This window comes from Biomphalaria glabrata, chromosome 3 (genome assembly GCF_947242115.1).
Source record: "Biomphalaria glabrata chromosome 3, xgBioGlab47.1, whole genome shotgun sequence".
NCBI classification, from domain to species: domain Eukaryota; kingdom Metazoa; phylum Mollusca; class Gastropoda; family Planorbidae; genus Biomphalaria; species Biomphalaria glabrata.
In genome coordinates, this window is record NC_074713.1 from 53,243,192 (window position 1) to 53,502,133 (window position 258,942).

At 38.4% G+C, this 258,942-nt stretch overlaps 4 protein-coding genes and 2 long non-coding RNA genes across 7 annotated transcripts; 3 read left to right on the forward strand and 3 right to left on the reverse strand.

Annotated features, from left to right (window-relative positions):
• Window positions 1-1,345: 1,345 nt before the first annotated feature.
• LOC106078353 (transcription initiation protein SPT3 homolog) lies at window positions 1,346-5,067 on the reverse strand. 2 transcript variants are annotated; one of them, XM_013239210.2, is made up of 2 exons: window positions 4,953-5,067; window positions 1,346-3,129 (listed from the first exon to the last, which is right to left on the reverse strand). In XM_013239210.2, the coding sequence occupies exon 2, from the start codon at window positions 3,035-3,037 to the stop codon at window positions 1,928-1,930; it is 1,110 nt and encodes a 369-aa protein (XP_013094664.2). In that variant the 5' UTR covers window positions 3,038-3,129; window positions 4,953-5,067; the 3' UTR covers window positions 1,346-1,927. The 2 variants fall into 2 exon arrangements, with proteins under 2 accessions (XP_013094664.2, XP_055878638.1); XM_056022663.1 differs by having other exon boundaries at window positions 4,944-5,038.
• A 66-nt stretch (window positions 5,068-5,133) lies between these two features.
• Window positions 5,134-13,086, forward strand: LOC106078352 (citrate synthase-lysine N-methyltransferase CSKMT, mitochondrial-like). Its single transcript, XM_056022664.1, has 4 exons — window positions 5,134-5,202; window positions 8,437-8,586; window positions 10,398-10,679; window positions 12,442-13,086. Exons 1-4 carry the CDS (start codon window positions 5,154-5,156, stop codon window positions 12,945-12,947), a joined length of 987 nt encoding a protein of 328 aa, XP_055878639.1. The 5' UTR covers window positions 5,134-5,153; the 3' UTR covers window positions 12,948-13,086.
• Window positions 13,087-13,089: 3 nt separating this feature from the next.
• Window positions 13,090-14,252, forward strand: LOC129924966 (uncharacterized). Its single transcript, XR_008776824.1, has 2 exons — window positions 13,090-13,950; window positions 14,042-14,252. It is a non-coding gene; the product is annotated as an uncharacterized LOC129924966 (long non-coding RNA).
• A 129-nt stretch (window positions 14,253-14,381) lies between these two features.
• On the reverse strand, window positions 14,382-48,332 carry LOC106062830 (protein sel-1 homolog 1-like). The gene is made up of 17 exons (XM_056022659.1): window positions 47,775-48,332; window positions 47,074-47,137; window positions 45,382-45,544; window positions 44,400-44,453; window positions 43,457-43,516; window positions 42,303-42,384; window positions 40,548-40,705; window positions 31,079-31,135; window positions 29,440-29,508; window positions 28,377-28,454; window positions 27,530-27,680; window positions 24,742-24,890; window positions 23,257-23,422; window positions 22,247-22,321; window positions 20,400-20,572; window positions 19,127-19,252; window positions 14,382-17,945 (listed from the first exon to the last, which is right to left on the reverse strand). The coding sequence occupies exons 1-17, from the start codon at window positions 48,262-48,264 to the stop codon at window positions 17,811-17,813; spliced, it is 2,250 nt and encodes a 749-aa protein (XP_055878634.1). The 5' UTR covers window positions 48,265-48,332; the 3' UTR covers window positions 14,382-17,810.
• Window positions 48,333-59,480: 11,148 nt separating this feature from the next.
• LOC129924965 (uncharacterized) lies at window positions 59,481-68,589 on the reverse strand. Its single transcript, XR_008776823.1, has 2 exons — window positions 68,546-68,589; window positions 59,481-60,754 (listed from the first exon to the last, which is right to left on the reverse strand). It is a non-coding gene; the product is annotated as an uncharacterized LOC129924965 (long non-coding RNA).
• LOC106059661 (uncharacterized) lies at window positions 60,748-237,577 on the forward strand. The gene is made up of 12 exons (XM_056022660.1): window positions 60,748-61,035; window positions 102,708-102,860; window positions 117,695-117,944; window positions 149,348-149,550; window positions 170,939-171,127; window positions 172,276-172,406; window positions 195,992-196,153; window positions 203,923-204,042; window positions 205,386-205,598; window positions 220,689-220,803; window positions 225,457-225,662; window positions 230,261-237,577. The coding sequence occupies exons 1-12, from the start codon at window positions 61,023-61,025 to the stop codon at window positions 230,381-230,383; spliced, it is 1,878 nt and encodes a 625-aa protein (XP_055878635.1). The 5' UTR covers window positions 60,748-61,022; the 3' UTR covers window positions 230,384-237,577.
• Window positions 237,578-258,942: the final 21,365 nt, after the last annotated feature.

A 258,942-nucleotide genomic window follows, 5' to 3' on the forward strand; every position in this document is an offset into this window, starting at 1 on the left:
TACTAGACTTGGAATTTAATTAATATTGTTAAAAAGTAAGTTTGGTTTGTTTTATTTTTGTCTCTCCCATATCCTAGATTAACACCAACAGTTGGGGAAAAGGAGGATAGATCCACATGGAAGTCAAGCATAAAGGGTCAAGGAACTCAGAAACACCACAAGTAAGAAAAAGACTGAAACCTGGTGATTATTGTAAACCTAGGGATGTGTAATAAGACATTTGCCTTTTAAAACAGACAAGTAACAAAAGGGAAGAGATCGTGTCTTAAGACCTGAAAGACCACTGATTTTTATTGAGCGTCTGGTCATTGTATTGGCTACATAACAACTAAATGTGATAAGCAACAAAAAACAGATAAACTAATGAGCTTATAAACCTCAAGATAGTCAAAAATAGTACTAACAACTTCTGAGAACTGTCTATAACTAAAATGTTTAGTACAATTCTAAATGTAACTGTATCTTTCAAGGGCGTGTATAGTCTTATCTTCTTATCCTATATAATACAGACATTTCTTCAAAAAAAGAAGAAGATGATTACATCCTACGCCTCATGTATTTAGTCATGCATATTTACTTGACTTAAATTCTGCCAAGTCACTGTTTTTCCTGGCTAGCTCAGGAATACACTCAACATCTAGATCTACAGGCAAGTGATACACATAGTTTATCTGCAAGGCAATAAAAAATAAAGGCTAACATCTAAATACATCAGAGAAAACAAAAATGTATTAAAACACAGAAATTCAATGTCTATTATAATTGGAATACAAAAACAAAATTAAGACCATAACAAAACATAATTAATAAAGTGAAAGAAATCAAATTTATAACCTTTTTTTAAAAACATTCTAAACTTAGAATAACATATTTATAATTATTAAAAAAAAACACAAGTTTTCTTCAATTTTACTTCTTATATCATACTATTTATATTTTTTAAGTACGATGCTTAACATTGCTAGGAAGTAAGTGGGTTGCATGAACTATATATCATTCAAATTATTCAGCCACTTTTTTGAAGACAAATTAATAAACCTCTAGCAATTACTTTCGATAAATAGTGTTAAGGACCCAGATGGTAGAGTCTTAAACCTGGTGGTACATAAGGTAGCTCTAAGCAAATATTGCAGTCACTAACAGCACTGATTTAATACTTTCAGATTTTACAACTATTTCACCAATAAGCTTCCAACGTCCTATTACATTGTGCAGTAAAAAGTATTACTATTAACTAAACATACAACTTTTATGTCAATAAATGAACACAAGTTTGATAAACAAACGTGGAAATCCTAAAACTAAAAACATTAAAAATTAGAAAATAACAGTCAACATTTTGTTTTCCATGATTGTAAAAAAAAAAAAATTGTATCCTTACTATTCTCATTAGACAGACGGCAGGAAAATTTAAGTTTGTTCTACAGTACAATGGAGTTCACCAGTGTGTCTCCAATACACTCATTTGTTTTGTTTTACTTATTTTTGGATGTTCCTTCAGAACTGAAGATTATTGCACCCTAGCCAATAGCTCCTGCAAGGGGAAGGAAGGGATAGTGGCAGGCAGGGTTTGGACTCAGGACCACTGAGACAACAGTCCAGAGTGCATACCAATGAACAGTCAGGTTGCGACTTCACTGTAACCCCATCTCCTTGATGGAGGTAAAAAAAATGAAAGATATAAAAATACAAAACATAATTTTTTTTTTTAACGATATAAATAATTGAGCATGGCAAGATAAATATTTAGTTTGAGCATCTTATATGCCTAGACCCTGATCTTTTTTCTACACCAGTGTACAGTGGACATCAGCGCGACTTTAAATAAATAAATGGAGACATCGGAGCAACTTTAAAAAAAAGAAAGTCTGAAAACGTCAAGAGAGTTTCTCAGAAGATTGCATGGCATCCTGGGATGAGAAACTTATTATCCACAAAGTGTTTTGCTCCAGGGGGTGCAAAAGGAGTTTATCTTCGTCTGCGACGTGAATGGAGTTATGTCTGTGTAGTATCGCCGCATCACTTCTCTCACGTTTGCTGGTGATATGGTACTGTCCCATGACAATTCTACGCTTGTGGGTGGATCTGACTTCTTTCTTTTCTTTTTATTCAACTTACTCTGTGCAGCAGCAGCAGCAGCAAGTTGAGGATTTCCAATTGCGGCTGATTTGATTTGGGCTAAGTTATTCACATCATTGACAGAGTTGAGTTCACCAGTAGCAGAATCTGGTTTGTTGTAAATGCTGTTGGCATATATTTCTCCATAATTTATACACAAAGGAGGCCTAGTTTTGGCGAGATAGTCCCCAGGTTCTGATCTCATGTCCCGTTTCACAATAAGAGCCAAGTCTACTATCTGTGCAACAGTCTCGTATGCCAGATAGCTGAATATTTCTAGCACATTGGGACTGATGACAATGTCAGGACTAAGGTTCACCTGCAGCCACTCACGGAAACGTGGAGACTTATTTTGATTCCGGGAAAAGTTGATTTGTCGAGCCTGACAGAACTCTAAGTATTGTTGTGTGTCCATCCCTTGAGCTTGCAGTTCAGCTCGCAGCATTCGCTCATGTTTGACATGATCTATTTCATTATTAGTAAATAGGTCAATCAGCTCTCCTGTTTGATCGATAGCACTCAAAAAGTCGTAACATATTTGTCTGTTTTTACTCAACATTTTCTTATCAAACAATACTTTCTCTTGGAACTGAATAGCGCTTGGATCGACTTTGCTCTCATCGGCAGCAGATATTGTGTTTTTGATGATATTTTTCATGTCACGCACTTCATAATATTTTAAAATCCGTTTTAATTTCGCTTTATCTTTCCGTAAGAGAAAGAGAATGTCTTCGATAGAAATTTGTTTTTCTCCTCGACTTATTGAGATTTCACTGGCTTGATAAATCATGGCCATCATTTGTTGGTGCACTATTTCTTCCACAAGAACAGCCGTCTCTAAAAGCGGTTTCTTAGCATCTCCAAGGCCATACATCATTTGTTGAATTTCTGATGTAAACCAATTGGAAGGGGATGACATTTTGTCTGTTATATACAAGAGGAGTTATAAAAAATTTCAACTATCAAAAGATAGTTGACGAGGAAGTGGTAGAACCTCTTTTGATGAATCACCTAGAAAGAAAACAAAATGAATTTATTAACAGAATATTAAGACTTTTATAAGACTGTTTAACCATATATATAATTCTCTCATTAAAAAACTTTGTAAATAAACAATCTATAGAAGACTGTATGTTTAATTACAGTCATAGATGTTTTGGCATTAGAATTATATATGTTTACATTAATACTCATACTGAACTCTGAGGGATTAGTAATTAGTCTATAAATATATTTGAATTCAAAATTTTTCAACTGGCTTTATTTTAAAAATAATGATGTCCTGCAGTCCTAGTAGTCTGCTGGAGTAAATAATTAGCAAAACAACTGAAGCCATTCCATGTCAATATGGGATAGCTGAATCAAATCATATGTACTGCATTCACTAGGACCAGATAGGGGGGGCAGAGGAAGACATCCATCTAGGATGATACGAAAGTGCAAAGCAGACAACTTAAAAAAAAAAAAAAGAGAAACAGCTTAGCTATATAACTGAACCAGGATGGCTGCCTGGTTGTGCTATTTGCACGCTGCATTGTCATTCGGACTTATTGATGGTCCCGAGTTCAAACCCTGCTCACTCCCATTTCCCATTGTCCTGCGGGAGGTTAGGACTAGGAAGCAGCCTAGATCATCTTCAACTCTGAAGGAACATCCGAAACATGTAAAACATTTTATAAACGAACAAAACAACATGCTTTTCCACATTTAATGAAAATATATACACTTTTTTTCTTCAATTAAATTTAGCTCAGAATAAGTCTCAAAGCTATTAAAATTTATATTTTAAATTATACTGTTAACTTGGTACCAACAGTTGAGCCAGTGGCAGTCAATGAGTGATAGTGTTGACACTTATGTCATTCACATTGGAGCAGACTTGCCCCTTCATTTTGATCCATTTTACTTATAGTTATACTACTTAGAACAGCGGTTCTCAACCTTTTAAGCTCGGCGACCCCTTTTTACAATATACCACACTGCCGCGACCCCCCCCCCCCCCCAACAGACCCACACAGCAATAGAAGAATAGACAATAACAATCCTTATTTTTGATGGTCTTAGGCGACCCCTGGCAAATCGTCAATCGACCCCCAAGGGGGTCGCGACCCACAGGTTGAGAACCCCTGACTTAGAATCTATAGCTATCAGTTAATGAGTTATGATTTTATCCAGTCTTGATTATCTTCACAATCTCAAAATCATTTTCTATTTTATTTTTTAATAATTATTAAAAATATTTATAAATGTATTTAAATTTCATTTATAATATCAATCATTAATGATATGAACTTGAACTATTCAGATTTCAGACTATTGAACTTCTCTTTGTTGCTTTTAATTTTAAACATTTTAATCATTTATTTTATTAATCATAAATTGATAATCATTGCCATGATTCAATGGCAATTATTAATGCTGCTGGAAAAGCTTGCTATGAAAATAATACTAGGCTAGGCTATAGACTACGAATACTACGCTCAATATCTTATAATTTATATTATCTATTAGATCATCTTCAATGGGATACTACTTAGACTTAAGTCTCAGTTAAGGACTTAAGAGTCTTAGACTTAAATCTTAAAGCCATTAAAAAAAATTAATGATTAAAATTAAACTAAATTAAAGCCATAAATGATAAATATATGTAATATAAATATGGCATGATAAAGTAAAAGTAAACTGTAAAGGCAATCATCATTTATCATGACATGATCTGATGAAAAATATTTTTTATGAGCGTCAAAAATTAATAAAAATAATTTTAAATACAATTAATAAATGTAAATAATGTTTTTAAAAGATTTGGTTGTAAAAAAGAAGACCTTTATTACTTAATACTAGATCTAGACCTTGGGAGTAGGTCTAGATATTTGAATATATTGGATAAGAAGCAAAACATTCAGACTTCGTCAGATGAGAGTAGTCTATCTTGCCTAGAGATCGTGGCATTTATCTAGGTTTGTGATGTGCTCTAGACAGGATCTATATATCTTTCTAGATCTAATAGAAGGGGACACTACTCAAACTCTAAAATGGTGAAAATGAACAAACATTGTTTGAGAATGCTTTTTAGACAAGCAAGTACTAATCAGACCAAATAAAAAAACAACGTCAAAAAAATAATAAAATAATTACAACAAGTTGAACAACTAGAGTAGTTTATGCTATTCGGACACCTTTACACAATTAGGCCAAAATTTCAAAATTTGACTTTATTTAACAGCGCATTATAATCATTATTTGATTTTGATAATGAATAATCATTTAAATCATGATATAATCATAATGATTAATGATACTAAATGATAATCATAATGGCAATATCAATTAATCAATATGAATAATGAATAATTATAATGATAGTATGAAAAATGAAGTAGACTCTATCAAAATCTTCTAACTTCTTTAGACTGTAGTTTAAGTTTAAGGCATTTAAGGCTTAAGCCTAACTAAGCCACTTTAAACTAAAGTCAATGAGTAAGGAGAATAAGGCTGACTACATCTACATATTTGTACCCCTACTAACTTTGCCTAAGCGGCTAAGCCCTAACCTATATTTGTTATTATTATATTTACGCAATCACGGTCAAAGAGGTTATGTGTTTTCATTTAATTCAGACAAATTTGACAACATTATTTATTTAATTCCGGATACTATAATTTATTTCGGACAGTCTCTTTATTTTGGCATCAATAAACTAAGATTTTAATTCTATATTAATATTAATTAACTAAATTTTAAGATCCCCATGCTTCTAAAGCCCCTCACATGAAATCATTACGATGTTTTCAAATTATGCATAAATACGAACACAAAAATAAAAAAATATGAACACACTTATTCTACCAAAAATAGCTAGGTCACTGGGATAGTGACTTCTACACCGACTTTTAGACTTATTTTATGTTTAGATGTGTGTTGAATGTTTGTGTTTTTTGTTTATTCAATAAAGTTCTAATACAGATGATCTTTTATAGTATAGTACAGGCTAGGATGGCCATTCTTGCTTAAATAGACTGACTCCTCTATATTCTCTTTATATATATCAATCTAGATCTATCTAGTAGGTCTACAAAAAAATAGTCTAGATCTAGGCATTTAACTTCATTCAATGTATCAAGCTCACTCCAAACATTTGCCCATTTATTCTAAAAAAAAACAACAACAAACAAACAAATATAATAATATCATTAACACTGATGTCCAAAACTGGCTGTTTGAAATAAATTTTGGTAAGAAAATCGTAATTTAATACAAACACCCTATTAAATTTTTGTTTGTATGGAATCAAACAACTTGGCTTATGAATCAAATAAATCATCTCCAAAAACAGAATAAATATTGATGGGCTCATTAGCATAGACTTAGCCAATCAAAAAATATAGCCTGAACCCTAGGAAGAGGTAAAGTCATCCTGGTAACATAGGAAAAAACAACAACCTGACTTAGACATTTGAAATTCTTTATTCTTACATAAAAAGACAACTAAATGGAAGGAAATTGAGTCAGAATCATTGAAAAAAGGACAAGCACGCTAGTTTCATATTAAATATAAAAATAAAGATTTAATGACTACAAAAACAGCGAGTGTTCGAATTCATGTAATGTCCGAATTAAATAAACTACTCTAGATCTAGATATCTATCTATGTCTATAACTACTAACTAGAATCTAGATTTTAGTAACTAGTTAAACTAAGGTCTAGTAGTGTGAACTAGAACAAAAAAATGTAGAAGAAGAAGTTAGAGTTTAAAACAATGAACATTTATTATAATTATATTATTTAGATATAGACCAGGCCTATAAGATATCTAGATTCTAGATCTTGTTTCCAATGCCAATATCCACATTTCTGATATCATCTTATTATATGATGCCTAGAATCCTCATAGATATGCTAATATTTATATTCCAGATGCCATAGCCTATAGCTATTGACTATAGTCTACTATAGAGTATAGTTTTTAATAGTATATAATATATGGCCTTCCTCTCTTATTCTGCAGTTAGAGTCCTAGATTTGCAAGCATACAAAATGTTCCCATAATCAAACAGAGAAGCCTTAGAAACACATAAATCTGAATAGTCTGATTTTTGTGTTGAGGGCTACACCTTTGAAAACCTTTGTCTTTCCAAATTGTTTTAATCTTCTTAAGTGCTGAAGCAGACAGTAATTCTGTTTTACATGTTTCGGATGTTCCTTCAGAGTTGAAGATAGTTTACTTCCTAGTCCAAACCTCCCTCAGGACGACGGGGGATGGGCGCGGGCAGGGTTTGAACCCGAGACCTTTGATAAATCCGAAGGACAGTCCAGCGCGCAAACCGCACAACCAGGCAGCCATCCTTCTAGCCAGTACTTCTGGTCTGGTTCCTTCATCTAAAATGATACGTCTGAGATATTTAAAACTTCTGACACTTGTCAGTTTTTATCATTGCTAAAGTCCCGCTGTTCCCTGTGGGTTAAAATGTGTGTGTTTTTCAAACGATTTGCATGTCATTTGCTGCGGAAGTCTTGAATGTGCACATCAACAATTCATCTTAGAACTCCTTTTCCTGCAAAACCTATTTAGGTCATACTCAAAACTCAAGTTAGTAATTCCTCTTCCACCAGTGCTTAATGTAGCTTCTTAATCTTCAAGAGTATATGCAATGAACCTATCAAAAAAGGTATTGAAAAATGTTGATGAAGTAGGTAACAGTGTCTCACTCTGCGGCTTTGAACCAATCTTCAAAAATATTGTACACTGCACTAGTGGCTTGGTCATGAAGTTTCTCTTCTAAGTCTTTAAAGGTTTCTATTGCATTAATTATAGCGGAGGATCTATAAAGAAAAAACTAGTAAGAGAAGAGATAAGCTTTGCGGTTGTATTGTTAAAGTTGATACAACATCTAGCCCTTTCTTTGAGATAAATTGATATAGTAAGGCTTAAAGAAGAAAATTTCTGTTTATTTCACGTTTATGTTCTTTTATTTTTTTAATAGGATTTTAAAAAATAACAGTTTCACCATGTCTGTTATTTTTTTTTATAGATATAGGGGCCTATACTTTGTGCAACAAGAGGGCCTTGCAAAATATATTTTGCTCACATAAAATTTAGGTCGTCCGCCGCCACTGAAGATGCTTTCAGTTTCTGTCAAGAAGATTACTAATTTAATTACTTCAAAAATAAAACCATTTTAGACATAACTGAGTTTAAAAAAATGGAACAGAAAATAGTCTCAACTTAACTGACATTGTTACATTAAGTGTTAATTACTATAGTATAAAACTGTGTAAAAATATTTTGCTTTCATAATTGTGTCTATTTGTTTAGGTTCCTTTCATGGCGATGAGAAACTGTCTAAATTCTCATACTGGAAGGCATTTTACGAAAGGAAATCACAAGCCATTGGTTTTGATTGGTTCCTTGATTCACATCAAGTTTTAGGAACTGTGCTAGAGAGCATTGAAAATGTATTTCAGCGTAAGTTGATTTTCTTGCTTGATGTAAATAATGTAAAGAGTATATTTATTATAATATATTAGACCGCTAGTGGACAATGGCTTTGTCTGCATGATCTCCGGTAAAATGTGCAGGTCGCAACTGGGTCTGCATAGTCATGTGAAACACTGCACGTATCTTTGCTATTCATTGATTTTTATTATTAATTTTAGATAGTGTCATATAATTAGTCTTTATCTCAGATATGGATGGCTGCCTGGTCATGTGGTGTTCTTTCTGGACTGTTGCCTTGATGGACCCAGGCTGGAACACTGCCCACCACCATCCCCCGCCATCCTGAAGAGAAGTTTGGGTTACAATTTATTAATCTTACATTCTGAAGGAACTTCCTAACTTGTAAAACAAAAACTATGCATTGATTTCCAACTCAGGCTGTTCTCGAAAATTATTTTTTAAGAGGATTATTTGCAACTATGGTTTTGACAGTATAGTATGCAGATTGGGCCAGATTGATGTACAACATTTTGTTGCTGAACAAAGGCCCCCTTTATTGTCTGATTTTGTCCAGAGGTAAAAATTATTAAAAAATTATTGTGGTTGTGTAATAGCTAACAGGATAAAAAATGATCACTTTTGGGTGGATGTTTGTTTGAAGTAATGGCTTTCTTCACCTCTTCTTCATGAAGGGATATTTCTTTTTCATTTGTCAATCCACATCTTTCACCAGTTTGTCAGCGGTTTTATTTTCCTGAATTTGTATGTGTCCTATGATTCTTTTCAGAATAGTTTCTTGATTGCAGTTGTTGAGATTTGTTAGTGCTGTCTTGAGTAATTTGACAAAGGTTACATCAGATTTTTTTTGTACAGTTTGGAATAGTTTTGGCATCAATCAGGGAGACTGGCATGTAGGGCGAGGCTTACAATTTGTTTTTTCACTATTTCCCTGCAAACAATTTGTTGTCTGCTATCTTCAGTTTGTTGTCAGTAGTGTTTCTGATGGACGGAAGACAGGTTGAGTCCATGTCAGGAAATCGTACCGTACTCTGTTGCTGTTTCCAATTCTATATATTTCTATTTATATATTTTTTTAGAAACTTTGTTACAAAAAGACTTAGTGTGTCGGATTCAAGTTACAATTTTCATTTCTATTCCTTTTATGTTTTATTTCCCCAATACTGTACTTAAGCAAATGAAGGGGGCTTGGTGGCTGAGAGGCTAAGTGGTTAAGTGATTGCGTCTGAACTTGAGGTCCCGGGTTTGAATCTCGGTAAAGACTGGGATTTTGAATATCAGGATTTTTAGGGCGCCATTAGAGTCCACCCAACTCTAATGGGTACCTGACTTTAGATAAGGAAAGTAAAGGTGGTTGGTTCATTGTGCTGGCCACATGATACCCTGCTGGTTAACCATGGCCAAAGAAACAAATGACCTTAACATCATTAACATCATGTGCCCTGTATCTTATCTCAATATCTTATATAATACAAACGTTACTTCAAAAAAAGAAGATGATTACGTCCTACGCCTCATGCATTTAGTCATGCATATTAACCAATGACTTAAATTCTGCCAAGTCACTGGTTTTCCTGGCTAGCTCAGGCAACCCATTCCATTCTCTAATAGCACTAGGGAAGAAGGAGTATTTGTACAAATTTGTCCTAGCATATGGGACGAGAAATGTGCCTTTATCTTTGTGTCTTTCAGAGTATTTTATTACCCTGAAAGGGTAACTTCACTTTTTAGTAAGCAAATGAAAAAAATTCTGTGATACATCATTTATATAATAACGATTTCAAATCACAAATATTATAGCTTTTTTTTTTTCTGTTAAGGTTCCACTCAGCTGCCCAAAGAGAGACAAGGTAAAGGAAACATCTTGTCCTACCTAGACCTGGGTTGTGGGACATCAGAATTGCCTTCAAAAGTTTTTATGAACTGTCCACATGCTACATCCCTAGTCCTGCTGGATTTCATACCAGAAGCTTTGACTTACCAATTGAATAAAATGTTGGAATGCAAGCCATTGCTGAAAGACTCTACTTGTGTGGGCATCGTAGCAGATGTTCAGAAATTGCCATTTGCTTCCGACACATTTAATATTATTGTAGATAAAGGTAATGACGAAATTTTAACTTGTAAAATGTTTGTAAAATGTTTTAAATGTTTCGGATGTTCCTTCAGAGTTGAAGATAATTACTTCCTAGTCCAAACCTCCCGCAGGACGACGGGGGATGGGAGCGGGCAGGGTTTGAACCCTGGACCATCGATAAATCTGAACGACAGTCCAGCGTGTAAACCGCATGACCAGGCAGCCATCCCGACCAGGCAGCCATCCAACAGCCAACTTATTAACTACTATTGCAATAGAATGTTTTGTTTTACAAGTTTCGGATGTTCGTTCAGAATTGAAGATCATTATATCCTGCACTGTTGTCACCATGATCTCGCATTCGAACTCTGCTGTCCTGTTGTAGATTTGAATGTAATAATCTTCATTTCTGAAGTATGCATAGAAACATATAAAATAAACAAATACATAGTTAAATTAATTAATTAGTTGGAAATATTTACCATTTATTACCCATAACTAGCAAAACTTTTCTGAGAATGCCGATCATGTCGTTCAAAGCTGCGTATGGTACTCTATGATCGTCCCAAACACGATATTGGCCCCGAAACCCTCCCACAGAAGAAAAACTGTATGGAGAACTGCCTGATTTGGAAACATCTGTTCATCTTATATAGGATTACTGAATTGAACCCTCTGACATAAAGACATAAAAAAAAATTAAAACGAAGAGGAAGAAGAATTACCCATAGAGAATAAAGAATAATAATAAAGAGTAGATTGATAAATAAAATGGATTAGGAGAGCAATATTTTATTAAATAACAAATAACAAAAATAAAATCTCATGGAGCTCAAAATTGATTTCCCTGGGCTATATGAAAACTTTTTTGTTTCATATTTCCTTGAAATAAATCTTATTAAAATGTTGTGAAGACTAGAATTTTTCAAAACAATTAAAAAATTTATTTGTTTATTGGCTGACATAGTTTGAGGTCTGTTTACCTTGGTAGCATTCAATTGTGCATCTCTCTTTTGTAAAAAAAAATGTGTATCTTAAATATGATGTAGCTAGTGTTACAAGTACATTGATAAAAATTTTGTAACATTTTTTAGGGGACCAAGTGTCTTTTATGTTTTAAAGTTCCTCTTTCAGACCTTCCGATCCTTAGGGCTTATGGTGTAAAGGTCATCTGTTTCTGTGGCCAATTGTTAATGAGGGTGTCATTTGGCCAGCACAATGACCAACTGCCTTTACTTTTCCCCAACTAATGTCAGAGGGGCGCTGTGGCTGAGTGGTTAAGTGCTCGGCTTCTGAACCTGGGTTCGAATGTTGGTGAAGACTGGGATTTTGAATTTCAGGATTTTTAGGGCACTCCTGAGTCCACCCAACTCTAATGGGTACCTGACTTTAGTTGGGGAAAGTAAAGGCAGTTGTGTCGTTGCGCTGGCCACATGACACCCTGCTCGTTAACCATTGGCCACAGAAACAGATGACCTTAACATCATCTGCCCCATAGATCAAAAGGTCTGAAAGGTAAACTTTACTTTTTTTACTTTTAAGTAATGTCAGGCACCCGTTAGAGCTGGGTTGACTCAGAGGCACCCTAAAGATCTCGAAATTAAAAATCCTAATCTTCAACAGAGTTCAACCCCAGGACCTTCCAGTTTTGAAGCCAAGCACTTTACCACTCAGCCACCACTTATTTTTAGTTTGTCTTATCTTATATTTAATTTGTTTCATGGAAAATAAAATCTCCAAAGGAAAATTAATTAATAAAAATGCTGATCATATTTTTTAAATTACAGGCACTATGGATGCACTGTTAAAAGATAAAAGTCGAGGCCACCACAAAACACAGTTGATGATGTCTGAAGTTGTGCGTGTGTTAGCCCCAGGTGGGCGCTATCTGCAGATATCTGACGAAGACCCAGACAGCAGACTTCTCTTCTTAGAGCAGACATGTGACAAGTCTCACAACAGCTCACATTCACTGCCCGAATCAAACACCGAACCATGCATCCCGTTACCTCCCTTGCCACGTTCAGCACTAAGCTCGGCTGGCAAGACAAAATGGCCAGAATTCATTTTACCGGCAGGAAGACTTTTGAACAAAACAGACTTAGCAAAGTACAACCAGAACATTGTCCATGCTGTTGATGAATTGAGCTGTGAGAGTAGCTCTGGCCTTGGTGACACACTTTCTAAGCCCGAGGACTTTACTACGGCTCATATCTCCCCGTGGTCATTTCAAGTACTTTTGTCTCCTAGCGACACAGAGTTTTTTGTTTATTGGACGGATAAAAAGTTATGATAAAATATGAAGTCCATTATTTTTCTTAGTATTAGATGCTGGTAGATGACTTCTGTGTGTTACTGTCCATCAGAATATTACTAAAGCTGGGAAACTAATATCTTGAGCTCATTGTTGAAAGTTGAAATTTCAATATGGGGAGGGGGGGGAGGAGTTGAGAGTCATTAACCTCTTGGCTACCTAACAAAGAGTCTCAAGTTTGAATCTCAATGTAAAAGTTAAGTTCCCCTTTTCAGACCTTGCGATCTAAAGGGCAGGTGATGTTTAGGTCATCTGTTTCTTTGGCCAACAGTTAACGAGTAGGCTGTCATGTGGCCAGCATGAGAGTTTGAATAGGAACCAACACAAACATTCTCAAAGACATTTAAAAAAAAAAAAAAGGTCTGACCGTAGAAAGAAAGTGAAATAAAAACAAAATGCATATGCACCGTTCAGTAAGTAAAAGAAAAACATTGCACCTCATCTTAGGGTAAGCTTATTGAGCATTATTAATAAACATGTTTAATAAGAGATGGATATGTCATGTGTCAAGATGAATGCCCATAGTCAAGATATTTTATCACTAGTTAGTTTGGAATAATTTAAACCTAGAATCATGCACTAGAAATAATTGTACAATAAAAGTAAATATTTAAATGTACGAGTCGTTATTTTGTTGAGCTGTAAACTACAGTAAAGTATGGTACATTCTTTTAGCAACAATGATCTGAACAAAAATGTGGTAATATTGTGTCCTCCTGGCTTCCAAGAAGTAGTTTGAGGAGCAAGGAAACTTTGGCTTGAAGTGACAAGACATGATGGTAGACTATGTAATGTATGCATTTTCTCTTGGCACTAAATGAATACTCGCATACAGCTGTCGGTGCGTAGGTTATGGCATTCTAGCACCAATGTGTATTAAGTGCACAATTTTTGAAAGCACTTTCTTTTTGTTGCCTTGCTTGTAAGCTGATGGATTGTTTTTGTTATGCTGGTGAGATTCTTCTGTGTTCCCCTGTTTAGGGTGAGTATCTAAGGCATGACTGCGTTTCGCAGTTGTTTCGATGCCATAGTCTACTAGACCTTTTTAGTTTGTCTTTACTTTGTCTCTACAGGGAGTTAGTATGGGATTGGAAGTCTACGCTGGTGACTAGAGCCAGCAGTGTGTTGTGTTGTGGAACATTAATGTGTACGTTGTGGGACAGCAAGGTGTAGAATTATTGTTTAATTATTAGATTCACAATATTAGAATGTTCCAAATTCAATGTCATTACTCCATCAGTTTGTCATCATAATTTATATTCATATCATTAAACATTAACAGTGAGTCACTTATTTATTTCAAGCACGAAGGTGCCTGGTTGAATGTCAGGGGCCCGGGCAAACGAGCTAAGGCTTAAACATAACCCTGACAACAGCTTTTTAAAAATTAGTTAGTAAAAAAACAAAAACAAATTCCAATTAAAAAAAAATTTATTGAATAAAATTGATCATAACATTAGATCACAGATGAACTGCTATTCAAACTCTCAAAACTCTGATACAAACATGAGTCTACCTGGCAACACAACCTATCAACCAAATACACATTCAAACATCACACACATATTACTAGAACAAAAATGATTTGAACACAATCTACATGTTGAAAGCATTCAAGCTATTTGTAGAGGGTTTAACCCAGCTTCAAATAAACAAAACTACATACATTCAATTTGGTAAGTTTATTTACTGATTAAAGTACAAATAAAAAAAACATTATTCAAGACAAGCCATTATTCGAGCCAAATTTTTTTATTTTTGATTCTTATTTTGGTCTGATAGAGAAATGTGTTTTGTAGACTGAAACAAATTAATATGTACTGTGCTACTTACAGCAATATGCCAGGTAATCACCACATGGGATAAATTGGTACAACTGATAACATTTTTGTCTTTTATGTTATTTCAGTAAAATACATGTAATATTGATGTTATTAGTGTGAACAGACATCTGATTTTATCAAGAAATAACACATAGGCTTTTTTCCTGTATTCTTGTGAATTCTGCTTCAATTTACATAATTTAATTTAAAAAATAAATGTAATTGTTAATCCTTTCTCTCCGTAATTATTTTCCATGTTGCAATGGAATTATTCGTTATGCGCATTTGTATTTCACTACCCTGTTCTGATTCAACTTCAATAACTTTTTTGTTGTTTATTATCAGAAAATGTTGGGTTTTTTTTTTTGGTCTAGAATTAAAAAGGATTGCATGCTCTTTTTACACAATGCAAATTAATAAAACCAAAAATTAATTTAATGGGGTCAAATTGACATTTGTATCGTCAATTAGGAGAGAAAGAATGAAGCTGACAGTATTATAATATTAAAAAGAAGCAACAAAACTTGATGACAGTGGTATATATATATAGGAACTAGCGACAGTAAATTATATAAACGTTACCACTGCAAGGCGCAGAGAACTATTTAAAGAAATACAATAAACAAGAAATCCTCCTGGATTAAAATTGGTCCCATGCAACCTTCTTCAGTTACCAACCAATAAAGACAATTAAGTCAGTGTGACCCAATATCTTTAGTTATTGTATTTCTCCAGTTGTGTTGCTTCAGACTAGTTAATACAGTGACATTTTCACAGCTCTCATAGGGATAACAAAAACATATACATTTGTTGACATTTTCACAGCTCTCATAGGGATAACAAAAACATATACATTTGTTGACATTTTCACAGCTCTCATAGAGATAACAAAAACATATACATTTGTTGACATTTTCACAGCTCTCATAGGGATAACAAAAACATATACATTTGTTGACATTTTCACAGCTCTCATAGAGATAACAAAAACATATACATTTGTTGACATTTTCACAGATCTCATAGAGATAACAAAAACATATACATTTGTTGACATTTTCACAGCTCTCATAGAGATAACAAAAACATATACATTTATTGACATTTTCACAGCTCTCATAGGGGTAACAAAAACATATACATTTGTTGACATTTTCACAGCTCTCATAGGGATAACAAAAACATATACATTTGTTGACATTTTCACAGCTCTCATAGGGATAACAAATACTTCTGTTGACATTTTCACTGCTTTCATAGGGATAACAAATACATTTGTAAGGGTTGATATAAAATGATTTTAAACCTCAAAATGTACAATCTTTTGTAAAAAGTTTTAAAAAGTTCGGCACAATGTTACTTGAAGCAATTAACTAATTTGGCAGCTAAATCAAAAGGTTCAAACTTTTCCTATTCTCTGGAATGCCATCAAGTCCCCATTAAACTAAACAGTATGTAAAGAAATGGTTTCTATTGGACTAAAGACTTACAACTTCTTCCACCCAACCCCTGCCAACTTATATCCTAGCAGATTTATAGAGACTGCAGGTGGAGCAGATCTAGGAACCTGGGACTCAATAACCCAAATGCTTCCAATCACTTTCTCACTTATTGTTAACATAAGACTTAGACAAATAAATGGACCAACCAGAACTTTTATAAACACACTATTTATATGCATCCACAATTTATTTAACATCCTTTCACTTAACTCAGTGGTTCTTAACCTTTTCTGCCGCGACCCCCCCCCCCCCACACACACATACAGCAATAGAAGAAAAGACAATAACAATCCATATTTTCGATGGTCTTGGGCGACCCCCCGCAAATCGTCATTCGACCCCCAAGGGGGTCGCAACCCACAGGTTGAGAACCCCTGGCTTAACTGAATCTGGAATATATATCAAGACAAAAACAAAATAAAAACATGTTCATTAACCCATTACATCTTAAACTTGAGCATCCGAATACTTTGGTTGGTCTCTACTGCACATAACATCCAAACACATAAACCATAACTCTTCTTCGAATTGAAAATCCATTTACACAAAGATTGCCCACATGCCTGTAGCAGGGTATAGCAGTGAAGCAGAAGTCCTTACTAATAACTGTCATGTAGATAACCTGACACACAATCCACGTTAAATGCTAGCAACAGACCATCTGTCGCAGCTAGCCGCCCAATGTAATAATCTCTCAAACACATTGAACAGATATATACTCTCACATAACTAATAGTGGGGGATAACTACAAAACAAGTTTGGGTAAGAATGCAATCAACAAGATTGTTTTTATAAAAAACATAACACCTAATTCTGAGAGTTCAAGGGGAAGACAATCAAGGGGAGAGCATCGAAATGTTTTTTTTTTTAAAGGGTAACTCTGTCTAATGGACAGCAATGGATCTAAATAGTTATTCCCACTATTTGATTGTATCTTGTTATGGCAGTGACAGAGTGGTGTGTCTGTGTAAGGCAGAGGAGGGTCATTTCAACCAATTCTGACCTGCTATCTTGCAACTTTAGGCTGATGTGAAAACCATGAGCTACCGGTACTACATTGTAGAACTGGATCGGTTGGTCTTTGATTAAGAAATGTACCAGTTTCTTTAAAATAGTACTTATATACTTAAAAAAGCTCTTTTGTTACAGAACAAGTTTCAATGATGTCATTTTTTTAAGGCAACAAAATTTTTATTAGAATCTTAATTGCACGATGGGATATTTAAAAAAATGGATAAATTAATTTCACAAAAAAAAAAAACAATTTATGACTTTAAACATTTTGTAAGATTGACAAAAATAGACATGTTCAAGCTTTCTATGGATGATTATTTCCCTTACTAAAGTTGCTGGAAGGAGACTATTTTCAATATAATAAGTTGACGATACAAAATCAAGTTAATACATTACACCCCTTCCAAGATCACACGTAACTCCCTAGAAAAAATATAAATAGCGGATTTTTATTATCAGCGAAATTTGAAAATAAAGTAAGTTTCATAATGTCAGCTCCATGTTATCTTACATTTCTGCGTAAAATATAAATAATGCCGAATAGAACAGCGATGAGAGATGCTAAATAAAGATCCCACTCAGGACCAAAGTAATTGACGGGATCCAATAGTTCTAATAATCCAGATACGCCTTCAAACTGCGAAAAGAAGAAAAAAACAACAACATGGTAGAATGAAAAAGATAAAAGTATCACAATTAATACAATAAAAATCTATTCTGTCAAAAATTTGAATAAGAATGCTGTCTATGAGAAATGAATTCACTAACCTATATTAAAAGGGTAAATGGCATCTCTTGTTGTTTTTTTACCAAGGAAGTTATAGGTATTTAAATGAATTAGACTGATAATATTGGTCAAAGTTTCAAAAAAATAAAGTATGATTACACATGTTAGAAAAGTCAAGAAACAAATTATAAAAACAGAAAGCAGGGAAAACACGGTGACATATCCCTCAGGTCAGTGGTGGCACAGACCTATGTAGGAGGAGTTTATTTTGTGAAGCCCTCTTGTGGCCCAAAACACAAAAAAATCTTAAGGTAACTGACATTTGTGGAACTATTCTACAGCCTCTGGTGAATCAGAGGTGTGATGGTGAGTGGTAAAGAGCTTAGCTTCCAAACCGGGTGTCCAGGGTTTGAATCCTGGTGAAGACTGGGATTTTTAATTTTGAGATCTTTAGAGTGACTCAACTCATCTCTAATTAATGGGTACCATGACAATAAAGAGTTGAGGCTGCAGCTAAGTCACTGTCACTTACTGTAGGGTCACAGTAGTCTACAGTTAGTTCAGATCGAGCTTCAGTTGAGTCTGACTAAACTTAAGTTAACTCAAGAGTGTGCTAAGTAAGAGTGACATTGATTTGAGTAATAGTGGCCTACTTTTGAGTCAGAGTGACCAGTATTTGAAAGTGACCTACAATGAAGTTAGAGTGGCCAGTTGGTTCAGAGTGATCCACAGTTGAGTCAAGAGTGACTTATTTTTGGTACAGAATGGTCTACAACAGAGTGACATACAATGAAGTCAAGAGTGTCGTAAAGTTAAAGTGGCCTACACTTAATAAATTATAGCTTCTATTTAGCGCTACAGTCATGCTTAAAGCATGCTCAGATCTCAATGGTCCAATCTCGTTTGTGGACCAGTGGAGTGAGGGGGTACCTGGGAGAAGTTTTTCTGCGCTGCCTTTAGGCGCTCAGTAAACACAACCTCTGCTTGAGTCGGGTGTTGAACCTTGAGCCCCCTTCATAGGTAGCCTAGCCAAGTTCAAGCGTATTTAGCCTCTTGACCACGCATCCCACAGTTGTGTGAGTCAGGCTTACCTCTTTGTTGAAGACGTCCATCCCATAAAACATGCCAAGTTTAAGAAGAGCAAGAGTGACTGGAATGTGAGCATCGATGCTTGTCTCAGAGGCCAGGTCATAGAACCTCTTGGCTAAATGAACATCCTAAAATCAAACGAAAGAAATATATTTTAACACCTCTTTCTGGTTTCTGTTTGACAAGAGCTCAGTTGACAACTGAGACATTTTTATCTGGAGTAATAAATATTTAATCGTATATATTATAAACAATATCAAAGTTTGCTGATAAACATTTAATTCTTGCCAACTCTGAGTGCAGTATTTAGTTGACTACAATATATCCCAACTATACTTAAAATTTATGGTCGATAGCCTTTTCTGTACAACCAAAAGTTTAGAACTTGCTCCCCACTGAGGCCAGACAAACAATTTGTTTCACTACGTTCAATAAGAACTGTTATAGTTTTCTAATGTGTCTAACTCTATAGAAACTACAAGGTTCCAGCTGTCACTACAAAAACATTTAATAACTCGGTCAAGACGAACACAGCACTGTATTACTCTTCGTAGCATATATCACCCACTGGCCTCAGTGTTAAGGCCTCTGTGCGGTGTTGGTTCTTTGAAATATAACTAGTGTAGATCTACGTCTGACTGGAAGTAACTCAAACTACTTCAGTAACACCGGCGAAAGGCCGAAACAATCAAAATATGTAGTCGACGCTGAGTTGTTCTACAAATATATTTAATAATCAAAAAGGGAATCATCCGATGTCAGCTATGTCCGTAAATCCGTATATCTATTCTACTGCTCTACAAGAAGCATCTTCTTTTTAGCGTCACTTAGAGCGTTCTTGTTTTTTAACCTACTTTACGTCATCGTCGCTAAGTAAAACTTTACCCTATTCCCGAAACAAATAACTAAATCCTAATCATGTCATAACAGTCCTTGTTTAAAAACGAACACACTTCCGGTCTTTGTGGCATACGTTCCAACTAACATATATAAGTAAAAATAGAGTACCGGTATACACACATTCATCTGTGACAAGAACAATAAGAACTACCTATTCAAAATTTATTTAGATTAATTTTAAATCTAATTTTTTTTAATCTGTTATTTGTATTCTGTTTGTTAATGCAGCTGAAATTATTGTTTACAATATTATTTTTACACTTCCAGTAAAACTCCACTTGGCTCCTATACTACAGTGTACCAAAAACTTGAATATTTTCAACTCCCTCTAGAGAGTAACATGCCATAACATTTTAACTGTATAGATTCTCTCACCTGCTTCAGCCCTAAGCCTTTCTCATGCATGTATCCCAGGTTGAACATGGCCTGGGCATTATGCTGCTGCTCCGAGGCCAGCCGGTAGTGTGTGGCTGCTGACTCGTAGTCGACATCGGTACCAAGGCCATAGTAATGGTAGTCTCCCATCTTTAGTATGGCATGAGTGGAACCTAGGGAAAAAAAAAAAGAAAGGAATTCTTTAAGAATCTCATCTCTACTTTTTAACCAGCGTCATAAAATGATGTATCTAAGAGTTTATCAAATAGGAAGCTATGACTTGATAAGTAGCTTCAGCTGAGTCTAATTACATAATATCAATTACATAATATCATTAACAAAAATTAACTCAAAGTAAATAAAAAGTGCTTCCTTAATTAAATCTTTATTTTGTTTGAAACAAGGCAATGTAAAACTGACTATTGAGCTCTCGCAGCTTAGACAAACACTAAATCTTCTCTCTTACCTTTTGTTTCTAAAAGATTGATGTACTTTTTAAAGTTTCATATATTTAGAGTCCTGTGTGTTAAATGTGTTTCAAGCATCTTATATGTGATGAACAGTGTTGCTCTTATTGTCTTTGGAATTTTAGTTTTTAATGAAGTTTTGGTTTCTTTATTTGTAGTTAGATTGAATCATTTTGGATCAAGTTTTTACTCTAATTCATATTTGTGATCCGACTATTATTCTATTATTAAACTGCTGTTTTGATCTATCCCTTTCATTGAGGTTCTTAGGGCTCGCTGTAGGCAGAGTTGCAGAGTTGTTGTTTTTTTTACATTATTTTTATGCTTTGATTAAATTTGTTTTAGTGAGTGTGGTATATAAAAAGTTTATTATTCTTATTTTGCTACATTTTTTGTTGAGCTTCTCTTTTTATTCTAGTCATCTATGAACAGAAACAGATAATAATCATAAAAACAAAAATAAATTAATAATCATTACTTAGAACTTTTTATTTATTTCATCGACACCTTGGCATGCAGGGCTATCAAAGTTTCAAGCACAAATCTAGACTACAGTCAAGGAGAACATAAAGATCTACCCTGTTCAAAACTTTTTTAAGATTAGTTTCTCCTTAAATGTTTGTCTGTTATGTCATTATAGCGCCTTGAGGATGGCTGCCTGGTCATGCGGTTTGTGCGCTGGAATGTCGTTCAGATTTATCGATGGTCCAGGGTTCAAACCCTGCCCGCTCCCATCCCCCGTTGTCCTGCGGGAGGTTTGGACTAGGAAGTAAACTATCTTCAACTCTGAAGGAACATCCGAAAACATGTCAAACATTTTACAAACAACATATTATGTTCATTAACCGTGCTTATAAATTAAATTATTTTAAAATGACATAGTTCACAAGATCTTCGGATGCTGCAGTTACATTCTGAAGTCTATTTAGCAAATAAGTTTGTGTAATAAAGGAATATTACTAAAGTATTGCAGTATGTATGATGTAAATTTAGACCAATGCTTATATTTCCTCAAACACATTTTTTTTTATTTATATAAAAAAAGGTCACTGAAGAAAAGAATTTTTTTAAATAAAAAATACTGTGTTATTTGTGTTTTTTTATTTTAAAGTATCAAGTCCCCATATCAACTAGAACTGAAACTGCCATCGCCAACAGTCAAACAAAGATTAATATACTGGAATAAATTCAAGAACACGAATAGAAGAAAATATTGATTGGTTTTCTTTAGAAAAGAGTTCATCTCACTGATCCAGAGTTTTGTATGTATTGAAACAAATAAAAAGCAAAAGTGGTGGTTATAGAACTGTTTTTAACAGCCTTTTAGAACGCTACACACACCCAAGACTTGACTTAATGTTGATAAGCCGATCTACTTACCCTGAGAAGCAGCTCTGGAGTACTGCAACAAAGCTCGTTGATAGCTTTCTGGTTTATTGAACTTGTCAGATAGGCCTGTCAGTCGCAACAGATGAAAACATTACTTAAAACATTACATGGAACAAAAAAAAATCTTTTACCATAAATTTTTTTTTTACCAAACCAAAATGTTGCAAACTATTAGATGAAAAACAATAATTATTTCAAATTATAAAACCAAATCAATTCTATTTAAAAATCTTTCAAAAACTTCATTTAATCAAATACGACAAAGTATTGTAGGAGAAATATTTATCTATTTTTAGAGTTAAAAACAAAACAAAAATTCATTAAAAAAAAAAACAGATAAGAATCTGATTGAAAGTGGATAAAGGATGTCAATGAAGACAAGCTGCCTTTTAAAACTCGTTTTAAAAATGGTTTGTATGTACGCCAATATAAAATGCTTATTGTGTTCCAAAAGTGCATTCTTAGGAAAACCACATAAATATAGAAATATTTAAACCTTTGTTTTGTTTGCATTACAGTTTTAAATTGAGCTTTATAACATCATAGGTCTATAGTACAATAGACGCTTGAATATGATGACACTGGTTTCGGTAGAAAACAGTACTAAGTAAGTGTTAAGAACAGAGTAACACAACAGAGTCGAAAACCAAGCCAGTTTAGTCTGGCTTTAATACACTGAATGACTACAAAACACACATCTCAACATTTTGTGAACACATTCTTACAGGTACATGTAAACATAAGAACGACAACCAATACAATACATAATTTTCATAACAGAAAGAAAAACTACTTTGTTTTAATTATGGTGCATGTCTATGAAAAACAGTTCGGACATTTCATTTTCAAAACAAAAGAAATCCCTTTCAGAAGATCAAAAGTAGCCATAGCACTTATTTAAAGCAGAATACAGCAAAAGAAGCAATTGGACTTTCATGAAACGATATTTAAATGATCTGGCCAGAAGAAAGATGGCTATTGTGAGGTAAGTAGGTACCTACCATTATCCAGAATATATGCCACATTTGACTGTGCCACCTCATAGCCCAGCTCAGCTAAAAACATATACTTAATCAAAGCCGCGTCCACACTGCCTTCATGAAACATGCGGTGAGCGTCCATCATCATCTCGGACCATCGCCCTCGTTCTGCCACATTTTTAAACAACTGAAAAAAAAAAAACACAAAAAAACTAGTAAGTAAAAAAATAGACCTAACATGAGATAATAAACACGATCAGTATCCTCAAGTACTATTTACAGAAGAAATATACAACAGACTGATGCCATTAAATATTATTTAATTAGAATTGTAAGGTTCAGAAAGCTCAGACAAACAAAACCACTGTTCGAAACACAGAGTCAAAGAATCAAATAGCAATATATTTAGGAGTTGGACAAATTTAGAAGCATATTTTTTTCCTTTACATTTTTTTTTGGAATTCCATCAATTAAGGTTTTAAAATTAAGAAAAAGTGGGCCTTGCCAAAAGTGATGTAGGACATTCTGATGTACAGACTCTAGAATAGCTTTATATGCTAGAACAAATTCAAACAAGTGCTCATTCTTCCCCTAGTGCCATTTTCTTTTTCAAAAGAATGTCTAGAAGCAATTTTGGCTGTGAAAAAGTCTGAACAAAACATCTTAGAATTGAAACAATTTCTCTTAATTTAATTATTTTAATATTGGTCATAATTTCGTTTTTACTTGAACTAATAAGGATGTATAACCGCCATGCATATGAAGCTTTTGTTTCTTTGTCCTTGAATATAATGCTGCCTCTCAACAAAAAAACTCTAAAGAATATTAAAAATGTTGTCTACATACAGACAAACTCTGGGCACTTATGTAGATGTCATGGAGCAAAGAAGTCTTTCCAGTTTCCAGCCATGAAGCAGAAAAGGAAAAAAAAAACTAGCAAAGAAACTCAGAGCTAATGCAACCAAGCTAAATCAGTTTGAATATACGCGTGCCCTAGATGCAATGGGCCATGCAGGAATGTAATGGGCTTTACAAGCAATGTAATGGGCTTTACAAGCAATGTAATGGGCTAAACAAGAAGTGTAATGGGCTTTACAAGCAATGTAATGGGCTAAACAAGAAGTGTAATGGGCTTTACAAGCAATGTAATGGGCTATACTGGCATATGATGGACTACACAGGCATTTTCATATACAAAGAAAGTGAGATCTTTAATCACACTTCTTCTTCTAGCCAGCTTTTTGCTGCTGAGCTGTCAGCTCTTTTGCAGACTGTGCCAAGGAAAGATAGTGTGCTGTTTTCTTCTGTTGTTCAGCACTGCCGTACAGGGTGTTGGTTATGTTGGGCTGTAGTGGAAGTAGGGTCTGTCTAAGGTGGATTAGGAAGGGGCATTCAAAGAGGATATGGTTTACGGTTTCATAACGGTGGGCAGTGTCTAAAAAGGGGGAGTTGTGTGGAATTTATTTTGTTCAGATGGTAATTGAACACACAAAAATATCAGCTTACCTCGACAGCTGTGTGGCAGTTCCTCAGTACTCCTGTACCTGTTGCATGCATCTGGGCCAGATTAAAAAATGCCAGCACATGGCCATTCTGGGAAGCCATCGTAAAATATTTGACGGCCATTTTGTAATCCCGTCTAACTCCAACTCCACCTGAAAATAAATTGTGTCGATCGTGATATCAACAGCTAATTATAGAAACAGAGCTAATTTATCAGCAAGATAATATATTTGTTTTGGCATTAATGGAATTGTGATGCTACAGAAGAATCCTAGGTATCACATTTAAAGATGGTATCACAAACGAAGAGATTAGAGACAGGGTAATTACAGCAATTGGACCCCACATGACCTGCTAACTACTGTCAAAAAAATGCAAACTAAAACTCTATGGCCCAATAACAAGGTCTTTGGGGCTCACAACGACCTTCCTCCAGGGAACAGTACCAGGAAAAAGAAGAAGAGGCAGACAGAGAAAGCGATGGGAAGACAACATAAAAGAATGGGCGGGCCTGCCATTGAAACAGGTTTTATCCAAAGCATAGGACAGAGAGAAACGGTGCAAGAGGGTCGACAAATCTTGTGTAGTGCCCCAACGTTCCAACAGACTAAGGAATAGGTGAAGGTGTGTGTAAACAATAGATAAAAAATTTATAAACTTATATACTATAGGTGATAAATACAAATTTATATTTAAATGATTGTGATAAATGATTGTATAAATATAGTCATAAATTAAAGTAACTGATAAACATAACATTTTATTTTACAGGAGCTCCTGTAAAGTTCTATTTTAGTGTATGTGATAGCCACTGTAGTCTCCACAAAGAGCTAAACTAGTTAACTGAGATAAACTATCCTTAAATTACAAAAAAAAATTAAAAAAATAAGAGAAATCCCATAATAAATTAAAATGCTATAACAAAAACATTAACTCATGTGATACTCGAGGCCCAAGAAATGATACATCTACAAAAGTGATTTCTTAAAAGATGTTAACAATGAAATCAAAACTTGCATTCTGTCTATTGTTAGGAGCGTCTGCGCTGTGTCTTGTGCAGATAAGTCAAATGGAGGCAACACTCAAATAATGAAATCAAATAACACAAGGTGAAAGGCAGACAATGTAAGTTAGTCGACGCTGACAGCAAATATCAAATAAAAAAATTAATAATTACGAAGGGAACCATCGAATGTCATCAAGCTATATCTAAATCTAAAACCTATTCTGTCTAAAGCCGTCAAAGTAGTCTGTTTACGTTTCGCTATTCTTCAAATCCTAGCCTTGTTTTTACTAGTAGCATCATTTTCTCCAAGTCAAAACTTCCCTTTCTATGAAACAAAAAACTAATTCCTAATTATGCCACAACACTATGAAAAGTTAATGAAAATTGTATTTCCAGTAATTATTTCAATAAGTATTTTTATATTACTTCTTGAACACCAATGGCCAGGTATTTTTGTCTTCTTTTTGTTAAGCACACTGGCCATGCTGTAAAGCCCTAGTGTATTGTCATGATGCATCATTTGTTCACTTGATTGCTTTTATTTTCACCAACCTACATTTTAATTTGAAACTGATTCAAGAAAACACCTAAACATCAACATAGCATTACATTAAACGGTGACATCCTTGTCGCGTAGTATAGACAAGTGTCTTTTTCTTTCTCCTAACTCTGTTTTTTTTATTTCCTCTACTCGTAGTACTTGTACGGGGCGAGAGTGCCTTGTATTTTTGTTTTGAATTGTTTTTGCTACGTCACAAAGTCCGGTGACATCTATTGGTCATTCTTTGTCATGAGGCAGTTCACCCTCTGAATTTGGTTGAAACGGACGGTGTGTTGGCCTGTAAAACGTTCTTTGTCTGTACCAGTTTCTCTGACTTATTATTCATTAGGACTTTTGGGACCCCTGTTTAGGGTGAGTTATTCGTTTGTGATATCTATTATTGTATGTTGTATGATGTTGTCACTATTTCTATTTTTAGTGTAGAAGTTGAGAGTATTGTGTTTATTTCGTTTATAGGGTGCCAGTGTTGGAGTTGTATATATACTGAGCTTGAGTCTATGCTAGTGTGGGCGTCGCTTGCAGTCTCAGAAATATATATTACAGTTTTCAGTGTCATTGTCAAATTGGCGATCATCCGAGGTCTAACTTTACTATTACCGAGGTTGGCAGTTTTGTGACGCCAGTCGGCCAGAGTCTGGTGGACTATGAAACCCGGGTGACACGTTGATAGCAGTAGCAAAGGTGCTTTAATTAATTATTGAATAATATCTTTATATATACATATGATATATATATCTAATATATATATTGTCTATTTATCATCCTCATTGTACATACGCATATATCAGTTTCATACAATTAAATTCATTTATTTTTGTTGTTATTTAAACTATCCGCATAGTTGGTTTCTCTATGTACGACTGTGTGTGAGTGATGTTCTTGTCAGGTTGAACCCCGGGACCTTAATGGTGTACAGCTAGTTAACAACACAAATAAATCCTAAACCTGACAATCCTATGCACCATTCTGACATCTAAAGGACAATGGGTTGCCTGAGCCAGCCAGGAACACCAGTGACTTGGCAGAATTTAAGTCATTGGGTAACATGTATGTCTAAATGCATGACGTGTAGGATGTAATCATCTTCTTTTTTGAAGTAATGTCTGTATTATATAAGATAAGATAATAGGAGCCTTTCCCTATATGTAGCATATTCCAGGTTTCAGCAGTTTATTTGTATAGGTTCTGAAGGACATAGAGAAATGGAGAAAAAAACAGCTTACTGAAGTACATAACTCCCAACTGGAGTTGACCATCCACAGACCCTTGGTCAGCAGCAAGAACAAGTAAACGATATGCCTTGTTAAAGTCTTTGTCCACTCCAAGTCCATTCAAGTACATCATACCCAGGCCAGCTTGACCGATTGGATTGCTCTAGAAGAAATAAGGACAGTGGTATAAGTGAAATACAGAATGTGTTGATGATACAGGGAAGATGTCTGTCAATACACCAGAGAGGTCTGTCTTTGCATACCAGAAATCTGGTTTTACACAAGAGAGGCCAGTCAAATACAGTTAAGAGGTTCTATCTATACACCCCATTCGACAGGTCAGTTTAGCCATGTGTCATTACAATTAAAATCTTTGTCATCCAAAAGTTTTAATACAAATCTTTCAAACCAAGGTTTGAGGTGTGTGATTAAGACAATGTAAATCAAATCATTATTGAGGTGTCTGATTAAGACAATGTAAATCAAATCATTATTGAGGTGTCTGATTAAGACAATGTAAATCAAATCATTATTGAGGTGTGTGATTAAGACAATGTAAATCTCATCATTATTGAGGTGTGTGATTAAGACAATGTAAATCAAATCATTATTGAGGTGTGTGATTAAGACAATGTAAATCTCATCATTATTGAGGTGTGTGATTAAGACAATGTAAATCAAATCATTATTGAGGTGTGTGATTAAGACAATGTAAATATCATCATTATTGAGGTGTGTGATTAAGACAATGTAAATCAAATCATTATTGAGGTGTGTGATTAAGGCAATGTAAATCAAATCATTATTGAGGTGTGTGATTAAGACATTGTAAATATAATCAATATTGAATAAGACTCACTTTATCAGCTGATTTCTTAAAATACTCAAAGGCTGTGGCATTACTCTGTTTCACTACTGGACTGCCTTCAGAATGCATCTGAGAATTACAAAAAAAAAATACTCTTGCTCTTTTTTGTGCAATGCAAAAAATAAAATATTGAAATGTTAAAAAAACAACCGACAAGGCTAAGTTGAAAGAAATACAGTTTTCCTAAAGTTTACCCTAAGATCTCTAAGGCAGGAGTTCAAGTAACTGTGGAGTCCAAAGCATCCTATGCTCAGCACAATGCCAAGCAAATCATGTTTCTATTCACAGCAAGTGTCAATGAAACAAGAGTTCAGAGAAAATCTTCAGAGAAAGTTTCCACCAGGACTCAAACATTTCTTTTGGGAAGCAAGGCTCTTCACATCCCATTACCTTACAAGACTATATTATCAATCAGTATCATCTCTCCCTCGACTTTCGTTGCAGGGATGTTGTGACAGTTTGCGTAACCAAATCCCTCTACTTTCCCCAGTCAGCAGCCATTCTTAGCAGGATATCAAGAGAGAGGCCGGTCCATTTTTTTACCTTGTCCAGCCAGTGTTTCTTTGGACAACCTTTTCTTTGTCCTCTGTTCACTGTACGTCGAAGGATGATTTTTGAGAGTGTGTCACGTCTTACTATATGACTGAACTGGCTCATATTTAGCCTCTTAATAAGTTATGAGGAGTTCCTTTTTTTTTCCCAGAGTGTTGACGTGTAACAGTACAAACTCGTCTTTTTTTCCGGTCATCCGATACCCAGCAATTTTCTGTAGCATTTACTTTCAAATGCTTGGATTCTTCTTTCAGCTTCATAAAAACAAACTTTAATTGACATTTGTTTTACCTTTTAGCATTCCATTCTCTCAAACCTTTCCAATCTGACACCCAGCAATTTTCAATTTTACTTTCAAATGCTTGGATTCTTCTTTCAGCCTCAAAAAACAAACTTGAATTGACATTTGTTTTACATTTTAGCATTCCATTCTCTCAAACCTTTTCTAAAACAGACACATACAGACATATATGTGAAGATATTTTAATATCTAATTCCTAACCTTTCCAAGATAGCCCATGGCATGACCATTTCCAGCATCAGCTGCAGTTGAAAAATAATGATAAGCTTGCTGTTGAATGAAAAGAAACAAAACAGTTTATTACAAATAATTACAGAAAAAAAAAACACAAAAAAAAAACTCCTCAGCTGCCAACAAAACATTAGCTGAGACAAATATAGATAACATCAGAAATATTAACTAAGCCTTTTTTTTTAAAATTATATCTTTATAAAATAATCTTTAAATTATCTGATGAAATATTGCAAACACAACATTTTACTAGAGCTAAATTCTCATTTTCACCCAGTTTAAAAATATAATCTGTCATGATCAACACATCACCATTGAGAAAACAGCACAACAGCAATTAAAAAAAAAGCTTTTAGGAACATGGTAAATAAAAAAACCCATTGATCTCTTTCAGTGTACCCAGCCAACAACTAGAGACTGTTCCCTCCCAGCCAACCACTAGAGACTGTTCCCTCCCAGCCAACAACTAGAGACTGTTCCCTCCCAGCCAACCACTAGAGACTGTTCCCTCCCAGCCAACAACTAGAGACTGTTCCCTCCCAGCCAACAACTAGAGACTGTTCCCTCCCAGCCAGCCACTAGAGACTGTTCCCTCCCAGCCAACCACTAGAGACTGTTCCCTCCCAGCCAACAACTAGAGACTGTTCCCTCCCAGCCAGCCACTAGAGACTGTTCCCTCCCAGCCAACAACTAGAGACTGTTCCCTCCCAGCCAACCACTAGAGACTGTTCCCTCCCAGCCAACAACTAGAGACTGTTCCCTCCCAGCCAGCCACTAGAGACTGTTCCCTCCCAGCCAACAACTAGAGACTGTTCCCTCCCAGCCAGCCACTAGAGACTGTTCCCTCCCAGCCAACAACTAGAGACTGTTCCCTCCCAGCCAGCCACTAGAGACTGTTCCCTCCCAGCCAACAACTAGAGACTGTTCCCTCCCAGCCAGCCACTAGAGACTGTTCCCTCCCAGCCAACCACTAGAGACTGTTCCCTCCCAGCCAACCACTAGAGACTGTTCCCTCCCAGCCAACCACTAGAGACTGTTCCCTCCCAGCCAACAACTAGAGACTGTTCCCTCCCAGCCAACAACTAGAGACTGTTCCCTCCCAGCCAGCCACTAGAGACTGTTCCCTCCCAGCCAACCACTAGAGACTGTTCCCTCCCAGCCAACAACTAGAGACTGTTCCCTCCCAGCCAACAACTAGAGACTGTTCCCTCCCAGCCAACCACTAGAGACTGTTTCCTCCCAGCCAACAACTAGAGACTGTTCCCTTCCAACCAACCACTAGAGACTGTTCCCTCCCAGCAAACCACTGGAGACTGTTCCTTCCCAGCAAACCACTAGAGACTGTTCCCTCCCAGCAAATCACTAGAGACTGTTCCCTCCCAGCAAACCACTAGAGACTGTTCCCTCCCAGCCAACCACTAGAGACTGTTCCCTCCCAGCCAACAACTAGAGACTGTTCCCTTCCAACCAACCACTAGAGACTGTTCCCTCCCAGCAAACCACTGGAGACTGTTCCTTCCCAGCAAACCACTAGAGACTGTTCCCTCCCAGCCTACCACTAGAGACTGTTCCCTCCCAGCCAACCACTAGAGACTGTTCCTGTCCTTACCTCATGATTTATCTGTACTCCTTTACCTCCTTGATAGTAGAGTGTTCCCAACACAACCTGAGGATCAGGAAACAGAACAAACTATTGGGCAAAGTGTGACAGTCATACGTGAACCTTATTTCATATTGTTGTAAACCTGGTGGTGAAACGGATGGGGGGTAGTGCTGTGTGTTTTTAGTCTACCCGAATCGCCACAGTCCAGCGCAGGACGAGCGGTCAACCGTGACCAGTGACAGTACTCGCCAGTTCGGCAAGGACCAGTGTCGTAAATATTATGCACGCAAGTCACAGCGAAAGTGATCAATTGCGATGTATTTGAAATTAAACTGAGTGATACTTTGGAGCCCTGAGTTGTGAGGTTCTTTAAGTTTGTTGTGTCGTGTGGTGCAGTTTGAAGAGAGCCTGAATAGTTGAGAGATACGTTACAATATGTTGGTCTAAAATAGGCATGAAAGTTGTGTATCAAAGAGAATAACATTTATGAATCCCCCTTGTAGATGATCAAAGTACCCTTTATGGGCCTTTTGATTTAATATGGCACATGATGTAAAGGTCATGTTTTTGTGTCCCACAGTTAATGAGCATAGCAATGGCCAGTACAACAGTCTTCACAAAAATGTAAACCTGAGACCCCTTGCTTCAGAAGGGTTTTAAAATTTACCATACAGTCCCCACTTTAGTTAATAGATGTTCAGGAAGTGGCCAAATCATGTCAAGCTCAAATCTAATTACAACTGGTATAGAACAATACAGAAAAAAATTCAATATTCGTTCCCCAGTATTGGTCAAAGAAGTAACTTTATATTATATGTGAAAGGACTCCATGTTTTAGTTGAAGAAGACTGAGTGTGTGACCAACTGAGGCCAGCAACAGTCTAGTTGAAGAAGTCTGAGTGTATAACTGTGGCTTTCCTCCAGCTGTTTGGGAAAGCGCCTGTTTGCCACACACAGTTATAGACCGCTAGCAGGACTGCCAATGAGGGTTCGGGAAGGTGCTTGAGGAACATTTAATGGATTTCGTCTTCTCCAGGCGCTGTGTCATGTGACTTGTCCAGCGATTCCCTCAGTTCCTCAAGCGAGAACGGTTTGTTGTAGTCTTCATTGTTCTCACAGTCTAGTTGAAGAAGTCTGAGTGTGTGACCAACTGAGGCCAGCAACAGTCTAGTTGAAGAAATCTGAGTGTGTGACCAACTGAGACCAGCAACAGTCTAGTTAAAGTCTGAGTGTGTGACCAACTGAGGCCAGCAACAGTCTAGTTGAAGAAGTCTGAGTGTGTGAAAAACTGAGACCAGCAACAGTCTAGTTGAAGAAGACTGAGTGTGTGACCAACTGAGGCCAGCAACAGTCTAGTTGAAGAAATCTGAGTGTGTGACCAACTGAGACCAGCAACAGTCTAGTTAAAGTCTGAGTGTGTGACCAACTGAGGCCAGCAACAGTCTAGTTGAAGAAGTCTGAGTGTGTGAAAAACTGAGACCAGCAACAGTCTAGTTGAAGAAGTCTGAGTGTGTGACCAACTGAGACGAGCAACAGTCTAGTTGAAGAAGTCTGAGTGTGTGACCAACTGAGACCAGCAACAGTCTAGTTGAAGAAGTCTGAGTGTGTGACCAACTGAGACGAGCAACAGTCTAGTTGAAGAAGACTGAGTGTGTGACCAACTGAGGCCAGCAACAGTCTAGTTGAAGAAGTCTGAGTGTGTGAAAAACTGAGACCAGCAACAGTCTAGTTGAAGAAATCTGAGTGTGTGACCAACTGAGACCAGCAACAGTCTAGTTGAAGAAGTCTGAGTGTGTGACCAACTGAGGCTAGCAACAGTCTAGTTGAAGAAGTCTGAGTGTTTGACCAACTGGGACGAGCAACAGTCTAGTTGAAGAAGTCTGAGTGTGTGACCAACTGAAGCCAGCAACAGTCTAGTTGAAGAAGTCTGAGTGTGTGACCAACTGAGACCAGCAACAGTCTAGTTGATGATTGATTGATTGTTTGATTTGAGGCACATCTGCACAATTTAGGCCATGTCGTGCCTGCAGTCCCTTAAGGACTACTCTCTCTCTAAACAACAGGGCCAGATTCTATACAGTCATATCATTAAAATCAAGGTCTCTTCACAGTTAAAATAGTCAAGTTAGTAAAAATTTAAATATTTGGTAAAAATCTAATGTAAATAGTGCATGTTCACAAATTCATAAATCAGATCTTCGTAGATAGCCCCACTTCCCGGATAAAGCCCAGTACCTTCCCAGGGTCGACATTATCAAATAGTGTATTTAAATTAGTGACTCTAAAATATTTCGCCCTGACATCCTGGTATCTGGGGCAATAGACGAGGATATGTTCCACGGTGAGGCGAGAGTCACAGTACTCACAAAGTGGGGGCTCCTCTTTCTTCAGTACAAAAGAGTGCGTGATGTAGGTGTGGCCAATCCTAAGTCTGGACATGGTCGTGCTACCACGCCTTGTCAGACCCTTAGATGTGGGCCGCCACCTGACATCCGCCACAATCTGCCTGAGTTTACTGAGTCTCAGCCTCCCATCGGTTCTGCCACTCTCGATAGGTGGCAGAGGCAATACTTTGTCTCAGGTCCGAGTAGGGAATTTGGGTTCCTGACACCGCATGATTTAGGGCTCTCTTTGCTTCTCTGTCTGCGGCTTCGTTTCCCTCAATGCCAACATGGGAGGGGACCCAGATGAAGGTGACATCCCTACGGTCGGCTGTTATTTGGTCCAACAGCTTCAGGCTCTTATGTACCAATGGGATGTCAGTCTTCATCCGCCCCAAAGCTTGCAATGCAGATTTGGAGTCGGAACAGATTATAAATTTGTTCCTTTCTGATGCTTTTACGGCCATAAGTGCAAGCAATATTGCATGCAATTCGGCCGTAAAGATGGAGCAGTCATCGGGTAGTCTACGGGAGATTGTTTTGTTCCGAAAGGAGCAGGCACACGCGACCTTTCCCTCCATTTTGGATCCGTCTGTGTAGGTGGTGCCACAATCTCCGTAGCTCTCCTGCAGTTCCCTAAAGTGGACTTGTAGTATGCTTGGGTCTGTATTTTCTTTTTTGAAATTAAGGAGGGATAAATTTAATTTGGGTTTATTCATTAGCCAAGGAGGGTTCTGAGGGGTTTCTATTTTAGAGATTTGGTCAATGGGTGGGGTTAAATTTTGGATGGGTTCTCTCATTCGAAGGCCCAACGGCTGTATGACGTTAGGCCTTCGATTGTATAATTCTACCTCTGTGGGGTTAAATATGGAGTCAAAAGCAGGGTTCGTGGGGTTGGATTTTAGCTTGACTATATACTGCATTGCAAGCTTTTTCATCCTTATATCCATGGGGAGTTCTCCAGCCTCCACATGGAGACTTGGGATAGGTGATGTACGAAACGCGCCGAGACAGAGACGCAGGGCAGCATTTTGTATTGGTTCCAGTATTTTTAGGTACGACTTCCTTGCTGCTCCATATATTATGGATCCGTAGTCTAGCTTGGATCGAATTAGACTCCGATAGAGCAGCAGCAAGGTATCTCTGTCAGCTCCCCAATCCGTATGGCTGAGTACTCTTAGTATGTTTAATGACTTTTGGCATTTCTTCTTAAGTTCCTTAATGTGGGGGAGAAAATTAAATTTGGAATCTAAGGTGAGGCCTAAAAATTTTGTAGTTTTCACGACAGGGATCTTCTTTTTGTGTATAAATAGTTCAGGGTCTGGGTGGAGTCCCCTTAGATTACAAAAATGCATACTAACTGTTTTGGAGTCTGAGAATTTGAAACCATTATAGTTTGCCCAACCCTGAATTTTGTTTAAACATAACTGTAATTTTCTTTCTAAGGTGTTCATGTTTTTCCCATAAGTAAGAATGACAAAGTCATCAACATACAAAGAGCACTCTATGCCAGGGGACAGCGCATTTATGATGCTATTTATTTTAATGTTGAACAGGGTGACTGACAGAATGCTGCCCTGAGGTACACCCATTTCCTGGTCATGAGTGTCAGAAGCGGAGTTGCCCACTCGAACCTGAAATTTTCGGTCTTTCAGGAATTCCTCCACAAAACGGGGGAGGTGTCCCTTAAGCCCCATAAGCGCCAGGTCACGTAGAATGCCATGTTTCCAGGTTGTGTCATAGGCCTTTTCTATATCGAAGAATACAGCTACTAGATGTTCTCTTCTGAGTAATGCATTTCTAATATAAGCTTCCAGCCTTACCAGGTGGTCAGTTGTTGTCCGCCCCTGCCGGAATCCGCACTGGTAGTTTGAGATCACTTTATTCCTTTCCAGGTACCAGACCAGCCTACTGTTAATCATTCTTTCCATGGTTTTGCAGATGCAGCTTGTTAGTGCTATTGGTCGATAGTTAGCTGGGTCAGAGCCGTCTCTTCCCGGTTTAGGTATCGGTATAACTGTGGCTTTCCTCCAGCTGTTTGGGAAAGCGCCTGTTTGCCACACACAGTTATAGACCGCTAGCAGGACTGCCAATGAGGGTTCGGGAAGGTGCTTGAGGAACATTTAATGGATTTCGTCTTCTCCAGGCGCTGTGTCATGTGACTTGTCCAGCGATTCCCTCAGTTCCTCAAGCGAGAACGGTTTGTTGTAGTCTTCATTGTTCTCACAGTCTAGTTGAAGAAGTCTGAGTGTGTGACCAACTGAGGCCAGCAACAGTCTAGTTGAAGAAATCTGAGTGTGTGACCAACTGAGGCCAGCAACAGTCTAGTTGAAGAAGTCTGAGTGTGTGAAAAACTGAGACCAGCAACAGTCTAGTTGAAGAAGACTGAGTGTGTGACCAACTGAGGCCAGCAACAGTCTAGTTGAAGAAATCTGAGTGTGTGACCAACTGAGACCAGCAACAGTCTAGTTGAAGAAGTCTGAGTGTGTGACCAACTGAGGCCAGCAACAGTCTAGTTGAAGAAGTCTGAGTGTGTGACCAACTGAGGCCAGCAACAGTCTAGTTGAAGAAGTCTGAGTGTGTGACCAACTGAGGCCAGCAACAGTCTAGTTAAAGTCTGAGTGTGTGACCAACTGAGACCAGCAACAGTCTAGTTGAAGAAGTCTGAGTGTGTGACCAACTGAGGCCAGCAACAGTCTAGTTGAAGAAGTCTGAGTGTGTGACCAACTGAGGCCAGCAACAGTCTAGTTAAAGTCTGAGTGTGTGACCTACTGAGACCAGCAACAGTCTGGTTGAAGAAAAGAAACTTGAGCAAAAATAATTATAGATATACTACAGATAACAGGCAACACTTAACATCAGTCCAGTTACATGAAGACAGTGTAGCATCCAAAGAATACATTTGCAAAAACTTTTATGTTTTGAAATATTTATGTTCGGACAAATTCTGTTTTTTTTTTTTTTAGAGTTTGATAAATTCGCATGAAGCATTGACAACTAAGAACATAATTAATTGGATGAAAATCTGCAGGACTTAGTAATGTTACTAGAAAGAAAAAAAGACATTTTTTAAAATAAGGAGAATGTAATATTAACATTTAGAAAAAAACAGTTCACTTTCAGACCTTGCGATTTATAGTGAAGTGATGTAAAGATCATTTGTTTCTATTGCTTCCTGTTAATGAGAGTTGGGGTGGACTCCAGTTAAAAAAAAAAAGGGTATCCTAAAAATGCTGAAATTCAAAATCTTAAGTCTTCAAACCAGAGACTCTTCAGTAAGGAAGGCTAGTGCTTTACCACTCAGCCACCATTCCCCCATTATTAACATACCAGGTTATAAAACAGAAATGTTTGTTGCTAGCTGTGAGCAAAGTAACCTTGGTTAGGCCAATAATAGAATATGTATCCTCCGTTTGGGACCCCTCAACTCAAGAAAACATTAAGAAACTAGAACAGACACAAAATAGAGCAGTGCGATTCATAACAAACGAATATTCACATTTGACTAGAGTAACACCTTTAGTAAAATCACTAAATTTAGAAAGCCTTCAGGACAGAAGGCTCAAAAGTAAAGTAGCAATCATACATAAAACACTGAACCATAATCTTCAAATACAAAAACAAAATTTAATAAAATACTCTGAAAGACACAAAGATAAAGGCACATTCCTCACCCCATATGCTAGGACAAATTTGTACAAATACTCCTTCTTCCCTAGTGCTATTAGAGCATGGAATGGGTTGCCTGAGCTAGCCAGGAAAACCAGTGACTTGGCAGAATTTAAGTCATTGGTTAATATGCATGACTAAATGCATGACGCGTAGGACGTAATCATCTTCTTTTTTGAAGTATGTCTGTATTATATAAGATAAGATAAGAATGTCTTGAGAAACTTAAAGTAGATTTAGAAAAATCTAAATAGAATCACAAAGAACTTTTATGTGTTTAATTTGGGAACATATCTATCTAGCAGTCAGCCATGACTGGCACTGTACTATCTAATGTTTGGTGACATTTCTATGTAGCAAACAAATCAACATTCAGATTGACTACAACTGTCAACATCAAACTTAAGTCTGTAATAAATGTTATTAAAAGGCCAGCAGCCATACTGACATGGCAATGTTCAAGAGTCCTTGCATCACCTGATTATATTATTTAATTGGTTTACGGTGTGCTTGTTTGGTTCTATATTTTTACAAAGCTTATATCAACCTAACTCTGTCTGTTTGTCTGTCTGTCTTGGTGGATTCTTTTATTGGTTTGGATTTTTTTTCCCCTCTAACTTCCATTTTTGGATCAAGTGGAAATTTTGCCCAATTATTCATTTTCGATGACAACATATGCATCAATACAAAAACATTAACCAATTAGTTTATCAATTAGTTGTCATTAATATATTTTTTTGTATATAGAAAAGGGGAGATAACATTGCAATATTGAGAGATATGGCAGCGATTAAACAGTCCTCTCCTTTCTCTCAATGTAAGCTTTTGTTTTTGAACAAATATTTTTTATTTTTTAATTATTGCAGTGCTCTGTATAGAGATAAAAAAGGTCAATGAACAAGATATTATTGAGACTTGTTTACCTCAGGTCACTTATTAGAAATTCAGCTAGGGTTAAATTATCTTTTTGTTGTAGCATTTAAATACAGGTGTGCTAGAATAAAAAAAAAAAAAAAAAAAAAATAGAATACAAAAATAAAAAAATTACATAAATTGTTCCAGACCAATAAACTGCAAACTTAGCCACCCTTACATTAGTTGAGTTATGTTACAATGTTACATAGTGGAGAGTGATCGCCTTAAGAAATTTGGTATTTTATCTTGTTTTTATATCTGTGATTGACAAAAAGAATCAAATGTGGCTACATTGTAAACGCTGATATGGTGTAATATGTTTGACATAAAAGGGGCTATCCTTTTTTTTTTAATCATTTAGTATTTTATGAAAATAAGAATTAACAATAAATAATTACACTATAGCCAAGCAGCAGTGATTTACATCTACAATGAATGTGGTCAACTTCACATAATGGAAATGAAATGAATTAGACCCAAAAATTGTTTTTTGTGATTATCTCCCTTTGTTTGTGGAATTATTTAAATACACTTCTAGCTATAGATATCTGTTGTATGAGTGTTACATGTCTTACTGGACTTCAACAATTTATTTTAAACATTTTATCCTTCAAGTGTTTGTCTAGTTTTCTTTGTGTGGACTTCTAAGGTATGAGGACATGTGCTCCTCCGACCCAGTGAACTGAGCATCCCAAAGTTAGCAAAAACATGGAGACCAACCTGAGGAAAATGCAAAGAGGGACATCCTCATAAAACTTGGTGTCGCACCTCATGGGAGAAGAGGCTGCAGACATTGCTAGAGATTGAATTTGATGGAGACAAATTATTGCCTATGCACAGAAAGGCCCCCCACGGGGGGATCTAAGTCAAACAAGGTGTTATTGCACTTTATTGTTGATCTACTTTACAAGCAGTAACAGAAGATGTTTTGTAAAATGTTTTGCAAGTTTTGGAAGTTCCTTCAGAGATGAAGAAAATCTACTTCCAGACTGGCAACACTATTGCAGACTCTTTGGCCCACCATGGAGGGCGAATTCCACCCACTGAACAGGCTGTAAGTTTTCATCATGCTCTGGCTATAATTCAAAAAACAGAAATGAAAAAGTGGTTTGAGTGCTGGGACAAGTCCCAATAAGCCTGTGGAGTCTGGGAGCGCATGAGGCGCCCTGACTGCACTTCCCCGTGGTGGAGGCTGTCCAGGCCTGAGCAAGCTATTATAGCACTCTGCAAGACTGGCCACTGTCCCGTTGGCTCATATTTTTCACGGCTATGGCCAAATTTTGATTAATGGTGCCCCCGCTGCGGGGAAGAAGAGGAAACTGTGCCTCATATTCTGTTTGACTGCCCCAGACTTACTGATCTGATTTAGTCAATACTTCTAAAAGTCAAGATGCTAATAAGACATAAGTCTTGCAGAATCTAATATAAGCTTAAGCCTGGTACCATCTGCATGAATCAATCCCTAGCTGAGCTTAGTAACATCTGTATGAATCAATCCCTAGCTGAGCTTAGTAACATCTGCATGAATCAATCCCTAGCTGAGCTTAGTAACATCTGAATGAATCAATCCCTAGCTGAGCTTAGTAACATAAGTATGAATCAGTCCCTAGCTGAGCTTAGTAACATCTGCATGAATCAATCCCTAGCTGAGCTTAGTAACATCTGTATGAATCAATCCCTAGCTGAGCTTAGTAACATCTGCATGAATCAATCCCTAGCTGAGCTTAGTAACATCTGAATGAATCAATCCCTAGCTGAGCTTAGTAACATCTGTATGAATCAATCCCTAGCTGAGCTTAGTAACATCTGTATGAATCAATCCCTAGCTGAGCTTAGTAACATCTGCATGAATCAATCCCTAGATGAGCTTAGTAACATCTGTATGAATCAATTCCTATCTGAGCCTGGTAACATCTGAATGAATCAATCCCTAGCTGAGCTTAGTAACATCTGAATGAATCAATCCCTAGCTGAGCTTAGTAACATCTGTATGAATCAATCCCTAGCTGAGCTTAGTAACATCTGCATGAATCAATCCCTAGCTGAGCTTAGTAACATAAGTATGAATCAGTCCCTAGCTGAGCTTAGTAACATCTGCATGAATCAATCCCTAGCTGAGCTTAGTAACATCTGTATGAATCAATCCCTAGCTGAGCTTAGTAACATCTGCATGAATCAATCCCTAGCTGAGCTTAGTAACATCTGAATGAATCAATCCCTAGCTGAGCTTAGTAACATCTGTATGAATCAATCCCTAGCTGAGCTTAGTAACATCTGTATGAATCAATCCCTAGCTGAGCTTAGTAACATCTGCATGAATCAATCCCTAGATGAGCTTAGTAACATCTGTATGAATCAATCCCTATCTGAGCCTGGTAACATCTGTATGAATCAAGCCCTATCTGAGCCTGGTAACATCTGTATGAATCAAGCCCTATCTGAGCCTGGTAACATCTGTATGAATTAAGCCCTATCTGAGCCTGGTAACATCTGCATGAATGGAGCCCTACCTGAGCCTGCTGGTCTCCTTTATCTGCCAGGAAGTGGTAGTACTGGAGCAGGTCATCGTCTAGCATTGGACTGTTGTTGGCTCCTTGGCTCTCCACTTCCTCTTGTAACCTGATTCTCTGAACCACAGGTCCTCCGGCTAGCGTCACAGAATCAGCCACTGAAATAAACCATAAGATTCAAGCTTACTAAATGCTGTTATCATTTTCCAAGAGAGTTTTTAATTTTTTAATCTGTTCTGTATGCTGACCTAACTTGTTGGATACCTCAATAATTGTTTCCTTTCCCTTTCCTTTTTTTGTTTTTTTGAAAAATTATAATTTAAAAAAAAAAATTACTAAATAAATAAAAGAGATTAAATTATTTTCTATATTTTTATTTAGTGCTCAAAAGAAATCTTCAACTTTTTGTAATCTGATCTTTGGAAACATCATGTCATACATTATAGACACTTATAGGAAGAAAATAAAAACAAAACACCTGTACTTCACACACCAAGAAACAATCATATTAAACATTTTTAAAATGGCTTTTACAAAAGGGGAAGGTTCATGCTATATAATGAATATAATGCTGTACATATGTGTGTGTGTGGAAATTTTTACAATTTTTAAAAAATATCTAACTTTGAGCTGTATAATTTATTTTTAAATATATTAATACATTATACATTTATATTTGTATATATATATATATATATATATATATATATATAAGATATTTGTGTGTATGTAGATTTTTGCATTTCCTGCCTCATTTGTTTATACAGCACTTCAAGGTTTTGGGAGCAAGAAAAAAAAAGGGATTGGAGAGTATGGAATGATAAATTGGAGCATATTATTATTATTATAGCTTTTATATAGCGTTACTTTCATGCTTATAGCATGCTCAGAGCGCTTTTGGTCCAATCTCATTTGTGGACCAGTGGGGGGAGGGGGTATCTAGGAGTTGGTTTTCCGTGCTGCCTTTAGGCGTTCAGTAAACACAACTCTGCCCGAGTCGGGTGTCGAACCTCGAGCCCCCTTCTAGGTAGCCAAGCCAAGCCAAGTTCAAGCGCACTTGGCCTCTCGACCACGCTTCCCATATATATGAGGCCACAGGCAGAATACATTTTTTTTAGATAGTGGACATGTGGAAAAACTAATAAGAGTACAATAACATTCTTTGTTTCCTCTCTAATTAAAGTTTCCATTTTTTATGCACCCATAGCGGTAAAAAAAAAAAAAATGTCTTACAGTCAAAAGGGAACAACCTGAGTTTTTTTACATTTAAAAGTAAAGCCCATAAAAATAAATTCTAGTGGTTGGAAAAAATAAAAATTTTAAGAATGGAACGTATCGGAGCAAGACCAATCGATACAGAGTTTAGACCAATAGCTCACTGCCATGTCCGTTGTACAGACCTGTGATGTTTCAACGAGTTATTGGTCTAAACTGCCCACAGGTTGAGATGTTGCAAGTCAGTGTTTGGGCCTTCCATAACAAGTCTTGGTTGGAGGCAGTTAAGGAATGAGGACATATGGGAATATTTTGTGAAGATTTTACAAACAAAACCCCCACATATTTAGCCATATCACTTAGAAATGAAGGATTAACTTCCCTTGTAGAGCGTTGCTTGAGCAATACTTCTTCTTCTATTCTTACATTCTATTATACCACCACCACTGTGTTTTATGTATATTAATGTATTTAGTATCAACATAATAATTAGTTAAGATCAACATATTTATTTTTTTTACTTGCAAAAATAAAACTTACCTTTGGTAGCCACTTTTCTATAATAGGTCAGTGCAGTTTCACATTTGGATTCAACTCCAATGCCAGCATAGTATCGATAACCCTGGCAATTTAGAAATAGGAAATATAGAGAAAAAAAAAGTGGTGGTGGGGTGGGGGGGGGGGGGGGTGGGCAAATAATTTTAATTATGAAATCCATGTTTGAATGTGAACTAAAGTAAAATGAGATTACATGAGAATATAATATATAAATATTTTTTAGTAAGAAGCGCTTTATCTTCCAATAAGGCCGGTATATGATCTCAATGAATGTGGTTCTTTGCTAATTTTGTGTCAGAAAAATGGTTGAAATTCTCCTGAATTCTGAAACATTGTACATTGTATTTCTGAAGATTAGAATGCAGGAAAATGCCTACAGTGCTCTTCCAGATATTATACTGGATGAAGGTTGAACATGCTCTAATATTAAATTCAACAGGAACTTCTTCTAGTGTACATACACACTTTAAATTAAAAAAAAACACAGGAAAATTGTGTTATGATTATATATACATTCAAGCTCCTTATTTCTATACATTCTTGAAAACCTGGACCCTACTGTGGGAATCTACAGTGTTCCTCCCAGACCCCAGCTGACTAAAGGGGATGTGAAGAAATTTTCTATAATTTTGGAGTGGGGGTGTGTTTGCAACTAGTAAAGGGGGGGGGGGGGCTGCAACTGGTAAAAAAGGGGGGCTGCAACTGGTAAAAAAAAAAGGAGGGGGGGCTGCAACTGGTAAAAAAAAAAGGAGGGGGGGCTGCAACTGGTAAAAAAAAAAGGAGGGGGGGGGCTGCAACTGGTAAAAAAAGGGGGGGTGCAACTGGTAAAAAAAGGGGGAAGGGTTTGCAACTGGTAAAAGTTGGAGAAACACGGCTATAAAATAAACACATAAAATAGTAAGTGCATTGAATGAACACTCACAGAGGGACAAACAAAAGTTTGTTTTTAATCTAATGATTGTATTGTGTCCCTGAAAGAGTTTTTTGTGCCTTTCAAGTTGGTGCCTTGACTTGTACGTTCTTTGTGATGGTAAACAGACACATTGAGTTTGCAGTAACAAAAATGGAAAAAGTTTTAATGAAATTTTTTGTTTGTAACTGAAGCAACCTGAATTCTAAAAAAAAAATGTTCTTACCAAGGCCATTTGGGCCAGTGGATCTCCCCCCAGAGCTCCAAATGTGGAATAGATCAATGCCTGGAGACAAAAACAGTATATAATTAATAACATTGTCACAATGGTCCGGTTCCCATTGAAAGTAAACATGCACAAGTAGCCAATACTGGCCCACTTTTGTTTGCACCAAGTTTTGTACATTGTAATGATTGTATCTTGACAGTGACCATTGGACAGTTAAAAGCACAATTCTACACCATGGCAAAACCTAGACGCCACTGATCCCAAATTGTATTGAGTACCTTCTGTTTGTATGGACACATCAGTTGTGTGAATGGTGTGAAATGCTGTGTGGGCGACATCATTCCGACTGTAACTAATGCCAGGCCTTTATCTCCTTTTTGTGAGACAAACCATTGTTTTTTCATGACAAAGGAGACCAATAACACTTTGAAAAGATTATACATTGCAATAATTGTATTCTAAAAGATTAAAAACCCCACAAACATCTATTATTGAATACACTTCCTCTTATTTGATATATTTGTATACCATCATCAAAATTGTGCATTGTAAACAAGTACTTCTGGTTACATTTTTCTGATCTATAAAGGTATAAAGTCCTACATTTTTTTTTTTAGTTCTATTATTGTAGTCATTACATGTGACTTCACTTATGAGATGAATTGTAGTTGTTACACCAGACTTTGACTATGAAATGAATTTCAGTTATTACACCACACTTTGACTATGAAATAAATCCCTAAATAGCAAGTATACAGCTCTCAATACAAATTAATGCATGAGACTCAGCACCTATAAAGCATACAGATGTTAGACATTAAATTAAGTCAAAACCTAGCATGTTTTCTTTTGGTGCCCATATGAGTTACAAAACTTAAACAAGAATGTACATCATAAAAATAAAAAATGCAGATGTAATTAATGCAAGAAACTAGTTTACCTTGGCTTGACTGGAGTTGTAGTGTAACCCAGCACTGTACATGAAGGAAAGTCCCTGCAGATAGAAAACATACAGATATAAAATCAACTTTTGCTTACGATGTCTCATAAATAATTTTCCTGAGAAAAATAGACTTATATACACGGATTCTCTTTCAGGTGGTTTGAGGTGTCACTAAAGAGTGAAGTACAAACAGAGAGATGAGTTACTTAACCGTACCAGCCCTGAGCCTCTGCACTTAACCTTACCAGCCCTGAGCCTCTGCACTTAACCTTACCAGCCCTGAGCCTCTGCACTTAACCTAACCAGCCCTGAGCCTCTGCACTTAACATTACCAGCCCTGAGCCTCTGCACTTAACCTTACCAGCCCTGAGCCTCTGTACTTAACCTTACCAGCCCTGAGCCTCTGTACTTAACCTAACCAGCCCTGAGCCTCTGCACTTAACCTTACCAGCCCTGAGCCTCTGAAACAAACTGTTTCCTATGTTCTGAGCACTTGAAGGCCACGCCCCCCCCCCCTTTTACTTACCATCTTTCAAGCTCTAGATCTAATGAAAATCACAATTTTTTTGTATCAATCGATCTCTCACATTATCATTCAATGCAAGTGAAAACATTTTTCTTTATACAATTTTTAACTTCTAAGAGTCTAAATCCACTAAAATACCGATCAACTTTAGCCTAGACCGACCTTATACTTGCCTAGTTCATGTTTATTGCAGATTTTCTGATAATCTTCATGTAAAAACACACCAATTCAACGTAAACACGTTAAAGTTAAACACATCATTTTATTACAATTGGTTGTTGTTTTTTTAAGATTCTGGCTCATTTAAAAAAAAATAGGCAAGTATTGAAAAAAATATTCACTGGCATAGCAGCCATTTTGGAAATTGCTAAAAAAGCAGTGCACCAGTCTGGTAGTTTAGAAAAAAAATATGCTTGTAACTAGTTGCTTGAACTAGCTCTGTAATGTACTTACCATCTGGGCCTTGGGTGAACCTTGACTGGCAAGCTCTTCAAACATGTTGGCAGCTTTGGCTATGTCCTGGCTGAGGTAATCCCCAAATAGGTGACCAAAGGCTACATACTCCTTGGCTTTCTGGTGATCAAGCTGGGCAGCTTTCACAAAGTATTGATAAGCCCTAACATAGGATAGATGTAGATATACAATTTAGTTCAGCTCATCCAAATAGAGATAGTTAAATACACCTAGAGTCTAAGCAGTGGTAGAAGGAAATATTGTTACAGGCAATATAGGATACAAAGATATACTTTTCTATTGGATACAAGAATATAATTTTCTATTGGATATATAAATATACTTTTCTATTGGATACAAAAATATAATTTTCTATTGGATATATAAATATACTTTTCTATTAGATACAAAAATATAATTTTCTATTGGATATATAAATATACTTTTCTATTGGATACAAAAATATAATTTTCTATTGGATATATAAATATACTTTTCTATTAGATACAAAAATATAATTTTCTATTGGATATATAAATATACTTTTCTATTGGATACAAAAATATAATTTTCTATTGGATATATAAATATACTTTTCTATTGGATACAAAAATATAATTTTCTATTGGATATATAAATATACTTTTCTATTGGATACAAAGGTTTTAATGTTTTCAATTCACTTAGTATCAGGTTCATCAGCAGAATAAAATAAATAAATAGACAAATAAAATATAATCTTACTAAAAGTCAATAGTTTAGCCTGTCTAGAAAAACATTTTTGGAACTTTATCAAACATTTTGATCAGGTATTAGGCTTACATCCCAAGAAAAAAAAATGTTAATAAAAGCTTTGCAACAATCTCGAACAAACTAACGCAGATAACTTATAATTAAAGTAATGAGAACAAAAAAAAAGGTCCCCCAATAGTTGTTTAATCTAGTACTATATACTCTTGTATCAGTATTGGTCTATAAACATCTATTTCCCACTTTATGACTAAGCCATGAGTGTAACCCATGGTGGTGTTTAGTACGAGACGTTGCAAAAAGTGGAATGGCCAAACATTAGAAGTTGACTCATTTAAATATCTAGGGTCAAACATAACAAGAGACGGAGGATCAATACAAGAGATAAAAACCCGCCTAAGGTTGGCATTCGCTGCCATGAGCAACCCGTGGAAAATCTGGAAGAGTAACATCAGTGTCTAAGTAAAATTAAAGCTGTAGTCTTTGCTAGTGGTCTCTGTACTTCTATATGGTTGTGAGGTTGGACATTGAATTCTGAGGTTGAAAGAAGAATCCAAGCCATTGAGAGTAATTGCTACAGAAAATACTGGGTATCAGATACCAGGAAAAGAAGTCGAATAGAGTTTTTTACTGTAACAAGTCCACACTCTGGCTTTCAAAAAGGAAGAACTCAATACTGTGAAGAGATGAAACCTGAGCTGAGCTGGTCATATTGGAAGACATGACTCACTATCAAAAGTCATCCTTCAAAGTACAGTGGAGGGAGCATGAAGAAAGGGTCATCCGAAGAAAAGCTGGCTGGACAATGTAAAAGAATGGATCGGCTTCTTTCTTGACATCCTACTAAGGACAGCTGCTGACAGGGAAAAAGGGAGGGATTTGGTTATGTGAACTCTCACAGCACCCTTACGACAAAAGACAGATGACGATGAGTGTACTTACTCTTTATAGTCTTTGTAATACGTGGCGTTGATGAGCTTCTCCCCAGCTTGAAATAATCGTTCAGCTAAATGTGAGAAAGGAAAAAGAATAATTTGGAATACAAACTGTCACCCAGGACATACAGCTCAATACTTATGGAAAGTTTCAAAATATTTTCTGTCTTTTGGGAAAAACTTTCAAAAAGTCTCGTCTACAATTTATTTGGAGGGGGAGGGGAGAATGTCAATATCATGGTCTTAGGTAAGATTCTGATCTATCACAGTTTGTATGTTTTACCTGTTTCGGAAGTTCCTTCAGAAATGAACATGATTACATCCTAGCCCAAACCTTCTACAGGACAGCAGGAGTATGGACACAACCATGGAGACAGTCCCAATAACATACCACATGACCATCCAGCCATCCATAGTTCACAATATGCATTAATGAATTAGTCAAAATTATTTAAACCTGTTTATTTTGTGTGTGAGGGATGGGGGGGGGGGGGTTGGAAGGAAAAAGCATTTTATACTATATTAATCATAGTGAAAATAAAATGTCCAGAAAAAGTCTTGTGTTTTATAAATCATTGCCAGAACTTCTCACGCCAAAGTGTACACCTTCCATAAGTCCACAAAAAAGATTGGCCATACCACACTAAGCCTGGTATAGCATGAAGGATGCACTATACGAAGCAATTAGAAAAAACAAGAGTATATTACCTTCTAGCTCTTGGGGTGTAGGCTCATAAGGCTCTTCTTCGGGTTCTTCATTGTCATCTTCTTGTAAGATTGGGGGTGTGACCAGAGGGTTGACAACTTGTGGAGGTGGATGTTTCTTTTCTTCCACAGGTTGTTGCTGGCTTTGCTGTGGATCTAGATACTCATGCTGAGCTGTGGTCGGCTTTTCTGCAGGTTCTGATTCTTCCTTTATATTTTTCCCAAGTACAGACACTTCTTCTGTAGGTTGCTCCTTTTTATCTGTTGCAGATTCCTCCTCTATTTCAATGTCTTTATTTGTTTTGGCTGGCTGGTTCACATCTTGCTGAAGCTTCTGAAAGTCTGAAGATTCAACACTATCAGCAGCTTTGGGACTTTGAAAATCATTTTCTGACAGACTTTCTGTATTTGACTCCGGACTGGGATTACCTGTAGTAACAGGTTGCAGCGGCGTCTGGGTGACTTCTTTCTCTGAAATCTCTTTGTGCTGCATATCCTCTGTTTTTTCTTGATTCTGATCTTTTTCATTTTGTAACTCCTCTTTTATATGACTAGAATCTGAAATGTATTTAAATAAGAAATAAATGCTAAACAGTCAAGAAAAAATAAGTTTTAGACAACACAAGGATAAAAAAATTTTTTTTTAAAGTTAAAATATTCACAGGATTTATCATTGTAGAAAGTTTAGATATCAAAGTGTGGAGGGGTGCTATTGAAATACTTGTACAAATATATTATTAAAACAATATCTCATAATATTTCAATAAGATAACAAGTATAACATTTTTTGAAAGATGACTATTATTAACTCTTTCTCTCCGTAATTATTTACCAAATTCTGGTGGAATCAACGTTGGTATCGTAAGTTAGGAGACAAAGAGTTAATTATTAAAAGAAGAAGCTGAAAGACAGTAAACAAAATCTGTTCTGTTTGCGATATGCATAAATGATTTGAAGAATAAATGATGCTTAAATTTGAATATTGATTTAATAATGGCGTGTGAATATTTGACTATGAAATTCCAAACAGTCAAATCTACTTTGCTCAGTAGTCTCAATGGTCCCAGGTTCATAACCTGCCCGCTCCCATCCCCCATCATCCTGGGGAGGTTTGAACTAGGAAGAAGATTATCCTAAACTCTGAAGGAACACCAGAAACATGCAAAACAAACATACACATTAAGTTTTATGAAGTAAAATAATTTCCAGACTTACGCTGAACGTTTCCATCAATGTTGCATTCAGATAGAACACACAGCCACAAGATCAATAAAACAGTCACTTTATTTGAGTGGCACTTTCTCTCTTTTGATGTCATTTTCATCTACAGAAAAAGGATTAATTATGAAATATTCTTCTCTGTGACTTCACCTCTCTTCCTGTTATAGGATCTTGGTCGGATGACAAACAAATATATATAATTATTAAATTTAACCACTAATGCAATTATTATAGCTTTTATATTAGCGCTACTTTCATGCTTATAGCATGCTCAGAGCGCTTTTGGTCCAATCTCATTTGTGGACCAGTGGGGGGGAGGGGGTATATAGGAGTTGGTTTTCCGTGCTGCCTTTACGCGCTCAGAAAACACAACTCTGCCGGAGTCGGGTGTCGAACCTCGAGCCCTCTTCTAGGTAGCCAAGCCAAGCCAAGTTCAAGCGCACTTGGCCTCTCGACCACGCTTCCCACAATGACTTTAAGATTTGGTAAACAGGGTTTATCTTTCAGATAATAATACAGCACTATAACCGTTATCAGAAAAAGATTAAATTCAATTTTAAGATATTTCTTTCGAAGGCATGATGTTAACGTACTAAATGAAATGACTTTCTTCACGACTACACACAAGGCACCCATCAAGAAACTAGGCCAGAGACAAGCCTTGTTTAAAGATAGAATCCCAGGAGAACTGTCTAATCTAGACTATATCTATATAATGTAGTTCATTCACAGATGATTAGATCTAGTCTTCTAGATTATATTAACTCTAGATTCTACTAGATTACTAGACCTACAATCTCTAGACATGAATCAAAACATGATACTATACTTGATGTACTAGATCTAGAGTAAGTAGTCTTAGAGTTAAAAGTAGAACACTAGATCTATAAAATAGATCTAGTGAATTCTAGTGACAATCTAGTCTATAGTCTGATTCTCTGATTTAGTGATTACAAGTCTATCTAGTACTAGTATCTAACATCTAGATTATCTAGATGACTAGATCTAGATTTCACACTATTTACCTAGACCTAGATAATCCTAAATGTTTTTTCTAATTAAGTATAAAAGTAGAATTTGAGTACTAGCTCTATATATTAGATGTTACAGCTTTCATACTATAATGATAATTAAAGCTCACTAGAAACTACCTAAGATAAAGTTTCTCTTTATGTCTAAGATTCCCTGGGTTCAGCTGTAGTTACGAATAAATCAATTAACAACTGGATAAAACGCAGAACGTTTAATAAACTTCGCGTCACATATCACACGCTGGTTTCTCTGCTTTTTACAACTAACACACTTCCAGTCATTCACGCATTTGTAAAAATAGATTATTTAATAACTATTAATTATACATACATACACACATTCATCCATGACATCTTGCCCCTCCTAAAACTATAATCAATTTTTACAAAGATCCCTAAATAACACGATTATAAAACATTAAAACACAATACAACAAAAATGTTCATTCGATAGGCCACAAAGGCTCCGGATATGTCACAAAGGCAATTATGTAGTCACACAGACTAAGTAATCACAGTCTCTATTTAAGACACACAATCTTAGTAAAATACAATCATGATACAAAGTCTAAACTGTTGAAGACACCAAAGTCTTTGATCATGCAACTCATGCTTATGAGAGGCTTATATCTATGATAAGCATGACAGACGTTTCTTTTGCCCGGGAGATGCTGTACGTCAAATTGAAAACCTCAAGTATCAGGGCCCATCGAGTTACCCTAGAATTCACCAACTTACGTGTGTTTAAACAGTGTAAGGGTGCATGATCTGTGCGTAGTACGAATCTTCTGCCTAAGTTATCTGGCCAATTTGGTTACTGCCCAAACAACTTCTAATTCTAAGCACTCCTTTTCTATGGCGACTATGGTGCTTAAGACTGTGTGGCTTAAATAGAGAATGTGTCTATTGCTTAGTCTGTGTGACTACATATATGCCTGTGTGGCATATCCAGAGCCTTTGTGGATTATCAAATGAACATTTTTGTTGTATTGTGTTTTAATGTTTTATAATAATATTTGTTATTTAGGGATCTTTGTAAAAATTGATTATAAAATTATAATACATACATACACTGATGATACACACACATACATACATCCGTGACAATATAATAAATAATATTAAATATATATATACTACATAGATCTATATATAGTCTATGAGATATATGATTATAACGTAAACCCAACTTGCTCAGGACTTAAAGAGTAACTTTAAAGTTACTCACTAGAAATCAGATCTACTCAAGCTCAACTTCAAGTTTCTAAGTCCTAAGTCGGCTAAGTAATAAGTCTAAGTCTACTATCTAGAATAATCTAGATCTAGACTAGTGACAATGAGTAGTGACTTAAGTGACTAGTGACTAGTGTCTGTCTTAACTTTAACTTAAAGTAACTACTATTTACTACTAACTTTAGTAACTGATAATAACTGATTAAATTTATCAGACTTAGTCAATGTAAATTAGCTAGACTATATGGCAAATCATATAAAACAAACGTCGCTAAATATGATTTCTCTAGATCTAAATCTACGTTAAATCTAGACTAGAAATTAGAATATACTCTAGATAATGATGTACAATTCTGCAATAATAAAAGCGACACATCAGTTTACATTACACTGTTGTTACCAGTCGCCTTTTCATTGGATAGAGCCTTACCGGAAACGATTGTATTTTTGGACTATTAAATTGTTTTATGAATTTGGTACACGGAATTCTAGTACATATCATTGATCTATTTTTCTATCGCTAAACAGATATATAGCATGTCTATATGTTTTAAATGTTTCAGATGTTCTTACAGATTTGAAGATAATTCATCCTAGTCATCTTAGTCCAAGCCTCCCTCAGTGGCGTAGCAAGGTACCCGTGGGCCCGGGTGCAAGAATATGTTGGTGGGCCCCTTCCCCAATAAGATGAATGTAAAGTGACACAGAACAACTGAGTAATTCGAATGTATTGGTAAATTTACCAAAAGACATTTCAATGCAAGTAGAATAGCCTTTTTTATAAGTAATAATGTCTTAACGTTTGATTCAGTTAGGATTTAGACAAGACATAGTGTCTTAAAAGTCAATGTTTGTACAATTTCTGAACAGAACTAAACGACTTAAAGATGTTTCAACTGAATAAAGAAGTGTTTTATGAGTTCTACAACATTTACATTCCTAAAACACTTCTAGGTGTAAAGCTGTTAAATATTGATACAAACTATAATCTAATTCTACTTCCATCATTTAACAGTCAATAGATCGAACATTTTTCTGTCTTTCTAAGAGTCAGTATCCAGCTCTGTATCTATTTCTAAACTTTTAGCTGTTTCTCGCTCTATGGAAAGAACACAATGTGTTGCCAACCTGCTCTGCGTCATAGAAAATCTTAAAATATTTTTTTCCTGTCAAATTTCAATATTTATAGCAACTTTAAATAAAACCTAATTAGAGTTTTTTGTATAAATATAATGGTAATAACTTTCTTTAAGAACTATGAACCAAATAAATAATATAATCTCTCTTTCCTCTAGATCTTTGCTATAAACCTGCTCTCCAATTCTGTTTCACCATTCATTGTAATAGCACAAGTACGAGACCTGTGATGTTTCTTTTGCTTGCTTAATATTTAATGGTACTTTTATTCTGTTGTAAACATTTTAACATAATACAGAAGACACCAAAACAATACAATGAAGATAAACAAATTGTTAATAACATTTATTAAGTCTGTTAGGATCTCAGACTTTGTACAATTGTTTGCATTTGCTCCAAAAAATTTAAAATTTACGTATTTTAAAAACAAAAAATAAAAGAAAGAGAAAAGCTTTTAAAAAAATGAATAATTAGTAGATGTGTCGAAAGATTGATTCTTGACCATCAGGACTATCTCACTAGACGTAATTGTCATTGTTACTCGCCCCTTTCCTTATTTGTCTGTACAACACATTAATATTTTCTACATCTCTCTCTCATCCTCCCACTCCCTTCATTATAATAGCAGCCTATTAATACTAGCCATGGTTTATGAACATACATGGGAAAACAAGGGGACGGTCTGGCAACACTAGTCCCCTCGTACACTTAGGGCTAACCACCATGACAATAAACCTGATGCAGAATATTTCCTTACATATAAGTATGAAGAGCTGCTGGCATATTAACCCTAGCTTCAAACACATGGTTAATGTTTTGAAACTAATATAAAGTTTCGTTCCACGTTTTGGATATTTCTAGGGAACTTTTCAGATTCTATATGTCATTACTTTTTACAAATGTGCAATTTTTTTTCTTTAGTGTCGTCCCTAAGTTCTCACGTGGGCCCCAACTGGTCAAGAGTTATGGGCCCAAGTGCAATCAACCCCTTTGCGCCACTGTTGCTACACCACGGGCTGTGGGCCCCAAATGGTCGTAGGCTCGGGTTCATTGAACCCCTTCACGCCATGGATGCTACGCCACTGCGCCTAAAGGCAGCACGAAAACCTTCTCCCATACACCCCCCTCCCTCATAGGTCAACACACGAGATTGGACCGTAGCGCTCTGAGCATGCTAAAAGCTATAATAATTATTTTGCACACAGTTTTATGCAAACATTAGCCGGACTTTAATAGAAGAAATTTATTGTGCAAGCTTACAGTATAGGCGCATTGTAATAACGAAAATTAAAAGAAATAATCAAAAATGGTAAACCACCATCAGATTTATGAAAGATGAATTAAAAAGGAAATGTTTTTCTTTTGTTTAAAGGGCCACAACACTCACCGCAATTTATAGAGTTATCTAACTTGACTTATATATTTTACATGAACAACAAATAAAAGACTTTATATGTTCAAAATCTTTGTTAAATGAAAATTGACAATTGGCGATGTGGCTGACAGACAAGATTATGAAAAATTAGCATATTAAGCAGCCTCCTACTAAATCTATATTTTCATCAATGATGTGCTATTGGAGCCCCCATCTGAGATGAACAAAGGGTACATATACTCATTTATAGCCTACATACGGCTAAGCAGAGATTTGCAGAGAACATCCCCCCCCCCCTTCTATGTGACTGCTTATGGGAATTCAATTTCGGGAAATGCCATCCCACTTCGTCATCATCATTAACATGTCAAACCCAGAATTCATGAGAGCAGACGTTTATCCTAGACAATATCGAGTTACTTCCCATAGACCCTGGACCGGAGATTCAAGCGTGCGCTGTAGTCGGGATGTATGGGGGGGGGGGGGGGGGGGATTTAAAAAAATGATTTAATTAAATTTAAATGCACTTAATAATTTCATTACTTAGGCTTATATATAAAGAATATATTTTTAAAAGTCTGTGGCATTTTACATCTCGAGAGACGATCTTTTCCCTTTTTTTTTAAAGAGTGCATGTATATCTATTCCTATTTTAGTCATCATTTTCCATGTTTAATAGATTCATTCATACTTTTTTTTAATGCACATTTCTGGGTTTTAGAGGTTCATGTTAAACGCTATCTGCTGGTTATCCACACATCCTTCACCACCGCACATCCTTCATCACCGTACATTCTTCACCATCGTATATCATGCAATGCATAAACCAAACTGCTGAATGACTAAACAAACTGCGGGGCGACTAAACAAACTGTGGGGCGACTTAACAAACTGTTGAATGACTAAACAAACTGCTGAATGACTAAACAAATTGCTGAATGACTAAACAAACTGCGGGGTGACTAAACAAACTGTTGAATGACTAAACAAACTGCTGAATGACTAAACAAACTGCTGGGTGACTAAACAAACTGCTGAATGACTAAACAAACTGATGAATGACTAAACAAACTGATGAATGACTAAACAAACTGCTGGGTGACTAAACAAACTGCTGGGAAGCAGAGAATTGAGGAGAGAGCTATGTAGATCTACATAGAACTAACATTTTACCGTGTCAATATCACACAAAGTCCGTCCACGCCACATAGAGAGCAAACACAAAATGCATACCACACAAAGTGCATACCACACAAAGTGCATACCACACAAAGTGCATACCACACAAAGTGCATATACCACTCAAACTGCATAAAACACAAAGTGCATACCACACCACACAAGCGCATACCACACCACACAAAGTGCATACCACACCACACAAGCGCATACCACACCACACAAAGTGTATATCACATAAATTGCATATCAGTTCAAAGTGCACACATACCACACAGAGTGTATACCTAACAAAGTGCATACTACATCATACAAAGCGTATATCGCACCTCACAGTGCATATAACTCCACACAAAGTGCACACCACACCTCACCAACTACATATCACAATACATCATTGGCTAGAGAACTAGAAAATATTTATCTTTGGGCATATCCCCATGTAGGCATTGAACCATTCAAGAGTTAAATTAATGTTCATGAAAATTGAACATTTTGCGCACCATCTTCTAAGTCTAGATCTAAAGGCCTATCATTAGAATATTATAAAGTTCAGTAGATCTATACATTCGTTTTGTCTTCTAAGTCTAGATCTAAAGGCCTATCATTAGAATATTATAAAGTTCAGTAGATCTATACATTCGTTTCATCTTCTAAGTCTAGATCTAAAGACCTATCACTAGAATATTATAAAGTTCAGTAGATCTATACATTCGTTTTGTCTTCTAAGTCTAGATCTAAAGGCCTATCATTAGAATATTATAAAGTTCAGTAGATCTATACATTCGTTTCGTCTTCTAAGTCTAGATCTAAAGGCCTATCATTAGAATATTATAAAGTTCAGTAGATCTATACATTCGTTTCGTCTTCTAAGTCTAGATCTAAAGACCTATCATTAGAATATTATAAAGTTCAGTAGATCTATACATTCGTTTTCGTCCTCTAAGTCTAGATCTAAAGGCCTATCATTAGAATATTATAAAGTTCAGTAGATCTATACATTCGTTTCGTCTTCTAAGTCTAGATCTAGGCCTATCATTAGAATATTATAAAGTTCAGTAGATCTATACATTCGTTTCGTCTTCTAAGTCTAGATCTAGGCCTATCATTAGAATATTATAAAGTTCAGTAGATCTATACATTCGCTTCGTCTTCAAAGTCTAGATCTAGGCCTATCATTAGAATATTATAAAGTTCAGTAGATCTATACATTCGTTTCGTCTTCTAAGTCTAGATCTAAAGACCTATCATTAGAATATTATAAAGTTCAGTAGATCTATACATTCGCTTCGTCTTCAAAGTCTAGATCTAGGCCTATCATTAGAATATTATAAAGTTCAGTAGATCTATACATTCGCTTCATCTTCTAAGTCTAGATCTAGGCCTATCATTAGAATATTATAAAGTTCAGTAGATCTATACATTCGTTTCATCTTCTTAGTCTTCTAAGTCTAGATCTAGGCCTATCATTAGAATATTATAAAGTTCAGTAGATCTATACATTCGTTTCATCTTCTAAGTCTAGATCTAAAGACCTATCATTAGAATATTATAAAGTTCAGTAGATCTATACATTCGTTTCGTCCTCTAAGTCTAGATCTAAAGACCTATCATTAGAATATTATAAAGTTCAGTAGATCTATACATTCGTTTCATCTTCTAAGTCTAGATCTAGGCCTATCATTAGAATATTATAAAGTTCAGTAGATCTATACATTCGTTTCGTCTTCTAAGTCTAGATCTAAAGACCTATCATTAGAATATTATAAAGTTCAGTAGATCTATACATTCGTTTCGTCCTCTAAGTCTAGATCTAACGACCTATCATTAGAATATTATAAAGTTCAGTAGATCTATACATTCGTTTCATCTTCTAAGTCTAGATCTAAAGGCCTATCATTAGAATATTATAAAGTTCAGTAGATCTATACATTCGTTTCGTCCTCTAAGTCTAGATCTAAAGGCCTATCATTAGAATATTATAAAGTTCAGTAGATCTATACATTCGTTTCATCCTCTAAGTCTAGATCTAAAGACCTATCATTAGAATATTATAAAGTTCAGTAGATCTATACATTCGTTTCGTCCTCTAAGTCTAGATCTAAAGGCCTATCATTAGAATATTATAAAGTTCAGTAGATCTATACATTCGTTTTCGTCCTCTAAGTCTAGATCTAAAGGCCTATCATTAGAATATTATAAAGTTCAGTAGATCTATACATTCGCTTTGTCTTCAAAGTCTAGATCTAGGCCTATCATTAGAATATTATAAAGTTCAGTAGATCTATACATTCGTTTCGTCTTCTAAGTCTAGATCTAAAGGCCTATCATTAGAATATTATAAAGTTCAGTAGATCTATACATTCGTTTCGTCCTCTAAGTCTAGATCTAAAGGCCTATCATTAGAATATTATAAAGTTCAGTAGATCTATACATTCGTTTCGTCCTCTAAGTCTAGATCTAAAGGCCTATCATTAGAATATTATAAAGTTCAGTAGATCTATACATTCGTTTCATCCTCTAAGTCTAGATCTAAAGGCCTATCATTAGAATATTATAAAGTTCAGTAGATCTATACATTCGTTTCATCCTCTAAGTCTAGATCTAAAGACCTATCATTAGAATATTATAAAGTTCAGTAGAGCTATACATTCGTTTCGTCTTCAAAGTCTAGATCTAAAGGCCTATCATTAGAATATTATAAAGTTCAGTAGATTTATACATTCGCTTCATCTTCTAAGTCTAGATCTAAAGACCTATCATTAGAATATTATAAAGTTCAGTAGATCTATACATTCGTTTCGTCTTCTAAGTCTAGATCTAGGCCTATCATTAGAATATTATAAAGTTCAGTAGATCTATACATTCGTTTCATCTTCTAAGTCTAGATCTAAAGGCCTATCATTAGAATATTATAAAGTTCAGTAGATCTATACATTCGTTTCATCTTCTAAGTCTAGATCTAAAGACCTATCATTAGAATATTATAAAGTTCAGTAGATCTATACATTCGTTTCGTCCTCTAAGTCTAGATCTAAAGACCTATCATTAGAATATTATAAAGTTCAGTAGATCTATACATTCGTTTCATCTTCTAAGTCTAGATCTAAAGACCTATCATTAGAATATTATAAAGTTCAGTAGATCTATACATTCGTTTCATCTTCTAAGTCTAGATCTAAAGGCCTATCATTAGAATATTATAAAGTTCAGTAGATCTATACATTCGTTTCGTCTTCAAAGTCTAGATCTAAAGGCCTATCATTAGAATATTATAAAGTTCAGTAGATCTATACATTCGTTTCATCCTCTAAGTCTAGATCTAAAGACCTATCATTAGAATATTATAAAGTTCAGTAGATCTATACATTCGTTTCGTCTTCTAAGTCTAGATCTAAAGACCTATCATTAGAATATTATAAAGTTCAGTAGATTTATACATTCGCTTCATCTTCTAAGTCTAGATCTAAAGACCTATTATTAGAATATTATAAAGTTCAGTAGATCTATACATTCGTTTTGTCTTCTAAGTCTAGATCTAAAGGCCTATCATTAGAATATTATAAAGTTCAGTAGTCAGTAGATCTATACATTCGCTTAATTAAAAATGATTTTTTTTTCTCTCGGGGGGACAAAGGGGGAGGGGATATGAGGCGGGGTAAAAAAATGTTCCATTTATTTCAAAATCTTATATTCATTAAATAAACGCTCTATAAGTTGTATAAAGGCGGTAGAGTCTTTACAAAAAAGTATTTATAATGATTCTCTTGTTTACTTCAATTTTTTTTTTGTTTTATGATTTATTTTTTGTAACGAAACTAATCACTTGGACTCCAAAAAAAAACTTGCAGCAGCTTCTATATCTCAAGCATCCTTGCCATATAGAGGATCTAGAGTCTAAATACATAGATGAGAAAATAAAGTTTAGATTCCTAAATACATCGCCTGATTCTTTGAGAAAAAAAAATTCACTTACATATCATTTATTTTTTTAACCCTTTCTTTCCTAATTAACGATACCATCATTGATTTGAAACCATTAAATTAAATTAATTTTTGGTTTTAGAAAGTATAATTTTTGTTATATAAAAAGAGCATGCATTCTCCTATACTTATATACCAAAAGTAACGTTTTCTGATTATAAACAAAAATGTTATTCGTTTAATCATAACAGGGTAGAATGTACAAATGTGAAAAATAAACAATCTTTCTGGACGTGGAAAAATAATTACAGAGATAAAGAGTTAAACACATAGACGCTGATAAAGAGTTAAACACATAGACGCTGATAAAGAGTTAAACACATAGACGCTGATAAAACTAGGTTGTAAAAGTTCGTGTTTTAAACAAAACAAAATCTTTGTCGCAGACATTATTTGATACCAACCGAGATTTTCATCAAAATAAAAACTCAACTCATTTTTATCTGTAAGTTCATTGACTGTCTTTATATGGTTTCTAGTAATATTCTTTGTAACTTAATCTTTGCGCACAGTAACAAAACCAAACAAATACTGTAACGCAAGAAAAACTTGTTTTTATTTTTATTTTGCTACAATATGGCAGAAGGCAGAAACATAGAGATGGATACATGAAGAGAAAAAAACAACAAACCAACAACCTCTCAGCTGACAACTCGCGTCTGTCGCCTGGAAATCAATAGTGACGTCCCTTGGCTGGTCTCCCACTTGTCACATCTTGGCATTGTGGCAGAACGCCTGTTATCGTGTCTTCATTTAGTGGCACATTTAGTCCTGGCCTACAAGGCTGCTTGTGGCACATGTCCACGGAGCCAGACGACAGGGTTAGTCAGCGCTTTCTTCTCCCGGGGAACCAGCGCTCTTCAACATTTCTCACTCCGGAATTTTCCACGATGGGCAGACGATAATTATTTTTTTCAATTGTGGAGGTGTGTTTGAGAAAATTAACTAGGCATGTTCACCATGTAACGATCTTTTTAAAATTTGTTGTTCATTATATATATATATATCGTTTAAAAAAAAAGGATTAAAATAAAATGATTTGACTAGTTCTGAAATCTGGCCAAACTTTCTGGAACAGATTTAAAATTAAGAAAATCTTATTTAGATTTTAAAAAAAATCAAATCTTGTTAATTTGGTGTCTTGTAAATTATACAAACGTAGTTCTTTTGTAGATTGCGTTATGATTTAATTATTGACATGTACATTTAAATATTTCTTATCTATAAAAATATAGCTTTAATTAGTAGATATTGAGCTACGATTGAGAATCTTGCCAAAGTACATATGACCTAGTGAGTAAATAGCCAAATGGAAAATATTCATATGGATGAAAATTTGACTTATATCCTATATAACTACTTTTCCTAATTTCTGCATTTAAGCTCTACTTGTATATACGGACAGAGTTTTGATTCGGTTGTTTTCTTGCATTGAATCTACATTTATCTTTTCATAGCGTTAATGACGTCATTGCGGACCTCGTATTTCAAAATTCATTCATGCAAGAGAGCTCTGTTTTCAAGGGGAAGAACTTGTGCGAATTCCAAGCTTACATAAAACATATCTAGAGTTTACAAAGTGTGATAGGGGAAAAAGTTGGTTTTCTGTTCCAAATAAAATCTCGTTTTTCATCACGACATTGTGACGAGATTTGGAATACGAGATCACGCAAGAATCGGGCTGGAAGGTCTCTGAGGGAAAGAGATGCTCTGGTGACGTCACACACCCCGATTTCATTCTTGGATAGTTCAACGTGTTGTTTGCGTTCAACCAATCGCAATGTCGTAAACAGATGTCGTCAAGAATTCGTTGCGACCTTGATCTAAAGAAGCAAAATTTGGAAAACATGGATTAAATGTTGGATCTAACAGCAATCTTTTACCGTGGACATGCTTTATATAAAGATCTATTGTATAAAAATATATACATATAAAAGCATCAAGGGTCAACACTAGCAAGAAACATAAATAATTAAATAACAATACAAAACATAAATATTTGTGCTCATGAGACAAATTCGTTTCTGGAAAGAGGTGTAAACATTTTCTTAGAGCAGAAGTGACCCCAAAAAGTTCAATCCAAAACCGAGAATGCCGATGACAGGTGAGTCAGGAATTAAACCTAATGTCATCATAATTATCCTAGGAGATTATTGATTTACTTCACGCCGTGATTTAGCACTGCGTGAGCCGTCTTTGTGTATGTGTCTACATTATATGTGTGTCTAGTGTCTACACTATATGTGTCAAGTGTGTTGAGTGTGCTCTGAATTGAACGAAAGTGTCATAGTAACATTGCTTTAGATGGTGGACACGCCCCTGCATGAGAGCCCCATCGCATCTCGGTGTCATTATGATTTTTTTTCTTCTTTTCCACATTTTATTTTTGCATTAGAAATTCACAGAGTGATGTATATTTCGTTCAGTCGTAGAATGTTTCGTATGAACATTCAATAATCATTAACACACATACATACTTATACACACACATATATATATTGTTACGTCTCTCCTACTATCCAGACTCTCTTCAAACTGCACCACACGACATAACGAACTTACATACGTATATTAGACATAAATGGATAGCAGCACCAGGGACCAAGTTTTAGCATCTAGCTTCAACTCCATATTTACCTCCAAAGTAACCGTAACAGTTTAATTTCAAATACATTACAAATACTGTACAGTTGGCAACAACATCACAATAACTGGATGGCTGCCTGGTCGAGCGGTTTGCGCGCTGGACTGTCGTTCGGATTTATCGATGGTCCCGGGTTCAAACCCTGTCCGCTCCCATCCCCCGTCGTCCTGCGGGAGGTTTGGACTAGGAGGTAAACTATCTTCAACTCTGAAGGAACATCCGAAACATGTCAAACATTTTACAAACATTAAAACTGTCCAAAAAACCCTAGCCTTGCTCCGCCTGACTTCACACACCGTCTCTAACATTGCGAGGTAACGTGAAGTGTCGTGAAGTGTTATGACTCTAACACACTCCTCTTATATAGGGTCCATACTGGCCTTCTAGAATGGGATGGAACGTCGCTTGACCACTCAGAAGGATCACAATCGCCGTGACTTGCGTGCGTAATATTTACACATAGATCCCTGCCGAACTGGATTGTAATGTCACTGGTCACGGTTGACCGCTCGTCTAGCGCTATGTGTAGAAACATAGGTGCCGGTACTCAGTGATTGGTTGTCTAACTTTTAACTACTAATAAATTAATAATATACGTTAAAATACAAGAAAATTAATAAATTTTTCCCCACATTCAAAAAGGTGCATGTAAACCGTACCGATGCGTACCGTCACAAAAATGGCCCTGTATATAATAATGATAATAATAATGATAAGGCTTGTCTTCGAATCCGAAAATTAGTGAGGAATGTATTTCCCGTATTTCTCCAGCTGTGACCTACATGTTTTGCCACTTCCAAGGCAAGCATAATCATTGTCCGCAGGTGGTCGGTTTAGATTTTCTAGCCTCGGAATCCTGGAATACATTGAACTCATCGAAAAAAAAAATTAACACTTCTTCCCTTTAAAATCATTTCCTTTTTAAAAAATAAAACCCTGGAAGCAAAACTACTCTTGTAAGCAGTGTGCACTAAGGATTCTGAACTGTTGATTGGCCATGACTGTCATAAGTTAGAGTTACATTAAATGTTTAAACAATTTGACAGTTTGTCCAACATTTTCGTTCGATAGTCTGGATACTGGTACAGTTGTTTTAGAGACCACTTGTATAAATACACTTGCTGTTTTTTTTTTTGGTGGACAAGTAATTGACTAAGCCCAAACACATTGAATTACTTAATTTAGCATTGTAGAAATATCAGGAATACAAAGTAAAAATATATTTGGATGACCCAGAGCGCAAAAAATTGACTACATTTGGTAAGAAAGATTTTAAATAAAGCAGAACAAATAGCAATTTTTTTTTCAAAGATAGTTTCAATTTTTTTTTACCAGGTAGAGTGAGTTGATATAAGGTTTGTGAAAAAAAAATATATATATAAGTAAAACCAGAGTTTTTCCTGTCAAACCAGAGTTTTCCCTGTCAAACCAGAGTTTTCCCTGTCAAACCAGAGTTTTCCCTATGTGGCCAATTAGCGATGAATATTTTCTCCAGTGATATACACATACAGTCACGTTTCTAGAAAAATAGTAAGAGCCGTTTTCAAAATCCGTGTTTGAACCAGTGTTCATTCATCCATGAATTTGCAAGCGGATAAGAGGATTTAAAAAAAAAAAAAGAAAAAAAAAATGGAGCGAGTGGGGAAGTCCATATAATCGTGGTCTGCGGATATGCAAGTCACAAAACTCCTCCATCCCTTTCCACGGCACTGCAGCAAAAACGAATTTATTTTCATCACGCTCTGTCCAAGTTCAAGGTTGATGTGAAAGGCCAAGATGACGCAGACGTAAGTTAGAAGAAAATGAAAAGCTCCCCCTAGTGGCTGATTTTAAAATAATTAGACATCAGCTAAGTGATTCGACTTGAATAATCTTAAATGTTGGAGTTTAATTTTATTTTAATCCCTAAATACATCTTTTTGTTTTATAATTTGAGCCATCCTGACTTTCTGTGTGTTATCTCATCTGTTTTTTTGTTTTTAACCCAATTCTCAATGAAATTCTATCACTTTGTTTCATCCAGTTTCATTCTCTTTGTTTCGTCAATCTCCATTCGCTTTGTTTCATCAATCACCATTCTCTTTGGTTCACCAATCCTCATTCTCTTTGTTTCATCAATCCTCATTCTCTTATGTTTGTTTCATCCAACCGCTTTCTCTTTGTTTCATCAATCCTCATTCTCTTAAGTTTGTTTCATCCAACCGCTTTCTCTTTGTTTCATCAATCTTCATTCTCTTGTTTCATCAATCCTCATTCTCTTAAGTTTGTTTTACCCAACCGCTTTCTCTATGTTCATCAATCTTGATTATCTTTGTTCATCAATCTTGATTATCTTTGTTTCATCAGTTTTCATTCTCTTTGTTTCACCAATCCTCATTCTCTTAAGTTTGTTTCATCCAACCCCTTCTCTTTGTTTCATCAATCCTCATTCTCTTTAAGTTTGTTTCACCCAACCGCTTTCTCTTTGTTTCATCAATCTTGATTATCTTTGTTTTATCAATCCTCATTCTCTTAAGTTTGTTTCACCCAACCGCTTTCTCTTTGTTTCATCAATCTTGATTATCTTTGTTTCATCAATTCTCATTCTCTTTGTTTCACCAATCCTCATTCTCTTTGTTTCATCAACCCTAATTCTATTTCTGTCACCAATCCTTATTCTATTTGTTTCATCCAACCATTATTCTCCATGACAATTTCCATTCTCTTTGTTTTACTTTGTCTGCCTCATCCCTCTTGCAATCATTCCATCAAGCATCAGCTCAAGTTTGGCGCGAGCAGAAGTAGAGATCCCCGCGCAAGTGTTTACCCGCGTGCGTCTATCTTTGAACCAAAGGCAACGAACGTCCTAATCAAAGAAAATGTCATTGACTATGGATTTATAAAGTTCTAAAAAAAAAACTGAAAACCTTGAAAAAAAAAAAACCTAGTTTACTCAAATTGCACAATACCAACTGCTTTGGGTTTTAAGCCTAGGCTTACATAAAAGATAGAGCAGTCTGATATTTTCCTGACCACAGGCATAATGGCTGCCTGGTTGTGCGGTTCGCGCGCTGGGCTGTCGTGCGGACTTATCGATGGTGCCGGGTTCAAACCCAGCCCGCTCCCATCCCACGTCGTCCTGCGGGAGGTTTTGGACTAGGAAGTAAATTATCTTCAACTCTGAAGGAACATCCAAAACATGGAAAATATAAAATAATCGAAGGCTGTTTGATCTTATCTTATCTTATATAATACAGACGTTACTTCAAAAAAGAAGATGATTACGTCCTACGCGTCATGCATTTAGTCATGCATATTAACCAATGACTTCAATTTTGCCAAGTCACTGGTTTATAACACCTAGGTATTTTGCGTTTTTTAGTCTGTGTTACTGGTTTGCCATGAATGAGATAAGTGGAATTAATTTGTTTTACTTTTTTTTGTTACTCTTAACAACTGACATTTTTCTGGGTGGAAAGACATGCTCCAATTTGATTCCCATTTCTGTAATTTATCTAATTCTCTTTGTAAAATATCTGTGTCTTGTGTTGTTTTTATTGTTCTATATATTATGCAATCGTCTGCAAATAATTTGACTTTTGTTCTACATATTAAAACTATTAATTGCAATTATTAAGAAGCAAAGACCTATCCTACTTAATGTTTCACATGGCTTAGCATTTATTTCAAACTAGAACTGACCCAAAACAGAGCTAGGCCCCGTTGATTAGTTACCAGGCTATTAAAAATTTGTGGGCATGGACCTATACTTTTGTTTTACTTTTATTAATACTAGAATGACAAATAAGTAAACACTCCCATAATTCCATGAACAGATTGATATCTATTAGGTATGTTGACTAGCTCGGCCCCTAAATTGTAGTATCGCTTCCCCCATCAATTTCCGACCCTCCGCCTTAATAAATAGTCCTATTTACTCTTTCTATATATTCTTCCGCTTTTTAGTTCACAAGTTACTAATTCTAGTTTTTGAAAGTTATAATCATAATGCATGATATATGTATGCACGGAGTAACCCCTTTTATAAAGAAAGATCAATTATTGTAATTAAATTATATTTGCAAATTATAGTTGAAAAAAAAAATAGATGAGTTATCTCCCTTGATTCCAATACATTTCGATCGGCTAATCATGTCGGTTTAAAAAACAAACAAACAACTCTTTTTGGGTCTCATTTGATATTTAAATATGGCTAATTCGGCCAGATTAGGCGAATTCACGAGGAATCGATTTGTAAAGCTAATAACATATGCAATGTGGGTTTTACAAAATGTTTTATTAAATGAATTTCTCATGTGTAAATTATAGCAGTCCCATTTATACTTCAATCACTGATTTATAATTTTGTGTTTCAAGTGGGACGGATAAAACCTAATTAGGCTACAAGGTATGCTTTTTGGTGCTATATCTTCATGTCATTGCTTGTCTAGTCAAACAGTCGAGGAATCCAAGACCTACACACATTAGTTACACCCTGTCATTCAACAGTTCCAGGAGAGCTACGTAACATAGTACATAGACCTAGATCCGAGAGATACTTAACACAAGTATCTGTCAGTGTTTCACGTTTTCAGTGTTTTGAAAATCCAGAATCCCCTGTTAGTCTTTTAAATATTCAGACTCTCTGTCAGTGTTAAAGTTTTCAGACTCTCTGTCAGTGTTAAAGTTTTCAGACTCTCTGTCAGTGTTAAAGTTTTCAGACTCTCTGTCAGTGTTAAAGTTTTCAGCCTCTTTGTCAGTGTTAAATTTTCAGCCTCTTTATCAATGTTAAGTTTTCAGACTCTGTCAGTGTTAAATTTTCAGCCTCTTTGTCAGTGTAAAGTTCTCAGACTCTGACTTTTTGTCAGTGTTTTAAGTTTTCAGTGTTTTAAAAAATTCCCTCTTACAGTGTATTAAAACTTCAGACTCTCTGTCAGTGTTTTAAATATTTAAACTCTGTCAATGTTTTACATATTCAAACTCTGTCAGTGTTTTAAATATTTAAACTCTGTCAATGTTTTACATATTCAAACTCTGTCAGTGTTTTAAATACTCAAACTCTCTGTCAGTGTTTTAAAAATTCAGACTCTCTGTCAGTGTTTTAAAAATTCAGACTCTCTGTCAGTGTTTTAAAAATTCAGACTCTCTGTCAGTGTTTTAAATACTCAAACTCTTTCAGTGTTTTAAAAATTCAGACTCTCTGTCAGTGTTTTAAATACTCAAACTCTGTCAGTGTTTTAAATACTCAAACTCTGTCAGTGTTTTAAATACTCAAACTCTCTGTCAGTGTTTTAAATACTCAAACTCTGTCAGTGTTTTAAATACTCAAACTCTGTCAGTGTTTTAAATACTCAAACTCTCTGTCAGTGTTTTAAAAATTCAGACTCTGTCAGTGTTTTAAATACTCAAACTCTCTGTCAGTGTTTTAAAAATTCAGACTCTCTGTCAGTGTTTTAAATACTCAAACTCTCTGTCAGTGTTTTAAAAATTCAAACTCTGTCAGTGTTTTAAATATTCAAACTCTGTCAGTGTTATAGACATAGAAGATCATTTGTCCTTCAAAAGCACGGCACGTAATCGTGCAACTGTAAACAGTATCGATTCGACTAACAAAACAAAACATTCCCACAAAGAATCGGATGCATAATAGTTCGACCATTCGCCCTCTTCCTCTCCCTTCTCTTTCTCTCTGTCTCTCTCCCTCCCTCCATCCTTCTCTTACTCTCCCCATCTCACTCTCTCTCTCTCTCTCTCTCTCCAATATCAAGCATCGCTGAATATCTTAAGAAGTTTCCAAATCGATTACATCACAATGCTTTGTTTGAGTCACCAGGAAAGAGTCTGCTGATTTAATTTGAGATTTTTAAAACCTTTTTTACATATTTTTTCTTCTATATATATTATAAAGAGAAAATGGACGAAAAAAATCATATTCTTTCATTAAAAAGCTTTTCTACAACTTAAATCTAGTAGCATAATAGTATGTGTATAAAGAATATTTGGTCATGTATCTATAGGTTATACATCGTGTAAACATACATGTGATGCAACTGGATAGAAATCTGGTACTAGATACTGAATACATAAAACACGAAACCACTGGCGGATCCAGATAGAGGGGGGGGGGAGCGGACGAATTTTTATTAAAGAAATCACACGATCTCTATACGAATTTTTATGTTATGTCAATAATATATATATATTAATTATTTATATTTCAACCTATTTTTAGATTATTTCGCCCCCCCCCCCCGCTAGTATGTTGGCCGATTTGGTGGGATGGGGAGGTGGCGATGGCATCAATCCCGCCCCCCCCCCCCCAAACATAAACTTTCGAGTGGGGGGGGGCGGTCCAATTTATTTGTAGACATCACAGCTTGTTAACAGAAACAATAAAATATCTATTTAATTTAAACTTGTTAATGATATTTTAACCGATCTATATATTATTTCGTTCCCCTGTTAGTGGTCATCATCGAACCACGATGGACGAACTATATGATCAAAGTTTAGGGATTACATATGTTTGTATTTCTACAATCCCTTTTTTAGGGATTACATATGTATGTACACTTTGGTTTCTTATAGTTATAATGTTTTTTGTTTGGTGTAATGCACAAATTGTAAGACAAATTTCCTTACGGATAATAAAGATTATTATTATTATTATTATTATTATTAATACCTTTTTTAGGGATTACATATTTATGTATTTCTACAATACCTTTTTTTAGGGATTACATACGTATGCATTTCTACAATACCTTTTTTAGGGATTACATATTTATGTATTTCTACAATCCCTTTTTTAGGGATTACATACGTGTGTATTTGTACAATACCTTTTTTAGGGATTAAATACGTATGTACTTCTACAATCCCTTTTTTAGGGATTACTGTTACGACTCAAGACTCTTCGAAATAATAATAGTCTCTCTGGTTATTACTCTATAAATACTTTAATATTACAACCAGTTATGTAAATACGAACATTTCATCTCTCTTCCTGTCAAGTTCTCCCGGCTTCCCCCTTTAACATCCCTTCCATTCATTACACAAATTCGCACCATTATTCATGCACACCGTGCTGCGCAACGACCGTAACAATTACATACGTATGTATTTCTACTAGGGGTGCACCGGATAGTACTTTTTGATATCCGGCCGGGGCCGGATATGACCGGATAGTAAAATTTGATATTCGGCCGGGGCCGGAGCCGGAGCCGGATACCTAAGTGTCTTGTTAATAGCTTGTGTTGCTGAACATTTTACGAAACTGTTAAATAACATATCTGTGTTGGTTGGTTTTATTTTTTTTTCCCTTTTATATACCTTATTGTTTTAAACTCTGTTACTGATTGATTTATTCAAGCTTAATAGTATTTCTAAAAATCTGTATAGCATGAGTGTGTCTGTGTGTATGTACGATGACAACAACTGTAAAAGATGTGTGTAGGAAGGTCAATGTAAATAATGTTAGTATATATTTAACTAGTTACTAATGTAAATCTCTCATAAGTAAAGTGCAATCTGCCTTGTATAGTGGTCAGATGTATGTGTTCATAAATTTCAGACCAACAACCTGGTCAGATATACCTAATGAGCCTACACATGTAGCCCTAGTGTTGTGTGTATAGTTGTTTGTGTTAACCATCACGTATTGTTTTTTCCTTGAGCATACGCACGCAGTAGAGTTGGGTGTCAGTCAAAAAAGATAACACATTGGCATGGTCAGTCAAGCATATAGATAAATTATACCCGTCCACTAGTTAGAGGTCAAGGGTTGTTTTTTTTTTACGCTCCAGCATATTGGTTCTTTGTTTGCTAGATCTAACTCGGTACTATTGTTCAATTTATTTTATGCAATTTTAAAATTTACTGTAAGGTTTTCCGTTATTTATTAAGTCAAAAGAATTAAACAATGAAATAAATGGTCAGAATGTAATAAAGATTAATTATGTACATACATACATACATACATACATACATATATATATATTGTAATAACTGAAGGGAGGCAAATCATCGAGACAAAGACGTTTATTTACACGGAGACATGACAAACACAAAGGGGCATCTGCCTTGAGTACAGCATCTCCATATTGGCTCTCTACTTGGGCGGAAATCGTTCTCTCATGTCAACATCCGACTTGTTTAGTCACAGGTAGTGCGCACCTTCTTTCTGCACTATCTTGGATGGCGGTGCGCATGGTGAAGTCAAAACATTGCCCCCGTCTTAGCACTTTTCGTCCCGAAAAGAAACACTGCAGCTGAGGTTTGACAGTTCAGGTGGAGGTCGATCAGTGGGAGCCACAGGCGGCAGGGAGCGTGTTCCCCACGAAGCCATTGCATTGTTTTCCTCCAGTGCTGCTTTCTCTTTCTCCATTTGACCAGGCTGTTGTTGCGACGATGATGTGGCCGTTTGACACACAAAGAGATAGTGTCGAGCACTGTTTTCTTCAGCACAGCCGTTGATCGGACACGCTGTCTCAGCAGACCTTCCCGACAGACGCCTCTCAAGGGAGCTGCAGGTTCACATGCAGCCACGTTGCAAACAAAGTCCAATGCACCGCAGTCATCCTCAGATAACAGTCTCACGTCCAGAATATAGGTCTCTGCAGGTTCAAATGGATAATGTCTTCCTCTTGACAGCTCAGATTTAGAGTGGTTTGATTGACATTCATCTATGCCAATGTCGATGATGATGGTAGAAGTACATATGCCCTGTTGGTGTTTTTCTTGGCATCTAAATTCTATGTGTGATGCGCCGCACGTACAGTTCATGCTAAACCACTGGATGCAGTTGTCAAGCTTCGAATTTCCCTCGTGAGCACCGAGAGATAGGCAGGGGTCTTTAAGGTTCATAGCAAGCGGCTTAGACGCAGACCCAACGTTGTCTTCATCTGTCCGGCTCATTAAGGTACTGGTAACAGGTACAACAGGAACAAACGCTTCAGGGACATAGCAGACTTCAGTTAAGGTACTGATAACAGGTACAACAGGAACAAACGCTTCAGGGACATAGCAGACTTCAGTTAAGGTACTGGTAACAGGTACAACAGGAACAAACGCTTCAGGGACATAGCAGACTTCAGTTAAGGTACTGGTAACAGGTACAACAGGAACAAACGCTTAAGGGACATAGCAGACTTCAGTTAAGGTACTGGTGACAGGTACAACAGGAACAAACGTTTCAGGGACATAGCAGACTTCAGTTAAGGTACTGGTAACAGGTACAACAGGAACAAACGCTTCAGGGACATAGCAGACTTCAGTTAAGGTACTGGTAACAGGTACAACAGGAACAAACGCTTCAGGGACATAGCAGACTTCAGTTAAGGTACTGGTAACAGGTACAACAGGAACAAACGCTTCAGGGACATAGCAGACTTCAGTTAAGGTACTGGTAACAGGTACAACAGGAACAAACGCTTCAGGCACGTAACAGTCTTCAGTTTCTTCATTTGTCACTTTCCGTTCGATTCGGTACATCTCGCTGAGATCATCACAGTATTCATTGTCACGTTTCTCGTCTTGAAAGTCACAACCACAAGACTTGCCCACAACACAGACACAGACGGCGCTCCAATCCCCAGCGTCTCCGTCACCACTGTTTGTCCAGCCACAGTCTTGACCACGCAACTTCTTTACCAACGAGTCTACAGGCAACTGCTCCTTTACCAACGAGTCTACTCCATCTTTCAATTGAGACACCATTTTATCTACCTTGTTCCCCATACTGTTAATTTGTTCACAAAATGCATCAATACCTTCATTTATCTTGCCAATAAGCTCATAAATCTCCGGTTCAATTTCAAATAGGTAGGTCTCCGGATCTTCGTCTTCATCGATCAGGGCTTGATGGAGACGAGCTGTAAGCACCTCCTTGCTACCACCAAGCTTCAGGCGTCTGTAACGAAGTTCCTGCCTTAGCTCTTTAACTAAAAGCTGGTCTAGTTGTTTCAAAGATGCCATTGTGCTAGAATCCTACCTCCTCCCGTTGAGTCGCCTATAATCCCACTTCTGAGACCAATGTAATAACTGAAGAGAGGCAACTCAACGAGACAAAGACGTTTATTTACACGGAGACATGACAAACACAAAGGGGGATCTGCCTTGAGTACAGCATCTCCATATTGGCTCTCTACTTGGGCGGAAATCGTTCTCTCATGTCAACATCCGACTTGTTTAGTCACAGATAATGCGCACCTTCTTTCTGCACTATCTTGGATGGCGGTGCGCATGGCAAAGTCATAACAATATACATACATACATGCATGCATACATACATACATGTATATTTTTTTTCAAGGGTGGAGCGAAAAAATCCCCCCACCTCCCCCCCCCCCCCTTCCCAAAAAAAATCCTGGCTACGCCCATGGAAAGAATATTAAAAATAGCGTAATTCTTTTTTTTTCTTATATGTAGCACATGACCCACCATAAAGTTTAAATAAATTTTACCCCAGAAATGCAAGTGGTTTGCCGAAGCCTTTTCTAATAGTTTTAAAAATGTTAATTGTGTATTGTAGACTGTAAAATAGCATATTTAGATTCAAAAATAAAAGATGTTTTCTTTGAAGTCCGATCCAGTATTTATTTGAAGTGCCTTACTGCTACGTCTGTGTGGGTTGGTCACTCCAAGCAGCGAGTGGCCGGTACTTGTCACTCCAAGCAGCGAGTGGCCGGTACTTGTCACTCCAAGCAGCGAGTGGCCGGTACTTGTCACTCCAAGCAGCGAGTGGCCGGTACTTGTCACTCCAAGCAGCGAGTGGCCGGTACTTGTCACTCCAAGAAGCGAGTGGCCGGTACTTGTCACTCCAAGCAGCGAGTGGCCGGTACTTGTCTCTCCAAGCAGCGAGTGGCCGGTACTTGTCACTCCAAGCAGCGAGTGGCCGGTACTTGTCACTCCAAGCAGCGAGTGGCCGGTACTCGTCACTCCAAGAAGCGAGTGGCCGGTACTTGTCACTCCAAGCAGCGAGTGGCCGGTACTTGTCACTCCAAGCAGCGAGTGTCTAGGTAATTGCCACTCCAAGAAGCGAGTGTCCGGTACTTGTCACTCCAAGCAGAGAGTGTCCGGTACTTGTCACTCCAAGCAGCGAGTGTCTCGGTACTTGTCACTACAAGCAGCGAGTGTCCGAAACTCCAAGCAGCGAGTTTGTCACTCCAAGCAGCGAGTGTCTCGGTACTCACAACTCCAAGCAGCAAGTGTCTCAGTAATTGCCACTTCAAGCAGCGAGTGTCTCAGTACTCGCCACTCCAAGCAGCGAGTGTCCGAAACTCCAAGCAGCGAGTTTGTCACTCCAAGCAGCGAGTGTCTTAGTACTCGCCACTCCAAGCAGCGAGTGTCTCAGTACTCGCCACTCCAAGCAGCGAGTGTCTCAGTACTCGCCACTCCAAGCAGCGAGTGTCTCAGTACTCGCCACTTCAAGCAGCGAGTGTCTCAGTACTCGCCACTCCAAGCAGCGAGTGTCTCAGTACTCGCCACTCCAAGCAGCGAGTGTCTCAGTACTCGCCACTCCAAGCAGCGAGTGTCTCAGTACTCATCACTCCAAGCAGCGAATGTCTCAGTACTCGCCACTCCAAGCAGCGAGTGTCTCAGTACTCGTCACTCCAAGCAGCGAGTGTCTCAGTACTTGTCACTCCAAGCAGCGAGTGTCTCAGTACTCGTCACTCCAAGCAGCGAGTGTATCAGTACTCGTCACTCCAAGCAGCGAGTGTCTCAGTACTCGTCACTCCAAAGACACACACGCAAACATACACATCTTTGTTTTATTTTATTGTGCAAAGAACGTACGTAAGAAACATTAAATACAAAGAACGTATGTTAGAAACATCTTCCTTAATTATTACTTATTAATTATTTTATTCGTGGTTTCAGTAACTGTTACAAAAGGGAACGATAGTAAGCCTATGGATGTCAGGTGTGTAAACGTCGCCCTAGCCTGATACACAGTGGCTAAGTACGCATCTTAAGTAAAAAAAATTAGTAATAACAAGGAGTTAATTGACTGTCACAAATTATTAGGAATATTGTTATCAAATCAAGACACTTAACTGCAGGAGTAAAATTCAAGTTAACACGTTAGAAAAATTATTTAACCGTAACATTTATTGACAGTGTAATATCTGTATGATGTATATATATGTATTTATTTATCTATTTTAAAAAAGTTGAAAGTTGAATCCGAACTCGATAGCCTAAGCCTCCTCAACCACAATAGCCATTTTGACGGCGAAGTGCTTATGAAAATAGAAGGTTATATAGTTATCTACTGTCAGCTTCAAACTTTAAAGCGGCGACCTACAAAGTATAAAGGGCGCTAATTCAGCATATACCATACCCTTTTTCGATACCAAATAAAATAATTAATTACTAATAGATACTTAATTTATTTACTGTCAGACGCAGTGATACTTGTGTGTAAGATAGAGATAAGGAGTACAAACTTTGTATCTGACAGACCGAGTGAGTTGATAGAAGCTTTCTAATACAAGCTGCTTTATAGTACTCTGCTTTTAGTGACCAAAGCCATCATGAAGCTAGCCCATTTTACAAAAACATAGAGTGGCATTTTTAATTATTTCTCCCACTTCATTTTCATTATACAGATCAAGTTGAAACTTTGCACAATTATTCCTTGTTGATGACAACACATGAGTTAAAAAAAAACAACAACTAATGAGTTAATCCAAGAGTTTTAAAAATTAATTTTGTTTTATTTCGAAAGTGCACGAAGCTAAGGGGATATAAGCCTTGTGTAGACAATTCGTAGATGTTCGATTAAAATTTTAAACTAACAATAGGTTATAAAATCTTCCATCTGTATAAGTAGCTCAGTGGCTAACATCTCGGCCTACCATCGTGGAGGCTCGAGACCTCGAGTTCGAATTCAGACTCGAGCAACTTTAAAATATAAGCTTTTGTAGAGACAGCACGGAAACCTCCCAGATACAAACTGATCTACAAAAGTGATTGGACCTGAATGGACCATAGCGCTCTGATTACACTATAAGCAAGCCCTTCGCGCTAAACAAAGACAATATAATGTTTCCAATTGCCCAAATTTATTATTGTTAGTCTAGATCAGGGGTGGGCAACCTTTTTGTATCGAGGGCCGCATTAAAAATATTTATATATGTATATTTCCGAGTTTTTGAAAGAAAAAAATTACTATTGCCTTTTCACATCACAACATTTAACCACAAATGTACAGTTGTGCTCAATGTGAAGTATTTAACTGTTTACACTCTTGCGTAATGTTCCGGAACTGTGGAACTAGCTTACTAGCTGTTATCATTGTGACTGCTGTCAAATTAAAATCAGTCACCATCGACATGTGATTACACTTGTTTAGTTTCCACACAAAAACATGTTTGTTCACTAATATATGTTCACACAAAAAAATGTGAAAGTTCAGCAGCAAAGTTTTTTAAAGTGTGGAAAATTTCTACAATCCCTTTTTTAGGGATTACATATGTATGTATTTCTACAATCCCTTTTTTAGGGATTAGCTATGTATGTATTTCTACAATCCCTTTTTTAGGGATTACATATGTATGTATTTCTACAATACATTTTTTAGGGATTACATACGTATCTATTTCTATAATCCCTTTTTTTAGGGATTACATACGTGTGTATTTCTACAATCCCTTTTTTAGGGATTACATATGCACGTATTTCTACAATCCCTTTTTTAGGGATTACTAAGCCATATACTTGTTGAATGCATGGGTCAACCAAAAACTTATTATATCCAACGTCACTGTTATTTCCCTGACAATATTAGTAATGGACTATATTGGGGGGGGGGGGGGAGGGGGTTTGCACGAGCCAGTGACGTCATTCGGGACTAGAGAAACAAGACACTCTGACGAAAACGAATTTAAATAAGCCGGACACTAATGGTCATTAATGTTCGCTAATGGATACACTGCTTGAGTGGGGGGGAGTGGGATCGTCGAACTGAGGGCGCCAAGCTCTATGTCACGTGACTAATGTTTACATTTCGACAGCTTTGTTAATGACTGTTTACTCTGGGAATATGTGGCCTCTTTTTTGGCGCCTTTGTGGAAAAAAAAACAACAACAAACAAACAGACATGCCGTCTACTTCCGTTGAGGGTGGACATCATCTAATGGACAGTAATAATGAAAGGTTGATATTTGAAATAATATCTAATAGCGCAGCCCCACTTTCCAAGAGTGGTTTTGTAACGGGGTTTAAGTCAATAAAGTCTCTAGCACAAGAAAATCCGTCCCTGAACCCAGATGTTTCTCGACCCCCAGTCTACCCTTTTCAAACGACTGTCCCAGAAATAAGCTCCCTCTTTGATTTCCCTGTCTCTAGTTCTTAACCTTTTCAAAGGGAAATTATAAACAAGATTTCGTTCACAGTGATTTTGGCATTGACTCAGACCCAAATAAAAAAAAGTCAGGAAATACTAACAAAGAAATCATGACAAACCGGCATCAGCAGAAAAAAAAAAAAGAACAGCCAATGACGTCAATGAACTTAAAAAAAGGACTGATATTGTCTCTGGTGTCGAGATTAAACTCACACCTTGTCTATCTGACCCAGCTTTTGGTGTCGAGATTAAAGACCCATTTTGTCGTCATCAAACAACAAGCTTTGGTGACAAGGCCGATGTCATACGAAGCTTTATTTTTCCCATGATTCTGAGCCCCAAGTAATCCCCCCCTTATCGTCCCGCCATTTTCTCTCCTCCCACGATCACAAGTCTTCATTCATAAAGGTAATCTCGTGGACAAAGAGAAGTACAAGGCTAAAAAAAATTATTTAATAATGTCGGCTTTATATATATATATATATAAACTATAAATATAGTAAGCCGTTACATATACTTTCTTTTTATATTTACAAATGCGAATTCCAAGAATTCGGCGTCATAGTCTAGGTCTCTATGACATATTAACTTGAAGGGAAGAATTCGCACTTTATTTGGTTCTGTTATGATTAATGAAATCTACAGGAAAATTAGCCTAATTAAAAACAGTAAATTTAGAGACAGGATAGAAGACTAAAAAAAAGTCAAGTAGCTTTGAACCACAATTTACAAACACAGCCTTATAAACATAGAAAGACACAAAGATAAGGCTAATTTCTTACTCCTATGCTAGGACAAACTCATACAAGTTCTACTTCCATAGTGTCATTAGAATCCACGGCTTAGTAGAGTCTCTAATTAATATACATGACTAACAACGGTACAATTTCAACGGCCGTTTTCGAGATCCGTTTCCAGGCAGGTTTTTGATACCCGTTTTATTCCCATGAAGAATTTAAAAGCTGAAAAGGGGAATTGCAAGAACAAAAACTTGGGTGGACACGAATCTCGAAAACGGCTCTAACGATTTTCCTAGAAATTAGTTTATGTATATCTGTTGGTAAAGAATTATTAGCTGGTTTGGCACACTGGGAAAACTCTCAAAGCTGGACCCAAATGTCCAAAATGTTACTGAAGTGTCAGGTGTCATGGACAGAGACGGTGTACATGTTCTTGAGTCTTTCATTCACTTCATTGACAAGGACTAGCCTGCCGCAAGAATTGCATGCAATGATCTTAGAAAATTTTTGATCGCATGACTTAGACATAATAGACTGCAGAGGTCAAGTCTTTGATAATTCTGTGGTCCAAAGGAGTATTCTAAAAGTCATTCCAAAAGCAGAATTCATTGCCAGCTCCGGCCTGCTCGAACCATTCTCTGAATAAAGCAGGAATAAGGTCTGCTGAAGCTGAAGTCAATTCGGTCAACTGGACACTTATCTCAACTTCAACACACCGCTAGCATGTCCTCATTGAAATAGCCGGAAGTAGCCGAAGCAGAACTGAGCCTTGTCATCGTGCATTGTGAGTTAATAGCCGAATGGCGTAACTTCACTTGCCAGATATGGCCCTCGGGTTGTAGTTTGAGCATCACTACAAAATGAAAACTAACCTATATTGCAACCAACCAAACCAATTCTCCGTTACGTTATGAGCAGCAAGGGTAACCACTGCTGCCCCTTCGTAGACGCAATGCCTTTCTGAATTTGAAGTAACGTCCCATTTCTAAAAGTGAAGACACACAACAAGGTCTGAAGAGGCGTGGTGTATGATGGGTAATTTTCTTTTGTTGCCAGGGCTTTCTCGTCTGCTCTTGTCAGCGACTAAACTGAATCCTCCATCTTCTGAAATGCTAGAATCGCTCCCTCAGGCGGGTTTAAGAATGCTCTTTCAAGATCTAATAATTCATTCTCTCTGTCGTCTGCTGTTCAAAATGTCTAAATAGCCTTGACCCTCAGGGAATAGGGACAAATACGTTACTTTAACAAAACAGACACACTCAAAAGATAACATAACCCATTTCCCAGAGTCTTTTTACAATGACAGGAAATGCACCAACATTTTTTTTTTTGATAAGGTCTTTGTCAAACAATATGCAAAGCTTTTTTAAAATACATTTTTTGTCTTTATATTTTAAATTACAGACGTGCACGCCCTAATGATAAATTATACCATAGGTACTTTAGTTGATCGAGAGATATTTTTTGACATTTAAAAATTGAAAACATGATGAGTGTTTTGAATAGGATATTAATAATTGTATGTTTTGTAACAAAAATATTTTATATGTTTTGGATGTTTTCTTATAAGAGTTAAAGATAATTTACGTCCTAGTCCAAATCTGCTGCTGGACTACGGGGGAAGGGAGCGAGGAGGGTTTGAACTCCGGACCATCGATAAGTCAGAACGACAGTCCAGAGCGCGAACGACCATGTGATTACATATGTTAGAGTTGCAGTGTGAGCGTTCACCCTTAACGTCATACCACTGTGTAACGGACCAGTGGTCTAATGGTCAGCATTAGTATGTGAGGTGGAGGGAGGAAGGAAGGCGTGATAGAGAACTATTTAGTCATGGATATAAGCACTCCACAATCTACAAGATGCTTCCACTGGCATGGGTCTGAAATAGCCTCTGACGACCAGTCCAACTCTTGAACTATTTTCACGCACAAAAAGGGGCAAAGGCGAGTAACTGGCGCCCTTACCAGTAAGCTTCGTGCAGGATTGGCTCGTTAGCCCTGACTGGCTACCCACCTTGAAGAAAGAAAACTCTTAAATTCAAACCTCTGCTGCCTTGCAGCTATACCCAAACTTTAGCTTTGAGAGTCAACCCTGAGGTAAAAATCAGGAGCCATTGACCCTTAGGCATTGGGCAGCACACGAAGCTACACCCCGGCAGAGCCTGCGACGCCGTTGACCCCAAACTGTATTTGCAGTTGCCATTACTTTGGATACATCATCTGCGTGGAGATGGGGAAACGGCTGTGGGCCTGTGCGGGTATCATCATTCCGACTATAGGTAGTGCCCAGGCATTTATGGCATTTCTTTGAGATGATCCATAGTCGCTTTGAGACCGAAGGAGGGCATTGGTAAAGAACTAGAGGGAAAGCAGAAGGAGATGGGGGCTTTCTGGTTGTCTGGTGGTGGTGGGTGGGGGGTTGTTTTGGAATTTAGGGCTCTATTTCAAAGAATTATCAGGCCAATGTTGCTTTACATGTGGTGGTCAGTAGTACTTGAAAAGCAAAACAATGGCCCTGACGAAAAATTGAGTCAATGAAATATTCATACATGCATACTTAACAAGAGAAGTAACTCTTCAGAATTAGGTGAAGGCCAATACCTAACTTAACTAGATTATCTCCCTTAAAAAACACCAAAAAAATCTCCATCATTGATGTTCGTCTGGCTTAAACGTACTCAAAAATATCACAACTATTTATTTCCGACAACTAAACAACATTTTTCTATTTATGTTGTCCTTTAGTACCCCCCCCCCCCCCAACTCCCCCGCGTGACGCAACATCATGGTCTAATTGTGTCTCCAAGGAGTCGAAACAATGACGCAATCCATTTGGAAACAAAGTAAACACTGACAGTAATCTCTAACCCGAGATCCAATGTTTATTTTTTTTCACTCTCCATACGAAAGCGTAGCATTATCGGAAAATAATTTTGGTAGAGAGTTTCAATAGCAACATAACATATTTATTTCCCTTACCTAACAACACTCTTCAGGATAAGAAGTCAGAGAAATCGGCTGTTCCTGCATTCAAATTGCTGAAGCTGTTGTTCATTCTGACGCTGAAGTGTTTTATTTTTCTACTGAGAGTTGCGTTTAAGATGACACTTTGAGTTTATGTGATTCTAAGATTTTACTTTCAATTACTTGAATTTGTGCTGTGAAATTGTGAATGGAAGTATTGACCTCAGATCGTGAACTTTAGTAGTGCATTTATAGTGCATAAGTAGTGCATAAGTAGTGCATTGTAATAGTCTTATCTTACAAATTCCTTCAAAACAGAAGATAATTACGTTCTACGCTTATCCATGTATCCATCTAATCATTCATGTAAACTAGAGACTTAAATTCTGCAAATGTCATCACCGTGTGAGTATGGATATCTATGCAGATTTCATCACCCTGTGAGTATGGATATCCATGCAGATGTCATCACCCTGTGAGTATGGATATCCATGTAGATGTCATCACCTTGTGAGTATGGATATCCATGCAGATGTCATCACCCTGTGAGTATGGATATCCATGCAGATGTCATCACCCTGTGAGTATGGATATCCATGCAGATGTCATCACCCTGTGAGTATGGATATCCATGCAGATGTCATCACCTTGTGAGTATGGATATCCATGCAGATGTCATCACCCTGTGAGTATGGATATCCATGTAGATGTCATCACCCTGTGAGTATGGATATCCATGTAGATGTCATCACCTTGTGAGTATGGATACCCATGCAGATGTCCTCACCCTGTGAGTATGGATATCCATGCAGAAGTCATCACCCTGTGAGTATGGATATCCATGCAGATGTCATCACCCTTTGAGTGATACATGCAGATGACCTGAGCAATGCAGCTTCCCATGATTTGAGAAACTATGAAACTATTTCACAGCTATTTTTGGCTGGACATTTATTGAAAAAAAAAGCTGATTTTATAAAAAATGTTCAGACTCTTAGAAGAAAAAGTAGAAGAAGAAGAAGCTGAAGAAGGATTAAAGAAGAAGAAGAAGAAGAAGAAGAAGAAGGAATAAAGAAGAAGAAGAAGCAGAAGAAGGAATAAAGAAGAAGAAGAAGCAGAGGATGGATTAGAGTAGAAGAAGAAGCAGAAGAAGGAATAAAGAAGAAGAAGAAGCAGAAGAAGGATTAAAGAAGAAGAAGAAGCAGAGGATGGATTAGAGTAGAAGAAGAAGCAGAAGAAGGAATAAAGAAGAAGAAGAAGCAGAAGAAGGATTAAAGAAGAAGAAGAAGCAGAGGAAGGATTAGAGTAGAAGAAGAAGTAGAGAAATGGAAAAAGATAATAATTCCATCTTCTAAAAATAAGACAGATGAATGTGTTTAAAATTAGACAAAGACTGATTAAAAAGTAATCAATAAATACTGCAAACATTATCCCACAAAGCTTATCTTTCAACACCAAAAAGTTGCCTCATCCAATGGAAATCTAGTTGAATGCTAGAAGCAGTTCCCCGAAAATGGATTTGACACTTGCAAAAACCGAAGCAGGACGTTTTGGCGCCGCCGTTTTGGCGACGCCGTTTTGGCCCCGCCGTTTTGGCGCGAAGGTCGTTTTGGCGCGAGCCGTTTTGGCGACGGGACGTTTTGGCGCGAAATACATTATGTACGTTTATTGTATTATTTCTTTTAAAAGAATTATTCATATCTATGTTTTGCATGAGTGTTTGTGTTAAGACATATTTTTCACGTATAAATGTAAATGTGTGTTTGTTTTTCACATCATTTTCTATAATAAACATTTTGGCTTGTGTATGTGTGTTTATTAAGAGGCACACTTTTATTTTCAAAAAAAGTTTTTTATGATATTACTTTAAAATTAAAAACAAAATGAAACGATGATAGACTAAAAATTGATGCAATTATTTGTTAATATTAACATTGGTTTATTTAATGACTGTATGGTATCTCCAGCTATACATACCAAACACTTACTAATATAAGTAAAAATATAATACATCTACCATGTTTCTCAAAATACTTTCAGTTAATTATACATAGACACCATGGTTATTTGCCTAAGTCGCTGGACTTCAAGGGTTCATTAAAAAAAAGCTACGTGCTTATTAAATTATCGTCAAATGATATCTCGCGCCAAAACGTCCCGTCGCCAAAACGGCTCGCGCCAAAACGTCCCGTCGCCAAAACGTCGGGGCCAAAACGGCGTCGCCAAAACGGCGGCGCCAAAACGTCACGTACCGTGCAAAAACATTAACGCGTATTGGTGTTCCCTCTCTCGAACCATTCAAACGGAACAAAATAACTATTCATTGTTTTTCGTTTCGTTTCTTTTCTTCAAAGTTTTTTAGTCCAAGTTTCACTGAACCACTAAGTCGCATAGACTTTCTCCTACGTCCTCCTAGGAGATTGCCTCATGGCAGACTTTACGAAAGAAATATAGTAAGCATAAGAAAGACTTTATTTGTACATCTAATGATATTGTTTCAGCTCGCTGTGACGGACTGACGTCTGCCTGTAGATATTGTTTCGTAATCTCTATATCATCATTTCCTCATTTTCCTATATCACATGACAGTGAACATGATTTGTATTGCTCAAGAATTTTGTCTCACAAAAAAAAAAAAAAAACACAGGATGATTACTGTTTTAAGGCTTCGCAAATGTTGGCGCAAGACTTCGACAAAGTACACATTCTCATGAATGTACACATTTCCAGAGCTCAATATTCTTTATACAAACAATAATATATATGTATATGTGTGCAGCTATGAAATGCATACTCACGTAGTCATATTAAGAAAATGAATTTGTATACTTAAAAAAGGTTTGTTACTGCTTGAATACTGGAGTTGAATAAAACTGATATCTTGCACAAAGATCTACATTACATAATTACAACAAAGCTTATTTAGACATTCAATAACATAGTTCTCTTCCCTTTAATATAAAAATAAAATACTGATAACATTTTTTTTTCCTTTGGACACATTGATTATTTATATTTGAATAGCCACATATAAAGATCACTTTAAGTGAAAACAGAGTGATTATGTGATATACTTGGGATATGTTGGACCTCTTCGTAACTGTACTAAGAGATGAATTAAAAGACTCTTGGAACTCTGGGCCTCCATCTGCATGTCTGAACAAACTTCTGTCTGGGAAAGAGTCAAGCAGATGTACATTTCTACCTCCCTACTACCGATGGCTCGTATCTCAACTCGCTTGGGTTTGAAGAGAGGCCCAAAAGCCGAGAAAACTGTGGATTTGTGGATAAGTAGCATAACACGTTTAACTAATTCGAGTCGCTTTTGTAGACAAGGAATCCTTAATTGGAGTTACGACTCAAGCTGAGTTGTGTTGGTTGAACATCTTAAGGCAGAACTTAAACCTTCTCCTAGAAATCCATCCACTTCACATTACGAACAAAACTGGGCACCGAATCAAGGGCCAGAAGTAGCCCGCGGGCCGGAGTTTGGACACCACTACTATCGGAGCGATTTCATCATTGATAATATACATAAAATACTTTTATTGAGAGAGAGAGAGAGACAGAGAGAGAGAGAGAGAGAGGAGTTCAAAATATTTGTTTGTTAGCTTTTTTTTTTATTTACAGTAAGCTTCTACGCTGTTGTACATTTCAGATTGATATTTTTAAGAGCTTTTCTCTCTTATCACATGATCCACCGTGAGATGCTTTTAGTTTGTCATCTCTTATTCAATGCTATTAACTGGCAACTGATCTACTCGTCCTGGCCTGAAATGGAAATCTGTCCAATCCTGAGTATACTTCACCCTACACTTCGTGCACTACGAGAGTTGACTCCCTTCATTTTTCATGGGAACGTATGCGAGAAGAGGTCACAGAGGTCACTGCATTGAATTAGTTGGCGCCATGTGGGGTGAGGTTATGGCTTTCAACTTGTTCTAGTATTGTCCAATCGATTACTGGAGCTGGGCTTGGTACTTTGGGCTTGGTTATTCTCTGAAGGGAACATTGGCCAGCCTACATTGTACATCCAACTCAGGGTGATCTGCTGTGGTCCCTAGTTATTATTCACGTCTGCTGATGGTCGAATTGAGTTCATGCTTAGCCGTCTGCGACTTTCACCGACTGAAGATTTTCTTCGTGTCTCAAAACTGGGGTGCTTATCTTATCTTATAAAATACACGCTTTATATCCTACGCGTGTTCCTAGGTCAATCTAGTCATGCATGTTCACCCATGACTTATATTCTGCTAAGGCATTAGTTTTCCTGGCTGATTCAGTGGCTGCCTTATGTTCTCTGTCTGCCTGATCTCCGTGAGATCGAGACGGTGCTGGTAAGAGTAGGCTGATATGTTGAGGTGGTCTTTTAAGGACCTTTCGGGGAGTGCCTCTTTTGGGTCGTCCTTCAGGCCCATCCAAAAAAAAAAAAAAAAAGCCTTTGGCGGCAATTTCCAAACGAAGCTGTAGAGGAAAAAGAAAAAATATATACTGACTACATTGGTCATCTCCCTTCCCCATCCCGAAAATCGCTTTATTTAACTTGGTTCTGCCTTTTTCAATTTTTTTTTTAAAATCTAAAATGCAGTGTAACTTGTAGCAAATTAAGTAGGACAGAGTTGGTCCTTCGGCGGCAGCTACAATACTGTGCTGAAATGAAAGGGTTTATAAATATGGTAATTATGGTAATTGGGAAGCTCTGAATATGTATAGAAATATATAATACATGTAAACTTAGTAGTTTTTCGTCACCATAGATAATTATTATTTCACGTACTAAGTTTGTAATTCAAGCTGCACTTTTACCATCTTGACCGTTTCTTTTGTCTATTGACCGTTTAAGCACCAAACGTGTCTTTAGCCTTGACTAGAATCTCTTTTATGAGAGGCCTGTCAATTCTTGGATCTCTTCCTATTGCTTTCTCTGTCTGCTTCTTCTTCTTCTTTTCTCTGGTAATGTTCCCTGTAGGAAGGTCTTTGAGTGCCCCGAGGACCTCATGATATTGCCGTGCAGTTTAAGCTTGTGCTAACCCTAACCCTGTGTCAGCAGGTCATCGTGAGGTCCAAAGGCCATTGTTACCCTGTTCGGAATTTCGTCATTTAGGATGAGATCTTTGTACCAACCCCCCCCCCCCCTTTCCCGATTCGAGCTAAAAATAGGATAACACGTCAAGATAGTGTTAAAAATCTGTTGCTTTCTCTCTCTGGATAAACCAGGAAAATTTACAGTCACAACGAGATAAACACATGGATACCAGTAGGCAGTGGCGTAGCTAGGGTGGCTGGGGACGGAGGACAATTAGAAAATCCCCCCGGTCCCCCACTTGAGGGGGGGGGTGTCCCCAAATGAGTGTTTTGTTTACATTAAATATTAAATATTACGCAAACTGCAGGGGGGCCCCCAAAGAGGTCAAGCCCCCCCCCGGTCCCCCAAATGATGAAAAATTCCTAGCCACGCCCCTGCCAGTAGGACGTAATTTTCTTTGAATTTGAAAAAAAAAATGTCTGTAAATTATAAAATAAGAATGTACACTTTCTGTTACTTTTTTAAAAATCTCACTCTTTCTTTCTGTTACTTTTAAAAATCTCACTCTTTCTTTCTGTTACTTTTAAAAATCTCACTCTTTCTTTCTGTTACTTTTTTAAAAATCTCACTCTTTCTTTCTGTTACTTTTAAAAATCTCACTCTTTCTTTCTCTATTTCTTTCACTCTGTCATTCTTTCTCTTTCAAAACGTCTTCCAGCAGGAGCGGAGTGGGTGTCATCATCGGCCCGGGAATTTGTTATACTATCGGGCCCATAAACTGTATATCTTATCTTATCTTATATAATACAGACGTTACTTCAAAAAAGAAGATGATTACGTCCTACGCGTCATGAATTTAGTCATGCATATTAACCAATGACTTAAACTCTGCCAAGTCACTGGTTTTCCTGGCTAGCTCAGGCAACCCATTCCATGCTCTAATAGCACTAGGGAAGAAGGAGTATTTGTACAAATTATATATTTGTATATTATATAATGGACATCCAATTCTAGGTACCTGTAATTCAAAATCATTGTTAAGTTTGATAATTTATCGATAGATGTACACATGCATACAGTAAACACTATATCCTTTTTTTATAAGAAATATACCGTAGGCCTTATTTTGCTTTTTAATCGCTAAAGTGTGTAGTTCCCTAAAAGGATGAAGCCTACTAGATCTAGTAGCACTGTCTACGGATGTAGGCTATTACATTATTTCGGAAAAAGTGCTAGATTAAATTAGTAGCCTAATAGATTCCGTATAACTTTTTTTTTTTAAATACATCACTCATAGGGCCCTTTTATAAGAAAACACTATAAAATCTTATCTTTTAAAATACAGATGTGACTTAAAAAAAAAGATGATTTCTGTGGTCCTACCGCCCATCTTGGGTACCGGCCCTCCGGGCATTTGCCCGAATGCCCATATAGCCAGTCCGCCCCTGTCTCCCAGCGTATATTTATCTCCGCCTTCCCCCTTATTGTACTCTGCCTTTATGCTAGACGTATTTTCAAACGCAATAGACGCGGTTGATAATACAAACAGTAGTCACACACACACACAAAAGCCACGGCTCTTGAATGAACATTTTTCATTTTTATTCAAAGCAACGAAAAGTTAAAACAAAACAAAAAAAACGAAACGCAGACATCTAGATTCAAATCGTCTGCTCTGTCCGCCATCTTCATTCATGTTAAATCAATGCTTTGTCTTGCTCAATCTAGACTTTTAATTATTTTTCTTAAAATGCATAAAAAGTAAGCTTTTAATTTTAAATTAATGTAAACGACAAAACGACAGAGCCTTTGTTCGCTTTACAAAACCAGCAACGTTGTTTTTTGGTCAGACCTCAAATTTTTATTCAGAGGATGAAATCAAAGTTTCATGACTTAAATGCACAATCAACCAAGTTACCAGTGGCGTAGCTAAGGGATTAGGGCGCCGGGTGGGGGGCGGGGCTTGACCTTTTCAGGGGCTCCTGCATTTTGATATTCGACATCATGACATGTACTTAATAAATATATAAATCTAAATTCCAATTGGTGCTGTGTATAAGTAAAACTAAAACAAAAATAATCAACGACAGTCCAGAGCGGATCCCATGAGACCAGATTTCTAGAACCTGGCAAATTAAATTCTATGAAAGCGACTCAAATCACATATTTTTTCTATGGTACTCTTTTACTTGGTGTGATATGATCATCACAGATATCAACAGATATCAACAGATACAGCGGTAAAAAAAAAAAACAGTAACAAGAAAATGTTTCGGCAGCCCATTTGTACAATTCAGGTTCATAACCTGCCCGCTGCCACCCCTCGTCATCCCGCGGGAGGCTTGGGCTAGGATGAAATTATTTTCCAACTTGAAGGAACATCCGAAACATGTCAAACATTTTACAAACATTTATTTCAATCCTAACACGTTCGTTATGTAGCGCTGCGAGAATTAGGTGTGCACAATGGACTCCGTAACAATGTCGGAATTCTGGGACGTGTGCTTCCGGGGCAGGGCTTGATGGGAACGTGATATTGCAGACGATTGATTTGCATGACGCGGCTAGTGACTTGCGCAGCAATGAGGGAAGTCACTTGGGAGTCCTTGAAGAAAATGAAGTTCAGTATCAGCCGTCTCCTATGCCAGAACTGTGATTTATTATATGAGCTATATTAATATGCGTAGTTCAGTAATGTCAAGTTGGTAAAGGGAGGGGTGGGGGGCATTTAGTTAGCTTGCCAATATCATTGACAAGAAAAGAAAAAAAAGGGGGGGGGGTGGTTGTTGGGTGGCAGCGAGACCAATCGTTCTTCTAGGCCTCAACACTGACCCTCAACTTGTGGGCAGTGGAGACCAATAGCTAGTGTCACGTCACACGTCTGTAAAGTATTTGTTCCCACACCCACAAACCATAATGGACAAAATTCCTCTCAAAAGAACACACACACACACACACAAACATACACATAGCTTTAATTGGCTCTAAAAAAAATTGTTACAAGGTTTTCCAGAAAAAAAAAATGTAATTGGCTTATATTAGTTAACTTTTTATTAGTTAACTTTTTAAAGTGTCCACAATGGCGAGCTCATAGACATAAATAAATATAGACTGGCCAATTAAAGAGTTTTATGAAACGAAAATTTGTGACTTGCAATTTTGTGTACTTTATTATACAGCATTTATGAGCAGTATCAAAGTGCTTTTTAAAATTTGATACACACCTATATATATTGTAAATAAGGAGGCAGTGTATTTTTGTTTAATCTCCAAGAATGAAGATCATGCAACTTTTCATAATTCGGAAATCCGACAACAATAGATATACATGAAGTTACTTCCTTCGGCCAGTCTATATTTATTAATGTCTATGGGCGAGCTACATTCCAAAGAATTATGGATTTCATTTTGTATTTAAAATTTTTTTACAAACATTCACGGATCTATCTCCTATTTTGTGGAAAAAAAAGAAAATTTAATTAAAGAAGAAAAAATACGATTGTCTGTTTTGTGCTATTAATTTTTGTAATTATACTTTAAATATAGAATCCAACCTTTTGGGGAAAAGACTTGGATTTTGTATTTCGGAACTTTGAGTCAGCCCTAAATCCAACCAACCGTAACGGATATCTGGGGAAAAGTAAAGGGCGGCTGGGTATTGTGCTGGCCACATGATGTCTTCGTTAGCCGTTATATCGTCTGCCCCATAGATCGCAAGGCTTGAACTAAAGTTACTTTACTGCTGTTATGTTCTAATACTGGGGCGCGGTGGCTGAGTGGTTAAGCGCTTGGCCTCTGAACCTGGGGTCCTGGGGTTCGAATCTAGGTGACGACTGGGATTTTGAATTTCGGGATTCTTATGGTGCCCCTAAGTCCACGCTAGTCTAAACGGTGTCTGACTTTAGTTGGGGAAAGTTAATGCGGTTGGTCGTTGTGCTGGCCACATGACACCCTGTTTGTTAACTTGTTAACATTATCTGGCCTCTAGATCGCAAGATCTGATTATGGAACCATGGCACTGTAATTCTAGAATCTATTCAGTATGGCTCACAAGTAAATGTAGGCCTACTTTGAAAAGATCAGCACGTGTTAATCGAAAACAAATTATTCCTATTTTATTTTCTATTGTAAAATTCTCTTGACAAAAGAGTAATACATATAATTGCCAAGAGTTTACTATTCCTCAGTGGTAAGAAATCCACGTTCCAAGTTAGTGCTTAGCTATACAGTCGAGGTACTATATCAACTTGTTGCCTCCCCTTTCCAAAATGATGCAGACGTGAAAAAAAAATATTCAGAGTTATATCCCCTTGAAATGCTATACAAATAAAGTGATTTACTGGACGCTGTTCAAGAACGGGAAAGAGACTCTGGTCTGAATTAGCAGAGTCTGTGTTTGTGTGTTAGTATGTATCTCTCTCTCTCTCTATGTGTGCGTGGGTATTGGGGGTGGGGTGACGTAAGGTTCTGTCCACATTTTTGCCTGCAGCCATCTTCTGACTTTTATTTCCTTGGTGTTAGTGGCCATCCGATAAGAATTAACGGTAATCGCGTAGATCTAAATGATAAGAAGCTTCTCGCGTCGATTCTCAAATGTTGTTATCAGATACAAATGCCAGAGGGAAGGAAATGGAAGACAGAGACCCCTGTCTGCTCTCTTCTCTTCAAAAAAACAGCCAATTTCCTATATCATCTTTGCATTGGTAAGAACAGTCTTGAAATAAATAAATAAATAAATAAAAGAAGCAAAATATAAACAAAAAAAAAATATAGAAAGGAAAGAACCGAACATTTACATCCACACCTCTCAATACTGTAAGATTTATTTCCCTTTACTATATATTATATCTTGTGTGGCATCACGGTGTATTTACATATGATACCTTATCTTATCTTATATGTTATACAGACGTTACTTCAAAAAAAGAAGATGATTACGTCCTACGCGTCATGCATTCAGTCATGCATGTTAACCAATGACTTAAATACTGCCAAGTCACTGGTTTTCCTGGCTAGCTCAGGCAACCCATTCCATGCTCTAATAGCGCTAGGGAAGAAGGAAGGTGGACGTGACTTTGTCATAGCATATGGATACATCAAACATATCACGATTTTATTGTCACTTTTGAACTGTTGAGATTTTACATACTCTCAAAAAGCTAACACTAGAACTGTACATTGGAACAGAAGAATAGGAGTCGCGTGCCCGAACCCAATAAAGAAATATTTATAATTCGATTTATGGCATTGCATGCTACTCCTCTTTCACTTTTCACCACCGTCTCTCTCTCTCTCTTTCTCTCTCTGTGTAACTCTTTCTTTGCTTCTATTTGTCTGTCTCTAACAGTTTCATTTAAGCTCTCGATCTCTGAGGGTGTCTTTTATCTCTTTTTTTTAAATAAATTACTCTCAATCTCTCTCTCCCTCTCTATCTATCTCTCTCTCTCTGATTCTGCCTAAGTTGTTCCCTCAAACACACACATACAAACTTTCTCCTTGTTTCTATCACTTTGTTTGTTTGACTGTCAGTCTTTCTCTTTACTTTTTCTCTCCGTTGCTCTCTCTCTCTCTTTTTTTATTCTCTCTTTTTTTCTCTCGCCCTCTCTCATTCTTAGACTCTCTCTTTATCTTTCTTTATTTCAACTCTCTTTTTCTGCTCTCACCTATCTCTTTCTATCTGTCTCTATCTTTCTTTCTCTGTCTCTTTCTCCCAGTCATTCTCTCTCCTTCACTATGTCTCTTTTCTCTCTCTCTCTCTCGCTCTCTCTCTCCTCTCTTATGCATGTTAACTAAAAAGAAATACAAATCAATATTTGTCGGGCATGTTATAGACAGACGACAGCAGAATCTATAAAGGATGTCACATAATAGCCCTAAGATTGACACCTGAGCAGGACCGGAAGCAGAGAGAACAAAACTATGGCAGACGAATAAACAAATGGCTATTTATAGAAGGAATGGCGAGGTGGTGGAGGGAGATAAATGATACCCCTTTCAGACCTTGCGACCTATGGAGGCAGGCGATGGAAAGGTCAACTGCTTCTAAGGCGTACGGTTAACAAGGGTTTTGGATGGCCAGCCTAACCGGCCGCCTCGAAAAATCTCCAAGTTCAAACTCCAAGTCTTCATCGATTCGAACTCTTGACTCTTTGGTTCGAAAGTCAAACGCTTTCACACTTTTATCTCTCCGAAAGTTCAACCCATTTTATTAATTCCAACCAGTTTTGGTGAGCCTAGCCGGTTTTAGTGAGTCTAACCGGTTTTAGTGATTCTATAAAATTTTAGTGAGCCTAACCAGTTTTAGTGAGTCTAACCGGTTTTAGTGATTCTATAAAATTTTAGTGAGTCTAACCGGTTTTAGTGATTCTATAAACTTGTAGTGATTCTATAAACTTTTAGTGAGCCTAACCAGTTTTAGTGAGTCTAACCGGTTTTAGTGAACCTAAAAAAATTAGTGAGCCTAACCAGTTTTAGTGAGTCTAACAAGTTTAGTGAGCCTAACCAGTTTTTAGTGAGCCTAACCGGTTTTTAGTGAGTCTAACCGGTTTTAGTGATTCTATAAAATTTTAGTGAGCCTAACCAGTTTTATTGAGCCTAGCCAGTTTTAGTGAGTCTAACACGTTTTAGTGAGTGCAATAAGATTTTAGTGAGTGTAACCAGTTTTAGTGAGTGTAACCAGTTTTAGTGAGTCTAACACGTTTTAGTGAGTGTAACCAGTTTTAGTGAGTGTAACCAGTTTTAGTGAGTCTAACACGTTTTAGTGAGTGTAATAAGATTTTAGTGAGTGTAACCAGTTTTAGTGAGTGTAATAAGATTTTAGTGAGTGTAACCAGTTTTAGTGAGTGTAATAAGATTTTAGTGAGTGTAACCAGTTTTAGTGAGTGTAACAAGATTTTAGTGAGTGTAATAAGATTTTAGTGAGTGTAACCAGTTTTAGTGAGTGTAATAAGATTTTAGTGAGTGTAATAAGATTTTAGTGAGTGTAACCAGTTTTAGTGAGTGTAATAAGATTTTAGTGAGTGTAACCAGTTTTAGTGAGTCTAACACGTTTTAGTGAGTGTAATAAGATTTTAGTGAGTGTAACAAGTTTTAGTGAGTGTATTAAGTTTTAGTGAGTGTAACAAGTTTTAGTGAGTGTAATAAGATTTTAGTGAGTGTAACAAGTTTTAGTGAGTCTAACAAAGTTTTTAGTGAATCTAACCAGTTTTAATGAACCTAACCTACAACAACAAAAAGTTGTACATTCTTCCCCCTTGGAAATCTGGACAGAGATGTACAACCATATAAACTGTATATTCTTAATTTTGTTCTTGTCTATATATCGCTCCACTGGTTCGCTTTATGTACAACCGTATAAACTGTATATTCTTAATTTTGTTCTTGTCTATATATCGCTCCACTGGTTCGCTTTATGTACAACCGTATAAACTGTATATTCTTAATTTTGTTCTTGTCTATATATATCGCTCCACTGGTTCGCTTTATGTACAACCGTATAAACTGTATATTCTTAATTTTGTTCTTGTCTATATATCGCTCCACTGGTTCGCTTTATGTACAACCGTATAAACTGTATATTCTTAATTTTGTTCTTGTCTATATATCGCTCCACTGGTTCGCTTTATGTACAACCGTATAAACTGTATATTCTTAATTTTGTTCTTGTCTATATATCGCTCCACTGGTTCGCTTTATGTACAACCGTATAAACTGTATATTCTTAATTTTGTTCTTGTCTATATATCGCTCCACTGGTTCGCTTTATGTACAACCGTATAAACTGTATATTCTTAATTTTGTTCTTGTCTATATATCGCTCCACTGGTTCGCTTTATGTACAACCGTATAAACTGTATATTCTTAATTTTGTTCTTGTCTATATATCGCTCCACTGGTTCGCTTTATGTACAACCGTATAAACTGTATATTCTTAATTTTGTTCTTGTCTATATATCGCTCCACTGGTTCGCTTTATGTACAACCGTATAAACTGTATATTCTTAATTTTGTTCTTGTCTATATATCGCTCCACTGGTTCGCTTTATGTACAACCGTATAAACTGTATATTCTTAATTTTGTTCTTGTCTATATATCGCTCCACTGGTTCGCTTTATGTACAACCGTATAAACTGTATATTCTTAATTTTGTTCTTGTCTATATATCGCTCCACTGGTTCGCTTTATGTACAACCGTATAAACTGTATATTCTTAATTTTGTTCTTGTCTATATATCGCTCCACTGGTTCGCTTTATGTACAACCGTATAAACTGTATATTCTTAATTTTGTTCTTGTCTATATATCGCTCCACTGGTTCGCTTTATGTACAACCGTATAAACTGTATATTCTTAATTTTGTTCTTGTCTATATATCGCTCCACTGGTTCGCTTTATGTACAACCGTATAAACTGTATATTCTTAATTTTGTTCTTGTCTATATATCGCTCCACTGGTTCGCTTTATGTACAACCGTATAAACTGTATATTCTTAATTTTGTTCTTGTCTATATATCGCTCCACTGGTTCGCTTTATGTACAACCGTATAAACTGTATATTCTTAATTTTGTTCTTGTCTATATATCGCTCCACTGGTTCGCTTTATGTACAACCGTATAAACTGTATATTCTTAATTTTGTTCTTGTCTATATATCGCTACACTGGTCCGCTTTATCGACCAGTCGCTTTATCGTTCTATTATTCTCTCTATCACAAACACGCACACACACACCGCCCACACCATTTCCCTCGTCCTTGTGTTCACAAATCAGGTTTAAACACTTCAAAACATTCATGTTTTTCAAAGGTTTTATTATTTTTTGTAAGTAAATCTGTTCTGCAGTAACAGGGTACATTCTGTTAGCAGTGCAGTATATAAGCGAGATCTGAACTTTTGGCATTGTGAATTTGTTTCATGTTTTTAGATAACAAAAAGAAAATATGGCAACAATCGCCAGGCTGTGCAAGTGATTAACAAGATTATTCTTTTCTTCAAAATTTTTTTGCGATTAATTTTAAGCACAGTACTTTCTTTGTTTAGTGTTCTATTTTTTTTTTATGACCCAGCTTTTTAATGACTAACCCCCCGCCCAAATAAACAACATAGATAATAAAGGAAAAGAATATGCAGAAATGCGGGGGCGATAGTAAGTATATATAGGAAGAATGTGAATGAATGGAAGACATTAGAAAATATATATCTACTCCTACTAGGGGGGGGGGGATGACTAGTGACTTGCGCTGGAATTTGGATTAAAGTGAGGAGGATTCGCGCAACACGTCGACCTTACTCTCTCGCCCTAAAGCCCGTCCTTTTCCGGAAGCAAGATTTGGTCAAGACGTCCGGGGACGAGTTTAGGTGCAGTGGATGACCAGAGACTTTCTGTGTGTCTTGTCCTGCTCTAGAGCGCTCCACAGCACTGTGCTGGTATTCGCCTTTCTGTCCGATTTGTCTAGTTTTGTGACGTTACGCACAGGCCGCCAAGTCCAGACTTCACATGCTAGGTTTGACAGAAACTCGGTGTACTGAGTGCCATGGACACTTCGGATACCCTCTACCTGGTTACTTGTTACAATGCCAAGGACGCTATATTGAAACTAAAAATGAGAATGACTTTGCATCTTAAAAGAGCTCGAAATTTTGATTCTACAGCAGGGGTTCTCAACCTGTGGGTCGCGACCCTCTTGGGGGTCGATTGACGATTTGCCAGGGGTCGCCTAAGACCATCGAAAATATGGATTGTTATTGTCTACTCTTCTATTGCTGTATGTGTGTGTTTGGGGAGTGGGGTCGCGGCAGAGTGGGGGGAATGTAAAAAGGGGTCACCGAGCTTAAAAGGTTGAGAACCGCTGTTCTACAGTGATAAATAGTGCACACAATTTTCTTATAACTTTTACACCAGTTACAACAAAACGTAACTTAGTTACAGACTCACACTAAACCTCCATAAATGAAAAACTTACATACTTTTGTGTTATGTTTTTTTTTTTTTTATTTGAAGCCTTTTAAAAATAATTGTTACAACCCAGAAACCCAACCGAAACCCAGTTTGGGCGAAATCAGCTCAACCCAGACATCAATGCAGCTATTGGAAGAAAACAAGAAAACACAACTATCTGGGTTATAACAGCAACTCACTTCAACTTCACTTCAGGGGAAACAATTCCCTTCAGCTTATCTCCAAGAACATTAACTCTTGCAGCAACCAAACAAAACATTATTTGAACGAAAAAAAAAAAAAAGAAACACTGACGCGTGTCATAAGAAAACAGTGCCGGACTATCGTGGGCTCGAGTGGGCTTGAGTGGGCTTTCTGTTACTAAATTTAGTCAATCAACTTTATCATTCTTTGGGAGATTTTTTGTTTGTGTCATTTGTTTTTTTAAACTAAAGATAATGAATAGTTCTTGCCCAAGGATATGCTAATTTCATTGACCAAGATTATTTCTTTGTTTAGAGATATTACCGAACGACAAGTATTGAAATCTTACCATGCGAAACAGTCACAATCTGCATCGAACGTGACGGAAATGATTATGCAACTTTGAGATAACGAATGAGGCTGCAGCCCTAGCTCTCGCGTCCCAGGTGGGCCCTGCCAGGGCCGGCATTAGATATCCGTAGGCCCTAGGCGAAGTGAATTTGGTGGACCCAAATGAAATAGAAAAATACATTAATTAACTGCGAAAAAAATAAAATGACGCAATTTATTTACATCCTCGTATACTCCGACCATTACATTGGGCACAAGCCTCGCTTTTTCTTCTCTAAACAATTGTTTTAAGTCCTGTACGAGGCCCCCACAAATCGGAGGCCCAAGGCGGCTGCTTAGTTTTCCCATACCTAAGGGCATTTAGTGTAGGCTTGGGTGTTTCCTATGGGTTTTTTTTTTATATAGATAATCCCCGCATTTTAAGAAAGTTTTCGGTCTTGGCAATTTGCTCCAATACTGGGGTAAAAGAACATCTGGGTCTAAGCTGTAGCTGTAGCTGGAATATTCATGGGACAAGGTAGGGTTGGCCAATGGTCCATTCTCCACCATCCACAGAGCTCTGCAAGTGCAGCTATTTTGCAGTAGAAAGCTTAAAGTGGACTGTGCCCTGGGTATGCCCTGTGGAATCGTCATATCCTGGATCCAAACAAACTGGACAGCATTCCTCCCCCGCAAAGAGCAATCTACAATCTTCCAACTGAGAACAGGACACAGACCTCTGTTAAATTATCATCTTAACAAAGTAAATCCCACTCACCTACCCCTTTGTAGACACTGCGCCCACCCTTATGAAACTGTAAACCACATCCTCTTAGAATGCCCCTCCCTAATCCACCTTAGGCAGACCCTACTTCCACTACAGCCCAACATAACCAATACCCTGGACGGCAGTGCTGAACAACTGAAGTGAGCAGCACACTATTATTCTTTGGCACAGTCTGCAAAAGAGCTGACAGCTCAGCAGCAAAAGGCTGGCTAGAAGAAAAGGAAGATCCCAAGGGGCCCCGCGTTTTGGTGTTGTTTGTTTTAGGAGTTTCCCATGTTCCCTCAGAAATAAACATGCTAACATCCCATTACAAACTTCTTAAAGGACGACACAGAATGGACAGGGTTTGAACAGCGTAACATTGTGATCACAGTCCAAAGTGCTTACCACACGACCAGGCAGTCATCCTCTCTCCCCTTCCATGCTTCCCCCTCCCCACGCCTCTTTTTTTTTTATCATTCGTAAGATAAAAACATTTGTTTGTGTTTACGGTTCACCGATTTTCAACTTTCAACTGACATTTTCTTTGAGAATGGCATCCCTCACACTTCCGCTTGAAGAGCTCTTCCAGTTTTTTACACATTCAAAAAGTACAGGAAACAAAACAAAACAAAACAAAAAAAACAAAAACAAAGACTGGCAAGAGACAAGAAACAAACAAACTAAAAAACAAAAAGTTCATCCTGTTATTTTCTTTCGTTTCAATGTTGGGAAATGTCACGTGTGTTGTTTTTTTTTAAACGGAAATTAAAAAGATAAAAACAACAACTTAAAAAAAAACGAAACAAAGCAATGAACATATTAAAAAAAACAACTTTTTCGGGGATAAGAGAGAGAGAGACAGAGAGAGAGAGAGAGAGAGAGAGAGACAATGGGAGAGAAAGAGAGAGTGAGTGAGAGACAGAGTGAAAGAGTATTAGTCTTGGGTGGTCACGTATTAAAATAAAATATTCAAAACATGAGCAGAATTCCAGGCTGAGACAACGTTCCAAGATGGCGCAGTGATGTAATTCTAGATTTGGTGGGAAAATAGCTTCAGGGTTTTCTTTCTGAGCCTTGTTAACGGTGTATTTTATTCGTATTAGAAATTTCGAGTGTCCCAGTACCTAACGATTAAGCATTTTAATGAAAACTTGGTCAACATGTCAATGAATAAAAAACAAAAACACAATAAACTTTGGAAGTAAACTTAAAAAAAAACAAAAAGAATACATGACTATTATTTACAAACTGGCAACACCCGGAGCTTCAAACGCTACGGAAAAACTAGTGACAAATAAGCTGCCTGGTCTTGAAGCATGCGCTTTGGTTTGAACATCTTCTGATTCATCTCTAGCCGTCCTTAGTCTATTAACATGCATCATGAACTGTATACAGTAAAAAAAAAAAAAAGAGACATTTTCAGCGATGTAAGAAGAGACTTTTGCGGAGATGTTAGAAGAGCCATTAACAACAATGTTAGAAGAGCCATTTACAGTGATGTGAGAAGAGACTTTTACATTGATGTCAGAAGTGCTTATTACAGTGATGTTAGGAAGCCTTAACAGGGATAATAGAAGAGCCTTTTACAGTGATGACAAAAGAGCTTTTTACAGTTATGCTAGAAGAGGATTTTACAGTGATATAAGTTAATAAGAAGAGGTCTTTAAGGTGATGTCAAAATAGCCATTCACAGTGATGTGAGAAGAGCCATTCACAGTGATGTGAGAAGAGCCATTTACAGTGATATTAGAAGAGCCATTTACTGTGATGTAAGAAGAGCCATTTACCGTGATGTCAGAAGAGCCATTTACTGTGATGTCAGAAGAGCCATTCACAGTGATGTTAGAAGAGCCATTCACAGTGATGTGAGAAGAGCCATTTACAGTGATATTAGAAGAGCCATTTACTGTGATGTAAGAAGAGCCATTTACCGTGATGTCAGAAGAGCCATTTACTGTGATGTCAGAAGAGCCATTCACAGTGATGTTAGAAGAGCCATTTACCGTGATGTCAGAAGAGCCATTTACTGTGATGTCAGAAGAGCCATTCACAGTGATGTTAGAAGAGCCATTCACAGTGATGTGAGAAGAGCCATTTACAGTGATATTAGAAGAGCCATTTACTGTGATGTAAGAAGAGCCATTTACCGTGATGTCAGAAGAGCCATTTACTGTGATGTCAGAAGAGCCATTCACAGTGATGTTAGAAGAGCCATTTACTGTGATGTCAGAAGAGCCATTTACTGTGATGTCAGAAGAGCCATTTACTGTGATGTCAGAAGAGCCATTTACTGTGATGTCAGAAGAGCCATTCACAGTGATGTGAGAAGAGCTATTTACTGTGATGTCAGAAGAGCCATTTACTGTGATGTCATAAGGGCCATTCACAGTGATGTGAGAAGAGCCATTTGAAGTGATGTTCGAAGAGGCTTTTACAGTGATGTCAAATTTTTTTTTTACTCTAATGTCTCTCTCTATCTGTTTTTCTAGAATGTGTAAAGGAGAGTTATTGCCATGTATATGCTAGATAACGCCCTGGGGTTGGAGATATACATTGACTAGCGTGCCACCATCTCAGTACTTCAAACTTTACACTTTACATTTTTTTCTCTTCATTTTGCCTTTGTTTGTTGAGGGACCTAGTGTGAAGGAACTCGAACGCCAAGCAGCCTTAGTGAAAACTTGGAGCGCTAACCTCCTTGACCCTAAAGTTTCCATCATATTGTTGTAAACCTGGTGGTGACAGTGATGGGGGGGGGGGTAGTGCTGTGTGTTTTTAGCCTACCCAAATCGCCACAGTCCAGCGCAGGACGAGCGGTCAACCGAGACCAGTGACAGTACACGACAGTTCGGAAAGGACCAGTGTCGTAAATATTACGCACGCAAGTCACGGCGAAAGTGATCAACTGGAGTGGTCAAGAAGGTTCGAGGCCAGTAGAGACACTATATAAGTGAGCGTGTCAGAATCACTTCACGTTACCTCGCAATGTGACCAGTACGAGGCGAGAACCAGCACGGTGTGTGAAGTCAGTGCGGAGCAGAGACTAGGTTTTTGTAAAGACAGTGTTAATGTTGTTGCCAATTGCGATGTATTTGAAATTAAACTGACTGATACTTTGGAGCCCTGAGTTGTGAGGTTCTTTAAGTTCGCTGTGTCGTTTGGTACAGTTAACAGAGAGTCTGGATAGTAGGAGAGACGTAACAATATTGTTGTAACTCTAGGTTAGGCACTCAACGAATAGGCATGCAACTCAACACAGTGTAACAGGAAATAAATACAGGTGTTTATTCACTAGGACAAACACATAGCATCATTCAGCTTCCTCAGAGTCTTTCTACTAATTTACCAGTCCTTTAGACAGCAACCCGAATGTGAACCAACGACAGCCTTCCCCGCTTCGCTCCAGGTCCCTTCTACAACCTTCAGGCAGCACCAAAAGCTGGCTTCTTAGTTTCCAAACATTCAGACTCTTCACAATCCCTGATGCACTGTTATTCTCCCTCTCCTAGTGTCTTTCTGTTTACGTTCACTAGTGCGCTAGTCCGCACCTCAAGCACTGGTGCAAGGCAGGGTTACAACACTGCCCCCACCTTAGTCTTTTCGTCCCGAAAAGAAACATGTTCACGGTTGGTCAGTGCAGGTGGAGGTCGGTCAGTGGGAGTCACAGATTGAATGGAGCGTGCTTCCCACAAAGCCATCCACACTGCTCTCTGCAGGTGCCGCTTTCTCCTTTTGCTCCAATTGATCCGCCTTTGGTTAAGGGGAAGTCGTTTTCGTTGTCTGGCCTTTCTCTTAGTTACAACCGACGGCAGACTCATGGCAAGAAGCGATGCAGTGGATGTCATAGCGTAGGTCATCAAGACCATTTGTCTTACACGTTGCTCCAGCAGGCTTTCTCGATATGCCGTGGGCCCCCAGGAGGCCAGGTTGTCAAACACGGAATAATATTCAAGCGTGTCTGAAAGACATATCTGTGGGGCACGTTTACAACGTCGTATGTGTCCATCTGCTGTACCACCATCAGCGCTTCTCTTGCTGATACTGGTATCAGGACAAATACTTAGTTGGCAGGTCTTCCGGTGCTCGAATTCTCCCTTTGAGGAGGTCCCGTCATCACAGTTATTGTTCAACGTCTGAGTGTAGGCAGGAATCACGATAGCATGATCAGATCTGTGCTCAGTGCTTTCACAAGAAATGTTAGGATTCTTGTCGTAGGAGCCAAGCTTGCACGGCTCGCTATTACAGTCATAGACAGCGCCACCATCAACGGCGTCTCCGTTGAGTAACGGATTGTTTATACCTGTCGACATGGTAGCCATCTGATCGTCGGTCTTGCTCATCACGGTATCAAACGTTTCATCAGTCTTGTTCAGCGTGGTACGGATACCTATCTGTTTAATCATGGTACAGATCTGCTCGTTGACCTCTTTAAGCTGTACCTGGAACGAGTTCATCTGATCTGTCACGGTATTCATGAGCTCTCTGATATCTGGTTGTACTTCGAACAGATACGAGTCCGGATCTTCATCTTCGTCCAGCAAGGCTTGTCGAAGGCGTTCTCTCATTTTTTCTTTGGCACAGAAGATCCTCAGCTCCCTGGCTCGGAGCTCCTCTTTTAACTGTTTACAGCTTAGTTCATCTAGCTTCCTCAGCGTTGTCATTGTTTCCTTTCGTTGAGCTGCCTAAATCCCACTTCTGATACCAATTGTTGTAACTCTAGGTTAGGCACTCAACGAATAGGCATGCAACTCAACACAGTGTAACAGGAAATAAATACAGGTGTTTATTCACTAGGACAAACACATAGCATCATTCAGCTTCCTCAGAGTCTTTCTACTAATTTACCAGTCCTTTAGACAGCAACCCGAATGTGAACCAACGACAGCCTTCCCCGCTTCGCTCCAGGTCCCTTCTACAACCTTCAGGCAGCACCAAAAGCTGGCTTCTTAGTTTCCAAACATTCAGACTCTTCACAATCCCTGATGCACTGTTATTCTCCCTCTCCTAGTGTCTTCCTGTTTACGTTCACTAGTGCGCTAGTCCGCACCTCAAGCACTGGTGCAAGGCAGGGTTACAACAATATGAAACATGTAAATCGCGTGGGTGTGTATTTGTCTCTTGTGTAATTTCCGTGACAAAATGGAACATAACATTTTTTTCACTATTCTATACATTTAATCCATGAAGAATTAGAATTTATTAGCAAACTTGTAAACTAGACCCTATTTAGACCTGTTAAAACTAACAGTCAAACGCTAGGCCTACACACAGTCATTGGAATCGAATGAACTGTTGTAGACTACATATCTTAACAACCAGCAGACCATAATGACCAAAATAACCGTCTCCACACGGTTAAAAACCCAACGGCTACAAGCTCACGCAGATTGTGTGGACTAATTGGCAAACTGCCTGAAGATGAAGCAGAAGCAACCAATCACAATTTGCAGCCATATCTTAAAAGTGGCCAGATACTCACTGAAAAAAAACCCAAAAACTTTGTTTAAACTGAATTTAAAAACAAAAAATCATAATTAATCTTATTAATAATTTCTTCTTATGAATTGACATTTGCTTATTACATATTTTGTCTGCGTTGGGTGTGACGATATATTTACATTACAGCTGCGTCAAATTCTTTATATGTATACAGTGAATAATTGAATAGATAACTGTGCGATTCTTGAATGGCTGGCTCCGGATCGTGATTAGTTGTTGTGGATTTGTATTAGACAACATATACTTATTGATCACGAGTCATTCAGTTCATGTATGAATCACTCCCTTATTTTTTCGTCTTGAATACATTGATTTTTTTTACCTTCATGAACTATTCATGATTCACCTCTCCGATTGCTACCTTTATACTTTTAACCTTACACCAGGGGTTCTCAACCTGTGGCTAGCGACCCCTTTGGGGGTCGATTGACCATTTGCCAGGGGTCGCCTAAGACCATCGAAAATATGGATTGTTATTGTCTACTCTTCTATTGCTGTATGTGTGTGTGTGGTGGGGGGGGGGGTCGCGGCAGAGTGGAAGATTGTAAAATGGGGTCGCAGAGCTTAAAAGGTTGAGAACCGCTGCTTTACACTCTGTATTTCATAGACTGGACAGAAGTTTGACATATTTGCTTACTGTGATTGGGATAAAATATTTTAACCCTATTAAGCCCGGCCTCTGCATGCTATAGCGTGTGTATACAAATAATGAAAAAGAAAATAGTTATTAGGAGGTAATGGGTTAAAAAAAGGTTTTAAAAGAAGGACAGTTTAGGTAATACAAATTTTGTTTAACCTTAGCTGTGTGAGCTGTGTGTGTGTATGTCTGATTCGTGTTTGTCTGATGGCCTGTGAGTCAGTGCTGTCTGGCCTGTGACACTGTGCAATCTGGCACCTCGAAATTTCAAGCCACGTGTCGGGAATCTCCATAACCTACTAATGGTTTGCCTAATTAACATATTTTTTGTATCCATTAAAAGAATAATAGAAAATAGACAAATTGTTTCGAGATTTTAATAAGATAAAAAATATAACATTTTAGGTTAGATTCTAGGCACGTAGTTTCACAATATGCACCGCTAATGAGAATGTATTATTTCCTTTTTTGAATCTAGCTGTCTGACATTTTTAGATGCCGTTTCTCTCTAAATCTGGCACAAAATCTATCAAGTGATGATGATAAATCTATTTTATTGATAAATTATATTTTTTTCTTTACACACAAAAAAGTATAAAAAAAAATGTTCTTCATTTCATTGTATAACAGAAAATTGAATTTTTAAAAATCTTATTTTGAACTTTTGTCTTCTCTCCCTTTTTCTAATTTTAGTGCCTGCAGCGGAAGTCGCCGGGATTATTTCAGGAGGAATAACTGTGGTCGTCTTTGCAGCAGTCGTCGGAGTTCTGTGTTGGCGCTTCCCAGCGTGCAGGTCAAGATCTTTCTGGGATAAGAATATCAAGCGAGCGATACGGAAAGTCTACGGTAACGATTGTGTGCGTTCATTGTTTCGTGTTAGCTGGATGATGGTTTTAACCGTTGTAGTTGTGTGTGTGTGGTAGAGCGTTTCAAACACAAAAACTCAACCAAATAAATTACTCACAGAAACACATAAAGACAAGGCCACATTTCTTTATATATTAGAGTAGCATACGGTAACTGCTTTCTCTTCCTGGTGTCATTACGGATTCATCTTCTCATCTCTGCCTGTGGTCCCTTCTGGGGCATGGTCACCAACCAGCTTCCTCCAGGCGTCTCGGTTCTGGGCGAGTCTCTCCAGCTGTCCCCACGTCTTGCCCATCTGCTTGGCATCTGTTTCCAGATCGCGGCGCCATGTGTTCCTGGGCCGTCCCCTCTTCCTCTTTCCTTGGGGGTTCCAGGTTAGGGCTTGCCTTGTTATGTTGGATGCAGGCTTGCGAAGGGTATGGAACGGATTGCCTGAATCCAATGATAAAGCCGAGTTTACGATTCTAATCAAAATGCATGACTCGATCAGAACATCGTTATGCATATTGCGTAATTATTTTCTTATTTAAAAACATCGCCTGTAACTTATAAGATATTGACGAAACAAAAAATCAGACAAAGAATTAGGGTTTATTTAAAAATGTATTAAATATTAAATTTATTAAAAGAAGTTTCTATAAATAAAATAAGAACATAAAACTAAAATGTTATTTAACCTTGGTTAGGCCAATAATAGAATATGCATCCTCTGTTTGGGACCCCCCCCCCCCCCCCCAACTAAAGAAAACAAAAACATTAAGAAACTGGAACAGACACAAAATAGAGCAGTGAGATACATAACAAACGAATATTCACATTTGACTAGAGTAACACCTTTAGTAAAATCACTAAATTTAGAAAGCCTTCAGGATAGAAGACTTAAAAGTAAAGTAGCAATTATACATAAAACACTGAACCATAATCTTCAAATACAAAAACAAAATTTAATGAAATACTCTGAAAGACACAAAGATAAAGGCACGCACTTCATCCCATATGCTAGGACAAATTTGTACAAATACTCCTTCTTCCCTAGTACTATTAGAGCATGGAATGAGTTGCCTTAGCCAGCTAGGAAAACCAGTGACTTGGCAGAATTTAAGTCATTGGTTAACAATAGTTAACATGCATGACTAAATGCATGACGCGTAGGACGTAATCCTCTCCTTTTTTTTAAAGTAACGTCTGTATTTTATAAGATAAAATAAAAAAAAAAGTTGTTTTTTTTTTCAAGTTTTCGAATAATTGGCAAAGACCATTCCTTATTTATTAAACGAGTGGGAAGCTGATATAATACCGAAAATATGAAAATCAATTATATAAAGATTACCAGGGCACTTTTATTTTTGTCTTACCGTCTAGATGTAGATCCAGTTTAAGTGGGAGAAAAAATCGGCAGAAATAAAAGTACATTTTAAAATCATAACTGGAGAGCAATGCTGTAAGCAGCATTCAAACTTCCGTTTAATGACGCCATAGTCCCTTCGTGATCAACACGCAAGTCGCGCATGCGCGAAGCCAATGTTATATGTCGTAAAGCTGGATTAACGACTTCCGTCGCACGAGCAGTGAGACGATTGGATAGAAATAAAAGCACAGAGCAACGAATGTGAAATGAACGTCTGCACAATTCATTGCAAGACACTCGCAGCAGACGTAAAATGGGCCCTATGACTACTTTCCCCTAAGATCTAGGGCGTATTGGGAAAATTTAAGTTAATATCAGCTGGTCTTTCCAAAGCCGTTCTCTCAATATCACACACTGAGGGTCAAACATCATTTGAACAATGAGTGAATGAATGAATGTTGAATGGCGATTTAAAAACAAGTCTTTGTTATTTATTTATTTTTTAAAATATTTTTTTTTAATGACAATAATATTGGCTTCCTAGTCGTATGGTATGTGTTCCGGGCTATCGTTATGATGGTCCCTGGTTCGAAACTTGCACTTCGCTATCTCTTTGCCGTCTTGGCAGGGGGTTTGGGTCAGGACCTAAAAAAAAAATCTTTATTTCTGAAGGAAAGTCTGTAAGCTAGACAAGTCACTCAGTCACTTTGATTATTTGTCTTCTTTCAATCTCTCTATCTCTGCCTCTCTCTCTCTCTGCTTCTCTCTCTCTCTGTCTCTCTCTGCTTCTCTCTCTCCTTTTCTACCTTTCTCTCTCTATCTCTGCCTTTCCATCTCTCTGCCTTTGTCCCTCTCTCTGCTTCTCTCTCTCTGCCTTTCTCTCTCAGTCTCTCATTTTCTTTCCTTCTTTTGCGTTCTCTCTGCCTCCCCCATCTCCCCCTCTTTTTCTGCCTTTCTCTGTCTCTCTCTCTCTCTCTCTTGTTCTCTCTGCCTCTGTCACTCTCTTGAGACATGGCCCACTGTGACACATGGACCACCATGATAAATGGCCCACTCTCAGACATGGCCCACCCCGAGACATGGTCCGCTCTCTGGCATGGCCCACCCTGAGACATGGTCCGCTCTCTGGCATGGCCCACCCTGAGACATGGTCCGCTCTCAGACATTGGCCCACCCTGAGACATGGTCCACTCTCAAACATGGCCCACCCTGAGACATGGTCCGCTCTCTGGCATGGCCCACCCCGAGACATGGTCCACTCTCAGACATTGGCCCACCCTGAGACATGGTCCGCTCTCAGACATGGCCCACCCTGAGACGTGGCCCTCTGTGAAACAAAAAAAAAACCTTGACATTGATCTCATTATTTCCCGATAGAGAAAACACACAAAAAAGGGTCGTCATAACAAACGGAACGCGGGAAAAACAAATACCCATTTCTATGTGCTACTGTGGGTGACCTTATACCGAGAGAAGAAGCACACATTACATTACACTTTCCTAAACACCCCGGATACTAGCGAAAGTATATAGCAACAAAAAAACATCTTGCCTAGAACTGCAGTTAGCTATAGCTACATTCACTTACGACTGGATGGCTGCCTGGTCGTGCGGTTTGCGCGCTGGACTGTCGTTCGGATTTATCGACGGTCGAGGGTTCAAGCCCTGCCCGCTCCCATCCCCCGTCGTCCTGAGGGAGGTTTGGACTAGGAAGGAAACTATCTTAACTCTGAAGGAACATCCGAAACATGTCAAACGTATATTACGAGAGTAGACAGTATTATAAGTATTACATGCGCCTAACCTGTGACCGCAGCTGTGTATCAAGGATTGGCCTCTTTACTCACACAAGAAGCAAAGGGAAAATGTAGACTCATGAGATTTACAACGCTACAATTGCCGTATTGGTAGGCCTATATTGAGCTAATTTATTCAGTGAGTATCTGTCTGCTTTAGAGTGATCAGAAATATTGTTTTATTTCTTTTTAAAGTGCAGTTTTTTAATGTGTTCGTATATCGACTTTTGTTGTTTTTTGCTAAACTGTTTCCCGAAGAGCTCTCTCTACTTTAACGTCTCTTGTGAACAAACAACTTACAGAACACCTCTGTGGAGATAATAAACAAGGCGGCAAGAACGATAACTTTAAATAGATTGTTTCCCTTTTTTTTTTTTGTTTGTTTCTTTTATGCATTTACGTAATTGGCGAGAGTTTCAAGGTTGACACAGAGGCCATGCAATGCGCATGCGCACAACGCGGTCTTCTGAGAAGTACAATGCATCATGGGTAATAATCTGAAGCACAAACAAGTGGCAGATATTTGCGACTGTTTTTATGGTGTATCTGGCAAGCATTCGTCACAAGGCAACGGTTCTAAAACTGTTAGCGATGACGTAGTTATTTAAAAATTAGGTTTGGAAATGAATTTGACGTCAAATAATCCTGACTCACTCCAATTTCTCCGTGAACTTTATTGATCCTTCTAAATGACTTTATCTTATAATGGAATATAACCAGAAAATTGTATGTTGGGCTCCTTCAGTCCTGTGGCGTAGCAAGATACCCGTGGGCCCGGGTTCATTAATATCTCGGTGGGCCCCCTTACCCCAAATAAGACGAATTCAGTGTTTCACAAAACGTTTGAGAAATCTGAATGTCTCGGTACATTTACCAAAAAACAATGCAAGTAGCTTACCTTTTTCTTTGTAATACAATCCTTACATTTGATGTAGTAATAGTGTCTTAAAACTCAATTTTTTTTTACACGTTTGTCACAGATGCCATTATAGATTTATTTGTATATTTCACATTGAAAAGCTTATGTGTAAATAGAAATATAAACCCTTGACTGAGCCTCAGGAATTACCCCACAAATCTAGATCCTTGACAGCGCCTCAGGTTTTACCCGAGACGTAATTACGATGTTGCAAATCTATTGGTTGATTTGAAAATAAATAAAGAAATTTTAGCGCCAGAGAATTGACGAGAGTAGAAAGAACGCCAGTCGATGAAAGAATCTCCCAGTAGACCGTCGCGTTTACTAAGGGCTCTGATTTAAAGCCTTTGTAATGTTTCTTTGTGCTTATTGATCTTTAACTTGTACATAAGCTGTACTTACGTTTTATATTTAAATATAGTTCAAGTCTGATCGTGACATCTGGCACCATTGGTGACACGTGACAGTAGCACTATTAGTGATTTGTGACAACGTTGTTCACAGAATCAAAAGACTTTAAAGATATTTCAAATGTACGAACAAAATGTTTTACGCGTTTACATTGCGAAAAACATTTCTAGATGCAAATTTATGAAACTTAGAATGAAACTATAAACTGTACAAGATAAAAAAAATATATGAATTAAGAAACTATAGCACACCACGAACCATTATATAGCACTACTTTCATGCTTATAGAATGCTCAGAGCGCTATGGTCCAATCTCACTTGTGGACTAGTGGGGGGAGGGGGTATCTGGGAGAAGGTTTTCCGTGCTGCCTTTGGGCACTCAATAAACGAGATGGGTGTCGAACCTCTAGCCCCCCTCATAGGTAGCCAAGACAGCCACATTCAAGCGTACTTAGCCTCTCGACCACGCTTCCCACAAAACTTTTTCTTCCTTGTGAGTAGCAAACTCAGAAAACAGTGCATCTTTTCCCAAAACTGCTGCTTTTCGCTCAATGGAAAGATCAACAAAGTAAAGTCAACCTGCTCTCTGTGTTTTAGAAACCCTGAAATAACTTTGAACCATCGCAACTTCGAGAAGGACTGCTCTGCTGAACAACCAGACACAGAGTCAGAGATGACATGCATGCTGTGACAAAGTTTGGAAAAACCTGAAAATAACAGAAGCAGATTGAGCCGTGAGAAAGTTGCACAGTTAGCAGCTGTGTTGACATTTCGTATTCGTGTCTAGCGTCGACAGATTACTCGGAAGCTGTTTTGAGTTTATTGTACGAACGTATTAAATATTTTTAAGCTATACGCATGTACGTAGGATAATTAATCATAATATAAACGGAAGAAATAGGGGTGGGGAGAGACACTGCACATTGCTGTTAAAACTACAAGGAAAATTTTTTTTTCGTGCATTTAGTAATTACCTCTTTCCGTTCGTAGCTTCTTATCTTATCTTATAAAATAAAGACGTTACTTGAAAAAAAAGAGGATGCTAACGTCCTGCGCGTGTCCATAGGCCAATCTAGTCATGCATGTTAATCAATGACTTATATTTTGTCACGTCTTTGGTTTTCCTTGCTGATTCAGGCAACCCATTCCATGCTCTGATAGCACTAGGAAAGTAAGAGTATCTTCTAAATTACAGACATTTCTTTCCTTGTTATTGCGTCTTAACATTACAGATCCAGGTACTTAAATATGTTGCAGGGGCAGGTAACTTCACGAGCTGATTCACAGACATTTAATACATGAGTATTAACTCTTTCTCTCCGTAATTATTTTTCCACGTTTTGTAAGGAATTCTTCATTTTGCTCATTACTATTTCACTAACCTGTTAGGATTGAGCTTCAAAAGCTTTGTTGGTTGTTATCAGAAAATGTTGTATTTGGTGTAGAATTAAAGGGAAATGCATGCTCTTTTTATATAGTTCAAAGTCAAGTTTTAAAAAATTAAACATCAATTTAATTTAATGAGGTCAAAATCAACGATGGTATCGTCGATTAGGAGGGAAAGAGTTAATGAACACAAAATTTAAGTTCACCTGGACATTATTGCCTCCCTTTAAAATCGTCGTGTGAAGCAGACCGCCCCGCCCCCCACATCCCACCCTCGCAACGCCATTAAGAAACCAAACGTGACCGAGGCTCCAGGTCGAGTACAATACAGATATTGATTTTTGTCCTTTACTGCAGGGGATCTCACATTGGCAGGGTCTTAGCGAGACTCGTGTGATTACCATAATTACACTAGTCCTGTTCCTCATGGTCCAGGTCAATGTCTAGTGATCTAGAGATGACTATTGGGATATTTTTCAAGATAATCTAAACAATGTCAAGGACGCTATAAATTGAACGTCACTGTTGCCAACTAAATCTTATAAGAATCCTGCTATAAATTAAACCATATCCCAGAGAGTGGCTGTTGATCTTGGCATTAAATGTCCTTTAGTACCGCCCATTTAATTTACTAATAAACTTTATGTCATAAAGTGAAAAGTCTAATTTTTTCCTTTCATATTGACATTGTGTGTGTGTGTGTACGTGTGTGTGCGCGTGTGTGTGTGTGCGTGTGTGTGCGCGTGTGTGTGTGTGCGTGTGTGCGCGCGCGCTACAAACGGAAGATCTTAGAACATTTGATTCTGCAAAGATAAAAAATGGCGTCTATCTATTTAAAAAAAAACTCCCATAGTTCATCAGCACTTCCTTTATTTTGTACACCTGTTGCACCAAAAGGTTGGCTATAATACATTTTTTTCCCGCCATGTAAGAAAATCTCCAATTAATTTATTTCTATTCCTTCTGTTAGTGGAACGAAATGTAAAAACATCTCACACCGTTCCATCATAACCGACATCCTCATTTTTATCCTCCTATTCAGGGGCGGACTGGGTGTCAAAATCTGCCTAGCACACAAAAAAAAATGCAATCCAGGCTACACATTGTGTTCATTATAATTAGCATCCAGTATATATATATACGTGACAAATATATATACTAGCCAGATAGTACCCGCGGCCTGCTGGCCTTAGTTTGTGTATTACTAATCTAGTGGATTGGATTTAGATCTGTCATGCTTAGCTAATGTTCCTTTCAGGTTTTTTTTTTCTTATGCCACGAAAATAAAAGTAGTTTTGCGAAAATTGGTTTACCCGTTAAGTCGATACATTCATATCTAATGTACACTTTGTATTTGCATTTCACCATAGTTGTTAAAAGTTTCTTTAATAGATTTAAATTTAGGTAATAAAACGAGTTAACCCGATTTGTTAAAAAGTTTCGTATTTAAATCGAGATACTATTAGGTACTTTTTGTCTGTTTTTAAACTACAAAAAAGGTAATATTTTTCCCCACAATCAAAAATGTGCCGGTACGCCGTACCGGTGCGTACCGTCACAAAAAAGCACTGTATATATATATGTGAATGTCAGTTGCAAAAATGCTTGGGACCATTTTACGAAACAAATAGTATTTTTTTATAGGCACTATTATCGTTCACAATAAACGTTACGTGACATTCTCACCGGCCCATCGGTTGTCGGCCCGCATGACACCGGCCCAAAGGCACATATTTCCCGTCTGCCCTTGCTCTTATTCCTCCTATTCATCATCATCTGGAAGGCTGCCTGGTCGTGCGGTTTGCGCGCTGGACCGTCGTTTGGATTTATCGATGGTCCCGGGTTCAAGCCCTGCCCGCTCCCATCCCCTGTCGTCCTGCTGGAGGTTTGGACTAGGAAGTAAACTATCTTCAACTCTGAAGGAACATCCGAAAACATGTAAAACATTTTACAAACATCTCACCACCAACAGGGCCGGCTTTAGGTAATTGGAGGCCCTAAGCGAAGTGAATAAGGTGGCCCCAAATAAAATAAAAAAAACCAACGAACTACTCAATGAATTATAAACAGTCCTTTATGTAGATCTAAATCAACAAATAAGTTTGAACTCCAATGGCGTCAATAGCACGAATTTACTTCATGGACGATTCGTGATCACCAGACTAGAAATAACCAATGGTCTTCTAACATTTGTAGTCTAACAAGGAGATCTATACATTTGTGAATAAGCTTTGAATCATACTAGAGACTTGAAGCAAGGCTAATTGACATAGAGGCATAGAGTTCTGCTAAGTTTGAGATTTTGGTTCAATTTTTACCAATTTTTTTTTCTCCAAAGCAAATTTCTTGACCTAGTTTGCCTATGCCTAAGGCCGTCCCTCCCACCAATATCACGAGTGTTATCAATTTTATCACTAGCATTATCATCTCACCACCATCAGTACTATCATCGTCATTACGTCATTTCTAACGTCATCAATATCACTAACGAAAACATCATCATCATCATTCTCACCGTCATCGTCATAATTACAATAATTCTCTGTACTGTCGTCACCACCATCAATACTCTTAACCATCATCATCAACATTTCTTTCATCATTTCTCATCAGCGTCATAACAATCACCACCGTTCTCACCACTGTCATCAGCATCATTATCATCCACACCTCCACCATGATCGTCACCATTGCTCTTATCACCACCAACAACTTTGTGACCAGTACCATTATAATTATCGTCATTCTTAAAAAAATGTAACCAGTATCATTATAATTATCGTCATTCTTAACACAAAATTATCCCTGTAATAACCATCACTATTATTCTCATCACCACCATCATCATCATTACCACCATCACCACCACCATCATATTCATCTCTATCATTATCTTTCGTATCACCATCATTATCATCATCATCACCATAATTACCAAACATCATCATCGTTATCATCATCATCATCATCATCATCATCATCACCTCCACCACTTTCATCTTCATCATCATCACCATTATCGTCATTCTTAACACAAGATTATCGCTATAATAACCATCACTATTATTCTCATCATCACTATCATCATCTTTACCACCATCACCACCACCATCATATTCATCTTTATACTTATCTTTCTTATCACCGTCATTATCTTAATCACTACCATCATGCCCCATCTAATCACAATAATCATCGTTTTCACCATTATCATCACCATCATCATTATCATTATAATTATCCCCACAACCACCACTTTCATCTTAATCCTCATCACCATTATCCCCATGTCTGATCCCTGACTTGTAGTTTGGGAATGCTGCGATAATGCGCTCAGCCAAGTCTATCTATTTCTCTCGGTCGAAAACCACCCACAGTAGAGTATGACGACCGATTCCCGCCACCATGTTGATCAACAGCTCTTAAAAGTCCTCCCTCTTAGGAAGGTGGAAAGATAAGCTGGTAGATTTTAATCCCCCTGGGGGGTGTGGGTGTGAAGAAATAGTTATTATTACTAGAAACAAGAAATCATCAGAGTTTGTACAAAGCTTATATCAACTCACTCTGTCTGGTAACACTGTTATCAAAACATTATTTAGAAGTTATTTAACGGTTATTTTTTCCCAAACCCATTCTCGGATTAAGTTGAAACTTTACACAAATATTTGTTGTACCTAACAAATGATGAATCAATAAAAAAATCTATTAATTGAATATTGGTAATTAATTATTTGTTGTGTATTGAAAAATGGAATTAAAAGCTACTCATTAAGAGATGTGGCTGTATATATGAAGTTATTTCCCATATTACGTTTTGTACACGTTTTTTTTCCGTCCCACACCCAGTCTTGATAAAGTTGAAATTGTGCATAATTAAATTAATTATTCATGTCGATGACAATACATTAATCAATACAAAATTAACCAATTAGCGAATTAATTAATGTTAATTAATTAATTTTGTTTTAAACGGGAAAAAAATGAAGCTTATTCCTGCAGTATTGAGATAAATCAGCTGAGTAGATGGGGGGTAAACTGATGTATGGGCGACATCGTTTCGACCATAGATAATACCCAGACATGCATCATATTTCCATGAGATGATCAATAGTTGCTTTGCGACAGAAGGAGCTTCCACTGAGATAAATGGCAGTGATTTTGCGGTTCTTACCTTTAGATTAGCCTTTTTCAACAATATTTTGCTTGGTATTGTTCTTGTCGAATGTGTATGAATCTCAGTAAATGTTCAACCCTCTGCCTCTTACAAAGCTTCATTTGTTCATTTTATTATTAAAATGATACAAAATGCTTATAGTGACGTAGTTTCAGATACTTTGAGAACCTCTTTTTACAGTCTATCATTAACTGGCTGAGGGAATATGTTTTTACACCGATGAGAGACCAGGAGAGAGGGGCGCATGGACTGGTCAGATCGAACACGGTCAAATAAAGACACATCTCAGAAGGCCAAGTATCGAAACAAGAACTGATTAGCCATGAAACAACAGACTGTCTCGCGAACGTGTCTTTTTTTTTTTTTTTTAAATCCGAGCTCGATACGCAGGAATCGATACTCTAGCATCGCAGTAGCCAACTAATCCTGGTGGGTGAGTTCCCTTGTTTTTGATCAGACACACGATGGCTTTAAGGTCGCGGCCTGCGGGCTAAATGAGGCCTTCTTGTGATGAGGAGCGCCGTTATTAGCTCCGGCCCCGGGAAGTCCGCCGGAGTGATGAAAGGTGTTAGGTGTTAGTGGTGTTAATGGCGGGGAGGGTGGCGTATAGGTAGAAAGGCGTGGGAGTAGTAAATGTAAGATGTGTGTGTGTGTGTGTGCGTGTGAATGAGGTATGTGTGTACAAAGTTTGTGTGTGTGTGAATGCGATCATTGATTTCTGACAGAAAGGCTTGTACAAACGTGAGAGAAATATAAATATGTGTGAGAGAGAGAGAGCAAAAGAAGAGGATAAGGAATATAAATATGAGAGAGAGAGAGAGAGAGAGAGCAAAAGAAGAGGATAAGGAGTATAAATATGAGAGAGAGAGAGAGAGAGACAGTGTAAGGGAGAGAGAAAAAGAGAGACAGAAATAGAGAAAGAGAGAAGAACTAAAACCCCTCCCCTACAATATAAGGGGAAGTAATACAGCATAGAAACTTCTAAAACATGATTTAGATCTGGTTTCTTTGTTGTTGTTTAATTACGCAAGAGCTGATTGTTGCGCTTCGCCGCCTAATCAAGAAATCAATACTCTGTTTATCAGGCCGCAATCAGCAGTTTCACTTACTTGAACCTTCTCTATGCAAGTTTTCTTTTTTTTTTCTTTTTAAAATCGAATCGAACTCTCTTTTCATGCTTATATGAAGCCTGAATCTTAAAATAGAACTTCTAGAAAGATGTAAGAAGGGCAATCAGCTTAGCACTATTCAAAAAGGGGCAGCAATCAGTCCTACCTTCACATTCACTTCCGTAGTTAAAGTCACTAACACGGAGGTTATGCCGAAAAGTTCTAATTCCCACTTTCCTATTGGTTGTCGGTCTGTCAATCTTACATTTATTTAAGGCGTTTGGACTTTGGTAAAATAATTGATAAATTCCTCTTCCTCTTCTTTTGCTCTCTCTATCTCTCTCTCTCTCTCTCTCTTTCTCTCCCCCAACTATATTACTCCAAGATTTAATGATCTTTTTACGTCTGTTTTATATTTTCATATATATTTCATAGCAAACTATTTGAGAGTTAAATATTTCATAGCAGAATATCTAGTAGTTACATATTTCTTGGAAAACTTACGTAATAGTTACATATTTCAAAGAAAACTATGAAATAGTTACATATTTCATCTTCTCCAGATATTTTTGAATCTACCGGAATATTTTGGGTTTTAATCTCTTTGGTCAGCACTTCTTGCGTGACTTTCTCTCTCTGATGGTCACCCACTGTCCAGTTTGTCAACCGTCAAACTTTCGGTTGAATGGAGCACATTGCGGGGTATCATTTTTTCTATTTTGGTTTAGCGTATCTTGAAACACTTCAATCCATATTACAGCAAGTGGATTTCACATTTCTTGAAGAAGGAGTGTGTCCATGAATTGTCAGCTCAGAAACCAGACTAGCGTAACCTTGTCCAGAAAGTCAAGCAGTGATATTATCTTATCTTCTAATAATTATATATTACGGACGTTACTTCAAAAATAAGATAACTACGTTCTACGCAAAAAGATTTGTGAGATTTGTCTTTCGAGACTACAGGGGGACTTTCTATTCGAATCGCCATGTATGGCATCTACGATGTCATTTAGAACTAAAAGAACACCAAAGCAACACTTCAGATTGATAGTCCTCGACCAGATCACTCATTTTCGTCATTACAAAATAAGTTCGGGTAAATATTTTTCGTTAATAGATTATTCCTCCGAGCGAGGCTCGGTCACCTGGTACTGAATAATAAATCGTCCTGTATCTGTATCTAAATCAACAAATAAATTAAAATTATATGGCGCCGATAGCACTTCTCTTCTACCTGTGCGATGCCCTCACCAATCGGAGGCTGCCTAGTTTGCCCATCTCTAAGGCCGGCCCTGCTGAAGGCTTTAGAGCTGTAGACTTACATGGTTCTCTGAATATTGTAGCATTGTGTGATTTCTCCCTAGTTTGCCTATCTCTAAGGCCGACCCTGCTAAAGGACTTAGAGCTGTAGACTTACATGGTTCTCTGAATATTGTAGCATTGTGTGATTTCTCCCTAGTTTGCCTATCTCTAAGGCCGACCCTGCTGAAGGCTTTAGAGCTGTAGACTTACATGGTTCTCTGAATATTGTAGCATTGTGTGATTTCTCCCTAGTTTGCCTATCTCTAAGGCCGACCCTGCTAAAGGACTTAGAGCTGTAGACTTACATGGTTCTCTGAATATTGTAGCATTGTGTGATTTCTCCCTAGTTTGCCTATCTCTAAGGCCGGCCCTGCTAAAGGACTTAGAGCTGTAGGCTTACATGGTTCTCTGAATACTGTAGCATTGTGTGATTTCTCTTAATTTCTCTATTGTTTTGCTTGGTGCTGTGTGGTGAAAGGACTATGCAGAGTTGAACTGGATAAAAGAAACAGAAAGCTAAATACAAATGTAAGGTCAAATCAATAATTCGATTAGTTTATACTGCATTCAAGTCGCCGGAAGTCTTACAGACAAGACACTCTGCCCGCGATTGGTTTATTAATTACTTTTTGATTCACGTGAGCGAATGTATGTGTCTGATAGAAATTATGATGGAGAAAAATGCGTGATTGTGTAGCCTCAGAAGACCTGAGTTTGAAACCAGAGGTTAAGAAGGGATTGTCCATTAAAAGGGATTGATGTGTATAAGGGGATTGACTATAAGTGGAAGTATTTATTAGAGAGACCGATAATAAAGGAATGCATTTTAAAAGATTTAATAATAACAGCTACTAGGCCTCAACACTGACCTGTGAAGTCGCAACCTGTGGGCTCTTTAGATAAATAGCTCGTTGCCGCGGTATAGATCTGTACGTATAGCGATTGATCACGCGTAGAAACAATAGAAAGAAAGTGGGATTAAGAAAGGTAATCATATTTATACATAATCATTTTCACTTCTAGTGCTCTCCCATTTCTATGCAGCCATTTCATCTTTTATTCTTTATCTTATCTTATCTAATACAGACGTTACTTCAAAAAAGAAGATGATTACGTCCTACGCGTCATGCATTTAGTCATGCTTATTAGCCAATGACTTAAATTCTGCCAAGTCACTGGTTTTCCTGGCTAGTTCAGGCAACCCATTTCATGCTCTAATAGCGCTAGGGAAGTTATGTGGCCAGCACAACCACCAACCGCCTTTACTTTTCCCCAACTAATGTCAGGTAACCATTAGAGCTTTACTTTACTTTTGAGCCTTCTCTACTGAAGGCTTTCTAAATTTAGTGATTTTATTAAAGGTGTTACTCTAGTCAAATGTGAATATTCGTTTGTTATGAGTCTCACTGCTCTATTTTGTGTCTGTTCCAGTTTCCTAATGTTTTCTTGAGTTGAGGGGTCCCCAAACAGAGGATGCTTTACCTTCACATTTCCCTTACTGAGTCTGTTCGAAAGTTGGGGCACTACACCTGATACGTTATCATCTATCGCCATTCTTCTCAGTCTTTTGCCAGGGATAAAGTGTAATCAACAATAAATCATTTCTAGATTGTCGGGATGCCAGTGAATTATGGTCTATTGATTTATTTAAGCCATAAAATAAATCAATAACACAGTCAGAGAAATATTGGTCAAGATTATACACATTCAATACAATTCTATTTAATTGATGGCATGATAGCGTTACTAAATTAAGACTTGTCTCCGAGTCCGAAGATTAATGAGGAATGCAGTATTTTCTGTGGCTACGCTGTGACCTATATATTTAGCCGCATCCAGGGCAAACATAATAAATTGTCCGCCGATGGTCGATTAAGATTTTCTTTTCGCCGTCTGCGTCTGTCCTCGGCAGCAGATTTTATTTTGGGTCTCCAATGTGTATCTCGCGGCCTTTGCGAGTGACCTCCGGCTGTCTCGTTCTGAAGCCGCATGCAATCAGGTACTCCCTTCGATGCCAGCTAAGGCAAGTTGGACCATAAGAAGTCCCTCTATACTGTCCATACCGACGTTCGCAAGGGCATCGCTGTTTGTTGTGCGGTCTTGCCACCGTATCGCCATGATGGAGCGCAAGCATCTTTGTTGAAAGCGCTCAAGTAGTCTTAGTTGCTCTCTGTATAGTGTACATGTCACAGATCCATATAGAAGGGTTGAGAGAAACACGGTAACACCGCTTGGTAGACACTGATTTTTGTACTAAAATAAATTACTTCTAAAAATAGATTCTGAACCGGAACTAGACAACAGTCTTTTCTCTATTAGAGTATTGTCTTTAATGATTTTATTTTCACTGCGTATTCTGTTTCCACAGGAAAATGCAAAAAGAAGAAAGTCAAGGAAGAGAAGAAAAGCTTGATCATTGGCCCGATGATCCGGAAGAGGAGCCGGGACGAGCCCCCCTTTGTGGTCCCCCAGATTTTCGTGGATTATGGAAGCCGCCGGACGTCGTATGCCTCAGCGTCTGACCACATGATGCTCGGGGCTCTGGCGCTTGACCTGCGCAGGTCTTCCGGTAGCAGTGCTGGAAGTAGGAGGACCTCGCTGGCTTCAGACTCTGACAGGTAAGAAGGACATTTGGAGTTTGCTGCCGGCGTCTTCGAAGCTGGTTGACTGTTGTAGTGGTCATGTGGCGATAGAGACATGCGGATTAAATAAAATGTGATAATGTAATCATAGGTTGGCTCAAAAATATAATTTTACTTAAATATAAGAGAGAAACAAACATAACCGCCTATACGTGTTCATAATCTTTAGGGTTTAAATGTGCTCCACACAACCCCCCCCCCTTTTGTAGACACTGCGCCAAACATTATGAAACCGTAAACCATATCCTCTTTGAATGCCCCTTCCTAATCCACCTTAGGCAGACCCTACTACCACTACAGCCCAACATAACCAACACCCTGTACGGCAGTGCTGAACAACTGAAGAAAACAGCACACTATTTTTCCTTGGCACAGTCTGCAAAAGAGCTGACAGCTCAGCAGCAATAAAGCTGGCTAGAAGAAGAAGAAGAAATGTGCTTAAATGGTAACTTCTATTGGGCGCGGTGGCTGAGTGGTTAATCGCTTGGATTCCGAAAACCCGGGGTTCTTGGTTCGAATCTCCGTGGGAGTTTACATTTCGAGATTTTCGGGGCGCCTCGGTGTCTACCCAGCTCTAACCGGTGCTTGATTTTAGTTGGCGAAAGTAAAGGCGGTTGGTCGTTGTGCTGTCACATGACACCCTGGTCGTTAACCGTTTACCATAGAAACAGATGACCTTAACATCATGTAATAACTTAAGGGAGGCAACTCATCGAGGCAACTATGTTAATTTATATGGGGACATAACAAATACATTGAACCACGTATGCCTTGAACACAGTCTCTTCATAATCTCTAATCTCCGTTCTCTCTCTCTAATGCCAACATCCTTCCTAGTCTAGTCTCGAATAGTGCGCACCTTCTGCACTAGCTTGGTTGGCGGTGCGCATGGCAGGTATTTATTACACTTGTAACATATTGGTATTATATGTACATTTGCACACTAGCGCGTCAGTGCAAACACCGCTTGTGTTTACGTAACAAAATGGCGTTCCTCATATGTCTTCCCCATAAACATAAATAAATATAGTCTGGCCAGTTAAAGAGTTTTATGAAACGAAAATTTGTGACTTGCAATTTTGTGTACTTTATTATACAGCATTTCTGAGCAGTATAAAAGTTAAGTATTCATATCAATTTCAGCCATAACCTATATAAGTATTACAATATTTTCACTAGTGTTTTGTTTAATCTCTAAGAATGAAGACAATGCAATTTTTCATAATTCGGAAATCCGAATACAATAGATATACATGTTTTCAAGTTACATGAAGTTACTTCCTTCGGCCAGTCTATATTTATTTATATCTATGGTCTTTCCTCTTACACACTAGTTTGTTATTTGTGTAATACAAATATTGTACAACAATCATCTGCCCTGTAGATTATTAAGTCTGAAAGTAAAACTTTGAATCAACTCTTTCTCTCCTAATTAGCGATACCATCGTTGAATTGATCCCATTGAATTAAATTAAATTTTTGTATTTATAAACTTTAATTTGTGATATATAAAAAGAGCATGCATTCTCCTATAATTCTATACCAAAAATAAACGTTTTGTGATTACAAACAAAAAATGTTATTGAAGTTTAATCCTAACAGTGTAGACTGTACAAATGTGAAAAACAAACGATTCTGTCAGAACGTGGAAAATAATTACGGAGATAAAGAGTCAACTAATAGTGACTTTTGCTGTACTATGATGTCTGCATGATACTGTTTTTCTAATGAATAATAATTGGATGATTTTACCTTTACCTTTACCTCTCCCTTAGTATGTTGGACCGTTGGGGCACCAAGCAAGACTCGTCGACCGTCTTTCTCCATTCCTCCCTTTTTTTTTTTGCCTTGTTTAGAACCTCTCTCCATGGCAGGCCCGTCCATTCTTTAATGTTCTCCTCCCATCGCTTTCTCTGTCTGCCTCTTCTTCTTTCTCCTGGCACTGTTCCCTGAAGGAAGGTCTTTGCGAGCCCCGTAGATCTTGTAATGTGGCCATAGGTTTTAAGCTTTCGTCTTTTTACAATAGTTAGCAGGTCATCATGGGCTCCGATTGCTGCGGTAACCCTGTCTCTAATCTCTTTATTCGTGATGTGGTCTCTCAATGTGACACTTAGGATCATTCAGATGATTAACGTAGACTGAAACTTTCTATTGTTTCTTGGTTTTATCGTAAAATTGTTATTTTCCCTATTTCTTTATTTAAAAAATTCCAAGTGATGTTTTTATTTTCTATTTTAGAGAGTCATACCGATAAACAAAGTGATATCGAGTAGGCAAAAAAATTTGTTGACTAAAAACTATGAGGGCGATAAGATATGATTTACTGTGTAAATGGATTACTTCCCTTTTTCCCCATCTAATTCTCCATTAAGTTCAAATTGTTCCTTAAAATAGTTTCTTGTTTTTTTTGTTGTTTTCTTGAATGAGTGGAAGACGTAGTATGTGAAATCGGTGGCGTAACTGAGTTTACAGAGGAGGAGCTAGGGGTGGGTTCTAAGCACAACAATAAAACCATTTTGCATATCTTACTTTTGTTTACAGAGGAGGAGCTAGGGGTGGGTTCTAAGCACAACAATAAAACCATTTTGCATATCTTACTTTTGTTTACAGAGGAGGAGCTAGGGGTGGGTTCTAAGCACAACAATAAAACCATTTTGCATATCTTACTTTTGTTTACAGAGGAGGAGCTAGGGGTGGGTTCTAAGCACAACAATAAAACCATTTTGTATATCTTACTTTTGTTTTCTTTCCCGGCGGGGCAAAGCTAATGGAGATACAATCGAGGAGATAAAGCCAGTTGCCTGAGTCAGCCAGGAAAACCAATGACTTGGCAGAATTTAAGTCATTGGTTAACATGCATGGGGAGGCGCGGTGGCTGAGCGGCAAAGCGCTTGGCTTCCGAGCCGGGGGACCGGGGTTCGAATCCGGGTGAAGACTGGGATTTTGTATTTCGGGATCTTCGGACGCCTCTGAGTTCACCCAGCTCTAATGGGTACCTGACATTAGTTAGGGAAAATTAAAGGCGGTTGGTCGTTGTGCTGGCCACATGACACCCTTGTTAACCGTAGGCCACAGAAACAGATGACTTTTACATCATCTGCCCTATAGACCACAAGTTCTGAAAGGGAACTTGACTTTTTCTACTTAACATGCATGACTAGATTGACATAGGAACAAGCGTAGGACGTAATCATCTTCTTTTTCGAAGTGACATCTGTTATATATAAGATAAGAATGTAAGGTACCCCAGGACCAGGACCCAAGAAAAAAATGGGTGATTCCCCCTTTGAAGATACATGAAGTTTGAATGTGACTACAATCAAATTGAGTCCGTCTGTTTCAGTACATTTACAAAGACTGTAAGTACTACTTAACGTAACGACTAAAAGTGGGGAAGGGGGTATAAAATTGTAACGATTTGTTTTAAGAGTGTTGGGGGTTTGTTACGTCAGAAAACAAATAAAATATTCAAATCAAATAACAGGTACAGTGGTCCCTTGATTTTCGCGAAAGGGCTATTCCATGGGTTATAAAAAAAAAAATTAATGGAAAAAAAATACTTCGCCCCCCCCCCCCCTTTTTTTTTTTTTTTGACATCACGGGTTCTGCGGCAGCTGCCGATGCATATGTACAGTATTGGGGGAAATCACTGAAAACAAAAGATGCCGAAAGTAATAATGTCCCTTTACGCCATGGCTGTTTGGCCACGGGATCAGGAAACACGACGTCTGAAAAAATAAAAGGCCACTGGAAATTTGACAACAGAAAATTGGGCACCGTAAATAGACCACCCGGAAATATGGGCACTCTTGAATAGCGACCTTAATAGACACAAAGATAAAGGCACATTCCTCGTTCCATATGCTAGGACAAATTTGTACAAATGCTTCTTCTTCCCTGGTGATATTAGAGCATAGAATGGGTTGCCGGAGCCATCCAGGCAGAATTTAAGTCATTGGTTAACATGACTAAATGCATGACGCGTAGGACGTAATCATCATCTTTTTTTTTTAGGTAACGTCTGTATTTTATAAGATAAAAAAAAAGAAAAAAAAAGATCCTTTTTTTAAAAAGTTTTCGCATAATTGGCAAAGACCATTCCTTATTTACTAAACGAGTGTGAAGCTGATATAATACAGAAAATATGAAAATCAATTATATAAAGATTATCAGGGCACTTTTATTTTTGTCTTACCGTCTAGATGTAGATCCAGTTTAAGTGGGAGAAAAAATCGGCAGAAATAAAAAGTATATTTTAAATTCAAAAATGGAGAGCTGTATTTTATAAGATAGAATTAGATAAATCCGCCTTCTCATTGGTTGCTTTTCCTTGTTATCACTTTTGGGACATGGTTAAAATACAGCCAAAAATACATCATAGTTCATAGTCTTGATAAACAAACACAATAAGAATAGTTGATCAAGGCTCACACCTTGCAACAGATCGTCTGCATGCATCCAGAATCAGATCCTCCGAAGGGGAAGGGAAGAGAAGGGTTGAATCAATACAATGAAACAAAGTTGGTCAGGGCTCACATCTTGCAACAGATTGTCTGCTTACATCTCCCCGAGACATCTTCCAGATATAATGGAATTATAAAGTTCGATAAGTTAAATATTTAGGGAGTTCATTTTACATGCAATGCAGAGCTGTCACCGTCTCGGCCACACCATACAATGGCTAGTTTAAATATAAAGTGATCTGAAGATAAAAATAGAAATGTGTGGTCAAGGTCGGCTGACCCTTTTGACCTTTTGGGAATAGTCTAATCAATCACCCAGCTTAGTATTTAGTTATTGATGTAGACTTCATTCTAGCGCGCAGGGTCCAAGGTGACCAGTGTCCATTTGATTTTCAGATAAATAAGACAGAGGAATTGAGGGAGAATGAGAGAGAGAGAGAGAGAGAGAGATAGAGAAGGAGAGAAAGAGAGAGAGAGAGAGAAAAGAAGAAGAGGTTAGAGAAAGTGAGTGCTTAAGAAAGAATGAGAGATTGAGAGAGAGAAAACATGAAGTAGATTAAGAGATGATGATTGAGAGAGAGAGAGAGAGACAGAGAAAAAAAAAGAAGAGAGAGAAGAGAGGGAGAAGAAAGAGCAAAGAGAAAAGAGATAAAGAGAATAGAGTAGAGACAGAAGAGAGAGAAGAAAGAGAGAAGAGAGCGAGAAGAGAGGGAAGAAAGAGAGAGAGAAGAGAGAAGAAAAAGAGAGACAGAAGAAAGAGGAAAAGAGGTGAAGAGAGAGAAGAGACAGAGAAGAGACAGAGAAGAGACAGAGAAGAAAAAGAGAGATAAGAGAGAGAGAAAGAGAAGAGAGAAAGAAGAAAATGTTTGTTGACAATGTTTTACATGTTTCGGATGTTCCTTCAGAGTCGAAGATAATTACTTCCTAGTCCAAACCTCCCGCAGGACGACGGGGGATGGGAGCGGGCACGGTTTGAACCCTCGACCATCGATAAATCTGAACGACAGTCCAGCGCGCAAACCGCACGACCAGGCAGCCATCCAGAGAGAGAGAAAAGAGAGAGAATGTAAATACAAAACAACAAGGTTACAAAAGACAGTTTGTGTGGAAACACAAACTCAAAATCGGCCCCCGAAGTAAAATGTTTTACATAATTCGGATAATCCTTCAGAGTTGAAGATAGTTTACTTCCTAGTCCAAACCTACCGCAGGACGACGGGGGATGGGAGCAGGCAGGGTTTGAACCTTCGATCGTCGATAAATCCAAACGACAGTCCAGCGCGCAAACCGCACGACCAGTGGTCCACCCAGGTAGGCTTCAATATTTTCAGAAAGAACATCCGAATGAAATTATATCAAAGACAAATGAGAGATAAGAATGGAGAAAGAAGGTTAACAGATCTTGTGTAGTGCCCCAACCGTCCCGCAGATCAAAGGATACGTGAAAGTGAATGTAAAGTTAGATGTGAACCTGGCCTAACTAGTTTGTGGTCTATAGGGCAGATGATGTAAAGTTCATCTGTTTTTGTGGCCTACGGTTAACGAGATTGTCTTTGCTTTTCCCCAACTAATGTCAGGTACCCATTAGAGCTGGGTAGACTCAGAAGTTGAAAATCCCAGTTTTCACCAGGATTCGAACCCGGGACCCTCGGTTCGAACTAAATAAGTTATTTGTTTTGAAAAGGCTCAATCTCATATTTGAATCCTCAAAAAAATTAAAACATACTTATTTTGATAGATTGAAAAAAAAGTACACGAAAATAATGTATATAAGATTATTATTCGTCTTAAATTAGGTCTAACATATAATGCATACTAATTACCTTTTTCTAATAAAAAACTGCTTGCATAATTGATTTTAAAAATTAGAATTTTCGCTTTCAGAAAACAAAAAAGTAGCCGTTGCATCAGAACTTTGAATGGTCTAAAATATTGTGAAGTCGGATTTTCAATATCTCTTCTAGTTTACGAGATCTAAACGGGACGGACGGACAGACGGACAGACATTTCGCACAAAACTAATAGCGTCTTTTCCCCTTTCGGGGGCCGCTAAAAAGAGAAGTTTGAAATAAAAGCTCTACAAAGACAAAGAGAAAGACTTCACAGCAGGGCGCCCTACTGAGGGCGGGGACGGGAAGGTTTGGACGCTGGTAAAGATCAAATCAATATCTCGTGACCTTTTCAGTTGTCAGCAAACAGGACCTTTCAAGAAACAAAAGACAACATTAGGTCATTAGTTCTTTAGATTTCAGACCAATACATTTTTTCCCTTCCTAATACCCACGACTGTGTTGCCAACTTTGATTTGTCCCACGCCTACCAATACAGTACGATGGGACCGCAGAAGTAGGATCAACAAACATGACTGGAGCTGTATACCCAGGAATGACAGAAGTATTAAGGTCAAGGTGTAATGCCTTGGAGTGACCGAAGTGCACTACATAAGCCCAACCAAAGCTGACATAAGCATAATACCAATATATAGTACATAGTATAAGTTGCATGCGGCCTCAGAACGAGACAGCTGGAGCTCTCTTACAAAGACGCGGGATACACATTTAAGACCAAATGAAAATCCGCTGCCGAGGACAGACGCAGTCGGCGAAAAGAATATCGTAATCGACCAACCAGCGGACAATGGTTATGCTTGCCTTGGATGTGGCAAAATATGTAGGTCACAGCTGGGGCTGCGTAGGCACGGGAATTACTGTATTCCTCATTAATCTTCGGACTTGGAGACAAGCCTTAGTATTATTATTATTATTATTATTATTATGTTAAAAATTATAATTATCTCTATTAAAGAATGCCCATTTTTCACCTTAACAAAAAAATTCCCATTTTACCGGCGGCTATTTTCCCTGTGTTCAATTTACCGATGGCCAAATTTCCAGGGGACAGGTATAATGTCTTTGAATGACCGAAGTACACTACATAAGTACAACTGAAGTTGACATAAGCATAATACACAAACGTGACTTAAGTACAAAGCACTAAGATTTACATTTCAGTAGTCCAAAGTTGAGTGTGTTATCGTATTGATAGGACCAGGAAATCAAACTTCAAGTCCTCTTTGCGATGCTAAGTTCCATAACTCCATCGTTATTACTTCCTTACTAAAGGGAACACTTTAAACAAGTTCTAAACACAAGTCTACATAAGTCCTAATAATACCATTTTTATCATATCTTAAACCATATATGTCCTGTCTCGAGGGACCATACTATTGGAAAAATCTGATCTGGTGACCCTTAGGCAGATTGGGGCCCTCATTGATAGTCTGTTGGGGCAACACGCAAGAATAGTCGACCGTCTTTCTCCATTCCTGTCTTTTGCCTTAGAATCCCCTTCAATGGCAAGCACGTCCATTCTTTCATGTTGTTTTACCATCGTTTTATCTGTCTGCCTCTTCTTCATTTTCTTGGTACTGTTCCCTGGAGGAAGGTTTTTGCAAGCGCACGAAGACCTTGTAATATGGCCATAGAGTTTGAGTATCAGTCAGAGTATTGATCAAAGTATTTGTTAAAATATTATAAGATAAGATAATTGTATTAGTCCAAACAAATGGAAATTCGGTTTGACTACAATTGTCCACCTCAGCATTACTACTATAACAATAACAATAGAGATGCAAACAGGAATAACATTCACATATGTCGCATACACAAACACACGACCATCGCTTTTTAATAGATAACAGGTACAACGATACCTCCCCTGGACGAGCCCTCAGATGTCAGGGTTCATTTTTATGCTTTGGCTCGACTCCGTTCCTTAGGGGGTTTTCTTAATTATTACTTTTACGAACAATTATTACTTGATACAGTTAGACTCCAGATATCCACTCAATTAGAATTACTTATTACTGAATAAACTCCAACTCTTGATAATAACAATGAATAACTTTAATATTCAATAAATGACATCGACTCTCAAATAATTATTAATTCACCATCGCCAGTCCATCAACTTTATGAAATATATAAATACATAGACACCAGTCCTGGAAGTAAACGTCCAACCTTCCAGGACCGGGAGCAAGACCTCACTGACTTAACACACTCTCTCGCACATTCAACGAAGACTTAATCACTCAGTTCACAACACGTGCAATGCTATTCACATTCACAACAAGGGGATATAACAATCATACCAAAATATCAAAGTAACAATCACTCTTGCCATACCTCCCCCTGACAGCGTCTATCTAAAGTGTTTGTCAAAGTATCAATTTAAGTACTAGTAAAATTTTAAATCAATGCATTAAATATATAAAGCGAAATGATCTAGATTGTTAGAATGTTTTTTATTATGGCCAAATCCTAAGATCCTCTGGCCCGCAAAGACCTTCCTTCAGGGAACAGTACCAGGAAAGGTAGATAGAGAAAGAAATGGAAAGACAACATAAACGAATGGACTGGACTGCCATTGAAAGAGACTCTATTCGAGATTAAAGACAGAGAGGAATGGAGAAAGATGGTTAACAGATCATGTGTGGTCAATTTAAGTACTAGTAAAATTTTAAATCAATGCATTAAATCTATAAAGCGAAATGATCTAGATTGTTAGAATGTTTTTTATTATGGCCAAATCCTAAGATCCTCTGGCCCGCAAAGACCTTCCTTCAGGGAACAGTACCAGGAAAGGTAGATAGAGAAAGAAATGGAAAGACAACATAAACGAATGGACTGGACTGCCATTGAAAGAGACTCTATTCGAGATTAAAGACAGAGAGGAATGGAGAAAGATGGTTAACAGATCATGTGTGGTGCTCCAATCCCAAATAGTTCAACAGACTAAAAGATAGGTGAAGGTGAATATGAATAAAGTAAATAAATCTTTTGATCAATAATTCATAATCCAAATTTTTTTATGCTTTTCTTCTGATTTTTACCTCGATACCTAGAGCTAGTCTATTATTAGCCAAAATTCGTTCGGCAAGGGAGAACACTCTAGTGGCTTTTCATCGAGAGTTGTTCCATCATTGCGAAACAAGGTGGCGGTGATTCAATCAACTAGTTGGATAGACATTGTCGATGGACTGTTTAGGACAGGTCAGCGTGATAAACCACCGGCTACTTCTCAGGCTACTTGACCACAGTGTCTTCAATCTAACTGGACAGCCCATCACTTCTACTTTATTGTGTAATCACTTCACTTTTTTTCCTCTATTCTCACTACTTGGTTATTACTATATGGAAAATACTTTTTAAAAAAGCGTATATGATGTGGAGATGTGTCAATTAGTTTGGATCAGTCATGCCATCGAGTTTGTTTGTAATAAGCCTACTATACTAACAATAATAAATCTTTTTTTTAACAATTGTATTTGTTTAGCGCCATTACATTCTATAGCTTTCTCAATACATATGATTCATTTGATTGTCAAAAGAGCTAAGCCGATGGCTCTTCGATCTCTAGGCGTGTAAGCCTGCTTGAACAAACCGTTCTGTCTGGAAGAGGTCCAAGTCCATGCCTATGTAAAGCATTGCTATTTCCGATATATCTGGCACTCCGGGCGCATGGACTAGAATGCATGGTCGAAGGCCGAGTTCACCGGGAACCTCCGCCATTTTCCTATGTTGTACCAAGCTAACCGTGCAAGACTCGCCATTAGTGTAACGGTCCCTTGAGAAACGGCGCATGGATTATCGACAGAGACGTGGGAGCTATCTTTCAACTCCGCTCCGTGCAATGGGAAAGTTCTCTCATTCACTTCGACACTCCCACAGGAGTTTTGTTTTGCTATTCATTTAGCCTAGTCACTTCTTCAAGCGATCGTTTCCACCCGAGTGCCACGTTGAGGCAAAATGCCTGGATCAGTTGTGAATTGAGTGGGGGAAGAAAGATGGAAATATCTAAACGTTGTCGTGGTCGCTTTCTAAATACATTTTAAAAAAAAAGATGAAAACATGTAATCGATCTCGAGGGCTCAAATTTCCCTTAACCTCAATAAGCCAATACACTAACCACTGTGCCAGCGAAGTGCTTATGAAAATCGAAGGTTTTATAGTTAATATATTATGAGTTTTCTGACAGGTTGTAGCACTGTGAGTCGCAAGCTGCCTAAGGGTCACCAGATCCTGATTTTTCCAATAGTATGGTAAAGATAGCTACGTTATGATAAGAACTTGTGTTGACCTGTGTTTGGTATATGTTTTAAGTGTTCCCTCTAGCCCTAGGGCTACATTGATGGCTACCTGGTCGTGCGGTGTGCGCGCTGGACTGTCGTTTGGAGTTCTGGGTGGTCCCTGACCCATACCGTGCCTGCTGCTATCCCCGTCGTCCTGCGGGAGCTTTGGAGCCAAAAGTCTTCTCTTGTCTGTGAGCCAAAAGTCTTCTCTTGTCTGTGAGGCAAAAGTCTTCTCTTGTCTGTGAGGCAAAAGTCTTCTCTTGTCTGTGAGGCAAAAGTCTTCTCTTGTCTGTGAGGCAAAAGTCTTCTCTTGTCTGTGAGCCAAAAGTCTTCTCTTGTCTGTGAGCCAAAAGTCTTCTCTTGTCTGTGAGCCAACAGTCTTCTCTTGTCTGTGAGCCAACAGTCTTCTCTTGTCTATGAGTCAAAAGTCTTCTCTTGTCTGTGAGCCAAAAGTCTTCTCTTGTCTGTGAGCCAAAAGTCTTCTCTTGTCTGTGAGCCAAAAGTCTTCACTTGTCTGTGAGCCAAAAGTCTTCACTTGTCTGTGAGCCAAAAGTCTTCACTTGTCTGTGAGCCAACAGTCTTCTCTTGTCTGTGAGCCAAAAGTCTTCTCTTGTCTGTGAGCCAAAAGTCTTCACTTGTCTGTGAGCCAAAAGTCTTCACTTGTCTGTGAGCCAAAAGTCTTCACTTGTCTGTGAGCCAAAAGTCTTCACTTGTCTGTGAGCCAAAAGTCTTCACTTGTCTGTGAGCCAAAAGTCTTCACTTGTCTGTGAGCCAAAAGTCTTCACTTGTCTGTGAGCCAAAAGTCTTCACTTATCTGTGAGCCAAAAGTCTTCTCTTGTCTGTGAGCCAAAAGTCTTCACTTGTCTGTGAGCCAAAAGTCTTCACTTATCTGTGAGCCAAAAAGTCTTCACTTATCTGTGAGCCAAAAGTCTTCTCTTGTCTGTGAGCCAAAAGTCTTCACTTAATGTGAGCCAACAGTCTTCTCTTGTCTGTGAGCCAACAGTCTTCACTTGTCTGTGAGCCAAAGTTTCACTTGATGTGAGCCAACAGTCTTCTCTTGTCTGTGAGCCAACAGTCTTCACTTGTCTGTGAGCCAAAAGTCTTCACTTGATGTGAGCCAACAGTCTTCTCTTGTCTGTGAGCCAAAAATCTTTGCTTGTCTGTGAGCCATCAGTCTTCACTTGTCTGTGAGCCAAAAGTCTTCTCTTGTCTTTGAGCCAAAAGTCTTCACTTGTCTGTGAGCCGTCAGGCTTCTTCTCCAGCCAACTCACGGACTCCCTCTTAAGGCCATACAACGGCTTCCCTTCCGGACCTCTAAGTGTCAAGGTCAGACGACGGAGACCTGAAGAGACTGTAATAGTGTTTTGTTTGTTGTCCTCGACGAAGGAAGCGCTGTGTGTGAGCGAAGTGTGTGGGCTTGTGTGTGTGTGCGTGTGTGTGTGTGAATGTGGTGTATATGTGAGACAGAGGGTCTCCTCAACTCTCTCCGCTGACATCGGTAGAGAAGCTTCGGAATGACGTCACGAGGTGACCATCTGATGTCCAGCCCAGAATGGAAATTTTGTCAGGCTTCTGTCATTGAACTACAAACACTCTCACAAGTCCCTCACACACACACACACACTCAATCCTACTGACTCGGCTCAGTGATAGCTAATTAGTGAAGAAATCAAATCCAGAAAAACCCAAACTGGAAGAGGATTGGAGAAGTCGTTTCTCTTATTGAATTTCAACTTTGATACAGTATTAAAGCATCAAGACGCTATTAATTTTGTCTGGAATGTTTGTCCGTCCGTCCGTCTCGTTTGGATCTCTTAAACTAGAAAAGATAGTGAAAATCCGACATCATTATATTTTAGACCATTCAAAGTTCTGATGCAACGGCTACTTTTTTCTTTTCTGAAAGTGAAAAATCTAATTTTTTAAATCACGCATGCAAGCAGTTTTTTCATAAAAAATACACCACTTTTACAACTATTCACTATTAATAGTAACAAATACGTGAGGCTTTTTAGTAGGGGAGATAACTTTACACAATATTTTTGACACATTTATGCAAATGATTTTAGATTTTGTGTCAAAAAAATTATTTTCTTTACATTTGTATTGCTAAGTTATGTAAGTTCTGTCATACTTACTACTACATTTACACAAAAATAATGTAATTTTTTTTTAAAAGAGAAAAAAAATTATTTAGTAAGCATATAAGTTGGACAATTTAAAACAACAATTAATAAGTAGTTTTTCTTATTATCGCATGAACAGCAAATCCACATAACACATCAGCGGTTCCCAAACTTTTTGTCTCGTACGTAGATCCCTTGCCAAGTTTTCTGGTTTTCAGTAGAGCTCTTACTTAACTTATATTGCATTTTTGCAAATTCATCAACTCCAATTTTAAACAAATTTCTAGATGCAGTGAGTCGAAGTGTCATAACAGTGTGGATATATATGTTTTAATCTGATATTCAAGAAAGATATCTTGGCTCAGATGTAATATTGACATCTTTCTTGACCAGGATGTTGACATTCTCTCTTTGACCAAAACACCTATGGTTAACAAGCAAAGACATCTTCGCCCACTCGGACATGTAGAGGAGTCGCTTCTCTCTCCCTCTCTCTAACGTAACACTTGAATGAAACTTAACGAGGCCCGTTGTATGACGTCATCGCTTTGGGGACATTTTGTTTTGGTCAAAGCACAACATTTAATGGACGATGTCAGACGCTGTGCGAGCGCGTGTTTGTATATGTGTGTGTGTCTGTGCAAGTGATTGAGTGATTGAAATCAGACTGGTCTAATTCATGTATTTAAAAGCCAGTACGTGAGGCGTGGTCTGGAGACAGAACTAAAGGGGCAGACAATCTAAGGGGCAGACAATCTGATCTAAGAGTCCTCTGGGAGATTGTGAGTATGTGTGTGTGTGTGTTTCCTTCAAAGAAAACAATTTTGACGACTTTAAAGTGGGTGTTTACTGGCGTCTTAAACTTAGATGTAAAAAGAGACTTTAACTTTATTTTTTTTTAAAGTTATATTTTATTGAGTCAAGTTGGTGGACCTATTCTTTGCGCATTCATATTTTAAGACTAAATAGTCAATGCTCTTTGATGTCTGGAACTATTTTATGAAAATACCTTTCTACCCAGAAGAAATGATGAAAATAACAGAGATTAGAATAAATGAGAATTTGACCGGCTTACATCTCCATTACAAGAAAAAGGACGCCTAATATAAGCTATCTTGACATGACCAACGCATAATTACTCAACTCAGAATCGGACACAACAGAATGAGACAACATATGTTCCGGAAGGTTAAAGTCGGGACGAGTGAAACCTGCACTTGTGGAGCATCACCAGAGAATGCTGACCATGTCCTTCAAAGCTGCATACTATATCAAGAGGCCCTAACAAGACTCTGGCTCAAAAACCTTCCTATAGAACAAAAACTATACGGAGAACTGCCTGATCTGGAAACCAGTGTGAAGTTCATCTCAGATATAGGATTACTGATCTGAACTGCCTGATCTGGAAACCAGTGTGCAGTTCATCTCAGATATAAGATTACTGATCTGAACCCTCCGACATGTAACATGAGGACAAAGAAGAATAAGACTTTCAGCTATTTCACTTTAAGTATTCTTTATATTATTCTAATCCATGGTATGTAATTATATATATATATATGTATTGTTACGATCTTCTCTACCAGGCCTTCCGTAAACACTGCTAAACAACAGCACAGCACATCTAACACAAGAACTTGACAACAAGAGTTTCAATAAACAATGTGGCGGTTTAATGACAAATACATCAACTTCCAAAACAGATCAAACATTCGAAACAGATCAAACATTCGAAACAGATCAAACATTCGAAACAGATCAAACATTCGAAACAGATCAAACATTCGAAACAGATCAAACATTCGAAACAGATCAAACATTCGAAACAGATACAACATTCGAGATATATTGCTGTAATCCCACTTCTGACACAATTGGCTACACTAACTTCAAATGCTTTGCTACAATATAGAACTGCCTAACTAAACATTACTAGTCTCTCTTGCTTGTACAGCTACATTCTCGAGGACTCGCATGGTACCGCACCGTCCTTACTGCCTTGCTGTCCCTGGACTCAACTGGACTTAACTGTCCCTGGACTTACACATTGTCTCTCGTCCGTGAAGGCTCTCCATCACGTGACCACAACACGGGTCATACATGCGTGTACTAGCAGTACTGTCCCTTGTCTATCGACAGCCGTTGACCTGTGTGATTGGCCTGAGTCGTGTGTGTTAGCAGGCCGCACACACATTAACCCTTTCAGTCCGCAACTGGAGTTACAACAATATATATATATTAACTCACAGTAAATACACTTGCCTAAGTCCCAATTTTTAATTACTAGTTAAAGCATCACGAATTAAACTTTGACATGCGTCAAGAGAGTGTGGAGACATACTTAAAGCAACAAAAGCTTTCAACTCTTCCCGGCAAGAAGCCATTCACTTTTGATGGTTCAATGTTCTCGATGGTACTGGGTTCAAATTTTGCCGGCCGCCAACCCAGTCCGTGCATAGGGAGGTTTGGGCTAGGATTTAGGTGATCTTTAAATTTGATGGAATAACAGAAACATGTAAAACACCCAAAACAGATAAAACATTCGAAACATATTGCTGTAATCCCACTTCTGACACCAAATGCTGTAACTTAACCAAATAACCTCAACGAAGGGATTATAAAATAGAACGTTTAATCATCAATAAGAAACTAGATCTAGAGCCAAACTAATCACATCTCAAGCGTCCTTGTTTTCATCTCTTCTCCGTTTCTCCATCGTGTCCCATAGTGCACAAGATCGCGCCAAATGACAGTGCGCAGTGTAGAGTCATAACAATATAAAACATTCGAAACAAGTTTAACAAACACAAAGAAATGTTGTCTCTTTGTTTTTTAAGAGAATAACCCTTAAAATGTGTCTTCTCCCCTTTGCCCATAGACAAGCATTACTGAAGAAAAGGTGAATCTGGTCTTCCTCTTTGAGAACCTCTCAAACTTAATAGCCTTGTACGTTCATGTTGCTAGACATTTAGTTTTAATAGATTTGCGGGAAATACAAACAAACAAAAAAGATGACCAATGTTGGTTCTAATTACTTCAATCAATGCCCAGCCGGACTCACGTTTTGTAGCCAGAGAGGACTGCGGTTTATCACCAATTACTAGGGCAGTTTATGGTCCATCTCTAAGTCTAAATCGAAACCATAAAGTTTCCCCCGAAGTAAGGTTGTCGTTCTTTAATAGACATTAAATGTTTAAAATAGTTATGACCAGAGGCACATTGCTGCTAGGGAGTTCTTACCTCTGGGGTTGTTTCTGTTCTCTAGAACAGCTTTGTTAAAATTTATGGATTCTATTGATGTTTTTTTATTACTCTTTACTATTAATATCCATTGTCCACACTACTAGAAATTAACTTCGGAGGCTTTTAATTCAAGTATCAGTCTTTTTAATTTAGTTTTAGACAGTTTGAATATGTTTTTAACCTTTATATATTTACGTTTCTATTTATATTTTATTATATCTTTCTATAAAAACATTTAACATTGTTAGTTATAGTTTCCGTCATCCATTTATGGTTTTAAACTTTTTATAATTTATAATTCCGAAGCTTTGCATATTTTAACCTTTTATGCAGGTTTAGTCTCAGCTTTCTGTTATTGATTATAACTTTCTATTTATAGTTTCAACTTACATCTACTAGTAATCCACTACCACTACTATGGTTTTACCCTTTTTATTTATAGGTTTAACTTTTGACTTCTGGTAGTTTTATATTTATAGGTTTAACTTTTCTATTTAAACTTTCTATTTATATTTTCAACTTTTTTGTTAATATTTGAAAATGTTTGAGTGATACTTATAAGACCCTGATGCTCTACTTTTTTTTAGAAAGAATTTCTTCACTGAATACATTTTAAAAATAAATGCCCTCTACAGTGGCGTTGCTAGGAATTAGGGTGCCCGGGGGTTTGATCTCTTTAGGAACCCTTAATTTTGAAAGGCGACATTATGTTATGACATATTGGCGTAATACTTAATGTAAAAACAAATTTCAGGCACTCATTTGGGGGATTCCTCTCAAGTGGTGACCCGAGGAGATTTTCAAATTTGGTCCCTCCCTCATCCCACTCTAGGTACGCCTCTGGTCCGCTATATCTTTGAATGCTCCTTCCATACCTAAAATATAGTGGTCAGTTAATGGTCAAATGTACTTTAGAGAGTGTGGTAGGAATAGGATACACAACGTACTCTGGTCAAAACAGCCGACTCAATCAATAGAATGGCATGTTACACCAGCTCTTCAAGTCCGCCGTACTTTTAACTTGTAGAACTCTCCATCCTAAGAGGTTTAAACAAATGTGACCACTTTCAGTTTGGAAATTCTTACCAAGGAAGGAAATTCAAGCTGCCCTGTTGAAAGGAATTGGTAGCCAGTGAAGGAGCTAATACACTAAAAGTAAAGTTCCCCTTTCAGACCTTGCGATCTATAGGGCACATAATGTTAAGGTCATCTGTTTCTTTGGCCAACGGTTAACGAGCAGGATGTCATGTGGTCAGCACAACGGTCAGCCGCCTTTACTTCCCCCAGCTAAAGTCAGCTACCAAATTAGAGTTGAGTGGAAAAATTTAAAAAGTCTAAATCACCGAGATTCGAACCCAGGACCCCAGGTTCGGAAGCAAAGCGCTTAACTACTCAGCCACCGCGCCCCCTCCCCTCCGCGAAGGAGCTAAGTTTTCCTTCATTATTTATTGACGTATCAGTGAGAGTGGGGGAGGTGGAGGTGAGGGGGACGAATAAAAACTCAACTTTGGTTTTTAGAAAATGTTCTCAATTTGTTATTCCCGATAAACATAAGGTCCTTGATTTCGATCTAAGGTTTAAGTTCACTTAAAGACCACACGTTCTGCCTCGACGGATGCTTTCAACGGTAAAGATGTATTATGGGAATGGACCACGCTAATGTATCATGGGAAGCGACTCTGATAATGTATTATGGGAAGGTGCTAGAATCCGAATGAGCTGGCTGGGAGCCCAATAAATATTACTGACCAGAGTCTGGTGTCCCGCTGCCCCCTCAGGGGGAAGATTCTTGTCGTCTGAGCCGATGACCAGTCCAGTTGAGTAGCCGAGCCAACTGTGATGGCCAGTTTCTAAATTTGTCCTGCCTCTATCGTCTGCTCGGCGATGATGTCATTCTACTGTCGAGCTCAGAGTGTGGGTTATTTATAGATACCATTTTTTTAAATTTTATCTCACATAGTCTACATATTTCTAGGCGAAGTTTATAGTATCGCAATATCTTCTCATCATATGCCTACATTATTACATTACAGAAACACTTTGTCATGTGACTGAGTTGTAAAATGTTTGTTTGTAAAATGTTTTACTTATTTCGGATGTTCCTTCAGAGTTGAAGATAATTACTTCCTAGTCCAAAACTCCCGCAGGACGGGGGGGGGGATGGGAGCGGGCAGGGTTTGAACCCGGGACCATCGATAAGTCCGAACGACAGTCCAGCGTGCAAACCGCACGACCAGGCAGCCATCCGTATCCGAGTTGTCGTACACACTAATTATAGCACAAACTTTCCAATAATTTAAAAAAAAAAACAGAGGTGGATATAATTGTACAAAGTGGAGAGAAGTCATCAAGCTAACATCAAACTCACTCTGTCTGTCTGTCTGTCTGTCACGAAATTCGTTAAGATGAAACTTAGCATAATATACGAAACATACGTAAGCATTGGAGGAAGAAGAATTATTAACTTACGCTCTGCCTGACGACAAAGAGGGTCAGGCAGGGACAGAAGCTGACTTGGTGATGCGCATAAACAAGACATTCACATACAAAAAGCAAATGTATGCCGAAAAAACAAAACAAATTATGACCAATACCCTACGGGGACCTAGAAGGGACATCAGTATTGGAGCTGAAATACTAACAAGTGTTAAAACAAGTTTTAAATACCTCGGACATAACAACTCAGATAAATGGACTAAACCTGAACTACTGGCCAGAATAGCACAGTCCACAGCAGCACTTATGAAACTCAAAACAATAGGAAAAGACAAAGGCATAGCCCTGGGCACCAAATTCCTATTGATGCTGAACTCCCTGGTCATGGGCACATTTTTATATGCTTGCAAATCTTGGACACTGACTGCAGACCTAGAGAGGAGGATCCTAGCTGTAAAATTGAGATGCTACAGAAAGATCCTATGTATCAAATGCAAAGACTATATCACAATTAAAGATATTAGAAAATGTTTAATACAGCGATTTTACCCCACGAAGACCTGCTAACTACTGTAAAAAAAAATGCGAACTAAAACTCTATGGCCATATGACAAGGTCTTCAGGGCTCACAAAATCTTCCTTCAAGGAACAGTACCAGTAAAAAGAATAAGAGGCAGGCAGAAAACGATGGGAAAAAAAAACATAAAAGAATAGAAGGGACCTTTCATTGAAAGAGATTCTTTCAAAGGTAAAAGACAGAGAGGAATGGACAAAGAAGGTCAACAGATTATGTGTGGAGCCCCATCAGTCCAACAGACTTGGGAATAGATGAAGGATATCTGTAGGTTAATCAATCAATAAATCAACCTATTAATTAAAAAGCTATAATCTTTTCGTTTATCAGCATGAGTTCAATTTGAAAGAGCTATGTCATCATTTCACTTGACGAGACCAAGTCTTAGCTTTTGGCTATTGAGATTTTTCGCGAAATGCTAAACAAATGTCAAGGACGCTAAATTGAAATTCAATGTTGCCAACTATATCAAGCAGAACTGAATGTCCGCTCCAGCCCAAGACCTCAATTATAAAGTCGGAACCTAGAATACATATTGGTATCTATAGAGCAGGGGTTCTCAACCTGTGGCTTGCGACCCCCTTGGGAGTCGATTGACAATTAGCCAGGGGTCGCCTAAGACCATCGAAAATAAGGATTGTTATTGTCTATTCTTCTATTGCTGTATGTGTGTGTGTGGGACGGGGGTCGCGTCAGAGTGGGGGATTGTAAAAAGGGCTGGCCGAGCTTAAAAGGTTGAGAACCGCTGCTAGTATAGAGAGTGAAACCCATTGCTTTCCGTTCGCCTTAGATGTCACTGAACTATATTAAAACACAAATTCAATAATCTTTACATGTACTCTAGTTTTTTATTGTTTTTTTTTTAAATCTAGGACTCCGCGTGCGATGAACTTCCGCCCACTCATCGTTTGCACCAATCAGAGTGAACTAAAGAGCACGTGACTTTGTCTGTCTATATTTAGTGTTACAATGTGTGGGGTTTTATTCAATACAATCCAAGATTATCTAATAATAGAACAGCCTCTGAATCAAAGTTTCCCGATCTGTAAAAGTCTCCAAAGACTCCATAGAATTTTACTTCAGACACAGAAGTTTGTTATAGAACATGATTTCTTCTGTTCATAAGTTACTCTGCAGTGTTTTAAACTTTAAAAGAAGCTTAGATTAACTGCCTGACTCCGGACAAAATCTTTTACAAGTTATTTCTCCTAAATCCCATTCTCGGATCAAGTAGAAATTGTGCAGAATTATTCACTGCCAATGACGACACACGAATCAATTAAAGAAACAACTGAACAAATAATTTACTTAATTAGTCGCAATTATTTTTGTTTTATAATGAAAATGTACTGGCACCCATTTTACAATCTTCTCGACATAAATGCTTCACAACGCAAAAGACTTTAATGGCATGATTGATTCAAAATAACTGACGCAATTTCACTGAATAGAAGGGAGTTTTAAAAAAAAATATTTTAAAAAATATTAACCTGTTTACTAATTTAACCTGTCAGAGCTGCCAGTATCATTGCGTAACTCCATTGTATAGAGACATCAACTCTCTCTCTATATATAACGTAATCTTCATCTCCTCAGCTTAACCTATCCCTTTGTCTGTTGGGGGCACCACACAAGATCTGTTGACTACCTTTCTCCATTCCCGTCTTTCACTTTTGATAGAAACTCTTTCTGTGACAGGCCGGTCCATTATTTTATGTTGTCTTCCACTGGCTTTCTCTTTCTGCCTCTTCTTATTTTTCCTGGAATTGTTCCCTGAGGATCTTGTGGTATAGCTTACTATAACTTTAAAAGTACAAAAACCTAAGGTAATAAAATACTCAGAAGGACACAAGACACACATTTCTTATTCCATATGCAGGACAAATTTAACTAAGGACTTTTTCTTTCTTTACTCTATTGCAGCGGTTCTCAACCTTTTATGCTCGGCGACCCCTTTTTACAATCCGTCTGTCTGCCGCGACCCCCTCCCCCACACACACACATACGACAGTAGAAGAATAGACATTAACAATCTTTATTTTCGATGGTCTTAAACGACACGTTTGCAAATCGTGTATCGTCACCCAAGGGGGTTGCGACCCACAGGTTGAGAACCCCTGCTCTATTGGAAAGTGGAACGGGAAGACTAACTTAGTCATGAAAACCAAGGACTTAGTTGAGTTTAGGTCTCTGGCATGCACGACTAGATTAACTCACGGATACACGTAAGACGTAGCGTTGTTTGTTTGTTAACACAGTAATTAACTCTTTCTCTCCTAATTGACGATACCATCGTTGATTTGAACTTATTAAATTAAATTAGTTTTTGATTTTATAATCTTCACTTTGTGTTATATAAAAAGAGCATGTATTTCCCTTTAATTCTATACCAAATACAACATTTTTTGATAACAAACAACAAAGCTATTGAAGCCCAATCATAACAGGGGTAGTGAAATAGCATTGAATCAAAATTAAAGAAATCCTTCGAAACGTGGAAAAATATTTACGGAGAGAAAGAGTTAATAAGATAAAAACGAAGACAAATATATTTCATTCCTGTCGTGGATCTAACAAAAATCGATAAGAAAGAAAAAAGTAAAAGTACCCCCTTTCAAATCTTGAGATCTATAGGGCAGCTGTATGTAACGGTCATCTGTTTCTGTGGACACAGGTTAAAGAGAGTGTCGTGTGGCCAGCACAACGACGACTGGCTTTACTTACCCCAGCTAATGTCAGGTATCCATTAGGTACCCAAAATCCGTAAACTCCTAACCCAAGTCTTCTAGCTCGAACGCCCTCGGTCCGTAAACCAAACGCTTTACCAACAAGCCATCAGACATAGGGTAATAAGTTCCTACAAAATGTAATTTAAAAAAAATAAATTTGCAGAAGTTTGTGTCCTTGATGTTTTAGACCAGGGGTGGGCAACATTTTTGTATCGAGGGCCGCATTAAAAAAAAGTTTGGTAATGGCGGGCCGCATATATATATATATATATATATATATATATATATATATCTTAGAAAGATAAGCTTGCTGTGTAGAATGTCTTTTAATTCATATATACACTGTATTACGATTTTTAAAAATTGCTGATGTCTTTTTATATCACAACATCCCCTCAAATATACAGTTGTTCTTAATGTGCAGTATTTTATTTCTTACACTCGTGCATAATGTAAAGGAAATTTACAAAGAAATATATTTTGCTTGTCTGTAGAAATGGGAAAGCCTTGTTTGAAAAGATTTAACATGTATTTGCATTTCATGAGTTGATAAACAATTACAATATTTTGTCTTCCACTCTTCATTAGAAATATTGGTAACAAAGTCACAGTCCTTCAAGTAACATAACAATTTCATCCTTGAGATTATATATTCTTCTCCATTGCCTTGCCCATGCTAAGCTAGCGGATACATTGGATTAATTGTTCATAAATCAGACCTACCCGTGGTTAACTTCCCTAGTCAAAGTAAATTACATTACATATATTTATATATATATGTATATATTTGTTAAAACTTAATGATTAAATTATATGTATCTTTGTGCAAACTTTCCTGTTTCAAGTTTATGGTTCTCAGTAAAAAAAATCGAGCTCCATCTGTTGTTACTCTTGCCATCTTGTTCCTAGCCTACCCAACACTCAGACATTGTGTCTTGAATTGAGTGTATTGATGTAGAGCCAATTAGCATAATCTCCGTTAACACTTTTTATAACGAGACTGTTTCAATAATTTATATAGATATTTTTTTTTAAATATTTGCATTTTTATATCTATATACTGTGGGCACACCTGATTTCTGTAGGTGTCGGCGGGCCGCATAAAACACCTCGGCGGGCCGCATGTGGCCCGCGGGCCGTAATTTGCCCACCCCTGTTTTAGACCTATGTATTCACATTAAGATATCTTCACTGCCTTACAAAAATTTTTTTGTAAAGTTACGAAACTGAATGTAATTTTTTTCTTTCGTGGGCTTGTTGTTTTGTTTGGAATTATTTTTTGCCAATGATGGCGAAGGTAACTCTGACCTATGGTCTCCAGCAGACGGTAGATTTTGCAAGCAGTTACAGCCCCTGCATGATAACGGTGAATTATGACAGCTGACGGGAATAAAACAATGCAAGCTGGTCGTGATGTTAGGAGCATGGGGGGGGGGGGGGGAAGGGGGGGGGGCAATGAGTGCAATACTTAGTGAAAGAAACAAAACAATTAAGACATTGGCTATTAAGTAGAAACAAACATCCACACACTCAGATAGTGGTGTGTGAGGTAAGATGGTACTTTGTGATTAGAAACTCTACTATTTTAAAATAAAAAATGCTTATTTTTCTTATATTGCCAATCTTTAAAATATGGTATCTAAATCAGGTGAAGAAGTCTTTGAATATTTATATACATGAAAAGAAGGAACGTGGACCTATACCAATCGTCATAGAAGACCTCAACTCTGACCTGCGACGTCGCTACCTGTGGGCAGTGGAGACCAATAGCTCGTCGCCAAGGTCGTAAAAGCCTGTGACGTGGCAACGAGCTATTGGCTTCGAACCTGGGGTCCTGGGTTCGAATCTCATTGAAGACTGGGATTTTAAATTTCAGCATTTTTGTGGGCGCCCCCGAGTCCACCAATTCAAATGGGTAGGTGACTTGAGTCGGTCGTTGTGCTGGCCACAGGACACCCATCTCGGTAACTGTTGGCCAAAGAAACAGATGACCTTTAACATCATCTGCTATATAGATCGCAAGGTCTGAAAGGGAAACTTTACTTATATTTGACAAAAGCTCTGATTCCAACCCTGGTGTGTCTGTGTGTGTGTGTGCGAGAGAGAGAGAGAGAGAGAATGGAAGACATGATAGAGAAAAGAACATTACTCTAAAGATGACACAGAAAAAAATAGGGAAAAAAATCTTTGTAAGTTAAAGCGATGAAAAAGATGGTCCAGGCTAAAGACATTACCGTTGCCATGGAGACTCCCCAAGTAACGTCGCAATAACCGCCATGTTGTCGAAATGATTACAGACGTTGGCTTCACCAGGTCATTACCGGCACAGGTGAGGGAGTGTCTTCCCCCCCTCCCCGACAACAAAGCCTTAAAATAAGACCATTACTTTCTTCTGATTAAGACAAGACTGTGGAAATATGAAAGAAGATGTTAATAATAGTTCAAAGGGGGAACACTCCTATAGGATTGAAAATAATCAGAATGGGAAAAGTAGAACAGAAAGTTTTTGTTATCATACTGAGACTTATATAATTTACAGGTTGTTTTGTTTTGATAAATAGAATAGTATTACAATCAATGCATAGGTTCATCATAGTGTGTTTGCATGTACTAAGTTAGAGCTTGCCTGTGCAGGTAGCCAGTTGTTTTGGGTGCAAAACTCTTATATGAGTTTGATTTATCTTTTGGGAACAAGTGTTCTGTATTTGTACAAAGCTAATATCAGCTCACTCTGTCTGTCAGTCTGTCTGTCTGTCTGTCTGGTACTAATTTTGAACACGTTATTTCTTCCACTTCTCATTCTCGGTTCAAATTGAAACTTTGAAAAATTGTTCATTGTTCCTAACAAAAATTAATCAAAAAATTAACCAATTAGTTGATCAATAATTTGATTTTGTTGGATGTCAAGAATGGAAAATAAATCTTACAGTATTGAGATATTTGGCTGTAAATATGGAGTTCTTTTCTTATATATGCCTTTTAAAAATATTTTTAGCGTTCCCCGAAAGGGGAAAAGACGCTTTTAGCTTTGTGTGGTCTGTCCGTCCGTCCGTCCGTTCATCCGTCCATCCCGTTTAGATCTCGTAAACTAGAAAAGATATTGAAAATCCGACATCGTGATATTTTAGAACATTCAAAGTTCTGATGCTCTTTTTTTTTCTGACACACAGAACACCAAACTCAAAGAATGGGAGATTTTTAATTTTTTTTTTTCCTTGAGGCTTTGAATAAGAGATTGACCATTTACAGAACAATTAGATTATCATGATACGACATCAGTTAGGTCATCGAACTTCTTTACTCTCACCTATCTCTTGGTCTGCTAGACTGTTGGGGCACCACACAGGATCTGTCAACCTTCTTTCTACATTCTTTTCTGTCATTTGCCTTTGATTTTCATTCTGATGTTCTTTCTGAAAATATTGAAACCTGCCTTTTTACCTACATGGGTGGACCGCTTCGGGGGGCCGATTTTGAGTTTTGTGTTTCCACACAAACTGTCTTTGTAACCTTGTTTAATTATTATTTTCGATTCTTCTTTTCTTTAATTATTTTTTTTATTTTTCTGCTTGTTTCATATTTGTGTTTCTGATTAGCTTTACAGATTTTGCATTTATTAGTGATGGCTTCATCGTCACAGACTTTTTTTCAGTCATAGAACATAAGACATAAGTCATAAGACATAAGTCATAAAGGCCTAATTGGGAGACGCAATGTCGCGGGCAAACTTCACACGTGAAAGAAGAGCCTGGCTGTTCGTTGGAGGAACGATTTTATCAAGTCTGTCTGTCTGTCTGGTACAAATGTTGTACATGTTATTTCTCCCACTTCCCATTCTCCAATCAAGTTGAAACTTTGCAGAAATATTTATTGCCGATGTCAACACATGAGTCAATTACTAGAATTCGTGGGGCTGGTTTAGTTTGAATTTTCACGAACTATTAAAATCTTGCTGCACTTTTTCCCACCGTGGCTCAAAATGGACGACTGACCAGGCTCGGTATGACAACTGACCAGCCTCGGTATGACAACTGACCAGCCTCGGTATGACGACTGACCAGCCTCGGTATGACAACTGACCAATGTTACCCAACGCTCTGGAAAGTTACTTTTTAATCTTAAAGTTTCCATGGCAACAACGCTCGGCCATTTCTAATTATTTTTAATTAACGTGACCAAAATATTTCGTGAAAAAAAAAAAAAATAAAAAAAAAATAAAATTGTGATCGGGATGTGAGTATGAAGTTTATTGAAAATTATTGACAGAATTTCATTTTTTTTCTAAAAAGTATTTTTGGCTTAGTAACCTTAAGCCTTGGGTGTCAACATTTTATAGTAACTTTTTCTTGACCTACTTTGGAAACGAGGCTCGTTGCGTTCTAGTGGAAAAGAAAATTAAACAAAAGAAAAATCAGTGTGCGTGTGTGTGTGTGTTCGGGTGTGTGAATATTTTTTCAAAGAGTAAACTAACAACTTCTCTTTTCTACTCTGTCTCTGTCATTCGTTCACTTTCTCTCTCCCTCCTACTCTCTGTTTCATTTCCTCTCCCCCCCTCTCTCTCCCTCTCTCTCTCTCTTTCACTTTCTCTCTCTCTCTCTTTCTCTTTCACTTTCTCCCTCTCTCTCTCTCTTTCACTTCCTCTCTTCTCTCTCTCTTTCTCTCTCACTTTCTCTCTCCTTCTCTCTTTCTCTTTCACTTCCTCTCTCCCCTCTCCCCCCTCTCTCTCTCTCTCTTTGACTCTCTCTGTTCTCTCTCTGTCATTCTCTCTGTCTCACTTCCTCTCTCCCCTATCCCTACATCCCTCTCTCTCTTCCTCTTTCACTCTCTCTCTCTCCCTCTTTCACTCTCTCTCTCCCTCTTTCACTTTCTCTCTCCCTCTTTCACTCTCTCTCTCCCTCTTTCACTCTCTCTCTCTTCCTCTTTCACTCTCTCTCTCCCTCTTTCACTCTCTCTCTCCCTCTTTCACTTTCTCTCTCCCTCTTTCACTCTCTCTCTCCCTCTTTCACTCTCTCTCTCTTCCTCTTTCACTCTCTCTCTCCCTCTTTCACTCTCTCTCTCCCTCTTTCACTTTCTCTCTCCCTCTTTCACTCTCTCTCTCCCTCTTTCACTCTCTCTCTCCCTCTTTCACTCTCTCTCTCTTCCTCTTTCACTCTCTCTCTCCCTCTTTCACTCTCTCTCTCTTCCTCTTTCACTCTCTCTCTCCCTCTTTCACTCTCTCTCTCCCTCTTTCACTCTCTCTCTCCCTCTTTCACTCTCTCTCTCCCTCTTTCACTCTCTCTCTCCCTCTTTCACTCTCTCTCTCCCTCTTTCACTCTCTCTCTCCCTCTTTCACTCTCTCTCTCCCTCTTTCACTCTCTCTCTCCCTCTTTCACTCTCTCTCTCCCTCTTTCACTCTCTCTCTCCCTCTTTCACTTTCTCGTACTCATCATTTCCTCTCTGTTTCTCACACACTCTCTCATTTTTTTTTCTTCTTTATGTTTTTTTTTTTTAAACTGACAGACATTTAAGTTTAATATATCAAACTTTAGCTATCCCATAATTTTAGGTCATCTTACCACGACTATGCAAAGGCGTTTCCTTCTGGTAAAAGTCGAGTTCAGCAAACTATCGAAAATAAACTTGAAACGTGAGATTCTTGAAGCGTTTGTATTGATAACAGGCAGACGACTAACCTATGACCTTGACCCTAATGGTTCCGTCCAGGTATAAAGTTACTAAATAACAAGCAAAATATAACAATACTTTTTATTTACAAAAAAAAAGCTTATCTAAAGGGAAGAACTCCAGGTTGTCGAAGTATGCTGGCGACATGAATAGTAAAAGTAAACTTTCCCTTTCAGACCTTTTGGTCTATAGGGCAGATGATGTAAAGGTCATCTGTTTCTGTGGCCTACAGTTGACGAGGGTGTCATGTGGCCAGATAAACGACTTTTACATTTCCCCTACCCGTTAGAGCTGGGTGGACTCCCAGTCTTCACCAGGATTCGAACCCGGAAGCCAATATATCTCAATGATGTAGGATTTATTTCCCCTTTTTGATATCAAACAAAAAAAAAAATACCGGTAATTAATTAACTGAGTTGTGTATTCGTTTAAAATGTATACACGTTTTGTTAGATACAAGAAATAGTTGTGGAAAATTGATCCGAGAATTGGTGCTGGAGAAAAAAAAGAAGAATTAATTCCCTGTTTATGTATCAAACAAAGTAATTATCAGCAATTAATTGACTAATTGGTTAATTTCATTTTTTTTATTGATTCATTTTTCGTTAGATAATTGCGTAAAATTTCAACTTTATCCGAGAAAGGCTGTAGGGGGAAACAAAACAAAATTTTACCTGACAGACAGACGTACAGACAGAGGTGATATAAGCTTTGTAAAAATAAAGTTGGCATCGATTTACAGGTAGGGAACAATAACAAAGAGACATGCGATGATAATGGATAATAAATAGCTTTGTGGCTCTTTGAATAAATTACAATTATCTTTGAGGGGCTAACATGGGAAGACAACATCCGAGCATGGACATTGAATGAAATTCGATCCGAGGCGACGGACAGACAGGAATGGAGAAAGACGGTCGACTGATCCTGTTATGCGCCCTACAGGTGCAACAGACTAAGAGACGGGTGGAGGTGAAGCTGAAGACATGGTCAGAGAGTCCACAAGTAGCGAATCTCTTTAACTCTTTCTCTCCGTAATTATTTGTCCACGTTTTGAGTGCATTCTTCGTTTTCGCTCATTGCTATTTCACTCCCCTGTTATGGTTAAGCTGCGATAACTTTGTCGTTTGCTGTCAGAAAATGTTTTAATTGGTATAGAGTTAACTCTTTTTCTCCGTAATTGCTTACCACATTCTGGTGGAATCAACGCTGGTATCGTCAGTTAGGAGAGAAAGAGTTAAAAATGAATGCATGCCCTTTTTATTTAATGCTAAGTCAAGTGTATTAAATCAAACATTAATTTAATGTAATGACTTCAAATCAACGCTGGTATCGTCAGTTAGGAGAGAAAGAGTTAAAAAGGAATGCATGCTCTTTTTATATAACGCTAAGTAAAGTGTATTAAATCAAACATTAATGTAATTTAATGACTTCAAATCAACGCTGGTATCGTCAATTACAAGAGAAAGAGTTAAAACAAATTTTGATTAACATTTGAACAATTTCTTGAATGTGTCTTGCGAACTTTATCCAAACTATTTCAACCAATCTTGCAAACGAGTGCGACAGTGCGTGACAGCGTCTGTGTGTGACAGCGTCACATTGAAGGTATGTAGCAGATGATATGGTTAAGAATTTCTGTGACAGTGTGTACATGTGACAACGTGACCTTGTCTGTGACAGCGTGTATGTGTGACAAGGTCGAAGTGTCGGCGACAATATGTATGCGTGACTTGGTTTGATTAAAAGCCGTTGAAAGGTCGCATGGTCAAGACGTGTTTGTCACATACTAACCACGTGACTGACGGACATACTGGACATGTCATCGAGTGAACAGTCCACAACAACAGCTCTTAGGGAGTGGGGGGAGGGTGTGGTGACATTAAAGGTAAGGACCAGCACTCTTAAAATGTCACTTGGTCGTTAGATGTAGTCATGTAGTCATCTACCCACACGCATGGAATCCATCATTTCCTTGACATGCCTTTTTTTTTTTTCATGTCCCGACCTTCTCTAATGTCGCGATTGTTTGTTCTTGTCACGTGCTGGTCACGTGATCCCCTACTTTTAACGCTAAATAGTCCTCTTTGAGTATTGATATTTCCCAATCACCTCTGACGCTGGTCTTTCAATCGAGAGCGTTAAAAACAAGCATGTCATATCACCCCGTTGATGTCAAACTAAACAGATAACAGTTTTCCTTATCGAGTTCTATTTGGTATGCAGGTACTAGTATTCGAGCCTCTCACAGTCCTAGAACGACTATGGTTAATGTCGAACACTTATTCATGTGACTGTGGAGCTCTATTTAGGAGAGACTTTGCGTCCACATATATCGCAGGTTAAAGTGGCTCTCGCTTTGGTGGTAGAGGAGCCGGCTTTTTTTTTTCGTATGTCACGCTTTTCTTCCAGAGCTTAGGCCCATGTTTTTCGCTGTCTGTACCTTTCTTGGTCACGGTCTCTCTCCATCTAGAACCATTGGGAAGACATAGCCCTAGACCTAACTAGATATAAGGAGACGCCGCTGAGAAGGTATACTAGTAAATAGTAATACTTGTATTTATACTGCGCTGTCAACAAACATTAGGTGCTGTAAAAACAGAGGTAAAAGGGTTAAACAAAAAAAGATTTCCCTTTCAGACCTTGCGACCTATAGGACCGATGATGTAAAGGTCATCTGTTTCTATGGACAGGTGTTAACTCTTTCTCTCCTAACCGACGATACAAAACGTTGACTCCATCAGAATGTGGTAAATAATTACGGAGAGAAAGAGTTAAACTCTTTAACCCTCGGCCATAGAAACAGATGACCTTTACATCATCGGTGCTATCGAACGTAAGGTATGAATAAGAAACTTTACATACTTTTACTAAAGTAATTTGACTCTGGCAGTGTCATCCATACATCCATTTTAACTTATTATTAAAGGGTTCCTGGAATTCTCCTGAAATTATAAAGTATAAGAAAAAGTCATGAAAATCTCCTGAGATTATTAAAATCTTCAGAAAACTGATGCAAATCTTAAAACAGACAAAATTGTCATTTCAATATATGGAAAACGCCAATCCTACTCGCGATTAAAAAAAAGGCATTGTCAGTTTTCAGTTAATAAAAATGTAATAATAAGCCGAATTTTAACCAAAACTAGAACTTCAAATACCTAATTTAATTCAATAGTCACTAGCATACAAATAAAGATCTAAATCTATCTTGACCTCTTATATAACAAAACAAAAACAAAAGCGATATATTTGTGAGTCGATAGTAAATCTAAAAAGCAAATCTGAATGTTAATTGGCTTTTTGTTGGAAAACTACTATCTACTGTAGTTGGCTCGTAAAGTTAATTTGACCGTGATTTTGTACTTAGTAAACTATGAATAAAATGGAAAGACGAATTTATTTTTTAATACAAAATCTTAATTTTTCACTTATTATCCTTATCACAACTAAAATTAGGCCCCGCGCAATCAATTTCGCATAGGGCCCCGCAACCTGTAGGACCGGCCCTGCATCCCAGTGTTACTACAGCCCATAGAGGGCTCTGGCCTGCTTCAACACATTCCTCCATTCAGATCTCTCCTGGGCCTTTCGTCTCCACGCCCTAACCCCAAGCTGTTGCAGATCTGCCTCCACATCATCGATCCATCGCATTCGGGGTCTGCCTTTGGGTCGCCTGCTTTTTGGTTTTTGCCTGTATACAATTTTCGCTCTTCTGTTATCTGCCATTCTTTCAAGGTGACCTGCCCAACGTAGTCTGTTCTTTTTTTTTATTTAATTCAGTCACTAGCGGTGGGTCTTCATACAATTGTGCGTGTCCTCCACCCCGTTTCATCTTGTATTGCATTGTAGATTTTCCTAAGAAATTTTCATTCCCAAGTATTGAGTAGATTTTTGGTTGTCAGCAGTGCCATAGATAAGAAAAGTAATTAATTTCTACAATAATACAATTAATAATAATTCAGCTACATATAATAGTTTTCTTAAATTTTTGTCTTTTTTTTTTCTTAGGAGAGGTTCTAACTCTAGCATGGGGAGCAGGCGGACCTCCTTCGCCTCCGACACTGACAGACGGGGCTCAGCGTCCAGCATGGGAAGCCGCCGGACATCCATTTTCTCGGACCAGTCGGACAGGAGGGGCTCCGCGAGCAGCAAAAGTAGCAGGAAAGGCTCGGACGGAAGTAGAATCGATGACACGGATGTATCACTGGCAGGTAATGACGTCATTGTTTTTTGTGTTGGGGAAAGTAAAAACATGGAACTGGTTCTCAAAATACCATGTACATCACTCATCTTATCTTATCTTATCTTATAAATTACACAGTTTGCTTCCTAACTGAAGGTAATTCTGTCCTAAGCGTATTCCCATGTTAAATTAGAGTCTTACATTTTAATTATAAACTTATACTCTGCTAAGTCATTGGTTTTCCTGGCTGATTCAGGCAACCCGTTTCATGATCTAAAAAAAATGGGGAAGAAGGCGCACTTGTTGAGGAAAGTCAAAACATTGGACTGGTTCTCAAGATACTATGTACATCACTCATCTTATCTTAACTTTTCTTATAAATCACAAAGGTTCCTTCTTAACAAAAGATAATTACGTTATACTCGCCGGGCCGGACTTAGGCCACTGCAACCTATGCGACGCAGTGGACCCCGCACTTTCATAGGCCCCGCGCTAATTCTATACTTTTCCGTATGTTTTGTAATTTCTGGAGATTTCCAGGAGCTCCTGGTAAATCAGAAGGCCGCGGAAAATCAGTTATAAGTTATAAAATGGTATAATTTCATAATTTATACACCTATAATTATCTCAGGTCCTATGAAAGTGCGGAGCCCACTGCGGTGGCCTAAGGCCGGCCCTGCAAACTAGCGGCGTATGCTACGCCGAGGGTCGACTAGTTATAAATAAAAAGACTGATAGAAATATCAAATGATAGACAGAGGCTAATGAATGGAGGGTGCCACAAAGGGCAGATAATCTACTGTGACAGTAATGGGGGAGGTAATTCAGATAAAACTTGACCACTATTGATCCTCACCGCCTCCTCAAACAGAGTTATGGTTTATCACTACTGATTATCTCCCATCTTCCGTCTCATCAAATTACCTCCCCCTCTCCCCTCTCCACTCAGCTGACAACATCTACTTCTATCACATTAGACTGTGTCCCCTTGTGTTTCATTAGGCCCATGCTAATGCTCAGACTACAGACTCACTTCGGCCTGGACTTTCCCCTGGATGGGTCGGCTTCTTAGTGAGGACAAGTAGGTCACCTCCGTCCATAGAAAACAAAAAATACGAAGAAGAAAAGAAACGAAAACTGTTTTTACAAAGCTTATAGCATCTCACTCTGTCTGTCTTTCTGTCTGTTCGTCTGTCTGTCTGGTAAAAAAATTGAACATGTTTTTTTTTCTCCCATTTCCCATTCTCGGATCAAGTTAAAACTTTGCACAATTATTCATTGAACCTGACAAGACATGAATCATATATATATATATATGGATTTAGTCTCCTTATTATGTTTTGACACTTATCTTTACTTACACTTCCCATTCTTGGATCAAGAAGCGAGAATCTGAGGCTTTATAATGCATTGTGGGCATGAATTTCGAGGGATCGGATAGAATGAAGGTCACAAACGAAATGGGTCAAGGGTACGAGGGAGCTGGGTCAAGGTCCCTTAGAACTGGGTCAAAGGCCGATTATAACTAGGTCAAGGGCCGGATAGAACTGGGTCGTTAGCCGGATATATCTGGGTCATAGGCCGCACAGCCCGAAGGCCGCGGTTTGGGTATTACTACGTTAAAGAAAGATAAAACTGAAACATAATATTTTAATATTTTTATTTAGTTTTAGTTTTAATGCCAATTATTTAGCTTTTGTTTTCACTATGTTTCAATTTTTTTTTTATTTTTATGTTCTTCAAATCATTTTTCATAAAATTATTTTGTCCTTCACGATGTCATATTTATTTATGTTTTCTTTTTCTTTTTGTAATGTTGACGACAACTTGGCTATTTAAGAACACTAAACATGAAAGCATTTGATAAAACGAAAGTAAGTTTATTTCAAATCAGGATTTGTTAACCTGTACTTGTCTTTAAATCATATTCCCAGAATCCGAGTGAGCCAGAAGGCTTTATAACGCCGATGTCTCAATGCAAGATTGCATTTAAGCGTTTCAGTTCCGGTTGTCGTAATCTGGGACATAAACTATCCATCGCACCAGCAAGCTTGGGGGACGATTATATACGAAGGAATGGCGGGAACAAAAAATATCCCATAAGGCTTTGCGGAATAATGGAGATTAGGATTAAAAGTGCATGTCGGGATGATGCAATTCCCTGAGCCGGAAGTGTCGTCACAAGGTCAGAGGCAGACGATAACGGAATCTTTTTCTAACCGCGAAGCTGACAACATGACGATATGGTCAGCGTGCAGATCGTCTGCTGTCGTTTCATTCAATTTTCGTGCAGATATCATTTAGATCTTGCCGTCTAGAAGAATTGTGCTTTTTAAAAAAAGCGTTGGCATTTTGATACAAAGTTTTTCTGAGTGTCAGAGTCATTTGTACAGCAGTGGCTCTTTGAGGTGGACTCCGACACTATAAACTGACTCAAATACAAATTGATAGTGGGAACAATATTGTAGACAATCTTCTCGCTTAGGTCTATGTTTACTGCCAGGGCTAGTAGCGCTTTTGGACGCCTTCAAGCGACATCCAATCGTTACAGCAGGCCTGAACAAACGATGTCGCAACATGTGGGCAGTTTAGACCAATAGCTCGTTGCCACGTCACAGATCTGAACACGTGCTGGATTTTCCTATAGGCAACATACGCCATAGCTTAGGTTCCAAAACTTGTTTGGGGGCAACTCGAAAATAGTTCCATGGATATTTTCAATCCTGTTGAAGAAAAAGCATAGGGAAATTTGTAGCATGCGCCTTATCAAGTCTAAATCCGATCCTGAAAGTATAGACTCCCAGCACAAAGACATATTAGCTAACTCTAGAACTTAAATCAAACTGCTTTTTGTACACCCCCCCCCACCCCGAAAAAAAAACAAAAAAACAAAAACAAAAACATGTGTTTAAGAAAAAAGGGAGGAGGGCGACTATACTGATCATGGATGGCTGCCTTGGTCATGTGATTTGCGCGCTGGATTGTCGTTTGGTCGTTCATTTATATTTAGATTCGGACAAGGTGACCAGTGGTCCAATATTAGAGATGGACAAGGTGACCAGTGGTCCAATATTAGAGACGGACAAGGTGACCAGTGGTCCAATATTAGAGACGGATAAAGGAGTAGAGCCTAGAACCATAATCTTCAAATACAAAATCTAATAAAATACTCAGAAAGACACAAAGATAAAGGTACATTTCTTATTCCATATGCTAGGACAAATTTGTACAAGTACTCCTTCTTCCCTAGTGCTATTAGAGCATGGAATGGGTTGCCTGAGCTAGCCAGGAAAACCAGTGACTGTATTATTTAAGTCATTGGTTAACATGCATGACTAGATGCATGACGCGTAGGACGTAAACATCTTCTTTTTTAAAGTAACGTCTGTATTATATAAGACAAGACAAGATAAGACAAGATAAGACAAGATAAGACAAGATAAGACAAGATAAGACAAGATAAGACAAGATAAGACAAGATAAGAAGATAGAAGACGTACTGGGCTCGGACGGTCAGATTGCGGCTGAGATTACTGTGTGGATAGTTTGAACTAAATAATGAGTAGGCTACACCTCTGGGGCGCCGTTTAAAAAAAAAAAAGGAGCGCCTGTAAGCTGGTGTATGCCAATAATGAAAATGTGCTACCAATCTGGGATTGTGGGAATGATATTAACTAAGCTGCACATTATTTTATGTTCCCGAAGCGAGGCCTCCAGTGAAGCAGTGTAGATGGCGCTGAATTGAAACCGAATCTCTTTGAACGGAGGTAAACAATCTCACACGAAAGCCGTTTCCATGGAAACAATAAACATATTCGATAATAATCTCCCCTCAAAAACCATATAACTGTTACATAAAAATAATCTGTCTCCGGCTTGACCCGAACCAATGATTTTATGGATAGCTCTCGGAAAATAGATTTACTAATAGTTCGATTTAGATATACTTCTTGAAGTTGATGTCTGCTGGAAAGAGTCAATCAATTTTTTATTTTTAAATTCTCCCCCCAAGCAATAAGTTCGAAATAATTGCTTGAGGAGTGAAAAAAGCGTCAATCTCCAAGAGGCCGCCATTGTTTCCCCACTGTCTGTATTGATTTATCTTCCCTTGTTTGGAATGCATGGCAACCGTAAATCAAAGCCGACAAAAGAAAATACACAGGCGGCAAATGTCAAGGTCATTCTGTTTGACGGAATCTGATTTTTGCTAGCGTTTGATGATTCCAAGTCGGCTGACTTGTATGGAGATTATGTCATCTTCAGTTCTGGCGGTAAATTGGGTCTCTGTGAACAACGAGTCAACTACTGAACAATTAATGACTAGAGAAACGTATGACCTTACGAGCATAAAGCCACATTAAAACAAACGATTCATGAACCGAGCAACAAAAGAAATAACTGCAATACTTAGACGAGAACAGTGATGTACAAACCAAGGCCATCGGGCATTATCCGGCTTGTAATGCGGTGTATCCAGCTCTTCGAAACCTCTTGCCCTCTTGCAAAGTCGCAAAGGTTTGGACAAATTAACTGAATTTTTAGCGGCACCTGAATAAAAAAAAAGAAAAACCGCTGTTAGTTTGTGTGTTCTGTCTGTCCGTCCGTCTGTCACGTTTAAATCTCAAACACTAAAATCCAATTTCATAATGTAAAGTTCTGGTGCGACGGCTACTTTTTATCTTTGAAAGCGAACCGTTTGGTTTTTAAATTAGATATACAAGCCGTTTGTTAACCCCCCAACCATTTTATACATTTTAATACTATGTGATGTGTTTACGTTTGTTAACCCCCAACCATTTTGTCAACTCTAATACTATGTGATGTGTTTACTGTTATATCAGCTACCAACTATTTTCACTCAGTTATTTTTTATTTTTTTTTAAAAGAATACATTTTATACTGACATAATGCAAGCAATATTTAAAACATGATTTCATAGCAGTGGCTAATGCTATCTTATGTAGCGAACATTGTTGATTGCATACCGATGAATAGATCTCAATAGCAGTTCCACATAGAAATCAACAGTGCGTGACTAATTTTGACCAAACTTGATTCTTGCACCGTTCCGGAATGCGTAGGTAGCAGGATATGTTGACCTGCTGTTCCGTCATTGTTTGATAGTTAGCGACATTTATTGGTTGTGGAGAGCACGAGATACACTTGTTTACGGAGAGTATGATGTTGCGCGGGGGAATCAAGGGGCCACAGTTGCATTGTGGGTAAAGAAATCTCGCGCTGATATCGCGAATGTCGTGGGTTCGATCCCCATACTGACCACCAATTATGTAAGGCTTAGTTTGAATGAGTGTGGTTCACGAGGGACTTAGAGGAATAGATATAATCTAAGATTAATTATGCATTCCAGTATGTTCGGTCAGGCGATAATTTTTCCCCAATGAAGTCCCGGGACAACTAATCTCCACCAGTTGACACCGAGAGGTCCTGGAGTTCTGTTAGAATCACCACAGACTGAAAAGATAAAATATAGTATCTGTGATCACCTTTTTTATATGTGAGTATTTACTTTTCTCTTATTAAATAGTCCCCAGTACAAATAAAGCAACACGAGCCACTCCAACTATGATTATAACTCTCACACCAAGGAAATTAAAAAACAACAATTCTTTGCCATGTAACGCCTTCATTTGGTCAAACCATTACCTTATAAAAATATAATAACAATAAAAGTTTTACTTTAAAAGCAGAGATGTACTAACCAAATAACCATCAAATGATGCAAGTATCATGCAAGGATTAGCAAATCGACAATTAAGGGATAACCTAGGCAACAGCAAAAGAAATAACAAATGATAAATTAGAAGGGATTTAATATAATAATTTTTGAACTAAAAGTGGTAATAAAATGGGAAATAAATAATTGGAAATTGTAATATAGTTTACTGAAAATAATAATATAGTTTACAATTTAACAAATCAGAAAATAAAAGTGAAATAAGAAACTTTGATTTTAAATCTCACACCAAGGAAATTAAAAAAACAACAATTCTTTGCCATGAAACGCCTTCATTTGGACAAACCCTTACCTTACAAAATTATAATAATAATAATTTTATTTTTTCATTTTAAAGGAAAAATATGCTTAATAAATATTGAAACCATCAAAGACGGAAAACTGATCCAAGGATTAGCAGATTAACACCTAAAGGGGAACTAACCAACAATAAAATTAAATGCACACCAGTACATACATGACCGCACCCACATAAACAAACATATATATAATATATACACACAGTTATCTAGTACATAACCACAAGGGTTAAAAACAAGGTGTTGAAGACTTCTGAGGGCGCAGTCCAACACATTAGGTAACTACCCAAGAACACATAGAAATACCTCCTAATACAAGCCAAACCTTTATTTTATGTAGATAATTCCATTAAGTCAAATGCATTTGCAATGAGAAAACCACTACTGTAATACTAAAAATATACCTACATGTATCCCACAAACTACGTATCCATTCTTGCAACAACGTACAAACACCGACATACATATGCATATAGCCCCAAGCACAATTCTATACTCACCACTATACAAACCCAAGACCTTCCCTTTACCATACCATCCTTTACGTTCCCTTAAAGCTCTCGAGTTGAAAGTCTACAGTTTGTCTAAACATAATCTCTAAGCCATCGGGTAGGAACTTTGTATTCTCTATAACAATTTTCAGTCTAGTATTCCAAACAAGTGTCCTATACTCTGCCAAAATAATGAGATTATAATTCCCAAGAGCTTTATTACGTAATTTGGGAACCTTGTTTAAAAGGATCGCCAGATTAACATCCACATCTGAGTCACTATTAGCATTTAACACTAACAGACAGTATTTTACACCTTAGAAAACAACGGACAATCTAGAAACAAATGTTTCTCTTCCACATCGACTGACATGTTACATAGTTTACATTTACCACAGATTTCTAAAATATTGACCTTCTTGCACTGAATAAATGTCATGCCAAAAATGAGCCTATGTTATTCCCCTAGCCTTGGGCACAATGTGCTTATAATGAAGGTTTATAAAGGAATCCCTAAACTCTGTTATACCTCTTTCCTTTCCCCATTTGATTCTGAGACCCAAGTTCTCCTTAAATGTGTACTTTAGCGCCGTGTAAATTTCCTTGAGATTAGTATGTGTTCATTATCCAAAAGAGTTCGTGAAACTGACCTATAAAATGGGTGAACAAGTGCACCAAAATAATGTGGGGTATCATTCCGAATTGTGAGTAATCGCCCCATTCTGATTCCATAATAATACACTTCTAATGGAAACTTTATAGAATTTCTAACTATCTGTCCAACGAACTGAAGTCTTACTGCCTTGATCTTGACTCGAATATCCTGTCAATTAATTCCCTCCGTATTTTTTAAATCTTGGATCAAAGTGTTATGCTTGATACATGTAATTGTGTTTCTAAAAATGAAGCTTCTAATTATTGTGTTCATTTTGAATATGAAATTACGAGGATGTTCTATTATAGTCGCCATATAAACCATCCATGCAATGACCTTATTATTCATCAAAATCTCCATCCCAAAAATGGTAGACGAGGTATGCTTACACATTTTAATAAAGTTACAGGTTTTATTATAAATACTGTCCCACTGGTCTTTGGAATAATAAAATGAATTACTATTCCAAACTATACCCCAGATCTTGACTCTGTCCACTACTGTCAGGTTGAGCGAGGAGGTATATTTAAACTTCAACTTACCCAGCCCCATAATGGATGACCTTCCTATGTTAATTTTTGAACCGCTAGCCAGTCCAAAAGATTTAAACTTGTCCAAAATATTGATGACATCGCTCTCGCTTGATAGGAAAAACGTATCATCAGCGTGAGCTTTTAATTTAACAACAGGTGTTGGGCCAGGAATACTGCTACCTACAATTGCACTGTCTACTCTAATAGATTCCAGAAGAGGATCCAAACAAAGCGTGTAAAGAAATGGTGACAACGGACGCCCCTGGCGAACTGCCCTTTTCAAACCTATACTCGAACTAAGGGAGTGATTTATTAACAATTGACTTGTTGCTCCCTAGTAACCTAGCCTAATAAACCCCAGTAAATAAGAACCAATAGCCTAATAAACCCCAGTAAATAAGAACCAATAGCCTAATAAACCCCAGTAAATAAGAACCAATAGCCTAATAAAACCCAGTAAATAAGAACCAATAGCCTAATAAACCCCAGTAAATAAGAACCAATAGCCTAATAAACCCCAGTAAATAAGAACCAGTAGCCTAATAACCCCCAGTAAATAAGAACCAATAGCCTGATAAACCCCAGTAAATAAGAACCAATAGCCTAATAAACCCCAGTAAATAAGAACCAGTAGCCTAATAAACCCCAGTAAATAAGAACCAATTCTACTCTTGTCCAACACCTGGAACAGAAATGAATGGTCAACTCGATCTAAAGCCTTTTCCTGGTCAATGGACAGAAGGGCAGCGTTTAGGTTCGAATCTTTGCTAAAACGGATGAAATCTCTCAGAAAGTGATTCATTTCAAGAATATTATTTTCAGGATTGCAGCAGAATTGGTCATGTCCAATGAGTTGAGGAATTAGAGGTTTTAATCTAAGAAAGATCATTTTCACTAACAACTTATAATCAGTATTCAATAAAGGAATAGGTCTGTAGTCATTAACAGAGGTGTTGTTATCCAATTTCTTTGGTATTAGTGTAATGTAATCCTCAATTGGGCAGGAAATTGTCCAGACTGTAAAGCATCACTATACATTCGCAAGAGAAGAGGGCCTAGTAAAGGAAAAAAGGGCCCTATAAAACTCAAATGTTAGTCCATCAGGGCCAGGTGATTTGTTGTTTTGTGTTAAATGTAGAGCGGTTTCTAGTTCTTCTAATGTAAAGGGAGATTCTAAATGTTCTTGTTCAAGCTCCGGTAACTGTCTACAACAGTGATACCCAACCTAACTCTATCTGCGGGCCATTTTAATTTCCAACACTAGTGTCGCGGGCCACATAGTGGAAAAGATACAAAACCTTAATGAAATTGATCTGAAACTGTTTTTATTTCAAATCAAGGCTCTAGAACAGCGGTTCTCAACCTTTTATGCTCGGCGACCCCTTTTTACAATCCCCCACACTGCCCCGCCCCCCCCCTCCCACACACACATACAGCAAAAGAAGAATTGACAATAACCATCCATATTTTCGATGGTCTTAGGCGACCCCTGGCAAATCGTCAATCGACCCCCAAGGGGGTCGCGATCCACAGGTTGAGAACCCCTGCTCTAGAACTTACATTGAATCGAATATCTTGAGTTTGTCTTTACACTTCCAAGCAATGGCGAAAGTTCTGTTTATATTTTGTTGTTCTTCATAAAAACAAACATGTTGGCTAGGAATGGTATCGTTTCCTACAAAAAATGAAGATCCGTTCACTTTTCTTAGTAGATTCTATAGTCCTATTTCATGAACGCACAAATGTTAAATGTTTATGCTAGTAATCCATTAGAAAAAAAAAGTGAGGGCCCTAACGTAGGTAAAGATACATTATGAAAATTTTATTTTTGGGTGGGCGGGGGAATTTTCTATCTTTAGTGCCGACGTTTCGACGGGCCGGAATTGAAGCACGTCGCGGGCCGGATCTGGCCCGCGGGCCGTATTTTGGGCATCACTGGTCTACAATATTTCAAGGATCTATTCTGTATTTCTCTATCCGTAGGCTCATCGCTATATATTTCTGTGACATGACGCGTGAACGCGTTGATAATCTCCTCCTTGCTCTCAGTAAAGTTTCCCATAGTGTCAACTATCTTAGTCTATTGCTCTAGTCCTTTGAACGTTTTGCTAGATCAGCGGTTCTCAACCTTTTATGCTTGGCGACCCCTTTTCACAATACCCCACTTTGCCGCGACCCCCCCCCCCCCCCACGCACACACACAGCAATTGAAGAATAGACAATAACAATCCATTTTTTTCAATGGTCTGTACACCCCTGGCAAATCGTCAATCGACCCCCAAGGGGGTCGCGACCCACAGGTTGGGAACCACTGTGCTAGGTGGATAGGAATATTTTATTGGGACCTTCATTTACATTATAGTTTTTACAGCGGACTTCAGCTTTCTTATAAATATAATTGTTTGATCCCTCCAACTCTAGAAGTATGTTGGTTCTAAGTACCTCATCATCTGTGCTCGAGAGAGTACGTTTTAAGTCTATCCTGTTCCTGCGTGTCTGTATTAGTATAGCTAACTTTTGGCTTTGTCGCTTGACAAATGCCTTGAGTAGTGTCCATGTTTTGATGCTTGACGGATGCTTTGAGTAGTGTCCATGTTTCAGAAATTTTTGTGTTTGGTACATTTAAGTCCTGCGAACAGGCGCTGATTTAGTATGCCGACTGTCACGTACATAGATATCTCCAGTAGAATTTTTAATAGGCAGTCTTCCAGTGAACTTAAAAAGAGTAGATGTCATAGGAATGAAATTCAAGATTTTACAAGATTTTATTCGGTCAACAAACATTTGAATAATTATAGTGCGAGATAAGTTAAGTATAGCTAAGAGAGAAAAAAAAATTAGCAGTAAATCTTGGTCCATTGTTTTATGGTTCCGTATTACCCTTGAGACATCTTTCAGTGTAAAAAGTTATGTCCCTTGAGACACCTTTCAGTGTAAAAAGTTATGCCCCTTGAGACATCTTTCAGTGTAAAAAGTTATGCCCCCTGAGACAACTTTCAGTGTAAAAAGTTATGCCCCTTGAGACATCTTTCAGTGTAAAAAGTTATGTCCCTTGAGACAACTTTCAGTGTAAAAAGGTATGTCCCTTGAGACAACTTTCAGTGTAAAAAAGTTATGCCCCTTGAGACAACTTTCAGTGTAAAAAGTTATGCCCCTTGAGACAACTTTTGTGTAAAAAGTTATGCCCCTTGAGAAATCTTTCAGTGTAAAAAGTTATGCCCCTTGAGAAATCTTTCAGTGTAAAAATTTATGTCCCTTGAGACAACTTTCAGTGTAAAAAGTTATGTCCCTTGCTATTTCTTTCAGTGTGGAAAAAAAAAGCAAATAGACAAACTCATTATATTGGTCCCCCCCCCCCCCCCGAAAAAAAAATCGCATATGCCATAATATTGTTTCTTACGTCAGAATCTGCTTAACCAATCAAACTGATCTTTTCGTGGTCCTGGCTATTCCCCCCCAATCAATGGCATCCAATCAGATTCATTGATAAATGCAGAAGCTGCCACGAAGGATAACTCTCGTCGAAGCATTCTTCGCATCAGGGAAATTAAATCTGAATAAGAGTTGTCTGTTCTTTTTTTTAACCCCATGTTATCTCTCCGACATGTGTTAGAATTATTATGGAGTCATCTGCCTCCTCTACCCCGATCAACACATTACAGCATTGTCGGCCATTTTGGAGAAATAAGCGAAACTTTTTTTATGCACTGCACAGTTTAACGTCTGCTGATTTTTTTTTCTTCTTCTTCTTAATCCCAAGAGAGTTATCGACCTTCTTGAATGTATGAATTATGCACAGGCGCAGATAACTCCAGGGAGTTTGACTTCTGTGGAAGGCGCTTCTCTCGCTTAGTTCACAGATAGCAATATCGTTGGGTGTAATCAGAGCTGGTGCTGTGTGGGCACGTTGTTTTTTTAATATCAAAATATCAACACTAAACAATATTGATACAGGTGAATAAGTGAACAAACATTATAGCTTACAGTTGTTTCAGGAATCCTTTAGTTTTGGGTATAGTTGTTACAGGGAACATATCAATTAGTATAGTGTATAGTTGTTACAGGGCACATATCAGTTAATTTTAGAGATAGTTGTTACAGGGAACATATCAGTTAATTTTAGGGATAGCTGTTACAGGGAACATATCAGTTAATTTTAGGGATAGCTGTTACAGGGAACATATCAGTTAATTTTAGGGATAGCTGTTACAGGGAACATATCAGTTAATTTAGAGTATAGTTGTTACAGGAAACATATCAGTTAACTTAGGGTATAGTTGTTACAGAGAACATAATAGTTAATTTAGGCATAGCTTACAGGGAACATATCAATTAGTTTAGGGTATAGCTGTTACAGGAAACGTATTAATTAATATCTGGTATAGTTGTTACAGGGAACATATCAATTAGTGTAGTGACACTGTAGTGTATATTTGTTACAGGGAACATATCAATTCGTGTAGTGTATAGTTGTTACAGGGAACATGTCAGGGAACATTTTTAATACGATCGCAACATAGGAGTCCACAATCTCTGCTCACTACACACACACGTACACATTCAAGCAAGACTTATGAATCAAACGCACGCGCAGATAGAAAGAGAGAGAGAGAGAGATAGGATACAGAGAGGTAGGGAGTAAAAAAAAAAGAAAGATAGACAACAGTATCATTAAAGAGGAAGAGAAAGACATAGGAATAAAAATGATATTGATTTTCAAAGAGGAAAATGGAAGAGACTAATGAGATAAGTGAAAGAGAGAGAGAAACGCAGAGAGAGAGAGAGAGAGAGAGATGAGATGAGAGAGAGTGAGAGAAAGGTATGGATAGATAAGAAAGAGATTGTATAAATACATATATAAAGAGAGAGAGAGACAGAGAGTGCGACAGAGATAGAGAGAGACTGAGAGACAGGCAGAGAGAGAGAGAAGGACAGATAGAGAGACAGACAGAGAGAGACACGCTCAGACGGAGAGACACAGAGAGAGACAGAGAAAAAGAGAGTGCTAGAGAGACAGAGAGAGAGACACACACACAGAAACAGACAGAGATAGAGAGAGGAGAGAGATTAGAACAATCGAGTGGAAAAAAAAGAGATTAGAAAATCGTGAAAGAGGGAGGTAGATAGAAAGAGGGAGGTAGAGAAAAAGAGGGAGGTAGTGAGAAAGAGGGAGGTAGAGAAAAAGAGGGAGGTAGTGAGAAAGAGGGAGGTAGTGAGAAAGAGGGAGGTAGTGAGAAAGAGGGAGGTAGAGAGAAAGAGGGAGGTAGTGAGAAAGAGGGAGGTAGTGAGAAAGAGGGAGGTAGAGAGAAAGAGGGAGGTAGTGAGAAAGAGGGAGGTAGTGAGAAAGAGGGAGGTAGTGAGAAAGAGGGAGGTAGTGAGAAAGAGGGAGGTAGTGAGAAAGAGGGAGGTAGAGAGAAAGAGGGAGGTAGTGAGAAAGAGGGAGGTAGAGAGAAAGAGGGAGGTAGTGAGAAAGAGGGAGGTAGAGAGAAAGAGGGAGGTAGAGAGAAAGAGGGAGGTAGTGAAAAAGAGGGAGGTAGAGAGAAAGAGGGAGGTAGTGAGAAAGAGGGAGGTAGAGAGAAAGAGGGAGGTAGAGAGAAAGAGGGAGGTAGAGAGAAAGAGGGAGGTAGTGAGAAAGAGGGAGGTAGAGAGAAAGAGGGAGGTAGAGAGAAAGAGGGAGGTAGAGAGAAAGAGGGTGGTAGTGAAAAAGAGGGAGGTAGTGAGAAAGAGGGAGGTAGTGAGAAAGAAGGAGGTAGAGAGAAAGAGGGAGGTAGTGAGAAAGAGGGAGGTAGAGAGAAAGAGGGAGGTAGTGAGAAAGAGGGAGGTAGAGAGAAAGAGGGAGGTAGAGAGAAAGAGGGAGGTAGAGAGAAAGAGGGAGGTAGAGAGAAAGAGGGAAACATAAGGAAGACGGAGAGGGAGACGGAGACGCTAAAATAAATGTTATTCCTTTGTTCAACGCCCCCATCGTTCTACCGGGATTCAAAACAAACCGAGGGAATATTTTCTGGTCCAATTAAAGCCAGTGTCAGATCGATATGGAACGGTAAGAAATGTTCGAAAATCTACAAGAAATTAAAGGCCAACATGAAGAAAAACGTAACAGATTACTGCCGATATTGAACTTATAATATTGATCTATTGCGTATTTCAATCGTGTCTGCTTTTTCCCGCGGCCATCTTTGACTTCGATCTCTTGGACCATCTTTAAATCCATCTCTTGCACCATCTTTATACGAAGCTCTCCAGCAATCAAGATTATAGATTTATGTAAACAAGATAGACAACTGCTGGAAGCCATGGTGTAATTAGTTATAGAACTTGATTGGAATACGTTTATTTAAAGAATAATGGGCAGAGATTGTGGAAATTGCTATTTACATATTGGAGAAAGCTATTCGATCTATGACAACTTGGAAACACAGACGTCTAGATTGTAATCAGAGTTTGACTAATTAAACATGTTTAGAACATTTTCACTTCACAAAAATGTGTAGAACATTTTCACTTCACAAATGTGTAGAACATTTTCACTTCACAAAAATGTGTAGAACATTTTCACTTTACAAATGTGTAGAACATTTTCACTTCACAAATGTGTAGAACATTTTCACTTCACAAAAATGTGTAGAACATTTTCACTTCACAAATGTGTAGAACATTTTCACTTCACAAAAATGTGTAGAAAATTTTCACTTCACAAATGTGTAGAACCTTTTCACTTTACAAAAATGTGTAGAACATTTTTTAACAGAAGCAGCCTGTTTAACTCATCACGAATGTAGCAAGAAAACAATTCGGAATTCTTGACACCGATCCCACTTCAGTGTGAAATAGAAGAATAGTATTGGATACCTATGGTTGCATGCGGCTTCAGAACGAGACAGCTGGAGGTCACTTGCATATGCCGCGGGATACACATTTGAGACCAAAAGAAAATCCGTTGCAGAGGACAGACGCAGACGGCGAAAAGAAAATCTAACTCTTCCACCGGCGGACAATGGTTACGTTGCTGAGCTTGTCAATTGTAGTCAAACTGAATTCCATTAGATTGGATCAATAAAAATTATCGTATCTTATCTGATCTTATAGCGTTGGCTGTTGCGAGATATGTAGGTCACAGTCGGGGCTGCGTAGCCTCGGCAAATACAGTATTCCTCATCAATCTTCGGACTCGTGACAAGCCTTAGTATTGGATACATCGATCTCATTGCAATACTCTGAAAACAATCGACAGTTTAAATCACTCGATTTCACAAAGTTGATAGCACTAACATCGTTTTCTGTTGTTGTTTTTTTTCATTCTTGTGACAGTAACTAATATTTGTCGATAAGTTTTGATGACTTTTGGTGATTTTTGGTGACTGACTTTTGATGACTTTTGATGACTTTTGGTGACTTTTGGTGACTTTTGGTGACTCATTCTGCACCAAAAGTTGAAATCCAGACCAACCTCCGAGCATTTTTGCAGACACTTAAAATATTTTTTTGCAAGAGATTTTATACTTTTTAAGAAATGAAGGCTAAATTGTGTCAGATACGTGCCAAGCTGTAGTAGTCGTTTCTAGAAGTTTTAAAAAGAAAAACTCTGCTTTAAAATCGCTATCTTCACGTAAATCAGTAATTGTGATCCATTTGCTATTCAGCTATCTATATATATAAATCTCTTCATGGCTCAAGAGTTTGGACAAGAAGTAAAAGAAAGATCACTCTTTTATTTCTGCAAGTCGGACGAAATAGAGTTACCCTACGAAAAAAAAAAGAGGGGGTGGGGAGAACAAGTAAATGGAAAACGCCAATCCTACTCGCGATGAAAAAAAAAAACAACGGCATTATGCAATACCCGTAATTGTGTAATCTGGTGAAAGAAGCTTCTCGAGCCTCAAACTAATTCAGAATTATTTGAGGCCAACAATTCTCGTAGATAGATTGAATTTTTGTGATTTTATTAAAGGCGTTACTGTTATTAAATGTGAATATTCGTTTGTTCTAAATCTCACTGCTCTGTTTTGTGTCTGTTCCAGTTTCTTAATGTTTTCGTTAAGTTGAGGGTTACTAAACAGGAGATGCATATTCTAATATTGGCTATACCAAGGGTAACTATCATTTTAGTTTTATGTTCTTATTTGGATATTTGCAACAGTAATGCACGCCAGTGCGTTCAACAGTAGACATGCAATACGATTGCCACTATGCAATTTAAAAGCAGATGCCAGAATGCGTTTGCGTGCAACTCCAGTTATCGAAATACAGTGTGCATTTGAATGCACACACCTTCATGAATTCCCCTAGTGCAGAGGTTCTCAACCTGTGGATCGCGACCCCCTTGGGTGTCGATTGACGATTTGCCAGGGGTCGCCTAAGACCATCGAAAATATGGATTGTTATTGTCTACTCTTCTATTGCTGTATGTGTGTGTTTGGGGGGGGGGTCGCGGCAGAGTGGGTGATTGTAAAAAGGGGTCACCGAGCTTAAAAGGTTGAGAACCGCTGCCCTAGTGTATCTAGCGAGTGCATAGAATCCACTCTGGCATTGAGTAAACTTGTTCTACAAATTAATCCCTTCTCTACAAAGGAAACATGAAATGTAGTCTAATGTACTCAGTGCAAATATCAAGTTTCCAGCTGTGTCTATAGCTTCCAGAATACTGGCTCATTAATCAAACGCTTGGGCGAGTGATAACATTGCAGACTCCTGTGTCCCACGAGCACCAGGCCCCACAGGGCGAATGTGGAACAGACGATTGAAGAAAAAAAAAAAAAACTGGGTATTAGGCTAATAACATAGACTTACCCAGGGCGCCAATTAAGATTCAACAAGTTAACATTGTGCACCCTGGGTGAATATTAATCTACAGCCAATGAGAGAGGCAAATCGCTAATCATAACGCTAACTCAGACTGTTTTATAAGACTGATGCGTTAGTTAGGCCGCTTGCACATTACACGGTTTTCGACGTACGGGCCAGCTACACAGACTCTGAGGCAAACGCGACTAAAAACATGCTTACACACAAGACGGCTATTAGTCATTCGGTCACAGGAAATGGAACAGTATGCTTTACATGTTTCCGATGTTCCTTCAGAATTGAAGACTGCTGCCCTAAGTTTGCTGAACTGTTGGGGTACCACATATGATCTGTCGGTTAAGACTAAGAGGAATGGAGAAAGACTGTAAACGGATCTTGTGTGGTTCCCCAACGGTTCAACAGATAAAAGGATAGGGGAATTTGAAGAATAGCTGAAGTAACACTCGCGTGTGTGAGCGCGTGTATGAGAGTGTGTGTGAGCGCGTGTGTGAGAGAGTGTGTGTGAGAGTGTGGTATACTAAATGACCAGAGTGTGAATAGAAATGTCTATTTAAAGGAGAATGCAAAAAAAAAACAAAGGCTTTCTTAAGGCCTAGATCTACATCTAGATCATTTTAATCTAGAACTGGGAGGTTCAAGGAATGATCAGATTGTGTACGTAGGCCTCTGTGTGTGTGTAGGCCTGCGTGTGTAGGCCTGTGTGTGTGTAGGCCTGTGTGTGTAGGCCTGTGTGTGTAGGCCTGTGTGTGTGTTTAATACCAATGAAACTCTGGAAGCAAAGTCTGTGTGTGTAGGCCTTTGTGTGTGTAGGCCTGTGTGTAGGCCTGTGTGTGTCGGCCTGTGTGTGTGTTTAATACCAATGAAACTCTGGCAGCAAAGTCTGTGTGTGTAGGCCTTTGTGTGTGTAGGCCTGTGTGTAGGCCTGTGTGTGTCGGCCTGTGTGTGTGTTTAATACCAATGAAACTCTGGAAGCAAAGTCTGTGTGTGTAGGCCTTTGTGTGTGTAGGCCTGTGTGTAGGCCTGTGTGTGTCGGCCTGTGTGTGTGTTTAATACCAATGAAACTCTGGCAGCAAAGTCTGTGTGTGTAGGCCTTTGTGTGTGTAGGCCTGTGTGTAGGCCTGTGTGTGTCGGCCTGTGTGTGTGTTTAATACCAATGAAACTCTGGCAGCAAAGTCCCTAACACCGCAGAGCAGAAACAGACTTTTTGCTCCATTTTTTTGTTTTTTAAACTCTCCAAGGTGATGATAAATGTGCGCTTGTTGTGCACGTGACGTCTGACGTCAGAGGCGCCGTGCATAAACTTTGCTCCATTTGACGTCATTGATCATTTTAAACCTCAGCATGTAATTAATCTCACGCTAATCGTCCCTCTCTCTCCCACCCCCCACCCCCTTTCTTTTGCTCCTATCAGTTTCGACGGCTATCGCAGAGACGGCCAGGCTTTGAAACATGTCCCCCCCCCTCCCCCCCCCCCCCCCCACCTACACTTTTGCAATCCCTGTACTTTCTCCACCTTCTCTGATTGACAAATTGGCCGGAGACAAATCGAAGCTAATGGCTTAATTATTATTTTTTTAAGGTGCGGCCGTGGGGGGGGGGGGGGGGGGGGGGGCGGGCATTTTTATCGATTTTTTCGGAAAACGAGCGATTGATAAATGACAAACATGCAGTGGAAATAAGAGAGAGAGAGAGAGAGAGAGAGAGAGAGAGAGAGAGAGAGAGAGAGAGAGAGAGACAGAGAGAGAAAAAAAGAGAGATAGAGAGAAAGAGAGAGACAGCCAAACAGTGACAGACCAGAAAACAGACAAACAGCAAAATACAGTCAGATCAGAAAATAGACAGGCAGACTGACCAACAAAAATACTGACTGACAGACAGACAGCGGTAGAGATGGTTTTTAAAGAAAGGATAAGATATAAATCAAGCAATTAAAAATTATTTTTTTTTCTTCTCTATCGTAATTTAATACCAATTAGAGACAGCGACTATTATTTTGCTTGCTTGTGATGACCAAAAAATAAATAAAATCTCCATCATTCAATTACATGTACACATTCACCTACATTCATACAGCACTGTGTTTATCAGTGGTGCTCAACTCTTGTTCATGTACACATTCACCTACATTCATACAACACTGTGTTTATCAGTGGTGCTCAACTCTTGTACATGTACACATTCACCTACATTCATACAACACTGTGTTTATCAGTGGTGCTCAACTCTTGTTCATGTACACATTCACCTACATTCATACAACACTGTGTTTATCAGTGGTGCTCAACTCTTGTTCGCTCTGGAGGGCTTCACATTTCTTATACGATCTGTTATAACTGTTTCTCTGTGCCACTTTATACACTAGCAGGATTGAATAGGCGCTAAGCTATTTGAGATAGGAAGTCCCATTGTCATCATCATAAGGCAATTTTCTTATGTCTTTCGTCGAAATGGTGTAAAATATCCCTGGTGGGTCCCCTCAGCAAGTGGGCGCCCTAGTCTATAGCTTTAGATTGCCTCTAGTTAAATCCAGCAGTGTTGACGACTAGAGATCTAGATCCTTCCATTCCTCTTATCTCTTTTATTTTATTTCTTGTATCTTCCAATCAACAAAGTGAATAACATATTCACAGTCTTGCAAAGCTATTTTTATCACACAATAATTAGAATATAATATTCTTTGAAATGAATTTCATAATGCACAAACATAGAGTGCACAAAAAAAATAGCTGCCTGGTCTAGCGGTTTGCGGGAGGTTTGGACTAAGAAGCAAATCAACTTTAACTCTGAAGGAACGTCCAAACCATGTAACACATTTTAAAAACCTTTTCAATAACCCTTTTCAATGAGTCTCTTATCTTATATATTACGGACGTCATACGCCATTGGTTTTCCTGGCTGATTCAGGCAATCCGTTCCATGCTCTAATGGTAACAGGAATTAAAATGTATTGCTCGGCCATCCGTCGTATAATTGAAATTTAGTCGTATATCGGATTTAAACGGAATGACTTGGTTATTCGTGAAAGTCCGTCGTAAGATCGAGTCGTGGTTAAACAGTCCCGTCGTTAAATAAGGACTGTATACTGGAGTCGATCGTCAGCAGATGAAGGCTGACACACTCGCCAAGTGTGGGAGAAAAAACGCACAATTAAACATTGTACTCTATCCAGAAAAAATGAAGTAACTAATAGTGAATAAAATAAATGAGGAGTGGACGAGCTCTCATTGGTATCACATGAAAGATGACGCCTGTTATAAGCTATCCCGACAAGATCAACGTCTAATCTTTCGACTCAGGACCGGACACAACAGAATTAAGACAACACATGTACCGGACGCTCAAAATTGGAACCAGTGAAATCTAACCATGTGGTAGGCTCACCAGAGAACGCTGACCTTGTCCTTCCAAACTGCTCACTTTACCAAGAGGCCCGTATAAGACACTGGCCCCGAAACACCCCAATAGAAAGAAAACTATATGGAGAGCTCCCTGATTTGGAAACCACTGCGCAGTTCATCTCGTGTATTGGTCTAGTCATCTGAACACTCCAACATAACAATGAGAACGAAGAAGAAGAAAAGAAGATCCTCAGCAGCTTTATGTCCAGTTTATGTCCAGCTTATGTCCAGTTTATGTCCAGTTTATGCCCATTACAATACCTCGCTATAATAGCAATTAAGAGTGCTAGAACAAAGCCCTCAAAATTAAGCGTGGGAGTGTAAAAGCACATCCTGAGCGGGCCTCCCATGGGGAAGGCTCCCCTGATATAAAGAAACTATTATAGCCCAATGCAGTACCGGCTGGTTCGTTAATTACGATATTGGTTGAGGCAAAACTTGAGATCTCACGGTTAGGGCCGTCCTTAGGAAATTGGGGGCCCTAGACAAAATGAATAGGGAATCCCTAGGCGAAGTGAATAGGGTGGCCCCAAATTTAATAGAAAAACTGAAAATACGCAGTGAATTATAAACCGTCCTGAATCTTTATCTAAATCAACAAATAAGTTAAATTCATATAGCGCCGATAGCACCAATGATTCAATGATGACCAGACTAGAAGTAACGTTTCGACATTTCACCAAAAGAAAGAAACGATGGCCTTCTAGCATATGTAGTCCGACAAGTAGATCTAAACTTAGTAATCATTCGCGAATAAACCTTGAATCATAGAGACTTAGAGCTAGGCTCGTAGACATAGAGTTCTGCTAGGTTTCAGACTTCATCCATGTTTTGCGTTGTTTTCTCTAAAAATATAAATTCTATGGAGCCCTGTGCGAGGCCCCCACTAATCGGAGGCCCTAGGCGGCTGCCTACATTGCCTAACCTAGACCAATTGTATAAGAAGGCCTGAACACTGACCTGCTCGGTCACAACCTATGGGCAAAGGAGACTAAGACTAAGACTGCTTTATTGATCCTTACGGAAATTTGTTGTGATTACAAGGACTCTTTTCTCATATAAAGACAACACAAAGGAAAAATACACATAAATACAACAGACACAACATAAAGAGTTCATTCAGCGACTACACACAGGTATCTTGATGCATTTCATGTTCCCTGATCAATGAGTGGCGGTGATAGAGTCTGACCGAGTGAGGTACGAACGAAGTTTTGTACCGCTCCGTTCTTGTTTTGATTGACAGCAGTCGCCCACTTCGCGACGTCACAGGTCTGTATGACGAGGGCAACGAGCTATTTGTCTCCCCCACAGGTTGTGACGTCGTAGGTCAGTGTTGAGGCTTGCTATAACGATTGGTCTCGCACAGTCACAGTGCTCACATGTGACTGACCAACGGGGCCCGCTTTCGAGTTTGTGTGTACCATATATTACCATATAGTAACTTTTTTTTCCTTCTATTTCTGACCTCTGACCACCACAGATTTGTCGGACACAGAGAACTACGATATGGATGACAGACGTTTCCCAAACCTCAAATACCCCACCAGGCGCATAAGCTACGACGTCACAAGACCGTACAAGGAACAGGTTCCGCCCTACAGGAGGTCTCACTCGTTGGCTGAATTACAGGCAGAGCGTGAGAGAGAGAAGCTTGCAGCACAGGCTGAAGGTACGCTCGAAACTATTTAATTATATATACATATATAAACTTTCTTAGGAGCCGCGGTGGCTGAGCGGTAAAGCGCTTGGCTTCCGAACCGAGGACCCGGGTTCGAATCCTGGTGAAGACTGGGATTTTTAATTTCGTGATTTTCGGGCGCCCCTGAGTCCACCCAGCTCTAATGGGTACCTGACCTTAGTTAGGGAAAAGTAAAGGCGGTTGGTCGTTGTGCTGGCCACATGACACCCTTGTTAACCGTGGGCCACAGAAACAGATGACCTTAACATCATCTGCCCTTTAGACCACAAGGTATGAAAGGGGAAGTTTACTTTACTTATATATATACTTTCTTAACTGCTGTCCAGTCTTGAAATTCACAAATTGATCTCACATGTTCATGTTCGTCTATGAATCTATTTAAAACCTTGTTGAATACAAAGAAACATTCGAGTCGAATGGGGAAATTCCCGATGGAAAAAAAAATATTTTCATTTATCTTGTGTCAGAGAATGACTATAAGGTCAATTTTTTGTACAGTTTTTCTGTTTATCGTCAAAAATAAAAATCCGCAACTATCATCACCGTACCATCGTACCACTATCTTATAGCATAAAAAAAAGTATATAAGAAAAACTGAAGCTGAGAAAAACAATGCAGTGCACATATTAAGCTTAGAGATTAAGCGACTGAGCAAGCTTTTTAATACAACACTACACCCTGTTGTTATATCAACCGAGGGGATAATGACAACTGACCTCGCAGACCTATTCGAAGCCCCAAACAATCCTCATCACCTGTCAGCAGTCATTTTCATTCTCTGGCACTGCCAGGGTCGAGATTCGTTACAGAGAAAGTTCATTGTGTAGCCCCATTAACAGTGTCTAATGATAATGTGGCAGGTCTGGAACAGTAGGGCCTACCGCCGTTTGACAAGTATTATTAATTATTATTATTAATTATTATTATATTGCGCATCTCCATGCTACTTTAGCAAGTTCATTGTCCTCATGTAGTAATAATAATAATAGTATAATGACAATTGTTTCTATTTAACGATTTTGGCAGTGGTAGAGAAGGACTCTAAGATAAAAGTTTATGAAAATACTTTTTAAAAATGAAATCAACTTTATTATCCAAGCTAATACACTTGTTTCCAGGTCGGCCTGTGACAAGTTCGCGGGCCACAGAAAGAAGGTCCACTCTATCCAGTCTTGTTTTCAGTAGCTTGGCAGCGCTGGACCAGACCGGAAATGCAGTTATACCCCCTTACGTAAAGAAGAAACACAAGGTGAGTAACCCGAGAATTATGTAGGTCAAAGCGAGTCGTCTATCTCCATAAACAAATACTGCTGAATGTGGTTTACTAGAGTCAGTGACGTTTAATGCGCCTTGACTTTAAACGCATCCATCTTCAGATTTGACATTTTGTTCATTTCTTATTTATACTTATGACTATTTTACAGTGGCTTAGCTAGGGTGGTGGGGGGGGGGGAAGAATTTGAAAATCCCCCTGGCCCCCACTTGAGTGTTTTGTTTACATTACAAATTAAATATTACACAAAATGCAGGGGCCCCCAAAGAGGTCTAGCCCCCCCCTGGGCCCCCAAACGATGGAAAACTTCTAGCTAAGCTTGTATAGGAAGGCTGGTAGGTAGTTTCAATGCGTACTGGCTCAGTTTTAATTAATTTTGAATTATTTTATTATGATTGAACTATGTTGACACTGACGTCAATTCTAAAGGACGTTACGAAATAAGAGGACTTAATGTTGTTAGTTTATCGCTTAGCATAAAAGAACTGAACTGACCATAAGCCTGGTGTACGGATGGAGGTTATTAAATTATTACTGAAAATGTGTTAAACTAGTATTACACTGTGAAGTCTGTATCCAAGGCTTGCATTTCTTGTTCGAATACCTGGAACCCATGCCCGAAAACCTGCATCCCTTTTTTTAAACACCTGCTTCCCTTGTCTAAACACCTGCATCCCTTGTCTAAACACCTGCATCCCTTGTTTAAACACCTACATCCCTTGTTTAAACACCTGCATCCCTTGTTAAAGCACCTGCATACCTGTCTAAACACCTGCATCTGTTGTTTAAACACCTGCATCACTTGTATAAACACATGCATATCTTGTCTAAACACATGCATCCCTTGTCTAAACACATGCATACCTTGTTTAACACCTGCATCCCTTGTCAAAACACCTGCATACCTGTCTAAACACCTGCATCTGTTGTTTAAACACCTGCATCACTTGTATTAACACATGCATATCTTGTCTAAACACATGTATCCCCTGTCTAAACACATGCATACCTTGTTTAAACACCTGCATCCCTTGTCTAAACACCTTCATCCCTTGTTTAAACACCTACATCCCTTATTTAAACACCTGCATCCCTTGTCAAAACACCTGCATACCTGTCTAAACACCTGCATCTGTTGTTTAAACACCTGCATCACTTGTATTAACACATGCATATCTTGTCTAAACACATGTATCCCCTGTCTAAACACAAGCATACCTTGTTTAACACCTGCATTCCTTGCCTAAACACATGCGTCCCTTGTCTAAACACATGCATCCCTTGTCTAAACACCTGTATCCCTTGTCTAAACACTTACATCCCTTGTCTAAACACCTACATCCCTTGTCTAAACACCTGCAACCAATTACGTTACCTACTGGTTGTCAACCTGTTCATTGATGGATGGAGGCCAGTTGTTTTTCAATGACGTCAAAGTGTGTGGTCGGCGTAACAGACAGTGCATGTGATATATTCTACAGCATAGATCTGTTGGTCACAACGACCCAGACGATCAATTATCTCACATTTTAATCAGTTTTCATTTGTCTTTATCATCTCCCCTATTTTAGATTAACCCTTTCACCCCTACACAAAGGGAATGATACCCTAACACCAACCCTAACCCTAACACTAAGCCAAAAGTAGATCATTTTTTACTCTTATGTGATCAATTTTTTTCTGGCATTCATTAGTTATTAAGAGAAAAATAATCGATCTAAAAGTGGTATACCTGTGAGTTATAAGATGGAGAGATACAAAGAATGCATATTGGTCTGTGAGTTATAAGATCACCTTCGCCTTCACAAATCCCTTACTCTGTTGGACCCTTGGGGCATTATACAAGATGAGTCAACCGTCTTTCTCCATTCCTCGCTGTCTTTTACCTTGGATAGAATCTCTTTCAATGGCAGGCCGGTCCTATTCTTTTATGTTGTCTTCCCACCGCTTTTTCTGTCTGCCTCTTCTTCTTTTTGCTGGTACTGTTCCCTGAAGGAGAGTACTTGCACGCCCCGAAGACCTTGTAATATGCCATAGAGTTTTAGTTTGCGTTTTGTTTTTGACAATAGTTAGCAGGTCGTCGTGGGGTCCAATCGCTGTAGCAAATCTCTAAACCAGGGGTTCTCAACCTGTGGATCGCGATCCCTTTGGGGGTCGATTGACCATTTGCCAGGGGGTCGCCTAAGACCATCGAAAATATGGATTGTTATTGTCTACCCTACAATTCTGTATTTGTGTATGGGAGGGGGGGTCGCGGCAGAGTGGGGGACTGTAAAAAGGGGTCGCCGAGCTTAAAAGGTTGAGAACCGCTGCTCTAAACTCTTTGTTTGTGATGGCGGTCTTTCAATGTGACATGATAGAAAGATACAAAGCTTATGACAAGGAAGAGGGACTATGAAATGATATTTCCAATAACAGGTTTTCATTAACATCCAATTACAGTACTACTTTGGAGGCGCAGTGGCTGAGCGGTAAAGCGCTTGGCTTCCGAACCGGGGACCGGGGTTCGAATCCTGGTGAAGACTGGGATTTTTAATTTCGGGATCTTCGGGCGCCTCTGAGTCCACCCAGCTCTAATGGGTACCTGACATTAGTTAGTTAGTTTGGGTTGGAAAAGTAAAGGCGGTTGGTCGTTGTGCTGGCCACATAACATCCTCGTTAACCGTAGGCCACAGAAACAGATGACCTTTACACCATCTGCCCTATAAACCACAAGATCTGAAAGGGGAACTTTACTTTCTTACTACAGTACTACTTTACACTTTTTTAGTTTCACTAACAGACAGATAGAATTCTTGCGAGAAATATTTCACTTAGCATCTCGCACAGTTCTGATTGACCTTAATTAACCTTTGGCCTCTACACTTCCTGTCAGCGCCTTTGTTGTTTTGGTTTGCTTCCACGTGACCCATTATCTCTTCATTCATTGGTCGGTTTTTTTTTCTTCTTCTTTTCTCTCTACCATCGAACCTGGGCTGAAACGTCATTTCCCCCCCCCCTCCACACACCCTCACACTCCCTCACACTCCCGCACACTCCTTCACTAAGCCTCAGCTGACTTTTTTTCAAATTCAAAGACATCTTGTCACCATGACAACCGTCGACGTTTAACGGTCATTATCATGGAGGACGATGCTGAAAACATTTTTTTTTTAAATAGGAACGGAGATTTAAAAAAAAAACAACCTTAAGAATCGGAACAGTTCTTACAAATTTTAGCCCCCCCCCCCCCTCTCTCTCCTTTTTTATACATCTTGATAAAAAATGTTGACTTTAAAGTTAAGATTTGAAGTGAAATTGCCAGCAGACGAGAATGACGCGGGAAAGCCCGCCTTAACGAACGTTTGTATCTGTCGATGTTGTGACTCACGGAAGAGGTTGAAACATCTATTTTTGGGTTGATTCGTATGACCTCCGACCCCCCCCCCCCCCCCCACAGAATATACCATGAGTTTTTTCAAACCATATTTTATGACGGAATAGCGACAAAATATATATGTATGTATGTATGTATGTATGTATGTATGCATGTGTGTATGTATGTATGTGTGTATGTATGTGTGTATGTATGTATGTATGTATGTATGTATGTATGTATGTATGTATGTATGTATGTATGTATGTATGTGTGTATGTATGTGTGTATGTATGTATGCATGCATGCTTGTATGTATGTATGTAGGTATGTATGTATTTATGTATGTATATTATGTGTGTGTGTGTGTGTGTGTGTGTGGTCTGAGTGGGAGACTACTATCACGTTGATTCATTGATTTTCAATTGAAGAAAACACACACGAGGATTTCAATGAAATAAAAATAAGGCCAACTAAAATTGTTTAACATCTATTCCAATATGCAAAGAAGTAAAAGCTAATAAAAATCATAAATTTGTAGACATTCTCGTATTTCAGTATTACCACTAATAAACTGCATTGACATTAAATTTTGTTGTCAAAGATTATCAAGATCTCATATTGTATCAATAAATGAGCACATATTGTAAATGTAAGAAGATGTGTGTAACTTCATTTTCCTATGTCCACGAAGATGGATATGAATTCAGATTCAGATTTTCATCTCTTAAAAAAAAAAAAAAAAGCAAAATACGCTCGGGGTTGGCTGATGCAGCGTGTTTTGCATTAAAATATATTTAATATCAACAATGATTAACCAAAGCCTATTTCTAGAAATAACGAGAGGGGGTGCTTTGACAGTTCGCGTAACCAAATCCCTCCACTTTCCCAGGTTAGCAGCTGTTCCTAGCAGGTTATCAAGAGAGAGAGGCCGGTCCATTCTTTTACGTTGTCCAGCCAGGTTTTCTTTGGATGACCCTTACTTCGTGCTCCCTCCACTGTACCTCGTGGAATGATTTTAGGCAATGAGTCATGTCTTACAATATGACCAAACCAACTTAGCTTTCATCTCTTCACAGTATTGAGGAGTTCCTCCTTTTTGCCAGCCAGAATGTTGACTGTAAAAATACAAACTGATTAGCCTTCTTTTCTTGGTATCTGATACCCAGCGTACTATGAAGCGTGGTCGAGAGGCCAAGTGCGCTTGAACTTGGCTTGGCTTGGCTACCTAGAAGGGGGCTCGAGGTTCGACACCTGACTCGGGCAGAGTTGTGTTTACTGAGCGCCTAAAGGCAGCACGGAAAACCAACTCCTAGATACCCCTTCCCCCCACTGGTCCACAAATGAGATTGGACCAAAAGCGCTCTGAGCATGCTATAAGCACGAAAGTAGCGCTATATAAAAGCTATAATAATAATAAAAATAAATAGAGTTCTTGAATGTGATCAAATATTTGGCAATGATATGATTTCCACTTATACAAAAAAATGCACATATATGCAGCATAACTTTAAAATCACCTTTTTTGAAAACTGATGGTACTATAGATGGCTTGTACACACACAAAGAAAGTTTTAATTAAATATCTGTCAAATTTCAAACTTTATTTGTTAATCATGTTGGTCATACGTACTGTATCAGAACTCTACTGTCAATGAACATGAATAAAGTCATTTGTTTTGATTTTATTTTATATTGTTGTTTACGATGTTACTTTTGAATTGAAGGCTATTAGATCTTAGACCAAACTTACAGCAGGAAGGCGGGAGATGGTGGCGGGCAGGTTCGAACCCGGAACTATCTAGACAACAGTCCAGAGCGCATGCCAGATATATAAAACACACCTAATCTGCAGTAACAGCCAAGGTCGCTCACACAATACCAATATTGGTCACTCAAAACCAGAACGCTAACTATGAAAGATTTTGTCATTCTGACGTTTCTTTGTCTGCCTTTCTTTCTTTGCCCTGGTACTATCCCTTGTAGGAAGATCTTGTCCAAGAGGATGTTTTACATTAATAGGTACCACCAGTGTTTGTGATGTTTTTTTTAAGACTCTGGAAAGACTTTACGATCCTGTCAGAATGTCTTGAAACAAATTCTGTAGATGACTTTATTCTTACTTTGTCCTGGTACTATCCCATGTAGGAAGATCTAACATTAAAAAGTACCACCTGTGTTTGTGATCTTTTTTTTCTTATGACGCTTGAAAGGCTCGATCCTGTCAGAATGTCTTGAAACAAATTCTGAAGCTGACTCTAACCGAGACTAATCGTCATAGAAGGCCTGTACACACTGGCCTGCAACGTCACGACCTGTGGGCAGTGGAGACCAATAAAACGTTGCCACGTCACATGTCTGTACGACGTAGCGGCGAGCCATTGGTCTCCACTGCCTACAGGTTGTGACGTCGCAGTTCATATAACGAACGGTCTCGCTCTAACACTGTCACCTTCCTTAAGCTTGTCTGTGACTTAACTCTTTCTCTCCTAACTGACGATACCAGCGTTGATTCCACCAGAATGTGGTAAATAATTACGGAGAGAAAGAGTTAAAACATTTTTTTTTCGCTGTTAAATTTCAAGACAGGAAGGACGTTTGAGAATGTAGCCAAAGATCGAATCAATTGAATTCAATTCTAAATTAAGCACTTCAAGAACGATGTCGCTCAATTGATGTTTAGAAAAGTTGTCACTTAGACTCACCGAAATAGCCAGGGAGAGAGAGATGATCTAAATTTGATTCGAATCGTTCATGTGATTCAAATCTATTTCCGTCTAGCTCCATCAGTGAGTTATATTTCTGTTTGACACTGAGATGGCGTCTCTGTAAGGTTGCACTCTTGGTGTCCCGTGCCATGACTTTATTGAAAACATATAACCTATTCAGATCGCAAGTTAAATATTGAAAACACGTTTTAAAACAGCTCGCTTATAGTGTGAATGAAATTGCGTCTGTAATTCTGAATCAATCATGGAATTAATGTGTAGCAGTTTCTGCCGTCATTGTGAAAATTTTAAAATGGGTGATGTCGTTGTGTCTGCCACTGGTCGCGCCACGCCGATTGGTTGAACATTTTCTCAATGAAACAAAATGGATTAATTACGGCTAAATAACTAATTGGCTAATTTTACTGATTTGTTTCTATGTAGAAAAGTTTCAACTTGATCCGAGAAATGGAAAGTGCAAGAACTAACTTGTACAAGATTTTTATCAGACAGACAGACAAAAGGACGGAGTGACTTGATGTAAGATTGGTATTAAGAAATATTTTTTTTTAAACTTATATAGGGGAAAGCGCTGCATATTTACAGCCATATATTTTGTTATGGCACGATTAGGAATTAATTATTTGTTTCAGAAACAGGGGAAGTTTTGACTTAGTGACAATGACGTGACTAGTAAAACAAGGATAGGGTTTTAGAGACGGAACGAAATATCAGTCGACGTAAACAGACTACCTACAGGACAACGTAGAAATAAGTAGAATTTTGTCAACGTCTAGAGTTAGCTGACATTCGATGGTTCCCTTCATTGCTATTAAACTTTGTTCGACATTCAGTATCACCGTCGACTAGCTTCCATTGATTGTTCGGCCTATCACCGGTGATTGGATTCTGCATTACGTTGGGTCTTACCTCCATTTGCATTAGACACCTCGGAAGCGCCTAACAATTTAAATAATGTAGGATTTATCTCCCTTATTATATCAAACTAAATAAATTATCACTAAGTATTTAGTTAATTGGTTAAATTTTGTTCATTAATGTATATGTTTTTAGAGGCAATGAATAATTGTGCAAAGTTTCAACTTGATCAGAGAATGGCAAGAGGGAGAAATAATGAGTACAAAATGTGTACCAGACAGACAGACAGACAGACAGACAGACATTGTCATAAAACTAGACGATGTTAAAATGACAATTCCAATGGGGAAATAACACAAATGTGTTATAGTTAGACACGGTTATCATTCTTGCTGTGGTTAGTGGACTTCAGGATAAAGTTTTGGGAAAAGATTTTTTTTTCGGGCATCTAACAAAAAAAAAAAAAAACTAGCACAAAGAATGAGAGAGTCATGTGACCAGAAAATGGCGACTACGAAAATGTTTGAAGACGTCATCTCTTTATTTAACGGCTGCAAATTTTAATAGCATATGAAATATTCTACAATATGTCAAGCAATAGGACCGAACCAGCTTCGAATTCCTTGAATTTGAATCTCAAGCACATGTATAAGTCAATCTTATCTTATAAAATACAGACGTTACTTCAAAAGAGAAGATGATTACTTCCAATTGTTTTCCTGGGTCAATAACTTAAATTCTGCCAAGTCATTGGTTTTCGAGATTTACCATTCTTCTTATCTTATCTTATCTTATATAATACAGACGTTACTTCAATAAAGAAGATGATTACGTCCTACGCGTCAAGCATTTAGTCATGCATATTAACCAATGACCTAAAATCTAGCTCAGGCAACCGATTCCATACTCTAATAGCACTATAGAAGAACATTTGTATACATTTATCCTAGCATATAGAACGAGGAATGTGCCTTTATCTTTGTGTTTTTCTGAGTATTTTATTAGATTTTGTTTTTGTATTTGAAGATTATGTTTTGAGTTTATGTTTTATGTATAATTGCTACTTTACTTTGAGTCTTCTGTCCTGAAGGCTTTCTAAATTTAGTGAGTTGAGGGGTCCCAAACAAAGCTATAATAATAATAATAATAATAATACATAGTAATATATTTCGATATCTGCTTGTGAATCCACATTTATATTAGTTGGATAAAGTATGAGTGACAAGTCGTTGAGCTAACCACATGACACCGTCGTAATCTCCCGTTAACCTAAACCAATGAGCTGGACATCAACTTTTCAACCAGTCATTGTCCGCTACATTCGAAAAGGAAAATGTGAGTTAAACACTTTAAATACTAAGGAAAGGATTTGAACGTGGACGCTCCTGTTTACACTTTATTGTTATTTGGTTTCCACGTTATAGATGACCTGTTACATCTTGGCTGAGGATACGTCCCACGAACCTCATACGTCATTTGATCACCACTTAAACTAAGTGGAGGAGTACCCGTACGGGAAAGGACTTCCCTTTTGGTGACAGTTTATGTTAACATTTGGAAAACAAAATAGCCACTTGGTCGCATTGTGAAAACTCTGGTTTGACAGTTACAATTGTTTCGAAACTAATCATCTTAAAATTCAATTTAGCTTATTTTGATCAGTCTTCAACGGAAATTTCCGCACGCACCCCGAATGTTTGTTGTATACATGAAGGAGTTGAATCATGGTTAATTTCAATATACAGACGCCACTGAGTACATTGCGCACCGTCTTACTTAGAAATGATCTGAATTAATAGAAAAAAAAATGATTGTGCTAGATCACTGGACTCCCCATACTGCTTATAGTATTAAAGCGTTAATGGATATAAATACCATGACATATCATAGACCACCAACAGCTTCATTTATGGAGGAATTGATAAAAAAAAAACATTAAAATTTAACTCGATAATATCGGACCATAAAAGTGAAGCATGGGGTTCGAACCCGTGACGAAGAGCCAAGTTCCACGCTACGTGGCCAGGTAATTACACCAGTGGTATTATTATTATGAGTGATTGGAGTATGGCTGGAGTGCAAGTTTGAAGCAGTTAAACTTAAAAAAAAAAAGCGAATGTTTTTAAAAAAGGTAACAATCGTGAAGAATTAAATTATTGAAAAAAAAAAATCTCTACACATTTTGAGGAAAGATCTTTAAAAAAAAAATAATTCTGAAATTATAATTCCAGGTCTTTGGTTTAAGATTATTTAACAGGTTTAACTGGATCGTGACTTGGGGGCGAGAAGGATTAGAAGAGGGTCTGATAATTATCTTAATCACTCTGGATTACTGCCCTTATTTGCATTGCGTTGAAAGCACAATTGCATCTGCAGAATATTATTACAGATTACGTCATCAAATAGTGAGTACTAGATGGCGATGGCTACAATTGTAGTTTTTTAAATTGTAATTAGTTCAACTGGGATTACAAGACGTCATCAGATTTTTTTTTCTTTTTTTTTTTTTCTGAAAGCATCTGAAAGCAGGAGAAGGGTGGATATTTTATTGAAACGGGGGTGGGGGGGGGGGGGCAGGGATGGTGATTTTAATGACCTATGGCTTATTGTGTAAATTCATACGATTGATTTAATGGGTTTTTACGATACAAACACACAAAAATCATTTTGTTATTATTTTTTTAAATTTCGATAGATCCTTTTTACATTATTTAGACAAAAAAAAAAATAAAAAAAAATCCATAAACATCGAAACAGATAAAATGGCAAAATGAGGGGGCGATGTAAGGTAACCAACAGAAAAACACAGGAAAATTAAAATAAAATCGGGATAGATCTTGAAATAATTCGGTAGTACTGATATTGAGGGCACTATAACTAACGTTGTACGTTGTACCATATGCTAGGACAAATTTGAACAAATACTGTACGCAGGACTTCCAGGTTATCGCCAACAGGGCTATCACCAACAGGGCTATCACAAACAGGGCTATCACAAACAAGGCTTTCACAAACAAGGCTATCACCAACAGGGCTATCACCAACAGGGCTATCACCAACAGGTCTATCACAAACAGGGCTATCACCAACAGGGCTATCACAAACAAGGCTATCACAAACAGGGCTTTCACAAACAGGGCTATCACCAACAGGTCTATCACAAACAGGTCTATCACAAACAGGTCTATCACAAACAGGGCTATCACCAACAGGTCTATCACCAACAGGTCTATCACCAACAGGGTTATCACAAACAGGTCTATCACAAACAGGTCTATCACCAACAGGTCTATCACCAACAGGTCTATCACAAACAGGGCTATCACCAACAGGTCTATCACAAACAGGGCTATCACAAACAAGGCTATCACAAACAAGGCTATCACAAACAGGTCTATCACAAACAGGGCTATCACAAACAGGGCTATCACAAACAGGGCTATCACCAACAGGTCTATCACCAACAGGTCTATCACCAACAGGTCTATCACAAACAGGGCTATCACAAACAAGGCTATCACAAACAGGGCTATCACAAACAGGGCTATCACAAACAGGGTTATCACAAACAGGGCTATCACAAACAGGGCTATCACAAACAGGGCTATCACCAACAGGGCTATCACCAACAGGGCTATCACAAACAGGGTTATCACAAACAGGGCTATCACAAACAGGGTTTTCATTGTTTTTATTTCTCTTTGCTTTCTCTAGGTGCCTAAACATGGCCTTCTTTACGTCACAATATAAACGAATGATGATAAATGAAATTTTTTTTTTTAATTCGTTCTATGTCATCGTGTGTGCAATTTTAAGTTGTTGTTTTTTTTCATTAAGGACTCACAGACTCTGGCAACAAAAATAAAAACCAAGGGAAAAAAATGAAAATTAGAAATTGTGGTGACTTAAAAGATTAAAAATTTAGGCCGCTAGCTTTGCATGTCCAAATGTGACCTTAGTTTTAGTACGTGACCTTAGTTTTAGTACGTGACCTTAGTTTTAGTACGTGACCTTAGTTTTAGTACGTGACCTTAGGTTTAGTACGTGACCTTAGTTTAAGTACGTGACCTTAGGTTTAGTACGTGACCTTAGTTTTAGTACGTGACCTTAGGTTTAGTACGTGACCTTAGGTTTAGTACGTGACCTTAGGTTAAGTACATAATTGTTTTTATTTTCTTTATAAATGTTTTGGAATTAGGGCACGGAAGGAATGGGGGATAGGAATGGAGAAACGCCTATTCAGTCAAGTAAACGTGACCTCTCTAATTTACATATGTCTCGAGTCACGTGCACATTCGACTCAGTCAAAATGACACGTCACAAGTCGGACACGAAAGTTCTTTTCATCAAAAATATATTACCACCCGCCATTGTTTCAAAGCGGAAGTAAGGAAGGAGGCGTTGGCCAAGTTGCCGGAAGTGGCACAGCGTTGGATTATGGTCTTTTGAAGTTCTTGATAGAAATCAATCGACCCTCGGTTTATTATGTAGTCGTCATGTTTCTCTGTCATTGTCTTCGAAGACAAACTTTTCACACAATGAGATGGTGAGTGTAGAAGTGTGTGTGTGTGTGTGAGAGAGAGAGAGAGCAAAGAAGGAATAGCAGGGACAATCCTTCATTGATTCTACATTCTTGAGTGCCCCTCTTGTTGACACGAGGACTTCCGGTCTAATAGATTCAACACGTCTACACCTCTCCCACAACCACTCTGTCATAGTCATCCCTTCACTCAATCAGTTCCTCTTCCCTCAACCACTGCCTCCATATCCCTCAACCACTGCCTCCATATCCCTCAACCACTGCCTCCATATCCCTCAACCACTGCCTCCTCATCACTCAACCAGTGTCTCCTCTTTCAAACACTTTCTCTTCTAGCAAACACACCCTGCTCTTTAAACCAATTCCAACTCTTTCAAATAATTTCTCCTCTTTTTAAAACTTCCTCCTTCCTCCCATTTCAGCCAGTTCCTCTTCTTTCAACCAGTTCCTCCTCTTTCAACCAGTTCCTTCTCTTTCAACCAGTTCCTCCTCTTTCAACCAGTTCCTCCTCTTTCAACCAGTTCCTCCTCTTTCAACCAGTTCCTCCTCTTTCAACCAGTTCCTCCTCTTTCAGCCAGTTCCTCCTCTTTCAACCAGTTCCTTATCCCTCAATCAACTCTCCCTTATTCAACCCCTTCAACTTGATTCAACCACTCCCTCCTCCCCCCTCCACCAGTCCATCCACTTTCAACCCCGCCCCCTTCCACCTATGGCTAACGCATCGCAGATTTTTCATCCAATGATATCTCGACTGAACAACTACAACAACACACATACACACACATACACACACACAAATATATACACACACACTCACACATACAGGGCGGGCCAAAGGTAGGGTTACAGTTAACAATATTTTTTTTTCTTTTAGCAAAATAAAGGTGTAGCTACATATGTATGGGCTGGATTAACCTAAAGACAAAATAAGCTATAACTAATGCCCCATTTCAGCCCCAAATATTGTTTTGAAGAAATAATAATATTTCTTATGCTTATTACAAGGGGCCCCATATCTTATTTTCCATGAGAATTACCCAGGAGACTATCCATTCAGTTATATTTACACATTAAATATTTGACATTAAACAAGTTCTCAGCTATTTAAATTATTCATGCATTAAAAAAAATACAAGTGATACTAAAAATATCTTTTTGTTTATTTTTATAATCACAAGTGCCTTCTTAACGTTTAATATCATGCCCTCCCTCTCCACACGCACAAATATTTTTAGGCCACGTTTATTCTAAAAATAGATCTGAACTATATCCCCAGTTATCTTTCTTTACACGCGCAATGTTCTTGAGAACCACGTACCTCAATGATTATTGAGCATTGATCTTTTAAAAACTATTTTTAGCATGACTATTTAAATCTAATCTCTACGTAAGTATCGATAAATTCAACCAGACATACACTTCCATTGAGGAAGAAGTACTTTTAAAATAACTTCAGAGCATTCCGTTTCGAGTGGTCTTTTGTTGACACTGATGATTGCTAGATTACCTCCGCTTATTTTCACAGAGCTATTGTTCCTTAGCCTTATTGAAAGTCTAAACATCCTATTTGTTTACAAAACAGAACAATGATTTAAAAAATTGGGTGTATATATGTAATGTAATATATTGTATGAAATGAAATAAATATATATGCAGAGCATTGAATTACTGTGCCTCTGGTCTAGTCCCAGCTCAGTGCCCTACAATTTATATTGATCTTGTACAAACTATTTCCCTTTGCGCACTCAAGATGAATGTTATTTCATTATAATGTACATCTAGTGTATTTTATTTGATATTGCGAGGTTTGGCATAGCGCTTGGCTTCCAGAGTGGTCTAGGGTTTAAATTCCGGTGGGAAGTCTGGGATTTTGAATTTCTGGATTTGTTTTTTAGCCCATTAGACTCTTAATGGGAGCCAGACGTTAGTTGGGGAAATGTAAAGGCGGTAGGTCGTTGTGCTGGCCACATGACACCTTCGTTTAACCGTGGGCCACAGAAACAGATGACCTTTACATCATACATTTTTTTCTTTTCTTTTATTGATCTTTCAAATAAGTTTATTTATAGCCCATCGTTATGAACACGTGACCAAGTGACGTATGCGCTTTTTTTTTTTAACAAATCATGACTGGAAAGAAAAAAACGACTGGGCAGAACGAACCACAGAACAGGGCCGGCCTTATATAATTGGAAGCCCTAGGTGAAGCAAATAGGTAGGCCCTTGGTGAAGCGAATAGGTAGGCCCTAGGTGAAGCGAATAGGTAGGCCCTAGGTGAAGCGAATAGGTAGGCCCTATGTGAAGCGAATAGGTAGGCCCTAGGTGAAGCGAATAGGGAGGCCCTAGGTGAAGCGAATAGGGAGGCCCTAGGTGAAGCGAATAGGTAGGCCCTAGGTGAAGCGAATAGGTAGGCCCTAGGTGAAGCGAATAGGGAGGCCCTAGGTGAAGCGAATAGGGAGGCCCTAGGTGAAGCGAATAGGGAGGCCCTAGGTGAAGCGAATAGGGAGGCCCTAGGTGAAGCAAATAGGTAGGCCCTAGGTGAAGCAAATAGGTAGGCCCTAGGTGAAGCGAATAGGGAGGCCCTAGGTGAAGCAAATAGGGAGGCCCTAGGTGAAGCGAATAGGGAGGCCCTAGGTGAAGCGAATAGGGAGGCCCTAGGTGAAGCAAATAGGTAGGCCCTAGGTGAAGCGAATAGGGAGGCCCTAGGTGAAGCGAATAGGGAGGCCCAAAATGAAATATAAAACTTTAAAAAATGAAGACCGAAAAAATACTAGAAAATTTATAAACTGCCCTGTATCTACATCTAAATCAACAAATAAGTTCAATTCATAGAGCGCTGATGGCCTGAATGTGTTTCGTGGACGATTCGTGATCCCCAGACTAGAAATAACGTTTTGACATTTCACCAAAAGGAAGAAATAATGGTCTTCTAGCATTTGTAGTCTAACAAGATTGATCTAAAGTATATCCTTGAGAGGCCCCCGCCCATCGGAACCCCTAGGCGTCTGCCTAGTTTTCCTGTGCTTAAGGCCGGCCCTGCACTGGGCAGGACGAACGACTGGACAGAAAGAACGACTGGACAGAATGAGCGCCAAACACTGGACAGAATAAACGCCAAACACTGGACAGAATAAACGCCAAACACTGGACAGAATAAACGCCAAACACTGGACAGAATAAACGCCAAACACTGGACAGAATAAACGCCAAAGACTGGACAGAACGAACGACTGGACAGAATAAACGCCAAAGACTGGACAAAACTAATGACTGGACAAAATAAACGCCAAAGACTGGACAGAACGAATGACTGGAAAGAATAAACGCCAAAGACTGGACAGAACGAACGACTGGACAGAATAAACGCCAAAGACTGGACAGAACGAATGACTGGAAAGAATAAACGCCAAAGACTGGACAGAACGAACGACTGGACTTAAGTTAAATAAAATTGTGTGATAAGTTCAAACACTAAACTAGACAGTTATATTTATATTCAAAACCATCGAAACCTGTCGGACAGTGTTAATGAATACTATTAGGGCTGGACTATTTTTTAGGCGTATGAATGTAAGACAAAACATAATCGTTTAGCTAAATGAGCCTAATTAAAGAAGCTAGAATTGATTTCGCCCTAACTTTTTTTCATAAACTAGATTATCTAATGATGCTAATTAGAGCCCTGAAACATTTTCTAATTAAACGGAAGAGCGTACATTTGTATAAGCTTTAAATATAGGCCCTAAACATTCCTTCTGGAGAACTTGCACATTATTTTGAGATGAAGCTAATTTCACGATAATGTCTAAAAATAGAACTAAAATCACGTGGTGTTGAAATAACGGCAAGGCTTGACTTTAAGAAATTAAATAGCAGCCTCGGAAAAAATAAAATTGCCATGAATGAAACAAAATGAACAAACGAAATCTTACTGCAGACGAGATATTTTAAGACTTGAAATCAAAATAGTGCTTTAAAAAAAAAATGAAACAAATAATTGCTTTTCCTGGCTTACAGCAGAATTCGATCAGTTCGTCCGTTCTTGGGGTTTTCTTGGGGTTTCTGTGTTATTCTGAGGTCGGAAAAAATTGTAATTCTAGGTGTCAACAAAAGTTCTCAAACTCCTTTTACTATTGGCAAGATAAATTTTAAACAGAGTTATCCTCTCTTTGCTTACATTCTGTATTTTGTTTTTCTTCAGATTTATCGTACATTCTTTACGCAAATAAATACTGTAGCGTAGAGAGGGAAAAAAAAAAGAGAAAGTGATATGGGCAAATGTGAAAGCGATATAATGAAACCCAAAGATAAACTTTAAAAAAAAAGAAAAAAGTTTGATGGAGATATTAAAACCGAATAGGGAAAACTAAACAATGTCAAGGACACCGTATTGAAAGACTACTGCTGCCAACTAAATACTTACAAATGCTTTGTGCTAAGGTTTGAAAATTTAAATTTTACAGTGCTCAAAGGTGCGAAATAAATATATCGTAAAGATTTTAAAGTACATTGTTTACCAACACTTCCTATATAGTGCACACCAGATATACACACAAAAAAAAAGCTATAATAATATCCGCCCTAAATGGGAATTTCAGCTTTAGTCTACAAGGGTGTTTTCTAAACTGGGTTCCGCGGAGCCCTAGTGTTCCGCAAGGCCTGAATAGGTGTTCCGCAAACTACTGGACTAATTAACTACGTGAATTATTCTCTATTTGTTTGTTGTAGACAACTCGGAGCGATGTGGCTGAGTGGTAAAGCGCTTTGCTTCCGAAACGAGTGGTCTCGGGTTCGAATCCTGGTGAAGGCTGGAAATTTTAATTTAGGAAACCTTAGGGCGCCTCCGAGTTCACCCAGCTCTAATGGGTACCTGACCTTAGTTGGAGAAAAGTAAAGGCGGTTGGTCGTTGTGCTGGCCACATGACATCCTCGTTAACCTTGGGCAACATAAACAGATGACCTTTACATCATCTTTCCCATAGAATGCCATAGATCGCAAGGTCTGAAAGAGGAACTAGACAATTGTATAGCTCATTGTTTGAGAGCTACCAACAGTGACGGATTTAGAGTTCATAAGGCCCTCAGCCATTTCATATATGGGACTCTTTAAAGTCCAGGTTTTCTACCTCAATGCTTAATATTTCTTGGGGGAGTGGCGGCTCAGCTATATCTTATGCTGCCTGTAGGTCAATCCGGCCCTGGCTCCAAAATTGATGACGACGTAGTCGATGGGTCGTAGCTCCAAACAGAGAGTACAACCTTTCGAGAATTTTTTTTTTTAAGAAAGCTAAAAACATTTTTAAGAAAGCTAAAAACAATTTTTAAGAAAGCTAAAAAAATGTGTAAGCATTTTTAAAAATCCTTTAGGTCACGACTAAGACATTTCGCCATCACGGACAAAATACCAGACATCAATCTCAAAAAACAAACAGAATTAAGTACGTCTTTGTTCCACTGACAATCAAATCATTCAATACAATCCAACTTTCTGATATAACGGTTAAGTGATACTGATATGAAAGTATATTTCCTTAGCTATCATTATAAGTTTGGTTTAATGCACATATTGTCAGACAAGTCCCTCTAGGATACAAAACACAGTATTATTTTCATAAATAACTCGATACAAAACTTTTAAATGAAGCTTGAAAAACTTCTTGTTACACAAATTGAACTTAACTTTTATTGACAACTAGCCAGAGATGACCCGCTGCCTGCTGGCCATAGTTTGGGTATATTTCTGTTCTACTGGATTGAATTAAGATCGATGTCAAACTCGGAGAATGTTCCTTTCACATTTTTTTTTAAATTTCGCCACGAAAAGTAGAGTGTGAAAACGGGTTTACCCATTCAGCCAACATATTCGTATCCAATATAAAATACAGTGAAAACGGATTTAACCGATTTGTTAAAAAGTTTAGTTCAGTATTAGATATACAATTAGGTACTCTTTGTCTATTTTTAAGGTTCTACGGTTAGGGGGACATTAAACATACACTATGGTTTTGGCCATGATGAAAGGAAGATTTATGCCAAGTTCTATAAAGATTGGTCAAACGGTTTGATTTTTATTCGAGACATACATACATACATACAGTTCATACATACATACATACATACAATACATATATACATAAGCCTTACTTTCTGCGTTTTATACATTAGATTATATCCATCCATCCATCCCAGTGGAGCTACAGCCCATGGAGGGCTCTGGCCTGCTTCAACACATCCTTCCATTCAGATCTTTCCTGGGCCTTTCGTCTCCATGCCTTGACCCCAAGCTGCTTCAGATCTGCTTCTACATCATCAATCCATCGCATTCGGGGTCTGCCTTTGGGTCGCCTGCCTTTTGGTTTTTGCCTGTATACAAATTTTCGCTCCTCTGTTGTCTGACATTCTTTCCAGGTGACCTGCCCAACGTAGTCTGTTCTTTTTTATTTCCGTCACTATTGGTGGGTCTTCATACACTAGATTATATACAATTTTCAATTTTAATGTAGACATATGTAGAAACACAATTGAAATAAAAAGATGTGGAATTATTTAAAATATTCTTCAATTCACTTTAAAAACTTCAGTCAAAACACATCTTTTTGTCTCTCGTCTCCGACGACCTTCCCCTTTCATCCAATCGTCTGCATCCACCCTACTAAAAGGTTATATCAGAATTCCTCAGCCAATGCAAACACGCAGACTCCATAACAATGTAATCTTCAAAATATTGTTTCGTTTAAATGCAACAAATGCGAAACAAAACAAAAAATGTTGACAATTTAAAAATACTTTGAAATATTAAAAGAGACATTGTACTTTTACTTGCTCATCTTGTGACGACACAAGAGGCCGGGATCGATATTAACCTTGACTTGAATGTATCGATACCGCAGCTGCGGGTTAAAGTGAAACGGATCGAGTCCGAGCCGCCGCCATCTTGAAACATCGTGCCTTCTGACAAGGAACAGTAACTGTCTAATTAAAATCTATTTCAGTGGCCTCTGCTAGGATGGACACTTCATGAAGAGAAATATACGGGGGCGGGAAAAGGGAGAAAATTCTTTCCGAGTTTTACAAAACAAACATTTCACTCCCTTATCAATTATTATTATTATTATTAATCGTAAAATTTTAATAACTTAATTTTTTGGAATTTTAATTAGAAATGAAACATTAATAAGCCTATAATTAAGGCAACTTTCAAATTTCTTAAGTTAGGAGATATGCCTTACAGTAAAAAAAAAAAGTAAGTTCCCCTTTCAGATGTAAAGGTCATCAGTTTCTGTGGCCCACGGTTAACGAGGGTTCATTTGGCCAGTACAACGACAACCCGCCTTTCCATTTCTAATGACCGGTACCCATTAGAGATGGGTGGTCTCAGAGGCGCCCTAAAATCCCTAAAGTAAAAATCCCAGTCTTCACCAGAACCCGTAAACCCTCGGTTCGGAAGCCAAGCGCTTCACCACTCAGCCACTGCGCCTTCTTTTTCTTTTTATATTCATAGGGCCTTTAGAGCAGGGGTTCTCAACCTGTGGATCGCGACCCCCTTGGGGGGTCGATTGACGATTTGCCAGGGGTCGCCAAAGACCATAGAAAAGATGGATTGTTATTGTCTATTCTTCTATTGCTGTGTGTGTGTTCGGGGGGGGGGGGGGGTCGCGGCTAAGTGGGGGATTGTAATAAGGGGTCGCCGAGCATAAAAGGTTGAGAACCGCTGCTTTAGAGGAAAGAATGGAATCGGTTTGTCCACATTCGTCAGGAAATCCAACCACTTTGTAGATTTGAAGTCTCTAATCAATATGCACGACTAGATTAACTCCTAGATGGATGCGCATATGACATTATAATCTTATCTTATCTTATAAATTACAGACGCTACTTCAAACGAGAAGATAATTACGTCCAATGCATTTCTAGTTTTAATCTAATCATACATCTAATTATGCATGTAAATCAATTACTTAAAACTCTGATAAGTCGTTAGTTTTTCCTAGCTGATTCTGGAAAACCCATTCCATGCCTCTAAAATATAACAATGGGAAACGTGGTCGAGAGGCCAAGTACGCTTGATCGCTTGAACGTGGCTTGGCTTGGCTTGGATACCTATGAAAGGGGGGCTGGAGGTTAGACTCGAGAAGATTTTGTGTTTACTGAGCGCCTAAAGACAGCACCTTCTCTTAGATACACCCCTTCCCCCCTCCACTGGAGATCGGACCATAGCGCTCTGAGCATGAAAGTAAAAAACTATATTCTTCTTCTTCTTCTTCTAGCCAGCTTTATTGCTGCTGAGCTGTGAGCTCTTTTGCAGACTGTGCCAAGGAAAAAAAAGTGCGCTGTTTTCTTCAGTTGTTCAGCACTGCCGTACAGGGTGTTGGTTATGTTGGGCTGAAGTGGAAGTAGGGTCTGCCTAAGGTGGATTAGGGAGGGGCATTCAAAGAGGATGTGGTTTACGGTTTCAAAGGGGTGGGCGCAGTGTCTGCAAAGGGGTAGTTGTGTGGAGTTTATTTTGTTCAGGTGGTAATTTAATAGTGGAAAAAGAAAAAAAACTATATAAGAAGCCCTTGTACGAATTTTACTTCTTTGGCAAGATCGTCTGTAATTTATAAGATAGTACTTATATTGACAAATATAATCTAAGTTGTTCTTGGTTCTGCTTTGCTTTTAACGAAACGTCACTAATAAGTACTTGTTTGTAGATTAGAATGAAGTCAACAGGCTTGTAGTTAGGTCTCTATTAATCAATTCTTCTTTAAAAACCTGCCTTTTTTAAATGAGCCCCCAAAATAAAGCTTCTCACTTCTCCCCCCCCCCTCCTTTTCATCAGTGGAGTAGCTGCGGGGGGGGGGGGGGGGAGATGTGAAAATCCACCTGGGGCCCACTTGAGGTGGGCCTTAAATTTTGTGTTTTTTTACATTAAAAATAAATATCACGCAAAATGCAGGGGCCCCCAAAGAGGTCAACCCCCCCCCCCGGGCCCCCAAACGATAGAAAGTTCCTAGCTACGCCCCTACTTTTCATTAATTCTCTTAATATTTAAATTATTTAAACATAACTAAGTTATATTTTTGAAACCCTGCCCGACTGTGATGTTAGACATTATACTTCAGTGAAATAAAACGGTAGCCATGACTACACAAAGGCTAAGATAACTGTAAAGCCATCAAAGAAAAAAAAAATACACCGGAAGTTTATTATTTCGTTTAAATTATTCCCCCTTTTATTTTTTTTATTTGTCCAACTCGTGCATATTTAAAACAAAAAAACAAAAAAATCAAACGGTGGCATGAGTTCTCGAGGCGCAGAAGTCAACACATTCACGCGCTCTCGCTCTCGTCTGCTGGTGTATCCCCTGGCTACCAGAGCCATGTCGCTTCGGAAGAAATCCACCAGATAATGGGACTATTCTCTAATCCTCCACGGTGCGCTCCCTTGAATAAAAACTTGATTCTTCTTAGCTTTCATTCTCTCCCCTGATCAGATTTTTTTTTTTTTTTTTTTTTCGTTTTAATTTTTTTTTTTTTTTCCATTGTTATTTTTGGCACCGGCAGACATTTTAGATTGTTAGCACTAGAAGCTTCAGAAGAAGAAGAGGAAGAAATAAAAAACACTGAATGACGTCATCAGTTTTTGTGCTTGGAAAGCAAAAAAAAAAAATTTTTTTAAGAAATTCTATTTCGTAAGTAAATACTGTAACATTAACAAAAAGAGACTTAAGACAAGAGTTAGATCTATACGCTGTCACTTTGATTAGCACCGGTCGTTGACCTCAACGTGATACTGGGGACATAGAGATTAGTACCTAGACAAATAAATATTTTAAGTGGTCTAGGAGACAATGTTTATTCAATCAATTTAATATGTTATCTAAATCGATAGTGAAAAGACTATGGCTGTAAAGGATTCTGTGAACAGTGCTTCCCCCCCCCCCCAATAGAAAACTTTTATATTCAGTTTTAAGACAAGAAAAACATAAAGGGTACTGAAAAACAAAACAACAACAACACCAAAGCTTATACGAAGTGTATTGTGTCAATTAGTTCGGATCAGTCATGCCAAATCGACCTAGGTTTCATGAGTCCTCAAGGGGACTAATTAGACTTATACCATCCCATCTGTCAAGTATGATTTCTTTTCCTTGTTCAAGATACCAAACAAATTAATTAATTAATTACCAATAGTTAATCAAATAATTGGTTAATTTTTTAAAATTGAATCTTGTGTTGTCTGTTAAAAGAAATAATTGTGCAAAATTTCAGCTTGATCCTAGATTGGGGCGTGGGAGAAATAACGTGTACAAACTGTTTATTAGACAGACAGACAGACAGACTGGCTTGATATAAGCTTTGTGAAAACAAAAAGGCAGCTAGTGGTATTAAGGAAGAATCGATACAAGGATCCACTATCATGGAATGAGATATTTTAAACATTATTTGCCAATTTTTTCTTAGTTGGCATTAGTGTTCAATTTAGCAATTTAGCGTCATTGACATTGTTTTAAAAATCTTCTATAACTATTTTTATTTTCAATCATTCTATTTTGTATGACTTCGTGGAAATCATAAAATACTATAACAGGCGTCTCAGCATCGCTTCTAATATTTAGATTTACATTCTAGAAGTAATCGAATTATATGATCCAACATGCAAATGCACGGCTACTTTGGCTGTTTAGAGGCTTTCACATGCGTTGTACTCGATACCAATACTGTCTTTCTTATATCAGGGGGCTTAAATCTTCTGATATCACGTCATCTTTATTTTTGGTTGATTGTTTGACAATTAATAGGTATGTTTATTGGCAACCGGCGGGGCTCGGCGGGATGAGTGGTAATGGAACTGGAGGTCTGGGGTTCAAGTCTTGGTGAAGACTGGGATTTAGGATTTTTAGATTTTGGGGTTAGTTGTGCTGGCTACATGGCACCCTAGTTGGTCGTCGGGCATAGAAGCAGATAACCTTTAAACAGATGACCTTTGCACCGTATGCCTTACTGATTGCAAGGTCTGAGGGGGGCTACTTTACTTGTTTACTTTATATAAGGGATTCATTTGTTTCGCTTGCGAAAGGCTAGCTTGGTCAACAGATAATTTGTAAACTTAGGGGTTTGTCTCGATATGAAGATTCTCAGGATTCGTGTGATGTCATTTAATATATCAGCCACGGGTATGCACTGAGATCAATCTTTTCCACTCTTGTTATTATTTCAAAAATGTAAATGGGTTTGGTTTGCTAAGAATGCATATCTCATAAACAGCCCCGTCGTACACACTACGCTCATCATTGCCAGCTAGCGCCATGCTAATTTGTTATGCTGTTGTGATAATGAGTCATCTTGATTTGGTCGTTTTTTTGGAATGCCATGAGGTCTATTAGAAACAGTGTTGATTAATTCTGAAATATATTCTTATCATACATTGTTCTAAATTATTTTCTCTATATACCATAAGTATTTGTGATTATTTTCTGGTGTATACCTAATAGTATATTAAACGTGTGCATAATGTTAGCTGTCCCGTATGGGGGACGAACGTATGCCAAAAGCTGTCTTTTTTTGGTGAGTTAAAAGGTGGTCGACGTAACAGAGGTGCCCCACGGAAACGCTTCAAAGACCAGCTTAAGCGCCAACTTTCCTTAGCTGACATAGAAGAGGGCACCTGGTTGCATGCGGCTTTAGAACGAGACAGCTGGAGGTCAATTACACATCTGAGACCAAAAGAAAATCCGCTGCCGAGGACAGACATAGACGGCGAAAAGAAAATATTAATCGACCACCTGTGGACAATGATTATTCTTGCCCTTTATGTGGCAAAAAATGTAGTTTACAGCGTAGCCACTGAAAGTACTGCATTCCTCATTTTTCTTGTGACTCTAACACAAGCCTTAGTAGTATTATTAATGTTAGCTGGGGATTTGTTTTTAAAGAGTCCTTGACGTAATTTTAAGTTTGTTGATAGCGCATTATGAATGGACCGTCATTTCACTGACGTTATTGCATTTATGTGAAATCTCTTGAGTTGAAATTTGTCGCGACTGACCTACATTTTCAGTGCTTATTATTTGCATGTGTCTCTCTTTTTTTCACAGCGTCAGGTCATTGGTTTACCCGACACCCCCGTGGCGTTGACTGAGATCAACCTTGAGGATCTGATCCCTCGGTACGCTCCGCCCATCAAGCCAACAGGCACCCTTAAGATACAGCTGCTGTGGTCCCAGGAGAAGACAACCCTGACTGTGATTATTATAGAGGTAAGTGCGGTGAACCTGAGCCTTTTTATTCAAGACTGGACCAACTACGGACCACTAACTGTGTGGGCAATCATGAACTAAGGACAGTTGCCAAGCATAAATAGAGCAAGCCGACCCGCGGCGTAGCATACGCCGCTATTTAGTGACGGTGAACACTTCCAGAAAGACACAGCTGTCCGAATGGGTCAGCCTGGAGAGCGAGGAAGGCGCGGGTGCGGGAGGGAGGGGGTGGGAGGAGGGTTAGAGAGTCGGCGTGCGTGCGTTACTTGTTCTCCCCCCCCCCTCCTCTTTTTTTATGAGCCGCGCTCTATGTCGCCCCGAAAGTTACGTGGGGCAACTCCAGTCCAGCTTGCAGAAATAAAAGAGTTATCTTTCCACGACTTTTTCATCGAGGGTTAGAGAGTCGACGCGCGTGCGTGGTGTCCCGCATGGTTGGGCGACGGCGAGAATAATATATACAGATTGAAACGTTCAGTGCTGAAACGAAAGATTAACAGTCCAAGGTTCGTGGCTCGAGATCTCTTGGGGGGTTTATCTGTATTTCACCAATTTTCATCATCATAACTCTAAACATCAGCAATGTATGGAAGTGAGACCTGGACACTGACAAAGACATCTGAAAATTTACTTAACACTTGGGAAAGAAAAATTCTCAGGAAAATCTATGGTGCCATACAGGATGAAACAGGGTGGAGGACACGCACTAACCATGAGATATATCAATTGTATGAAGACCCACCAATAGTGACCGAAATAAAAAAGAACAGACTACGTTGGGCAGGTCACCTTGAAAGAATGTCAGACAACAGAGGAGCGAAAATCGTATACAGGCAAAAACCAAAAGGCAGGCGACCCAAAGGCAGACCCCGAATGCGATGGATAGATGATGTGGAAGCAGATCTGAAGCAGCTTGGGGTTAGGGCATGGAGACGAAAGGCCCAGGAGAGATCTGAATGGAGGGATGTGTTAAAGCAGGCCAGAGCCCTCCATGGGCTGTAGCGCCACTGGGATGGATGGATGGATGGAACTCTAAACATACAAGAGCGAAGGTGATCAGAAAACACAGAACCGGGCGTGAAATTTCTGAGTAAGATAGACACAAATTCACGGACTAAAAAAGGTATGTTAGGATGATCATGAAAATGTTTATTATATTTAAAAAAAAGAAAAGGAGGGGATGTTCCGGTCATAATCAACTATATAAAACCTAGGAACAAATCCACTGGCGTATCCGGTGCGTACTGCTAGTATGTCTATATATAAATATGGAGTTGAAGCTAGGTGCTGAAACAAATGTGATACATACATATTGTTATGACTCTACGTTGCGCACTGTCATTTGGCGCGACATTGTGTACCAGAGGACACGGTAGAGAACAGAGGAAGGAAGATGGCCGATGATTAGCGATGTAAACAAGAAGGCCTGAGATGTGACTCTGGGGTTTGGCTCTAGTTGTAGTTTATAATTGATTATTAAACGTTCTGTTTTATATCACTTTCGTTGAGGTTAATTGGCTAAGTTATAGCAATATATTAGACATAAATGGATAGCAGCACCAGGGACCGAGTCTTGAAGAGAGAAAGCAGAGAATTAAAATGCTACGAAAATAAGGGAATGCCGACCGAGGCTCGAACCTGTGACTCTGGATTCGACACCACCGATAACGCACTAAGCGAACTTAACCTCTAGATCATGGACATTTCGATGGTCACAGGTTCGAGCCTCGGTCGGCGCATTCTCTTATTTTCGTAGCATTTTATTTCCCTACTTTCTCTCTTTAAAAAACTTGGTCCCTGGTGCTGCTATCCATTTATGTTTAATGTTTGTTTGTAAAATGTTTGTACATATTTCGGATGTTCCTTCAGAGTTGAAGATAGTTTACTTCCTAGTCCAAACCTCCCGCAGGACGACGGGGGATGGGAGCGGGCAGGGTTTGAACCCGAGACCATCGATAAATTCGAACGACAGTCCAGCGCGCAAACCACACGACCAGGCAGCCATCCTGTAACAAAAAAAAAAACAACAACAAACAAACAAAAAAACAAATAGGAAATGAAGAGTAAAATTAAATTTAAAAGAGAGAAAGAAAGAAAGAAAGAAAGAAAGAAAGAAAGAAAGACACACATACATCAATTTGTTTTTTCTTCCTAAACTTGACACGGAAGACACAGCTGTTGTAAAGATTGTCCAGTCTTTGTCCATTATTCGTCAAAGAAAATTTCCTATAAAAATGACGTCTTGCTGGGCATGCCATCTCAAATTAAAACAGAATGGACCAATGAGAATGCGAAGCTTGGGAGAAAGTAAAAATACGGATCAAGAAAACAAGTGAACGAAATAAAAAAAAATAAGATAAATGTTCGGCAGACGTGATCAAGTGCATTCTGGGAACATTATATTCTCATGTTCGCATTTAGTTGTGTATTTGTGTGTCCGTGTGTGCTTATAGCTTCACGTCTGCTGATTCAAGGAGGCACGAGTCTCAGGATAATGCAACGCAGACATCTGTTGTTCGTTGAAAGGTGGAGATTTATTACTATTAAAGTCAGTTTGACAATGCAAATGTATGACCCGGAACTTGAAATTTAGAAAAAAAATGGCTTTAAGACATTTATTTTCAAAGTTAAAATAATTTCAGCGAAAAACGACTAGACAAAAGAAAGAATAACTTTTGAATCTCGCCTAGATAGACGGCACATAAGGAGGGCCCCTTTATTTTGTATGATGGCCTTTATCTAGGACATTTTGAATTAGTCTATGTTTAAATATTTGTGACTTTATTCATTTAGACCCTCTCATTTAAAATAAATTTAATAAATAGCTTTTTTATATAGCGTTACTTTCATGATTATAGCATGCTCAGAGCGCTATGGTCCAATCTCATTTGTGGACCAGTGGGGGGAGGGGGTGTCTGGGAGAAGGTTTTCCGTGCTGCCTTTAAGCAACTCAGTAAACACAAATCTGCTTGAGTCGGGTGTCGAACCTCTAGCCCCCTTAATAGGTAGCCAAGCCGAGCCAAGTTCAAGCGACCACGCATCCACTAAAGAATTAAAGAAGTAAAGAAGAAAGTGAATACACAAAAAAAAACAAAAAAGAACAGCTCGAAGGGGCTTGCAGGGGCCACAGTAACTTCAGTAATCATTTTCAAAGTGAAGTAAAGTTTCCAGAAAGACCTTGCAATTTATGGGGCAGATGATGTAAAACTCATCCTCATCCATCTTCACAGTAACTACCTTCACAGTAACTCGCAGTAACAACTTTCACAGTAACTCGCAGTAACCAGCTAGTGAAGACTAGGATATTTAAGGCGCCTATCAGTCCACTTAGCTTTAATGGGTATCGACATTAGTTGCGTGGGGGGGGGGGGGGAGGCAGTCTTATTTGTGCTGGCCACATGACATCCTCGTTTAACGTACGTGGGCCATAGTTACGGATTACCTAACATAGGTGGGACACAGTTACAGATTACCTAACAAAAGTGGGCCACAGTTAGGGATTACCTAACAAAAGTGGGCCACAGTTACGGATTACCTAACAAAAGTGGGCCACAGTTACGGATTACCTAACAAAAGTGGGCCACAGTTACGGATTACCTAACAAAAGCCCGCGTTTGAATCCCAGTGTAGGTAACGAATTGAAATTACGATTTGACTCGAGCGCCCGAAAGCAGCCACGGAGAATTCTCACGTTATAGAAATCAGTGGTCTAGAAACCAACCAAGGAACACGTTGATTAGAAACCCAAAATAACCCAGGTTTTGAACTGCTGCCTTTCAGGTGCACGAAATCAAACATATACACATCCGACTTGCACACTTTACATTTGTACACCTCGATCTATCTTCGTTTTGAGAACGCGAGACAGACAGTGCTGTAAAGTTGAATGTAACGTGACCTTTAGAAATAATATCAGCAGAACTGACCTAGACATTGGAGGCAAGGCTCATAAATATTCATGCAGCACATCGTTGTATCTCAATGTCCGGGAAGTTTTTTTTTTTTTTTTCTGATCCAAGGGGAGAGAATCTAAAACAAAATGAAAACAAAAAAAAAACAAAAAAAAAAAACACTTCCGTCATGTGCACAAGTGGGATGTCTGAGTGATGTCATGTATACAAATGTGATGTTCCATTAATGTCATGTATACAAAGGTGATGTCAAAGTGATGTCATTTATACAAATGTGATGTTCCATTAATGTAATGTATACAAACGGTGATGTCATGTATACAAATTTGATGTTACATTAATGTCAAGTATACAAAGGTGATGTCAAAGTGATGTCATGTATAGAAATATGGTGTTCCATTAATGTCATGTATACAAAGGTGATGTCAAAGTGATGTCATGTATACAAAGGTGATGTCTGAATGATGTCATGTACACAAAGGTGATGTTTGAGTGATGTCATGTATACAAAGGTGATGTCTGAAAGATGTCATGTATACAAAGATGATGTTTGAATTCTGTCATGTATACAAATGTGATGTCTGTATGATGTTATTTATACAAATGTGATGTCTGAATGATGTCGTGTATACAAAGGTGATGTTTCAGTGATGTTATGTATACAAATGTGATGTCTGAGTGATGTCTGAGTGATGTATTGTATCTCATTTATCTAAGTTTGACTGATGTCATGTATATAAGTGTGATGTTTCAGTCATGTCATGAAAGAAAATGGGATGCTTTAGTGGTGTCATGTGTAGCAATGTGATGTTTGACAAATGCTATGTATATAAATGCGATGATTTAATGACGTCATGTGTGCACTTGTGATGTTTGAGTGATGTTAGGTATACAAATGTGATGTTTGAGTTATGTCATGTAAAAAAAATGTGTGATTTTTAAGTGATGTCGAGTGTACATGTGTGATTTTTAAGTGATGTCATTTGATAAGAATAAATGAGTGTCTGTGTGTCGCACGCATGTGCGTGAGTGTGTGTGTGCCTGTGGTGTATGTGTGTATGATTACAACCTATAAATCGTACAATAAAAAATCTACATTATATGAAGTATATTGAGATTCAACACCTGCAATGTCTCTTCTTTTTTTTTCTCCAAATTTAATGTCTATTATTCCAAGCCTGTTCACGTCAGGGGTTAAAAAAATCCACCCGAAATCGGACACTTTATAAAGCTAAGAAAATAATTGTGTGAATAATTTTAAAGAATCCTTTGTACGCCCCCGGGGGAGCTAGCAACGACTTTTACTCCCTCTTCGCCCCTCTCCTTATCTTATATAATACAGACGTTACTTCAAAAAAAAAGAAGATGTTTAATGTTTTACATGTTTCGGATGTTCCTTCAGAGTTGAAGATAGTTTACTTCTTAGTCCAAACCTCCCGCAGGAAGACGGGGGATGGGAGCGGGCAGGGTTTGAACCTTCGACGGTCGATAAATCCGAACGACAGTCCAGCGCGCAAACCGCACGACCAGGCAGCCATAATTACGTCCTACGCATCTATGTGTTCCTTGCTGTTCTGTTGCACAACTAAACGACCTTAGTTTTAATTTCCTTTATCCCCCCCCCCCCCGCGTAATCCGATTCGGACAAGACTGGCTTAAGACCGTGACCTGTGTGAGGTTGAGTCGGTGTTTGCACAGACCAGCACTGTCCTAAGCTTCATAGAGCGTGACCTGGTTCTGGGACTCGATGATCCCGAGATGTTCTCATGTTACTACTGATACTATCAGTCCTTCAAAAGGTCCACCCCCACATCTCCCCCTTTTTCCTGGTCCACCCCGTGAAACTGGTCAAGCCTGTTGACCTTCCAAGCTGTGATGCGGCGGAAATGGAAGCTATTTATAGAGCTCTGCTGTCGCGATTGACACGAGATTATGAGTTCACGCTTGACGAGATTTGAATGGGACATCACTCTTCTTGCAGGAACGCAAAAAAAAAAAATTATGTTCATCAGTATGTCTGTCAATTTATTTGTCGGTATTTCTGTCTTTATGTCTGTCAGTAACCGTCAGTGTATTTTTCAGTAAGTTTATCAGTGTGCTTATTAGCTTATATGTCAGTTTATATATCGTTATGTCTGACGTTATTATTGTTATTCTGGGATTTGGTTGTGCTTATTAGCCTGTATGTCAGTTTATATGTCGGTATGTCTGACGTTATTATTGTTTGGTTAGGGTGTATCTCTCAGCATGTGCGTTAGTTATTTGGGATCAGTCTGTTTGTCTCTGTATCCTCATTCCCCTCGCTAACTCGTCTGTTATGTCGCTTGACAGTACAACCAAATCACAGAACTGATCTATTGACTTTGAATCATTGAAATCACTCCCGCGGCCTAAGTAGGGGGGTAGGGGCTTCGGCAACACGGTAGGACAGCGTTCTGCCAGTAAGTGAGTTAGAGGGTCAAAAAAAATATGTGCCTGTGTGTGTCAGTGTGTGTTCGGTGTGTGTGAGTGATGATTAAAATAGCCTGGAACTGTTTTCGGAACGTGCTGTCATCATCGTTGAGTCTAACGCCCCCGGGGCAAAAGTCATCAAACAACTCTGCCCTTCTCTCCCCTTACAGTAGAACAGCGGTTCTCAATCTTTTATGCTCGGCGACCCCTTTTTACAATCCCCAACTCTGCGCTACACCCCACCCCTCACACACACACACATACAGCAATAGAAGAGAAGACAATTTTCGATGGTCTAAGGCGACCCCTGGCAAATCGTGATTCGACCCCCCCCCCCAAGGGGGGTCGCGACCCACAGGCTGAGAACCCCTGCACTAGAACGACCAGAGGTGAAATAGTCTCACTCTAGGTCAGGACGTCTGCTGGTGACATCACAAGGGCTTCTTCCAGGACTCAGCTAGTTTTACACATTTTGACTGAAAACTACGACAGAAATCGTTTTGGTTAGCGTTCTACATTTGAGAATTTAGTCGTTGGTAATTTCTGAGACCTTAAATGTCTAAATAGGAAGGAATGCACAAAAGTGGCGCTGAATGGGGCGCCGAAAATTACAGAAAGCAAGGAAGAAGGGAGATAAGTGGAGACTGCTCTAAACACTTCAGAACATAAGTTGGAGCTAAAAATACTGCAAAAAGTGTATCAAATGTCTTTTTAAAATTGCTTTAAGCGACCTTTACCTTCACCTATCCCTTAGTCTGTTGTACCGTTGTTTCAATGGTCTTGGGTTTGATCCCCCGGCAGTTTGGGTAGGATTACAGATATTAAGTGTAAATTAAGAGTTTGTATTAGAAAATAAATTCGTCTTTGTATTTTATTCATTCTTTATTATGTACAAAATTACTTTACGAGGCGCGAGAAGCTTCTTTCATCAAATTCCACAATTACGGGTATTGCATAATGCGTTATTTTATCATCGGTAGGATTGACAAATTCCACAATTGTGTGTCTATCTCTTTGTCTCTATCGGTCTCTGTGCTTTGTCTCTGTCTCTCTCTCTCTTTTGTATCTCTCCTAGTCTCTCTCTCTGACTCTCTCTATCTCTTTTCTTTGTGTGTCTCTCTCTTTGCCTCCTACGGTCTATGTGCGTTTATCTGTGTCTCTTTCTTCTCTCTCTCTTTCGCTCTCTCTGTCTCTCCCTCAAAATCTCTCAGTCTATCTCTATGTCTCTCTCTCTTGTCTCTCTACCCATCCCTCTTATCTCTCTCACTTTATCTCTCTCTATCTCTCAGTTCATATCGCTCCCTTTCTCCCCCACCCCTCCCCACACACGTTATACTATCGCCCATATTGCCATGACAACTTGATACCAGTGCCACCTCTGACGCAATGCCTTTTTTTTTTTATCTCCAGGCTCAAGGACTCATCATTCCCGGAGTTCCCAAGGACGTAGAGGTCAATCCATATGTCAAGGCCTTCTTAGTGCCAGGTCGAGCTTTTAAGTACAGAACCAAAACCCTGAGGAATACAAGGGTAGGTAGGGGGCCTACATCTCTGAGTAGTTCAATACTATTGAGTCATTACCAGTTCAATACCATTGAGTCATTACCAGTTCAATACCATTGAGTCATTACCAGTTCAATACCATTGAGTCATTGCCAGTTTAATACGATTGAGTCATTGCCAGTTCAATACGATTGAGTCATTGCCAGTTCAATACCATTGAGTCATTGCCAGTTCAATACCATTGAGTCATGGCCAGTTCAATACCATTGAGTCATTGCCAGTTCAATACCATTGAGTCATGGCCAGTTCAATACCATTGAGTCATTGCCAAATGCAAAACTTTCTCTGCGTCACTGTGTAATGTGTACTTCTGGACATTGAGCAGTGTGTAGTTTGTATTTTTTTTACATGTTTACCTTGACCTATCCCTTAGTCTGTTGAACCTTTTGGGCACCATGCATGATTTGTCGACCGCCTTTCTCCATTCGTCTCTGTCGTTCGCCTTAGTTAGAACCTCTTTATATGGCAGGGTCGTCTATTCATGTTGTCTTCCCATCGCTGTCTGCCTCTTCTCTTTTTCCTGGTTGTGTTCCCTGAAGGAAGGTCTTTGCGACCCCCAAAGATCTTGTTATATGGCCATAGATTTTTAGCTTGCATTTTTTTTTACGATAGTTAGCAGGTCATCAGGGGTCCGATCGTTGCAGTAACCCTGTCTCTAATCTCCTGGTTTCTGATGCGGTCTTTGAATGTGATACCCAGGATCCTTCTGTAGCATCTCAATTCCATTGCTAGGATCCTCCTCTCTAGCTCTGGAGTCAGCGTCCAAGACTCACAAGTATTTAAGAATTCGACCATGACCAGGGAGCACAGTATATTTGTTACTAAATAACTAGTCAATTTAACAACGTATGTACCCCTCCACCTTTTTTATCACACACTTTTCATCACATAAAAAACAAAAAAACATGAAATTTCTTCAATTTACAGTCACTTTCATCAGCAACTCTAAGTCTAGTGGCTAACCAGCAGCCAGTGCTGTATTTAGACTTGAAAAGTCTCAAAGCTATTTGAGACATGGACCTTCTTAGAGCCTCTTATAAGAGCAAATATCTTATGTATTGAGGATCGTAAGCTATATCGTATGTTGCCTATAGCTAAATCCAGCCATGCCTGCGATGCACAATGTCTTACAATTATAATCACCACCCTGGACAAACATTAAAACAGACATGACACCAGATGAAAAAAAAAAGAAAAACTTTTCATCATTCGTAATGTCGAACATTTTATTTACGCATAATATGCCTAATAAAACCAAATTGTTTTATTTTAGGAAGAGTTTTGAAAATATGAATATTTCTATTTTTCAGGACCCTCTGTTTCTGGAAAAGTTTGTCATCAAGGATCTACCCGTAGGAGGAGGCGAAGAAAATGAAGATGGCGCCCTGGAGTTTCAGGTTTACTCGTCACATCACGTGAGCAGGCGCCATCTGGTGGGCGTAGCCTCCATCCGGCTGATTGACGTGGATAAACTGACCTCGGGTCAGGTTGAGCTGCTGGTGACCCCACAGACTGTTTACAGGGTGAGTAAATCCATGCTGTGGCAGTTGACCTCTGTCTACACCTGACTTTTGTCTACATCGGACTCATGTCTTCAACTGACCTCTGTCTGCATATGTTACCTCTTAGTCTACATCTGACCTTTGTGTCAACATCTGACCTTTTTGACCACACTTGACATTCTGTGTCTACACCTGATCTATGTGACTAAATCGGACCTGTGTGTCTAGATTTGACCTTTTTGACATTCTGTGTCTACACCTGATCTATGTGACTAAATCTGACCTTTGTGTCTACATTTGACCTTTTTGACATTCTGTGTCTACACCTGATCTTTGTGACTAAATCTGACCTTTGTGTCTACATTTGACCTTTTTGACATTCTGTGTCTACACCTGATCTTTGTGACTAAATCTGACCTTTGTGTCTACATTTGACCTTTTTGACATTCTGTGTCTACACCTGATCTTTGTGACTAAATCTGACCTTTGTGTCTACATTTGACCTTTTTGACATTCTGTGTCTACACCTGATCTTTGTGACTAAATCTGACCTTTGTGTCTACATTTGACCTTTTTGACATTCTGTGTCTACACCTGATCTTTGTGACTAAATCTGACCTTTGTGTCTACATTTGATCTTCGGGACTTTACCGACCTCGATCTCTGTCTCTACATCCTATGACGTCTGTGTCTAATCTGACCTATGTGTCTACTTTTGACCCCTCTGTCTACATCTGACCTGTGTGTCTACGCCTGGCCGCTGTTTCACCGTCTGACCTTTGTGTCTGAATCCGACCTCTATATCTACTTCTGACCCTACATTTGCCCTCTGTGTGTACACTTTGCTTTGGTGTCTTCGTTGGACGCGTGTGACTAGGTATGAATTCTGTCTCTACACCTCAATTAATGTGTGAATGCCTGACTTTTGTGTCTACAGCTGGCCTCTGTGTCTGTAGATGAGTACTTACATCTGTCCTTTCTATCTAGCTCCAACCGTTGGGTTAGAGCAGTGGTTCTCAACCTTTAAGGCTCGGCGACCCCTTTTTACAACCCCCCACTCTGCCGCGACCCCCTCCCCTTTTCCGTATACACACACAGCAATAGAAGAATGGACAAAAACAATTCATTTTTTTCGATGGTCTTAGGCGACCCCTGGCAAATCGTCAATCGACCCCCAAAGGGGTCGCGACCCACAGGTTGAGAACCCCTGGGCTAGAGTATATGCGCCACCCATAGGGTGGGTTTACTTGCATTTCTATTACTACATATTTATACACAGTCCCACTATGATAAAGTGTTTTAATAATGCATTATTCAGGTTTCTGTGTGATTATAAAAATTGACTTCAAACTAAATAAATCACAAAACAGCAACACGAAAAATAAATATTCTTCAATTAATAAACCCAATTAGAATAACTAAACAAAATTAGAATAAAAAATTATCTTTTTAAATTATTTATTTTACATGTACCTACTATGAGATTATCTCCCTTGTATAATACTTGGATCTTCTAATACGTTTTAGCAGCCGCTATCGGTTTCTCCGTGCTCTGTCCGCATGTAGCTTCATTGTGCTTTCTACTAGGAAAGTTATCGAAAATATGCTTTTGCCCAATTTTGTGGCTTACACAGTTAAGGTGCAAGGGTGAATTTTATCTCCTAAAAAACGAGCAGTTTTCTTTTTTATTAGTGGTGCAAGCATTATTTTAAAAATAAAAGAATACACCTCTTTTAAAACAATGGATAAATGTAAGGGAGATTATTAGAGTCACTAAAACAAATATGGAAAAGCTCCAGACCTTTGTTGACAGATGCCTACGCCGGATATTAGGAATTAGGTGGCCTGAAAAGATAACTACTATCGATTTGTGGGAGAGAACTAGACAAAAGCCCATAGCCCAAGACATCACAAAACGAAAATGGAGCTAGATAGGACACACCCTGCGAAAACCAGCTACCAACGTTGCAAGGCTGGCACTTGACTGGAACCCACAAGGAAAGAGGAAAGTGGGCAGACCCAAGCAAACCTGGAAGAGGTCAGTCATCAGTGAAGCTGAGGGTACTGGAATGACATGGGAGCAGATGAAGAAAGCTGCTCAGAACCGAGTTCGGTGGAGAGGTGTGGTTGCGGCCCTATGCTCCCCTGGGAGTGCACAGGATTAAGTCAGTCAAGTCAAGGGAGATTATATCCAGAAAGAAGGATAACTGGTGTATATCTTTATTTAGAAACATTTTAACATATTATTTTGTCAATGCTGAAAATGTCATAACTAACAAAATAAATAAATATACTTTACTGCTGATATAAATAAAAGTAATATATTTAATGCATTTTGTTTTATTTTCCTACTAATTTTATAAGCTAAGAATTTAGAGCTAGACTCTCCCCAAAACATGCCTATTATGGCACATTGTTTTTTAATTGGATGATTAATGGATGACACTTATAACAATGCCAGCAATTATTCTGACTGCAAATAATGCAGAAACATCATTTCGTTACCTTTTTTTTTTAATCAATTAAATCAAGACTACGTCTGGCCCATGAGGATCTGACGGGAGCCGCCTTTGAGTTTGCGTGATAACACAAACTCTATTTACTATTGTTTAGTATTAAGAATGCGTTATAGCCTTTTCTGTTACAGTGTGTTGTGAGAAGTCCCCAAGCTTAAACTTATTCATTTTATTCATCGGGAATTTCCGCGGGGCCCATGACTATTGATCAATGCAAGTGACCATACTTTATCAATTCCGTGGACAATTGAGGAGAGTCATACAGTCTTCTTTTTTTTTTTATCTTTCACTTTTCGTGTTTCTAGCTAACTTCGCTGTTATGACCTCACTATTGACCTTTTTTGTCACTTCCTGTCGATCAGACGATTTCCGGTTCCAACCAACAAGACTGGAGCGGTTTCGGTCATCCCGGTTTCTTGACCCCTCGATGGTCACTTTACGAACCAACTGCCTATCCTGTGACGGTGACCCTTGCACGACTATTCTGTTCACGTGCGCTCCCCGTCTCGAGCTGCTAGGGAGCGAGACAGGTTCAAGGTCGAACCGATAATTACCCAGAAAGTGGGGAAATACTCGGATGGGATTACAGAGGATTATGGGATTTTTTTTGTTAAGGACTACGTCATAGGCGTCATTTAATTATTACTATTAGTTATGAATATTGTTATAGTTATTACTGTAATTATGCAATTGTTCAAGATGTGTGATGCGTGGCTGAGTGGTATAAACAGCTTGGCTACCTATCAAGGGGTCTTGGGTTCGAATTACGACTTAAGCTGAGTTTCAGTTTTGTTTCCTAAGTGCTTAGAGATTATTCCCATTAGTCAACAATTATACTGTTTTGCACGATGAAGAATCAGAGGTAGCAGCATATATTCAAAGTAATGTCTGTAAGAAATACGGTAAATGATATATGAATAAAAACACATCAAAATTTCTCTTTGGGCTAGAAGCAAGCACAGTTTCTATGGTGCAAGTTAAAAGCGATTTAATGAGATAGTTACACACCTGGACATACCTTAAGATCAGTATATTGACATGAGTCGCGGGGAGATGTGTCGACTTGTATCTTGCTTTCGATGTATCAAACTATAAATCCTGCCTTTCTTGGCTTCCTTTTGATTAGTAAGCATCGTTCAACATTATCACATATAGAACAACAACCAGCTAATTTTACTTCTACAGACATATGTCAAGGATTCATCAGAGCTGGGTGGACTCAGAGTGGTCCTAAAAAAAATCCCGAAATTCAAAATCATTGTCTTCACCTGTTTTTAAACTCGGAATCTCTAGTTTTTTTAAAAAAACACCGAGCAACGCGAAAATACACACAGAGTAATGTTTTGAACAAGACACATCAAAAAACATATCAAAAGACACTTCAAAAAAACTTCAAAAGACACGTCAAAAGACACATAAAAACACATAAAAAACATATCAAAAGACACATACAAAACATATCAAGACACATTAAAAGACATCAAAAGACACACATCAAAAGACACATCAAAAGACACATCAAAAGACACATTAAAAGACACACATAAAAAACATATAAAAAAATATCAAAAGACACATCAAAAGACATACATCAAAAGACACAAACACAATAGAGAACGAAAGCCTCCTTTTTTTTTTTAGCAGTGCAGGGAAGGAAAACAAAATATTGACTCGAATATCGAATTCATCGATCTGTACTTGTGATCAACCTACTTCAGAACGAGACCCGAAAATAAGCTATAAGAACAAGAAAAAAGGGCCACAACTCTATGTCTCTCTCTGATCTCTAGACTCTAGAAGTTTGTTTCAGAGTATTTTTAACTCTCTAGCATATTCATGCCCAAAATACGGCCCGAGGGCCAGATCCGGCCCGCGCCGCGGTTCTATCCGGCCCGAATTGGGCTGGGCATACTTCTCTAGCACATTTGTTTGTTCTGAATCAAATAAGCGAATGAAATACTCCTGAAAAATATCTTTCTTGACATCGAATGTAAACTTAAATTTTACTGTTTTAAATTATTGCTGTTTAACAAACACTACTTTGAATAGCCCGCCAGTTAATAGAATTAATATCCTACTTTTGTAAGACTGGCTACCCGATGGCGTGGCCTTCGCACAATGGTCACTGGTTCGACGTCTGCCCGCCGCCTTCCCGCCGTCCTGTGGGAGGTCTTGGGTTTTCCCGCCGTCATCTTGATGTAAAAGTGTTCATGTCTGAAGGAACTTACGAAAACAAACGCTAAAGCAGATACAAACACTAAAGCAGATACAAACACTAAAGCAGATCAGTATCTTTCTGGTCCTACACTTACACTTTTCTTGCCCTGTGGTAGCACTTTTCTTGTCCTATATTTCTTGTCCTGCGGTAGCACTTTTCGTGTCCTATATTTCTTGTCCTATGGTAGCACTTTTCTTGTCCTATATTTCTTGTCCTGCGGTAGCACTTCTCTTGTCCTATATTTCTTGTCCTATGGTAGCACTTTTCGTGTCCTATATTTCTTGTCCTGCGGTAGCACTTTTCTCGTCCTATATTTCTTGTCCTATGGTAGCACTTTTCGTGTCCTATATTTCTTGTCCTGCGGTAGCACTTTTCTCGTCCTATATTTCTTGTCCTGTGGTAGCACTTTTCTCGTCCTATATTTCTTGTCCTATGGTAGCACTTTTCGTGTCCTATATTTCTTGTCCTGCGGTAGCACTTTTCTCGTCCTATATTTCTTGTCCTGTGGTAGCACTTTTCTTGTCCTATATTTCTTGTCCTGTGGTAGCACTTTTCTTGTCCTATATTTCTTGTCCTGTGGTAGCACTTTTCTTGTCCTATATTTCTTGCCCTGTGGTAGCACTTTTCTTGTCCTATATTTCTTGTCCTATGGTAGCACTTTTCTAGCCCGACATTTTGTATTTTGAATGTCAGAGATATATGGAAATGAAAAAAAAAAATTATAAAAAAAAGAAAGATCTATGAGAAGTTAATCGGATTAGAATTTCTGCTTCTTGGGGCAAAGGAAAATCTATCTATTTATCTATTTATCTATCTGTCTATCTATCTATCTATCTATCTATCTATCTATCTATCTATCTATCTATCTATCTATCTATCTATCTATCTGTCTGTCTATCTATCTATCTATCTATCTATCTATCTATCTATCTATCTATCTATCTATCTATCTGTCTGTCTGTCTGTCTGTCTGTCTATCTATTTATCTATCTATCTATCTATTTATCTATACTATATATTATAACAGAACCAGCGACGCTTCTGACCTCAAGCTGTATCGGGTGTTGGCCGTTTCTTTCGACACATCAGCTGCATGCTGTGTGGGGAACATCGTCCCGACCATAAATTAAACCAAAGTCGTTCTACGACTGAAGGAGGCCAACTACTATAAGGAGGCCATCTACTATAAGGAGGCCATCTACTATAAGGAGGGCATCTACTATAAGGAGGCCATCTACTATAAGGAGGCCATCTACTATAAGGAGGCCATCTACTATAAAGAGGCCATCTACAATAAGGAGGCCATCTACTACAAGGAGGCCATCTACTATAAAGAGGCCATCTACTATAAGGAGGCCATCTACTATAAGGAGGCCATCTACTATAAAGAGGCCATCTACTATAAGGAGGCCATCTACTATAAAGAGGCCATCTATTATAAGGAGGCCATCTAATATAAAGAGGCCAACTACTATAACTATTGATCTAACCATTCTAACGGGTTCAGTAAAAGGGGCAGACTTGCTATTTGCATTTATCCAGACGATATTTTACTTGTTTCGTAAAACTTTTCCTACGCTCTGCCTCGCTGTGAATGTGCGACACAGCTCACGGGAAAGAATGCACACTGACCACAGCCTGGTGTGTCACTCTGACACTGAAGGTCTGTGACAATGGCACAGCAGACTCGGTGACAGCCACGAAGTGTCACGCTAGGAGCTGGAGACACTGACACAACGCCAGGACCTGTCTGGAAATCAATAATCTGCAATTATCACTGACTACAAGAGAGAGAGAGAGTGAGAGAGAGAGAGAGAGAGAGAGAGAGAAGGGGAGGTGAATAAAGAAACAAGAAACGAGACAGAAAAGAGATGAAGAAGATGAAACAGAATTTCGGGTTTAAAGAAAATTGAGAGAAGTGAAAAAAAAATGTAAAAAAAGAAGGGAAATAACAAACAAGACAGAGATGGTCTTTGTAAAGAAATTAATTCCCCTTGTCATGCTATAAATCCCCGAGTCTAAGCCTTGCGGACGGCCATAGAAAGGCACCCTGATTTTAAAGGTCTCTTGCCTGTTTAGGATTGGGGGTGATGTAAGCGGGGGGGGGGGTCGACTTCATCTTTCCGCTTTAGTAGAAGGCTGGAACCTTGCTGATGTTCTTAAAGTCACGAATTTAAGATTGTGCCAATTAGCACACACTACATGCCCCACCAAAAAAGAGTTTCTAATTTTTCACTCAATATATTATGACAGAGCACAAAAGATTATAACACTAGCAAATACAGAAGCATTCCTCGTTTTGGAATTAGATCAAAGTGCAGACACAGAAGCCCATAGCACGAAAGCGCGGGAAAAATAAAAAGTAAGCGATTTTTCCGAAACAATAAAAAAAAAAGTATGAGTCGTACGGCAATCCATTTGGATCGCAATTCAATTTTGATGACTGTAGCCAAGTGTGGTCGCAGAAGTGACATCAAATATTCTCTTCCTCTTCCTGTTATCATGATCTGAGACCTGGCCTTCGCCGTCATCTGGTCCACAGCAAACAGATTATGTTGTCTGTCCTGTACCCAGGTGCATGGGCGTAGCCAGGATTTTTTTCGGGGGGGGGGGGGGGATCAACCCCCCACCCTGGCTACGCCCATGCCCAGATGTATTGCCTTAAAGATCTGTAGTGAAGAATTATGATGTTAACATGTTTTGGATGTTCCTCCGCTAACATCCCGCAGGACAACGGCGGATGGCAGCGGACAGGGTTTGAACCATAGGACCACTGAGACGACTGAACGGCAGTCCAGCGCGCATACTGCACGACCAGACAGCGATTTAAGTTCAAAATTCTATCTTTGCAGACCTATATCTGTTGTGATACTTTATTTTTAAAACTTTAAAAAAATTAAGTGTTTCTTTTAAAATGCATTTTTATTTTCCTATTTCAAGAATAAAATCAAGTAGTCCTTGTACTGGAATAACAACACTATTGTAAACAAATGCGAACTAAAATATTTGACCGGCATTCTAGAATAGAAGCTGTCCCATAATTAGTCCCAAGATGTTTCAATCATTTTAAATTCGTAATCATTTTTTGTTATGTGGGAAGCGTGGTCAAGAGGCCAAGTACGCTCGAACTTGGGTGACTTGGCTACCTTCCAAATAAAGGTTATGAGGAAATGCGCGTGTGCTGCTGTGCTAGTAAGTGGAGAACATATACATTTAATCTCTAAATTAAAATAGCTTCTCAACAGTTTCTTTATTTTGTGTACAGGATATCTAAAATACTTTAAAAAAAAAAAGACAATACCTGTTTTATGCAACTTATAGAGCGATTATGTTTCTGTTTAAAAATTTTCTTTACCCCAGCCCCCTTCTCCTCAAGAGAGACTCCTAGTTAAATGAATGCATTAATCTTAGTACACTTTATAAAAGTCCAATTTATAAGCATCTAGAACTAGACTTAGAAGACAATGCGTGAGGTTTGCGCGCTGGACTGTCGTTCGGATTTATCGATGGTCGAGGGTTCAAATCCTGCCCGCTCCCATCCTCCGTCGTCCTGCGGGAGGTTTGGACTAGGAAGTAAACTATCTTTAACTCTGAAGGAACATCCGAAACATGTAAAACATTTTACAAACGTTTTACAATGCGCAAAATTTTCCTGAACATTAATTTATTTAAACTCTTCTGTCGGAAAAGCCTAGCATTCGGAAATCCCCGAAAACGATAGCTATTTCAAGAAAGCGAAAGTTCTTTTAAAAACCGATGTTGGATCTAGACCTAGAATCCTAGATCTAGATCTCTAGCCAAATTTAAATATATTTAAATTTTTACTTGAAAAAATTGAGATCGGTTAAACTAGATTTTTCCGTTTGGCTAACGAGCTATCTAACTCTTTTGACAGTGATATGCATCAACTCTTTAATTTCTAGAAAAATCGATAGAGTCGTTTTTTTTTATATCAGCGTTCAGGTTCCTCCACGAAGTTCTGACTTGAATAGAGGTATTGTTATAAGAAGCTTGCTATTTATATTTTTTTTCCCGCCATGTATGGAAATCTCCAATACCTATTTTATGTTCATAAATAGTTTACATTCATAACCCTTGTTACCACAAACACAATGATGGAGATTATATTATAATGTTTTTACAGTGATTTTCAGTATAACGGCACTAACTGCCACCGAAGGGAAATGTAAGTGCATTCTAAAACACGGTATTTACATTTTGATATTAATGATCTGCAGCCAGGAAAAGACAGCAACCTTAAAGTGATCTTCATAAAAAGTGTTAAAAGATTGTCTGTTGACAGTCGAACATCAATCATACAGGTTTCGTTTCACTTCTGGGAATTCGTTGGCTACGGTTTTGTCACACCCATCATGCGGCTATTGTCCATCACTGGAATACAGCATTCTATTCTGGGAGATTCCAGGGACTAGTGCTTAGAATTAGTTTCTAAATTGTCAGTTAAATGTACTGAATCTTTCGTAGAAAAGAAGTTTTTTTCCCCGTGCAGGGGCGTGACAGGTGTCTTTGTTTTAAGATGCGTACCGCACCAAAATCTCTTGCAGTTTTTGTCTGTCACTGGCGTTCAAAAGAAATGTCACCAGTCAGAGAGTCTTTTATTTACACGAAAATGTTTTTTTACTAGATGAGATATATTCCTTTTCCACTGAAAGCGCCTTTTAACATTCTTAAATAAACACAAATTTAAAAAAAAAAATTCAATTCAACAAAGATACAAAGTCCCCATTTTTCCAATTTATTGATGACTTTATACGATTTAGGTGATATTTAGTCAGTTTGAAAAATAACATCTCTTGAAAAGTTCTTTTATCTCACATGAAAATTCGAAGGTATCTAAAAAAATTGCTATGTACATGAAGCGCAGATGACTTTCCTGTCAATGTGGTCGCGGTATTAGAGTATCACTTAAAGTTGCACCCCTTTGTAATTGTATACATTCCCTTTTGGTTGAAATAGAGCAGACGACACAACAGCTTTCACAAATGACGAAAACCGAACATGACGTCAGAGAAATACAGCATGAATGCAAGTCCCTTTTTTTTGTGTGTATCTTGATCTTCTTATCTTATCTTATATAATACAGACGTTACTTCAAAAAAGAAGATGATTACGTCCTACGCGTCATGCATTTAGTCATGCATATTAACCAATGACTTAAATTCTGCCAAGTCACTGGTTTTCCTGGCCAGCTCTAATAGCACTAGGGAAGAAGGAGTATTTGTACAAATTTGTCCTAGCATATGGGACGAGGAATGTGCCTTTATCTTTGTGTCTTTCAGAGTATTTTATTAAATTTTGTTTTTGTATTTGAAGATTATGGTTCAGTGTTTTATGTATGATTGCTACTTTACTTTTGAGCCTTCTGTCCTGAAGGCTTTCTAAATTTAGTGATTTTACTAAAGGTGTTACTCTAGTCAAATGTGAATGTTCGTTTGTTATGAATCTCACTGATCTATTTTGTGTCTGTTCCAGTTTCTTAATGTTTTCTTGAGTTGATCTTATAAACGAGTAACATGAAGAAAAAAAAATCCCCCTTCAAGAAGCTGACGTCAGCTTATAATGTCACATCCTATTTATACCTTTTAATTTAATCATTATTGCAAGAAGTCTTTCCGGTGAGCTTTGCACAATCTATTAACTGTCCAAAATAGCCAAGATTTACTGCTGCAGGGGTGAATGACTGCTCTTATCAACAGTCCAGATAATGATCTCTACATCAAGCGATGCACAAAAGTTTTACGGCCAAAAGTTTAAAAAATCAAGTGCATGAACCAGTAAAGGTGTGCTGGTCATTAAAAGACAGTATTCATGAAGAGAATGGGTTATTGTTTTATGAGAACAGAATTATCATTCCTTCAAGTATGAGAAGTGGATTTTCTCGACAAGTTGCACACAGGTCATTTTGGTCTTAAGAAATCCAGATCGAAGGCAAGACAAAGTGTTTTGGTCAGGATTGTCCAGAGATATGTTTTCGACAATAATGAAATACTGATCTAAAACGTAAAACGTTCAAAAGAAATAATGTGATAAGAACTTTGACAAGAACTTTCTCAGGAAGGATGTGATAAGAACTTTGACAAGAACTTTCAAAGAAAGGATGTGATAAGAACTTTGACAAGAACTTTCAAAGAAAGAATGTGATGAGAACTTTGACAAGAACTTTCAAAGAAAGGATGTGATGAGAACTTTGACAAGAACTTTCAAAGAAAGGATGTGATAAGAACTTTGACAACAACTTTCAAAGAAAGGATGTGATAAGAACTTTGACAACAACTTTCAAAGAAAGGATGTGATAAGAACTTTGACAACAACTTTCAAAGAAAGGATGTGATAAGAACTTTGACAAGAGCTTCTTTAAAAGGAAGGATGTGATAAGAACTTTGACAAGAGCTTTAAAAGGAAAGATGTGATAAGAACTTTCAAAGGAAGGATGTGATAAGAACTTTGACAAGAGCTTTAAAAGGAAGGATGTGATAAGAACTTTGACAACAACTTTCAAAGAAAGGATGTGATAAGAACTTTGACAAGAACTTTCAAAGAAAGGATGTGATGAGAACTTTGACAAGAGCTTTAAAAGGAAGGATGTGATAAGAACTTTGACAAGAGCTTTAAAAGGAAAGATGTGATAAGAACTTTCAAAGGAAGGATGTGATAAGAACTTTGACAAGAGCTTTAAAAGGAAGGATGTGATAAGAACTTTGACAAGAGCTTTAAAAGGAAGGATGTGATAAGAACTTTCAAAGGAAGGATGTGATAAGAACTTTGACAAGAGCTTTAAAAGGAAGGATGTGATAAGAACTTTGACAAGAGCTTTAAAAGGAAAGATGTGACAAGAACTTTCAAAGGAAGGATGTGATAATAACTTTGACAAGAGCTTTCAAAGAAAGGATGTGATGAGAACTTTGACAAGAACTTTCAAAGGAAGGATGTGATAAGAACTTTGACAAGAACTTTCAAAGGAAGGATGTGATAATAACTTTGACAAGAACTTTAAAAGGAAGGATGTGATAATAACTTTGACAAGAACTTTAAAAGGAAGGATGTGATAATAACTTTGACAAGAACTTTAAAAGGAAGGATGTGATAATAACTTTGACAAGAACTTTAAAAGGAAGAATGTGATAATAACTTTGACAAGAACTTTAAAAGGAAGGATGTGATAATAACTTTGACAAGAACTTTAAAAGGAAGGATGTGATAATAACTTTGACAAGAACTTTCAAAGAAAGGATGTGATGAGAACTTTGACAAGAACTTTAAAAGGAAGGATGTGATAATAACTTTGACAAGAACTTTAAAAGGAAGAATGTGATAATAACTTTGACAAGAACTTTAAAAGGAAGGATGTGATAATAACTTTGACAAGAACTTTCAAAGAAAGGATGTGATGAGAACTTTGACAAGAACTTTAAAAGGAATGATGTGATAATAACTTTGACAAGAACTTTAAAAGGAAGAATGTGATAATAACTTTGACAAGAACTTTAAAAGGAAGGATGTGATAATAACTTTGACAAGAACTTTAAAAGGAAGGATGTGATAATAACTTTGACAAGAACTTTAAAAGGAAGAATGTGATAATAACTTTGACAAGAACTTTAAAAGGAAGGATGTGATAATAACTTTGACAAGAACTTTAAAAGGAAGGATGTGATAATAACTTTGACAAGAACTTTAAAAGGAAGGATGTGATAATAACTTTGACAATTCAGTTTAACAGTACTCTATTACAATACAGTTTAATTTCAGCCTATGTACATTGCAACACTTAGAAATAAAGTCTCAGTGAATTTGTGTACTGTCTCTGATCTGTCGGATTGTCTGCATGACAAAGACATTTCCGTACCCACAACATTGTGGCACTTAGACACACACACACGCGCACACACGCGCACACACAAAGGCCCACACTTGAATAGGATGACAAAGCTGCCCCAATCGAAATGTGTCTGTCTGATGAAACGTTCTGTCAAGACATCCAGCAGACGTGATCTGACGTAATCTGATTAATAAATGGAAAGACTGCCCGCCTTCTGCTGCTTCAGCCTGTGCACGTCTTGCATTCTGCGTGTGTGTGTGTTCTGGCATTCTGCGTGTGTGTGTGTGTGTGTGTTCTGGCATTCTGTGTCTGTGTGTGTGTGTTCTTGCATACTGCTTGTGTGTGTGTGTGTGTTCTGGCATTCTGTGTGTGTGTGTGTGTGTGTGTTCTGGCATTCAGCGTGTGTGTGTGTTTGTGTTCTGGCATTCTGTGTGTGTGTGTACTGGCATTCTGCGTGTGTGTGTGTGTGTTTGTGTTCTTGCATTCTGCGTGTGTGTGTTTGTGTTCTTGCATTCTGTGTGTGTGTGTGTTTGTGTTCTTGCATTCTGCGTGTGTGTGTGTGTGTGTGTGTGTTCTGGCATTCTGTGTGTGTGTGTGTGTGTGTGTTCTGACATTCTGCGTGTGTGTGTATGTGTGTGTGTTCTGGCATTCTGTGTGTGTGTGTGTTCTTGCATTCAGCGTGTGTGTGTGTTTGTGTTCTGGCATTCTGTGTGTGTGTGTTCTGGCATTCTGCGTGTGTGTGTGTGTTTGTGTTCTTGCATTCTGCGTGTGTGTGTGTGTTTGTGTTCATGCATTCTGCGTGTGTGTGTTTGTTTGTGTTCTTGCATTCTGCGTGTGTGTGTGTGTGTTGATGTCTGAGGGCGAGTAGAAATGTCGCATGCTTCTTATGAAAGACAAGACAGTTTTAATGAAGCCGTGACATTATGGTTTCATAGGATCAAATTTGTTCCTTCGCGTGCCTTTTTTTTTTTTCTTTTTTTTTCTTTTTGTCCTCTTGTGTCTGTGGCAAGATGTTAATTTCATAGGTGTACCACAAGGAAGTTGCTTTCAGGGGTTCTCAAAGCTGTGGGTCGCGACCCCCTTGGGGGTCGAATGACGATTTTGCAGAGGTCGCCTAAGACCAACAGAACTATGGATTACGCTTTTTTATAACATTATCGAAAGCGCTGTTACTTTAGAATAGTTGGGGGGTCGCCGCACGGTGGGGAATAGTGAAAAGGGGTCCACGAGCTAAAAAGGTTGAGAACCGCTGCTTTAAGAGATCAGAACAAAACAAGGTTATCTAAGGGAGGGAAACGCTACTTACTGTGACTTACCTTAAAATTGCAGGGTTTAGCTTCTCTTATACAAAATTAATTCATCAGTATGGATTGATTTCGTGTATTGTCATCGACTATGAATAATTATGCAAAATTTCAACACCTACTTTCAGGTTGAATCTTTGTTTATAAAAATGCATTCATATATATATATATATATATATACACATATATTATCTATGCGCACGTCGTACTAGGCACGGGGGATAAATCGGTAAAGTTGTACTAGCTGTTAAAAACTACAACTCAACGACAGAGTATCAACATTCAGTGTTCTTACATTTCTTGTACATTTCCTTCACCATGAGTCAAGGATGTTAGAACATGAACAAATATCGACAGACCTCAATATTTCGATTCAATTCACTGATTTGATTCACTGATTTGACTGACTGATTTGATTCACTGTATTGATTGACAACTCATTATTTCTGATTCTATTTACTGATTTGAATGACTGATTTGATTCACGGTATTGATTGACAACACTGGTTATTTCTGATTCTATTCACTGATTCGATTCAATGATTTGACTGACTGATTTGATTCACTGTATTGATTGACAACTCATTATTTCTTATTCTATTTACTGATTTGAATGACTGATTTGATTCACTGTACTAATCTACTAATTTGATTCATAATTTCTCTCTTTTTCTCTCTCTTTCTCTCTCTTTCATAAATATTCTCCCTGGCCTTTGTTTCGATGCCATTTCTCTGAAATAAAATATTAAATCATTACATTTTGTAAATGACACGTTGTATGCCAAATGCTGCAAGTGACATGTTATGAGTGACTTGTAAAGGAAATGTCTTAAGTTACATTTTTAAGTGACATTTTGTAAGTGACATTTAGTAAATGACATGTCGTAAGTGACATTTAGTAAGTGGCATGCCATAAGTGACATGTCGTAAGTGACATGCCGTATGTGACATTTGGTAAGTGACATGTCATAAGTGACAAGTCGTAAATGACATTTTGTAAGTGACATGTTATAAGAAAATGCCATGCTGTGAACGACATGTTGCTTGTGATATTTTGAAAGTGAAATTTGGAAATGACATAGTAAGTGACATGTCGTAAGTGACATTTTGTAAGTGACATTTTGTAAGTGACATTTATGTGTCATGATGTGTTGGAACATGGGACCTATTTTAAGTAACATCTTGAAACAATTAAATTTTAACTCATTCTCTCTCTCTTTCTCTGGTCTCTAGATGCACCAAGGAGACCTCCGGATATCCGGTTGTTACCAGCCAGTGGCGGGAAAGATTGTTTTCAACATCCTAGAAGCCAGGAACTTGCCACGTGTCTCCATTCTAGGGGCGATAAGTAAGTACTAAGTAGTGTCCCCCTTCTAGGGATGATAAGTAAGTACTAAGTAGTGTCCCCCTTCTAGGGGCGATAAGTAAGTACTAAGTAGTGTCTCCCTTTTAGGGGCGATAAATAAGTACTAAGTAGTGTCCCCCTTTTAGGGGCGATAAGTAAGTACTAAGTAGTGTCCACCTTCTAGGGGCGATAAATAAGTACTAAGTGTCCCCCTTCTAGGGGCGATAAGTAAGTACTAAGTAGTGTCCACCTTCTAGGGGCGATAAATAAGTACTAAGTAGTGTCCCCCTTCTAGGGGCTATAAATAAGTACTAAGTAGTGTCCCCCTTCTAGGGGCGATAAGTAAGTACTAAGTAGTGTCCACCTTCTAGGGGCGATAAATAAGTACTAAGTAGTGTCCCCCTTCTAGGAGCGATAAGTAAAAACTAAATAGTGTCCCTTTTCTAGGGGCTATAAGCAAGTACTATATAGTTTTCCCATTGTAGGGGTGATAAGCAAGAACTAAATAGTTTTCCCATTCTAGGGGCGATAAGTAAGCAAAATCTGCATTATTAGCTGCATTATTAGCTCTAATCAAGCCATTATCGTGGTTACCTAAGCCTCGTTTTCGTTTAAAAACAGCAGTATTTTTAACCGAGCATTTAAACCAAAAAGAACACACATACACTCGTTGTAGACGCTTGTTGACTTGTAATATCAAACTTCTGTTGGATCATTAATTATTATTATAGCTTTTATATAGCACTACTTTCATGCTTATAGTATGCTCAGAGCGCTTTTTGGTCCAATCTCATTTGTGGACCAGTGGAGGGGTGTGGGGAAGGGTTGTATCTAGGAGTTGGTTTTCCGTGCTGCCTTTAGGCGCTCAGTAAACACAACTCTTCCCGAGTCTGGTGTCGAACCTCGAGCCCCCTTCTAGGTAGCCAAGCCAAGTTAAACCACTGTAGGCTTATTATATTTTAACTTTTAAAAAGTTGAAAATAACTCGAATAACTTCTTTACCCACAAAACTAAATATCACTTTTATTACAATATATACAAAGTCAGCTTGAGAAGAAATGACATTAACTTATATTTTAAACAAATATAGCTCACTAAATTAAAAAAACAACGCATCTTTACACTCTGGCATCATGAAGTCGCCTGGTGTACCTAAGACAACTTACGACAGTTCCGCTTATCTTGCTTTATGATTGATCCATCTATTGTTATCGACAAGGAATAACTGAAAAATTTCAACTTGATCCGAGAATGGAAAGTGGGGAAAAAATGTAAAAAAATCCACCCAGACAGACAGACGGAGTGACCTAATATAAGCTTTGTAAAAATTTGATTAAATGCTATTAGATAAAAACACTTCGTTTCACATTGAAATTGTGTTTTTACTAGACTGACGTCTGCTGAAAGTCTACGAAGATGAAGACAGCTCTAACATGTTTAGAGAGTAGTCCTTGGGCATCACATAGAGAGAGAGAGAGAGAGAGTACTGTTCTTAGACACTTCGCTCAAAGTTTAATTACTACATAATGACGTCATCAAACGGAAGAGCTCATCACGTGCTAATTAATCTGATTTCCGGCCTTGTTTCGTTGTCATTTTTGCTAAAAGCTGAAGCTGTAAATGCGAGTGAAGGTCAGAGTCGGTCTGGTCTGGCAGTTAACTGTCTTGACGTCACTGCCATGTCAAAAATGTCATTCCTCTAAAATAATAACAAAAGTCACGTGAAACCAAGAACAGAAACTGTGCTGTGGTAGTCTTTGATACAGAACGTGGGTGTAATGACTCCCCAGCCAGCATATATCTTTTAGTGCGTCCTTGGTCCTGGGGGGGGGGTAACTTTGGAGAAGGGGGGAGGGGAGAAGTAAAAACAGTAAGCACTGGAATATAATAACAGGCGAAATAAACAAACTTACTTTAAAAAATACAAAGCTTATATAAAAGAAAAAAAAACGCACAACTGCCATCTCTCTCAATGCTGCAATATTTATCTCCCTTTTCTATTAAAATTAAGTACAAATTAATTAATTACCACTAATTATTTAAATATTTGGATAATTTTTTTTATTGATACATGTGTCATCGACAATGAATAAATGTGCAAAGTTTCAACTTGATCCGAGACTGGGAAGTGGGAGAAAGAACGGGTAAAGGATTTGTACCAGACAGACAGAGTGGACAGACAGACAGAGTGGACAGACAGATAGAGTGGACAGACAGAGTGGACAGACAGATAGAGTGGTCAGACAGAGTGGACAGACAAACAGAGTGGACAGACAGACAGAGTGGACAGACAGATAGAGTGATTTGATAAAACCTTCATAATGGATGTGATGGTCTGTAAAAAGGCTATCAAGTAAAAATGACCTTGTCTTGGGACTTAGAAGCATAAGTACGGTCATACGTTGAGTTTTTTAAAAAAAAGGAATAGTACGCAGATGCTCATTAACATTGAAATAGTTTTTTTTAACTCTTTCTCTCCGTAATTATTTTTTCCAACTTTTCGACGGAATTCTTCATTTTGCTCATTACTCTTTTAATAACCTGCTATGATTAAGCTTCAATAGCTTTGTTGTTTGTTATCAGAAAATGTTGTGTTTGGTATAGAATTAAAGGGAAATGCATGCTCTTTTGATATAAGACAAAATAAATATTTTAAATAAAAATTCATTTTAAAATTAAACATTAATTTCAATTTAATGAGGTCAAATCAACGTTGGTATCGTTAATTAGGAGAGAAAGAGTTAATGTAAAAATTTGGTGTTTTGGAGTTTTGAAATTAATTTTATGAAATAGAACAGAACACGTGTGATGATTTGTTGTATGAAGGTATCGTTTCTACTGTTACAGTATTGAGAGATGTGTCAGTTATGCGGGGTTCTTTCCTTTCCCATTTTTTTCCCATGTTGTAAACACTTTCACAGGACGAGCTGCATTGGTAAATACATACGTTCCCGGTGTCAAAATCACGGGTTAGATAACCGGTTTGAACCAGATATTTTTTATTATTATTACTTAAATATTTCATTTTTTTTATTTTTCATGGTTTAAAAAAAATGTTATGGGCATGTCACTTCTGCTAATGTGACATGACATGACACAGCTTTGTCAGTCTCCAGTGTCAAACATGTGTGCGAGCATTAGGAGACTTTTTTCTGTATTTTTAAAGTCGCTCATGGCATGCAAGAGTTCCATTTCTTTAGTCTTTGAAGTCTGCACGGAAACCTCTCCCATAAACACCCCCACCCCAAAGCGCCCTAATAAAGAGGCCCTATACAAAAATTAAAGATTATTTTATAATATATTTCTATGCCTAATTTGACCTCGGCATATCTGGTACGTGTCAAAAGTTGACTAATTCATGTAGGTTAAAATAAAATAATGTATGTTGTTTTTTTTTCGACCTTCATTGAGGCGCGGTGGCCGAATGGTCAAGCGCTTGGCTTTCAAACCTTGCGATCTATTGGGCAGATGATGTAAAGGTCATCTGTTTCTGTGGCCCCACGGTTAACGAGGGTGTCACTTAACCAGCACAACAACCAACCGCTATTACTTTTCCCCATCTAATGTCAGATATCCATTAAAGTTAGGTGGAGTCAGAGGCGTCTTAAATATCTCGAAATTAAAAATACCAGAATTTAAACCCAGGACCCCAGGTTCGGAAGCCAAGCGTTTAACCACTCAGCCACCGCAACTTCCATGTAGGTTGAAAGAAGCAATATAGATAAATACGTAGTCCTGATCTAGTTGTAGTATACTACTTGCTAAATGACTAACACTTTGACAGTACACTACACTACAGTACAGTACGTTCTTGACCACTCAGAATGATCACAATCGCCGTGACTTGCATGCGTAATATTTACACACAGGTCGTTGCCGAACTGGCGTGTACTGTCACTGGTCACGTTTGACCGCTCGTCCTGCGCTGGACTGTGGCGATTTGGGTTGGCTAAGAACACACACATCACTACCCCCATTTGTGTCATCACCAGGTTTATAACAATATTATCTCTAACTGACCATGTTATAAATTGTTTCCTTAACTGATCAAGCCATCAATTTTGACACTAATTATAATAAATTTTAGTCACTTATAGTGCATGCTACTGATTGTTATCACTAAGTGACCATATCACTAATTGACCATGTCACAAACTGAACATGCCACAATGTTACAAACTGATGTCAATAAATGATCATGCCACAATGCTAGTAACTGACCATATCACTAACTAACCATGTTACTAACTAACCATGACACAAACTGACCATATTACGAACTGACAACATCACTAACAAACCATGTCACTAACTGACCATGTCACTAACTGACAACATCACTAACAGACCATATCACTAACTGACCATGTCACTAACTGACCATGTCACTAACTGACCATATTACTAACTGAAAATGTCACTAACTGACCATGTCACTAACTGACCATGTCACTAACTGACAACATCACTAACAGACCATGTCACTAACTGACCATGTCACTAACTGACCATGTCACTAACTGACAACATCACTAACAGACCATGTCACTAACTGACCATGTCACTAACTGACCATGTCACTAACTGACAACATCACTAACTGACCATATCAGTAACTAACCATGTCACTAACTGACCATATCAATCTCTCATCAGATCCCTATGTCAAGGTTGAGATGTATGTAAATGGCATCCGAGAGGGCAAAAATAAATGCAAGGTCCGGCAGAACACTCAGGACCCTGTCTGGCACCATCAGGTGGTCTTCGAGGTCAACAGGGAAAACCCGAAGCTTCTGGGTCACGTGTTTGTGTTCCATGTCCTTCACAAGGACATGATGACCGGTGTCCATAAAATAGGACAGGTAATTTCACTGATCTATATAGATTTAGTAAGTGTTTTCTTGACCTAGCTGTTAAATCTAAACTGGATCTTTAATGTAAGCGTTTCACGTTGTGTACGCGTCAATGTCCCAAGAGAAGTGTAAACAGGAAGATTTTTTTTTACACATTGTTTTCTAGAAGCTTCGAGTTTCTACACAGAAGAGTAAAGTAATGAAAGGGAAATAGTTCATTTCTGGTTTCTGAAATTTAGGTTTTATAACATACTACTAGCCGGACATTACCCTCGGCCTGCGGGCCTTAGTTTGTGTATTTCTAATCTAGTGGATTGGATTTAGATGTATGTTAAACTTAGCTAATGATCCTTTCAAGTTTTTCTCTTTCGCCATGAAAAATAAAAGTAGTTTTGCGAAAATGGGTTTACCCGCTAAGCCGATACATTCACATCTATTAAAAATGAAAGTAGCGCGAGATGATTGGGAAATACTGTATACTTAAAACGGGTTTACCCGATTTGTTAAATGAATGGAATTTTAAAGTACGTCAGGACCTAGAAATTTGCAGATATAAGGAACTAACTTATGGTAAAATGTTTTGAAACACAAATTTGAAGGTTAATTTTATTAAATAATGAAATCAATAGACTATATTTTGTATTTTGTATGGATGGCTGCCTGGTCGTGCGGTTTGCGCGCTGGACTGTCGTTCGGATTTATCGACGGTCGAGGGTTCAAACCCTGCCCGCTCCCATCCCCCGTCGTCCTGCGGGAGGTTTGGACTAGGAAGTAAACTATCTTCAACTCTGAAGGAACATCCGAAACATGTAAAACATTTTACAAACATTTTTCATGTGTCAAAGTAAAAAAAAGCTATCTGTGCAAAGTGTAATTTAAAAAATTAGATCTAGATCCTTTCAATCCAAACATGGTAAACATGGCCTAGATCCATAAAATAATAATACTTTCATAGAGTTGGGCAACTTTTTTTTTTGAGGGTCTTAAGTTTGTTTTAGGGCTACTATACATACGTTACGGTTCCAGTTAGTACCCAAGGAACATTTCTGCCAAGTTTTATCGAGATTGGTCAAACGGTTTTGATTTCTTTAGGGGATATACATACATACGCTTTACTGTCTACTTTATAGTATAGAAGATATATAGAATAGTCGGGCTTATTTCCGATTCCGTCTGATTAGTTCATAAGTTTCAATCTTCATGTTAAGTCTAATTTGATGTATTTATTATTGAATTATAAAGTGTTATTGTTTGATATATAGTATGTTCTCTAGCCTTATGTTTTCAACGTGATGATTAAGCTTATCATGGTATTTCTATGCGTATGATATAAGTAGAGGTAATTAAAAGTTCCCTTGGAGATATGGAGGATTACGGGCACGACATGGCCTAAATTGTGCCGATGTGCCAAAAAACTCAAACTGGTGATATGGCGATCGTTAGGAAGATGGGCCGATGAAAGTTATTTTTTCCGACGATTAACGAGGGTGTTATGTAGTCAGCACAATAGCCAACCGCATTTCTTTCTCGGCATATTTCAGGCGCTCATTAGAGTTGGCAGGTCTCAGGGATATCCAAAAGATCCCGCGATTCAAATCTCTGTCCTCACCGGGATTCGACCCCGTGACCCCTCTTTTCGATAGCCAACACTATACCACAACGCATATAGGCACAGTCTCAAAATATATACTTTTACTAATATAGCTAGTTGCAGTAATTTTTGGGGTAGTAAATAGTCGCGATGATCTTCCTTCAAGGAACAGTATTAGTAAAAAAAAAGAAAAGAAGAAGAGGCGGATAAAGAAAGCGATTGGACGTGCCTGTCATTGATAGAGTTTCTATTCAAGGCAAAAGAGAGAGTGGAATGGAGAAAGATGGTCGACGGATCATGTGTGGGGCCCCAACGGTACAATAGACTAATGGAACATAGGAAAGTGAAGGTGAAAGTTAGAGGCTACTTCGTTTTCGTCCCTTTCAGTATATAAATTAAAACAGATCTATGGTTTAGCAGGCAAACAGTCGTGTGCTCCTAGCAACGGTGATTCGACTCCAGATGTGATGTAAACTGCTAGCAAAAGTGATTTCAAAAATTAGACTTTTCGCTTTCAGAAAATAAAAAAGTAGCCGTTACATCAGAACTTTGAATGGTCTAAAATATTATGATGTCGGATTTTCACTATCTTTGCTAGTTTACGAGGTCTAAACGGGATGGACGGACGGACGGACAGACATTCCACACAAAACTAATAGCGTCTATTCCCCTTTCGGGTGCGCTAAAAAAAATTAGATGTTTGGGTACCGTGAAGATGTGGATTGACCAGAGTTACGATCATGGGGATAGCTTGAGGTCAAACGGAGTGGAGAGCCTGAGTTACGCGCATCATCGCCATTTGCACACGATGCAAGCATTAACTCTTTGTCTCCTAATTGACGATACCATCGTTAATTTGAGCTTATTAAATTAAATTCATGGTTAATTTATACACTTTATTTTGTGTTATATAAAAAAGAGCATGCATTTCTTTTAATTCTATACCAAATAAATTATTTCCTGATAGCAAACGACAAAGCTATTGAAGCTTAACCATAACAGGGGTAGTGAAATAGTAATGAGCAAAAAGAAGAATTCCGTTGAGACGTGGAAAAATAATTACGGAGAGAAAGAGTTAATAATCCGAAACACACAAAAGACACACACAAGATAGAGAAAAGATGCTATTTAAGTCAAATACTAACGGTAACACATGATCACTCTAGAGAACTTTACACTTTAGGGACAGTAAACCAGTCTTCAACTAAACCCATTGACACGAAAAATGGATCGATTATTTTTCAGGTCAAAATAGGCATTGTCCGGTATCACTAGTCTAAGAATTTTACTGAAAAAATGCCCCACGTCAACCCCCAGACCGACATCCGGTATGACGTCACTGCCATGACGCCAGGCGACAAAAAACATCTCGACTTTCCCGCTCAGATTGTGTTACCAGTCGACAGTTACCTGCTCGCTCGCACGTGCCAAGCGCCCGGACAAACAATATGGACATTGTTTTTTTTTTTTAAGAATTGAAACATCAGAAATATAAATAAGCGCAAATATGGGTTTAAATCTTTGATATGTAAATTAAGAAAACCAAAAACAATTATTATGCATGCGTTAAGATCAGGATCATATTTATAGATAGGTGTTGCCTAGACTACGGTCTGCGGAACACATTCGGCCCATCATGCAGTGATATTCGGCCCCTTCCGTTCACAGTGCATAAGGAAGAGGTAGAGTCTCTGTCCCCAATGAACTCGTTTTTGACGCGGTGATTGACACGCGCGCCAGAAATTCTTGTGCCCCCCCTCCTCCCATTCCGAAACCGGAAAAGCTTGGCATACTGGGATAGATGAACGTTGAAAGCAGACGACCTTTTAACCCGGTTGAGTCTACTTCAAGGGTATGAAGATCTTTCCATTCCGAAACCGGAAAAGCTTGGCACACTGGGATAGATGAACGTTGAAAGCAGGCGACCTTTTAACCCGGTTGAGTCTACTTCAAGGGTATGAAGATCTTTCCATTCCGAAACTGGAAAAGCTTGGCACACTGGGATAGATGAACGTTGAAAGCAGGCGACCTTTTAACCCGGTTGAGTCTACTTCAAGGGTATGAAGATCTTTCCATTCCGAAACCGGAAAAGCTTGGCACACTGGGATAGATGAACTTCGAAAGCAGGCGACCTTTTAACCCGGTTGAGTCTACTTCAAGGGTATGAAGATCTTTCCATTCCGAAACCGGAAAAGCTTGGCACACTGGGATAGATTAACTCTGAAAGCAGACGACCTTTTAACCCGGTTGAGTCTACTTCAAGGATATGAAGATCTTTCCAGGAAGTCTGTATTTGATAGTTAAAAAAATAAATTTTTAGCGATTGAATTGAATATGGAATGTCTCAAGCTAATTACCAATCCATACGGCGCACGACATTGACCTACTTTCGACTCCTGCGTGCTTCTGTTGATCTCCGTCTCGACAAGTCTAGTAGGTAAAGAAAACTTCCCACTTCAGACCTTGCGATCTATAGGGCAGACGATGTCAAGGTCATCTGTTTGTGTGGCCAACGGTGTGGCCAGCACAACGACCAACCGCCTTTACTTTTCCCCAACTCATCTCTTTCTCTCCGTAATTATTTACCACATTCTGGTGGAATCAACGTTGGTATCGTCAGTTAGGAAAGAAAGAGTTATATCAGGTACCCATTAGAGCTGGGTGGACTCAGATCCCGAAATTAAAAATCCCAGGATTCGAAGCCGGAACTCCCATTTCAGAAGCGAAGCGCTTTACCACTCAGCCACTGCGCCTAGACAGGTCTCGTAAGTCACAAATTCTGTATGGTGACAGCATGGTTTCTGTCCATTTCTCTAGAAGAGGATTCGAACCTCTCAAGCCGTCAGTCCAACGGAGTCTGATTTTTATGAATTTCCCCAAGTTTTAATTTTTAACTTATGTTCGTACCTAGCTCTCTGTCGAAAGTAAAAAAAAAAAGCTTCTTTAAAAACTATAATTCATTTTTGTTCTAAAATCATTTTGAGATGATGCCTAATTTAAAATGTCTCTTTCATAGGTGGATCTCGGATGGTACAGTCATGGGGAACAACTCGAGCACTGGTATGAAATCATGGAGCACCCTCACAGGTCCACGGACAACTGGCACCCGATCATCAAGACAGGCAAAATTACGTCTTGACCCCTGGACCGTCCGGAATTAACCGGTTCTCGAAGAGAGGGCCCTCTCCCCCTCTCCCAATGAACCGGATAACGCTTCTGCTGTTTGTATCCCAAGAGTCTAGGAACCTGCTGTGGGAATATACGATGTACATGTGTATAATTCAACAATCATCTAAATTGTGTTTGTTTGACATAATTATGTTTGACCTGATTGTGATGGACCTAGTTATGGTTGTTATATCAACGACTATTGTCTATGTTACAAACTTCGCTATATATATAATATGAACATCTCTTGAGGTAATATATACACTTCAGATTTTCTGATGTTAACAAAAACACAAAAACAAAAAAAATAACATTACTATGTGTATATCTGTATTGTTTAAAATAATGTTTATTCCTATGATGTCGATATGGGGTATTCACCATTAATTAGGTTGAAGGCAACCTAATTATTTTTTTAATTCTAGAATATTAAACGTTATATCTCTAGTTAAATTAACAATAAATATACCCCCCCCCCCCTTTTTATCTTTTTTTTTCTCCCATTAAAATATTTCAAGGGAGATCACTCTGTACTATACTTCTGCGTCATTTTGAAATAAGAACTCCATCCATTTCCCATGATTCCCAGCCTTCCCCCGCCCCCCGACGGAGTCGTCCTAAGATTCTCCCACTAAGTGACGTTATGTCACGCACACACACGCACACACACACAAACTAAAAATTATCATCAGAATATTACTTTCGAATAAAACCTTTGCAGACATCATCTTATAAAACTGTTGACTACCACGCCCCTGCCGTCAAGACGGAAGTAGACCTGTTTTGCCACTGTCAACACGTTGCGTCCAGTTACGTGGGCGGCACTCCAGTGTAGAGTACCACTGCCGTCACGTCTCTGTCACACCTATTAACAAACAGGTTAAATAAGTCATGCTGACCCGGGGAACAGTCCTCCCCTCCCCCCCTCCTTCCGTTTCCTCTTACCGCCCCTCCACACTCGTGTCTGTTTCATCATTCTCCTCGTTGGCGGAAATCCAAACATCCCTTGGGAGGAAGCATTTCTCTAGAACTTCAGGATCTCATATTTAGAATCTCAAGCACTGGGTCTCTGGGTAATGCTTATAAATGACAGGAAATATCGTTGAAGTAACGCGGAACGAGAATTGACGAGATCTGGTAACACCTGATACATAAAAAAAAATGCAGACTTTGGCCGAGTCTTGATAAGCCTTGAGTTTGAATCCCTTTGAAGACAGAAAACACCTGATACATTTTTTTAAAAAGCAGACTTTGACGTGGTGGTATTATGGCCGAGTCTTGATGAGCCTTGAGTTCGAATCTATTTGAAGAAAGAGGTTTTTGAACTTCGGCATTTTTAGGATGCGCCAACTTTTAATTGGGTCAGCTAATCGTCTGCCCGAGAAACAGATAAGTTTTACGTCATTTGGCCCAATAGGTCTAAAATGGGTCAAGCTAGACAAAGTCTAATTGTGGTTACCAAAAACTCATGTCATAGTAAATGTTCCAATTGAAGCCCAGTCCTTCATAGAGCTGTAGGGACAATAACAAAAAAGTTTTTGAAGATAGAGAACTCTTTTTTGTTTGGAAGCATTTATCAGCGTGTGAATCTAAGCGCGTGTATTACCAGACAAAAAGAAAACCTGCTTTGTTGCCTGTTCTTTTGCCTATATTTCTGTTGCCCTTTTTTTTTTTGTTGCCCGTTTTGTTGCTAATGTAACTGCCAAAAGTCTGTGAAAGCTGAAAATTTTAAGTTAAGAATCAATAAGCCGCGATCATAGTAGATCAGTCGAATTTCTTATTTGAATACAGTGCCTGCAAGTATCTACTGCGACTAAACAGGATTCGTTGAATTCACTAATATCAAAAAGGACCCATGAATCCACTGCCACCAAACAGGAGTCACTGAATCCGCTGACACTAATATGGAGTCATTAAACCACTGCCACCAAACAGGAGTCACTGAATCCGCTGACACCAATATGGAGTCATTAAACCACTGCCAACAAACAGGAGTCACTGAATCCGCTGACGCCAATATGGAGTCATCAAACCACTGCCACCAAACAGGAGTCACTGAATCCGCTGACGCCAATATGGAGTCATTAAACCACTGCCACCAAACAGGAGTCACTGAATCCGCTGACGCCAATATGGAGTCATTAAACCATTGCCAACAAACAGGAGTCACTGAATCCGCTGACGCCAATATGGAGTCATTAAACCACTGCCAAACAGGAGTCACTGAATCCCGTTACTAATTCAACATCGCTAGAATCAGTTTGTAATGTGACTCCATAAAGTCTAGATTTCCTATCTCTAAAACACAAGATCAATACTGCAGCTATTTCAACCTAGATTTAACAGTTAAGAAAAACCGATGCAAGGAAGGCGACAAAATTTAAACCCAAACCTGGTTATGAAAACCTAGTTTCTGAAATACTGGTAAGCACCAAATCATTAAAAAGTTGCGAGACGTTTGGCCTTAGGGGCATTCACTCTGTGTGACCTGAGCAGGGTAAATAACTCGACACAACATCTTTTTTATCTTATTGAAACTCATTTTAATCCCATTTATAGGAAACGGTTTACCTCCCCTCAAGGCTGTAACTTTTGTTTCAGTGAGCCCCACCCACTATTACCAAATTGTCCCACCCCCAAAAACTATGAAAATTGTTACCATAGCAACTCTATATTTTAATAACGACTGGGGATTTCCCAGCATTGTTTAAAATATATTTGTATGTCGCAGGCCACATCAACAACAACAACAAAAAAAATCGTGGAGTTGAATTGAACGGATGCTCTACCGTTTCAGTATCCACACTGTGGAGAAAGGCTTCTTGGGCCCGGATAGCACCACGTCACAGGCTGGATATGGCCCGCGGGACGTAGTTTTGAATGCTCCATGAATTTCAGAACATAAGAATACATGTTTAGAGGCGTGGCATTGTGACAGATCGCTGTAGGAGGCGTGGCATTGTGACAGATCGCTGTAGGAGGTGTGGCATTGTGACAGATCGCTGTAGGAGGTGTGGCATTGTGACAGATCACTGTGTAGGAGGTGTGGCATTGTGACAGATCACTGTGTAGGAGGTGTGGCATTGTGACAGATCGCTGTAGGAGGTGTGGCATTGTGACAGATCGCTGTTGGAGGTGTGGCATTGTGACAGATCGCTGTAGGAGGTGTGGCATTGTGACAGATTGCTGTAGGAGGTGTGGCATTGTGACAGATCACTGTGTAGGAGGTGTGGCATTGTGACAGATCACTGTGTAGGAGGTGTGGCATTGTGACAGATCACTGTGTAGGAGGTGTAGCATTGTGACAGATCGCTGTAGGAGGTGTGGCATTGTGACAGATCGCTGTAGGGGGTGTAGCAAATTCATTTTGACAGATTGCTGTTGGCGTTGTGGCTACTTTATTTAGCTGTTGGCAATAAAAATTTCCTTAATGGGATACTTTTCTGTTGACGCTGCGGTTAATTCCTTGCGTGTGTTGTTAGCGATGTGATTGCATTGGTCCAGGAAGTCTGTGTTATAGACAGTGGGATCATATCATTCTCATAGACTGCAATGTGGTTACGTTATTCAGCCAATGTTGGCGTGTGTGTGTTAGGCTCAATGGCTACCATCGTGTCGTTGCTGCTGCAAATGATATCTGCTGAATGTGTTATTTCGTTCATAATACACTGAGGTGTACCACGTGATACGGGATCTGTACATTATGTGTTGTTGTTGTTTTTTTTTTGTGTAGGATACCTCAGTTTTCGCTAGTGACACAAGTTGTCAAGCTGCTTACAACCTTGAAATCTTTCGCCTCTTTTCTTTCTCGACTCCTTTTTTGGGGCATTTAGCCTCTTTCTCTTTATAACTTTTTTTGTTCATATAAATAGCTATAAAGATTAATAAATGGATATTAGTATTAATAGAAATAATGTAACATTTCAAATAGTGAAGCGAACAGTTCCTCACGATAAAGCATCTCAACAAAGTAATAAGTTGTAATTACTGACTTTATCCCCCGTGATTTCTTCGCTTGGGGAGGTGTAGACAATTGTTATTTACAATTTACGAGATGGAATTCACATAAGTGTTTTTTTTTTTTTTCTTTTTTTAAATTTAAAGTGTGTGGTTTTCCTCCTTACACGATAGTAATACTACACGCGCTAACAGATGTACTTTTAATTTCTTTTTAAGATTAGGTTAATCACATTTTTTTTGGTGTGGGAAAATATAACTAAACTGATTTTTTTTTCTCATTCTTATACATAGTCCTCAAAATCATTGAATACGTTTTTTGGAAATAAAATTTATATATAAATATATTTACGTACGTACAAGGATTGCCAGTTTAAGAGTATGGGGTATTTGTATTAGGGTTTTTGATAAATTTTAGTTTGAAATTAGTTTTTAAAAATTAAAAAAAAATTGAAAAAAATGTTTTAAAAGCTGAAATTATTGTTGAAACAGCTCAGTAGTTCCTTCAACCAGAAGTGCATTGTAATAATGATGCCACATGCTAAAAATGACAATTATTTCAAACTAATTTCTTTAAAAGATAAGATAAGATAATTGTTATTGATCCAATGAAATGGAAAATCAGTTTGACTACAATTGACAACCTCAGCGTAACTGCTGTAACAATAACAATATAGATGCACATACGAACAACATTCACACACGAAACACATACACAATCACATACAATTAGGCGTAAATGCCTTTGACTTCCATACCCAGAGGTCTCGGTTCAAATCTCGATGAAGACTGGGATTTTTAACTTACTGATTTCTAGACGCCCTTGAGTTAAATAAAGGCGATTTGTCATTGTGCCGGCTACATGACATCCTCGTCAACTGTCGGCTATAGAAACAAATGACCTATACATTATCTGCCCTATAGAGTATGAAAGGGGATCTTTACTTACTTATTCCACTTTGTTTCACCCCCCCCCCCTTTCCCCCTGTGTCTTTTGTTGCCACATGTGCTAAATAATGATTTAGATTATTCACATACTTTACATATAATATATATATATATATATTTGCTTGCTCTTGCACGTATTCTTGTGTTTATGTTTAAATTTAAAACCATACTTCATTACATACATTCTTACTATTGTGCTTTCTGATACCTATAATTTAATCTACACCAACACATAACTTTTACGCATATGAAACACAAGAATAAGGTTTCAGAAGCTGATACATACAAAAAAAAAAAAAAAAGAATACAAATTCCAATAATATAACTAGAACATATTTATAAATAAATCGGGGTGACCCAGATCATAATTATAAAAGACCTCGACACTGATGTTGTGCAAGGTTGAGCAGATGTGGCAACGAGGCATTGATGTAAACTGCCCACAAGTTGTTATCTTGCAGGTCAGTGTTCAGCCCCCCCCCATAACAGTTGGTCCTGGCGTAACAGCCCAAATCCCCGCGTCCCAGTGTGCCGTTTCCTGTAGTCCATTGCTATACGCCACTACAACAAGCCATTGCCCATCACCCACAAACAGACATATAGTCAAAGCACATGTTACTCGAATAGATGGCAGAAAAAAAATCAACATATTGTCTTAGGGATGAACAAGGGGGGAGGGGGTGGGGCTGGCTGAGTGGCTAAACGCTTGGCTTCCGAACCTTGAGTCTTGGGTTCGAACCTCATTGAAGACTGGGATTATGAATTTTGTGATTCTTAGGACGCCCCTGAGTCCACCCAACCCTAATTGGTACCTGACTTTAGTTGGGGGAAGGAAAGGCGGTAAAATCAGTCTTTTTTCCCCTGGCAATCAGATGCTGAAGTTCCAAATACATGTTCTCCATATAATGATATAAACTGTTATAAATAGAATCTTGTTTTTGTGTTTTACGCATGTTTGTAAGTATGTCTCCTCTGTTGTTTGACGTCATGTCGTAAATATACAAAATAAAATGTCTACCTATTATATTATCGATTACTTTGTTTATCGCTAGTTATCGCCTCCATGTACATGAGCGCTGTTGACACGTGACCTGTTGACCTATAAATACACGACCGTTACTTTTGATTTGTTACAAAATGTTACAGAGTACTTCTGTGTAGTATTGAGCTTATGCCATTGATTTAGTGTACATTATTATCATTTTTATTATTATTATTATTTAAATGTCACGTGGTACATTCTTTCCATATTCATTGGAGCACGTTGAACAGTTTAATGTATATCTATCGCTGTGACAGTGTGACTAGTTGGCTCGCAACGCCCGGGGCGCTGCTCCGGAGTTAGAGCTGCATTGTCACTTTGTGTGCGTGAGTGTGCGTGTGTATCAATAAATCTACCTACACCTGACTACATCAGTTCATCAAATATTAAATGCATTATATTTTGCTCATAGCATGATGTAGAAATAACAATCACTTGTTATTTTGAATTCTTTTTTTTTTTCTTTTATCATGTTTGATCGGTTCTTGTTTTCACATCAGTTTCATTTTCATATTTCATTTGTCATTTCGCCATAGATGTAAATATGCCATGATTGTCATTTCAAGCAAGGTCCACCTTTCTTTTTTGATCACTCATCCGTCTCCGTCTCGTCAAGCGTAGGGAAGGTCAGACCTCTTTGACTTTGTCTCATATGTTCCTCCCTTCCTCCATAAGTCCCTGCTTTTTGTTTTTAAAGTCGAAAGGTCCACCTTCTTCTTGTCATCTGACATTGTACATAAATGTCATTCTTGTTGACATGCGACATAACTAACAGTTGTATTGTTGTCTGGTGTTATTGACCCTCCCCCCCCCCACCCTGCGCCCATTGTATCCCTCCATGTCCGCCATTGTTGTCTTTTAAGCAAATGTCAGGAAATCTCCCACCTCCTCACTCAGTTACGTCCCTTTTATCCTACTTTCATTTTCGTTAAACCGGAAATTAAAAATATTTGCAGAACTGAAAGCCCGAGCATTGGACAAGGCTTAAAAACAACAAAAATGTGAGGCCAAAAGAAATTTTGCAAACATTAAAATATTTAGTTTTGGCTTATTATTCAGGATTTAAAAATACTTATGTAATATCCTTGAGTTTTTTTAAAAATTATATATATATCTTTTTTTTACAAATCTCCTTTTGCATCTGGCAACATTGAAGAATGTTACTTTTTTTTTATATTCGTGTTGACCCACTTGCCAGATTTTTTTTTTAATTTAAAATACAGTAAAAAAAATGTATCCATATTTGTATTATATGTCATGGAGAGATAAGTTTTAAGCGATATGTTAAGTTTATGTTACCTGACGATAGTCATTAGTAGTCGATCAAAAGAATGTCCTTTAATTGATTTATAAAATTGTCTGAACAAGTTATTTACTGATTGGTTATTTCAGTTATCGATGTACTCCTCGGTAATTAAAAAAAACAACACTTGAAACATAAAGGTAACAAGCAAGTAGTTAGTAGCGGCATGGGGCAATAAGGAACATTAATGGTGGAAAAACTATAAATAGCTGGGATTTATGGTGTATCCGGTTAAAAAAAAATAATTAAGTGTTGATGAGCCTTTTCTTTCTTAAGAAGATATGATTATTTTAATGCATTAATCAGTTCTGCAGAATCTAATTCCGTTTCTAAATTAAATATCATACGCAGGATGCTGTGTCTCTCTGATTTAAGCCAGGAGAAGATTTATATTATATATTTGTTGATTTAAAAAAGGTATAGTTAACTAGGTTTCAGTATTTTTTTGGTAAATTTGTTTAAACAATGCTGAAAAAATTACTGAGGATTGGATAACAATAGCCAGGCACCATGTCAATGCTTAGATATAGATCTACTTCTTGGCTTGAGCTGGGGAATATTTAAATTACATGCAATTGTAGATATAATTGAATAACTTAATCAGATACGATAATGGTAGTTGTAGCTTCTGTAATTTTTAAAACAAAATAAGTTGTTCACTTAGAGTTCAACTTTGAATCTAGAACTTTTTTCACATTGTGTTAAAGAAGAAATCATGATAAGATAATTCACCTCATTGTCACTAGAGGTTTGTTTTCTTAAGACAATACAACCGATTTTTACTCTCATAGGAATTTGGTTCTGTTTTTATTATGTGCTAAGATTGATAATGTTAGGAAAGGTAACTGTCTCCTTGAATAATAAACAAGACTAAGGACATAACATGTGTGTGACATTTCATTCTTGGTGTTCTGTTTTATCGTTAATGTTATGGGTTGTATAGTGTAACGGATGCATGTGTAAGTCAAATGTAGCTGAAGTATTTCTATTTCTGAAGTATTGCGTGTATTACAACTGCGAGCTCGTGACATGGACATCACGTTACAAGAATGAACATGAACACAGACTCAATATCTAAGTTGACTCAAGATGAAGATTCAATAACGTTTAATACAGAATGGGCCACAGTCTAGTCTGTCACTAATAACGATGTTATCCCCTCAAGAGTCTAGCAGTAACTGACTAATAAAAGTATATTCTAATCTCTAACCCAAAGTCTATGTCGTAACTATACAATGTATGTTCACAGTCAGTCTAATAAAGTGCGCAACCCAACTAACTAAACTAGCTATCTAACACTATATATAGCTACTATTACTGGTTCACTATACGTCTTTAGAAACAAATATCTCCCATTTGTAACTTCCAACCTGACCACAGAAGCGAACCATTAATAAATATTCCCATTCCCTGGTTGAGCATTTTAATGACATGATGATGCGACGCTTATAATCATTTTGTTTTTCAATACCTCAAATGAAAAGCCAGTAAAGCGCACATTTAAAAACAAGCCATGTGCATTTTTTACCAGCAGTGCTTTGAATCTTATGCATGGGGTTCTGTAGGAGAAGGAGGAGTGCCTCTTGACAACTGGGCAGTCGGGTTTTCTCAGCAGCTCATTGACCAAGGTCTCCATTCAGAGCCCAGCTCTCACCTGTGGTTCCAAGCAGTTGTCTGCATGCGGCAACGGGCCACACCCCGGCAAAGCGTCTCGACTGACGGGCCAAACCAGCCAGAGCTAGTATCTGGTGAAACTATGGTCTCTGTCCACCACCAGCATGTGAAATCTTCGAGTCGAATTGGACTACCAGGACCATCAGGGCGTCACCTAGCAAACGCCGTGAAACGTTTTGGAGCACTGTGAGACACGTAGAGCACACTGGTCATCCACTGCACCCAGCTCCAGTTGTCTGGACTCTGTTCTGCCACTGGATTCAGCTGGTAAGGGGCTAGAGAGTGAGGCTGATGCAGCGCTAATCTCCCTCACTTTAATAAATTTTCATCGCGCAAGCCACAAATCTTACAGTTGGCAACACTGTCATGTTTAAAAAGTGTCCGCCTACAGTAATATACTTCGGAAGAAACGAAATACATTGCGGGAACCCTAAGAATTTTTTAAAATGTCTACTAAAATATGCATATTAAGTACATTTATGTTTTTTAAACGAAGGAAATTTAATTTAATATACAAGTACTTTCTTTTATAATATGGCATGCATTTAAATATTTTTTTTTATATTAATAAGTTGATTTTTTTTTATTGAAGATTTCGAATAAGTGTAGCGGCCACCACAAACCTAAATCCGGCCCTGCATAATAGAAATGTCTGCATTTAAGCAAAGCTTCTTCATACATCCCTAGACTTGGGCTGAACTTTGTTGTTTCTCTAATATCAACATTCATCTTCAGTCTAGTAGGCCACTGGAGGCCAAGTCCGCTAGAACGTACTGACGTAGGCCACTGGAGGCCAAGTCCGCTCTCGTACTTAGACTATCCAGCTCCCCTTCCATGAAAGTGCCATGGTGAGTCGACTGGAGCTTTATCATCCGCACAACAGGCAGCTGAAGTATCAACCTGAAGTATCAACCTGAAGTATCAACCTGAAGTATCAGCCTGAAGTATCAACCTAAAGTATCAACCTAAAGTATCAACCTGAAGTATCAACCTGAAGTATCAATCTGAAGTATCAACCTAAAGTATCAGCCAAAAGTATCAACCTGAAGTATCAACCTGAAGTATCAATCTGAATTATCAACCTGAAGTATCAACCTGAAGTAGTGTCAACCTGAAGTAGTATCAACCTGAAGTCTTAATCGCTTAGGTGCTTAGCTTGGCCTAAACAGTACCTAGCAGCAGTCTGAACCACGTAGTGATTTAATAACATTATTCTCTTTACAGTGCACACACACCGTGAAGAAAGCAACACAAAAGAAATATCAACAACAAAAAGCATTTGGGGAAAGAATCTGTCCTCGGCAGCGGATTTTCATTTGGTCTCAAATGCGGCTTCAGAAAGAGACAGCTGGAGGTCACTCACAAAGGCCGCGGGATAAAAAATATACAGCTTTATAAGAAACCACGGAAGTAGGAAAGTATAAGCCAGCGGTTCTCAACCTTTTAAACTCGGCGACCCCTTTTTACAATCCCCCACTCTGCCGCGCCCCCCCCCCACACACACACATACAGCAATGGAAGAGTAGACAATACTTATCCATATTTTCGATTGTCTTAGGCGACCCCTTGCAAATGGTAAATTGACCCCCAAGGGGGTCGCGATCCACAGGTTGAGAACCCCTGGTATAAGCCAAAAAAAAGGAATGGATTTATCAACATTTTTTTTAAGACACGTATTAGTCAACAAATAAGAGAGTACCAGAAAATAGCAACAGCAATGAAACATTCCTAGAGTCTAGATCTTTCAGCTTTCTTGGAGGTTCGATGTTGCTTTTAAGCATACAGATGCTGGGAAGATTTTCCAACGCGGAAATCTAAGTCCAAAAAACGGCCTTTTTTTTTTATTATTAAAAAAAAAAGGCCTTTTTACCTTTTACTTTAAAAAAAAAAAAAGGTTTAAAAAAAACCTCGAGTGAATGGAGGGAGGGCCCTACGGGCAGCGCGATGGGTGGTTGAGGGGGTAGAGGGCGTAGGATTTTTTTATAAGTGAAACTTGGTGTGTTTTTTTTTTTGTTGTTGTTTTTTTTTAGCTGGTGGACCAATGTTTCTTTTGGGATTAGATAGCTGCTAGTGGTGGTTAAGGGGTGGTCGATAGGTGCTGCTTTCATGGTCATTGTTGGGTGGTGGGCCAGTTTTATCTTGAAGGGAAAGCGGGAGGCGCGGACCGGGGAGGGAGGAAGGAAGTCCGACCTTGGGTGAGGGAGGAAGGGCCCAACAGGAGGCGCGATGGGTGGTGTGGGGGTAGAGAGCGTAGACATTTGTTAAAGTGATTTTTTATTTTTTTTGGTTGGGGGGCCAGTGCTTCTCTTGCAATGAGATATGCACTAAAGTTGTTTAGATAGAGATCGATAGTTGTAGACTGATTGTTGGGGGGAGGGCCAGTTTTCTTCTGAGGGAAAAAAAAAGGATGGTGGGGGGGATACGTCCACGGGTGAAAGAAAAAGGGAGGGAGGACCCTACGGGTAGCGCGATGGGTTGTTGAGGGGGTAGAGGGCCTAGGTTTTTTTTTTAGGTGAAACTTGGTTTTTTTTTGTTGTTTTTTTTCATTTCTTTTTGGGGGCGGACCAATGCTTCTTTTGGGATTAGATAGCTGCTAGTGGTGGTTAGGGGGTGGTTGATAGGTGCAGCGTTTATGGTCATTGTTGGGAGTTGGGCCAGTTTTATCTTGAAGGGAAAGCGGGAGGCGCGGAGGGGGGGGAGGAGTCCAACCCTGGGTGAGGGAGGGCCCAACGGGAGGCGCGAAGTCTGTAAATATCCAAAAAACGTGGCAGAGAAAAAGTTTAGCTAATAATGGTAAATAAACCGGATGTCGTGGGTTCGATTCCCATTTTTTTCCTATGACGATCCGATCGGATCTGCTAATCGGATTGACATGACTAATCGGACTGACATGACTAATCGGACTGACATGACTAATCAATTACTAGATCTAGATCTAAAAAATTAAATTATATGTTACATAGGTTAGGGTTGAAAAAAAAACAACTTTACTTCTTTTAATTATTTTACAAAACAACGCCTTGATCCAACTTTCTACAAAAAAAAAAAATTTTCACGGTCGATCAATTGCGGATAAGAATTTATTTCCGGTTTCCAGTCAAGATATAATATACAAGTCTATAGACTTGTACACATCTACTACTAGACTGGAAACCGGAAATAAATTCTTATCCGCGATTGATCGATCGTAAACATTTTGTAGGCCTACAAAGTTGGATCAAGGCGTTGTTTGAGGGGGGGGGGGGCAAACTGGTGTCCGAAATTTGTTTGTAAATACATAAATTAATTTATTTGATTGACAAATAGCGTCAACGGGTGTCTTCTTTTTTTCAACATTTATGGATTAAATTTATAACTAATACTAAACCTAGATCTAGGTCTATCAGTACGTTGACTTTGTTGACATTTTTTAAATATTTTTTTCCCACAGAGATTAAAGTTGTTGTTTTTTTAAAGTTAGTTTTACATTTTAAAATGCAACTCTTTAATAGATTTGTTGCCGATTTATTTTCCTTTTAAAAGAGATCAAACATTTGCTTGCAGCAAGAAGTAATAATATTTCTCTCTTTGTTGCCACGAATAAAACTGTATGATATACAGCGAATTCCAGGTATCTTGTTACCTTTACTAATAATAGATTTAAATGGCGAGTATTTACAGAATCGGGTATAACAGATCTAATAGTTATTCTTAATAATGCTAGAATAGTCCATTATTCGGGTTTGGCGTCTATAATTTCAGAATTAAACTTCAGATTCGAGTTATTACCCCTCTATTCATCTTTCCTCTTTTTTTTAAAAAAAGGAAACCTCAGAATTTGCGCTATTCAGTTTTAGCTTTATCATCATAGGAATCCTTGGACCTTAGGCCTCTTTTCTTTGCTTCTTTTTTGGGCTTTATGTGCCTCTTTTATGGGCCATCTTGCCTCTTTTGTGGGCTTTTTTTATGTTTTTATTTGTATATGTTTTTCTAAATTAAAAAAAAAACACAAACAAACCGTTGTTATAGAGTGATAAAAGAGTGAATTGCAATGGTGAGAAAATGGATTAAAAAAACCTAAATGTATGTCTTTTCGTGAGAGGAAATTTCACAATCATGGCATATTTTTTATTTGTGAAATTAAAAAAATGTTATTCTTTCTATGGCAACTTCCCCCATGCCGAGTTGACCAGAGAGGGGCTACAAAACAGCGTGACGCAGAGGTTAAATCTATGATAACGTAGCCACAATGAGTGGCCGTCTGTCTAGCCTGCGGATACGTCTGTTGGGCATAAATCCAAAAGCAACATTTCTGACTGTGATAATCATTCTCTCAACCTGGCAGCTTTTCATTCTGCTGAGATAGATCCAACAATTGTCACCTTTTTTTGGAACTGTACATGAATTGTTCACCTTTTTTTTTCCCAATTAACCCCAGAGATGGGCCAAACTGAAAGAAGATGAAACCGGTATTTAAAAAAAAAAAAGTAATACAAGAGAAGAAGCTACGTCGGCAGTCTCCTTGCATCTCGACAAAATCATCATACTGTTGGAGAACCTTTTTGAATCAACAACTGAAAGAATGGACACTAGAAGCAGTGCACAGAATCTGTTCTGTTGTCACAGATAGATATTAACATAAACATACTGTAGACATTAATTAATAATAATGATAATTAAAACGGAGACTGTGATTATCAAAGTAGACATAGAAGACTCTCTTTTTATTTCCGTCAAATCCTTTTGCTTTCGCACAAAACATAAACAACAAACAATGACGTAATATCATATAATATTAGCACATCATTCCTTTTGAAGTTATTATCACATCCTTCCTTTTAAAGTTCTTAAGAGTCATATCTACTAGGAACTTTAACAATTCGACCACTTCTGGTTGTCTTGACTGGCACAACAAGTTCTCTAGACGTTTGTCTGTTTCGTTTGTTCCAACAGTTTGCTGTTCATGGTCTTCATCGGTATCATAGTACCCAGAGATGTCTTCATCGAAACTCTTATTCAAAAAGCGTTGATTTCTTCTGTATGTTTTTCCATCGTTTGTCTTTATGATGTAAGATCTGGGTGCTAAATGTTTTTTTATGACAACTGTTGCGACAGAATTGCTGGACAGATTTCATATGGGGATGAAGGGCAGATTACAAAGGCTGGAAAGAAAATGGAAAGAAAATGGATACCTTTGGGTTTCTTCTTCAAAACCAAGACACCTGTTGGATGATGACACGCTTATGACAAAATGTGTTACTTTTTCCTGTTTGTATAATGAAATAAATGGCAAATCGCTTGTTCAATGATGTCAGTGATGCACGAGCACTTTTCATCAACAAATCAGTAATACAATCGCCAATAGACATATTGCGGAAACAGGCTTCATATGGTAATTACGTGTGCTCAAACTTTGCAACCTCCTCCGAATACCGCTAACCCAGGACACTTCAATTACGTCATATGAGAGATCATTCTCAAAGCTCAAGTTCATCAAAAACTATCTGAGGAGCACAATGACGCAAGAAAGGCTTATCATGGCTTTAATGTCAGTGAAGTCACAAATACTAGAAAGTATCGATGTAGTTGATGTTATAGATGTCTTTGCTGCACAGAATGCACGACGTGAAGCGATATCAATTTAGATTTGTCACTTGTGCATTATTCAACTACTAAACAACGGTATTATTCATTAAATAGTCTTAATGATTATTTTTGTTAAGTTTACTGATATACTGAACCAATTTGATTTTGGGCTTATATATTTTTTTGCGTACATTATCTCATCTGTGCGGTTTGCACGCTGGACTGTCGTTCAGATTTATCGATGGTCCCGGGTTCAAACCCTGCCCGCTCCCATCCCCCGTCGTCCTGTGGGAGGTTTGGACTAGGAAGTAAATTATCTTCAACTCTGAAGGAACATCCGAAACATGTAAAACATTTTACAAACATGTCATATATCGAAGGTCAAAATGCAAGGGGCCCCCAAAGAAGTCACTTCCCCCGGGCCCCCAAATTCCTAGCTACGCCCCTGGTGTATTGAGATAGAAATTAACATGCGTGGCCGGTGGGTAAAGCTAGTCATATTAAATACACTATAAAATGTTTGCGTTTTAAATTTTGTTTTTTATTTGACTTTTCTTGTATAATTGTTAACTCGCAAAATAAATAAATAAACCTGAAAGAAACTTAAGTTTGCAGAATCCAACTATTAGACCTATAGGTAATCTCCCCTTTTCATACCTTGTGATCTATAGGGCAGATGATGTAAAGGTAATCTGTTTCTGTGGCCCCCGGTTAACGAGGGTGTCATGAGACCATCAAAACGAACAACCACCTTTACTTTTTCCTCTAATATGTCATGTACCCATTAGAGCTGGGTGGACTCAGAGGTGCCCTAAAAATCCCAGTCTTCACCAGGATTAGAGCTCGGGACTCCCGGTTCGGAAGTCAGACGCTTTACCACTCAGCCACCCGCTCATCGAACAATTATATAATCTATACTGTTGCAACTCTAGGTTAGGCACTCAACGAAAAGGCAGGCAACTCAACACAGTTTAACAGGAAATAAATACAGGTGTTTATTCACTAGGGTAAACACATAACATCCTTCAGCTTCCTCAAGAGTCTCACTACTAAGCATACCAGTCCTTTGCTACTTAACCCGAATGTGGACCAACGACAGCCTTCCCCGCTTCGCTCTAGGTCCCTTCTACAACCTTCAGGCAGCACAAAAGTTGGCCTCTTAGTTTCCCAAACATTCAGACTCTTCACAATCCCTGATGCACTGTTCTTCTCTCCATTCTAGTGTCTTCCTGTTTACGTTCAACAGTGCGCTAGTGCGCACCTCAAGCACTGGTGCAAGGCAGGGTTACAACATTATATCAAACGACTTATAGATCTAGATCACGTTAAAATAGAAGGAACCTTAGACGACAAGCTCTTAAAATAGCTACTTCATAAATGACGTGTCATCCTATCCTGTTCATGTAAGCCTCTCACAACAAAGTCCGGAAGACGAGAAACGCAAATCAAAGATTAAAATAAAATAAGAAAGTCATTATAAAAAAAAAAAAACGATTATTTTTAGGTTGTCTGGGTTTCTTTTTTTGTTCTGAGTGTCAATTATATAAATCAGGGGTCAACATTACGTGGATGCCATGAGGTTAACATTGTAGCCTACCTAGTCAAAAAAGGTTGCCGACCTCTGCAGGGAGGATTTGTTTCTTTGGTTTCAGTGTGAAGTAAATACTGTAATTACTGAAGGGAGGCAACTCTACGAGATATATGTGTTTATTACAAGACGACATGACTAACACTTGAACACAGCATCTTCATTTCGTTTCTCGTCCCATATGCTAGGACAAATTTGTACAAATACTCCTTCTTCCCTAGTGCTATTGGAGCATGGAATGGGTTACCTGAGCTAGCCAGGAAAACCAGTGACTTGGCAGAATTTAAGTCATTGGTTAATATGCATGACTGAATGCATGACGCGTAGGACGTAATCATCTTCTTTTTTGAAGTAACGTCTATATAAGATAAGATAAGATAAGATAAGATAGACTTGGGCGAAAATCGTTCTCTCCTTCTTTCAACTGTCAACATCCTTCTCAGTCTGGTCACTAATAGTGCGCACCTTCTGTACTGTCTTGGATGGCGGTGCGCATGGCAGGGTTATAACAATACTTTGAGAGAGGTCCATATAAGATAAGATAAGATAGACTTGGGCGAAAATCTTTCTCTCCTTCTTTCTAATGTCATCATCCTTCCTAGTCTGGTTTCTAGAAGTGCGCACCTTCTGCACTAGCCTGGATGGCGGTGCGCATGGCTGGGTTATAACAATACTTTGAGAGAGGTCCATAGCATAAGAAAGAGAGCGATGTAAACTTTTAGACGTGACGCAAGTGTTTTATTATACAGAAGAATTTAAAGTAAAGTACCTCTTTGGGTGCTTGTGATTTATTAGGGCAGGTAATGCAATGGTCATCGGATAACGAGGGTGTTATGTCGCCAGCACAACGACTAAATGTGTTTAATTTTCCCCAACTATTGTCAGGTACCCTGTAGGTTTGTGTGGACTAGGGATGATCCTTAAAATCTCAAATTTCAAAAACACAATCTTTACTAGGATTTGAACCTAGGACCTCTCTACTCAGGAGCCGAGGTTTAGCACTTAGCCGCTTTATTCTATAAGTTAACATACTGGTTGTAACTCTAAGGTAGGCACTCAACGAAAGGAAGGAGGTAACAATAAACAAGGTATTTATTTACAGTTACAAACAGGCATGGACTTCAGCTATTAGTCCCAGAGTGTCCTATCTCAAGTGACACCAGTCCTTTGCTACCTAACTACCAATACAGACCCCCGACACACTTCCCAGTGCCGCCCCAGGTCCTCAACACAGTTCATAGGTAGCAAGACATCCCAGACTTCAATAACTTGCAGATCACTGCAGCCGGATCTGCAACTGTCCTTCTTCCTGTCTAAGCATGTCTTCTCATGTGTTCAATGGTGCTCTCATGCGCACCATCAGTGTGGCGATGGAGCGGAGTTACAACAATATCATCTGCAGAAAAAAAAAAAATAATGGCATTGACGAACTTCCGGAAACAACAAAAACAAAACATTGACGTGTCTATTCTTTTCCATGTCTCTATTTCTGTCAGCTATTTGAGACCATACTAAAAAGTATTTGTTTCTCTTTTGGTCATGGACATGAAGCAAGTTCATTGTAAGAGATGTCAAACTCAACAAGACATTCATATAAGCGAAAGATTTGAACCAAGAACCATATCAGAAATGTGATAAGAGTTAACAGTACTTCCCCAACCATAAATTGCTTCTAGCTTTTGCAGTTGCTATTACGATCGGTCTCTTCAAGTTGGGGTCCCCAAAACCACAATGTTTCTGAATAGTTTTTTTTTTTTAAAGGTGCATTTTTATAAAGAAAAAAGACCCTGCATGCACAGTTGATTTTAAAAATTAATTTATTGGCTTTCAGAAAACGAAAAGGCTGCATTGGTGTAGCAAGGGTGTTTGATGCCCAGTGCGGCATCTCCTCTTGATGCCCCCTCGGATATAAAACAACGAAAATACGTTATTATACTTTAACAAAATATACTACAAATACGATCTTTCTTGGTCGCAAAACTATCAATAATTTTATCGAAATCTGTTTTCCACCAATGGCCTAGTTAGTGAAACGCATCGCTGATGGGTATAAATTCTGGATCAACTTAATTAAGTCTGAAAAAACTTCGCTCGCATATAGCCACACTAACATCTGACAATACTACCAGAAGAGAATCTTGGACATCATTCTTTTTTCTCTCAAAGCAGAATTTGGCATTCACGAATATTTAGACACTATTTAGAGCTGAATCACCTGGTGGCATGCTAGCTGATATCTTTTGAGAAGTTCAACGGTTTCTGAAGACATTGTGACACACACAGTTGACGCCTCTTTCGCTCCAGACGAAATTTGTTTTTGTCAATGTTGCTATGAGCACTATCAAGATTGATTTCAATCTGAGGATTCAATAGTTGAGATAGCGACTATTAGCGATAAAATTCATATTCACCTACCACTCTACCACATCATGATATGATCATATTGGGTGATTATTTCATGAACTATCACGTCCAAGGAAGAATAAATCTTAATCCGTAGCTCGTTCTTAGGTGTTTATACAGAATCTTCACCTTTTTAGCTTGTCTTCTTTTTATTATAGCCAATACGTCTTTGAATAATAGTAATGGCTTCAGTGTTGCCCTTCTGACTAGTAGACTAGTTATCAATGTTTTTTTAATGTTTTCCATTTAAGTGCACAGTCTCGAATTGAAGATCATTGGGTTTTTTTAAGGTAGACTACCCGTCATTTACTTAATGAAGGGGCCAAGAATCCAAAATAGAGGAGAAAATTAAGACTGCATAGCAACTAACAATCCAACTACTTTACAATTCTTCTTCAACTCGTTCGTGATGCCCATTGAGGGCCAGATTCTGCTTTGAGAGAAAATGAATATCATCCAAGATTCTTTTCATTATCAGATTTTTACCTTTAGGACCTTTGATCCCTATCTTCAACCATTTTAACCAGAGAAGACAATGTGTTCGGCCTGAGCTAGCACTATGAGCGCCAGCCAGACTTATCAATCCCAAGCAGCGCCCATAATATTGCTGTAACTCTGCCTACAGCGAGCCCAAAGAACCTCAACGAAAGTGATAGGTAAAAACAGCAATTTAATAATAGACTAATAGTCGGATAACAATTACACATTCGAATAATAACACTTGTTTACATCAGCCATCTTTTGACTTCTGTTCTCTATCATGTCCTCTGGTACACAATGTCGCGCCAAATGACAGTGCGCAATGTAGAGTCATAACAATATTAACACAGAGATAAAATGAATAAACTTTTAAATCAAATACAGTAGTTTATGTTTGTTCATGTATGCACAATGTGTGCAGCTTTTAATGAGAAATTTTTTGCTCAGTTTGATGCCCCTCACCACTTGATGCCCCGTGCGGCCCGCACCACCCGCACTTGGCTAGCTACGCCACTGAAAGGCTGCCATTGCATCAGAACTTTGAAAGATATGAAATATCATGATATCGGATTTTCAATATCTATTTCAATATTCTAATTTATGAGATGAAAACTAGATGGACGGACGGACGGTTAACAGACAGACGACACAAAACTAATAGCGGCTAATAACGGAGGCCGCTAAATATCAAAATAAATTTGAGAAGGTTGCAGGGGGAGGAGTATTTCCCCTTGGGGTTCAACTACCCTCTTCCCCGAAATAAATTCATATAAGTCCGCGGGCGTAGCCAGCGGGGTTTGAGGTTCAACCTTCACTTAATTTTTTTCTAAAATCACAGATTTACGCTGGGTTCGATTAATAAAGCACAGAGAATTGCAAATTTGATATTTGACCTGCATCTTTTCTTTACTAGACTAACAGGAATTTGCTCTGTAGACACCTTTAAAAATGCATCTTTGAATCTCAGAATACAGCTACGCCCGACACACACACACAAAAATAGAGCTCCTTCCCTCTGCAAAATAAAATAAAAATCCTGGTTACGCCCATGTCTCACACTTCACAGGCAACAACCTGACGTGTTCAAATAATTTCTTCCATTATTTTCATGTCATGGGCAAAATCAATAGCGTAGGAGTTGGTTTAAGACTCAATGATTCCCAAAGTGGTCTATATAGACCCCCAGGGGTCTACGAAGACTTTCAAGGGGTCTACGAAAGTTTAAAAATTAATGGGGGGGGGGGGGTCTATGAGATGTCCACGGGGGTCTACAATAATAGATTTCATTTAAGCAAGTCGTGTCTTTAATTTACATTCCATTAATGTTATTCTTTCATCCTCTAAATATCCTAATATTCAAACGAAAAATTGTTAGATTTAATTTCAATACTTATTTAAATAGCTCAATTTGGTCTACAAGTAGGCCTAACTAATGTTTAACAAAAAGAAATGTAGATTGTACAGCGTTGATTATTTAAAATTGGGATTCATTCCTTCCTTGTTACACAAGCGGTTGCCTAAGTGCCACTCATTGATCTGTGGCATTTTACGTCTCGTGAGACGATCTTTTCCCTTTGCAACTTCTTGTGTGACTAAAGAGGCCAATCCTTGATACACAGCTGCGATCACAGGTTGGGCATATAAAATCACCAGGCGCCATTGCATTTTCACCCTTCTTTCTGCTTCTGTTGTGTATGACATCTGCAATCTGTGACCCTTCCTTTATGCTCTCTCTCCATGTGGATCTGTCCAGTGCCACCTCTTCCCAGTTGCCAGTGTCGATTTTGAAGAGCTTCATGTCGCGTTTGCATACATCCGTATAACGTAAAAGTGGGCGACCAGCGGCTCTCCTGCCTTCAATTAGATCGCCATACAGGATGTCCTGTGGAAGTCGACCTACTGGCATTCTACGAACGTGGCCAAGCCAGCCAAGGCGTCTGCTGCTGATAACAGAGCGGATGTCCTGGCATCCTGCTCTATGTAGCACTTCCTCATTTGTTATCTTATCTTGCCACCTTATTTTAAAGATCCGCCTTAGGCATCGGAGGTGGAAGACATTCAGCTTTTTTTCCTGCCATGAGTAGGTTGACCATGTTTCACTTCCGTACAGCAAGGTGCTCAACACACAGGTCCGGTAGACTAGGGCTTTAGTACTGCTAGTCAGCAATATGTTGTCCCAGACTCTTTTCTGCAACCGTGACATGGTGGCCATTGCCTTGGCTATCCTGTTGTTTATGTCTTTATCCAGTAGAGTGTTGTTGGATATGATGGAGCCAAGGTAACAAAAGTGATCAACAATTTCTAGTGGTTGGCCATTAATGCTTACTTGAGGTGCAGTGTTTGTGTTTTGGACAAGTATCTTAGTCTTGCTTTGACTGATGTTTAAGCCGAACTTCTGGCAAGCAGCAGATAGTTTGTCAACCATGGACTGTAGCTGAATATCAGAAATCAGCCACAATAGCTGCATCATCAGTATACAGGAGTTCCCTGACGAGTAGCTTCCTAACCTTGGTTTTTGCCCGCAGCCTTGATACATTAAATAGTTTTCCAGAGGATCTTGTATGGAGAAACACACCTTCGTTTATGTCGCTGTACGCATAATGCAGTAGACAGGAGAAGAATATGCCAAACAGAGTAGGTGCGAGCACACATCCCTGCTTGACACCACTGCAAACCTCAAAAGGTGCTGATTGGGCTCCATTGAATTTGACAGTACATTTAGTTTCCTCGTGAAAACATTCAATTAACTTCAGTAGTTTGGGAGGGCAACCTATTTTCCTCAGGAGTTTGAAAAGGCCACTTCTGCTGACCATGTCAAAAGCTTTAGTCAGATCGACAAAAACAATGTAAAGGGGTCTGTCTCTCTCTCTAAATTTCTCCTGCAGTAGTCGTAGAGAAGATATCATGTCTATAGTGGACCTACCACTCCTGAATCCACACTGAGACTCTGGGTAGACTCTAGAAGCTATCACTTGCAGCCTGGATAGTGCCACTCTAGCAAAGATCTTGCCCACTATACTGAGGAGAGAGATACCCCTATAGTTGTTGCAATCACTCCGATCCCCTTTGTTCTTGTATATTGTGACTATAGTTGCGTCACGCATGTCCTGTGGGACATGACCTGTTTCCCAACAGCGGCAGAGGAGAATATAGAGTTCAGGGAGCAGGAGTGATTCGTTGACTTTCACTACTTCCACTGGGATACCATCACTCCCAGGAGATTTTCTATTTTTTAAGCAGTTAATGGCTTTTTTGAGGTCACTAAGGCTCGGAAGCTCATCTAGGCATTCCAGTACTGGAAGATCTGGTAGAGAAGCCAGGGCGACATCGTCTACTGTATTCTGTGTGGCATAGACTTCGAGGTAGTGTTCTGTCCATCGTTCTAGCTGCTTGGTTTGATCTGTAATTTTTTCTCCTGATTTGGATAGAAGGGGGGCAGGCTTAGACACTGCTGGACCCAGGGCCGCTTTAATGACATCAAATAGAGCTTTGCTATTTCCTGAGTGGAGACTGTCTTGGATTCTGTTGCAGGTATCCCTCCAGAAGTTGTTAGCACATTTTCTAGCCATTTGTTTTGCCTCTTTATTAGCACTTTTGAAGGCCTCCAGAGATTTTGGATTAGGCTTTGTCTTGTGAGCGAGGTGTGCAGATCGTTTTTTCTCGATGCAAGGTTCCATATGTGCTAGATTCGCCTCAAACCAGTCTACATTTTTGTGTTTTTGAGGCCCAAAGGCGGTGATTGCCGAACTGTAGATTACGTCTCTTAATTTCTCCCATCTGATCGAGATGTCTTCTTCATCACTTAACGAGGGGATTGAACTGTTCAGGAGCTCGCCAAAGAGTGCACACTTCTCTGGGTCACCTACATGGTTGACGTTAATTCGCCTAGTTCTGGGTTGAGTGGAAGTGTAAGCCTTCTTGAAAAGTAGTTTGATTTTGCTTAGCACTAGTGAATGGTCTGAGTTGCAGTCCGCACTATGGTATGAACGGGTGTGGATGACACTTTTCAGATCCATCCTTCGGGTGATGCAGAGGTCAAGCTGGTGCCACCTTTTTGAGCGTGGGTGCTGCCAAGAGACTTTATGGAGTTCCTTGCCAGAGAAGAATGTATTTGTTACACACAGTTCATGAGAGCTACAGAACTCAAGTAGCCTTTGGCCATTGTCATTTATTTTGCCAACACCATGAGGTCCCAAGCATTTTGGCCATGCATCATTTCCATCACCAACACGGGCATTAAAGTCTCCATTTATATAGAGGTGCTCGGACTTTGGAATACTTTTAATTACGTCCTCTAGAGCTTGAAAGAATCTGTCTTTGTCCTCTTCTGGTGCAGCAAGGGTTGGTGAGTAAGCACAGATTATATTAACTTTGCCTTGCGGTGATGCAAATTTCATGTGTGCTACTCTTTCATTGCCAATGGGAAACATTGCAATGCAGGGGACGAGACTGTTTCTTATTGCAAAGCCGACGCCATGTATTCTAGGGCTTTGTTCTGGTTTTCCTTGCCAGTAGAATGTATAGTTGCTTTCTGTAAGAGATCCACTGTCTGCCAGTCTGGTTTCTTGCAGGCAGGCCACATCAATGTTTAGTCTGCTGAGTTCTCTGTCGATGATAGCTGTTTGTCGCATGTCGGTGACGAGTTCAGGGTCAGTATTGAAGCCAGGACACATTGTCCGTATGTTCCAGCTTGCTAAACGCATTAATGTTGAGGGTTTTCTTTTCATTTTATTTGCAGGTGCGGGTGAGCAGCTTGCTTTTTGATTTTGTCTTAGCACCAAGCACCCAGTGGTGCGGCAAGCTGTGGCGGGATAGCACTTTATTGTCCGAGGGCTGCTCGGCTTAAGGCAGGCAGTAGCTATCCAGTGAGGCTAAAAAGCCCCTCCTACCGTCAAGAGTGGTCCCTGGCGTTCCAGCTTACGCCAATCAGCTAGGAACTTATCACCGGTAACTACCACTCTCCGTGTTTTTTCAAAGACATTACTGTCAGAGATGGAGTGACCTCTCCATTGCTGGGGGAAAGCCTGGGCGGTAAATTTGCGAGTGCTGGGCTGCCCACACGTCAGCACCCGCCTCTCCTCCATACTGACCGGGTCCAAAGGGATGGCGAGCCATCACAATTTGGGGACAGGTGGCTGCAGGAGTTTGCCAGAGAGCAGTAGTCTTACTACTGTCCCCCCGCCTACGGGGCTCCAGGACCGGATTTTCTGTTAGGGTTTACTCCCTTAGCCTTAGACCTTACAGGGACACACACACAAGGCAGTGCGGCTATTGACCTATAGCTAGGGGTTTGGTTTGTGGGCAACAGGGCGTGTCCGCACGCCGACGGGCCATGCCTGCCTCACATCTTGGGGCCAAACCTCCTCCGAGACCCTTGCAGTTTAGCCTGAGGCTTCGCAGCCTCAGTTTCCATCTGCCACCACGAGGAGGTACTGCATAGGACTTGCTGTGGAGAGGCTATGTACTGGCAAGAGAGACTTACAAAGTTGCTCCCCTTTCACAAATGCTAGCCAGCGGTGGCAACAAGCTAAGCTACCACACTAGACGCTTCACACAGCCATTGGACAGCACTCATGCCACTCATTGATCAGGGAACATGAAATGCACCAAGATACCTGTGTGTAGTCGCTGAATGAACTCTTTATGTTGTCTGTTGTATTTATGTGTATTTTTCTGATGTGTTGTCTTTATATGAGAAACGAGTCCTTGTAATCACAACAAATTTCCGTAATGATCAATAAAGCAGTCTAAGTCTTAGTCTTAGTCTTAAGATGATTTGAAACACTGGAGGATCATCTGAGACAATGCCACGCTGACAAAATAAAGATATGAAAAACTTGTCGAACACTAAAAGATAAAGTTTAGAACAGACCCACAGAATCTCTCTTCGACATCATTTAGAGACGTTGATAGTTTGTGAACGTCTAACAATATCTCTTTCATCATCATAATCGGAAAACACTAGAGATATAACATCGATTTTTATCAGCTGTTTTACACAAACCTACATCTGATATTATTAAACGAATTTCTTTAAGCAACAATACAGTTCAAGGGCACATCGGTGGTATAAGTTATATAAAATTAAAAGCTTCTTATGTAATTTTTTTTTTTTTTGCAAATGAGTATGTGATCAGCGGCGTCACAGGCTCTGCAAGGGTGTAGCGCTGTGTGATGTAAACTGCATATAGATCGCCGGCTCCTTATTTCTCCTCGGGGTTGATCCACGAAACTTTTCCCATGTTTGGGTTTAGTTGCAAGGCAGCAGAGTTTTGAATTTGGTTTTCCTGCTGCCAGTGTGTTTGGTGATTCTAGTAATAAATATTAATTGTTATTTAAATTGGCTTCAATTTGAATTTTATCAATAAATAACGATAGATCCCAACAACTTAATAATGCAGATTTAAATTACATTTTCACTCTTCAACTCACTACAGTTAGAAAAGAGTTCTAAAAAATTTGATGGATTAGCAAAATGCAATACCAGTTAAGCAGGGGGCTATCGAAAACGTGAAATCATTGCAAGGGTATACGAGACAAAAAAAGTTTGGGAACCACTGGTTTAAGTAAATGTTTTGGGCCGGAGGGTGGGTGGGTTGGAAGGTCAAGGCGTTTTCTTATCACACACGCACATATATACACACACACATACATAAATCTACACATACGCAGACACTTGTAGACGCTAATTATGATTATCTTCTCCTGAGAAAGTGAAGAACTCTTTTGAAGCAATGTATCAAGGGGAGGCTACTTCCTACAAATTGTATCACTTTAATGTGGATTCTTTCCCTTGACAGAGACAACCTGACAGAAAGAGGGAGATAGAGAGAGGAGGAGGGGGATGATGCGAAAGAAAGCTAAATATAAACTAATGACAGGACCGAAAGATGAGAGGAATATTACTCAACAAGATATTTAACTGTATTTTCTAATTAAAATCAGTAAATTTAGAAAGCCTTCAGGCACATTCCTCGTCCCATATGCTAGGACAAATTTGTACAAACACTCCTTCTTCCCTAGTGCTATTAGAGCATGGAATGGGTTGCCTGGGCTAGCCAGGAAAACCAGTGACTTGGCTGAATTTAAGTCATTGGTTAATATGCATGACTAAATGCATGACGCGTAGGACGTAATCATCTTCTTTTTTGAAGTAACGTCTGTATTATATAAGATAAGAAGAAGATAAGGCAACTTTTAGCAATTTTTTTTAGCGCCCGAAAACATTCAAATATAATTTTTTAAAATATTCTTTTCCTAAATTTCTTTTACCTTTTAGAATCTCGATCTGGATTTAATTATATAGGATTTACACCTCTATTATTTTTCAAAATCACACAGTTCTCCAATCTTATTTAACATAATATGGCTACCTGTGCACATGACATGCGCTCAGGACTCTCGTGCAAGGAGATTTGGGCTAGAATGACACAATCTTCAATTCCAAGGAACATGTAAAACATTTAAACAATATTTCAATATTTGATTCGATTACATACAAGGTTGTGGATATCGTCTGCCAGTTCTAAAGTAACCAAAGCAACCTATTTGTGACCTTTTCACCTCAAGGACAACGACAAGACACGTGTTTCAACATCTCTTAAAATGCAGTTCTCCTAAAGAAGACCATCCTATGGCATTGAGATGCTATAGAACAGTGTTTCCCAAACTTTGGACCTATGTGCACCCCTTTTATAATTTTTGTAATGTTGAGTACCCCCTAATGCCCCACCATACTTTAATCTATTAATAGAACATACTAAAATGGGTTATTTTTTTTTAAAATCATCATGGTTGGTGAGGTGCGATTGCGTACCGCCTCCAAAGTCTTCCCGTACCCTTGGGGGTACGCGTACCCCACTCTGGGAACCACTGCTATAGAATGATAATCGGTATCACCTATAAGGCTCACAAATAAGAACACTCGAAACAGGATTACAGTGGGCCCCCTCGATGATCTGCAGACCACTTTCTTACATGCTTTTATAACATTTCGCTATTACTAAAGTAGTGTTATAACCTTGCCGTGCACACCGCCATCCAAGACAGTGCAGAAGGTGCGCACTATTAGTGACTAGACTAGGAAGGATGTTGGCATTAGAGAGAACGATTTCCGCCCAAGTCTAGAGCCGAGATGACGATGCTGTGCTCAAAACCTGTTGTTCTACATGTATTTGTGATGTCCTGTAAATAAACATCTATGTCTCGTTGAGTTGCCTCCCTTCAGTTATTACAGTAGTCATACATACAACTTGAAAATTGGAGCAGCCAACAGTTCCGTCTACTCACTTCTTCTGTTATAGATTAACATCCACATTCACGGCATAAAGTCTCTTATCTATAAATCACGTTAACAGTACTTGTTGTCATTTAAAGTGGCCAGTCCGCCCCTGAATACACCCACATATATAGTGGATAATTAAATATAGGATAATTAGATCTCGAAGATTCGATGTCTTGAATATTGGAAATATGACACACATCCAACAGAGGCAGCACGAGGGATCGATACCTAATTGAGAGAAAAATAGTGAACTAAAATAAATCGAAATAAGGAACTGTGTCGGGGTCCTTTTATTACTTGGCTCGTTAGGGGGTTACATGAATAACAATAAAGTAATACTAGATTAAATTCAACTTGCACTCCAGATATCCATGGAAATATAATAATACTTTAATATCCGATAGAGCACAGAAATGACAGCCACTCTCAAGAAATATATGTACATAAGCATCAGTCCAGGAAAAATAACTGACTACCAATTTCACTCTATCATACAAGAAAACACTCACATTCAAAAGTTCAAAACCACCATGTGTAGACTGATCACATTCATTTCTGGGTAAAATAAACAAAGGGATATAACTCTTTCATACTTAAATAACACATTCACTCTCACCATATCTGCCCCTGACAACTGCACTGACCAGGGCATGGACCATGGACGATGGCTTTTTAAATTCGTTCAACATCCATGCTGCGGATATGACCCAATTCACCGCAGGTTAGAGGGTGGTGAACAAACTGAGGAGACCAGAGCAAGCAAGTACCCATGCACTTAGCTTCAGATTTGCAATTACATTTCACATTCATGTTTAATAGATGGACATTCACAGTTTTTGATTCGAAAGCTTTAATGACTAAGAACAATTCATAATTAGTATATTTTTTTTTAGGAAATCATTTTCAATTATTTAACCTAGTTGGATCTTGATCTAGATATCTACATGACATCTTGTGAAGTGGGATTAGCTTAACTTAAAACATCAGATGGTAAGGGATACAACTCATATATTAGTGTGTTGTTTTTTCATCCTGTGAAACTTGTTTGCTCTCCCTTTGTTGACGAAACGTATGTGTGCTACGAAGAGAAACAAAAAGAAAGCTCTAGTGACGTCACAGAGATGTCAAGACATTCGAAGACACACGAGACTTGAAGACCAATATGTAAGAAAGGTCGAGCATAGGGTCGAGGCTCATGATGTATCCATGTAGGTCTATATGGATTCCAGTATGCGTCTACTTTCCTAGTTTTTCATAAATCATAAAATGTAATTATCCTTTGTGTA

Coding starts and splice junctions, on each gene's coding strand:
- LOC106078353 (XM_013239210.2), bottom strand. CDS start 3,037: ATGTCATCCCCTTCCAATTGGTTTACATCAGAAATTCAACAAATGATG.
- LOC106059661 (XM_056022660.1), top strand. Junction 204,043..205,385: donor AAACCCTGAGGAATACAAGG/GTAGGTAGGGGG, acceptor TCTATTTTTCAG/GACCCTCTGTTTCTGGAAAA. Junction 220,804..225,456: donor CTCCATTCTAGGGGCGATAA/GTAAGTACTAAG, acceptor ATCTCTCATCAG/ATCCCTATGTCAAGGTTGAG.
- LOC106078352 (XM_056022664.1), top strand. CDS start 5,154: ATGGTGAAAATGAACAAACATTGTTTGAGAATGCTTTTTAGACAAGCA. Junction 8,587..10,397: donor CATTGAAAATGTATTTCAGC/GTAAGTTGATTT, acceptor TTTTCTGTTAAG/GTTCCACTCAGCTGCCCAAA. Junction 10,680..12,441: donor TAATATTATTGTAGATAAAG/GTAATGACGAAA, acceptor TTTAAATTACAG/GCACTATGGATGCACTGTTA.
- LOC106062830 (XM_056022659.1), bottom strand. CDS start 48,264: ATGCAGCACAAAGAGATTTCAGAGAAAGAAGTCACCCAGACGCCGCTG. Junction 29,509..31,078: donor GAGTACAGATAAATCATGAG/GTAAGGACAGGA, acceptor TTCATTCAACAG/CAAGCTTATCATTATTTTTC. Junction 28,455..29,439: donor CCATGGGCTATCTTGGAAAG/GTTAGGAATTAG, acceptor TGTAATTCTCAG/ATGCATTCTGAAGGCAGTCC.